The 262062-nt window shown below is 44.0% G+C and overlaps 14 protein-coding genes and 4 pseudogenes across 29 annotated transcripts; 9 read left to right on the top strand and 9 right to left on the bottom strand.

Moving 5' to 3' along the window:
- Nucleotides 1-8399: 8399 nt before the first annotated feature.
- On the bottom strand, nt 8400-19280 carry LOC306778017 (protein C19orf12 homolog). Of its 4 annotated transcripts, XM_079269351.1 has the most exons (9): nt 19227-19280; nt 18300-18423; nt 17941-18034; nt 17172-17224; nt 16913-17009; nt 12865-12981; nt 11665-11753; nt 11437-11585; nt 10162-10305 (listed from the first exon to the last, which is right to left on the bottom strand). In XM_079269351.1, the coding sequence occupies exons 2-9, from the start codon at nt 18386-18388 to the stop codon at nt 10277-10279; spliced, it is 717 nt and encodes a 238-aa protein (XP_079125477.1). In that variant the 5' UTR covers nt 18389-18423; nt 19227-19280; the 3' UTR covers nt 10162-10276. The 4 variants fall into 4 exon arrangements, with proteins under 4 accessions (XP_079125479.1, XP_079125478.1, XP_079125477.1 ...); XM_079269350.1 differs by lacking the exon at nt 10162-10305 and having other exon boundaries at nt 10320-11585; XM_079269353.1 differs by lacking the exons at nt 11665-11753; nt 12865-12981; nt 16913-17009; ... (2 more) ...; nt 18300-18423; nt 19227-19280 and adding an exon at nt 8400-10053 and having other exon boundaries at nt 10145-10305; nt 11437-11547.
- Nucleotides 19281-21363: 2083 nt separating this feature from the next.
- On the top strand, nt 21364-22536 carry LOC306785010 (cytochrome b-c1 complex subunit Rieske, mitochondrial-like; annotated as a pseudogene). Its single transcript has 2 exons — nt 21364-21474; nt 21987-22536. The product of its transcript is annotated as a cytochrome b-c1 complex subunit Rieske, mitochondrial-like (transcript).
- Nucleotides 22537-32040: 9504 nt separating this feature from the next.
- LOC306778620 (protein C19orf12 homolog) lies at nt 32041-40068 on the bottom strand. 4 transcript variants are annotated; one of them, XM_079270222.1, is made up of 9 exons: nt 40015-40068; nt 39088-39211; nt 38729-38822; nt 37961-38013; nt 37704-37800; nt 35139-35255; nt 33939-34027; nt 33711-33859; nt 32471-32579 (listed from the first exon to the last, which is right to left on the bottom strand). In XM_079270222.1, exons 2-9 carry the CDS (start codon nt 39174-39176, stop codon nt 32551-32553), a joined length of 717 nt encoding a protein of 238 aa, XP_079126348.1. In that variant the 5' UTR covers nt 39177-39211; nt 40015-40068; the 3' UTR covers nt 32471-32550. The 4 variants fall into 4 exon arrangements, with proteins under 4 accessions (XP_079126349.1, XP_079126350.1, XP_079126348.1 ...); XM_079270221.1 differs by lacking the exon at nt 32471-32579 and having other exon boundaries at nt 32764-33859; XM_079270223.1 differs by lacking the exons at nt 33939-34027; nt 35139-35255; nt 37704-37800; ... (2 more) ...; nt 39088-39211; nt 40015-40068 and adding an exon at nt 32041-32319 and having other exon boundaries at nt 32419-32579; nt 33711-33813.
- A 2250-nt stretch (nt 40069-42318) lies between these two features.
- LOC306785000 (cytochrome b-c1 complex subunit Rieske, mitochondrial-like) lies at nt 42319-42844 on the top strand (the record flags this gene model as incomplete). The annotated part of the gene is given in 4 exon segments (XM_079279219.1): nt 42319-42475; nt 42478-42544; nt 42546-42632; nt 42634-42844. Coding segments are annotated over 4 exon segments (522 nt in total).
- A 3786-nt stretch (nt 42845-46630) lies between these two features.
- Nucleotides 46631-50736, bottom strand: LOC306782727 (solute carrier family 15 member 5-like; annotated as a pseudogene). The gene is made up of 9 exons: nt 50340-50736; nt 49785-50011; nt 48965-49130; nt 48098-48318; nt 47811-47997; nt 47475-47663; nt 47133-47264; nt 46899-47007; nt 46631-46788 (listed from the first exon to the last, which is right to left on the bottom strand). The product of its transcript is annotated as a solute carrier family 15 member 5-like (transcript).
- A 1928-nt stretch (nt 50737-52664) lies between these two features.
- On the bottom strand, nt 52665-53650 carry LOC306795805 (protein C19orf12 homolog; the record flags this gene model as incomplete). The annotated part of the gene is made up of 2 exons (XM_079294445.1): nt 53030-53650; nt 52665-52930 (listed from the first exon to the last, which is right to left on the bottom strand). The coding sequence occupies exons 1-2, from the start codon at nt 53187-53189 to the stop codon at nt 52665-52667; spliced, it is 426 nt and encodes a 141-aa protein (XP_079150571.1). The 5' UTR covers nt 53190-53650.
- Nucleotides 53651-80385: 26735 nt separating this feature from the next.
- Nucleotides 80386-84406, top strand: LOC306780708 (E3 ubiquitin/ISG15 ligase TRIM25-like; the record flags this gene model as incomplete). Its single annotated transcript, XM_079273142.1, has 6 exons — nt 80386-80979; nt 81062-81157; nt 82506-82751; nt 82865-83009; nt 83123-83188; nt 83274-84406. 6 exons carry the CDS (start codon nt 80386-80388, stop codon nt 83801-83803), a joined length of 1677 nt encoding a protein of 558 aa, XP_079129268.1. The 3' UTR covers nt 83804-84406.
- Nucleotides 84407-84817: 411 nt separating this feature from the next.
- Nucleotides 84818-88187, bottom strand: LOC306776102 (solute carrier family 15 member 5-like; the record flags this gene model as incomplete). The annotated part of the gene is made up of 8 exons (XM_079266690.1): nt 87965-88187; nt 87137-87306; nt 86269-86489; nt 85982-86168; nt 85646-85834; nt 85304-85435; nt 85070-85178; nt 84818-84959 (listed from the first exon to the last, which is right to left on the bottom strand). Exons 1-8 carry the CDS (start codon nt 88177-88179, stop codon nt 84818-84820), a joined length of 1365 nt encoding a protein of 454 aa, XP_079122816.1. The 5' UTR covers nt 88180-88187.
- A 10387-nt stretch (nt 88188-98574) lies between these two features.
- LOC306784991 (cytochrome b-c1 complex subunit Rieske, mitochondrial-like) lies at nt 98575-101200 on the top strand (annotated as a pseudogene). Its single transcript has 4 exons — nt 98575-98587; nt 98730-98808; nt 98943-99078; nt 100679-101200. The product of its transcript is annotated as a cytochrome b-c1 complex subunit Rieske, mitochondrial-like (transcript).
- A 6017-nt stretch (nt 101201-107217) lies between these two features.
- Nucleotides 107218-111412, top strand: ccdc34 (coiled-coil domain containing 34). Its single transcript, XM_079273576.1, has 7 exons — nt 107218-107291; nt 107640-107903; nt 108035-108194; nt 110159-110266; nt 110359-110517; nt 110612-110741; nt 110925-111412. The coding sequence occupies exons 2-7, from the start codon at nt 107647-107649 to the stop codon at nt 111116-111118; spliced, it is 1008 nt and encodes a 335-aa protein (XP_079129702.1). The 5' UTR covers nt 107218-107291; nt 107640-107646; the 3' UTR covers nt 111119-111412.
- A 318-nt stretch (nt 111413-111730) lies between these two features.
- On the top strand, nt 111731-114811 carry rab19 (RAB19, member RAS oncogene family). The gene is made up of 5 exons (XM_079266421.1): nt 111731-111762; nt 112311-112417; nt 113047-113235; nt 113632-113815; nt 114305-114811. The coding sequence occupies exons 2-5, from the start codon at nt 112367-112369 to the stop codon at nt 114577-114579; spliced, it is 699 nt and encodes a 232-aa protein (XP_079122547.1). The 5' UTR covers nt 111731-111762; nt 112311-112366; the 3' UTR covers nt 114580-114811.
- A 93-nt stretch (nt 114812-114904) lies between these two features.
- On the bottom strand, nt 114905-118841 carry hdhd5 (haloacid dehalogenase like hydrolase domain containing 5). 2 transcript variants are annotated; one of them, XM_079269625.1, is made up of 8 exons: nt 118551-118841; nt 117921-118136; nt 117700-117812; nt 117103-117196; nt 116986-117019; nt 116693-116867; nt 116416-116604; nt 114905-116274 (listed from the first exon to the last, which is right to left on the bottom strand). In XM_079269625.1, exons 1-8 carry the CDS (start codon nt 118659-118661, stop codon nt 115887-115889), a joined length of 1320 nt encoding a protein of 439 aa, XP_079125751.1. In that variant the 5' UTR covers nt 118662-118841; the 3' UTR covers nt 114905-115886. The 2 variants fall into 2 exon arrangements, with proteins under 2 accessions (XP_079125751.1, XP_079125752.1); XM_079269626.1 differs by lacking the exon at nt 116416-116604.
- A 2338-nt stretch (nt 118842-121179) lies between these two features.
- Nucleotides 121180-125995, bottom strand: ccdc77 (coiled-coil domain containing 77). The gene is made up of 12 exons (XM_079265543.1): nt 125937-125995; nt 125252-125300; nt 124730-124916; nt 124492-124634; nt 123460-123556; nt 123256-123346; nt 122891-122979; nt 122652-122800; nt 122260-122521; nt 122011-122136; nt 121728-121880; nt 121180-121461 (listed from the first exon to the last, which is right to left on the bottom strand). The coding sequence occupies exons 2-12, from the start codon at nt 125284-125286 to the stop codon at nt 121315-121317; spliced, it is 1479 nt and encodes a 492-aa protein (XP_079121669.1). The 5' UTR covers nt 125287-125300; nt 125937-125995; the 3' UTR covers nt 121180-121314.
- Nucleotides 125996-126697: 702 nt separating this feature from the next.
- Nucleotides 126698-142247, top strand: ush1c (Usher syndrome 1C; the record flags this gene model as incomplete). Its single annotated transcript, XM_079279196.1, has 27 exons — nt 126698-126733; nt 128693-128760; nt 130324-130467; nt 130705-130843; nt 131903-132011; nt 132122-132146; nt 132248-132305; nt 132400-132588; nt 132675-132734; nt 133058-133114; nt 134048-134190; nt 134717-134782; nt 134885-135015; nt 135232-135324; nt 135686-135735; nt 136013-136177; nt 136440-136556; nt 137067-137744; nt 138322-138375; nt 138565-138693; nt 139283-139348; nt 140301-140342; nt 140911-140964; nt 141097-141196; nt 141559-141668; nt 141878-141933; nt 142121-142247. The coding sequence occupies 27 exons, from the start codon at nt 126698-126700 to the stop codon at nt 142245-142247; spliced, it is 3066 nt and encodes a 1021-aa protein (XP_079135322.1).
- Nucleotides 142248-144428: 2181 nt separating this feature from the next.
- abcc8 (ATP-binding cassette, sub-family C (CFTR/MRP), member 8) lies at nt 144429-186443 on the top strand (the record flags this gene model as incomplete). 2 transcript variants are annotated; one of them, XM_079277067.1, is made up of 39 exons in its annotated part: nt 144429-144532; nt 147356-147518; nt 149758-149899; nt 150241-150362; nt 151508-151674; nt 153324-153566; nt 157840-158028; nt 159304-159468; nt 159568-159723; nt 161710-161844; nt 163042-163204; nt 163766-163806; nt 164250-164395; nt 165631-165745; nt 166015-166134; nt 166796-166868; nt 166975-167080; nt 170081-170110; nt 171205-171243; nt 171628-171726; nt 174329-174413; nt 174779-174859; nt 175645-175782; nt 176103-176228; nt 176450-176546; nt 177914-178161; nt 179791-179948; nt 180489-180716; nt 181050-181142; nt 181756-181858; nt 182273-182386; nt 182625-182745; nt 183331-183461; nt 183555-183633; nt 183814-183922; nt 184585-184688; nt 185104-185237; nt 185820-185882; nt 186306-186443. In XM_079277067.1, the coding sequence occupies exons 1-39, from the start codon at nt 144512-144514 to the stop codon at nt 186441-186443; spliced, it is 4785 nt and encodes a 1594-aa protein (XP_079133193.1). In that variant the 5' UTR covers nt 144429-144511. The 2 variants fall into 2 exon arrangements, with proteins under 2 accessions (XP_079133193.1, XP_079133192.1); XM_079277066.1 differs by having other exon boundaries at nt 165958-166134.
- Nucleotides 186444-187388: 945 nt separating this feature from the next.
- kcnj11 (potassium inwardly rectifying channel subfamily J member 11) lies at nt 187389-189030 on the top strand. Its single transcript, XM_079277087.1, has one exon. It carries the CDS (start codon nt 187573-187575, stop codon nt 188728-188730), a length of 1158 nt encoding a protein of 385 aa, XP_079133213.1. The 5' UTR covers nt 187389-187572; the 3' UTR covers nt 188731-189030.
- A 7484-nt stretch (nt 189031-196514) lies between these two features.
- On the bottom strand, nt 196515-204913 carry LOC306784974 (cytochrome b-c1 complex subunit Rieske, mitochondrial-like; annotated as a pseudogene). Its single transcript has 2 exons — nt 204837-204913; nt 196515-197207 (listed from the first exon to the last, which is right to left on the bottom strand). The product of its transcript is annotated as a cytochrome b-c1 complex subunit Rieske, mitochondrial-like (transcript).
- A 2437-nt stretch (nt 204914-207350) lies between these two features.
- On the bottom strand, nt 207351-257831 carry mob2a (MOB kinase activator 2a). 4 transcript variants are annotated; one of them, XM_079273038.1, is made up of 5 exons: nt 257259-257831; nt 214398-214558; nt 212638-212731; nt 208451-208575; nt 207351-207833 (listed from the first exon to the last, which is right to left on the bottom strand). In XM_079273038.1, the coding sequence occupies exons 1-5, from the start codon at nt 257273-257275 to the stop codon at nt 207514-207516; spliced, it is 717 nt and encodes a 238-aa protein (XP_079129164.1). In that variant the 5' UTR covers nt 257276-257831; the 3' UTR covers nt 207351-207513. The 4 variants fall into 4 exon arrangements, with proteins under 4 accessions (XP_079129164.1, XP_079129163.1, XP_079129162.1 ...); XM_079273037.1 differs by lacking the exon at nt 257259-257831 and adding an exon at nt 239668-239732; XM_079273036.1 differs by lacking the exon at nt 257259-257831 and adding an exon at nt 236798-237083.
- Nucleotides 257832-262062: the final 4231 nt, after the last annotated feature.

The following is a 262062-nucleotide window of genomic DNA, read 5'->3' as shown; positions in this document are numbered from 1 at the left end:
CTCGTGAGTTAAAATACACCTACATTGTGCGTAAAGTGTCTTTATTCTTTGATTTGAGGGTTGCTGGAAATGAATAATACCTGACTGACAGTCAATTAAGATATTTTACGAATTAAAAGTCTGAACTGAATTTGTACCTTCAAATGGCACATTTTTGAAATTTTGAAGGTGCTATAAAAATGTTTTTCTCAACAATTCCATACAATGTAATCAAGGCATCATTGACATAATTAATAGTTGTTTGAAATTTTTCATAACAATAACCACAATGAAATAAGAATAAAATTGAATTGTCTGTTTTTTGTTCAAAAAAATCTAAGAAAACACTTTGAATCTGCAGACTACTGCCTAATAGTCTTATTATTGCCATTTGATGACAGTTGGTCATATACTATCAAAAAGTGTATATGTATAAACTATTGAGTCACACTCCAGTCACTGATGGATTTAATCCTGACGAACAAAGTGTGTTATGTACAACTATGAACCAGTGAAATACACAAACCTTTTTATTGATGAAATCACTTAAATACAAGATACTGTGCACAGATGCAGGTAAACCCATCGTCTTAAACTTACATTACCATCAAATCAATCATCAATATAATCATCAAAACTATTTCAAACTGTACAGTTGGCGCTCATTCAGTGAATAACTTTTTGAATTGAAATCAGTGGAGTTGAACCGCGGTTAATCATGTGTAACTTCAGAGGTGACTCGTGCTGAAAGCTTTTATCACAAACGGAAACTTTACTGCAACCAGAACAGCTAAAGGGGATCGTTTCCTGTGTGTGTTTTCATGTGGACCTTTAGATATCTGTTGCGCACAAATCTATTACAGCAAACTGAGCAGCTGAAAGGTTTTTCTCCTGTGTGGGTTCTCATGTGTCTCTGTAAATGTGAACGCTGGTTAAAAGATTTCTTACAGACTGAGCAGCTGAAAGGTTTTTCTCCTGTGTGGGTTCTCATGTGTGTCTGTAAATGAGAACGATAGTTAAAAGATTTCTTACAGACTGAGCAGCTGAAAGGTTTTTCTCCTGTGTGGGTTCTCATGTGTATCTGTAAATGTGAACGGTCGTTAAATGATTTCTGACAGACTGAGCAGCTGAAAGGTTTTTCTCCTGTGTGGGTTCTCATGTGTGTCTGTAAAGTTGAACGAACGTTAAAAGATTTCTTACAGACTGAGCAGCTGAAAGGTTTTTCTCCTGTGTGGGTTCTCATGTGTGTCTGTAAATGTGAACGGTCGTTAAAAGATTTCTGACAGACTGAGCAGCTGAAAGGTTTTTCTCCTGTGTGGGTTCTCATGTGTATCTGTAAAGTTGAACGAACGTTAAAAGATTTCTTACAGACTGAGCAGCTGAAAGGTTTTTCTCCTGTGTGGGTTCTCATGTGTGTCTGTAAATGTGAACGGTCGTTAAAAGATTTCTGACAGACTGAGCAGCTGAAAGGTTTTTCTCCTGTGTGGGTTCTCATGTGTGTCTGTAAAGTTGAACCAACGTTAAAAGATTTCTTACAGACTGAGCAGCTGAAAGGTTTTTCTCGTGTGTGGGTTCTCATGTGTGTCTGTAAAGTTGAACGAACGTTAAAAGATTTCTTACAGACTGAGCAGCTGAAAGGTTTTTCTCCTGTGTGGGTTCTCATGTGTATCTGTAAATTTGAACGAACGTTAAAAGATTTCTTACAGACTGAGCAGCTGAAAGGTTTTTCTCCTGTGTGGGTTCTCATGTGTATCTGTAAATTTGAACGGTCGTTAAATGATTTCTTACAGACTGAGCAGCTGAAAGGTTTTTCTCCTGTGTGGATTCTCATGTGTCTCTTCAGAGTCTGTCTCTTGCCAAATGTTTTCTCACACTCAGAGCATCTAAAACGTTTCTCACCAGCGCTACATCTTGAATCACTGACACGGACTTCATCAGGTTTCACATAGTTTAAACCTGACTGAGGTTCTCTGGTCTTCTTCCCATCACCACCCTCATCAGTGTCAGAAGAGTCTCCAGTCTTCTCATCAGTATCTGGTTCTGGATGTCTATCTGGATCCAAGTTCCTGTCTGGTTCTGGTCCTCCACAGTCCTCTCCATCAGCTTCTGTTCCCATCTGTTCAGTTTGTCTTTGATGAAGCTGTGAGGACTGAGCTTCCTCTTCTTCATCTTCACTCTTCACAGGAGTGAATGAGAACTTGACATCAGCCTCCTCCAGACCTTGAAGCTGCTCTCCTTCCTGACTGGTGCAGAGTTCCTCCTGTTCTTCTTTAATGTGTGAGGGCTCTGGGTCCTCCTGTTCTTCTTTAATATGTGAGGGCTCTGGGTCCTCCTGTTCTTCTTTAATGTGTGAGGGCTCTGAGTCCTCCTGTTCTTCTTTAATATGTGGGGGCTCTGGGTCCTCCTGTTCTTCTTTAATGTGTGAGGGCTCTGGGTCCTCCTGTTCTTCTTTAATATGTGAGGGCTCTGGGTCCTCCTGTTCTTCTTTAATGTGTGAGGGCTCTGGGTCCTCCTGTTCTTCTTTAATATGTGAGGGCTCTGGGTCCTCCTGTTCTTCTTTAATGTGTGAGGGCTCTGGGTCCTCCTGGTCCAGACTGGAGCTCCACTCCTGCTGCTCAGAGGGAACCTCTTCTTTAACCAACAACAGCTGCTGGACGTCTGCAGGAAAACAGTAAACACACACACACAGAGGTGTTACAAAGACATTCTAGAATTGAGGAGACATACACTTCCAGAGTATCACTAGAACCAGATAATACAAGAATGTAATCAACTTATGTGACCATGAACATATGAACCATTTTAAGCTGCCAAATCCATGTGGTGTTATCAAAGAGAACACACTTGTACTTTAAGTTGAAATATTTCCTGTCATCTAGAACCTGAGAGAACAAATCAGCATATTTGCAAACTCATAAGAGGTGAAAGCGCGCAAGTGCCTCACCCGGAGATTCAAACCGTTGCGCTGTGACACACGCAACACTAAATGAGCACACACACACAATACTGTTATGTTCAAAATTTCTCAAACAAAAGGTAAAGGAAACAGCCCCCCTCCTTGTTCCAGAGAAGAAGCATGCAGAGGAGAAGAGGCAGATCCCCCCTGCTCTCTTTCTTCCATCATTAAGCAGGGCGAATCAGCTGGTTGAAGTTTAAATCAAAAGGAATTTAATATATGAATGAATGAATGAAATTTATATCGCGCTTCTCACAGACAATAGTATCACAAAGTGCTTAACAGAGCAGACATTTAAAAGCATAAAAAACACAATGTGACCCTAGGGTCAATAAATTATATACACAGAGAAAAATAAAAAAATATACGAACAAATGCAAATGCAGTTACAAACTGAATTACACTATCAATCGTAATATTTCATGAAATAGAGGCCCCATCTGAACCACATGACAGACTGGTGTGTCCGCCTCATGGTCCAGATGAGGTCTGATTTTCTCCGGGGACTCAGTTTCTTTGTCCCTCCAAAGTCTCTGAAATGTCTCATATTACACATTCCTCAGCCCATCGATCAGCTCAGTGATTGGCTGAACCCGTCGGACTTCAGTCGGCCACTTCCTTGACCAATTCACCCCCCTTCTTGAAGGCTGTGCTCAGAAACTCCAGCAACATCCCTCTCTCTGACTTTATGGCGGTGTCATAAATTCTCTGGTTTCTCTCACAGTGCACAACAAATTCAGTAACTCTCCCTTTAGTTTAAACCTTCTACAAGTAAACATATTGTAACACATAATATCCATCGCTAGGAGCGCTTTAAAACTTAAATTCCTCACTATAGAGTGGTCTCACCTACGTCACGATCTCCTTAGTTACGAGGTCTGTCCGCCATGTTGGAGTACATACAGATCCTACATGGCGGCGAGTAAACAAGGAAGTGCGGCGAAAATACCATACTTTGAATCACTGGATAGTGCATCAAAGGTTCGCTACCTGGCCAAATTGAAGGTTATTGGTAACTTGGATCCCTATACGATGAGTGCAGATGGTTTCAGTGCCGATCCTACTTATCTTCCATCGGTAAACTACGCCAACATCTACACGTATCTCGTGAACACCCCCAGTCCTTACACAAGTAGAATATGGGATGTGTGGTTCTATAAAATGGTATAGAATTTGCAGGGTTGAGAAGTCCGGCAGTCCAGTATAATATCTCACTTTTTCATCATTATTTTCGAAAAATTCTGAATCAAACATGGATCGTTCATCGGAAAGTTCCTTTTTCAAATTCTGATTTTCCGAGAGTCGGCGCTGCATCTCAGCTTGCATTGCTGCAATCGTGGCCCCACCGAGGTCTGTCTGGTTGGCTTGGTTATTCTTATCCTCGTCCTCATCCTCTGCTGCTGGTGGGCTGTCATATGCATGATCCGACGTTAAACTCATATCAAGCAATGCTGATGCTGCATCTCTGTGTTTCGCCTGTTGTACACGCTCGACACGTCTCTGGTACCGACTGCTGTCACGGGCCGATGAAGCTTCGGTAACCTTCTCATGTCCAAGTTTAATTTATATTTCCTTTATTAAATACTGTTCACAAACGAATTTGTAAATAAAATCACTGACCACTTATAAAGTGATCCGCACATACTCTAGTGCAGGGATTCCCAAAGTGGGGTGCGCGCACCCCTGGGGGTGCGCGAGCTGCCTCTAGGGGGTGCGCGAGAGGAAAAGTGTAATGGCGGTCTGATGGTGTAATAATATTAAATAAAAAAAAAAAATGTAATTTTAATTTAAAAACTGTCAGGTGGGACATCTGAAGCTATCAGTCATAAAAGAGGAGAAGGACAGAGAGAGAGAGGAATCGGAGGCGAGGGGAACGGAGAGGTGCGTGGGGAGAGACCGGGAGAAGAAATCGAGTCAGAGGAAGATGAGACGGAGGAAGGAGGAAGGGATAGCACAGACAAATCGGGAGCACATCGGCCCATCGCGGAGTCAAGGTGAAAAAGAGGAAACGAGAGTGAGCATCAGACTGGGAAAAAAAGAGGAAATATTATGAAAAGTATGTGTGTCTGGGCTTCACTTGGATTGGCAACGCAGATTCCCCAAAGCCACAGTGCGTGGTGTGCAGTGAGGTTCTGGCTAACAGTCTGAAGCTCTTATTTACGTCGCCACCTGAACACCAAGCATGCCAGTGCAAGTCAAAAGCCCCTTACGTTGTTTATATCCAAATTGGAGGAGTTACAAAACAGCCAAAAACAACTGGAGTCTCATTCATGTGTTGGTCTATAAATGACGCACTACGGGCTTCATATCTGGTTACAGAATAGCGAGAAAGGGGCTACCGCACACAATCACTGAAGACGTGAGCTTGCCAGCTGCCAGAGAGATGGTGGAATGTATGATTGGGAGGAAAGAAGCAAAAAAGTTGGACATGATCCCGGTGTCCAACAACACTGTGTCGCGCCGCATCGATGCTTTGTCCGAAGACATCCTGGCTACATTAGTCGCTCATTAATTGTAAATTAAATGTGATAATCTGCCTCTGAGCCTGTGCGTGTGTCTTCACATCCGTATTGCTCTTTAAAAGTGACGCCTTGTGTCACTGAAAGTTATTGAAACTTTGTTGCAGTGTTTCAGGGCGTTTTCACACCTTCAGTTCGTTTGCTTTGTTGCAGTTGCTCCTTTGTTCGGTTTGTGTTCACACTGCAACATTTAACAGCGGACTAAATCTTGTAAACAAATGCCACGCGCGAGCAAACTGTTCTCTCATTGGTCCGATTCTTATGCGGCTATGAAGGCTTAAAAGGCTCTGTTGCGTCTTTTTTTTTTTTTTTTTTTAATGGGGGGGGGGGGGGGGGTGCGCGAACCCGGTCGGGATGTAGAAGGGGGTGCGCGGCCTAAAAAGTTTGGGAACCGCTGCTCTAGTGTACGCCAAATTCCATTCCTTTATATGTCGAGAGATGCGTGACAGCCATTTCTCGCGTCGTCGCTTGGATAGCTCCTTCGTGTCATTTCCTTGATGTGTAATGACCGCTGGCCAACGAAAGAATGATTTCTTGTCTATCAGCTCTGCTGCCACAACCAAAGACAGCACAAAAGTTCACCACCGATAGGTTATGCGACTCAGCCGTGCATGCCAGTGGCTTTGTGTGTACTCCAACATGGCCGACAGCTAAACTGTGACGTCACACGAGACCACTCTATACTTACACGTTTAATGCCTGTAAATACCGTTAGCATATTTCTACAGTAGCGAGAACCATCGCCTATACAAAATAAAGTGATTCGTTTTCATTGAACCCTGTTACTGGATGGCTTCATATTAACTTCCACTGTTACTGTAAAGCCGTTCTACAGTTACTGTAGAAGCTGTTCCGGTTTAATGTTAATGAGTGACCGCGTGGACTGAACCGGAACACGGAGGGGGATTCATGTTTCATCACGTTACGTTTTTTTCCTCCTAAATCTTGATAATGATGAGCGTTAGCCGTCGACAGTTCCGCATACAGTGGGACGTTAACTTAACCCAACAAGTCTGAACGGTAACGGAACTTAAACTTTAACGGAGGGAAATGAAGACGATGTAGTCATCTTAACGCTGATTGGCCAAGACGCGACACATCACATCAAATATGTTTTATTGCGAAGATCACGACATCACATTTTCTCCTCGTCTCCTCGTTTCTCCAATCTGAGAAACGCTGGCTGGCCAGTAGACCCCCCCAAAAAATAAAAACTCTACGGATCTAGTGAGAGACCTTTTCATTTAGTGAGAGACTTAGGATGCCTCAGTGTTCTACTGAACGACTAAGAACGTCTTTCGTTCCAGCAGTAGTCCGATTTTTTAATGCACACCTTTAGAGGTTTTTTATCTTTCTGATGTCGATCATGTTTTATATGGCATTGTCTGGTGTTATTTATCCTTTGTAATATGTTTTGTCTGCTGTGTACTGTGTTGTTGTGGACTGTGTAGTCTGTGTGAGTTTTTGGGTGGCAAGAGTCTCCCCACTGGGGATTAATAAAGTTTTCTAATCTAGACGACTCACGTGGATGATATATTTTGATTCAAAACGGCTTATTTCGCCGAAAAGCGACACGTTTGCAGGTATTAAATCAGGAGAAGAAGAAAACGACGAATTGCAACCGAGTCTCACTCCAAACTACATTAGAAGTTATCAGCCGGAGCATGAACAGTGTTTGAGAACTGAGAGAAGAAATAAAGTGAACCCACGTGCTCTTTGTATCCGGACTTCCGGGTTGAAAACAGCGTCCAGAAGTTCCCGTTGTCGCTTATTCTCCTCTTTTGAACGAGCGAGTTCCTCCTCGTACTCTGCTATCGTTCTTTCAAACAGACCAAATATCTCTTCATCAACCGCAGTTAGTCGCTGGTTGAGTAAATATCTCAGCATTTCTAGTTTAGACATTTTCACTTAAACACAGAAAGCTTTCCTCCAGACGAACTCCGTTAAAAACACCGTTTACTCTCATTAAGCTCTGACTAGCGCTGTGTTGGTCACTGCTGTCCCCGTCCGTCTGTTTCCAGGTAGCATGCTAAGCTAACTTCAATAGCTTTATAGGCTGCCAGGAGATGAGTCCTCTTCTTCCTCTCCTCTTTCTTCTTCTTCTTTCACTTTAATGGCGGACTACAAACCAACGTTTAAGGCGCCACCTACTGGACCGGAGTGTGTAACATCATGACTTTATGACAGTTATCATTTAAACACAATGTTATTTATAAATACAATGAAACAAATAGAAATAAACGTCATATCGAAGTTATATTCTTTGATGCTCCACTCCCTTCCTGTATCTACCACTCTGTTCTTCAGTCTCTCTTTCCACCCTGAACTTCTTCCACTCTATCAGCACATGTTTAACAGTTTCTTAGTTGCATATCTCACATTTATCCCACTCTGTCTTTTTCATGATGTGTATAACGTGTCATTGAGTCCTGTATGTCCGAACCTTAATCTGAAAGTAACATCTTCTTTTCTTCTTTTACTTCCATCACTTCTCACTCTGACTGATGTCTGAATTTTGTTGTAATTTCTACCCTTATTGTCATTATTCTAAATTTCCTGCCAAGATGTCCCATCCAAAGCTTTTACCAGAGAATGTCGAGTACTCCCAACCATTGCACAGGACAGTCGATGCTATATTTCCGTTAAGTCCACCCTGAATACTAATCCAGTGTGATAGTGTTAACTCAGTTCTCCTCACATGTAATGGCAGTTCCCTGGATTTCACCAGCAATGCATTAGTGGGTGTGGTTTTGACTCGGGAGATGAGTCAGAGGAGAACCATCCAGAAAAAAAGGTGAACAGATAAAAGTCCATTCAGACAAATATTCAGGTAAATATTTTAGGTACATTTTTACTTCACTCAATTTATTTGATAACTTTAGTTACTAGTAACTTTGCAGATTCAGATTATTAATACAAATGTAAACAATTAAATCATGAGGCATAGTTAAAATTCACCCCTCACCCCAATGCATCGATAATCCTAACTCATTAACATAAAATACATACTTATACATAATATCTGAAATAGACGTAATGCATAATCCGTACTTTTACTTTTGATACGTCTGTAGACTTAAACTTCTTCGACCACTGATAGTTACTATAGCTGCTGCTGGTAAACTTCAATCAAACTAAATAATTGTTTTCAATGAACAAAGTTGCAGGTTAAATGATTATCAACTCAGAGACACTGCACGATGTTGTCTATGTAGTAGGTATTAGCATTAAGAGACAATAAACACGACAACAAATACATTTTGTGCTGCAAGTAATTACAAACACTCACAAAATGCCACGTCTTTGTGAAAGCAGCCCTTCAGTGTGCACGCTCAAATTAGAACACCAGCTGGTAAACTGATAATGTTGAGTGGGAGTGAGACAGAGTGCACCGGCAGGTCAGCTTAAACTGGATCAGAGCTGCTAGTCAAAGAGTAACTGCCTGTTGAGTGAACTCATTGTCTGAAGCACAACAAAAAAAGCACAGCTCAGTCAAGGACTGAACAGAATAACACTGGAATACAACAGTACCGGATCTGGGGATAGAAATATGATATTTTCACTCAGAAACTATCACCAAAATAAGATCAAATAAATCATTTTAGCAAATCTGAATAATATAGTACAACCTCTATATCAATAAAGCTTTTTATTTGATCTCAGAGATACCAGGACACCTGGATTCAAAACTAATTAAAATCTTCTGCAGGACTGCTGTTTTGTGTCCGTCTGTGTTCCTCACTTTCAGTGGTACATTTTTTAAAACATCACATGATACTATAACATATTTTCCCATTACAGTGTCCCCGGCCCCCTCTACAAAACCAATACTAACTAGAAAATAAAAACTCAATTAGTCTACCGGATCAAGCTAAAGACAGTACCTAATCTGAGCGTGGACTCAATGAGCGATGCTCTCATATTGAAAGAACACGGTCTTGGATAAAGATAGGATGAAAGCTCCATCGTTCCTCCCCTGTGTGATGTTTCATGTGGTGTGTCAAATGTAATTCATACATTTTGTATGAAACCGTTATCACAAACAGCACCACTATGTCTCTTATATGATTAACAGTGCCATTGAGGAATAAATAATTCCTACATCGGATGAGTGTACTTCCCATAATAAATGAATCCAGGTATACAGCTGTTTTCACAATAACCGTATAACCTGAAACCAAGACCGTGATGGCGTCTGTGCAAATTTACAACATGTGATTTCAGATTTGATAAAGAGTCTCTTCAGCATCATAAAAACAGTTCACATTATTTTCAAAATACCTTCTGAGCATGTGCACCCCTGAGTCAGGGTATCCCAGTTCTTCCACAGACACTAATCCACGTAGTGCACCTGCGCCTGGAGCTCCTTGGAGATGTACCCGAGAAGGGTCGCCGTCAGCTGCTGCTTCAGGGTGGCGTTGCCCATCACTAGAGCAGTTAGCTGAGCCAAATCTGTCCACTGAATGTCTCCCAGCACGGCCAGAAGACTACCATAAAGCTGCTGCTGCTGCTGAGGACTGAGCTCCATTATGATCTGAGGCAGCGGTTTGAACTGTCCACTGGTCGGCCAGCAGCCCAGAAGGCCTCCGACAGCACCGCCTACAGGGTAAGAGGGTTTCAAACATATGGAATTATGATTGCACACACAAACGAGTGGGAGAAACTGTTGCATGCATTTATTCCCACTCACCGACTGCGATACCAAGAGGTCCCCCGACTAACCCTCCAGCGAAGGCCAGACCGCCCGCTGCTGCTGCTCCCTTCCCTGAGCCTTTCACTGTGGTCTGGATTTGCTGATTGGCAGATAACTCACAACACAGCTTCATGACATCATCAAGTCGATGGCACATACTGTGGATCAGATTTATACATTTCAGGAGACATGACAGAAATTATAACTGAAAGACACTCAGCAATCAATAAGCATAGAATAAGGACGCAGGGAAATACTGTCAGTTTGTTCAAATACAATGTTAACTCAGCTATTCACAAATCAACAATGTACAACATACTATAATATCCCATCAGACACTGACACACATTGTCCTGCATATATTGAATAGTGTGACACAGTGATTTTCTTATCGCAGTAACCACAGTAAACATTAACTGCTCGTGCCTTTTAAAAACTGTACCCTGTACGTATTTATGTTTAGCTTTCACACGCCAATACAGGTGAAAGGTCTTCTTGTGTTACATAAGTGTCACAATCAGGCTTTGCCATGTGTGTTTTGCTGTAGCTCCTCACTCCCTTCACCTGTCCCTAATCAGTTCATTCAGTGTACCTGCCAGTCACACTCTCCTCATCAGCTCATGATTCTCACCTGCTCACTCTGCCTCCTTCACTACTTAAACCCCTGTCTCTCACTCACCCACTGCCAGATCATTGTTTTGTTTCGTACCCTCATCCGGTTTCCCAGTCTGTCGGCCCTGCCGGATTTCCCCCCTCGTCTTTGTTCGTGAGCTATTAAAGACCTTTTTCCCCTACTCTGACTGTCTGCGCTTGAGTCCTCATCATGCCTTGTGACAATATGTGTATTACTGTTTATTATGCAGAAGAAAAAAAACTCATCTACAGATAGTTATGATTAGTCATTGATGATTATTCAATATCCGGCTTGAAGCGGTGGAGGCGGCGCCGAGTAAACTCGGGGGTATTCCGGATCGGGCCAAGATATGGTGAAAGTGGTGGTGAGCCCGAGACCGCAACAGGGAATCTTGCGGGGGAGTTCGGCTGGCTGAACTTGAGCTTAAGTAGTCGCGGATGGGTTCGTACGGACTTGAGTACGAGTCTGGTCAGAAATGGTAGATGGGTTGAGGTGGACCATATTGGTTGGTCTTGCGGCATTTGAGGTGATAGACGACTGTGTCGGAGGATGGATGTGCAACATAGTAGCTGGCTACGTAATCAAATACTCTTATGTGCCGGTGGGTGGCAGTAGGTAGCACAATAATGACTATCCACCAATAGATTTGACTGACTGAAAAGCAGTATGATGGGCCTGAAGAAAGAAAAGGAGAAGAACATCTGAGCATGGCGGACAAACGGGTCGTCTGGGTTCTTCTGAGAGTCCACCTGAGTACCAAATGCCACGCTGGCAATAACGTCCATGGTGAAGCAGCCAAAACACCTGCAAAACACACACAGATATGAGGACAGGAAACTAAACCATGATACCAATAGCCTTTGTTCGCTGCGTGTCTGATTACCTGTGGATGTCAAAGGCCTCTCCTGACTCAGCGGAGACATTCAAATTGCTCATCAGGGAATCGGTGGCCGTGTTGATGAGAGGAACCATCTTCAGGAAAACATAAAAGACAGTGATACTCGTCACAGCTGCTGAGAGTTTCTGGGAAAGGACAGACACTCATTGCAATTGAACTGTAAAGTCAAGATGTTTCAATATTTTATGTGATGAATAAAGACAAAAAGAACTTTATGAGAAACCCTCCAAAAGTCAGAACTGTGTTTTGAAAGGAAAGCGAATTGGACACAGGGACCATGAACTCAACATGCCTTGGAAATATGCCCCATTTCTACAAAGGAGTCCTTCACGTCCTCTCCGCTCCTTGCACCTGGACTGAGAAGCTATCTCCAAAATGATGCAGGTCTGATATTTACTACAGTTGCAAGCAGTGGGGCAGCACCACTATCAATTAACTAGACATGTTTATCAGCAGAACCAGGACACCAAAATAACCCTCCTCAATAGTTAAACCAAACTGGGGCTTTAAGAAACTGTTAATTCACTATAATCATGTCATACATTGTCCAAGTACAAATTTGGCTTAACAAATTTAAATAGTTTACAATACATCATCCAACTCCACACTTCTTGTCACGATCAGGCTTTACCTTGTGTGTTCTGTGTGTCTTTGTGTAGCTTCACCCTCCTCACTCCCTCAGCATCAGCCTAACTCCCGTTACCTGCCTCTAACCAAGCACTCCCTCCTCATCAGCACAACTCCCCTCACCTGTTCAAACCACTGTATCAACCCCTGTCTCTCACTCACTCACTCACTGCCAGGTCATTGTTTGTGTTGATGTCTACCCGCCCGTTTCTGCTCGTCCTGTTCCCGGTTTCCCCGTCTGCCTGCCCTGCCTCGTTTCCCGCTGGATTTTCCCCCTCGTCTCTTATCTTGTGCTTGGACTCCCTGTTGTGTGGTAAATATTCCCTTTGTGTTTAATTAAACGCCTGCTTCACGCTACTGTGCCTGGTCTGCGTTTGAGTCCTCCATCATGCCCCGTGACACTTCTAACCATCCATCTGTGACAGACAGTGAGTTATCAGACATCTTATCAGATATCTTGCATCTGCTCCTTTCTAATTGGCAAATTTTAAGACCACGAAATAACATTCTTCGTAATGAATACCGGCTGATAATAATTGGCACCCACTCATGTCTCACCTCTTTCATCTTGGCAGCACTGAATGACGGGGTCAGGATGCTCCGCACTCTCTTCCAGCGTTCATTCCTCAGCATGAGCAGACAGTCAGTCATGGGCTTGGTACCAAAGCGATGATTCTGCACAAATAGACAGAGTCAATGCACAAACATCTGTAATCAGTTTACGCATACATGGAATTTGTCTCCGGTTTCCACTCCGCTCTCAATGTACAAACACAAATTTACAAGAAACAAGAAAAAATATATATAAAGAATAAAAAAGGGCAGCAAAAAAGTAGAACGGATGTAGGTATAAACATTTAACAGCTATATACAATATAAGTATAAATATATATCCGAAAGAAAAAGTGTATATATATATATACACACACACATGTGAACATAAACCTAGAGACAATGGCATGAATTGAGGCGATAGTGCAAGTGGTGGTATTAGTGCAGTATAACTTATTTATTGTTCATCAGAGTGATGGCCAGTGGAAAGAAGCTGTTCCTGTGTCTGGTGGTTTTGGCGTACAGAGTCCTGTCGCGCCTTCCAGAGGGGAGGAGTTGGAACAGCTAATGTCCACGGTGTGAGGGGTCTGCCGTGATCTTTCCTGCACGTTTCCTGACTCTGGAGGTGTACAAGTCCAGGATGGAGGGCAAGCTGGAACCAATGATCCTCTCTGCAGACCTGACAATCCGTTGCAGTCTGTTTCGGTCCTGTTTGGTGGCCGATCCAAACCCCACAGTGATGGAAGAACAGACTGGATGATGGCTGAGTAGAACAGGATCAGCAGCTCCTGAGGCAGGTTGAACTTCCTGAGCTGGCGCAGGAAGTACAACTTCTTGGGCCTTTTTCCGGATAGTGTCGATGTTGGGAGCCCACTTCGGGTCCTGGGAGATTGTGGATCCCAGAAACTTGAAGGTCTCCACAGCGGACACAGTGTTGTTTAGTATGGTGAGGGAGGGGGGGGGGGGGCAGTGTTGGGGGGCTCCTCCTGAAGTCCACTGTCATCTCCTCAGTTTTGAGCTTGTTCAGTTCCAGGTTGTTCTGACCACACCAGAGGACCAGCTGTTCAACCTCCCGCCTGTACGCAGACTCATCAGCGTCCCTGATGAAGCCGATGACTGTTGTGTCGTCTGCGAACTTCAGGAGTTCAACAGACGGGTCCTCTGAGGCGCAGTCGTTGGTGTAGCGGGAGAAGAGCAGTGGGGAGAGTACACATCCCTGGGGGGCGCCAGTGCTGATCGTCCGAGTACTGGATGTGATTTTTCCCAGCCTCACCTGCTGCGTCCTGTCAGTCAGGAAGTTGTGATCCACTGACAGGTGGAGGCTGGCACAGTGAGCTGGGAGAGTTTGGGTTGGAGTATTGCTGGGATGATGGTGTTGAACGCTGAGCTGAAGTCCACAAACAGAACCCTTGCATATGACCCTGGGGAGTCGAGGTGTTTCAGCATGTAGTGCAGTCCCATGTTGACTGCATCATCCACCGACCTGTTTGCATGGTAGGCAAACTGCAGGGGGTCCAGCAGGGGTCCTGTGATGTCCTTCAGATGGGTCAACACCAGTCTCTCAAATGATTTCATGACCACAGACGTCAGGGCGACGGGCCTGTAGTCATTTAATCCTGTGATGGAGGATTTCTTGGGGACCGGGATGATCGTGGAGCGTTTGAAGCAGGAAGGGACTTCACAGAGCTCCAGTGACCGGTTGAAGATCTGTTTGAAGATGGGGGCCAGCTGGTCAGCACAGACTTCGAGGAGGGTGACACACCGTCTGGGCCTGGTGCCTTCCTGATCTTCTGTCTGTGGAAGAGCAGACTCACATCCTCTTCGCAGATCCTCAGTGCCGGTGGGGGGGGGGGGGGGGGTCGGTTGGAAGAGGTGAGAAGTAGGCAGGAGGTGTAGGTGGTTGTTTGATGGTGGGGGGTGTGAGAGTAGGCTTATCAAACCTGCAGTAGAAGACGTGAGCCCATCCAGGTCTGTAGCAGCAGCCTCGAAAACACTCCAATCAGTGCAGGCAAAGCAGGACTGTAGCTCCAGCTTTGCCTCGTTGGTCCATCTCTTCAGTGTTCACCACAGGCTTTGCAGATTTTAATTTCTGCCTGTAGGTCGGGAGAAGATGAACCAGACAGCAGTGGTGTATAGTAACGAAGTAGAAATACTTCGTTACTGTACTTAAGTAGTTTTTTTGGGTATCTGTACTTTACTTTACTACTTATATTTCTGTTGACTTTTACTTTTACTTCACTACATTTTGCAAAGAAAACTGATACTTTTACTCGGATACATTTCCCCTGAAACCTTCGTTACTCGCTACAAAATCAAATCTATCTTCAGAAAAAAATAAATCACGAGAGCAGCGTCGGGGACTGTGTTGGAACACAGACTGCAAGCCAGCAGGTTTGGTGAATCAGTGGTCCTAGCAGCAAGTTAAATCATTGGTTCGTCACGTTAATGCACAATTGAAAACAAGTGCTCTCAAAGCCGCGGTGTTTTGATTCCCTGAGGAAGGAGTGCGCTGAGGAAGTGTTGACAGTTGTGCAGCACTAGTTAGCTAACGTTAGCTATAGCTAACCACCACACCATAGGATTGACGGGAGCCGAGAGAGCGCAGCGTTAGCATTAGCGTTAGCATTAGGGAAATCCTTCGCAGCAGTGCGCGAGCTGTCTGTGACGCTGAACACACCTCTACCTGCCTCAACGGCCTGTGAAAGGCTATTTAGCATCGCAGGACGAGTCTTCAGCCCAAGAAGAGCGAGACTGAATTCTCACAATTTTAAAAACCAACTTATTTTGAAGATGAACAGGACATGTTTCAGTTTCAAGTAATGACTGGGTTGTTCCTTTCGGTGCTGCTTTAGCATTGATCATGTTTTGATATTTGAGTCATGTTGTGGATGATCAGATGGAGTTATGATGGTAGCAGATTCAGCTTGCCTATTGTGTTCAAATCAGGCCCATAGGATTCAAATCAGGCCCATAGGAGTTTACAAGGCAGGTTTCCTTTCTCTAAACACTGACCTGATGCATCAAGTGGATATGTTTTGCTGAACATAATATTATGCATTGGTCCTCTACATCCTCTAGTCGGAATGAGCAGACTTATAAACGCACTGTTACAACTCCTTCATAGTGTCATATTGCTTTTTGGAGAATTATGATGATAAGTTCATAGTAGATGCAAAAGTATACTTATGTACAATATGTTATGTTGAACATTGTTGCTCCTGGATGGATCACAGCCAACCCAATTATGTTCAACACAGCTCCATGTCCTTGGTCATGGTGCCACAGCACTTAAAAGAATAAACTTCATCATTCTCACAATTCTAACCCTTTGCTTTTTTATTAACAGCATTTACTTGTACTTTTACTTTCAATGAACAGGTTATGATGTTCATTTAATGTTCAGGTTGTGATGTACATTTAATATCAGAAAATTACTTTTGATACTTAAGTACTTTTGTACTTAAGTACAATAAATATCAGATACTTTAAGACTTTTACTCAAGTAGTATTCTAATAGGTGACTTTTTACTTTTACTGGAGTAGTTTTCCAGTAAGGTATCTTTACTTTTACTCAAGTATGGCTTTTGAGTACTTTATACACCACTGCCAGACAGTGATCAGAGAGTCCCAGAACTGCACGGGGGAGTGAGCGGTATGCATCCTTTATTATAGTGTAGCAGTGGTCCAGTGTGTTTTTGTCCCTGGTGCTACACTTAATATGTTGTCTGTATTTTGGCAGTTCTTTGCTGAGGTTTGTCTGTTGAAGTCCCCAAGAACAATGAGCAGGGAGTCTGGATGTTTGTGCTCCATGTTGGTGATCTGCTCAGCCAGGTGTTGGAGCGCCTCACTCACACAGGCCTGAGGTGGGATGTAAACACCGACCAGAATGAACGAGGAAAACTCCCGCGGTGAATAAAAAGGTTTGCAGTCTATTTAGTGTTTCTAGGTGAGGGCTGGATGATTCCTTTAACACTGTGACATCTTATCATTACATCATTGGGGCTTATACTGAAAGTGTACATGTACATATGCATGCTTTGGTTAATGTCCTCACCAGTCTGTTTGTGAAGCTGCTGAAGTCCCTGACCATCACCTGTCTGAGCATGTCAGGGTCCGCTATCACCACCACCGGTGTCCGGCCCAAATAATACCTAGAATATACCACATGGAGCCAACAATCTTAGTGTTGCTACAAGAGGTTTTTACCAAGCAAGTATTGATTTCATTTTATAGTGTGAAAGAATTAGAACCAACAACATGTTCAGACCATCATTTCATCAGATGCTGACGCAGAGAATATTTCTTCTACTTACCCACAAACTCTGCCATGAGTCTTTATGAGATCATTGATCGGTTTGAAAAAACCCTGAAAATGAAACAAAGAACAACCTCACAACATATGACAAATAACATCCCAAAACATCAGAAAGGAACCAGAGGAGCTCTTCATAAGAAAGAAATAACTCCATGTTAGAGACAGATTGGTATTTGGGCTGTTGAGGTAACAGTATGACAGTCAATCCGCTGTATGACTCTGTGGGAGCTGCATATATGCTAGTTTTTGTTAGCTTACTTGTTAATCAAAAGCCCTGCCTCATTTTAAGACACTGAAACTTGCTTGATAAATGTCTGTAGTGGGAGCTCCAGGGGCCATGGCCACCTTGTTTGATGACTAAATCACATCAGGATGTGCTGTGCAGAGACACATCTGTATACCATAAACACCTGGAATATCAGTGTTTAATGTTACATAAAAACAGAGATGATCCTCAAGCTCCCTGGAAGCAGCCACAGGTGTGCGAATTGGTCAGCTGACAGGTGCACCGATTGCCCCGAGTTCATTCACACACCTTAATCCAACTGAAGAGAATAAATGCTTTCAAATGGAACCTGCTGAATGTTTCTTCTTCTGCTTTCATAGCAATTAAATATAGTTCGGTGCATTCCTGTAATGACGATGTTGTTCAGTGGGTAAAATGTCTTGTTCAAATCTGTTTTTAACAGTAGTTAAAGATAAATAAAAAAAAAAGGTTAGAGACTGAGGTGTTTCTTAGTTTGATGGAAATTGCAGCAATATCTTACCTGGCGAAACATGAATGTGTTGCCAAAGAAAGGTACTGGCTTTGGATGTTTGATTCCACATCGAGAAAGGACTGAATAGGGGTAAATTGAATACCTTGAAGACAAAGAGTAGAGTTGTGTTGATGGAGAAAAGAAATAAAGCAAATGCATCCCCAAATAATCCTGCCATTGGTTTATAGTCGGCCTTTTGAGATATTCCTTCCCCATAAAATGCTATCAGAAAGCCCAACATGCCAAACCGAATGGGGACTGTTATGAATATCTGAATTTACACAAAACGTGCGTTATACATTAGTAGATAACTTAACTTAATTTCCGTGATGCAGCTTCACAAACAGGGATATAAAGCATTTACTCACCAGTAGAGAAGACCCAGAAAGACGAGGAAGAGGCTGAGTGTCACAGACAGTCCGCTGGCCACATTTAGGACGTCGACTAAAGCCTCCATAGTGTAAAAACTCCTCAGTTCCCCACTGCCAGCTCCTTAAATGTAAAACGGAAAAAGATTAGGTCAGCGTAAAAGCTGCTGTTCACGACACGTTAGTCACCAGCACAAGTAGATCATCTACAATTTTTTAATTGTTTTTAAATCTCCTTTTCTTTTGCCTTGTGTTTTGATGCTTTTAATGGTTTCATGTGAAGCACTTTGAATTACCTTGTTGTTGAAATGTGCTATACAAATAAACTTGCCTTGCCTTACAAACTATTCCTGTTCTGACCAACGTGTTCTGTGAGTTAGTTATATTGTGGTTTCTCAGTATCGTGGCTGAACATGTAGACCACATCTTTCATACTAGTTCAACAGAGGAAAGACAAAGACTGCATCTCTTTGTGGTTCAGGCTGGTTTGTCTCCTATTGATGAGTTTCTAAGACGACTTGTAAAGTATTTGTTTCCGCAGTTTTGTCTGAAGAGTGCTCACCTTTCCCCACTTTTTAACGATGGGGGCATGTCTATTCTTCCCGTGTTTGGCACCGGTGCTGCGTCTTAAACATGTTCACGTGCCACAGTTTAACAGTGCCGTTACCTAAAGCACACGCTCTTAAACAGCTAACCATACATCTTATCTTTATTCCAGTTGAAATGCGTGTTTAAAACCACCAAAGACAGACTGTAGGTCATTTGTGACGCTCGGCTACTGACGCAGGCTACAACAAAGTATCGCAGGTTATTCCTCCCGTTCGTTCGTCTCTTTGCTGCCCGTTGTGTATGATCATGTACCATTCAGCGCCTTTATTAGATCTGGAGAGAGTTGTTACTGGAACAAAAGGACGTGAGTGCGCTTACCTAACAGTCCCTTCCCTTATCCATGTTATCATGAGGTCCTCTTCGTGCTGTTAGTAGGTCGCAACCCAAAAGAAAGCTGAGGCGCATACTGCCACCCACTGTATGGGAGCGTAAAGCGTCCAACACGAGTTTACTGGTGCCTGTATACAGGAATACATAAACAAATACAATATATGAAATATAATATTGGCGGAGCCCGTACGAAATACAACGGAGTTTGTGCGAACTGTATTATCCAGTGGAGGGATCAGCAAGACCTTGATCTAGCGCTATAGGGGACGCCCCGATCCTTGGTCGGATAAACGAGCCTTGGAAGGATAAACTGCCTTTGGTTGGATGAATGTGGCTTGGTTGGAGGAATGAGAGTGAGACCTATATATAGGCTGCCTTGCATTGCATATTTTAGAAAGAATTGTTTGAATGTTTGAATCCTGTTGTTTTTCCACTGGAGAATATTCAATATATATGGGGTGTAACGAGAATATCGTATTGGTATTGAACCGTTCGGTACGAGGCTCACAGTTCGGTAGGCATGACGAACCGAATAAGTTTGAATTAAAAATTTTTTTTAAAAAATTAAAAACCTTTATTTAACCAGGTAGTCCCATTGAGATACAAAAATCTCTTTTGCAAGATGTAAGTAACAATACTAGATGTAAGTAACAATACTAGATGTAAGTAACAATACAAGATGTAAGTAACAATACTAGATGTAAGCAAGATGTAAGTAACAATACATAACATTAAGGAGCAGTTTTTGTTTTTTATGCTAATGTTTCTTATGCTAGTGAAAAGATGCTGGGATGAAGGGATGCATGTGCGTGGGTTGGAAATGCAGATTGGGGAAAAGAGGCTGCAGGTTGAGATATCCCTGATGCAGAGAGGGAGGAGGTGCCATAGGAACCGGCCCTCTAGACGGGCTGGTGCGAGTGACTGGGCTTGTCTGGGCGTGTTGTGCGTTGTGACCTTGTCGACGTAGCGCCTGACGCTGGTGGCTCGGCGATCGAGGGAGGTGTACTGCTCCCTTAGCTGTGCCATATACCCAGTGGCGGCTGGTCAATAGAGGGCCATGGGGCATGGCCCCACCATGAGCCACACAAAAAAAATTAAAAATTAAAAATTATAATAATCATAAATTATACAAATTGTCAATATTTGTGTTTTTGAACTATGGAATGTACCCAGTAATGTGTGTAAAATATGATATCTGCGCAAAATATATGCTTTTCCTGCTCGTCCTCTCCGCCTGTGTGCTCTCTGCTCGTGCTCTCTGTCTGTGTGCACGACACTCTGAGAACGCGCAGCTTTGTGGGCCTGATCGTTTTGGCCCAAAAGAGACGGGTCTATGAAGCAGTTTAGCCAATTGCTGATTCAAGATATAAATGAGTGACATACAATTTAGCCAATCAGCGCCCTCAAATAGATTCAGCTATGGGCCAGAACGATCAGGCCCCCCTCGCTGCGCGTTCTCGTCAGGAGAAGTCTCTATGCGTGAGCACTCCTCCTCCAAGACCCGTTTGAGAGGAGAACTTTGGCGGAGATTCTGCAGCCAAAGAGCTGATATCAGATCAGCCTGACCTCACAATCAGACAGCAGACTACATGCGAAGCTTCACTAGCTGTACACCAGACAGGTTTGGCTAGCTGGATGACGTCATGCTAATCATTTATTTAGCTTTTTAAAACAATGGGGACGGATCCAGCACGGACAGTTACGGGAGTGAGGGCTGAGGAGGTAAGGAAACATGAGAACTCTGTCACGCTACATATTAGACAAAGTGAACATCTTTTCTTCTACATAGTTGTCCTCAGTCTCATCTGCTTAACTTGGTCATGGAGGCATCAACATGTAATAGAGATGTTAAATTAACAGTGAAAACTCATCATAGCTTAATTTAACATCAGTATTCATAATTACACTTCATGTTTACTTCTCCTGATCTTTACCTCATATAACAAGGTCCATAGGGGCATCTCAAAAAATAAACATGTTGGATTATATTATATAAGTGTTATTTACTGATTGTTTTCGTGTTGGAATACATGTTAAATATTTAACTGCCAAGTAATAATGCGTGTTTGATTCTTACATTTTTTTTGCATTAAATCATACTGGGATGTTTGCAGAAATTGAAAAGATGGCCCTACCTAGAACATTTTCCACCAGCCGCCACTGCATATACCTACCTGCTCTGTTGTTGGAGCGGTCTGTCAAGATTCCTGACTTCACAGACGACCGTCGCCCCGAGGTCTGTTAAGGCCACAACTTCTGGACACAGGGAGAAATCGCCCCCCCCCCCCCCCCCCCCCTTGCAGCCATGCTGTCTCAATCGCCTCCAAAACACAACAGCAGGTTAAAGTAAAAATCAAATGGATTTATCATCCAAGAAGCATAAAAACAGATACAAACAGTGACTAACCGAATCACACAATTATTAACAAAACAAACATATGTATAAAATCAAATGTCAGATCCAATCCGAGCCACCCAGAAGGCTGGTCTGCCTCCTCGGTGGCCAGCAGAAGATCTCAAAACCCCCCAGAGTTTCAAACCCTTTGTCCCCCCAAAGTTGCATTCCTCAGCTCATCGATCAGCTCACTGATTGGCTGAAGTCCAACAAGCCCCACCTGGTCCTACGCTTCATTGTCCTAAACTTCACACCTCTCCCTGCCACTTTCACACCACCCCCACTCCTGCACATTCCTCAAACCCCATCTCACAGACACTTAATGCATGAAATAAAACTTAAAACCCTCGCAGGTTACGGACCCCAACAAGTCCTCCCAGGAGAGCAGCGAGGCGAGAAGGTCCTTCTCTTACCTCGTCACTGGAGCGACCGCTGTGGTTGGTGTGTATGCCGCCAAGACGGTGGTCACCCAGTTTGTCTCCTCAATGAGCGCATCAGCAGATGTCCTGGCCTTATCGCAGATTGAGATCAAGCTCGCTGACATCCCTGAAGGCAAAAACATGACCTTCAAGTGGAGAGGAAAGCCCGTTTGTCCGTCACCGCACAGAGAAGGAAATCGCAGCAGAGGAGGGTGTGAATCTGGCGGAGCTCCGTGACCCCCAGCATGACAAGGACAGTGATTAACCCCCGCTGGGTCATCGTCCTCGGTGTGTGCACCCATCTGGGTTGTGTGCCCATCGCCAACGCCGGAGACTTCGGAGGCTACTACTGTCCGTGCCATGGCTCCCACTACGATGCTTCAGGAAGGATAAGAAAGGGACCTGCTCCTCTAAACCTGGAGGTTCCCTTCTATGAGTTCACTGAGGACGTAGTCATAGTGGGATAAATACTGGAGCTCTGTCTCCGTTCCTCCCTGTAACATGTATCTTTTAGATGGCTCCGTGTGAGAGTGACATAAAATAAAACTATGATTGAGCTATTGACTTTTCCCTCGTAACAAAGTGAGTTGTTTTTCTTTGATTGATCTGCATCACTTAGCTTGATGTCTTTTGATTCGCAGACATTTTATTTGTTTTAATCTCGATCGATTTTTCATTCCGCACTATTTTTTAGCATTTAGTATTTTCCAAACAGCATTATGTAACAATGTATGAGGGCCGGGTGTGATCAGGTCCGACCCCTTTGCTGCCGCACCAATCCTGACATATTGTGTTGGAGCTGTGTGATGAAGTCAAAGGTGGGGCCTGTTTCATGGTTACCTAAAGTTGAGCTGGTAAAAGTGCTCATACACATGAACAAGAGGCCTGGGGAGCACAATGATGAGGATAAGATGACGGTACGATCAAGAAAAGCCACCGGCAATCTAAAAAAGTATCGACAAGTTGTGAACACATTCAGGAATGCGTCGGCCTGTTAATCAACTGGAAGGAACTATAGATCGAGATCAGGATGTTGTTGGTTTGTGACTCCAAAGAATGTGTAGATTGCTTTTTCTAAGGACCTTTTTATGAGTTTGTGTCAGACAAGAAGACAATTGTATACCAGTAATGGCAGCAGCAAAGAGTGCAAACTGCCAAGTAAGATAAAGAACGATTGAGTCACACTCCAGTCACTGATGGATTTAATCCTGAGGAACAAAGTGTGCTATGTACAACTATGAACCAGTGAAATACACAAACCTTTTTATTGATGAAATCATTTGAATACAATATACTGTGCACAGATGCAGGTAAAACCATTGTCTTAAACTTACATTACCATCAAATCAATCATCAATATAATCATCAAAACTATTTCAAACTGTACAGTTGGCGCTCATTCAGTGAATAACTTTTTGAATTGAAATCAGTGGCGTTGAACCGCGGTTAATCATGTGTAACTTCAGAGGTGACTCGTGCTGAAAGCTTTTATCACAAACGGAAACTTTACGGCAACCAGAACAGCTAAAGGGGATTGTTTCCTGTGTGTGTTTTCATGTGGACCTTCAGATCTCTGTTGCGCACAAATCTATTACAGCAAACTGAGCAGCTGAAAGGTTTTTCTCCTGTGTGGGTTCTCATGTGTATCTGTAAAGTTGAACGCTGGTTAAAAGATTTCTTACAGACTGAGCAGCTGAAAGGTTTTTCTCCTGTGTGGGTTCTCATGTGTATCTGTAAAGTTGAAGGAATGTTAAAAGATTTCTTACAGACTGCGCAGCTGAAAGGTTTTTCTCCTGTGTGGGTTCTCATGTGGCTCTGTAAAGTTGAATGCCGGTTAAATGATTTCTTACAGACTGAGCAGCTGAAAGGTTTTTCTCCTGTGTGGATTATCATGTGGCCCTGTAAATGTGAACGCTGGTTAAAAGATTTCTTACAGACTGAGCAGCTGAAAGGTTTTTCTCCTGTGTGGGTTCTCATGTGGCTCTGTAAATTTGAACGAACGTTAAAAGATTTCTTACAGACTGAGCAGCTGAAAGGTTTTTCTCCTGTGTGGGTTATCATGTGTATCTTCAGATGTTGTCTCTTGCCAAATGTTTTCTCACACTCAGAGCATCTAAAACGTTTCTCACCAGCGCTACATCTTGAATCACTGACACGGACTTCATCAGGTCTCACATAGTTCAAACCTGACTGAGGTTCTCTGGTCTTCTTCCCATCACCTCCCTCATCAGTGTCAGAAGAGTCTCCAGTCTTCTCATCAGTATCTGGTTCTGGATATCCATCTGGATCCAAGTTCCTGTCTAGTTCTGGTCCTCCACAGTCCTCTCCATCAGCTTCTGTTCCCATCTGTTTAGTTTGTCTTTGATGAAGCTGTGAGGACTGAGCTTCCTCTTCTTCATCTTCACTCTTCACAGGAGTGAATGAGAACTTGACATCAGCCTCCTCCAGACCTTGAAGCTGCTCTCCTTCCTGACTGGTGCAGTGTTCCTCCTGTTCTTCTTTAATGTGTGAGGGCTCTGGGTCCTCCTGTTCTTCTTTAATGTGTGAGGGCTCTGGGTCCTCCTGCTCTTCTTTAATGTGTGGGGGCTCTGGGTCCTCCTGTTCTTCTTTAATGTGTGAGGGCTCTGGGTCCTCCTGTTCTTCTTTAATGTGTGAGGGCTCTGGGTCCTCCTGTTCTTCTTTAATGTGTGAGGGCTCTGGGTCCTCCTGTTCTTCTTTAATGTGTGGGGGCTCTGGGTCCTCCTGTTCTTCTTTAACGTGTGAGGGCTCTGGGTCCTCCTGGTCCAGACTGGAGCTCCACTCCTGCTGCTCAGAGGGAACCTCTTCTTTAACCACCAACAGCTGCTGGACGTCTGCAGGAAAAAAGTAAACACACACAGAGGTGTTACAAAGACATTTTAGAATTGAGCAAATAGTCTCCTGGACATACACTTCCAGAGTATCAACAGAACCAGATAATACAAGAATGTAATCAACTTATGTGACCATGAACATATGAACCATTTTAAGCTGCCAAATCCATGTGGTGTTATCAAAGAGAACACACTTGTACTTTAAGTTGAAATATTTCCTGTCATCTAGAACCTGAGAGAACAAATCAGCATACATGCAAACTCATAAGAGGTGAAAGCGCGCGAGCGCCTCACCCGGAGATTCAAACCTTTGCTCTGTGACACACGCAACACTAAATGAGCACACACACACAATACTGGTATGTTCAAAATGTCTCAAACAAAAGGTAAAGGAAAAAGCCCCCCTCCTTGTTCCAGAGGAGAAGAAGCATGCAGAGGAGAAGAGGCAGCCCCCCCCCCTGCTCTCTTTCTTCCATCATTAAGCAGGGCGAATCAGCTGGTTGAAGTTTAAATCAAAAGGAATTTAATATATGAATGAATGAATGAAATTTATATCGCGCTTCTCACAGACAATAGTATCACAAAGTGCTTAACAGAGCAGACATTTAAAAGCATAAAAAACACAATGTGACCCTAGGGTCAATAAATTATATACACAGAGAAAAATAAAAAAATATACGAACAAATGCAAATGCAGTTACAAACTGAATTACACCATCAATAGTAATATTTCATGAAATAGAGGCCCCATCTGAACCACATGACAGACTGGTGTGTCCGCCTCATGGTCCAGATGAGGTCTGATTTTCTCCGGGGATTCAGTTTCTTTGTCCCTCCAAAGTCTCTGAAATGTCTCATATTACACATTCCTCAGCCCATCGATCAGCTCAGTGATTGGCTGAACCCGTCGGACTTCAGTCGGCCACTTCCTTGACCAATTCACCCCCCTTCTTGAAGGCTGTGCTCAGAAACTCCAGCAACATCCCTCTCTCTGACTTTATGGCGGTGTCATAAATTCTCTGGTTTCTCTCACAGTGCACAACAAATTCAGTAACTCTCCCTTTAGTTTAAACCTTCTACAAGTAAACATATTGTGACACATAATATCCATCGCTAGGAGCGCTTTAAAACTTAAATTCCTCACTATAGAGTGGTCTCACCTACGTCACGATCTCCTTAGTTACGAGGTCTGTCCGCCATGTTGGAGTACATACAGATCCTACATGGCGGCGAGTAAACAAGGAAGTGCGGTGAAAATACCATACCTTGAATCACTGGATAGTGCATCAAAGGTTCGCTACCTGGCCAAATTGAAGGTTATTGGTAACTTGGATCCCTATACGATGAGTGCAGATGGTTTCAGTGCCGATCCTACTTATCTTCCATCGGTAAACTACGCCAACATCTACACGTATCTCGTGAACACCCTCAGTCCTTACACAAGTAGAATATGGGATGTGTGGTTCTATAAAATGGTATAGAATTTGCAGGGTTGAGAAGTCCGGCAGTCCAGTATAATATCTCACTTTTTCATCATTATTTTCGAAAAATTCTGAATCAAACATGGATCGTTCATCGGAAAGTTCCTTTTTCAAATTCTGATTTTACGAGAGTCGGCGCTGCATCTCAGCTTGCATTGCTGCAATCGTGGCCCCACCGAGGTCTGTCTGGTTGGCTTGGTTATTCTTATCCTCGTCCTCATCCTCTGCTGCTGGTGGGCTGTCATATGCATGATCCGACGTTAAACTCATATCAAGCAATGCTGATGCTGCATCTCTGTGTTTCGCCTGTTGTACACGCTCGACACGTCTCTGGTACCGACTGCTGTCACGGGCCGATGAAGCTTCGGTAACCTTCTCATGTCCAAGTTTAATTTATATTTCCTTTATTAAATACTGTTCACAAACGAATTTGTAAATAAAATCACTGACCACTTATAAAGTGATCCGCACATACTCTAGTGCAGGGATTCCCAAAGTGGGGTGCGCGCACCCCTGGGGGTGCGCGAGCTGCCTCTAGGGGGTGCGCGAGAGGAAAAGTGTAATGGCGGTCTGATGGTGTAATAATATTAAATATAAAAAAAAAATGTAATTTTAATTTAAAAACTGTCAGGTGGGACATCTGAAGCTATCAGTCATAAAAGAGGAGAGGGACAGAGAGAGAGAGGAATCGGAGGCGAGGGGAACGGAGAGGTGCGTGGGGAGAGACCGGGAGAAGAAATCGAGTCAGAGGAAGATGAGACGGAGGAAGGGATAGCACAGACAAATCGGGAGCACATCGGCCCATCGCGGAGTCAAGGTGAAAAAGAGGAAACGAGAGTGAGCATCAGACTGGGAAAAAAAAGAGGAAATATTATGAAAAGTATGTGTGTCTGGGCTTCACTTGGATTGGCAACGCAGATTCCCCAAAGCCACAGTGCGTGGTGTGCAGTGAGGTTCTGGCTAACAGTCTGAAGCTCTTATTTACGTCGCCACCTGAACACCAAGCATGCCAGTGCAAGTCAAAAGCCCCTTACGTTGTTTATATCCAAATTGGAGGAGTTACAAAACAGCCAAAAACAACTGGAGTCTCATTCATGTGTTGGTCTATAAATGACGCACTACGGGCTTCATATCTGGTTACAGAATAGCGAGAAAGGGGCTACCGCACACAATCACTGAAGACGTGAGCTTGCCAGCTGCCAGAGAGATGGTGGAATGTATGATTGGGAGGAAAGAAGCAAAAAAGTTGGACATGATCCCGGTGTCCAACAACACTGTGTCGCGCCGCATCGATGCTTTGTCCGAAGACATCCTGGCTACATTAGTCGCTCATTAATTGTAAATTAAATGTGATAATCTGCCTCTGAGCCTGTGCGTGTGTCCTCACATCCGTATTGCTCTTTAAAAGTGACGCCTTGTGTCACTGAAAGTTATTGAAACTTTGTTGCAGTGTTTCAGGGCGTTTTCACACCTTCAGTTTGTTTGCTTTGTTGCAGTTGCTCCTTTGTTCGGTTTGTGTTCACACTGCAACATTTAACAGCGGACTAAATCTTGTAAACAAATGCCACGCGCGAGCAAACTGTTCTCTCATTGGTCCGATTCTTATGCGGCTATGAAGGCTTAAAAGGCTCTGTTGCGTCTTTTTTTTTTTTTTTAATTAATGGGGGGGGGGGGGGGGGGTGCGCGAACCCGGTCGGGATGTAGAAGGGGGTGCGCGGCCTAAAAAGTTTGGGAACCGCTGCTCTAGTGTACGCCAAATTCCATTCCTTTATATGTCGAGAGATGCGTGACAGCCATTTCTCGCGTCGTCGCTTGGATAGCTCCTTCGTGTCATTTCCTTGATGTGTAATGACCGCTGGCCAACGAAAGAATGATTTCTTGTCTATCAGCTCTGCTGCCACAACCAAAGACAGCACAAAAGTTCACCACCGATAGGTTATGCGACTCAGCCGTGCATGCCAGTGGCTTTGTGTGTACTCCAACATGGCCGACAGCTAAACTGTGACGTCACACGAGACCACTCTATACTTACACGTTTAATGCCTGTAAATACCGTTAGCATATTTCTACAGTAGCGAGAACCATCGCCTATACAAAATAAAGTGATTCGTTTTCATTGAACCCTGTTACTGGATGGCTTCATATTAACTTCCACTGTTACTGTAAAGCCGTTCTACAGTTACTGTAGAAGCTGTTCCGGTTTAATGTTAATGAGTGACCGCGTGGACTGAACCGGAACACGGAGGGGGATTCATGTTTCATCACGTTACGTTTTTTTCCTCCTAAATCTTGATAATGATGAGCGTTAGCCGTCGACAGTTCCGCATACAGTGGGACGTTAACTTAACCCAACAAGTCTGAACGGTAACGGAACTTAAACTTTAACGGAGGGAAATGAAGACGATGTAGTCATCTTAACGCTGATTGGCCAAGACGCGACACATCACATCAAATATGTTTTATTGCGAAGATCACGACATCACATTTTCTCCTCGTTTCTCCAATCTGAGAAACGCTGGCTGGCCAGTAGACCCCCCCAAAAAATAAAAACTCTACGGATCTAGTGAGAGACCTTTTCATTTAGTGAGAGACTTAGGATGCCTCAGTGTTCTACTGAACGACTAAGAACGTCTTTCGTTCCAGCAGTAGTCCGATTTTTTAATGCACACCTTTAGAGGTTTTTTATCTTTCTGATGTCGATCATGTTTTATATGGCATTGTCTGGTGTTATTTATCGTTTGTAATATGTTTTTGTCTGCTGTGTACTGTGTACTGTGTAGTCTGTATGAGTTTTTGGGTGGCAAGAGTCTCCCCACTGGGGATTAATAAAGTTTTCTAATCTAGACGACTCACGTGGATGATATATTTTGATTCAAAACGGCTTATTTCGCCGAAAAGCGACACGTTTGCAGGTATTAAATCAGGAGAAGAAGAAAACGACGAATTGCAACCGAGTCTCACTCCAAACTACATTAGAAGTTATCAGCCGGAGCATGAACAGTGTTTGAGAACTGAGAGAAGAAATAAAGTGAACCCACGTGCTCTTTGTATCCGGACTTCCGGGTTGAAAACAGCGTCCAGAAGTTCCCGTTGTCGCTTATTCTCCTCTTTTGAACGAGCGAGTTCCTCCTCGTACTCTGCTATCGTTCTTTCAAACAGACCAAATATCTCTTCATCAACCGCAGTTAGTCGCTGGTTGAGTAAATATCTCAGCATTTCTAGTTTAGACATTTTCACTTAAACACAGAAAGCTTTCCTCCAGACGAACTCCGTTAAAAACACCGTTTACTCTCATTAAGCTCTGACTAGCGCTGTGTTGGTCACTGCTGTCCCCGTCCGTCTGTTTCCAGGTAGCATGCTAAGCTAACTTCAATAGCTTTATAGGCTGCCAGGAGATGAGTCCTCTTCTTCTTCCTCTCCTCTTTCTTCTTCTTCTTTCACTTTAATGGCGGACTACAAACCAACGTTTAAGGCGCCACCTACTGGACCGGAGTGTGTAACATCATGACTTTATGACAGTTATCATTTAAACACAATGTTATTTATAAATACAATGAAACAAATAGAAATAAACGTCATATCGAAGTTATATTCTTTGATGCTCCACTCCCTTCCTGTATCTACCACTCTGTTCTTCAGTCTCTCTTTCCACCCTGAACTTCTTCCACTCTATCAGCACATGTTCTACAGTTTCTTAGTTGCATATCTCACATTTATCCCACTCTGTCTTTTTCATGATGTGTATAACGTGTCATTGAGTCCTGTATGTCCGAACCTTAATCTGAAAGTAACATCTTCTTTTCTTCTTTTACTTCCATCACTTCTCACTCTGACTGATGTCTGAATTTTGTTGTAATTTCTACCCTTATTGTCATTATTCTAAATTTCCTGCCAAGATGTCCCATCCAAAGCTTTTACCAGAGAATGTCGAGTACTCCCAACCATTGCACAGGACAGTCGATGCTATATTTCCGTTAAGTCCACCCTGAATACTAATCCAGTGTGATAGTGTTAACTCAGTTCTCCTCACATGTAATGGCAGTTCCCTGGATTTCACCAGCAATGCATTAGTGGGTGTGGTTTTGACTCGGGAGATGAGTCAGAGGAGAACCAGCCAGAAAAAAAGGTGAACAGATAAAAGTCCATTCAGACAAATATTCAGGTAAATATTTTAGGTACATTTTTACTTCACTCAATTTATTTGATAACTTTAGTTACTAGTAACTTTGCAGATTCAGATTATTAATACAAATGTAAACAATTAAATCATGAGGCATAGTTAAAATTCACCCCTCACCCCAATGCATCAATAATCCTAACTCATTAACATAAAATACATACTTATACATAATATCTGAAATAGACGTAATGCATAATCCGTACTTTTACTTTTGATACGTCTGTAGACTTAAACTTCTTCGACCACTGATAGTTACTATAGCTGCTGCTGGTAAACTTCAATCAAACTAAATAATTGTTTTCAATGAACAAAGTTGCAGGTTAAATGATTATCAACTCAGAGACACTGCACGATGTTGTCTATGTAGTAGGTATTAGCATTAAGAGACAATAAACACAACAACAAATACATTTTGTGCTGCAAGTAATTACAAACACTCACAAAATGCCACGTCTTTGTGAAAGCAGCCCTTCAGTGTGCACGCTCAAATTAGAACACCAGCTGGTAAACTGATAATGTTGAGTGGGAGTGAGACAGAGTGCACCGGCAGGTCAGCTTAAACTGGATCAGAGCTGCTAGTCAAAGAGTAACTGCCTGTTGAGTGAACTCATTGTCTGAAGCACAACAAAAAAAGCACAGCTCAGTCAAGGACTGAACAGAATAACACTGGAATACAACAGTACCGGATCTGGGGATAGAAATATATTTTCACTCAGAAACTATCACCAAAATAAGATCAAATAAATCATTTTAGCAAATCTGAATAATATAGTACAACCTCTATATCAATAAAGCTTTTTATTTGATCTCAGAGATACCAGGACACCTGGATTCAAAACTAATTAAAATCTTCTGCAGGACTGCTGTTTTGTGTCCGTCTGTGTTCCTCACTTTCAGTGGTACATTTTTTAAAACATCACATGATACTATAACATATTTTCCCATTACAGTGTCCCCGGCCCCCTCTACAAAACCAACACTAACTAGAAAATAAAAACTTAATTAGTCTACCGGATCAAGCTAAAGACAGTACCTAATCTGAGCGTGGACTCAATGAGCGATGCTCTCATATTGAAAGAACACGCTCTTGGATAAAGATAGGATGAAAGCTCCATCGTTCCTCCCCTGTGTGATGTTTCATGTGGTGTGTCAAATGTAATTCATACATTTTGTATGAAACCGTTATCACAAACAGAACCACTATGTCTCTTATATGATTAACAGTGCCATTGAGGAATAAATAATTCCTACATCGGATGAGTGTACTTCCCATAATAAATGAATCCAGGTATACAGCTGTTTTCACAATAACCGTATAACCTGAAACCAAGACCGTGATGGCGTCTGTGCAAATTTACAACATGTGATTTCAGATTTGATAAAGAGTCTCTTCAGCATCATAAAAACAGTTCACATTCTTTTCAAAAGACTCCATCCTTCTGAGCATGTGCACCCCTGAGTCAGGGTATCCCAGTTCTTCCACAGACACTAATCCACGTAGTGCACCTGCGCCTGGAGCTCCTTGGAGATGTACCCGAGAAGGGTCGCCGTCAGCTGCTGCTTCAGGGTGGCGTTGCCCATCACTAGAGCAGTTAGCTGAGCCAAATCTGTCCACTGAATGTCTCCCAGCACGGCCAGAAGACTACCATAAAGCTTGTGCTGCTGCTGAGGACTGAGCTCCATTATGATCTGAGGCAGCGGTTTGAACTGTCCACTGGTCAGCCAGCAGCCCAGAAGGCCTCCGACAGCACCGCCTACAGGGTAAGAGGGTTTCAAACATGTGGAATTATGATTGCACACACAAACACACACACGAGTGGGAGAAACTGTTGCATGCATTTATTCCCACTCACCGACTGCGATACCAAGAGGTCCCCCGACTAACCCTCCAGCGAAGGCCAGACCGCCCGCTGCTGCTGCTCCCTTCCCTGAGCCTTTCACTGTGGTCTGGATTTGCTGATTGGCAGATAACTCACAACACAGCTTCATGACATCATCAAGTCGATGGCACATACTGTGGATCAGATTTATACATTTCAGGAGACATGACAGAAATTATAACTGAAAGACACTCAGCAATCAATAAGCATAGAATAAGGACGCAGGGAAATACTGTCAGTTTGTTCAAATACAATGTTTACTCAGCTATTCACAAATCAACAATGTACAACATACTATAATATCCCATCAGACACTGACACACATTGTCCTGCATATATTGAATAGTGTGACACAGTGATTTTCTTATCGCAGTAACCACAGTAAACATTAACTGCTCGTGCCTTTTAAAAACTGTACCCTGTACGTATTTATGTTTAGGTTTCACACGCCAATACAGGTGAAAGGTCTTCTTGTGTTACATAAGTGTCACAATCAGGCTTTGCCGTGTGTGTTTTGCTGTAGCTCCTCACTCCCTTCACCTGTCCCTAATCAGTTCATTCAGTGCACCTGCCAGTCACACTCTCCTCATCAGCTCATGATTCTCACCTGCTCACTCTGCCTCCTTCACTACTTAAACCCCTGTCTCTCACTCACCCACTGCCAGATCATTGTTTTGTTTCGTACCCTCATCCGGTTTCCCAGTCTGTCGGCCCTGCCGGATTTCCCCCCTCGTCTTTGTTCGTGAGCTATTAAAGACCTTTTTCCCCTACTCTGACTGTCTGCGCTTGAGTCCTCATCATGCCTTGTGACAATATGTGTATTACTGTTTATTATGCAGAAGAAAAAAAACTCATCTACAGATAGTTATGATTAGTCATTGATGATTATTCAATATCCGGCTTGAAGCGGTGGAGGCGGCGCCGAGTAAACTCGGGGGTATTCCGGATCGGGCCAAGATATGGTGAAAGTGGTGGTGAGCCCGAGACCGCAACAGGGAATCTTGCGGGGGAGTTCGGCTGGCTGAACTTGAGCTTAAGTAGTCGCGGATGGGTTCGTACGGACTTGAGTACGAGTCTGGTCGGAAATGGTAGATGGGTTGAGGTGGACCATATTGGTTGGTCTTGCGGCATTTGAGGTGATAGACGACTGTGTCGGAGGATGGATGTGCAACATAGTAGCTGGCTACGTAATTAAATACTCTTATGTGCCAGTGGGTGGCAGTAGGTAGCACAATAATGACTATCCACCAATAGATTTGACTGACTGAAAAGCAGTATGATGGGCCTGAAGAAAGAAAAGGAGAAGAACATCTGAGCATGGCGGACAAACGGGTCGTCTGGGTTCTTCTGAGAGTCCACCTGAGTACCAAATGCCACGCTGGCAATAACGTCCATGGTGAAGCAGCCAAAACACCTGCAAAACACACACAGATATGAGGACAGGAAACTAAACCATGATACCAATAGCCTTTGTTCGCTGCGTGTCTGATTACCTGTGGATGTCAAAGGCCTCTCCTGACTCAGCGGAGACATTCAAATTGCTCATCAGGGAATCGGTGGCCGTGTTGATGAGAGGAACCATCTTCAGGAAAACATAAAAGACAGTGATACTCGTCACAACTGCTGAGAGTTTCTGGGAAAGGACAGACACTCATTGCAATTGAACTGTAAAGTCAAGATGTTTCAATATTTTATGTGATGAATAAAGACAAAAAGAACTTTATGAGAAACCCTCCAAAAGTCAGAACTGTGTTTTGAAAGGAAAGCGAATTGGACACAGGGACCATGAACTCAACACGCCTTGGAAATATGCCCCATTTCTACAAAGGAGTCCTTCACGTCCTCTCCGCTCCTTGCACCTGGACTGAGAAGCTATCTCCAAAATGATGCAGGTCTGATATTTACTACAGTTGCAAGCAGTGGGGCAGCACCACTATCAATTAACTAGACATGTTTATCAGCAGAACCAGGACACCAAAATAACCCTCCTCAATAGTTAAACCAAACTGGGGCTTTAAGAAACTGTTAATTCACTATAATCATGTCATACATTGTCCAAGTACAAATTTGGCTTAACAAATTGAAATAGTTTACAATACATCATCCAACTCCACACTTCTTGTCACGATCAGGCTTTACCTTGTGTGTTCTGTGTGTCTTTGTGTAGCTTCACCCTCCTCACTCCCTCAGCATCAGCCTAACTCCCGTTACCTGCCTCTAACCAAGCACTCCCTCCTCATCAGCACAACTCCCCTCACCTGTTCAAACCACTGTATCAACCCCTGTCTCTCACTCACTCACTCACTGCCAGGTCATTGTTTGTGTTGATGTCTACCCGCCCGTTTCTGCTCGTCCTGTTCCCGGTTTCCCCGTCTGCCTGCGCTGCCTCGTTTCCCGCTGGATTTTCCCCCTCGTCTCTTATCTTGTGCTTGGACTCCCTGTTGTGTGGTAAATATTCCCTTTGTGTTTAATTAAACGCCTGCTTCACGCTACTGTGCCTGGTCTGCGTTTGAGTCCTCCATCATGCCCCGTGACACTTCTAACCATCCATCTGTGACAGACAGTGAGTTATCAGACATCTTATCAGATATCTTGCATCGGCTCCTTTCTAATTGGCAAATTTTAAGACCACGAAATAACATTCTTCGTAATGAATACCGGCTGATAATAATTGGCACCCACTCATGTCTCACCTCTTTCATCTTGACAGCACTGAATGACGGGGTCAGGATGCTCCGCACTCTCTTCCAGCGTTCATTCCTCAGCATGAGCAGACAGTCAGTCATGGGCTTGGTACCAAAGCGATGATTCTGCACAAATAGACAGAGTCAATGCACAAACATCTGTAATCAGTTTACGCATACATGGAATTTGTCTCCGGTTTCCACTCCGCTCTCAATGTACAAACACAAATTTACAAGAAACAAGAAAAAATATATATAAAGAATAAAAAAGGGCAGCAAAAAAGTAGAACGGATGTAGGTATAAACATTTAACAGCTATATACAATATAAGTATAAATATATATCCGAAAGAAAAAGTGTATATATATATATATACACACACATGTGAACATAAACCTAGAGACAATGGCATGAATTGAGGCGATAGTGCAAGTGGTGGTATTAGTGCAGTATAACTTATTTATTGTTCATCAGAGTGATGGCCAGTGGAAAGAAGCTGTTCCTGTGTCTGGTGGTTTTGGCGTACAGAGTCCTGTCGCGCCTTCCAGAGGGGAGGAGTTGGAACAGCTAATGTCCACGGTGTGAGGGGTCTGCCGTGATCTTTCCAGCCCGTTTCCTGACTCTGGAGGTGTACAAGTCCAGGATGGAGGGCAAGCTGGAACCAATGATCCTCTCTGCAGACCTGACAATCCGTTGCAGTCTGTTTCGGTCCTGTTTGGTGGCCGATCCAAACCCCACAGTGATGGAAGAACAGACTGGATGATGGCTGAGTATAACAGGATCAGCAGCTCCTGAGGCAGGTTGAACTTCCTGAGCTGGCGCAGGAAGTACAACTTCTTGGGCCTTTTTCCGGATAGTGTCGATGTTGGGAGCCCACTTCGGGTCCTGGGAGATTGTGGATCCCAGAAACTTGAAGGTCTCCACAGCGGACACAGTGTTGTTTAGTATGGTGAGGGAAGGGGGGGGGGGCAGTGTTGGGGGGCTCCTCCTGAAGTCCACTGTCATCTCCTCAGTTTTGAGCTTGTTCAGTTCCAGGTTGTTCTGACCACACCAGAGGACCAGCTGTTCAACCTCCCGCCTGTACGCAGACTCATCACCGTCCCTGATGAAGCCGATGACTGTTGTGTCGTCTGCGAACTTCAGGAGTTCAACAGACGGGTCCTCTGAGGCGCAGTCGTTGGTGTAGCGGGAGAAGAGCAGTGGGGAGAGTACACATCCCTGGGGGGCGCCAGTGCTGATGGTCCGGGTGCTGGATGTGATTTTTCCCAGCCTCACCTGCTGCGTCCTGTCAGTCAGGAAGTTGTGATCCACTGACAGGTGGAGGCTGGCACAGTGAGCTGGGAGAGTTTGGGTTGGAGTATTGCTGGGATGATGGTGTTGAACGCTGAGCTGAAGTCCACAAACAGAACCATTGCATATGACCCTGGGGAGTCTAGGTGTTTCAGCATGTAGTGCAGTCCCATGTTGACTGCATCATCCACCGACCTGTTTGCATGGTAGGCAAACTGCAGGGGGTCCAGCAGGGGTCCTGTGATGTCCTTCAGATGGGTCAACACCAGTCTCTCAAAGGATTTCATGACCACAGACGTCAGGGCGACGGGCCTGTAGTCATTTAATCCTGTGATGGAGGATTTCTTGGGGACCGGGATGATCGTGGAGCGTTTGAAGCAGGAAGGGACTTCACGGAGCTCCAGTGACCGGTTGAAGATCTGTGTGAAGATGGGGGCCAGCTGGTCAGCACAGACTTCGGGCAGGAGGGTGACACACCGCCTGGGCCTGGTGCCTTCCTGATCTTCTGTCTGTGGAAGAGCCGACTCACATCCTCTTCGCAGATCCTCAGTGCCGGTGGGGGGGGGGGGGGGGGGGGGGGTCGGTTGGAAGAGGTGAGAAGGAGGCAGGAGGTGTAGGTGGTTGTTTGATGGTGGGGGGGGTGAGAGTAGGCTTATCAAACCTGCAATAGAAGACGTGAGCCCATCCAGGTCTGTAGCAGCAGCCTCGAAAACACTCCAATCAGTGCAGGCAAAGCAGGACTGTAGCTCCAGCTTTGCCTCGTTGGTCCATCTCTTCAGTGTTCACCACAGGCTTTGCAGATTATAATTTCTGCCTGTAGGTCGGGAGAAGATGAACCGGACAGTGATCAGAGAGTCCCAGAACTGCACGGGGGAGTGAGCGGTATGCATCCTTTATTACAGTGTAGCAGTGGTCCAGTGTGTTTTTGTCCCTGGTGCTACACTTAATATGTTGTCTGTATTTTGGCAGTTCTTTGCTGAGGTTTGTCTGTTGAAGTCCCCAAGAACAATGAGCAGGGAGTCTGGATGTTTGTGCTCCATGTTGGTGATCTGCTCAGCCAGGTGTTGGAGCGCCTCACTCACACAGGCCTGAGGTGGGATGTAAACACCGACCAGAATGAACGAGGAAAACTCCCGCGGTGAATAAAAAGGTTTGCAGTCTATTTAGTGTTTCTAGGTGAGGGCTGGATGATTCCTTTAACACTGTGACATCTTATCATTACATCATTGGGGCTTATACTGAAAGTGTACATGTACATATGCATGCTTTGGTTAATGTCCTCACCCGTCTGTTTGTGAAGCTGCTGAAGTCCCTGACCATCACCTGTCTGAGCATGTCAGGGTCCGCTATCACCACCACCGGTGTCCGGCCCAAATAATACCTAGAATATACCACATGGAGCCAACAATCTTAGTGTTGACAAGAGGTTCTTACCAAGCAAGTGTTGATTTCATTTTATAGTGTGAAAGAATTAGAACCAACAACATGTTCAGACCATCATTTCATCAGATGCTGACGCAGAGAATATTTCTTCTACTTACCCACAAACTCTGCCATGAGTCTTTATGAGATCATTGATCGGTTTGAAAAAACCCTGAAAATGAAACAAAGAACAACCTCACAACATATGACAAATAACATCCCAAAACATCAGAAAGGAACCAGAGGAGCTCTTCATAAGAAAGAAATAACTCCATGTTAGAGACAGATTGGTATTTGGGCTGTTGAGGTAACAGTATGACAGTCAATCCGCTGTATGACTCTGTGGGAGCTGCATATATGCTAGGTTTTGTTAGCTTACTTGTTAATCAAAAGCCCTGCCTCATTTTAAGACACTGAAACTTGCTTGATAAATGTCTGTAGTGGGAGGTACAGGGGCCATGGCCACCTTGTTTGATGACTAAATCACATCAGGATGTGCTGTGCAGAGACACATCTGTATACCATAAACACCTGGAATATCAGTGTTTAATGTTACATAAAAACAGAGATGATCCTCAAGCTCCCTGGAAGCAGCCACAGGTGTGCGAATTGGTCAGCTGACAGGTGCACCGATTGCCCCGAGTTCATTCACACACCTTAATCCAACTGAAGAGAATAAATGCTTTCAAATGGAACCTGCTGAATGTTTCTTCTTCTGCTTTCATAGCAATTAAATATAGTTCGGTGCATTCCTGTAATGACGATGTTGTTCAGTGGGTAAAATGTCTTGTTCAAATCTGTTTTTAACAGTAGTTAAAGATCAATTAAAAAAAAGGTTAGAGACTGAGGTGTTTCTTAGTTTGATGGAAATTGCAGCAATATCTTACCTGGCGAAACATGAATGTGTTGCCAAAGAAAGGTACTGGCTTTGGATGTTTGATTCCACATCGAGAAAGGACTGAATAGGGGTAAATTGAATACCTTGAAGACAAAGAGTAGAGTTGTGTTGATGGAGAAAAGAAATAAAGCAAATGCATCCCCAAATAATCCTGCCATTGGTTTATAGTCGGCCTTGTGAGATATTCCTTCCCCATAAAATGCTATCAGAAAGCCCAACATGCCAAACCGAATGGGGACTGTTATGAATATCTGAATTTACACAAAACGTGCGTTATACATTAGTAGATAACTTAACTTAATTTCCGTGATGCAGCTTCACAAACAGGGATATAAAGCATTGACTCACCAGTAGAGAAGACCCAGAAAGACGAGGAAGAGGCTGAGTGTCACAGACAGTCCGCTGGCCACATTTAGGACGTCGACTAAAGCCTCCATAGTGTAAAAACTCCTCAGTTCCCCACTGCCAGCTCCTTAAATGTAAAACGGAAAAAGATTAGGTCAGCGTAAAAGCTGCTGTTCACGACACGTTAGTCACCAGCACAAGTAGATCATCTACAATTTTTTAATTGTTTTTAAATCTCCTTTTCTTTTGCCTTGTGTTTTGATGCTTTTAATGGTTTTATATGAAGCACTTTGAATTACCTTGTTGTTGAAATGTGCTATACAAATAAACTTGCCTTGCCTTACAAACTATTCCTGTTCTGACCAACGTGTTCTGTGAGTTAGTTATATTGTGGTTTCTCAGTATCGTGGCTGAACATGTAGACCACATCTTTCATACTAGTTCAACAGAGGAAAGACAAAGACTGCATCTCTTTGTGGTTCAGGCTGGTTTGTCTCCTATTGATGAGTTTCTAAGACGACTTGTAAAGTATTTGTTTCCGCAGTTTTGTCTGAAGAGTGCTCACCTTTCCCCACTTTTTAACGATGGGGGCATGTCTATTCTTCCCGTGTTTGGCACCGATGCTGCGTCTTAAACATGTTCACGTGCCACAGTTGAACAGTGCCGTTACCTAAAGCACACGCTCTTAAACAGCTAACCATACATCTTATCTTTATTCCAGTTGAAATGCGTGTTTAAAACCACCAAAGACAGACTGTAGGTCATTTGTGACGCTCGGCTACTGACGCAGGCTACAACAAAGTATCGCAGGTTATTCCTCCCGTTCGTTCGTCTCTTTGCTGCCCGTTGTGTATGATCATGTACCATTCAGCGCCTTTATTAGATCTGGAGAGAGTTGTTACTGGAACAAAAGGACGTGAGTGCGCTTACCTAACAGTCCCTTCCCTTATCCATGTTATCATGAGGTCCTCTTCGTGCTGTTAGTAGGTCGCAACCCAAAAGAAAGCTGAGGCGCATACTGCCACCCACTGTATGGGAGCGTAAAGCGTCCAACACGAGTTTACTGGTGCCTGTATACAGGAATACATAAACAAATACAATATATGAAATATAATATTGGCGGAGCCCGTACGAAATACAACGGAGTTTGTGCGAACTGTATTATCCAGTGGAGGGATCAGCAAGACCTTGATCTAGCGCTATAGGGGACGCCCCGATCCTTGGTCGGATAAACGAGCCTTGGAAGGATAAACTGCCTTTGGTTGGATGAATGTGGCTTGGTTGGAGGAATGAGAGTGAGACCTATATATAGGCTGCCTTGCATTGCATGTTTTAGAAGGAATTGTTTGAATGTTTGAATCCTGTTGTTTTTCCACTGGAGAATATTCAATATATATGGGGTGTAACGAGAATATCGTATTGGTATTGAACCGTTCGGTACGAGGCTCACAGTTCGGTAGGCATGACGAACCTAATAAGTTTGAATTTAAAAAATTTAAAAAAAAATTTAAAACCTTTATTTAACCAGGTAGTCCCATTGAGATACAAAAATCTCTTTTGCAAGATGTAAGTAACAATACTAGATGTAAGCAAGATGTAAGTAACAATACATAACATTAAGGAGCAGTTTTTGTTTTTTATGCTAATGTTTCTTATGCTAGTGAAAAGATGCTGGGATGAAGGGATGCATGTGCGTGGGTTGGAAATGCAGATTGGGGAAAAGAGGCTGCAGGTTGAGATATCCCTGATGCAGAGAGGGAGGAGGTGCCATAGGAACCGGCCCTCTAGACGGGCTGGTGCGAGTGACTGGGCTTGTCTGGGCGTGTTGTGCGTTGTGACCTTGTCGACGTAGCGCCTGACGCTGGTGGCTCGGCGATCGAGGGAGGTGTACTGCTCCCTTAGCTGTGCCATATACCCAGTGGCGGCTGGTCAATAGAGGGCCATGGGGCATGGCCCCACCATGAGCCACACAAAAAAAAATAAAAAATAAAAAATTATAATAATCATAAATTATACAAATTGTCAATATTTGTGTTTTTGAACTATGGTTTGTACCCAGTAATGTGTGTAAAATATGATATCTGCGCAAAATATATGCTTTTCCTGCTCGTCCTCTCCGCCTGTGTGCTCTCTGCTCGTGCTCTCTCTCTGTGTGCACGACACTCTGAGAACGCGCAGCTTGGTGGGCCTGATCGTTTTGGCCCAAAAGAGACGGGTCTATGAAGCAGTTTAGCCAATTGCTGATTCAAGATATAAATGAGTGACATACAATTTAGCCAATCAACGCACTCAAATAGATTCAGCTATGGGCCAGAACGATCAGGACCCCCTCGCTGCGCGTTCTCGTCAGGAGAAGTCTCTACAGGCGAGCACTCCTCCTCCAAGACCCGTTTGAGAGGAGAACTTTGGCGGAGATTCTGCAGCCAAAGAGCTGATATCAGATCAGCCTGACCTCACAATCAGACAGCAGACTACATGCGAAGCTTCACTAGCTGTACACCAGACAGGTTTGGCTAGCTGGATGACGTCATGCTAATCATTTATTTAGCGTTTTAAAACAACGGGGACGGATCCAGCACGGACAGTTACGGGAGTGAGGGATGAGGAGGTAAGGAAACATGAGAACACCAGGACACACATGGAGAACTCTGTCACGCTACATATTAGACAAAGTGAACATCTTTTCTTCTACATAGTTGTCCTCAGTCTCATCTGCTTAACTTGGTCATGGAGGCATCAACATGTAATAGAGATGTTAAATTAACAGTGAAAACTCATCATAGCTTAATTTAACATCAGTATTCATAATTACACTTCATGTTTACTTCTCCTGATCTTTACCTCCTATAACAAGGTCCATAGGGGCATCTCAATAAATAAACATGTTGTATTATATTATATAAGTGTTATTTACTGATTGTTTTCGTGTTGGAATACATGTTAAATATTTAACTGCCAAGTAATAATGCGTGTTTGATTCTTACATTTTTTTTGCATTAAATCATACTGGGATGTTTGCAGAAATTGAAAAGATGGCCCTACCTAGAACATTTTCCACCAGCCGCCACTGCATATACCTACCTGCTCTGTCAAGATTCCTGACTTCACAGTCGCCCCGAGGTCTGTTAAGGCCACAACTTCTGGACACAGGGAGAAATCGCCCCCCCCCCCCCCTTGCAGCCATGCTGTCTCAATCGCCTCCAAAACACAAAAGCAGGTTAAAGTAAAAATCAAATGGATTTATTATCCAAGTCCTCCCAGGAGAGCAGCGAGGCGAGAAGGTCCTTCTCTTACCTCGTCACTGGAGCGACCGCTGTGGTTGGTGTGTATGCCGCCAAGACGGTGGTCACCCAGTTTGTCTCCTCAATGAGCGCATCAGCAGATGTCCTGGCCTTATTGAGATCAAGCTCGCTGACATCCCTGAAGGCAAAAACATGACCTTCAAGTGGAGAGGAAAGCCCGTTTGTCCGTCACCGCACAGAGAAGGAAATCGCAGCAGAGGAGGGTGTGAATCTGGCGGAGCTCCGTGACCCCCAGCATGACAAGGACAGTGATTAACCCCCGCTGGGTCATCGTCCTCGGTGTGTGCACCCATCTGGGTTGTGTGCCCATCGCCAACGCCGGAGACTTCGGAGGCTACGACTGTCCGTGCCATGGCTCCCACTACGATGCTTCAGGAAGGATAAGAAAGGGACCTGCTCCTCTAAACCTGGAGGTTCCCTTCTATGAGTTCACTGAGGACGTAGTCATAGTGGGATAAATACTGGAGCTCTGTCTCAGTTCCTCCCTGTAACATGTATCTTTTAGATGGCTCCGTGTGAGTGACATAAAACTTGTGTATTTACTATTAAAGACATATTTCCAACTCTATGATTGAGCTATTGACTTTTCCCTCGTAACAAAGTGAGTTGTTTTTCTTTGATTGATCTGCATCACTTAGCTTGATGTCTTTTGATTCACTGACATTTTATTTGTTTTAATCTCTATGGATTTTTCATTCCGCACTATTTTTTAGCATTTAGTATTTTCCAAACAGCATTATGTAACAATGTATGAGGGCCGGGTGTGATCAGGTCCAATCCCTTTGCTGCCGCACCAATCCTGATATATTGTGTTGGAGCTGTGTGATGAAGTCAAAGGTGGGGCCTGTTTCATGGTTACCTAAAGTTGAGCTGGTAAAAGTGCTCATACACATGAACAAGAGGCCTGGGGAGCACAATGATGAGGATAAGATGACGGTACGATCAAGAAAAGCCACCGGCAATCTATAAAAGTATCGACAAGTTGTGAACACATTCAGGAATGTGTCGGCCTGTTAATCAACTGGAAGGAACTATAGATCGAGATCAGGATGTTGTTGGTTTGTGACTCCAAAGAATGTGTAGATTGCTTTTTCTAAGGACCTTTTTATGAATTTGTGTCAGACAAGATGACAATTGTATACCAGTAATGGCAGCAGCAAAGAGTGAAAACTGCCAAGTAAGTTAAAGAACTATTGAGTCACACTCCAGTCACTGATGGATTTAATCCTGACGAACAAAGTGTGCTATGTACAACTATGAACCAGTGAAATACACAAACCTTTTTCTTTTTATTGATGAAATCATTTAAATACAATATACTGTGCACAGATGCAGGTAAAACCATCGTCTTAAACTTACATTACCATCAAATCAATCATCAATATAATCATCAAAACTATTTTAAACTGTACAGTTGGCGCTCATTCAGTGAATAACTTTTTGAATTGAAATCAGTGGCGTTGAACCGCGGTTAATCATGTGTAACTTCAGAGGTGACTCGTGCTGAAAGCTTTTATCACAAACGGAAACTTTACTGCAACCAGAACAGCTAAAGGGGATCGTTTCCTGTGTGGGTTTTCATGTGGACCTTTAGATATCTGTTGCGCACAAATCTATTACATCAGACTGAGCAGCTGAAAGGTTTTTCTCCTGTGTGGGTTCTCATGTGGCTCTGTAAAGTTGAACCGTGCTTAAAAGATTTCTTACAGACTGAGCAGCTGAAAGGTTTTTCTCCTGTGTGGGTTCTCATGTGGCTCTGTAAATTTGAACGAATGTTAAAAGATTTCTTACAGACTGAGCAGCTGAAAGGTTTTTCTCCTGTGTGGGTTCTCATGTGTCTCTGTAAATGTGAACGATCGTTAAAAGATTTCTTACAGACTGAGCAGCTGAAAGGTTTTTCTCCTGTGTGGGTTCTCATGTGTGTCTGTAAAGTTGAATGCCGGTTAAATGATTTCTTACAGACTGAGCAGCTGAAAGGTTTTTCTCCTGTGTGGGTTCTCATGTGTGTCTGTAAAGTTGAATGCCGGTTAAAAGATTTCTTACAGACTGAGCAGCTGAAAGGTTTTTCTCCTGTGTGGGTTATCATGTGTCTCTTCAGATTTTGTCTCTTGCCAAATGTTTTCTCACACTCAGAGCATCTAAAACGTTTCTCACCAGCGCTACATCTTGAATCACTGACACAGACTTCATCAGGTCTCACATAGTTTAAACCTGACTGAGGTTCTCTGGTCTTCTTGCATTCACCACCCTCATCAGTGTCAGAAGAGTCTCCAGTCTTCTCATCAGTATCTGGTTCTGGATGTCTATCTGGATCCAAGTTCCTGTCTGGTTCTGGTCCTCCACAGTCCTCTCCATCAGCTTCTGTTCCCATCTGTTCAGTTTGTCTTTGATGAAGCTGTGAGGACTGAGCTTCCTCTTCTTCATCTTCACTCTTCACAGGAGTGAATGAGAACTTGACATCAGCCTCCTCCAGACCTTGAAGCTGCTCTCCTTCCTGACTGGTGCAGAGTTCCTCCTGTTCTTCTTTAATGTGTGAGGGCACTGGGTCCTCCTGTTCTTCTTTAATATGTGAGGGCTCTGGGTCCTCCTGGTCCAGACTGGAGCTCCACTCCTGCTGCTCAGAGGGAACCTCTTCTTTAACCACCAACAGCTGCTGGACGTCTGCAGGAAAAAAGTAAACACACACAGAGGCGTTACAAAGACATTTTAGAATTGAGCAAATAGTCTCCTGGACATACACTTCCAGAGTATCAACAGAACCAGATAATACAAGAATGTAATCAACTTATGTGACCATGAACATATGAACCATTTTAAGCTGCCAAATCCATGTGGTGTTATCAAAGAGAACACACTTGTACTTTAAGTTGAAATATTTCCTGTCATCTAGAACCTGAGAGAACAAATCAGCATACATGCAAACTCATAAGAGGTGAAAGCGCGCGAGCGCCTCACCCGGAGATTCAAACCTTTGCTCTGTGACACACGCAACACTAAATGAGCACACACACACAATACTGGTATGTTCAAAATGTCTCAAACAAAAGGTAAAGGAAAAAGCCCCCCTCCTTGTTCCAGAGGAGAAGAAGCAGACCCCCCCCCCCCCCCCCCCGATTTTTTAATGCACACCTTTAGAGGTTCTTTATCTTTCTGATATCGATCATGTTTTATATGGCATTGTCTGGTGTTATTTATCCTTTGTAATATGTTTTTGTCTGCTGTGTACTGTGTTGTTGTGGACTGTGGACTCTGTATGAGTTTTTGGGTGGCAAGAGTCTCCCCACTGGGGATTAATAAAGTGTTCTAATCTAGACGACTCACGTGGATGATATATTTTGATTCAAAACGTCTTATTTCGCCAAAAAGCGACACGTTTGCAGGTATTAAATCAGAAGAAGAAAACTACGAATTGCAACCGAGTCTCACTCCAAACTACATTAGAAGTTATCAGCCGGAGCATGAACAGTGTTTGAGAACTGAGAGAAGAAATAAAGTGAACCCACGTGCTCTTTGTATCCGGACTTCCGGGTTGAAAACAGCGTCCAGAAGTTCCCGTTGTCGCTTATTCTCCTCTTTTGAACGAGAGAGTTCCTCCTCGTACTCTGCTATCGTTCTTTCAAACAGACCAAATATCTCTTCATCAACCGCAGTTAGTCGCTGGTTGAGTAAAGATCTCAGCATTTCTAGTTTAGACATTTTCACTAAAACACAGAAAGTTTTCCTCCAGACGAACTCCGTTAAAAACACCGTTTACTCTCATTAAGCTCTGACTAGCGCTGTGTTGGTCACTTCCGTCCCCGTCCGTGTGTTTCCAGGTAGCATGCTAAGCTAACTTCAATAGCTTTATAGGCTGCCAGGAGATGAGTCCTCTTCTTCTTCCTCTCCTCTTTCTTCTTCTTCTTCTTCTTCTTCTTCCGTCTCCTTCTTCCAGTTGAATGGCGGACTACAAACCAATGTTTAAGGCGCCACCTACTGGACTGGAGTGTGTAACATCATGACTTGACAGTTATCATTTAAATACAATGTTATTTATAAATAAAACGGTCCACAGTTACAGTACATGTTCAATTACATGCATACATTCTGTAATTACATTATGATTGTAAAAACATAATTATGTTAATTCCAAATCCTATATATACATACCGTATATATATATATATATATATATATATAGTACACAATGTCTCAAGTCATAGACTTTAACATAATAACATGCAGCGCCAGCGCCACTAACAGCAGATATAATAATGAAGGCGGTCATAAAATGGATTCAACAGAGTGGTTTGTGTAGGAGCAATCCACAGTGTCGTAGAAGCGCAGACAGGCCTTGTAATGCAGCAGCTTCTCAGTCAGTGGGCTGATGGTCAGTGCCTTGCCCTGCACAGTCAGGTCTTTGTACCTGGTCAGCATCAGTGAGATGAGAATGACAGTGTTTGTTATGCAGAATTAATAAACTAATTCAACTTGTATTCCACATGTTTTTATATATTATATGATCTGTAGGCTTACCTGTTAGACACGCTCCAAAACACGAAGGTATTTACAGCCATCAGTGTGGCCAGGAGGAAGAAGAACCTCTCCAGATTCCCATCATGCAGTATGTTTGGGTAGAAGTTACCTGTAAACGAGTGTCAACGTGGTCCTATCAGCATCAGCAGCATAGTTTTTTTCAATGAAATTCCCGTGTCAATGTAATTTGTTATTGGTAGAGACCAGGCAATGCAGTATTTGTACTCATTTTACCTCCAGAAAGAAAGAACACCAGCTGAATGATGAAGGCTCCCAGAAAGCAGCCTCCTCCGTAGGACAGGGTGAGGAAGTGCAGGGAGATCCCTCTGATGTGGCTCGGGGTCAGCTGGAAAGATATGAGGGAACCTGCCAGAGAGGAAGTGACAGCATAAGCGTTCGATCATCTTTCCTGCTCTTTATTTGTGACATACAGGGCAGCATTTCTGACCGGGGGAAAGTCAAATGCCTTCTTGTGCCAGTTTGTGCTAATTTGATAAATCTGAAGTTTCTGGGCAAGGTGCACCATGTAAGGCCTGCATCAAGTGAAATTATGGAGACCTTGAGTCTGTCACACACATGCAGGAGTGACGAGAGCCTCTGCGAGACCAAGCAGGATGTACTGAGGAGCCAGCTGGAAACATGGCATGGACGACACTTGCAGAACTTTTCCAGACAGGGTCTGCTCCACCAGAGGGTATGCCTTCCTCTGCAGCTCAGACAAACCTGCCACCAGGACCGATAGGGTGGCACACGCATGGCCCAGAGCTAGAAGGGGAGGATGGACAGGGAGGGGTGATGAGAGAGGGGGCTGCAGAATAATTACAGGAGGAAAGAGGGAGGGTGAAAGAGGCAGAAGAGCAAGAGAGACATTAGAATTATGTGTCATGCGTGTGTGCACGTGGAGATACTCACTGATGACTTTTACAGGGGCCAGAGGAGTTTTTTCCTTGGAGAGGTAGCAAGTGGTCACACATTCGATCAGTGGCGCTAAGAGCAGCAGAGGTAGGATACTGATCACATTCATGGCGCCGATGGGCAACAGGAGGTTGGTGAGGTGAAGGTTTGAGTTCATCGTCTGTATGTAGTAACCCGAGGGAATCTGTAGAAAACATTCTTAGCCTCCCTTCATGTGATAAAACATGGACATGATCCTTTTTCATGCTTCATAATAAAGACCCATACTATTGCCAGTGACCTGCCTGTGTGATGCAAGCTCTGTAAAGCAGCTGAAGGCCATAAAGAGGGAAGAGCTTGGCCAGGACTTTGACGTTTTCGACATGCGTTTTGCTGTAACGCCCCCCATTGTTCTCTTTGGCCCGGTCCAGCCAAGATCCCACATCTCCACTCAGGTGACGATAGTGGAGGCAGCACATCTTGAGAGAGTTCAAGAACACTCCCAGTGTGGTCAACAGTGATCCACCTGCGGTGTGAAAGACACACAAAGGAACAGAATGAAGTGTGTGTGGCACCAGGGGCGGACTGGCCATCGGGGATACCGGGGGAATCCCCGGTAGGCCGACGGGGTTTGGGCCGGTCCAATAATTAAGTAACCTGAATGTAGTTAGATTGTATTGTTTCCTGTTAAAGGGAATTATTACGGTAACCCTCAAGTTACTAAAGGGAAATAGAAAACAGCCCTACCTAGAACATGTGCACCAGCGCCACTGCGTATAACCATCTGATACTATCCCAGAGTTCAGCATATTCATCTAGCAAACGATACCTACCTTGGAGTGTTACAATAGCCAGTCTCATTTCATTCAATGTGTCCATCCGGGCAAATTGGTGGATCCAAATGTTATAAAAAAAACATATATGATGTAATTTCTTTGTAATCATCCAAAATAATGTTAAGTGTGTGGTATTTTTCCAAGTAGGCCACTGACTGGTCAATACGTGCAATGCATTGCGTGGACAACGCGCCGTGTATTGAGTGGGCAACGCGTACAGGCTGGTCTGACAGTAAACTCCCGGGCCACTTTTTTCCCCCAGTCCGCTCCTGTGTGGCACTGTATGTAGTGTGCCTGTATACCAGTTTGTACGTCTCTCTTTTTGATGTACGTTACCTTTATTTGGTTTATAGGTGAGTTTGTTCCGCATCATGTGTATGGCGATTAGAGCCAGCAGCACAGAGGTGAAGGGGATAAGGAAGCCCAGATTTTTGCCGACAGACTGCTGGATGTAAGCGATACCCAGAAACACCACAGTGGAATTCAGGTTAGCCAGTAGAACCTAAACATAAATAAAACAAATATCACACTCACTTCCCTCATGAACATACTGTTTGCAGATGTCACCAAATAACACATGAGTAGATGGAAACATTATTTCCATCTACTCATAAGTAGACATATTATGTTTTAGCCATGCTAGTGGCGAAGGGATGGTCACGATAGTATGAATTGCCGTGAAACAATCCAGGCATTCATGATCCCCAGAAGAGGAACCCCACTGACTTTGCTGATTCTTTGACTTTACCTCTACAGTGCCACCATGATGTTGCATTTTTGTTTTTTAGTGATAGATCTGTTGAGTGGGTTCTCAAGAAATTTGGTACAAACATTCATGTTCCCCTAATGATGAATTGCATGATCCATGGAATTTTTGTCTCGCACCATCATAAGGTCATTTTAATGTCAAAATGACTGTGACATTACCTCCACAATCACCAAAGCGCCACATGGGGCATTAGAGTTGTTGCTTGCTCTCCATAATCAACCAAGAACTTGCAAGGTGTGCTTGTTCCTTGTGTCCATGCAGAATAAGTGAACTGTAAAGAACCTCATGTGATGATGAAACAGGTCATAGTGACCATATCAATGGATTATTTGGAGTCTGATCATTGATTAACCAAGTGAATGCTTTGTATTCAGCAGGCGGCACCACTCACCAGTTGAAGAAGGACAGGAGCTGGTGCTGATTGTAGCACTGCAGGCTGTAGGCTCCCATGGGACAGAGGATGGCCCGGATGCCGCCGATGCCCAGTGCAGCAGCCAGGAGGCCGGTGTAGAACAAGACTTGCTGCTCCCGATGTTCCAGCTGGTGCGTCATGTGATGAGTGTCAATGTAGAAATCTTCAAACGGGAATGCCACCACGGGCAGCATGGCTGTGCCTAGAAAGCACAAGTGACAGGTGAAGGTCATGGTATGTGGTTGCAACTAGATTTCAAGCAGGAGTGTGAATTCACAGAAGCAGATCCATGACGAAGCACCTTAATAGAATTACTAACGCTCGTGAAATGAGCTCACACTAAAGGTTGAGATGTGTCACATATTTGTGCAACTGTCTGGCTCATGTCACAGATAATATTTTGTCTTTTAAACTGTCAGAGTTGAGCCTCATTACATAATAGATCTAATCATATAACAGAAATAAACTATAGTTTTAGCACAAATGTAATCACACCAGACAACATGAATGAACTAATAACTGTGTCTTACCGAAGAAATGAAGGAAAGCACACAAGTAGAGCACCTTGCTCCTTCCCAGGCAGGTCTCTGCAAACCACCCAACCAGAACAGGGGTCAGGGTGCTGGCTCCTATGAAGCACAGGTTGACTGTCGCAGCCAGGTAGTTATCATAGCCCAGCTTCACGGTGCAGAAGAGAATCGTGTTGCATACAATGCCAAAGAAAGTGAATCTCTCGCACAGCTCCACAAGCAGTACACAGATGATAACTTGGAGCTTCTTGCGGGACTTCCTTCGTGGTCCAGAGTCTGGAAGAGGGGTCTGAGAGAGTCGACGCAGTCGGCCTCTGCGCTCTGGCAGTCTCTGAGGGTCTCCTGTCACCATACCACCTGGCCAGTGAGCTGGCTGCTGGGCTGCTCGGTTGGCTGGATACAGTCAGTAAAGGACCATGTAGAGCTCTGAATGAGAACCCTTCGAGGAGAGGACCAGCAGAGGCCAGAGCTGGAATCCCTCACCCTGGTGTGACTCTGGAGAGACGTTGGATCAGACACACCTACCTCCATTCTGCACGTGCTGGCTGCTGATTATCCTTCTGTGTCATGATCTTACTCAGAACTGTGGCACGTTATAGAAAATTGTATCCAGGAGTAGTGATGGATGGGAGCGATATGGAGAGCACCCTAGAAATATTACTATGATTACTGACAAGATACAGACATGTGGTTGTTCTTTTTTCATTAACGACTTATTCAGAGCAGTGGTGGAGAGTAACTAAGTACCCAAGTACTGAACTTCAGTACAAATATTCAGGTACTATTATGCTACTTTTTTACTTCTGCTCCATTATATTTCAGAGGTAAATATGTTAGGTACATTTTTACTTCACTCAATTTATTTGATAACTTTAGTTACTAGTAACTTTGCAGATTCAGATTATTAATACAAATGTAAACAATTAAATCATGAGGCATAGTTAAAATTCACCCCTCACCCCAATGCATCAATAATCCTAACTCATTAACATAAAATACATACTTATACAGAATATCTGAAATAGACGTAATGCATAATCCGTACTTTTACTTTTGATACGTCTGTAGACTTAAACTTCTTCGACCACTGATAGTTACTATAGCTGCTGCTGGTAAACTTTAATCAAACTAAATAATTGTTTTCAATGAACAAAGTTGCAGGTTAAATGATTATCAACTCAGAGACACTGCACGATGTTGTCTATGTAGTAGGTATTAGCATTAAGAGACAATAAACACGACAACAAATACATTTTGTGCTGCAAGTAATTACAAACACTCACAAAATGCCACGTCTTTGTGAAAGCAGCCCTTCAGTGTGCACGCTCAAATTAGAACACCAGCTGGTAAACTGATAATGTTGAGTGGGAGTGAGACAGAGTGCACCGGCAGGTCAGCTTAAACTGGATCAGAGCTGCTAGTCAAAGAGTAACTGCCTGTTGAGTGAACTCATTGTCTGAAGCACAACAAAAAAAGCACAGCTCAGTCAAGGACTGAACAGAATAACACTGGAATACAACAGTACCTGATCTGGGGATAAAAATATGATATTTTCACTCAGAAACTATCACCAAAATAAGATCAAATAAATCAGTTTAGCAAATCTGAATAATATAGTACAACCTCTATATCAATAAAGCTTTTTTTTATCTCAGAGATACCAGGACACCTGGATTCAAAACTAATTAAAATCTTCTGCAGGACTGCTGTTTTGTGTCCATCTGTGTTCCTCACTTTCAGTGGTACATTTTTTAAAACATCACATGATACTATAACATATTTTCCCATTACAGTGTCCCCGGCCCCCTCTACAAAACCAACACTAACTAGAAAATAAAAACTCAATCAGTCTACCGGATCAAGCTAAAGACAGTACCTAATCTGAGCGTGGACTCAATGAGCGATGCTCTCATATTGAAAGAACACGCTCTTGGATAAAGATAGGATGAAAGCTCCATCGTTCCTCCCCTGTGTGATGTTTCATCTGGTGTGTCAAATGTATTTCATACATTTTGTATACAACAGTTATCACAAACAGAACCACTATGTCTCTTATATGATTAACAGTGCCATTGATGAATAAATAATTCCTACATCTGATGAGTGTACTTCCCATAATAAATGAATCCAGGTATACAGCTGTTTTCACAATAACCGTATAACCTGAAACCAAGACCGTGATGGCGTCTGTGCAAATTTACAACATGTGATTTCAGATTTGATAAAGAGTCTCTTCAGCATCATAAAAACAGTTCACATTATTTTCAAAAGACCTTCTGAGCATGTGAGCCCCTGAGTCAGGGTATCCCAGTTCTTCCACAGACACTAATCCACGTAGTGCACCTGCACCTGGAGCTCCTTGGAGATGTACCCGAGAAGGGTCGCCGTCAGCTGCTGCTTCAGGGTGGCGTTGCCCATCACTAGAGCAGTTAGCTGAGCCAAATCTGTCCACTGAATGTCTCCCAGCACGGCCAGAAGACTACCATAAAGCTGCTGCTGCTGCTGAGGACTGAGCTCCATTATGATCTGAGGCAGCGGTTTGAACTGTCCACTGGTCAGCCAGCAGCCCAGAAGGCCTCCGACAGCACCGCCTACAGGGTAAGAGGGTTTCAAACATGTGGAATTATGATTGCACACACAAACACACACACGAGTGGGAGAAACTGTTGCATGCATTTATTCCCACTCACCGACTGCGATACCAAGAGGTCCCCCGACTAACCCTCCAGCGAAGGCCAGACCGCCCGCTGCTGCTGCTCCCTTCCCTGAGCCTTTCACTGTGGTCTGGATTTGCTGATTGGCAGATAACTCACAACACAGCTTCATGACATCATCAAGTCGATGGCACATACTGTGGATCAGATTTATACATTTCAGGAGACATGACAGAAATTATAACTGAAAGACACTCAGCAATCAATAAGCATAGAATAAGGACGCAGGGAAATACTGTCAGTTTGTTCAAATACAATGTTAACTCAGCTATTCACAAATCAACAATGTACAACATACTATAATATCCCATCAGACACTGACACACATTGTCCTGCATATATTGAATAGTGTGACACAGTGATTTTCTTATCGCAGTAACCACAGTAAACATTAACTGCTCGTGCCTTTTAAAAACTGTACCCTGTACGTATTTATGTTTAGGTTTCACACGCCAATACAGGTGAAAGGTCTTCTTGTGTTACATAAGTGTCACAATCAGGCTTTGCCGTGTGTGTTTTGCTGTAGCTCCTCACTCCCTTCACCTGTCCCTAATCAGTTCATTCAGTGCACCTGCCAGTCACACTCTCCTCATCAGCTCATGATTCTCACCTGCTCACTCTGCCTCCTTCACTACTTAAACCCCTGTCTCTCACTCACCCACTGCCAGATCATTGTTTTGTTTCCTACCTACCTACCCTCATCCGGTTTCCCAGTCTGTCGGCCCTGCCGGATTTCCCCCCTCGTCTTTTGTCTTGTCCCTGGATTACCGGTCTTTGTTCGTGAGCTATTAAAGACCTTTTTCCCCTACTCTGACTGTCTGCGCTTGAGTCCTCATCATGCCTTGTGACAATATGTGTATTACTGTTTATTGTGCAGAAGAAAAAAAACTCATCTACAGATAGTTATGATTAGTCATTGATGATTATTCAATATCCGGCTTGAAGCGGTGGAGGCGGCGCCGAGTAAACTCGGGGGTATTCCGGATCGGGCCAAGATATGGTGAAAATGGTGGTGAGCCCGAGACCGCAACAGGGAATCTTGCGGGGGAGTTCGGCTGGCTGAACTTGAGCTTAAGTAGTCGCGGATGGGTTCGTACGGACTTGAGTACGAGTCTGGTCGGAAATGGTAGATGGGTTGAGGTGGACCATATTGGTTGGTCTTGCGGCATTTGAGGTGATAGACGACTGTGTCGGAGGATGGATGTGCAACATAGTAGCTGGCTACGTAATCAAATACTCTTATGTGCCGGTGGGTGGCAGTAGGTAGCACAATAATGACTGTGGTGATTAAGACAGTAGAATTAAGTGATGCACCGAGAGGTTGCGGTGACAACATGTTTGTCTGGATTCAGGACAGCAAATTTTCCCGCTGCTCTTGGACGGACGCATGGTTGAGTATGTTATAAAAATATAAATGCTTTATTGGTACAAAACTATGTGGAGTAACCAGTGACAGCTGGTTTAGCAGGCAGGAGGAGTTCACAGACCATGTGATAAGATAGGCATCACAAACAATTTAAAGCCAAATAAACAAAACACCAAGGCAGCGTCCCACGAACTAGAAAAGAAATGAAAACAAAAACATAAGTAATCACAAATAACTGCTAATAACCAGAAAACAAACCCAAAAGCTTATACTTCCACACACACCTGTTCAGCAACCCAGCGACCCCCACTTGGATTCCCCCCAGCTACCATTCGGTGCACTGCTCAGGAAGCTCTAAAATAACACAAATACTACACCATTACATATTCCTTAATTGTACGGAATTTCACCAGCACATGAAATACATAAAATTATATATTCCTGAAACAGCCATCCCCCAAACACACGCTGTCCCCTCCGTAACTGACGCCTCTCAGACACTGCGCTACTGACGCAACTTATGCGGCCTCACGCTACGTCTCCGCTTGTTGTGGGAGAGAAAGTAGTTGGACTCGCACCCTCGCGTGTGGCGGCGGAGACAGAGAGCAGATTCAGCACAGCCGCTCGTGATGGCGGAGAGAAAGACAAAGGACGCGAGTTGCCAGCAGGTGCCTCTTTCCACCTAATCAGGACCGTGCACCTCATTGACGGTCCGGCGGACCCAATAGTTTCACCAGGTCAGTTCCACTTGGTTACAAGACGAACATTCGGTTTTCAGAATAAGATGCCAACAAAGTATACATGTTGCATAATAGAAATTAGTTTAAATTAATTATATTCACATTAAGTACAAAACATGCTACCTGCATCTCGTGAGTTAAAATACACCTAAATTGTGCGTAAAGTGTCTTTATTCTTTGATTTGAGGGTTGCTGGAAATGAATAAAACCTGACTGACAGTCAATTAAGATATTTTACGAAATAAAAGTCTGAACTGAATTTGTACCTTCAAATGCCACATTTTTGAAATTTTGAAGGTGCTATAAAAATGTTTTTCTCAACAATTCCATACAATGTAATCAAGGCATCATTGACATAATTAATAGTTGTTTGAAATTTTTCATAACAATAACCACAAAGAAATAAGAATAAAATTGAATTGTCTGATTTATGTTTGTTTTTTGTTCAAAAAAATCTAGGAAAACACTTTGAATCTGCAGACTACTGCCTAATAGTCTTATTATTGCCATTTGATGACAGTTGGTCATATACTATCAAAAAGTGTATATGTATAAACTATTGAGTCACACTCCAGTCACTGATGGATTTAATCCTGAGGAACAAAGTGTGCTATGTACAACTATGAACCAGTGAAATACACAAACCTTTTTATTGATGAAATCATTTAAATACAATATACTGTGCACAGATGCAGGTAAAACCATCGTCTTAAACTTACATTACCATCAAATCAATCATCAATATAATCATCAAAACTATTTCAAACTGTACAGTTGGCGCTCATTTAGTGAATAACTTTTTGAATTGAAATCAGTGGAGTTGAACCGCGGTTAATCATGTGTAACTTCAGAGGTGACTCGTGCTGAAAGCTTTTATCACAAACAGAAACTTTACTGCAACCAGAACAGCTAAAGGGGATCGTTTCCTGTGTGTCTTTTCATGTGGACCTTTAGATATCTGTTGCGCACAAATCTATTACAGCAAACTGATCAGCTGAAAGGTTTTTCTCCTGTGTGGGTTCTCATGTGTCTCTGTAAAGTTGAACGAATGTTAAAAGATTTCTTACAGACTGAGCAGCTGAAAGGTTTTTCTCCTGTGTGGGTTCTCATGTGTCTCTGTAAAGTTGAACGAATGTTAAAAGATTTCTTACAGACTGATCAGCTGAAAGGTTTTTCTCCTGTGTGGGTTCTCATGTGTCTCTGTAAAGTTGAACGCTGGTTAAAAGATTTCTTACAGACTGAGCAGCTGAAAGGTTTTTCTCCTGTGTGGGTTCTGATGTGTGTCTGTAAATGAGAACGAATGTTAAAAGATTTCTTACAGACTGAGCAGCTGAAAGGTTTTTCTCCTGTGTGGGTTCTCATGTGCTTCTGTAAAGTTGAACGAACGTTAAAAGATTTCTTACAGACTGAGCAGCTGAAAGGTTTTTCTCCTGTGTGGGTTCTCATGTGTCTCTGTAAAGTTGAATGCCGGTTAAATGATTTCTTACAGACTGAGCAGCTGAAAGGTTTTTCTCCTGTGTGGGTTATCATGTGTATCTTCAGATTTTGTCTCTTGCCAAATGTTTTCTCACACTCAGAGCATCTAAAACGTTTCTCACCAGCGCTACATCTTGAATCACTGACACGGACTTCATCAGGTTTCACATAGTTTAAACCTGACTGAGGTTCTCTGGTCTTCTTGCATTCACCACCCTCATCAGTGTCAGAAGAGTCTCCAGTCTTCTCATCAGTATCTGGTTCTGGATATCTATCTGGATCCAAGTTCCTGTCTGGTTCTGGTCCTCCACAGTCCTCTCCATCAGCTTCTGTTCCCATCTGTTCAGTTTGTCTTTGATGAAGCTGTGAGGACTGAGCTTCCTCTTCTTCATCTTCACTCTTCACAGGAGTGAATGAGAACTTGACATCAGCCTCCTCCAGACCTTGAAGCTGCTCTCCTTCCTGACTGGTGCAGAGTTCCTCCTGTTCTTCTTTAATGTGTGAGGGCTCTGGGTCCTCCTGTTCTTCTTTAATGTGTGAGAGCTCTGGGTCCTCCTGTTCTTCTTTAATGTGTGAGGGCACTGGGTCCTCCTGTTCTTCTTTAATATGTGAGGGCACTGGGTCCTCCTGTTCTTCTTTAATGTGTGAGGGCTCTGGGTCCTCCTGTTCTTCTTTAATGTGTGAGGGCTCTGGGTCCTCCTGTTCTTCTTTAATGTGTGAGGGCTCTGGGTCCTCCTGTTCTTCTTTAATGTGTGAGGGCTCTGGGTCCTCCTGTTCTTCTTTAATGTGTGAGGGCTCTGGGTCCTCCTGGTCCAGACTGGAGCTCCACTCCTGCTGCTCAGAGGGACACTCTTCTTTAACCACCAACAGCTGCTGGACGTCTGCAGGAAAAAAGTAAACACACACAGAGGCGTTACAAAGACATTTTAGAATTGAGCAAATAGTCTCCTGGACATACACTTCCAGAGTATCAACAGAACCAGATAATACAATAATGTAATCAACTTATGTGCACATGAACATATGAACCATTTGAAGCTGCCAAATCCATGTGGTGTTATCAAAGAGAACACACTTGTACTTTAAGTTGAAATATTTCCTGTCATCTAGAAGCTGAGAGAACAAATCAGCATATTTGCAAACTCATAAGAGGTGAAAGCGCGCAAGTGCCTCACCCGGAGATTCAAACCGTTGCGCTGTGACACACGCAACACTAAATGAGCACACACACATAATACTGTTATGTTCAAAATGTCTCAAAAACAAAAGGTAAAGGAAAAAGCCCCCCTCCTTGTTCCAGAGAAGAAGCATGCAGAGGAGAAGAGGCAGCCCCCCCCGCTCTCTTTCTTCCATCATTAAGCAGGGCGAATCAGCTCGTTGAAGTTTAAATCAAAAGGAATTTAATATATGAATAAAATTTATAGAGCGCTTTTCACAGACAATAGTATCACAAAGTGCTTAACAGAGCAGACATTTAAAAGCATAAAAAACACAATGTGACCCTAGGGTCAATAAATTATATACACAGAGAAAAATAAAGAAATATACAAACAAATGCAAATGCAGTTACAAACTGAATTACACTATCAATCGTAATATTTCATGAAATAGAGGCCCCATCTGAACCACATGACAGACTGGTGTGTCCGCCTCATGGTCCAGATGAGGTCTGATTTTCTCCGGGGATTCAGTTTCTTTGTCCCTCCAAAGTCTCTGAAATGTCTCATATTACACATTCCTCAGCCCATCGATCAGCTCAGTGATTGGCTGAACCCGTCGGACTTCAGTCGGCCACTTCCTTGACCAATTCATCCCCCTTCTTGAAGGCTGTGCTCAGAAACTCCAGCAACATCCCTCTCTCTGACTTTATGGTGGTGTCATAAATTCTCTGGTTTCTCTCACAGTGCACAACAAATTCAGTAACTCTCCCTTTAGTTTAAACCTTCTACAAGTAAACATATTGTAACACATAATATCCATCGCTAGGAGCGCTTTAAAACTTAAATTCCTCACTATAGAGTGGTCTCACCTACGTACGAAGTGCGGCAAAAATACCATACTTTGAATCACTGGATAGTGCATCAAAGGTTCGCTACCTGGCCAAATTGAAGGTTATTGGTAACTTGGATCCCTATACGATGAGTGCAGATGGTTTCAGTGCCGATCCTACTTATCTTCCATCGGTAAACTACGCCAACATCTACACGTATCTCGTGAACACCCTCAGTCCTTACACAAGTAGAATATGGGATGTGTGGTTCTATAAAATGGTATAGAATTTGCAGGGTTGAGAAGTCCGGCAGTCCAGTATAATATCTCACTTTTTCATCATTATTTTCGAAAAATTCTGAATCAAACATGGATCGTTCATCGGAAAGTTCCTTTTTCAAATTCTGATTTTACGAGAGTCGGCGCTGCATCTCAGCTTGCATTGCTGCAATCGTGGCCCCACCGAGGTCTGTCTGGTTGGCTTGGTTATTCTTATCCTCGTCCTCATCCTCTGCTGCTGGTGGGCTGTCATATGCATGATCCGACGTTAAACTCATATCAAGCAATGCTGATGCTGCATCTATGTGTTTCGCCTGTTGTACACGCTCGACACGTCTCTGGCACCGACTGCTGTCACGGGCCGATGAAGCTTCGGTAACCGTCTCATGTCCAAGTTTAATTTATATTTCCTTTATTAAATACTGTTCACAAACGAATTTGTAAATAAAATCACTGACCACTTATAAAGTGATCCGCACATACTCTAGTGTACGCCAAATTCCATTCCTTTATATGTCGAGAGATGCGTGACAGCCATTTCTCGCGTCGTCGCTTGGATAGCTCCTTCGTGTCATTTCCTTGATGTGTAATGACCGCTGGCAAATGAAAGAATGATTTCTTGTCTATCAGCTCTGCTGCCACAACCAAAGACAGCACAAAAGTTCACCACCGATAGGTTATGCGACTCAGCCGTGCATGCCAGTGGCTTTGTGTGTACTCAAACATGGCCGACAGCTAAACTGTGACGTCACCCGAGACCACTCTATACTTACACGTTTAATGCCTGTAAATACCGTTAGCATATTTCTACAGTAGCGAGAACCATCGCCTATACAAAATAAAGTGATTCGTTTTCATTGAACCCTGTTACTGGATGGCTTCATATTAACTTCCACTGTTACTGTAAAGCCGTTCTACAGTTACTGTATAAGCTGTTCCGGTTTAATGTTAATGAGTGACCGCGTGGACTGAACCGGAACACGGAGGGGGATTCATGTTTCATCACGTTACGTTTTTTTCCTCCTAAATCTTGATAATGATGAGCGTTAGCCGTCGACAGTTCCGCATACAGTGGAACGTTAACTTAACCCAACAAGTCTGAACGGCAACGGAACTTAAACTTTAACGGAGGGAAATGAAGACGATGTAGTCATCTTAACGCTGATTGGCCAAGACGCGACACGTCACATCAAATATGTTTTATTGCGAAGATCACGACATCACCTTTTCTCCTCGTCTCACTCCAATCTGAGAAACGCTGGCTGGCCAGTAGACCCCCCCAAAAAATAAAAACTCTACGGATCTAGTGAGAGACCTTTTCATTTAGTGAGAGACTTAGGATGCCTCAGTGTTCTACTGAACGACTAAGAACGTCTTTCGTTCCAGCAGTAGTCTTTCTGATGTCGATCATGTTTTATATGGCATTGTCTGGTGTTATTTATCCTTTGTAATATGTTTTTGTCTGCTGTGTACTGTGGACTGTGTAGTCTGTATGAGTTTTTGGGTGGCAAGAATCTCCCCACTGGGGATTAATAAAGTTTTCTAATCTAGACGACTCACGTGGATGATATATTTTGATTCAAAACGGCTTATTTCGCCGAAAAGCGACACGTTTGCAGGTATTAAATCAGGAGAAGAAGAAAACGACGAATTGCAACCGAGTCTCACTCCAAACTACATTAGAAGTTATCAGCCGGAGCATGAACAGTGTTTGAGAACAGAGAAGAAATAAAGTGAACCCACGTGCTCTTTGTATCCGGACTTCCGGGTTGAAAACAGCGTCCAGAAGTTCCCGTTGTCGCTTATTCTCCTCTTTTGAACGAGCGAGTTCCTCCTCGTACTCTGCTATCGTTCTTTCAAACAGACCAAATATCTCTTCATCAACCGCAGTTAGTCGCTGGTTGAGTAAAGATCTCAGCATTTCTAGTTTAGACATTTTCACTTAAACACAGAAAGCTTTCCTCCAGACGAACTCCGTTAAAAACACCGTTTACTCTCATTAAGCTCTGACTAGCGCTGTGTTGGTCACTTCTGTCCCCGTCCGTCTGTTTCCAGGTAGCATGCTAAGCTAACTTCAATAGCTTTATAGGCTGCCAGGAGATGAGTCCTCTTCTTCCTCTCCTCTTTCGTCTTCTTCTTTCACTTTAATGGCGGACTACAAACCAACGTTTAAGGCGCCACCTACTGGACCGGAGTGTGTAACATCATGACTTTATGACAGTTATCATTTAAACACAATGTTATTTATAAATACAATGAAAAAAAATAGAAATAAACGTCATATCGAAGTTATATTATTTGATGCTCCACTCCCTTCCTGTATCTACCACTCTGTTCTTCAGTCTCTTTCCACCCTGAACTTCTTCCACTCTATCAGCACATGTTTAACAGTTTCTTTATAGTTGCATATCTCACATTTATCCCACTCTGTCTTTTTCATGATGTGTATAACGTGTCATTGAGTCCTGTATGTCCGAACCTTAATCTGAAAGTAACATCTTCTTTTCTACTTTTACTTCCATCACTTCTCACTCTGACTGATGTCTGAATTTTGTTGTAATTTCTACCCTTATTGTCATTATTCTAAATTTCCTGCCAAGATGTCCCATCCAAAGCTTTTACCAGAGAATGTCGAGTACTCCCAACCATTGCACAGGACAGTCGATGCTATATTTCCGTTAAGTCCACCCTGAATACTAATCCAGTGTGATAGTGTTAACTCAGTTCTCCTCACATGTAATGGCAGTTCCCTGGATTTCACCAGCAATGCATTAGTGGGTGTGGTTTTGACTCGGGAGATGAGTCAGAGGAGAACCATCCAGAAAAAAAGGTGAACAGATGAAAGTCCATTCAGACAGGTTCTACGAGGAACATCCGGTTCCGCTGCAACTTGGTGGGTAACAAAAGCCCTTAAACCAGGGGTCTCAAACTCATTTTCACTCCGGGCCACATCAGCATCACGGTCGGCCTCAAAGGTCCGGTTGTAAATGTAAGACTGTGTAAATGTAACTCCTCCTAACATATTGGTAAATAACTGTCTCTGCATTTGATTGTTGTTTATTCAAGTGTAAAAATATTGTACATGTAGTTATATAAATGTAAACATATATTTAAGCACATTTGTCATTATAACTTAAATCCTTTTAATTTAGGGTTAAGAAACCCACATTACTCTATCAGAGATCAAACTATTAAAGAAAATATCAAAGACAAATATCAAACACAAGTTATGACAATAACTTTGTTCAAAGCTTAAAATCCTTTCAAGGGTGCGTTTGCACAATCCGACATGAAGTATTTCATGTGTTTTTAAAGCCACGTTTGAAGTAGTCTTCAATGTACTCACAATACATTTCCATTTCAAATGTACAGTAACCAGCCAAAGAGCTGCTTCTGTGTTTAAGTATCTCATCATTCTGTCTTTCTATCATAGTTATGACTTTCTATTTCATAATTTCAACGATGGGGATCATCGTTGAAAATCATTTTTTTTGTGCTGGCGGATTCGCGGGCCACATAACATGACGTGGCGGGCCGGGAGTTTGAGACCCCTGCCTTAAACTAATAAAATAGTGTATCATTACGCCTATCTTCAGTTACCTTCCATCTGGTCCATATGGAACAGTTGTGGGTCATGGAATGAGACTATTCAAGTGATTGTTTATAAACATTTATTTATTGAAGACAAAATATCACCAATGAAATGCCTTCTGATCGTTTTCTGCCCCTCTGCTCACTCATCAACGTGTGATTTAATTCCTTTTCTTCAAATACACACTGACCAATCAGAGCTCGGTACGTGGACCATTAATGAATATTACATAATCACACAGTTTAAACTGACAAATGCAAAAAAAGACAGCTGGCAATAAATCTCAGACTGTGTAAATTAGTAAATTAACAGATTTATGACATCACTGCTTCATTTAAATGTCCTAAAGCGTTCTTTCATGAAGAGACATGAGCTGCAGTTAAATTAGCATCTTACAAGCTATGACAAGAGGAATCAGAGGCCTTGCTTATGAATTGTAACAAGACTGTTTTATGAAGGCCTGAATATTCTTTTCAGGTGTTAAAACGTGTATATTTGATTGGAAATTAAATGAAAGAATTCATAATTGGAGGTGAAATTGAGGAAACAATGTAAAGCTTTATTGTAATTATCTCTAAAAGCAATATTGCATCTGCACTTCCAATCAGGCATCATTCAGATAAATAAAAATGTACAATATGAAATTACCAATTGTACAATCAGAATAAAAGAGGGTAAATCATGAGATATATTGCAAGAGCATACACATTGCATTTAGCATGGTGATGTAATCATCCAACCAATGTTAAGCCTATGCACTTTCGAAACCTCCAACCGTGGATGAATCATCAAACCAATGTTAAGTCTATGGGGTTTCGAAACCTCCAACCTTGTAGTTTGTGAACATCCGGGGACGCACGCCAGTCAACATTAATATGCATGCATCTTCTCTTCCCATCAGGTGGCTCCTCTCAGAATTCAGACGGCGTTGCTGAACGTCCACTCCCTCGGCTCATCAGACCCATCAACCTCCCTCTCCAAGTCTACCCTGGTGATGAGGTTGAGGAAGGTGAGTATACCACACACACACACGATGAGGACGATGATGGAAGTGTTTTTCAGTTTGAAGAAGGTAAAGTCTACCTACCCTCATCTGATGAAGACGAAGTGTCTCTGGAGGACTCTGGCTACAACACCATATCCAATGACGACGTTTGACTTGGCTTTCCTCTCGTCCAGCAGTCCCCACAGCAGCTCTTTTGGCAGCCCAGATGACGAGCGTTTCCTCCCGTCCCTGCTGGGTCCCCTGCTGCTGTTCCTGTTGGCTCTCCTGCTGGAGCTCTGGGTCAGTCTTCCGCCTACGGGTACCTGTTCAGCATTAGCAGCCTGTGGCGCAGCATCAGGAACTACTTGAAAATCAATTGAGAAGATTATGTCTTTGTGGTCGAGGCAGCTTCTTCACAGCACCCTCAGTATCTCAGAAGACGTGAAGGGAGCAAAACTTTATGGAGGAAAGAGGCTCTGAAGAGTCATTTTCTGTAACTTCTGGCTGCAGCTCATCTACAAAGAGGAGCAGATGTGGCGAAACGTGGACGAACTGTTTTAGAGCGCACAACAACGCCACCCTAGGAGTTGCACCTAGAGATTCACTTTCCCCTGATCTGTATCAGGGTCCCAAAGACACTCAGGTTCATTATACAGATGAGCAGGAGACGTGGTTCCAATACAAAATTATCTTTATTCTGCTACACAATGCACTGTTTACAGTTTATACACGAAATCTAAGAGAGCCGTTATACATTTAAAAAGAGGAGGACTGCGGCTTACCAGTGGCGAGGTGGACCAGCGCAGGTGAGGATCCCGAAAGAGGAGGCACCCCGATCACCCGTGTACACAACACTCACACACACAACCACACGTGAGGGTCTCAACCCGGGGCACACCAAACGACACAGCACACAAAGGGAGACACCACCACCTGGAAGCACCAACCCCACCGCTCGGCTTAGCAGCTCCTACTCGGACAAAGAACACAATTATAAAAAGGCTCTGGTTCTTAAGAAAGGAAACAAAAATAAGCAAAAAGGAAAACAACAACAATAGTTCGGGTTGGCTGATCAGCCACGGGGGGTGATCAGTAACCCAATCCATACACACTAAAAGCCAAAGTGGGCCTTCACATCCGTTGGTCAGAATACACGAAGTGAATGGCTCAGGCTAAAAAGAGGTGGTGCATTAAAACAAGGGTGCTGCTAACAACAGCACAAGACAGGGGCGCAGTGCTGATAACAGCAGCGTCAGACTCTGTAGGCGACACAGCGCCGGTCAAAGTACACCAATCCCGTAGGCCAACGCAGTTAGTTGAACCAAGGCCATAGACAAAACACCGGTACACAAAACAGCAGCGTCCTTAATTTACGCAGAGTTAGCTGTAGCCGCAGCTCTGGCGGCGTTCTGCTTGAACCCAACCAAAAGTCCCCTGTAATACGGGATAGCAAAAAATGAATAAAAGGATAATTAACACAAAGTATATAAACTAACAGAATAAAATCACCTTACCGATCAGGCAATGTGCGTCGGCTCCAGAAGGGGGGGAGGAGGGCATGTAGCGTAGCTACCGGCAGCTATACAAGCAAAGCACTGTCACTAACAGAACACGAGTATATTTAAATCAGGACCCAATCGAGACTCACCGACAGCTCCGCAGGTGAATCACCTGTGCAGGACGAGGGGAGCCCCAGAGATAGTCTGCACAGCGGCGGATGTCCGGCAAACCGGAAGCGGGACACGCGTTTGACGTCAGGAGGGAGCAGAGGGGATCCCTGGCGCATTTATGCGATGCCCGCCCACTGCGATTGGCCCGGTAATTAAAGGGACACCGATGCTCCCTTCTGCTACACAGAGAAGAAAGCTGGGAGCAGGTAATGTGATGGGGTAGTGCAGTTGGTGGACCCAAATGCATGCAGACACAGCAGGTTTACTCCAGCAAAGACTTTATTCCGCCTACGGGTACCTGTTCAGCATTAGCAGCCTGTGGCGCAGCATCAGGAACTACTTGAAAATCAATTGAGAAGATTATGTCTTTGTGGTCGAGGCAGCTTCTTCACAGCACCCTCAGTATCTCAGAAGACGTGAAGGGAGCAAAACTTTATGGAGGAAAGAGGCTCTTTAGAGTCATTTTCTGTAACTTCTGGCTGCAGCTCATCTACAAAGAGGAGCAGAGAAGAAAGCTGGGAGCAGGTAATGTGATGGGGTAGTGCAGTTGGTGGACCCAAATGCATGCAGACACAGCAGGTTTACTCCAGCAAAGACTTTATTTAAATGTGCCGGAGGAGTCAAAGAATGAACAAACAAAAAACAAAGACTAACTGTCCAGCAAATAAAAGTCACTCTTTCTCCACCGGGGTCGGGAGGGAAGCTCAACCGAGGCCGGGACAGGCAGCCTCCGGAGTCGGGAGGGAAACTCGACCGCACTCAAATACTGAAGGAACAGAAAACAAACAGATAACGATCTCCACTGAATCACTGACCAGACTGGTAACCGGACGGACTGACGACGCGCCGGTGAAACGCCGAGGTATTTAAGCCAGCCAGCGGCGATCACTGGAATGAGCCACAGCTGAGCCTAAGTAGAGAGGCGTGAAGTGGGCAGAACACGGGGGTGGAAACTGTAGACTGACACAAAAAAACAAAACATAACCACAATAACGAAACAGACAGGGGGAAAACAGAGGAGCACACACTAGGAGCAGACAGGGATCCTAACGGGCAAGTTACAAGAGACCAAGGAGGTTTTGTGAGTAGACTTCAGAGAGGAAGGAAGCTCTGGAGACCCAATTACACCAACTTCTGAACCAGACAAAGGTAAGATGACAATCAGTAACAGAAGATGTCATGTCTTACTATCTGTTATTTAATATTTTTGTGATTATTTATCTTGCTCAAGATATTGCATCTTAGTTTTTTTGTTTTTCTTTGCTTATTAAGGCAGATGTCTTTATCTGACAGAGGTATGGTAATAATTAACATTTTTATTTTAAGCATCATCCAAGTCTTACTTATTTAAAAACTTTAGTGGATCTATCTTACTCTCTTTGTGTGTGTTGTCCTCTTAATCTTTTCTTTTTTTACTTTTTCCTGCAGTACATCCATCCATTTCCTCAATGACAAAGAAGAAGTTGGTCCTCCCGACCAGATGAGAAGTATGGCCGACCACAAGACGAGCTGGAGAGCGATGGTCACCTCTACGAAGTAAGTAAGCCTATACTAAGACTATACTTGCAGAGGTGACATAAAGTGGTTATAAGTCAAAGTTAAAATAACTAAACAGCCTTCATTCTGTTTAAATATATTCATGCCAAAACTCATGACATGTTGTTGATTTCATGGGACAGGACTCTTCCTGTCTTTGGCATTCCTGGAGCATCTGAGAGTGGATGTGGACCAGACGGTCATCTCAGGACACCCGAGCACCACAGCAGTCTCCTGAACACACTGAACCACTCTCAGCGCTTCTTGCTTCCAGACCACGAACGTTAGATGTAGAGCCAGAGAGTCTACGATCACCAGAGATCACAGCCTCATGGACTGGTCCAGACTGAGCCTTAAAAAGCCTGCTGTTCACTGTTTTTTACCATTTTACTAGTTTGGTGTTGAATTCAATAGAAAACATCAGACGTGTAAAATGATTATGTGTTATCATTGATCTCAGTGATATTAGGTTGCCATAAATAGTCAATACTTTTAGCAGGTGTCATATTTCTAATAGTATTTGGCTGAAATGCTTTCAAAGTAACTATTTATAGAATGTCTTTAAGACACACTCATGCAGTGTTATTCAGAATACTTCAAGAAATCAACCAGAACTAACAGTAACTTTAGAAATACAATTTGTATAGCCATACTGGGGTATATAGTATATTGTGCAATACATGTATATGCAAGGCATTTTAAGCTACATTGTTCTATTTGTATTGTATATAATAGCATTTCTTATACGCAGTACTCTGAAATCACCACATTCAGGTTGACAGTTTTATGAAAACATTGCTGGATAAGTGGTCACAGAGCACAGTAAAAATTGCATAAAGCTTCCTTTGACAAATCACTGCCGATCAGGGCAGGGAGGTTATTGATCTTCTGTCTCTACTGATAATTTCTCATATGTGGGACACTAGATGTAGCCTATTGCTCATGTGCAGGAGCATAGAGGTCCAATCTTTCACCTATAACCACCTCTTAAAATGTAAGCTCCTGGATATTTGTGTAATAACCACTGGAAAAGGAAAGCTGTCGCCTGTGTGGAAACAGCTTGATTTTTTTTATAAGCAAGTACTGCAATGTGTGATTAAAAAAAGAAAATCATTGAGTAGAGAGCAGATTCAGCACAGCCGCTCGTGATGGCGGAGAGAAAGACAAAGGACGCGAGTTGCCAGCAGGTGCCTCTTTCCACCTAATCAGGACCGTGCACCTCATTGACGGTCCGGCGGACCCAATAGTTTCACCAGGTCAGTTCCACTTGGTTACAAGACGAACATTCGGTTTTCAGAATAAGATGCCAACAAAGTATACATGTTGCATAATAGAAATTAGTTTAAATTAATTATATTCACATTAAGTACAAAACATGCTACCTGCATCTCGTGAGTTAAAATACACCTAAATTGTGCGTAAAGTGTCTTTATTCTTTGATTTGAGGGTTGCTGGAAATGAATAAAACCTGACTGACAGTCAATTAAGATATTTTACGAAATAAAAGTCTGAACTGAATTTGTACCTTCAAATGCCACATTTTTGAAATTTTGAAGGTGCTATAAAAATGTTTTTCTCAACAATTCCATACAATGTAATCAAGGCATCATTGACATAATTAATAGTTGTTTGAAATTTTTCATAACAATAACCACAAAGAAATAAGAATAAAATTGAATTGTCTGATTTATGTTTGTTTTTTGTTCAAAAAAATCTAGGAAAACACTTTGAATCTGCAGACTACTGCCTAATAGTCTTATTATTGCCATTTGATGACAGTTGGTCATATACTATCAAAAAGTGTATATGTATAAACTATTGAGTCACACTCCAGTCACTGATGGATTTAATCCTGAGGAACAAAGTGTGCTATGTACAACTATGAACCAGTGAAATACACAAACCTTTTTATTGATGAAATCATTTAAATACAATATACTGTGCACAGATGCAGGTAAACCCATCGTCTTAAACTTACATTACCATCAAATCAATCATCAATATAATCATCAAAACTATTTCAAACTGTACAGTTGGCGCTCATTTAGTGAATAACTTTTTGAATTGAAATCAGTGGAGTTGAACCGCGGTTAATCATGTGTAACTTCAGAGGTGACTCGTGCTGAAAGCTTTTATCACAAACAGAAACTTTACTGCAACCAGAACAGCTAAAGGGGATCGTTTCCTGTGTGTGTTTTCATGTGTACCTTTAGATATCTGTTGCGCACAAATCTATTACAGCAAACTGAGCAGCTGAAAGGTTTTTCTCCTGTGTGGGTTCTCATGTGTCTCTGTAAAGTTGAACGAATGTTAAAAGATTTCTTACAGACTGAGCAGCTGAAAGGTTTTTCTCCTGTGTGGGTTCTCATGTGTCTCTGTAAAGTTGAACGAATGTTAAAAGATTTCTTACAGACTGAGCAGCTGAAAGGTTTTTCTCCTGTGTGGGTTCTCATGTGTCTCTGTAAAGTTGAACGCTGGTTAAAAGATTTCTTACAGACTGAGCAGCTGAAAGGTTTTTCTCCTGTGTGGGTTCTGATGTGTGTCTGTAAATGAGAACGAATGTTAAAAGATTTCTTACAGACTGAGCAGCTGAAAGGTTTTTCTCCTGTGTGGGTTCTCATGTGCTTCTGTAAAGTTGAACGAACGTTAAAAGATTTCTTACAGACTGAGCAGCTGAAAGGTTTTTCTCCTGTGTGGGTTCTCATGTGGCTCTGTAAATTTGAACGGTCGTTAAATGATTTCTTACAGACTGAGCAGCTGAAAGGTTTTTCTCCTGTGTGGGTTATCATGTGTCTCTGTAAAGTTGAATGCCGGTTAAATGATTTCTTACAGACTGAGCAGCTGAAAGGTTTTTCTCCTGTGTGGGTTATCATGTGTATCTTCAGATTTTGTCTCTTGCCAAATGTTTTCTCACACTCAGAGCATCTAAAACGTTTCTCACCAGCGCTACATCTTGAATCACTGACACGGACTTCATCAGGTTTCACATAGTTTAAACCTGACTGAGGTTCTCTGGTCTTCTTGCATTCACCACCCTCATCAGTGTCAGAAGAGTCTCCAGTCTTCTCATCAGTATCTGGTTCTGGATATCTATCTGGATCCAAGTTCCTGTCTGGTTCTGGTCCTCCACAGTCCTCTCCATCAGCTTCTGTTCCCATCTGTTCAGTTTGTCTTTGATGAAGCTGTGAGGACTGAGCTTCCTCTTCTTCATCTTCACTCTTCACAGGAGTGAATGAGAACTTGACATCAGCCTCCTCCAGACCTTGAAGCTGCTCTCCTTCCTGACTGGTGCAGAGTTCCTCCTGTTCTTCTTTAATGTGTGAGGGCTCTGGGTCCTCCTGTTCTTCTTTAATGTGTGAGGGCTCTGGGTCCTCCTGTTCTTCTTTAATGTGTGAGGGCTCTGGGTCCTCCTGTTCTTCTTTAATGTGTGAGGGCTCTGGGTCCTCCTGTTCTTCTTTAATGTGTGAGGGCTCTGGGTCCTCCTGTTCTTCTTTAATGTGTGAGGGCTCTGGGTCCTCCTGTTCTTCTTTAATGTGTGAGGGCTCTGGGTCCTCCTGGTCCAGACTGGAGCTCCACTCCTGCTGCTCAGAGGGACACTCTTCTTTAACCACCAACAGCTGCTGGACGTCTGCAGGAAAAAAGTAAACACACACAGAGGTGTTACAAAGACATTTTAGAATTGAGCAAATAGTCTCCTGGACATACACTTCCAGAGTATCAACAGAACCAGATAATACAATAATGTAATCAACTTATGTGCAGATGAACATATGAACCATTTGAAGCTGCCAAATCCATGTGGTGTTATCAAAGAGAACACACTTGTACTTTAAGTTGAAATATTTCCTGTCATCTAGAAGCTGAGAGAACAAATCAGCATATTTGCAAACTCATAAGAGGTGAAAGCGCGCAAGTGCCTCACCCGGAGATTCAAACCGTTGCGCTGTGACACACGCAACACTAAATGAGCACACACACATAATACTGTTATGTTCAAAATTTCTCAAACAAAAGGTAAAGGAAAAAGCCCCCCTCCTTGTTCCAGAGAAGAAGCATGCAGAGGAGAAGAGGCAGCCCCCCCCGCTCTCTTTCTTCCATCATTAAGCAGGGCGAATCAGCTGGTTGAAGTTTAAATCAAAAGGAATTTAATATATGAATAAAATTTATAGAGCGCTTTTCACAGACAATAGTATCACAAAGTGCTTAACAGAGCAGACATTTAAAAGCATAAAAAACACAATGTGACCCTAGGGTCAATAAATTATATACACAGAGAAAAATAAAGAAATATACAAACAAATGCAAATGCAGTTACAAACTGAATTACACTATCAATCGTAATATTTCATGAAATAGAGGCCCCATCTGAACCACATGACAGACTGGTGTGTCCGCCTCATGGTCCAGATGAGGTCTGATTTTCTCCGGGGATTCAGTTTCTTTGTCCCTCCAAAGTCTCTGAAATGTCTCATATTACACATTCCTCAGCCCATCGATCAGCTCAGTGATTGGCTGAACCCGTCGGACTTCAGTCGGCCACTTCCTTGACCAATTCATCCCCCTTCTTGAAGGCTGTGCTCAGAAACTCCAGCAACATCCCTCTCTCTGACTTTATGGTGGTGTCATAAATTCTCTGGTTTCTCTCACAGTGCACAACAAATTCAGTAACTCTCCCTTTAGTTTAAACCTTCTACAAGTAAACATATTGTAACACATAATATCCATCGCTAGGAGCGCTTTAAAACTTAAATTCCTCACTATAGAGTGGTCTCACCTACGTACGAAGTGCGGCAAAAATACCATACTTTGAATCACTGGATAGTGCATCAAAGGTTCGCTACCTGGCCAAATTGAAGGTTATTGGTAACTTGGATCCCTATACGATGAGTGCAGATGGTTTCAGTGCCGATCCTACTTATCTTCCATCGGTAAACTACGCCAACATCTACACGTATCTCGTGAACACCCTCAGTCCTTACACAAGTAGAATATGGGATGTGTGGTTCTATAAAATGGTATAGAATTTGCAGGGTTGAGAAGTCCGGCAGTCCAGTATAATATCTCACTTTTTCATCATTATTTTCGAAAAATTCTGAATCAAACATGGATCGTTCATCGGAAAGTTCCTTTTTCAAATTCTGATTTTACGAGAGTCGGCGCTGCATCTCAGCTTGCATTGCTGCAATCGTGGCCCCACCGAGGTCTGTCTGGTTGGCTTGGTTATTCTTATCCTCGTCCTCATCCTCTGCTGCTGGTGGGCTGTCATATGCATGATCCGACGTTAAACTCATATCAAGCAATGCTGATGCTGCATCTATGTGTTTCGCCTGTTGTACACGCTCGACACGTCTCTGGTACCGACTGCTGTCACGGGCCGATGAAGCTTCGGTAACCGTCTCATGTCCAAGTTTAATTTATATTTCCTTTATTAAATACTGTTCACAAACGAATTTGTAAATAAAATCACTGACCACTTATAAAGTGATCCGCACATACTCTAGTGTACGCCAAATTCCATTCCTTTATATGTCGAGAGATGCGTGACAGCCATTTCTCGCGTCGTCGCTTGGATAGCTCCTTCGTGTCATTTCCTTGATGTGTAATGACCGCTGGCAAATGAAAGAATGATTTCTTGTCTATCAGCTCTGCTGCCACAACCAAAGACAGCACAAAAGTTCACCACCGATAGGTTATGCGACTCAGCCGTGCATGCCAGTGGCTTTGTGTGTACTCAAACATGGCCGACAGCTAAACTGTGACGTCACCCGAGACCACTCTATACTTACACGTTTAATGCCTGTAAATACCGTTAGCATATTTCTACAGTAGCGAGAACCATCGCCTATACAAAATAAAGTGATTCGTTTTCATTGAACCCTGTTACTGGATGGCTTCATATTAACTTCCACTGTTACTGTAAAGCCGTTCTACAGTTACTGTATAAGCTGTTCCGGTTTAATGTTAATGAGTGGCCGCGTGGACTGAACCGGAACACGGAGGGGGATTCATGTTTCATCACGTTACGTTTTTTTCCTCCTAAATCTTGATAATGATGAGCGTTAGCCGTCGACAGTTCCGCATACAGTGGAACGTTAACTTAACCCAACAAGTCTGAACGGCAACGGAACTTAAACTTTAACGGAGGGAAATGAAGACGATGTAGTCATCTTAACGCTGATTGGCCAAGACGCGACACATCAAATATGTTTTATTGCGAAGATCACGACATCACCTTTTCTCCTCGTCTCACTCCAATCTGAGAAACGCTGGCTGGCCAGTAGACCCCCCCAAAAAATAAAAACTCTACGGATCTAGTGAGAGACCTTTTCATTTAGTGAGAGACTTAGGATGCCTCAGTGTTCTACTGAACGACTAAGAACGTCTTTCGTTCCAGCAGTAGTCCGATTTTTTAATGCACACCTTTAGAGGTTTTTTATCTTTCTGATGTCGATCATGTTTTATATGGCATTGTCTGGTGTTATTTATCCTTTGTAATATGTTTTTGTCTGCTGTGTACTGTGGACTGTGTAGTCTGTATGAGTTTTTGGGTGGCAAGAATCTCCCCACTGGGGATTAATAAAGTTTTCTAATCTAGACGACTCACGTGGATGATATATTTTGATTCAAAACGGCTTATTTCGCCGAAAAGCGACACGTTTGCAGGTATTAAATCAGGAGAAGAAGAAAACGACGAATTGCAACCGAGTCTCACTCCAAACTACATTAGAAGTTATCAGCCGGAGCATGAACAGTGTTTGAGAACAGAGAAGAAATAAAGTGAACCCACGTGCTCTTTGTATCCGGACTTCCGGGTTGAAAACAGCGTCCAGAAGTTCCCGTTGTCGCTTATTCTCCTCTTTTGAACGAGCGAGTTCCTCCTCGTACTCTGCTATCGTTCTTTCAAACAGACCAAATATCTCTTCATCAACCGCAGTTAGTCGCTGGTTGAGTAAAGATCTCAGCATTTCTAGTTTAGACATTTTCACTTAAACACAGAAAGCTTTCCTCCAGACGAACTCCGTTAAAAACACCGTTTACTCTCATTAAGCTCTGACTAGCGCTGTGTTGGTCACTTCTGTCCCCGTCCGTCTGTTTCCAGGTAGCATGCTAAGCTAACTTCAATAGCTTTATAGGCTGCCAGGAGATGAGTCCTCTTCTTCCTCTCCTCTTTCGTCTTCTTCTTTCACTTTAATGGCGGACTACAAACCAACGTTTAAGGCGCCACCTACTGGACCGGAGTGTGTAACATCATGACTTTATGACAGTTATCATTTAAACACAATGTTATTTATAAATACAATGAAAAAAAATAGAAATAAACGTCATATCGAAGTTATATTATTTGATGCTCCACTCCCTTCCTGTATCTACCACTCTGTTCTTCAGTCTCTTTCCACCCTGAACTTCTTCCACTCTATCAGCACATGTTTAACAGTTTCTTTATAGTTGCATATCTCACATTTATCCCACTCTGTCTTTTTCATGATGTGTATAACGTGTCATTGAGTCCTGTATGTCCGAACCTTAATCTGAAAGTAACATCTTCTTTTCTACTTTTACTTCCATCACTTCTCACTCTGACTGATGTCTGAATTTTGTTGTAATTTCTACCCTTATTGTCATTATTCTAAATTTCCTGCCAAGATGTCCCATCCAAAGCTTTTACCAGAGAATGTCGAGTACTCCCAACCATTGCACAGGACAGTCGATGCTATATTTCCGTTAAGTCCACCCTGAATACTAATCCAGTGTGATAGTGTTAACTCAGTTCTCCTCACATGTAATGGCAGTTCCCTGGATTTCACCAGCAATGCATTAGTGGGTGTGGTTTTGACTCGGGAGATGAGTCAGAGGAGAACCATCCAGAAAAAAAGGTGAACAGATGAAAGTCCATTCAGACAGGTTCTACGAGGAACATCCGGTTCCGCTGCAACTTGGTGGGTAACAAAAGCCCTTAAACCAGGGGTCTCAAACTCATTTTCACTCCGGGCCACATCAGCATCACGGTCGGCCTCAAAGGTCCGGTTGTAAATGTAAGACTGTGTAAATGTAACTCCTCCTAACATATTGGTAAATAACTGTCTCTGCATTTGATTGTTTATTCAAGTGTAAAAATATTGTACATGTAGTTATATAAATGTAAACATATATTTAAGCACATTTGTCATTATAACTTAAATCCTTTTAATTTAGGGTTAAGAAACTCACATTACTCTATCAGAGATCAAACTATTAAAGAAAATATCAAAGACAAATATCAAACACAAGTTATGACAATAACTTTGTTCAAAGCTTAAAATCCTTTCAAGGGTGCGTTTGCACAATCCGACATGAAGTATTTCATGTGTTTTTAAAGCCACGTTTGAAGTAGTCTTCAATGTACTCACAATACATTTCCATTTCAAATGTACAGTAACCAGCCAAAGAGCTGCTTCTGTGTTTAAGTATCTCATCATTCTGTCTTTCTATCATAGTTATGACTTTCTATTTCATAATTTCAACGATGGGGATCATCGTTGAAAATCATTTTTTTTTGTGCTGGCGGATTCGCGGGCCACATAACATGACGTGGCGGGCCGTATTCGGCCCGCGGCCCGGGAGTTTGAGACCCCTGCCTTAAACTAATAAAATAGTATATCATTACGCCTATCTTCAGTTACCTTCCATCTGGTCCATATGGAACAGTTGTGGGTCATGGAATGAGACTATTCAAGTGATTGTTTATAAACATTTATTTATTGAAGACAAAATATCACCAATGAAATGCCTTCTGATCGTTTTCTGCCCCTCTGCTCACTCATCAACGTGTGATTTAATTCCTTTTCTTCAAATACACACTGACCAATCAGAGCTCGGTACGTGGACCATTAATGAATATTACATAATCACACAGTTTAAACTGACAAATGCAAAAAAAGACAGCTGGCAATAAATCTCAGACTGTGTAAATTAGTAAATTAACAGATTTATGACATCACTGCTTCATTTAAATGTCCTAAAGCGTTCTTTCATGAAGAGACATGAGCTGCAGTTAAATTAGCATCTTACAAGCTATGACAAGAGGAATCAGAGGCCTTGCTTATGAATTGTAACAAGACTGTTTTATGAAGGCCTGAATATTCTTTTCAGGTGTTAAAACGTGTATATTTGATTGGAAATTAAATGAAAGAATTCATAATTGGAGGTGAAATTGAGGAAACAATGTAAAGCTTTATTGTAATTATCTCTAAAAGCAATATTGCATCTGCACTTCCAATCAGGCATCATTCAGATAAATAAAAATGTACAATATGAAATTACCAATTGTACAATCAGAATAAAAGAGGGTAAATCATGAGATATATTGCAAGAGCATACACATTGCATTTAGCATGGTGATGTAATCATCCAACCAATGTTAAGCCTATGCACTTTCGAAACCTCCAACCGTGGCTGAATCATCAAACCAATGTTAAGTCTATGGGGTTTCGAAACCTCCAACCTTGTAGTTTGTGAACATCCGGGGACGCACGCCAGTCACCATTAATATGCATGCATCTTCTCTTCCCATCAGGTGGCTCCTCTCAGAATTCAGACGGCGTTGCTGAACGTCCACTCCCTCGGCTCATCAGACCCATCAACCTCCCTCTCTAAGTCTACCCTGATGAGGTTGAGGAAGGTGAGTATACCACACACACACACGATGAGGACGATGATGGAAGTGTTTTTCAGTTTGAAGAAGGTAAAGTCTACCTACCCTCATCTGATGAAGACGAAGTGTCTCTGGAGGACTCTGGCTACAACACCATATCCAATGACGACGTTTGACTTGGCTTTCCTCTCGTCCAGCAGTCCCCACAGCAGCTCTTTTGGCAGCCCAGATGACGAGCGTTTCCTCCCGTCCCTGCTGGGTCCCCTGCTGCTGTTCCTGTTGGCTCTCCTGCTGGAGCTCTGGGTCAGTCTTCCGCCTACGGGTACCTGTTCAGCATTAGCAGCCTGTGGCGCAGCATCAGGAACTACTTGAAAATCAATTGAGAAGATTATGTCTTTGTGGTCGAGGCAGCTTCTTCACAGCACCCTCAGTATCTCAGAAGACGTGAAGGGAGCAAAACTTTATGGAGGAAAGAGGCTCTGAAGAGTCATTTTCTGTAACTTCTGGCTGCAGCTCATCTACAAAGAGGAGCAGATGTGGCGAAACGTGGACGAACTGTTTTAGAGCGCACAACAACGCCACCCTAGGAGTTGCACCTAGAGATTCACTTTCCCCTGATCTGTATCAGGGTCCCAAAGACACTCAGGTTCATTATACAGATGAGCAGGAGACGTGGTTCCAATACAAAATTATCTTTATTCTGCTACACAATGCACTGTTTACAGTTTATACACGAAATCTAAGAGAGCCGTTATACATTTAAAAAGAGGAGGACTGCGGCTTACCAGTGGCGAGGTGGACCAGCGCAGGTGAGGATCCCGAAAGAGGAGGCACCCCGATCACCCGTGTACACAACACTCACACAACCACACGTGAGGGTCTCAACCCGGGGCACACCAAACGACACAGCACACAAAGGGAGACACCACCACCTGGAAGCACCAACCCCACCACCTTGGCTTAGCAGCTCCTACTCGGACAAAGAACACAATTATAAAAAGGCTCTGGTTCTTAAGAAAGGAAACAAAACAAAAAGCAAAAAGGAAAACAACAACAATAGTTCGGGTTGGCTGATCAGCCACGGGGGGTGATCAGTAACCCAATCCATACACACTAAAAGCCAAAGTGGGCCTTCACATCCGTTGGTCAGAATACACGAAGTGAATGGCTCAGGCTAAAAAGAGGTGGTTCATTAAAACAAGGGTGCTGCTAACAACAGCACAAGACAGGGGCGCAGTGCTGATAACAGCAGCGTCAGACTCTGTAGGCGACACAGCGCCGGTCAAAGTACACGAATCCCGTAGGCCAACGCAGTTAGTTGAACCAAGGCCATAGACAAAACACCGGTACACAAAACAGCAGCGTCCTTAATTTACGCAGGGTTAGCTGTAGCCGCAGCTCTGGCGGCGTTCCGCTTGAACCCAACCAAAAGTCCCCTGTAATACGGGATAGCAAAAAATGAATAAAAGGATAATTAACACAAAGTATATAAACTAACAGAATAAAATCACCTTACCGATCAGGCAATGTGCGTCGGCTCCAGAACGGGGGGGGGAGGAGGGCATGTAGCGTAGCTACCGGCAGCTATACAAGCAAAGCACTGTCACTAACAGAACACGAGTATATTTAAATCAGGACCCAATCGAGACTCACCGACAGCTCCGCAGGTGAATCACCTGTGCAGGACGAGGGGAGCCCCAGAGATAGTCTGCACAGCGGCGGATGTCCGGCAAACCGGAAGCGGGACACGCGTTTGACGTCAGGAGGGAGCAGAGGGGATCCCTGGCGCATTTATGCGATGCCCGCCCACTGCGATTGGCCTGGTAATTAAAGGGACACCGATGCTCCCTTCTGCTACACAGAGAAGAAAGCTGGGAGCAGGTAATGTGATGGGGTAGTGCAGTTGGTGGACCCAAATGCATGCAGACACAGCAGGTTTACTCCAGCAAAGACTTTATTGAAATGTTCCGGAGGAGTCAAAGAATGAACAAACAAAAAACAAAGACTAACTGTCCAGCAAATAAAAGTCACTCTTTCTCCACCGGGGTCGGGAGGGAAGCTCAACCGAGGCCGGGACAGGCAGCCTCCGGAGTCGGGAGGGAAACTCGACCGCACTCAAATACTGAAGGAACAGAAAACAAACAGATAACGATCTCCACTGAATCACTGACCAGACTGGTAACCGGACGGACTGACGACGCGCCGGTGAAACGCCGAGGTATTTAAGCCAGCCAGCGGCGATCACTGGAATGAGCCACAGCTGAGCCTAAGTAGAGAGGCGTGAAGTGGGCAGAACACGGGGGTGGAAACTGTAGACTGACACAAAAAACAAAACATAACCACAATAACGAAACAGACAGGGGGAAAACAGAGGAGCACACACTAGGAGCAGACAGGGATCCTAACGGGCAAGTTACAAGAGACCAAGGAGGTTTTGTGAGTAGACTTCAGAGAGGAAGGAAGCTCTGGAGACCCAATTACACCAACTTCTGAACCAGACAAAGGTAAGATGACAATCAGTAACAGAAGATGTCATGTCTTACTATCTGTTATTTAATATTTTTGTGATTATTTATCTTGCTCAAGATATTGCATCTTAGTTTTTTTGTTTTTCTTTGTTTATTAAGGCAGATGTCTTTATCTGACAGAGGTATGGTAATAATTAACATTTTTATTTTAAGCATCATCCAAGTCTTACTTATTTAAAAACTTTAGTGGATCTATCTTACTCTCTTTGTGTGTGTTGTCCTCTTAATCTTTTCTTTTTTTACTTTTTCCTGCAGTACATCCATCCATTTCCTCAATGACAAAGAAGAAGTTGGTCCTCCCGACCAGATGAGAAGTATGGCCGACCACAAGACGAGCTGGAGAGCGATGGTCACCTCTACGAAGTAAGTAAGCCTATACTAAGACTATACTTGCAGAGGTGACATAAAGTGGTTATAAGTCAAAGTTAAAATAACTAAACAGCCTTCATTCTGTTTAAATATATTCATGCCAAAACTCATGACATGTTGTTGATTTCATGGGACAGGACTCTTCCTGTCTTTGGCATTCCTGGAGCATCTGAGAGTGGATGTGGACCAGACGGTCATCTCAGGACACCCGAGCACCACAGCAGTCTCCTGAACACACTGAACCACTCTCAGCGCTTCTTGCTTCCAGACCACGAACGTTAGATGTAGAGCCAGAGAGTCTACGATCACCAGAGATCACAGCCTCATGGACTGGTCCAGACTGAGCCTTAAAAAGCCTGCTGTTCACTGTTTTTTACCATTTTACTAGTTTGGTGTTGAATTCAATAGAAAACATCAGACGTGTAAAATGATTATGTGTTATCATTGATCTCAGTGATATTAGGTTGCCATAAATAGTCAATACTTTTAGCAGGTGTCATATTTCTAATAGTATTTGGCTGAAATGCTTTCAAAGTAACTATTTATAGAATGTCTTTAAGACACACTCATGCAGTGTTATTCAGAATACTTCAAGAAATCAACCAGAACTAACAGTAACTTTAGAAATACAATTTGTATATCCATACTGGGGTATATAGTATATTGTGCAATACATGTATATGCAAGGCATTTTAAGCTACATTGTTCTATTTGTATTGTATATAGCATTTCTTATACGCAGTACTCTGAAATCACCACATTCAGGTTGACAGTTTTATGAAAACATTGCTGGATAAGTGGTCACAGAGCACAGTAAAAATTGCTCATGTTCAGGAGCATAGAGGTCCAATCTTTCACCTATAACCACCTCTTAAAATTTAAGCTCCCGGATATTTGTGTAATAACCACTGGAAAAGGAAAGCTGTCGCCTGTGTGGAAACAGCTTGATTTTTTTTATAAGCAAGTACTGCAATGTGTGATTAAAAAAAGAAAATCATTGAATAACGTTGCTTTGACTGAAGTTTGAAAACTCTTAATGTTTGACTCTGATAGTGGAGTGACTTTGTTCTACTCTGAAACTCACAGACCAGTCAGCACATGTGCGTCACCAAGAAGCCACTCCTCCTCCAGAGAAAGCGAAAGTAACTCCGTCAGTCTGAGCGGGAGAACAATGGCGTACAGTCTGGATTTGTTGGACTGCTCCATCTGTTTACAGATACTGGATGATCCTGTGACGACGGCCTGTGGACACAGTTACTGTACACAATGCATCAATGCCTTCTGGGATGTGGATAATAACAGAGGAAAGAGTTACAGCTGTCCTCAGTGCAGGCAGACGTTCTCCCCCAGGCCTGTCCTGAAGAGGAACACACTTCTGGCTGCCCTGCTCGAGGAACACAAGAGGAAAAAAAGTCAAAATGATGCTGCTGCTGCTGTATCTGCTGCTGACACATATGCTGCACCTGGTGACGTGCAATGTGACGCCTGCACAGAGAGAAAAAGAAAAGCTTGGATGTTCTGTCTGGTGTGTTTGGCCTCTTACTGCGAGACTCACCTGAAGCCTCACTTTGAGTTGCCACCACTACAGAAACACAATCTGATTCAAGCCTCTGCATGGATCAAAGACAGCATCTGTGGCCGTCATGGCAAACTTCTGGAGATCTACTGCCGCTCAGATCAGCAGTTCGTATGCCTGCTGTGTGTGATGGATGACCACAAAGGTCATGACACGGTGACAGTTGCGGCAGAGAAGTGTGAAATGCAGGTAATTCAGTTCATCCCCATGCTCAAGTAATGTTTAATGTCACTGAGGTTCTGAAAAAGATCCTGGATTTGTGTTTCAACAGAGACAACTGGAGCGAGGTCAACAGGAAATTGCAGACAGAGTGCTGAATTCGGAGAAGAAAATGGCAGAGCTGAGGCAGTCTGCGGACTCTATAAGAGTGAGTGCAAACAAAAGTACTTCTACTATTCATAAATATATTTCTTTACTTTCAAAATCCTGATACAAGAAAGTCAAAGTACACATTTGCTGTTAACGGACAGATAAAGAAACGAGAAAAAGGGTGTGAACTGTGGGCAACAGTGGAATTTCACTTATCTCTGTGCACATATGTTTGACAGCGAAGAATGATCACGACACTGAGCCTCTGACACACTTATATCAATACTGAAAATGAAATAATAAAAAATAACAGGCTTGGTGCATGCAGACTGTATATTTACCATTCAAATACCTATACTTATATATATATACCACATTATTCAGTTTACCAGAAAAATATTTAGTATGTCCCCGTTCATAGTATGTCAAACATACCAGGACTTTTTGCAGTATGCAATCCAGCATGTTTTTCTGGCTATTCTGACCCACAATCCTTTGTGCAGCAGATATATGAGGAAGAGGGTCAAAGTCCAAGGTGCCATGTTATGACGAGATAGTATGTCTCATTGAATGCATTCTGCATGCAACACTAGTACGTACTCTGTAAAGGCAGCTGCAGTACGTACTAGTAAAAAGAAAAAGGATGCGATCGGGAACGCAGCTAGAGACACCAGCAGGAAGAATGGCTGAAGTAATCTTCCCTGCTGATGCCCAAACTGTCTGGCTTGTGACCTCTTATGAGCTTGCGTTCTTGCCAAGAGTTAGATAATAACTTATAACTCTCATGTATTTCTGTTAAATATGATTCTGCAACCAGAGGCTGGTTAGCTTAGCTTAGTTTAGCATAAAGACTTGGAACAGAGGGAAACATCTAGCCCTAACTGTGGTTTTACTTGTAGTCATGTGTGAGACTTTCTGAAGTCTATGCGTCACTGTGAGGTAACCAGGCAAGCAGTGCTGACACCAGGCTAAGGCTCCATGCTCAGCTAAGCTAACCGTCTCCTGGCTGTATCTTCATATTTGCCAAATAGACATGCGAGTGGTATCGATCTTCTCCTTTAACGCCAGGCTAAAAAGTGTACACCCCAAAATGCAAATGACTCCATTTAAATTATATGTTTATATATTTTAGATTGTTATACTTGAATAATCATCATTGACCTGAGGAGGTAAAAAAACATTTGTCTGAAGTGTCCAGACCCCTTGGTTGGGAACCACTGACCGAGACCACGATGTGTTTTTTTTTAAATGGCAAAAAAAAAACCTGTAAAAGAATTCCAGTTACTTATGATATGCTGCATAATAACTTAAGGGAGTTTAAAGTAGCCCAGGTTTTTGTAAATATGCTGTAACTCAAAATAGTCATCAATCATAACAGGACAAATGTTGACTGTTTCCCATACAAGGATGCCGCATGGGGGGCGTGTGATGACCTCGAGCGACTGTGTGTTGAGCGCATCCGTTTATTCGTCCGCTCTGTGGAGAGGAAGCGCTCTGAGATGAGAGAGAGATTTGGAGAAGCAGAGAAAGCTGGAGTGGACTGGACCAACAATCATCTCGGCCAACTGGAGCGTGAAGTGTTGGAGCTCAGGAGGCGAGAGGATGAACTCCACCAGCTCTCACTGACAGAGGACCCCATTCAGTTTCTGCAGGTGATTACATGTTTACAGTCTTAGAAAGTATATAACAATTTGGATCTCATTTTTTGCCGGTTTATTAAAAGAAAATGTTTTCGTCACACAATGTATTTGTTGGCCCTGTGCAGGGTTTCCAAGCTCTGGGTGGCCTCCCTGTGTTCACAGACTCGCATGAAAGAGTGACAGAGTTTACCTCCGCACAAACGGAAAAACTGAAAAATATGTGCAGCAAAGAAAAAGAAGAATTATTCAGTCACTCTGAAGAAAATCTGGGTAAGTAAGACCAGAATCAGATCTCTAAACCTGATAATTAAGTTTGGTCTGGTCTGTGTATTTCCTGTTATTGTAAAGACAGAATCAGCAGTTTTTTGTTTTTGTTTCATCAGTGTTAAAATGGCCAAGGTTGCGTGAGGAAAGAACATCAAGGACATGCCTTTTGAACGCATATAAGAGTAAGCACAATGTTAATTCACTTTGCACAAATATCAAACGTGAAAAGATTCCCCAGCCAAATGAATGCTTCATCTTTCCCTGCAGACTTCACAGTGGAGGTGGATCCCAACACAGTGGCTGCATGTCTTTGCTTGTCCGACCAAAACAGAGCGATATCGTGGAGTGACAGGGACCAGGCTCATCCTGATCACCCCGACAGATTCACTTTCTATCAGCAGGCGCTGTGCAAAGTGGGCCTTGAGGGCAGCCACTACTGGGAGGTGGAGTGGGATGGTGGCATTGTCGACTTGGCCCTGTCCCACAAAGGCATCGAAAGAAAGGGTTCAGGCAGCGGCTGCTGTTTCGGCCACAATGAGCTCTCCTGGAAATTAACCTGCTCTCCGTCCGGCTGCACATTTTGGCACAATAATCTTCACAAAGGCCAGATTCCTCCGGTTCTCTCTCGCAGAGTGGGCATACACCTCGATTACGAAGCAAGAACACTGGGCTTCTACAGTGTTTCTGGCTCGGACAGTTTGACACGGCTGCTCCAAATCCAGACCACCTTCACTGAACCTCTCTATGCTGGGTTTTCTGTTGATTTAGGTTCAACACTGAAAATATGCAACATCTAAGCCAGTTTGTATTAAAACATGTTAGCCACAAGAACATCTTCCATTCATTATTCAGGGATGGGAAGAAAGGCGCAAGAGCAGTACAATTATGAACATGTGCAAAGTTAAGCATATTTGTGTGTGCGTGAGTTCGACGTGTATGCATCGATATTAATTACAACATACAGTATATGAGAATCTTTATTGTGAATCAAAGAGTGGAAAATGGAAATTTCTTTTCTCTTTAATGTTCCTAAATACATTATCAAAATCCCTTGTTTTATCACTGATAAGAGACAACTTATGAGGATAAACCATATTTCTTTATTCTGTTCTTTATGCTCTATAATGGAATAATGTTCCCTCAAGCCTAAGTTGATCAAATCACAGCACATCTTCAAAGGGGCCGTGAAAAGATTGTTTCTCACTTGTAACCTGATTTTAGTTCTGAAAATATCTTGGAACATTTCGGCTGTTTTGTCTTTGAGTTTCATGTTCTTTACGTGTTGCTTGTTGTATGTTGGAGGACCACAATGGAAATACGCATTTAAGATTTGTTTTAATCATTGATGTTTATTTTATACTTTTACTGATCAAACAAAGCAAACAAGTAAATCAAGCAGAGTGTATTTGTTCTAGTTTAACAGACTCAAATAAAGGACCATGCTAATGACATTTCTGTCATTTATTTGATTTAATGTGCAGATATTTACATTCAGTGTTTTAAATATGTTTGCAAATGTATCAACATAATTCACTCATTTACAGGTCATTTTCACAAAATTCAAATAACACACAGTTACAGTACATGTTCAATTACATGCATACATTCTGTAATTACATTATGATTGTAAAAACATAATTATGTTAATTCCAAATCCTATATATATATATATATATATATATATATATATATATATATATATATATATATATATATATATATATATAGTACACAATTTCTCAAGTCATAGACTTTAACATAATAACATGCAGCGCCAGCGCCACTAACAGCAGATATAATAATGAAGGCGGTCATAAAATGGATTCAACAGAGTGGTTTGTGTAGGAGCAATCCACAGTGTCGTAGAAGCGCAGACAGGCCTTGTAATGCAGCAGCTTCTCAGTCAGTGGGCTGATGGTCAGTGCCTTGCCCTGCACAGTCAGGTCTTTGTACCTGGTCAGCATCAGTGAGATGAGAATGACAGTGTTTGTTATGCAGAATTAATAAACTAATTCAACTTGTATTCCACATGTTTTTATATATTATATGATCTGTAGGCTTACCTGTTAGACACGCTCCAAAACACGAAGGTATTTACAGCCATCAGTGTGGCCAGGAGGAAGAAGAACCTCTCCAGATTCCCATCATGCAGTATGTTTGGGTAGAAGTTACCTGTAAACGAGTGTCAACGTGGTCCTATCAGCATCAGCAGCATAGTTTTTTTCAATGAAATTCCCGTGTCAATGTAATTTGTTATTGGTAGAAACCAGGCAATGCAGTATTTGTACTCATTTTACCTCCAGAAAGAAAGAACACCAGCTGAATGATGAAGGCTCCCAGAAAGCAGCCTCCTCCGTAGGACAGGGTGAGGAAGTGCAGGGAGATCCCTCTGATGTGGCTCGGGGTCAGCTGGAAAGATATGAGGGAACCTGCCAGAGAGGAAGTGACAGCATAAGCGTTCGATCATCTTTCCTGCTCTTTATTTGTGACATACAGGGCAGCATTTCTGACCGGAGGAAAGTCAAATGCCTTCTTGTGCCAGTTTGTGCTAATTTGATAAATCAGAAGTTTCTGGGCAAGGTGCACCATGTAAGGCCTGCATCAAGTGAAATTATGGAGACCTTGAGTCTGTCACACACATGCAGGAGTGACGAGAGCCTCTGCGAGACCAAGCAGGATGTACTGAGGAGCCAGCTGGAAACATGGCATGGACGACACTTGCTGAACCTTTCCAGACAGGGTCTGCTCCACCAGAGGGTATGTCTTCCTCTGCAGCTCAGACAAACCTGCCACCAGGACCGACAGGGTGGCACACGCATGGCCCAGAGCTAGAAGGGGAGGATGGACAGGGAGGGGTGATGAGAGAGGGGGCTGCAGAATAATTACAGGAGGAAAGAGGGAGGGTGAAAGAGGCAGAAGAGCAAGAGAGACATTAGAATTATGTGTCATGCGTGTGTGCACGTGGAGATACTCACTGATGACTTTTACAGGGGCCAGAGGAGTTTTTTCCTTGGAGAGGTAGCAAGTGGTCACACATTCGATCAGTGGCGCTAAGAGCAGCAGAGGTAGGATACTGATCACATTCATGGCGCCGATGGGCAACAGGAGGTTGGTGAGGTGAAGGTTTGAGTTCATCGTCTGTATGTAGTAACCCGAGGGAATCTGTAGAAAACATTCTTAGCCTCCCTTCATGTGATAAAACATGGACATGATCCTTTTTCATGCTTCATAATAAAGACCCATACTATTGCCAGTGACCTGCCTGTCTGATGCAAGCTCTGTAAAGCAGCTGAAGGCCATAAAGAGGGAAGAGCTTGGCCAGGACTTTGACGTTTTCGACATGCGTTTCGCTGTAACGCCCGCCATTGTTCTCTTTGGCCCGGTCCAGCCAAGATCCCACATCTCCACTCAGGTGACGATAGTGGAGGCAGCACATCTTGAGAGAGTTCAAGAACACTCCCAGTGTGGTCAACAGTGATCCACCTGCGGTGTGAAAGACACACAAAGGAACAGAATGAAGTGTGTGTGGCACCAGGGGCGGACTGGCCATCGGGGATACCGGGGGAATCCCCGGTAGGCCGACGGGGTTTGGGCCGGTCCAATAATTAAGTAACCTGAATGTAGTTAGATTGTATTGTTTCCTGTTAAAGGGAATTATTACGGTAACCCTCAAGTTACTAAAGGGAAATAGAAAACAGCCCTACCTAGAACATGTGCACCAGCGCCACTGCGTATAACCATCTGATACTATCCCAGAGTTCAGCATATTCATCTAGCAAACGATACCTACCTTGGAGTGTTACAATAGCCAGTCTCATTTCATTCAATGTGTCCATCCGGGCAAATTGGTGGATCCAAATGTTATAAAAAAAAACATGTATGATGTAATTTCTTTGTAATCATCCAAAATAATGTTAAGTGTGTGGTATTTTTCCAAGTAGGCCACTGACTGGTCAATACGTGCGATGCATTGAGTGGACAACGCGCCGTGTATTGAGTGGGCAACGCGTACAGGCTGGTCTGACAGTAAACTCCCGGGCCACTTTTTTCCCCCAGTCCGCTCCTGTGTGGCACTGCATGTAGTGTGCCTGTATACCAGTTTGTACGTCTCTCTTTTTGATGTACGTTACCTTTATTTGGTTTATAGGTGAGTTTGTTCCGCATCATGTGTATGGCGATTAGAGCCAGCAGCACAGAGGTGAAGGGGATAAGGAAGCCCAGATTTTTGCCCACAGACTGCTGGATGTAAGCGATACCCAGAAACACCACAGTGGAATTCAGGTTGACCAGCCAGTAGAACCTAAACATAAATAAAACAAATGTCACACTCACTTCCCTCATGAACATACTGTTTGCAGATGTCACCAAATAACACATGAGTAGATGGAAACATTATTTCCATCTACTCATAAGTAGACACATTATGTTTTAGCCATGCTAGTGGCGAAGGGATGGTCACGATAGTATGAATTGCCGTGAAACAATCCAGGCATTCATGATCCCCAGAAGAGGAACCCCACTGACTTTGCTGATTCTTTGACTTTACCTCTACAGTGCCACCATGATGTTGCATTTTTGTTTTTTAGTGATAGATCTGTTGAGTGGGTTCTCAAGAAATTTGGTACAAACATTCATGTTCCCCTAATGATGAATTGCATGATCCATGGAATTTTTGTCTCGCACCATCATAAGGTAATTTTAATGTCAAAATGACTGTGACATTACCTCCACAATCACCAAAGCGCCACATGGGGCATTAGAGTTGTTGCTTGCTCTCCATAATCAACCAAGAACTTGCAAGGTGTGCTTGTTCCTTGTGTCCATGCAGAATAAGTGAACTGTAAAGAACCTCATGTGATGATGAAACAGGTCATAGTGACCATATCAATGGATTATTTGGAGTCTGATCATTGATTAACCAAGTGAATGCATTGTATTCAGCAGGCGGCACCACTCACCAGTTGAAGAAGGACAGGAGCTGGTGCTGATTGTAGCACTGCAGGCTGTAGGCTCCCATGGGACAGAGGATGGCCCGGATGCCGCCGATGCCCAGTGCAGCAGCCAGGAGGCCGGTGTAGAACAAGACTTGCTGCTCCCGATGTTCCAGCTGGTGCGTCATGTGATGAGTATCAATGTAGAAATCTTCAAACGGGAATGCCACCACGGGCAGCATGGCTGTGCCTAGAAAGCACAAGTGACAGGTGAAGGTCATGGTATGTGGTTGCAACTAGATTTCAAGCAGGAGTGTGAATTCACAGAAGCAGATCCATGACGAAGCACCTTAATAGAATTACTAACGCTCGTGAAATGAGCTCACACTAAAGGTTGAGATGTGTCACATATTTGTGCAACTGTCTGGCTCATGTCACAGATAATATTTTGTCTTTTAAACTGTCAGAGTTGAGCCTCATTACATAATACATCTAATCATATAACAGAAATAAACTATTGTTTTAGCACAAATGTAAACACACCAGACAACATGAATTAACTAATAACTGTGTCTTACCGAAGAAATGAAGGAAAGCACACAAGTAGAGCACCTTGCTCCTTCCCAGGCAGGTCTCTGCAAACCACCCAACCAGAACAGGGGTCAGGGTGCTGGCTCCTATGAAGCACAGGTTGACTGTCGCAGGTAAGGTTCTGTGTTCAGATTACCTCAGTGGAACGTGGCCTCCTCTGGGATCGTTCCTGACCGGCACCGCAGAGCTAGCTGTTAGCTGCGCCAGTCAAACAGACCTCTCCTAAGATCCTGGAAGCTAACTCACAGACTTCCTGAAACGGCTCTGTTGTGTTGACTGGGAAAGGACTGTATATTTTTACTGTGGTTCATTAAAAGTTGTGGCCACCAGGGGGCATCGTTCAGAATGCACTCCAGACAAGATGTTCCTTTTGAGAGGTTTACTGACAATCGTCAAACAAGCAATTGTGTGTGTTTTGTTTGTTTGCACGCACACAGTCTTGAGAGTCAAACTCCGAACATCAACATAAACTAATCTATTTACAGACACGGCCGTCATTTCGCGCCGCCTAGCTCGTTCAAGCCTTTTCACTTCCTTCACGCCGTTAATATTAGTCCGCGAGCAGCTGACTGCCGTCCTCTTCCGCAACGGCCGTAGTGCGGTTCCAGCTCCGCTGCTTCTCCGAAACCCGTCTTTGGTCGTCCTTCGTCACAGCCGCCCCCAAATTTGTCTCAACTAATTTGCAACTCAAAGAAGGACTAACCGGATCAGTGTCTGGGATGGTAGGCAGGGTGACAAGGCGAGCGACTGGTCTGGTATTGGTCTCGCCCTTGATCTGAACAACTGCCGTCCAGACTCTCCCATCTGTTCCTGGGATGACTTCAGTTACGTGACCTAATGGCCAGTGAGCTCTTGGCAACTGGTGATCCACCACCATGACTATGGTTCCCAGTTGCAGCTGTGCAGGGTCCTTATGCGACTTAGACCGGGTCTGAAGAGTCGGAAGGTAGCGTCGGATGAAATGTGTCCAAAACTGGTCAGCTAACACCTGAGTGTGTCTCCAACGTCGGCGACTGAGGAGCTCTGACTCAGCATACACAGCCTGTGGTAGTGAGGGGTCAAGCCGCCCCATGACAAGCAAATTGGGGGTGACTGGGTCAACATCCGCCACATCTGTTGACACGTAACCTAGTGGTTTGGAGTTTAAAATCCCTTCTACGTCAATCAGTACTGTCCGTAGGACCTCTTCCGGGACAGTTTGGGTCTGAATGGTGGCGTAGAGCGCAGCTTTCACTGATCTCACTTCTCTCTCCCAGACACCTCCAAAGTGTGGTGCACCTGGGGGGTTGAACTGAAACTTGATCTGGTGTTTAGCCAGATGAGCTTGGAGTGTGGGGTGCATGGTTTTGAATGCCTCATCTAGTTCTCTCTCTCCTCCTTTGAAATTAGTGCCCTGGTCAGAGCGAAGCTCTGCTGGTTTGCCTCTTCGTGCAATAAAGCGGCGGAGAGCCATCAAAAAGGAGTCAGTGTCCATGCTAGACAAAACATCTAGGTGCACAGCACGTGTTGTCAGGCACTTAAACAGTATGCCCCATCTCTTCTCGTGGCGACGGCCAACCTTCACTGTGAAGGGCCCAAAACAGTCTGTGCCTGTGGAGTAAAATGGGGGCTTCAGTAGCCTCAGTCTGGACTGAGGGAGGTCTGCCATCTTGGGCACCACTGGAGTGGCTCTCCACCTCTGGCAATCCGGGCAGGAGTACTGATGGCGTTTCACAGCTTCACGGCCATGCAGAATCCAGTATTTGCGGCGCAGCTCTGCAAAGAGGCGCTCTGATCCAGGATGATGGAGGTCCTGGTCTAAGTCCTGAATGATGAGCCGGGTCACTTTATGCCGAGAGTCCAGTACCACTGGGTGGATGGCATCTGGTTCTAACTGGTCGCTGCGGCGGAGCCGTCCTCCAACGCGGATGAGACCCACAGTCTCATCATACTCCGGGGCTAGGGAGAGCAGCCTACTTTTGGCAGATACTGGCTTACCGGCACACAAGAGGTTGAACTCCTCAGGAAAACTGTCCTGCTGGGCTTGTCTCAAAACTTCTCTTTCTGCTTTCTGGTAATCTTCTGCAGGAAGACTGTCTTGGTCTACTGCCGCCCCAGGGCAGGACTGTGCAAACGCCTCCGTCAGTGCTCTGAAGGAGGTGAACTGGTTGGCATCTGGTAGCAGAGGATTATGAGCAGTCATGGTGAAGCAGCTGATGGTAGGTTTTCGCAGTTCAACAGAATTCACTGTCTCTCCTGAGGCTGGCTGTGTGGGCCAGAATTCAGGTGACTGCTGCAAGAAATCAGGGCCCTGGCTCCACCTACTTTTACCGGCCAGTTCCAACAGTGTCTTCCCTCGCGTGAGGTCATCAGCTGGGTTGTGGACAGAGTCCACATACCTCCAGGCCCGGACATCCGTCAGCTCCTGGATCTCAGCCACTCTTGTTCCTACGAACACTTTGTATCTGCAGGAGTCTGACTGGAGCCAAGTGAGGACTGTTGTGGAATCTGTCCAGAAGACGACGTCACGGATGTTCACAGTCAGCTCTCTTTGCAGTAGTGTGGCCAATTGGGCACCTGTCAGTGCAGCACAGAGCTCTAATCTCGGCACTGATTGCTGTTTCTTTGGAGACACCCTGGATCTGGCAGTTAGGAAAGACACTTCCACACGGCCATGTGCGTTCTCTGCACGCATGTAGGCCACTGAGCCATAAGCTCTCTCTGAAGCATCAGCAAAGATGTGCAGGTCTCGCTGGAGGTTTGGAGTGTCCATCTCAGGGCCCAGATAGCAGCGAGACAGTGAAATCTGAGACAGATGCTGCAACTCCTCCTCCCATGTCAGCCATGGCTTCAGCACATCATCAGGCAGTGACGGGTCATCCCAATCTCTTTGCTTTCCCCATAGTTGCTGCACAAATAATAATAATAATAATAACTTTAATTTATATAGCGCCTTTCAGGGGACCCAAGGCCGCTTTACAAGAGTAACAGTTTAGACACAAACAGTTTAGACAAACAGTCAGAAAAACAGAACAAGTAAACTAGGGGCCGAAAGCCTTGGCGAACAGATGGGACTTGAGGGCCCTTTTGAAGGCGTCCAGAGTGGAGATGTTGCGGATCACCGCAGGGAGAGAGTTCCAGAGGGTGGGGGCTGCCACACTGAAAGCTCTGTCCCCGAAGGTTTGCAGTTTGGTGCGGGTGGTGGCAAGCAGGCCAGAGTCTGAAGACCGCAGGTTCCGGGGAGGGGCATGTGGGCGGAGGAGGTCCGATAGGTACTGGGGGGCATGGGCATGGAGGGACTTGTAGGTGAGGAGGAGGATCTTGTATGAGATGCGGGACTTGACCGGGAGCCAGTGGAGGTAGATGAGGGTGGGGGTGATGTGCTGCCAGGGCTTTGTGTGCGTGAGAACCCTGGCGGCAGAGTTTTGTACATACTGGAGCCTGTCCAGGGTTTTGTTGGGTACCCCGAACAGGACACCATTGCAGTAGTCCAAGCGGGAGGTGACAAATGCATGGACCAGGGTTTCAGCAACAGACTCCGAGAGTGACGGTCGGAGTCTGGCAATGTTCCGGAGATGGAAAAAGGCAGTTTTGGTGACGGACTTGATGTGGGACTCGAAGGAAAGGGTGGAGTCCAGGATGACACCCAGGTTGCGGACTTCAGGAGATGGGGAGATGGAGCAGCCGTCAACCTCGAGGATGAAGTCACCAACCTTCCGGAGCAGCGCCTTGGGTGCCACAACCATGAGCTCTGTCTTCTTGGTGTTGAGTTTGAGGAGATTTGATGACATCCAGGTTTTTATTTCATGCAGGCAGTTGACAAGGGACTGAGGGGGGAACTGGGAGGATGGAGTAGTACTGAGATAGATTTGAGTGTCATCAGCATAGCAGTGGAAGTTCAGTCCATGATGGCGGATGATCTTGCCGAGGGGGAGCATGTAGATGGTGAAGAGGAGGGGGCCAAGCACAGAGCCTTGGGGCACGCCATGATTGACTGGGGCTAGGGGGGAAATAGAGCTGTTGATGGAAACAAACTGTTCCCTGTTATGGAGGTAGGATGAAAACCAGGAGAGGGCGGTGCCAGTGACCCCTAGAAGGTCAGATAGGCGGTTGAGGAGGATGGTATGGGAGACACTGTCAAATGCTGCAGAGACGTCCAGGAGGATGAGGATGCTGAGGCGGCCAGAGTCAGCAGCAATGAGGAGATCGTTGATGATCTTAATGAGGGCGGTCTCCGTGCTGTGTTGGAGTCTGAAGCCGGATTGGAGGGGCTCATAGAGCTCATGGTTGGACATGTGGAGATGGAGTTGGCCGGCGACTACTCTTTCCAGAGTCTTACTGAGGAAGGGGAGGTTGGAGATCGGCCGGTGGTTGTGGAGGTCATCAATGTCCAGGCCAGGCTTTTTGAGGATGGGGGTGACTGAGGCAGTTTTGAAGCTGGTAGGGACAATACCAGATGCCAAAGAAGCGTTGATGATGTCCACCATGTAGGGGCAGAGGGTGGGTAAGCAGTCCTTGACCAGGGCTGTAGGCATGGGGTCCAGGGAGCAGGTGGACGTCTTGGCCGAGCTGACCAACTTGGCCAGTTGGGGAGCATCCACAGGGGAGAAGGAGGAGAGGTCACAAAGGGAGAGGTGCGGTGCTGAGGGGGCGTTGCCAGGTGGCTGAAGTGCGGGTGGAGGGGGAGGGGCTGGTGTCAGGAGCTGCTGGTGGATGGAGTCGACTTTCGCCTGGAAGAAGTCGAGGAATTTGGAGCAGAGATCGGGAGCACCAGAGGGATGGGGGGCGTCAATGGGGCGGAGTAGGCGGTTGATGGTGGAGAACAATGATCGAGGGTTGCTTTGCTGGGCACCGATCAAACGAGAGTAGTATACTGTTTTGGCCTGAGAGAGAGCTTCCTTGTAGGTTTCCACATGGTCACGAAAGGCCAGGAGGTGGACCGTGAGGCCAGTTTTTTTAGAAAGCCTCTCCAGCTGGCGACCAGAGGCCTTCATGCTGCGGAGTTCGGAAGTGAACCAGGGGGCAGGGCGGGTGAAGGAAACAGTCCGGGTTTTGATGTGGGCGAGAGAGTTGAGACTGAGGGATAAGGCAGCGTTGTAGTGGGCTACCAGGCCGTCCACGGTGGAGTCGGAGGGAGCCGAGGCCATGTAGGTAGCTATCAGGTTGGATAGGGCTGGTGCACTCACAGTCTTGATGTTCCTAAACATGATGGTGCGTTTAGGATGCTGCCTGGGCAGGGAGACAGGAACAGTGAAGAGGATGGCGTGATGGTCAGATACAGCCAGGTCCAGACGCTGTAGGTCGGGGGGTGGTGGGCCGGTAGAGCACACCAGGTCCAGTGTGTGGCCTTTGTTGTGGGTGGGACCCTTGACATGTTGCTTGATGCTGAAACAGTCCAGGAGTGACAGGAATTCAGTAGCAAACTTGCAGTTGCTGGAGTCCACATGAATGTTGAAATCGCCAAGCAGGAAAATTGATGGAGACATGGAGAAGAGAGAGGTGAGCAACTCAGAAAGCTCAGACAGGAAGGTAGTGGAGGCTTTAGGTGGGCGGTAGATGAGGGCGACCAGGAGCGGAGCAGACCCAGCCAGTTTGAAGACAACACACTCGAATGAGGAGGTTGTAGGTACTGGGAGCTCTTTGACCAGGATGCCGGCTCGGTGGATAACAGCCAGTCCACCGCCACGACCCAGGAAGCAGGGCTTCCTTCGCACAAGGATCTTAGCCCGCGTCGTGAAGGGGACAATAAAGCCCAGTGGGTCATACAGGCGTGCCAGAACCCGGTACATATTTCTCATGGTGGGTTTGGGTCTATCCAGCATCCCATATTTGTATCTCAAGGTGTCTGAATTGCAAAGCCAGCGGAGTCCCAGGGCGAGCTCTTGTGGGTCCGTGCCTGACTCGTTGAGCCACAACTCACTGTTTTCAGATCTGGCTTCTCTGGGCAGGTGGCTAATGACCTCAGGGGTGTTACTGGCCCACTGGCGTAGTTCAAATCCACCTGTAGCCAGCAATGATGTCAGTTTGTCAACTAGGCGTCGGGCTTCTTCAACAGAGGAGAGACTCTGCAGGAGGTTGTCTACATAGAAGGACCTTTCTATGGAGATACGGACATCCTCACCTTGCTGACTGTGGTCAAATACATGTATCTGCAATGCGAAAGTTGCACAGCAGGGACTGCAGGTGGTGCCAAACGGAAGGACTTGCCATGTGTAGATACGTGGTGGTTCCTCTGTCTTCAGGTCGCGCCACAAGAAGCATAGCAAATGCTTGTCCTCAGGGAGCAGCCTCACCTGGTGAAACATGCCCTTGATATCACTACTGACAGCAATGGTGTGCTCTCTGAATCGCAGCAGTACCCCTAGCAGACTGGAACTTAAAGTGGGGCCAGGCAGCAGCAGCTCATTGAGGTTGTCTCCCTTATATGCAAAAGAGCAATTGAAAACAATCCTGTTTTTTTCGTTGTGGCTTACCATGTGATGTGGTATGAACCAGGACTCGTCTGCTTCGCTAAGCTCCTTCTCTGGCACTTTCACTGCATAGCCTGCTTTTTCCAGCTTTCTGATCTCTGTGCAGTAAGCGGCTGCTCTTTGCGGGTCTCGTAACAAGCATCTCTCCGTGCTGCGGAGGTTGGCTAACACAGCCCCCTTACATGCCTGGAGCTGTGGCATGTTCTTCACCCTGAGGAGGGGAGTGGCGTAGCGCTGGATCCCATCGATGTCTACTCGTATGGTCTTTGCCTCTGTAGCAGAAGGGAGCATCAGTGTCCCCTTAATTACCGGGCCAATCGCAGTGGGCGGGCATCGCATAAATGCGCCAGGGATCCCCTCTGCTCCCTCCTGACGTCAAACGCGTGTCCCGCTTCCGGTTTGCTGGACATCCGCCGCTGTGCAGACTATCTCTGGGCTCCCCTCGTCCTGCACAGGTGATTCACCTGCGGAGCTGTCGGTGAGTCTCGATTGGGTCCTGATTTAAATATACTCGTGTTCTGTTAGTGACAGTGCTTTGCTTGTATAGCTGCCGGTAGCTACGCTACATGCCCTCCTCCCCCCTTCTGGAGCCGACGCACATTGCCTGATCGGTAAGGTGATTTTATTCTGTTAGTTTATATACTTTGTGTTAATTATCCTTTTATTCATTTTTTGCTATCCCGTATTACAGGGGACTTTTGGTTGGGTTCAAGCGGAACGCCGCCAGAGCTGCGGCTACAGCTAACCCTGCGTAAATTAAGGACGCTGCTGTTTTGTGTACCGGTGTTTTGTCTACGGCCTTGGTTCAACTAACTGCGTTGGCCTACCTGATTGGTGTACTCTGACCGGCGCTGTGTCGCCTACAGAGTTTGACGCTGCTGTTATCAGCACTGCGCCCCTGTCTTGTGCTGTTGTTAGCAGCACCCTTGTTTTAATGAACCACCTCTTTTTAGCCTGAGCCATTCACTTCGTGTATTCTGACCAACGGATGTGAAGGCCCACTTTGGCTTTTAGTGTGTATAGATTGGGTTACTGATCACCCCCCGTGGCTGATCAGCCAACCCGAACTATTGTTGTTGTTTTCCTTTTTGCTTATTTTTGTTTTGTTTCCTTTCTTAAGAACCAGAGCCTTTTTATAATTGTGTTCTTTGTCCGAGTAGGAGCTGCTAAGCCAAGGTGGTGGGGTTGGCTTTCCAGGTGGTGGTGTCTCCCTTTGTGTGCTGTGTCGTTTGGTGTGCCCCGGGTTGAGACCCTCACGTGTGGTTGTGTGTGTGAGTGTTGTGTACACGGGTGATCGGGGTGCCTCCTCTTTCGGGATCCTCACCTGCGCTGGTCCACCTCGCCACTGGTAAGCCGCAGTCCTCCTCTTTTTAAATGTATAACGGCTCTCTTAGATTTCGTGTATAAACTGTAAACAGTGCATTGTGTAGCAGAATAAAGATAATTTTGTATTGGAACCACGTCTCCTGCTCATTTGTATAATGAACCTGAGTGTCTTTGGTACCCTGATACAGATCAGGGGAAAGTGAATCTCTAGGTGCAACTCCTAGGGTGGCGTTGTTGTGCGCTGATAAAACAGTTAGTCCGCTTATCGCCACACCTCCAACAGTTGGACTGCTTCCTGATCCTGCCTGGATCTTGTGGAAAGCTTCTCACTCCTGTAGGGAAGGACATCTAGCTGCCACAATCTCTCTACACTCTGCAGAAGCTCAGACTCAGGTGAGAGGGTGGATATGTTTAGACATTGTTGTGCTGTTGACTGCTGCTTGATGTGCTTGGTTGGTCCCTGAAGCGTCCAGCGCAACCTTGTCTTCACTGCCGTTGGCCCGCCTGGAGGTCCTAGACGCACCGGCTCTACTGGAGTGATGAGGTGGGGGTAGTCTGACCCTATTAACAACAGAGGTTGCACTCTGTCTAGTGCCTGGAGAGGAAGGCCTCTTAGGTGTTTGTGTTTCTTCAAAAGCGCATTTATTGGGTATGTGTGCTCAGCCAGACCCAGTTGATCAGCAGTAAATGCTCTGTGTATCTTGAAGGACTTCTGTGGCTGGTCGGCTGGGGAGATGGAGAAAGACACAGCAGCGCCCTGCAGAAGCCTGACATCCTGCCGAACAGTTCTGAGAACCAAATCCTCTGGCTCACCAGATAGCTTAAGTCTCTGCGTGGCTGCTGGAAGGAGAATGGTCCGCTCCGACCCATCATCCAGGATGGCATGTGTCTCTAAGGTGTGCTCACCATTGCGCAGCAACACCTTACTTACTTTGAGTAGGACTTGGCTGCACCCGGACCGTCTGTCCAAGTACAGTACGTCATTGGTTGTGCTGACAAGGCAGGACGTATTCTCAGCTGCAGGTTTTATATTCACATCATGCAGAACTTGCAGATGCTTCCCCTTACACTTCTGACACGTAAATTTCAGGCGGCACTGTGCAGCCTGGTGCGAGCGGCCGCATCTCCAGCATCTTTTGTTGATCTTGATCCAGGCTGTTTTTTGTTCCACTGTCAGCTGTGCAAAGCTTACACACTGGTCGAGAAAGTGCTGCGTGTTTAAGCAGTAGTGGCAGTCTGGCGTCCTATCTGGCTAAGTATGTCCACTTAGGGGTGGCTTCACTGCTGCTGGTGAGCTCTCAGGCTGGTCTGTAGTGTGCAGGATGCTGGTGCTCCTGCCACTCTTGCTCCTGTCGCAGTAATTCTCTGGCCGTGGTCCTGATTTGCTCTTATCCTCTCTGTACAGTGAATCGTACACAGTCTCTTGAATCTTCAGCTCATAGTCGAGCCAGTCTGAAAAGTGGAAGAGGTTGGGGATGATAACACGCATGGGGTACAGGAACCTCTTGAACTGAGCACGCATATCCTGAGGCAGCTTGGACAACAGCCATGTCACATGTGACCCACAGTGAAGCTCAGTATGTCCACTGTCCCCAAGCTGATCTAACATACCAACAAGTGCTCTCAATCGCAGTGCAAACTGCTTGAACCCACAGGTGTCTCCACGTGCGATGTTCGGGGCATCCATCAGGTCAGCGATTTTTCTGAGAGCTAACTGGTGCGGCTGGCCATAGTTTTTAATGAGGCTAGCCATCGTGTCAGTGTAGGGCTGCAACGAGTTGGTGTAGGAGTCCGCTATGAGCAGTGCCTCCTCATACTTCAGGTGGTCCACCAGGATCTGATATTTAAAGCTCTCTGTAGCATCCTCAGGCAGCAGGTTCTCCAGGGCAACCTTAAGCCGAGCAAACTCCCTAGAATCTCCTTTAGTGAATACAGGGATTTTGGGCGTAGGACCGCGGTACACAGTCTCCTTGTGGTGGGAGGGTAACGGCTTGCTGGGCAGTGACTCCCTCCTTGGTGGGGTATAAGGTTCACAATACTCTGGTGTATGCATCCGGGAAACAGGATAAACTGGCTCTGGGCCACAGAAAGACTGCACCTGACGTCTCGTCCACATGTCTCTCAGCGGCATTGTGAGCTCTGACACAAGGTCCTGTGGTGGTGGTTGTGGCTGGTAAACAACATATTCTGTTACAGGGGGTGGTGGCGGTGGCCAGTCATCATTATCCACTGGAGGCAGAGTGTGACTGCTAGCTTGCACAGGTGAGGGGAATGAGAGAGGGCGGTACGTGTTATCAGCCTGCACGACGTGCTGCTGAGGGGGCTCAGACGTCTGTGAAAGAGAGGGGGCTCTTTGTGGCGGCAGTGGTGGGTCAGGTGTGTATGTCCGACATCTGTTGCTGCAACCTGTGATTGTCTTCCATCAGCCTGTGGAGGGCTTCAAGGATCCCTGGCGCCGTTTCTGCTGCAGTCCTCCGTCGATGAGAGGCAGGCGTACTCTGGAAAGTGTGTCTGTATACTCAGGCTGGAAGGGATATTGAGCTGCCGCTCCCTGCGCAGCACTCCAATCCTCATCTAGCCGGGGAGATGTGAGAGGCGTCATCCTGGCGTTTCTCTCCGGAAAATTCTCCTCGCTGTAGTAAGGCCGCTGCTGTACTGGCATGGAGACAGCGTAATCTTCCATCCAGGCTGGTGGCCGTGTCTCTCGGCGGGGACGGGCGTCTGCAGGACGTGAAGTCCTCTGCTGATATGGAAACATCTTTAATCAATCCCACGGTGACCACTCTGATCCGGCTCGAAGGACCATTTGTTGTATTGACTGGGAAAGGACTGTATATTTTTACTGTGGTTCATTAAAAGTTGTGGCCACCAGGGGGCATTGTTCAGAATGCACTCCAGACAAGATGTTCCTTTTGAGAAGTTTACTGACAATCGTCAAACAAGCAATTGTGTGTGTTTTGGTTGTTTGCACGCACACAGTCTTGAGAGTCAAACTCCGAACAGCAACATAAACTAATCTATTTACAGACACGGCCGTCATTGCGCGCCGCCTAGCTCGTTCAAGCCTTTTCACTTCCTTCACGCTGTTAATATTAGTCCGCAAGCAGCTGACTGCCGTCCTCTTCCGCAACGGGCGTAGTGCGGTTCCTGCTCCGCTGCTTCTCCGAAACCCGTCTGAGGTCGTCCTTCGTCACAGGCTCTGAGTACCGATGTGTCGGGCCCAGGAGGCCTGATTGACCAACGCTGCCTCCAGCGCACACAGCGAGCCCGTGAGAGTGTCCCTTCGTGGTTGCCAATTCTGTGGAGGATGAATCTCACCCCATCGGGAGGAGGCCAGACCACACGTGTCCAGCTGCTTCCTACAGTGGACATGCTGCGATAATAACTCCACCAAAACTGGTTTACAGTTAAATTCTGTCCATTCCCCCGGGGCGTAACTAACAGAGAGAAAAAAGGCTTTCTAGATCCCGCCCTCACAGCCGTTCGAAACTCCTCCCCTTCCATTTATCCCAATTCCTATTGGCTAACTTCCAGGAGTGTATTAGCCTGTCTGTCTCTCTGTCTGTCCCTGAGCTTACAAACACATTCAATGTCTGTCTGGTATTGCTCAAACCCTCTATGATAATCCTTCAGTATGGAAGATAAACTTCTGGATCTTTGGCAAAAGCTTCATGTCTCAAATTCTGCCTGGAGCTACTAATCCTAAAACATTTTATGCTTATCTTAACTGTGCATTTCCAAAACACTTATGTTTATGACTAATTATGAATTATGAATTATTAAACACTTTTATTATATCTACTGAACACAGTTCTATGGTCAAATTTCTTACACGACCTGCATCTCGTGAGTTAAAGGGAAAATACACCTAAATTGTGCGTAAAGTGTCTTTATTCTTTGATTTGAGGGTTGCTGGAAGTGAATAATACCTGACTGACAGTCAATTAAGATATTTTACGAAATAAAAACTCTGAACTGAATTTATACCTTCAAATGGCACATTTTTGAAATTTTGAAGGTGCTATAAAAATGTTTTTCTCAATAATTCTATACAATGTAATCAAGGCATTGTTGACATAATTGTTAATAGTCATTTGAAATTTTTCATAACAATAAATAACCACAAAGAAATAAGAATAAAATTGAATATGATTGTCTGATTTATGTTTGTTTTTTGTTCAAAAAAATCAAAGAAAACACTTTGAATCTGTAGACTACTGCCTAATAGTCTTATTATTGCCATTTGATGACAGTTGCTCATATACTATCAAAAAGTGCCCCCAATTTTTTTTAAATGCCCCTGGATTTCAGTCAGTGGGGGCAAAAATTGCCCCCTAAAAATATGTAAATTTCTTACCCTGACCTGTTGTTGGAGCGGTCTGTCAAGATTCCTGACTTTACAGACAACCGTCGCCCCGAGGTTACGGACCCCAACAAGTCCTCCCAGGAGAGCAGCGAGGCGAGAAGGTCCTTCTCTCACCCAGTTTGTCTCCTCAATGAGCGCATCAGCAGATGTCCTGGCCTTATCGCAGATTGAGATCAAGCTCGCTGACATCCCTGAAGGCAAAAACATGACCTTCAAGTGGAGAGGAAAGCCTGTTTGTCCGTCACCTCACAGAGAAGGAAATCGCAGCAGAGGAGGGTGTGAATCTGGCGGAGCTCCGTGACCCCCAGCATGACAAGGACAGTGATTAACCCCTGCTGGGTCATCGTCCTCGGTGTGTGCACCCATCTGGGTTGTGTGCCCATCGCCAACGCCGGAGACTTCGGAGGCTACGACTGTCCGTGCCATGGCTCCCACTACGATGCTTCAGGAAGGATAAGAAAGGGACCTGCTCCTCTAAACCTAGAGGTTCCCTTCTATGAGTTCACTGAGGACGTAGTCATAGTGGGATAAATACTGGAGATCTGTCTCAGTTCCTCCCTGTAACATGTATCTTTTAGATGGCTCCGTGTGAGAGTGACATAAAATAAAACTATGATTGAGCTATTGACTTTTCCCTCGTAACAAAGTGAGTTGTTTTTCTTTGATTGATCTGCATCACTTAGCTTGATGTCTTTTGATTCGCAGACATTTTATTTGTTTTAATCTCTATGGATTTCTTTCATTCCGCACTATTTTTTAGCATTTAGTATTTTCCAAACAGCATTATGTAACAATGTATGAGGGCCGGGTGTGATCAGGTCCAACCCCTTTGCTGCCGCACCAATCCTGATATATTGTGTTGGAGCTGTGTGATGAAGTCAAAGGTGGGGCCTGTTTCATGGTGACCTAAAGTTGAGCTGGTAAAAGTGCTCATACACATGAACAGGCCTGGGGATCGAGATCAGGATGTTGTTGGTTTGTAACTCCAAAGAATGTGTAGATTGCTTTTTCTAAGGACCTTTTTTTATCCTTTTGATGAGTTTGTGTCAGACAAGATGACAATTGTATACCAGTAATGGCAGCAGCAAAGAGTGAAAACTGCCAAGTAAGATAAAGAACTATTGAGTCACTCTCCAGTCACTGATGGATTTAATCCTGACGAACAAAGTGTGCTATGTACAACTATGAACCAGTGAAATACACAAACCTTTTTATTGATGAAATCATTTGAATACAATATACTGTGCACAGATGCAGGTAAAACCATCGTCTTAAACTTACATTACCATCAAATCAATCATCAATATAATCATCAAAACTATTTCAAACTGTACAGTTGGCGCTCATTTAGTGAATAACTTTTTGAATTGAAATCAGTGGCGTTGAACCGCGGTTAATCATGTGTAACTTCAGAGGTGACTCGTGCTGAAAGCTTTTATCACAAACTGAAACTTTACTGCAACCAGAACAGCGAAAGGGGATCGTTTCCTTTGTGGGTTCTCATGTGTCTCTGTAAATTTGAACGCTGGTTAAAATATGTCTTACAGACTGAGCACCTGAAAGGTTTTTCTCCTGTGTGGGTTCTCACGTGTATCTGTAAATGTGAACGCTGGTTAAAAGATTTCTTACAGACTGAGCAGCTGAAAGGTTTTTCTCCTGTGTGGGTTCTCATGTGGCTCTGTAAATGTGAACGCTGGTTAAAAGATTTCTTACAGACTAAGCAGCTGAAAGGTTTTTCTCCTGTGTGGGTTCTCATGTGTGTCTCTAAAGTTGAACGAATGTTAAAAGATTTCTTACAGACTGAGCAGCTGAAAGGTTTTTCTCCTGTGTGGGTTCTCATGTGTATCTGTAAAGTTGAATGCTGGTTAAAAGATTTCTGACAGACTGAGCAGCTGAAAGGTTTTTCTCCTGTGTGGGTTCTCACGTGTATCTGTAAATGTGAACGGTCGTTAAATGATTTCTGACAGACTGAGCAGTTGAAAGGTTTTTGTCCTGTGTGGGTTCTCATGTGTATCTGTAAATGTGAACGGTCGTTAAATGATTTCTGGCAGACTGAGCAGTTGAAAGGTTTTTCTCCTGTGTGGGTTATCATGTGTTTCTGTAAAGTTGAATGCCGGTTAAAAGATTTCTTACAGACTGAGCAGCTGAAAGGTTTTTCTCCTGTGTGGGTTATCATGTGTATCTTCAGATGTTGTCTCTTGCCAAATGTTTTCTCACACTCAGAGCATCTAAAACGTTTCTCACCAGCGCTACATCTTGAATCACTGACACGGACTTCATCAGGTCTCACATAGTTTAAACCTGACTGAGGTTCTCTGGTCTTCTTGCATTCACCACCCTCATCAGTGCCAGAAGAGTCTCCAGTCTTCTCATCAGTATCTGGTTTTGGATATCTATCTGGATCCAAGTTCCTGTCTGGTTCTGGTCCTCCACAGTCCTCTCCATCAGCTTCTGTTCCCATCTGTTCAGTTTGTCTTTGATGAAGCTGTGAGGACTGAGCTTCCTCTTCTTCATCTTCACTCTTCACAGGAGTGAATGAGAACTTGACATCAGCCTCCTCCAGACCTTGAAGCTGCTCTCCTTCCTGACTGATGCAGTGTTCCTCCTGTTCTTCTTTAATGTGTGAGGGCACTGGGTCCTCCTGTTCTTCTTTAATGTGTGAGGGCTCTGGGTCCTCCTGTTCTTCTTTAATGTGTGAGGGCTCTGGGTCCTCCTGTTCTTCTTTAATGTGTGAGGGCTCTGGGTCCTCCTGGTCCAGACTGGAGCTCCACTCCTGCTGCTCAGAGGGACACTCTTCTTTAACCACCAACAGCTGCTGGACGTCTGCAGGAAAAAAGTAAACACACACAGAGGCGTTACAAAGACATTTTAGAATTGAGCAAATAGTCTCCTGGACATACACTTCCAGAGTATCAACAGAACCAGATAATACAATAATGTAATCAACTTATGTGACCATGAACATATGAACCATTTTAAGCTGCCAAATCCATGTGGTGTTATCAAAGAGAACACACTTGTACTTTAAGTTGAAATATTTCCTGTCATCTAGAACCTGTGAGAACAAATCAGCATACCTGCAAACTCATAAGAGGTGAAAGCGCGCGAGCGCCTCACCCGGAGATTCAAACCTTTGCTCTGTGACACACGCAACACTAAATGAGCACACACACACAATACTGTTATGTTCAAAATTTCTCAAACAAAAGGTAAAGGAAAAAGCCCCCCTCCTTGTTCCAGAGGAGAAGAAGCATGCAGAGGAGAAGAGGCAGAGAAGAGGCTCTGCCTCGTTGCCTCCATTCACAAAGCCGTACTTAAACAACTGACTGACGCATTACCACCACCATGTGGTGGGAAGCTATATTGTAACTGAGCGTCTCATGGACACCAGTAATATCTCTGGTGTCTTCAATTGATAACCTATGCGGTCCCACGGCCCTCAGGTGCAAAACTGAAAGTTTTTCGCGGCCCTCTAGGTGGCGCTCGCGGCCCAATCATGGGTTAAGAATCACTGCCTTAGCCCATCGATCAGCTCAGTGATTGGCTGAACCCGTCGGACTTCAGTCGGCCACTTCCTTGACCAATTCACCCCCCTTCTTGAAGGCTGTGCTCAGAAACTCCAGCAACATCCCTCTCTCTGACTTTATGGCGGTGTCATAAATTCTCTGGTTTCTCTCACAGTGCACAACATATTCAGTAACTCTCCCTTTAGTTGAAACCTTCAAGTAAACATATTGTTACACATAATATCCATCGCTAGGAGCGCTTTAAAACTTAAATTCCTCACAATACTTATACGTTTAATACCTGTAAATACCGTTAGCATATTTCTACAGTAGCGAGAACCATCGCCTATACAAAATAAAGTGATTCGTTTTCATTGAACCCTGTTACTGGATGGCTTCATATTAACTTCCACTGTTACTGTAAAGCCGTTCTACAGTTACTGTATAAGCTGTTCCGGTTTAATGTTAATGAGTGACCGCGTGGACTGAACCGGAACACGGAGGAGGATTCATGTTTCATCACGTTACGTTTTTTTCCTCCTAAATCTTGATAATGAGCGTTAGCCGTCGACAGTTCCGCATACAGTGGGACGTTAACTTAACCCAACAAGTCTGAACGGTAACGGAACTTAAACTTTAACGGAGGGAAATGAAGACGATGTAGTCATCTTAACGCTGATTGGCCAAGACGCGACACGTCACATTAAATATGTTTTATTGCGAAGATCACGACATCACCTTTTCTCGTCTCACTACAATCTGAGAAACGCTGGCTGGCCAGTTATCTTTCTGATGTCGATCATGTTTTATATGGCATTGTCTGGTGTTATTTATCCTTTGTAATATGTTTTGTCTGCTGTGTACTGTGTTGTTCTGGACTGTGTAGTCTGTGTGAGTTTTTGGGTGGCAAGAGTCTCCCCACTGGGGATTAATAAAGTGTTCTAATCTAGACGACTCACGTGGATGATATATTTTGATTCAAAACGGCTTATTTCGCCGAAAAGCGACACGTTTGCAGGTATTAAATCAGGAGAAGACGAAAACGACGAATTGCAACCGAGTCTCACTCCAAACTACATTAGAAGTTATCAGCCGGAGCATGAACAGTGTTTGAGAACTGAGAGAAGAAATAAAGTGAACCCACGTGCTCTTTGTATCCGGACTTCCGGGTTGAGAACAGCGTCCAGAAGTTCCCGTTGTCGCTTATTCTCCTCTTTTGAACGAGAGAGTTCCTCCTCGTACTCTGCCATCGTTCTTTCAAACAGACCAAATATCTCTTCACCAGCCGCAGTTAGTCGCTGGTTGACTAAATATCTCAGCATTTCTAGTTTAGACATTTTCACCAAAACACAGAAAGCTTTCCTCCAGACGAACTCCGTTATAGGCTACCAGGAGATGATTCCTCTTCTTCTTCTTCTTCTTCTTCTTATTCTTCTTCTTCTTTCACCTTAATGGCGGACTACAAACCACCGTTTAAGGCGCCACCTACTGGACCGGAGTGTGTAACATCATGACTTTATGACAGTTATCATTTAAACACAATGTTATTTATAAATAAAATGAAAAAATTAGAAATAAACTTCATATTGAAGTTATATTCTGGATATTAAACCCGTTCCATTCACATATTAAATAAAGCCCTTTTAAACTGAACTTGTTTGTCCCCTGTCTCTAACAGTCCTTTGATGCTCCACTCCCTTCCTGTATCTACCACTCTGTTCTTCAGTCTTTCTCTTTCCACCCTGAACTTCTTCCACTCTATCAGCACATCTTCAACAGTTTCTTTATAGTTGCATATCTCACATTTATCCCACTCTGTCTTTTTCATGATATGTATAACGTGTCATTGAGTCCTGTATGTCCGAACCTTAATCTGAAAGTAACATCTTCTTTTCTACTTTTACTTCCATCACATCTCACTCTGACTGATGTCTGAATTTTGTTGGAATTTCTATCCTCATTGTCATTATTCCAAATTTCCTGCCAAGATGTCCCATCCAAAGCTTTTACCAGAGAATGTCGAGTACTCCCAACCATTGTACAGGACAGTCGATGCTATATTTCCGTTAAGTCCACCCTGAATACTAATCCAGTGTGATAGTGTTAACTCAGTTCTCCTCACATGTAATGGCAGTTCCCTGGATTTCACCAGCAATGCATTAGTGGGTGTGGTTTTGACTCGGGAGATGAGTCAGAGGAGAACCATCCAGAAAAAGAGGTGAACAGATAAAAGTCCATTCAGACAGGTTCTACGAGGAACATCCGGTTCCGCTGCAACTTGGTGGGTAACAAAAGCCCTTAAACTAATAAAATAGTATATCATTACTCCATCTTCAGTTACCTTCCATCTGGTCCATATGGAACAGTTGTGGGTCATGGAACGAGACGACTCAAGTGATTGTTTTCCAACATTTATTTGTTGAAGACAAAATATCACCAATGAAATGCCTTCTGATCGTTTTCTTCCCCTCTGCTCCCTCAGCAACGTGTGATTTAATTCCTTTTCTTCAAATACACACTGATTGTAACAAGACTGTTTTATGAAGGCCTGAATATTCTTTTCAGGTGTTAAAACGTGTATATTTGATTAGAAATTGAATGAAAGAATTCATAATTGGAGGTAAAATTGAGGAAACAATGTAAAGCTTTATTGTAATTATCTCTAACAGCAATATTGCATCTGCACTTCCAATCAGGCATCATTCAGATGAATAAAAATGTACAATATGAAATTACCAATTGTACAATCAGAATAAAAGAGGGTAAATCATGAGATATATTGCAAGAGCATACAAATTGCATTTAGCCCCTTTATATTTTTCCAATTTTTACATTATGCCATTGTTACAAAACAATGCCATACCGCTTTGAATACATGATTTATTATTATTATTTTTTTATGTAGATAAAGATATAGCTACGTAAAAACCTGACATGTTGAAGAGACTTACGTGCAGTGTGTAAGCGTCACCCGTCACCATGGTTACAGAGGCTGCGTTGAGCTGAGCGTTGTGGCGCGGTGTATCATGGGAAAATAACTGTTTGCAAATCAGTTCCAGCGTTGGTGAAAAAGACGAACACAACAACGAGACTTTTCTTCCAATATACGCAAAACGGTGGGTTACGAAATGTTCCCAGTTCGTTCAGATATAGCAGGAGACACAGCACACATGCACTGTGGAGTTAGCTTGCATACTACTTCGTATTAAACCTTCGCAGCACGTCAGATAATATTCAAGCTAAGTTTGCTAGCCTACGCTAGCTGTTAGTTTCCTTTGAGTGCTAATGTTAGCCTCCACTTTGCTAACTGTTAAAACGAGCTGTTGAAATGAGCATCGGCTAACAATAGCGTGAGTAAGTTATGTTTGAGTTACTAAAACGTTGCATGTGTTTGTTTGACATTAGATAACCGACACAACTCACACATAACTTATGTAAAACATTGTCATGTGTTGTGTTCTCAGGCTAGCAATGTCTGGAGGGAGGATGCCGAGCTGTCCTGCCTCTGTTACCAATGGCTTCAGCTCGACCCCTGTCAAAACAACCCAGGGGAAAGCCTTCAACACACCGAAGGGCTTTGACGACGGCGTCGAGGAAGACACCTTCTCTCTGCTTTCTCCCATCTATCACGACAGTTTTGACAGTGATGAAGAGCTGGAGTCCAGCCCGGCCCTGCAGACTTCACCCAGACAGAGCGACACCTCCAGACTCAGCATTTCTCCAGTCAGGTGCTGCGGACTTCTTCAAGCTTAAGATACTTCACGAATCGTGTTAAAGGCCAAAGACTGCATGATTCAGGCAGATAAAATGTAAGTGTACAGTAGGATATGTATTCATTTTACACCTGTTTTTCTTTTAGATGTGAGCTACCAAGAACACCTTCAGTGCAGATGTTGAATGGTGTGCAGATGTTGAATGGTGTGAAGCCAGCAGCTGTACCTTCTCTCAGTGCATGGGAAATGTGGCTGGTGAACAAAGCCAAAGAACATCGTTTCAAATTGGAAAAACAAGCAGAGGAGGCAAGCCACAGTTAATGATCATTTTTATCACTGTATAACTGCAGCAGTTGTTACTTTCCTTACGTCCCTTTGCTTTTTGTATGTTTTGTGGTTTCCATACGGCTAGCCATAGTGGTGTCACGGATCGATCCGTGATCCGTTCGGATCACCCCTCACGGTTCGGATCACCCCTCACGGTTCGGATCACCCCTCACGGTTCGGATCACTCGTGAACCGCGGATCATCATAGAATAGAATAGAATAGAGAATAGAAATGTACTTTATTTATCCCCAAGGGGAAATTTGTCTGTGGCAGCAGCAAACAGGGTTACACAAAAAAATAAAATATTGGGTATGGAAAATGCACACTATATACAATATAATAAAATAACAGAGCACGACCTATTCAATTTAAGAAACAAAGTAATAAAAATACACAGTATATGCACTGAATATAATTGTATTAAATTAACTAAGTAGGAAAAAAAAATAATAATAAACTAAACAAAACAGTAGTGCACAAGATCACCAACAGCAGCAACAACAGTGTATCAGTGTTACAGTCTTGTGTTTGACTTGGCCAGAGGTGATTTATTATACAGTGATATTGCAGAGGGCAGGCATGTTCTCCTGTATCTATCCTTGTAACAGCTGAATCAGTCTGTTGGAGAAAGTGCTCCAACATCATAGTGTGTAATAAAGTTCTACTGCTGCTGTTCCTTTTCAAGTAACAAGTCCCTGACAAGTCAGTGAACAGATATAAAGCAGTAGTGTAGGAGCAGGTTAGAAGCATTTAACGGTGAAGTCATGGCGAGCGGAGGAACGTCAGAAGCTGCGGCGTCATTTAAGTCGCAAGTTTTAAGTTGGGAACATTTTGTCTTCCCTGTAACGTATAATGACGGATGAGGGTGGTGGAAGAAACCGTTATGGTATGTCGGCGTTATTTAAAGAGAGACACACGACAACGGCAAAACATCGGGCATGTCCACACATATGAAGAGCCACCATCCCGTCTGTCAGCGACGGGGACACTCCGTTGTCGAAAACAAAGGATTTCTAAATCTGGTTAAAATGCTTGAGCCACGCTACGAAATCCACTCACGCACCCACTTCAGTGTGAAGCTGTTCCAGATGTCTATGAGAAGGAAAAGACTGTAGAGACTGCTTTCACCACGGCGGAGTGATTCTTAGTCCGGCGCTGTAGACACGCCCCCTCTGTGAGCGTCACACAGACACACACCTGGGGCAGGTGCTGTAGACACGCCCCCTCTGTGAGAGTCACACAGACACACACACCTGGTTCAGGTGCTGACAGAAGCATCAGAGTGAAGCTAGACAGGCCCAATAATATTCCAGTCAACACAGAAAGGTCGACCCTCTCCCCAGACAATGGAGATATTCTCATCTTTTTGAAAATAATGTCACAGTAATGTAACATTATTGTGTATTTGAATGGCATAACCTGACAGGAAGTAAACATAGACCTAAGGTGTTGCTGAGCAGTTCAGTTCAGTGTAAACAGTGGAAGCTCACTGGCTGTTTCTTTCTTTCAGTATTGATCAAAGGACGAGGATATCAACATACCTCATGTTGCACTTAAACTTAACAGAATTCTTGAATATATTGTTTTTATTTATTTATTTCATTTTGTTTCAAATTGGACATCTTCAATATTTTCTATGCTTAAAGTATTCTTGAGGTTCTTTAATTAATAAATGGAAAGCAAAGTTATATTTGTCTCCTCCCCTTTTCTTTGTTGATCCGAAAAATGATCCGAACCGTGACTCCTGAACCGTGATCCGAACCGAACCGTGAGGTTTGTGATCCGTTACACCCCTAGCTAGCCATAGTTTTTTCCTTTTCATCAAATATAATATATATATATATTATTTGTATTATTCTTACTCCCAAACATGCATGCTTTTTGCGTTTGGTCTGAATTGCAGAGTTGTAAAACGTTTTGCATCCTATTATTTAAAAATTAGGAGCAGTTACGGAAAGAAAGAAAAGAACAAGAAGAAAGGGAGCGAGAACACAAAAAGATTGTCATGGAAGAGAAGATCCAAGACTGGCTGAAGATGAAAACAGAACAGGTAGGCCCCTGCTACTTTAAATGCATTACACAGTAATGCTACACTATCAAATGCTGACATGTCTGTCACTGGTTTGCTTCATGCGATCCCAGGAGAAGCATGAGCAACTAATCAAACTGAGCAAGGAGGAGGAGGCGCTACAGAGGCAGCAGGAGAAACGGAGGGAGACTGAACAGAAAGCTCAACAAAAGTACAAAGTCTGGCTGCAGAAGAAGAACCAAGAGAAAATAGAATTGGAGAAGAAGAACAAAGTAATGTGGATCTTTTTATTCTTAAGCTGTTCTGTTAAATGTTAAATTTGTGACGAGCAGAAACAGACATATTCTGATCCCTTTATCTTGACAGGAGGCAGCTGCCCTGAAGGAGGAGCAGGAGAAAGAGCGCCACAAGAGGGCAGAGGACAAGTTTAAGGACTGGCTGGAAAAAGCCAATGAAAAAAGCAGAGCAGATCCCAAATCACCTTGCTACCCAACAAGTAAGGTCATCTGGGAATTATTAACTCGGCTTTATTAAGTTTAGACTAACTTACACCACATAATAGATAGCAGCAATAATATGTTTAATGTTGGCCTTAGACATGCATCAGCTTATTTATTTAATTTGCCCAGCTGATATTTCTTATCTATCAGTATTCTATTACATTCATTTTTTTTTCCAGGTCCCTACGACAAATCCTACTCATCACCCAGCTTCTACAATCCGATCCCCTGGAAGCCGATTCATGTCCCTCCTCAGGAAATAACACAGAATAAGACATCTGTCAAGAAACCTCAGAAACAACTAAAATGGCAACAAAGCCCCAGCACCGCTTTAAGACTGAGGAACTCTGCCAGTGCAGCGCAGAGAAGATGACACAGCAGTCTGTGACTGATGCGGTAGCTTAGTTATGGCCACTCGTCCTCTCCACCACAGCTCCTGAGCTGAGACTCTGTCCTCTAATATCAATATGGTAACGTCGCTACCATATCTATATTTTAGTTTGCGCTATATTTTGGGGATTTTAAAATGAATTTACAAAGATGATTATAATTTGATGAAGTCAGCTTTCATACTATGATAAAGTTTAGTATAAATGTTGTCATGGCTAGACACTAAAAAGCCTGGAGTTTATTTTGTTTTATTCTGTACATATAATCAATTTACTATTTGGATAAAAAGGCGTTATCCAAGTTATTCGTCCCTGTTGTGCTTGTCTCATTTGTTCCATCACTAAACGGTCAACTAATCCACATTTCTTTGCATTTAATAAGGCATCAGCCACAAACACCCACACAACAGGAAGAAGGTGGCTGGTGGTCACAGCCAAAGATAGACCCAGCTCGGTCAAGTGCCCCTCACACTCACACATTGTTCTGTGTTCAGCTGTGCCTTGTTCTTCTGTGGGCTGAGATGACGACAGAACAAGTGAGGGGGTGGAAAGAGAGAGAGAGACTGATTCAGAGCAGTAAGCTCATTCTGTGTTAACATCACACTGATATCAATGTATGCTGCCTGAGGTAAAATGATTTCAATTACACTTTTTTTTTAATCTTGTCTTTAACTACACTCTTTCAATGTGTCTGTCGGGTTTTGCTTGTGCTTATGCGACGCTTAACCCCTTTCTGTTGAGTGCTGTGGAATGTGTTAGTGCTCAGCGGGGAGTTAACAGTGTAGGATCTTTTTAAATGTACAAATAACATTCTGGGGTCCAAAGGACGGCTGTTAAGACAAATGTCAAGTGTTTACATTCTGTCAGGAGAAGTTAAATTGCAGGAGCAGTTTAAGCTGTTTGCTCGGGGCTGTTTGCACACTGAGCCTTGAAAGCAAAACCTGTCTTTATAAAGATATACCATACTGTCAACAGTCAACCTCCAGCACTGTCTGGGTACCTCGAACTCTACACTGGTCGAGTTAGAGGTCTAACTACAATGGTAAGTCATAACCAGTTAGTTATAAAACCAACTAGCGCTGAGTGTCTAACTTTATCACATCTACATTCCAGAGCCATTAACTTTGGTAGTGAACAATGTTTCAGGTCATTGAGTTTTATTTCTTCCTCTTCCAGGTATTGTGTCCAATTACGGAGCCTGAATAGAAAAAGCCGAAAACCCATATCCCAAGATGCAGTGGTGCAGGTGGGCTGGCAGTTGGAGATCACACCTACCAAGACAGGTATGGGGCGTGTCTGTCTATAATAACCTTAGAATGGAGGTGAAAGGTGTAGAGGGCAAAAAGAGTGACAGTCTACAGGGCAGCAGTGCAGACGAAACAGTTTAAGACTTCAAGACTGTGTCCGATTGTGTGGCGTTGACATGGAAACAAGCACAGGATGACGAAACACTACTTTTTGGATGCTGACTTTTACTTCCTGGGAAAAAGGGATTTGAATCCTCTGCTATGGGATACTTAAGTTGATTTTGAAGTTGTTTTCTGTCGTTTGCAGAGTAGAGTTTGTGAATGAGGTTAAAAATGACAGAAGAAGCAAGCTGTTGGGAAAAAGAACTGTTTAACAGTGAGACTATTTTAGGATTTTAAGTGTTTTTTTAATCTAAGACTGGGACAACTACCTGCGGATCACACACATTCAGCTGGAGCCTAATGAACTGTTATACTACAGCTGCTGTAAACCTGATTAGCCTCCTTCTCTGACAAGGATGCTGTTCCTGTAAATGCTCTGTTTTTTATTGCCACAACTTAGAAGGAACCAGTTCTGTTGCATAGAGGCACAAAGGTCTTGGATCTAGTATTTCAGCCTCTTTGTGTGTTTTTAGTGTATACATATTCCTCCTCCCACCATGCAGCCCACAGGGCCGGAGATTGAGGACTCTTTCGACTTCCTTTTCAAAATCATCCTGGTTGGGGACTCAGATGTGGGGAAGACCTGTGTGGTCCAGAGCTTCAAATCTGGCATATTCATCGCGAAGCAGCAAAACACCATCGGTGTGGACTTTACTGTTCGCACCCTGGACATTGATGGCAAGAAGGTGAAGGTAGGTGACAAGCACTCTGCCCTTACATTCCACATACATTAGGGATCATTGAATTTAATCATGAGTATGTTTTTTTTAACAAAAGCATGATTAGAGGTGTTATGTACTTTCTCTTATCTTAAAGTATACACTCCCCTTTCTTGCTTCAGTTGATCAGCAGTTTTTCTTTTAGAGAAGGAGGAGTGGTTGACTGCTTCCTTCAATTGACATCATCTGTGTGTTAGCTTTCTGGGTGTGTTCATTTGTTAACTGCATGGATGTGTTGTTAAGGTAAACAGTTTGGAGTTCTGTACACGTTTTTAAAAAGGACTTCCCAGCATGCCTGAATAACTTGCACTTAACTCACACTTTGTAACCATTTAAGTCATATTGGATTGAGTTGTGTTGTTATTGCAGATGCAGGTGTGGGACACTGCAGGACAGGAGCGTTTTCGCACCATAACTCAAAGCTACTACCGCAGTGCCCACGGGGCCTTGGTGGCCTATGACATCACACGCCGCAGCACATTTGAATCTGTTTCCCAATGGATCAGGGAGGTGGAGCAGTTTGGAGCGTCCAGCGTGGTACTGATCCTCATCGGTAAGCAGAGTGAAAATAAGATGGTCGGCCAGTAAACCCTAAATCCTCGACTGTAGGACACGATACACCAGTGGGTCCCAAGCTATTTATTCTGACGGACAGTCTGCAACTATTTTGACCATTTATAAACTGTCTTTTATCAACTAAAAACCTGCTTGACCATTCGATGGTTTCATCCTTTACATCAATTGTAAACTGAATATGTTTGGATTTTGGACTGTTGGTCTGTTGAGCTAAAACAATCAGTGGACGACATCAACGATTCTCAAATTGGGGTCTGTGGCAGTCTGTGAAATGACGCTCTATTATTAAAAGTTGCATATCTACAGATATGCACCTGGTATACTGTGAAAAATGTCGGTAGATTGAGATATAATTATTCACAATATATGTACGGTAATTTTATAGGCAGAACGATAAATTGAGAAAGTGTCCGATTTTGATGATATTGATAACTTTGTGCACGTCCTGCTCTGTTTATCCTTGCAGGTAATAAGTCAGACCTTCAAGCTCAGAGGCAGGTGTTGTTCGAGGATGCGTGCACGCTGGCAGAAAACAACGGTCTGCTGGCTGCTCTGGAAACCTCGGCCAAGGAGGCCCAGAACGTGGAGGCGGCCTTCATCCTCATGGCCCGGGAGCTGCTGGCACGCAACGGCATGACTATCGTAGATGAGATTTCCCAAGACTCGCCTCAATTCATGCTGAGTAACAGCTCCCACCCGGTCCATGGCACCGGGTCTTCGGATAAAAAGTGCGGTTGCTGAGCGGACTGAAGTAGGAGCGCATTGTTAAAGACTTGTTTGAAAAATAGTGTCTGCAGTTTAGGAGAAACTATACATGTCGCATTGTGTGTGTGTGTACGTTTTGTACATATTTTGACCTTTAATATTTATAGTTTGTAGAATTAGTAACAGTTTTTAAATGGCGGTTGCTTAGCAAATATGTTTTGTGATATTCTCCCGAGCATTACAAACCGCACCTCTGCTGGAGGACTCTGCACTGAGATGTACTACAGAATACAGAATGTTTTCACATGACAAAGTTGTGTCTTTTATCCTTTTTAATTGTTCTTTCACTCAGTGTGGTTTTTTTTCAGTACATTACCAGAGTTCCACAGTTTTATCCGACAATTTAAATCACCTGCAAATCCTACATTATTATACCCGTCAAGTTAGAAATATAACAAACCTGCACCGTGTGACATGTTCACGTGTGCTACAAGTCTTTAATTAAACATTCACATGAACTATTCATAACATTTTCATTACTTTAAACATTTGACAGAAAAATTAGCACCTTTTTCAAGTTGTGTTGTAACTGTGGTACTTTTTCAATTTCACAAATTAAAATTAAAATGACCGTACCCTTGATTGAGGCTTAAATCCAAACTGAACTGAAACGTGGCAAATTAACGTGATCAGCATTAGTGGTTACGCACTCGCCCCGTCTTAACACATCAAGCTGAAATATGAGAGCAGTACAAACAAACAGCAGGACTGGTCTGGTGAAGACCTGCTGGCGGGGTTGTATATTTTTCCAAAGGCAAGATGACCCAGTTAGGTAGACTGTTGTGCAAATAATAAAATCCATCTTTCTCTCTAGAGAACATGTGTCACAGACAAACTCCTCCTGGATTAACCTGAATGTCATCCAGTTTAAATTTGAACTGTCTCTCATCCATGAACTGACAGATACTATATAAAAGTCTGATTGCAGTAAAAATGCATGTAACTCAACGCCTAGACTTCTTCACAATCCATGTGCTTTAAAAAAAGAGACCTGTCGTGCAAAGGCAAGAAAGGACGCAACAGTTTATAAGTAGGGCCATTAGGAACAGTGATGTGTGTGTTGCTCATAATAAAAAATAACAAATAGTGCAGCAGTTTGAGACACATTACCATGCCTGACCGACTTAAAATGGGTGCAACTTTAATATATTTAGTGTTAAAACTGCATATTGTTGCATTTTGCCTCTGATTCTATGGCACTTTGTGAAAATCTCGTAGAACAAGCCACTGAAAACAGCTCCATCTGCCCTGAGATAACCAGGGGCATGGACAAGTACAAAGTCCTACTCCAGAGGCCAGCCTTCCTGCTGAAACACCAGCTCCACCGCATCCTTCACGTCCTCCACCACGAAGGACGGCTGCGTGAGGCTGGGGTCGAAGCGGAAGTCCCTGTGCCCGTGAAAGACGCGCTGCTCTGAGGGCAGCTCCTGCCGGTCTCTGCTGTACACTCCCGTGCACACCAGGATGGAGCTGCACCCCTCTGGGAGGTCCTCCTCTGCCCCGAACACCACCGACGCTCCGCCCAGTTCTGCCGATGTCATTTTTGTTCCTGCCAAGGGACCTACACCTCCTCCGCCACTCTTAACCTGCATCTGGGCCTTGGACCGCCGGGAAGCCTGAAGGTAGTGGTTGTAGAGGTTGGCGCCGTATATGTCAGACATGGGGTTATCACTATAAAAAGAGATGGAGTGACAACACAATTAAAAAGGAGCTCTTTCTTCAAATCAACCTTTTTGTGTTAAAAGGACAAACTGTACGATTCTGACGTGTAGAATGTGTGTCTGAAAGTCAAGAGACGGCAGAGTCCCTCACCCTATTGCGTACAGCCTCTTCACAGGTGTGGTCCAGCCGAGTCTCTCGGCCTGCTGACTAATCAGCAGCTCAGCGTAGTTATAAGTCACCACGCTGGGTTTACCGATCAGAGCCTCGTACTTCAGGTCGTAGCCTGTGACCTTCTTGTACAGGCTCTCTAAGCACACCAGGAACATGCCGTGACCAAACCTGTGAGGCGGGGACATTTAGTATAATAACGCTTTCAATGTTGTTTCAGGGTGTGTATTTTTTTTTTTGATATACACGCATACTGTACCTGGGATTCTTGGCCTCGGCCATCCACAGCAGGTCCATGTTACAGGCCAGGACCGGGATGTGAGGGTACCGCATCGAACTCCAGGCATCGTCTGGGTTCCCATTGGTGTGGAGCACGTCAACGATAAGCTGGAGGTTGGTCTCCCATCTGATTGGCTCACCAAATAAGATGACAGCTGTGGGAACAAACAGGCAAAGAAAGAAAGAACATCAAAGACAGCCATACCGGTGTTCTTTCTAAATTGAGAATCAATTATTACGCATTACACTTGTTGACTGTGTGTGGACACGTACCGTCGATTGGCGGTAAGCCTTTGCTGGAGGGAATCTGTAAGACATTATACCAACTGATAAGATGTCTCACTCATCCGGAGCTGAACATAAACTGTCTTCAACATTAACACTTCTTACGCTGTCTTTGGGCCTTCTGTCGTGATCTACGACATCTAGAAGAGAATATGCCTCTCTCAGCATATCTATGGTGGTAACATCCTGGAAGCCAAGGCTGAGGTTTGGTGGGTTAAAGTCAAACACAGATGAGCCAGAGTGATGAGCCCCAAATCACAAATGAAGGAAACACTTCTGTCTAACAAAAGAGTCACGGATATCACCTGCTTTTGAGGGGATTTCTTTCATTCTATAATTCGTTTCCTGAGGTTTAACTGCACGTCTACATACATTAGGAAGACGTCAACCACTGGGTGATTCGCAGATTTGTTTAGAAAAGAAAGTAAGAATAAAATCCAAGGTTTTAAATATCCAATCTTCAATTAATAACAAACCCCACCAATCCGTCATGACAAATTACAAAATAGAGGAAAGGAATCTGTGAAAGGGCCTCACTGAGTCGGTTGGACAGCAAAGGGAACACAGGGTGCAAAGATGAAACACTGATAACAAACTAGAGCATGAACAAAATGACACTGAATAAACAGAACATGCACACTTTGAGGTCAACATCCAGAGGGAGAGCAGAAAAGCAGGCTCCCTGATTTTAAGACAGGATACTTGTGTGCGACCTCCTCGATGGGGCCCTGTCCCGACACCAGCACACGCATTTTGTGGAACTGGGTGAACATTCGCAAAGGACTGTGGGACAGCACCACCTGGTCTGGAGACACCTGAGAAATTAAAAAAAAAAAGATTGATGTCGGAGAAGAAAAAACACAAGACGAAGCAAGACGAGGACACGTACAATGATTGTTTGAAAGATTTAAATTTACATTTACCTCCACCTCCAGCAAGTGAGACAGATGCTCCGCTTTGGTCTGCCTCATGCAGTTCCCAGCATTGGTGACAAACACCACAGGCACCTTGTATTTCCCATTGCTGTCCACCAGGTTCCTAAAGCACTGCTTGGCTGCAGGGATCAGCGTCCTGCCCCGCACCAGCACACCATCGATGTCAAAGAGGAGCCCGAAGGAGCCGGAGCCCTGAGGAGGGACCTGAGCCACAGAAGGGGGCAACATGGGGTTGGTCATTAACGTGCTGCTACACTACAGATCAAGCACTCCTCATTATCTCGTCCTTTCAGACACAGGGAACCGCGTGAGACTTTGTTCCCAGACTGTGTCAGTTACACAGCACACTTTTATTGGGGTAGATAACTCATTGATGAGCGGCTGAATAAGATAGTAATAACTGAGGTTGTGCCACCATGTAACCATTCCTGCTTGTGTGCGGCTGTGATTCGCTTTAAACATAAATGTCTTTCCTGCTGTTACACGTCTCAACCTTTCAACACTGGGGTTGGAAACAAACAAGTACAACGGCTGTTACAGTGCATGTCATTTTCTTAACTTTTTCTTCATTCATTCTTAACATAAATTGAATAAAGTTTGAAAATAGCGTCCACTTACATGGCTATAACATCGTGAGGTCGAAGGCGAGCTGTTTACTTGTTTAGCTGCTCCCTCACAGCTTGATTTCAGCAGCTGCCAACCAGTCCTCAGAGAGCGTATTCTCTGCATTTCTTGTGGCAGTTGTGTTTTCAAGCAGGCGGGTAAACAAAAGACAGAGCTGAGCTAGCTTTAGCTGAGCTAGTGTTAGCTGAGCTACTGGTAACTGTCTACTTACGACGGAAGAAATGGGTCATGGTATCTCAAATAGTAAGAGTCTGCATTCAACTCTGTGCTATCTCCTCACGTGTAGCTGCCATCATTCAACAGCGACCTCTGATGACACCGACTGAGCATGCGCAGAGCCGGTTACTTACCGGAAACACTGCACGTTTGAGTGTGATTGGAGTTTTTGGAGAAATGAAAGTGAATCTAATCTCATTTAACAACCTTCACAACTGAAACACACATTTTAGTTTTCTAAATTATAAACGGAATCTAAGACCCTCTGTAGGATGTCATAGTACAACATATGGCGTGTAAAGTAACGTAGTAATATTCATAAATCACAAAATAGTCAGATGAAATTGATTTAATTGTAAATGTGATTTAATTATTTATTTAATTACATTTATTTTGATTCACAAATTAAGTTGTTCTTGAAAGATTTCCTGTGTTTTTATAAACCTATGTAATTCATATATATGTATGATAGACTACCTATATTTTTTATGTTCACAAATGTTACTACATTTGTGAACATAATACGATGTGCCTCTATTTCAGTGTTGAATTAATTCCTTTATTTACTATTTTTGTCCTTTATTGCCTTTTTCCTTTTTATTTTATATTTCCTTTAATGCAATTTGACTGTTCCGTCTATTGGCACTGTTTTACTCTTGGGTTATAACAAACTGCAACTTGATCAGGTTTCGATTGATATTGTTAAAAAGGTCAGCACCACTTGGACTACACCATCTCCCCTCCTCTCAGAGTGGTATGTTCCACCTTCAAGGTCTCCCCAGTGTAGTTCAGATCACAGGAGTTTATCCTGAGTTCAAGTAATTAGGCCAATTCAGCCTAAAACGGACGTTACTACCATTGCACTGTAAATACATCAAGGTACATGTTAATATGAATAATGTACAGTATATTCATCCATTTTTAGGTAAATATGGCTCCTTTTTTCATTTCCTCTGCTGCTGGTCATCCTAATTAGCTTCCACCTGTGTAGAGCCTGTTGTCTGTTTCTGTGTTGATTCATTTGTAACTCGTTGTATTGCTGTAATCATATTTCACGAAGTTTTGTCAGATAATATGACCATACATTAGCATGTGTTGTATTCACAAGCTATGTTATCCCACTTTTATAACTAACGTTTGTTGTCTTGACTTTTAATTGCTGCTTAACTGCTATTCCCTTCAATGGGATCATTTTGTGTAGCTGGCACCATTGTGGCCCATTAGCTCCACCTTGTGGCAGTGTTATGCATAGCGGTGCACCGCTCAGTTCCTTACGATGCCTGTTTCTATTTTGTTCGATTCCTTTTTGCAGAAACCACACACACACACAAACTATATGAAGAGTATTCCTGTACACGCTGTCAAGCCAAACTCAGCTATAAAGTGTTTCTAACTGAAACTGCTGATTTGACCAGTGACTTCAGTGGTGGGCGATGGTTTCCCACATATATAATGCATGTTTAGTTTAGGACTAAAATGACACCTCAGAAGGATTTTAGAACACCTTAGTGGGAAAAAAACACAGTGAGATGAGGTACCATACTCATCAGATTTTTATAGTGAACTTAAAAAATCGTGTTTAAAGTACAGAAATCAAAGGAATTATGCCCTTCCATATTATAACTGCTCATCACAACACATTTTATGTTTTGTTTTTTTCCAGAGAAAATAAATGTTTGTTAGCAATGAATAATAAGAAGCATGCAGAAGAAAAACAAAGAGGGTAAGCAGATACCGCTTATAGTTTGTTAAATACAATATCTGTGCACAATTATGTTAATCATACACATATGCAGGCAGTACGCATGTAGAATTCACTGCATATTAATAATCACACTACATTACTAACTACAGTATGACAGCGTAGTAACCCGTGTAGCTAATCTCCTCCTCTGTAGCTTGTAGGAATATTTAATATGTTGAGCAAAGAGTTGATTTTCTTAGCATCTTACATTTGCCTATTGTGTTAAGTTCCATAAACATATATTAACTTTAGATCTTTTCACAGAATAACAGGAGCTAAAATAAAGAGAAACACTTTAATTTATGAAGAAACCAAATTAGTTAATTCACTGAAGTGCTGCCAGTTTTACAGGTACCACCATGATATAATGCAACTGGAGCAGGAATGAACTAAAATACAGTATTTATGAGACATGCTAATAAAATAAAATGCATGCTGGCTGAATTTAGCATGTAGCTGCTTCAGTTATAGGATCCTGATTCTGTGCACGCTATCTCACTATCAAACGGTCACGATAGAACAGATCCATCGTTGACATTATTCAGAACACCTGTGCTTTTCCTGCTGTGATAATTCAAGAAGTCTGCTGTGAGGAAGCCATAGACTATTGGCAGAATTCATTCTGTAAATAATGTTCATGAATTCAAAATTGTTGTAGCAAAAGCTCTTTATTAGTTCATAGAACAAAATAGAAATAACATTAACTCTAAGTTTCAGTACTATACACAGTGACACAAACATTCTCGGCCGCGATAAACCTCCCATCGATTGTCCTTGATAGACGCCACAGTCCAGTCCTCAGCTGAATCTCAGCTCGTTTTCCAGCCCATAGATCTTAGCCTTCAGCGCCATCAGCTCACCCTGAACCTTCTTTGTCCGGCCGTTGGTCTGGCGTACCTCATGCAGAATGGCTAAGTCCTGGTTGGGCCCGATATTAAGAGTAACCTGAAACAGTGGATACAGAAACACCAGGTTACACGTTATAACTATGATATCAGCAGTATGCAAGGCTGGAGGAGACGATTATTTCTGATTTTGTTGTCTTTAAATAATAACTCATGATAGATTGACATCACGTATTTTCGGTGTTCATTATTAAAAAGAAAGAAAAAGAGCTCAAACCACAAAATAATTTACCCATGACCAGGACAAACACATGTAATGTAAGAAAAAATGAAGACACTAGTTAACTATTTGTAAAGTATTTTTACCTTGAGGAGTTGTTTTTCTACATCTTTGAATTTCTGTCTGAGGTGCTTCAGATCCGTCTTGAAGCCCCCCACCTCCATAGCCCTCCTCTTCTCCAGCGCCTCGTAGCGCTGAGTCATCAGCTGAAGACGCTTGGCCATTTTGTCCGAACGCTCCTGCACACATTCAGATTTAGTAAGACGCACAACATCAATACCAAGAAACTCGGGGATCGCCATGAAATATGAACAATCAGAGATGAGTGCGAGGATTTTACAGCCATAAGCATCTGTCCAACCACGGTACCTTAAATATTTCCCTGCCCACATCCCCTTCCTCTCTGATTTGGGACAGTTCTGTCTCCAATGTAATGCACTGCTCCCTGTACATCTCTGCCAGTCGGTGGGCTTGCTTCAGATCCTCTTGCATTGCCTGATGATGGTTAATTTAAATAAGGTAAATAAAAAAAACTCAAGCAAACAACCCAAAACAAAAAGAGCTTTGATATCTACATTACATATAAGTTTTTAGTTATTTTAGAATAAAAACAATTACTTTAAGCTCCTCCTTGTGTGTCTGCTGTAACTCTGGCTGAGGCCGGGAGAGGAGCAGGGCTGTGCTGCTGCTGGGTTGCCACGGCCGGCCCAGCTCTGCGCCAGCAGATCCAGTCTTCCTCAGACGGTTGTGGCAGGAGTCCAGATCCCTCAGCAGCCGGTCCTTCTCCACCATCCAGCCCTTCTCATGAGCCCGCGTGTCAAACTTAAGCTGTAAGAAATCTCTGGTGCTCTCATACAACAGGTTCTGGGTTCGCAGGAGCCTGAGGTGTCAAATGCGAGAGGAGGTCAGAGTTATACATTGAGAGGAAAAGGGAGCGGAGGGAGCATCGTTCATAAAGTACACTAGGTAGTCGTGTAGGAGTCGTGAATAACTAAAAAACGCAGACGCACTTGTCAGTCGTAGCTGTGATTCGCTCCTGATCTCTCTGCCGTTGTGCCTGTGCCTCCTCTGCTTGAATCCGTCGATCCTCCAGCAGACACTCTACCTGCTCTTTAGCCAGACGGGTCTGTTCCTCCATCTGAGCCTGCAGAGCCTCCACCTGGAAACACGAGCCACAAAAATAATAGCTTGCTACACTCATCACAAAAAACATAGAGACAGGAGAAGCAAGGAGCAAGACGTTTCCTACCTGTAGCAACAACGTCTGCTTATCACTCTTGTATTGTTCCAGGCTCTCTCCATTTAGCCCGTCTGCTGATTTTGTTCTCCTGCTGCTCTCTGCTTAAACAGACATGAAGTCAGGGTGGCACAATGTCTGTCTGGAGCAATTACTCATCATTGTGCTTGTCTACTAAGGGCCCACGTGTCAAATTTCACAAGAAACATTGCGTCCTGTGTTTGAGTTTCACTAAACAGGAAACATTAACAGATCAGACAATGACATTATTGACACCTTTTATTAAGGAACACAACAAAATATTTTATCATATTCAAATTGTTCTTAAATCATTAGACAAAATTTAAATATGAAACAAAGAAAAGGCACTTGCAAACCTTTCCTGGTTGCAGCAGGTCTCAACTTCGTTGGCCTTAGGTTGAGATTTTCCTCCAATCGGGACTCAACGTTCTTCTGCGTGACAGTGACCTGAAATATAGAATGAATTAACAATGAAACAAACTTTTGTTGTGTCACATGGAAACATGTAGGTAGAATTGATCACATTAACAATGCACGTCTATGATGAAGAAAACATGGACCTTGTGAGGAGGCTCCCGGTGGAAATATGTGATCTCTCCTGCATCAGGACCCACCAGGGCAAGAAGGTGCTGGATTTTCTTCCTGTCCTCCAACTCTCTGTACAACAGTAAGTCGGGTAAGACAGTTGTGTGTACAGAAGTGCAATACTGAAGACAGATATTAATCTGACTGATTACACCTCAGCTTGTACATGGCTACACAGTCTCATGAAGAAAAACACATGTATGGATGAATCATGGGTGTGTACAGGCTTTAAATAATATGCAGCAGTATGACCAATGGCAGCCAATCATATAGGCCAGTTACTATTAACATCTAATTGGCCTTTTCTAAACAGCAAGCACTTTTAATTTGTCATATGAGGAAAGGCACAGGTATAACTACTAGGGTTGCAATAATATTCATGGTAGAAACCTTTTATGAGAGTTACAAGGAATTAATAGGAAATAATGGTAATAAAATGGAAATATAGAGGTTATCTGCTCAGGCTGTGTTTACCATGCCATATGCAGATGGTAACTAACATTTTACTATATCATCAGCAGACACAATCCAATAATTTGCCAAATAAATCCATTATTTTAGGTCACTAGCTATAGTACTTAAATTTGAGCCAACGATGTGGGATTTGTGCAAACTAGTTTATAAAAATGTTCTAGAATAAAGAACGATTGGAAATAGATAAATTAAGACTCCTCAATAAGTATAATAAGTAGCAATCAATCAACCTACAGCGCAGTGCCCCCAATAATAATCAATCACTATTTAAAGGTACATTGTAATTTTAAATTTCAAAGCTGAACTTCCCTTGGAAATGTTCCGACTCTGATAACGACTAAGATGAATGATGGCTCCATTCTATTGAAGTGTCCCAGTAACCCGTGTCAGTAATCAAACATGCACAATAGCAGAGGCATGGATCTGGAACACATAGATAGAAAGAAGCCCCTAATTATGTTATTAATTACACCCGTGCTTTTCCTGCATTCACATGTCTACATATCCGGGTTCATCATCAACCGTGCACCAACCTGATCTTTAGTCTGTCATTTTCTGCATAAAGCCGAAGAGACTGTTCTCTCTCTTGGAAAAGGTAGACCTGCATGTCACTCAGAGCGTTTTGCAGCTCTGCAATCTCTCCCTCACGCTGTCGTACTTCCCACTGCAATTTATGCTGAGAGGATATCCAGGTTGGAGAGAGGATCAGTTAAAACATACTCTGGTGTACCTGAAAAACATCATCACATACGACTCCGAGCTGTGCCTCACCTGGTCGTCTGTGATGCCTTTGTACTTGTCGAGCATCTGCAGCAGGTCCTCGTGTTCTCCGTCAAACTGGGCAATCTTCTCTCTGTAGAACTCGAGCAGCTCCCTGGAAGGACGCAGGTACGCTAGCCGCTCATGGATGGGGGGAAGTGGGGAGTCAGGTTCTCGTCCAGGGGTACGAATGTTGGCTCTGCAGTATAATAAAAAAGAGACTTTACTGAGACTCAACTATAAGGCCCGTGGTATCTTCACATATTTTATCCTGTGCATGTTCAGTACATGTCTGTAGTATATTCGAGAAACGGCAAGACATTAAAATAAATGATTACCCAGGCATTTAAACCCACTGAGACTAATTCCATGTGGGATAAGACTTAGGACTGCAACAGTGGGGGACCAGAATGACACAATAAGTCTCAGCATAAATCAGGGAGATTACAGTTAAAAGCATTACATCTTTATCACCATGGACACTCAGTATGCATCTCTCCTCTGTCTGTCCTCCTGTTGACTATAGGAGCTTACCTGTGTGGCGTTGCATCTTTTGTTGGCGATGCCATCCCAGCACACAACACTGACAACATAAGTAAAAAAAACAGTGACACGTCATCAATAGTGCAAAAATGGTTTGTTGTTGTGTCGATTAGATATCACGTACTTTCTGCAGAAAGAGGCCACTCAGACGAAGCTTTTGCAAAATACATGCAAATACAGAGACGTCAGCTTGGAGAGCCCCTGTGAGCAATCATTATATAGGTTAATACTGAAACATTTAAAGCAAAAGCTCAGTCCAAACCTGTTAGTATAATGTAAAAGTTAACAGTAACTTTGACATAAAGAAAGGCTCCACCGTGTGTTTCAGTGTGCATGGGTTGGGCGCCAGGGGGAGCGGGACGTTTGAAAACGAAGTCTACTAACCAACGTGATGCTTAAAAGTATAGCGTTACACATTTTAACGCTTTAACACACAGACATAATACAACTCGACCCAGGTGGACAGACTGAAGTTGTAACGTTATTTCATGAGAAAAACAAAATGACAAAATTCTTGTCTCAAAGCAAATTTGCTACAACGTCTTTCATATTTGATATATTTACCGGTGAAACTTCAGATGTAAGTTAGCTAAAATAGAGTCGGCAAACAACATAGCTACAATAAATGTATCTGGCGTGTTCGCCTAACACACTACCGTTAATATATGTTACATACCTTCTGTCTTTCTAAACGCACAACTGTTTGGGCGTTACTATCGCGCTTTTGAAACCCGGAAGTCCCGCCCCTTTGTCTTCTTCGTTGAAAAAAAATATATTTATATTCCCACTAGCGACATGCGGTGTTATGGAGTGTCATGAAACAATTAATAAAACAACCACATCGTATTAAAGTCAGTTATGAGGCATTTAAGCTCAGTGATGTTGGATATTTTTCACGATTAAAGCAACAGTTAATCATTATATATGATGGTCAGGGAAACATCGGAAGAGTTCTGGTTAAAAAGGCGCTCATTGAGGGTCCAGTGATTTATATCGATTTAAAATGCGTATCTGTGATACAGATATATTCTAGTTCAACCAAGCGTTTAAATAACTAGCGTTAGTTGTCCAAATGACGGGCAAAGCAGCGACTGTACACCGTTTTATTTAAGTTTTCTGAAATACAGAAAGTAAACGTTGATCCTTCATAATAAAGGCCTGACTGGAAGTGTGTAAAGAACTAGAAATATACAAAAACGATAGGCCTAACGGTAGTTACTTGAAAGTAAGATGAGCTCTGTTTTTGTAAATGTTATCCTTGATCATATTCATTACCTCAACTATTTTATCCTCGTTAGTATTGTCTTACCATGAAAATCTTAACCGGAAGCTCTCGTTTTCCAACGACCAGCTTCACGCGCTGACCCTGGTCCACTCCTGACAAACTTCACCCTCACCGGGATCTCACGTCGCTCCGGTTGATCCTGCCTCGCAGCGATGGAGCGTAAAGTTGCTCGGGAATTTCGGCACAAGGTAAGATTCAACCATATTTTCCTCGACCGATATTGATTACATGTCTCTTAACGTAAGCCCTTAAAAAGCCTTTTCCTCACCTGGTTGTCACCTCATCGGCTCAGGTGTCTCTGTCGGTGGGACGTTACGCTCTCACAGGCCTGGTCGACAGCCGCACGAAATAAACAACACGTTCAAATCAGTCAAAATGGTATTTTAATAGAATGCTTTTCTTAGAGTAAATCACAAAGCATTTATATAAATCAAACACAAATTAGAAATTGTGTTTAACCTCAGGGTTAAAATACAATGTGATCCCTAATTTACAGCCCATAGATAAATAATAAACAAAACTAGAGGTGCTAATAGACAAATGTGTTTTCATTTCAGCTGAAATAACTTATTTTCATGGATTAACCAGGATGACATCATTATCATAGGGTTTTGGTCCAGGATAAAATAGATGCTATATGCATAAACTGAGCACCAATTATACTATGTTTGGTGGTTGGTGTTGGGACATGACAACCTGAAAAGGTAACTATGAATACAGAATAACAGAGGAAAGGAACGTGATATGTTCAGGGCATTTTCAGCCCCAGAGCATACGAGATCACCACGCAGCCATCTGTGCTGCACACACAGGCTGGCAGTGTCACATATTACAGGCTCTTTACAAAGGGCATCCTCGCGTTATATCATGTAGATCGTGTCAGAGGTGAGCCGCTGAGCGGAAGAGATGGGACAATTTACGGGTTTAATTAGAGGCTGAGGGACCAGCATGGCACAATCAGGCTTTGTTTCTTTGTGGGGCATTATCATAGTGTCTGTACCTCTCTCTGGTTGAGAGTGTGCTTAGTTTCACTGTACATTCGTGGAAAATCTCATTATTATCTGTGATGTTAATTTAAATGTGCCAGGTGTCTTGTTCGCTGGGGGTTTATTGTTCATACTGCATTCATCTACAACGTTATATCAGCTCTTTTTTTGTGAAACTGAAAGTTTAAACTCGACAGTGAACTTTTAAAATGGGTGTCTGACTGACCAACGATCTCTTTGGTATATGGTGCCAAAGTCTGCATGCAGTTCAAGCTGCAGGAGTGGCTGACTGCCTAACTGCCCTGAGCAAGAGACGTTTATGACAGTTATAAAGACCAAGTCGCACACGCCCTCACATCAGGGTCCACGTAGTGCAGTCATAGACCTTTTTATTACCTTTCTGTTGCTAGGACTATAGCTTTGGTCCAAGTTTGCTTCCTGTCATCAACTGAATGAACAAACATTGCAACAGGAAATACAAAAAGGGTCCATTTAGGATGTTTGCTGTCACGTTTGAAAGGGTCTTCAGTGAGTGTACCAATGCTTTAATCCCTACATAAAAGGCTGTAGTGGCTGAATGTGTTTCTCTCTTTAAGACCTAGCCAACCTTTTGAGTACACGCTGCTCAAGATGAGATGCGTGTGAATGTTCATCTCTGTGTGTATCTGAGATGTAAGATGACACTGCTGACCTTCCTGCTGCAGCCGTTCCTCAGCTCTGCTGCCATTATTCCCTCCCAGTGGTTTGATAGAGAGAGAAGAGTCCATTACCTAGCTTTAGTCCAAGGAGCCTCATCATCCCCAAAGCCGAGTTTGAACTACCTCTCCGACAAAAGAGCGACTCAGGTTGGGTTTTAAAGCCTGCAGCTTGTAGTTTTGGACATTTTTAGTCGGGGGGGGAAGTGAAATGTGTTGTGTCGGTGATTGGCCGAAGCGTTTCCTCAAAACCATTCTGTTGCAGCTGAGCTGCCATCAGGTTTGTATGACTCTCTCTCACACACACACACACAAGCACACACACACACACACACACTGACGGCTCACCCCCTGTAGCGTTGACAGGACCACAGGAGAGAGGTACAGTGTGTGTCAGTGGGCTGACATTTTCTATGATTCAGCTGTGAGAAGGAGGATGACACCAGATGTTTTTCCTTTCTTGCAGGTGGAGTTGCTGATTGAAAATGAAGCTGAGAAGGATTACCTGTATGATGTCCTTCGCATGTATCACCAGTGAGTACCATCTGTCACCTCTCAGTGTTGTGTTAGTGTGCGAGTCTGCGAGAAAGTTACTTTTAGTTTTTTGTTTTCTCGCACACACCTGTATATTCACACCTCTATATTCCTATATGAATACAATGTTGATGGTTATTGAATAGGTTGTGTCTTTTAAAACACAACCTTCTACTTGTGGCATGTTACATTATGCAAATCTAAAAACAACAATAGATAAAAGGCTACATTTGTTCTCATATGCTGTAATTGTTCGATGACAGAAAGCTGCAGGAAAGATGATGCCCAAACTTCCATGAGCTGTGTTTAGTTTTTAAAAGCTCTTTATCTTGTCACACACATTTCTGATTCACACAGACCTCCAGTTTAAACCGTGCGCTCCATCAAGGTTTCTGATAACAGCCTGGTCTCAGAGGGTCTACAGGTCTAGGTTTCAATTAATCTTTGTACAGAGCCAGAGCTCTGTGGCCCCACCGCCTCTGATCAGTTTCCACTGTGCTCCGACAAGCCTGGCCAGTTACCCACAAAAGCTCTTTTTATGTTCATGCTCCAAGCGGGACTGAAATGACACTTGTTAATAATTTAAAGAGGAGGCCAGGGGGACAGATTTTACACAGTAGCTTTTACTTTGTTGCTTTAATTGCTGTTCTAGTTGCCTTTTGGCTTCCTTTGAATTGTGAAAGAAAGATAATTGGATGTTTTTTCCCATCAGCAAACCAATTATACAAGATAGTCCTAGACTTCTACTGTTGTTTAAAATTAAATATTAAAGGGGCTATGCATATGTGAAAGAGTTCTATGAAGCACTCCAGAGTGGAGCTGTGTGAAGTGTGATGAATTGCCTCAACAAGTGACTTGAGTCAGCATTCGTTGGGTGTGAAGAGTATAAGTTAGAAAAAGTGAAATCTCTGGGGATGTGGAGTTAGAAAAAAAGTGAGCTTTCCAGACCTTTGTAGCCCGTTCTCCATCTCTGCTTGAGGCTACTCTGTACTTTCAACTCGAGTCAATGTCCCAGTCAGTATCTCTGAATCTGACCGTTCAGCATTATAAAGCGTGGCTATGTGCACACTAAAAACAATGCAAGCGGTGAACGTGTCCTGCAGACGTACATTCTCGTCAGGGTACAAAAGCCTCTGAAACAATACCATGGGGAAGCCAAAGCTCTGCAGTGTTCTTGAGTGGAGGAGTCCTTGGGCTACAGTCGTCCCTTAAGTGTAGAATTAATCTACAGAAAAAAAAAAAAAAACCATCAGATGTAAATAAACAAATTAATAAAACGAGCAGAGAATTTCTACGGTCAATTTTGAGGTGCAATTTCCAGTGTTGTATCAGATTTCATTATATTGTCAGGTTATTACCTCAAAATATCTCAATTCTGTTTTTAATATATACCAAAACATTTTCTTTTCCTAATATTTACAGCTGCAGTGCATACTGTATTTATACTAAAACCCTCTTTATTGTACTGTATTGTACCGTCACAGAAGGTAGAAGTCATTGTGTATAAAAAAACATCCAAAACGTAAGCCATGAAATGTAGTGTTCATGCCCCTCCTCTTCCAGGTCAATGGATTTGCCGGTGTTGGTGGGGGACCTGAAGCTGGTCATCAACGAACCAAAGCGCTTGCCCTTGTTTGATGCCATCCGACCTCTTATCCCCCTCAAGCACCAGGTGGAGTACGACCTGCTCACCCCAAAGAGGTCACGGTGAGTACAGCATAGACTCATGTCCTGGTACTGGTGTACATCTGGTCTGTATCGCAAATGCCTGCGTAATGAAAACGCGCTACCAAGACAGTTTTATACCATAATATCCCTGAGCATCCCCACACTCTCTGTGTTCTCCTTGTTTCCACACTGAAACCATCCTCCTTCTCCCTTTTCTAAGTCTAACATGGCTCATACGTCCTGTTCTACATCTTCCTCTCCCTCCTGATCGTGTAGGAAGCTGAAAGAGGTGCGTTTGGATCGGACACATCGGGATGGACTGGGTCTGAGTGTCCGAGGAGGGCTGGAGTTTGGCAGTGGCCTGTATGTATCCCAGATGGTCAAAGACGGTCAGGCCGGGAATGTCGGTCTTCAGGTATGCACATGTGTGTGGTTTATATGTATGTATGTATATATATATATATATATATATATTAGAATTGTATTAGTGTATTTTTGAATATAATATGCCATTAATCAGTATATTTATTAACTTGACGATTAGGCAAGGGAGCCATTGTTGTGTCTGTAGAGTCAGTCAAATGAATTTTCTGTGGCCATGTGTCTCTGTAACACCAGGCTCCACTAGGTGGGGCAAAGCACCGTGTTTTTAAAACTCTTAGGAGCTTTCATGTCTGTCACCGATTGTCCAGTTTCACCCAGATGGACGTTAAATAAAAGAAATGACTCCCGTCATGAAAGACACATTTAATGTCCTGTTAAGACCGATGCCTTAATATGCATGAGACTGAATGGCCGCTGTGGGTCATTGTGTATTATAACATCCAAGGTGAGGGTAGTCTCCTGTCTAATATCTGGATTAAACCCAGAGAGACACAGTCAATGCAAAACATGGCAACATTACTACTGGTATGATGGAAATGTGAGGGGAGAAAATAATTACTTTTATTAATATTATTCTACATTCAAAGGAATATTGTAGTATGCAGTAGTATGCATTATTAACTGCTTAAAAATGTATATCGTGTATTTGTTTTACTTAACAGGGACCGTACAGATCACCATTTCCTACAGAGAAGCAATGCAACGGATGAACTGTATATGAGGCATCTAGCTGAGACTCATGTACAGCAGCCAACCCCTGTTAGGCTTTTAAATCTGGGTTAAAACAGCCAAAGAAATGAATTGATAAAACTGAATCAGGACAACAGCAGAATAGATAAAACCCATGTGTGTGTATATAATGCATTTCTTTATGTGTGTATGTATTGCACATGACTGTGTCGACATTGACGCATACGTGTGATAGCCACGCTCAGTTATGTGAATGGATAAAACATTCAAATGTAAATAGATGACTCAGATCAGATTGGTATATTCCAGAGACAGGGATGTAAAGTTGTTGGAGTAGCAGTAACTGTGTGTTTGATATATTGTATTGAAAGTGAGGGTGTCATCCTGTCTTGATTTACAGGTTGGAGATGAGATTGTGCGCATCAATGGATATTCCATCTCCTCCTGTATCCACGATGAGGTTATCAATCTCATCAAGACGAAGAAGATTGTGTCACTCAAAGTCAGGCGTACGTGAAAAACAAACTCATTCTCAAACAACATGAGCAGGATTGATGAATATTGTTTAATGGCGATGGCATCATTAATTCTATTGTCATCATTTTTTCCGTCTGTGCAGATGTGGGGATGATCCCAGTGAAAAGGTAATTTATTTGATTAAAACAGCTGTTTGAATGGTGAAATGAGGAGGTGCTGGACTAGAATGACATTGCTTTGTTCTTATTTACTTTTTTAATTCCTCCAGCTCATCAGATGAACCGCTCAAGTGGCAGTTTGTCGACCAGTTTGTGTCTGAGTCTGGGGTAGGAGGCATATGTAGTTTTTGCTTCATTTAAAAAGTTTAAAAAGTTGTATCACATTAGCAGACAGCTTATGGACTTTCTGTAACCGCCCCAGGAGAAAAAAGGCAGCATTGCAGGCTTGGCGTCCATTGGAGGCAGAGAAATCAAGGAGAAGAAGGTTTTCCTCAGCCTTGTGGGTACCAAGGGTATGGGCATCAGTATCTCCAGTGGCCCAACCCAGAAACCTGGTATCTACATCAGTAATGTCAAGCCAGGCTCCCTTTCTGCAGAAGTTGGACTTGAGGTGATTGCTCAAACGGAATCCCTCTATTAAACTGTGATAATCGTATACCTAGTGCTGCAAACTACATGTCTTATCCTTAAATGTAGGTTGGAGACCAGATTGCTGAAGTGAACGGGATGGATTTCACAAATGCAGACCACAAAGAGGTGAATTTTGCATGATTTAAGTATTTGTCCATTTCCACTTTTGGCTGGTGAAATGCTATTTGGCTGGTGACACGCTCTTCTGCCTCATTATGAGCTGTTGATCCCAGTGAGAACAGCGTGTCAGCAGCCAAAATGGTTTTGCAGTAGAAAAGCAAAAAAGGTCCCTCATGAAGATTTGTTTCCCGAAGTTGCTGATGGAGAAAACAAAGCCTGCAGTATTCACAAGGACTCTTTTCTACTTTTTGAGAGACCGTTACTGTTAATGTAATTCATAAAATATATCTTCAAAATGAAAGGCATTCTAACTGTTATTATATTCCCAGGCTGTGAGAGTCCTGAAGAGCAGCAGGAGTTTGACTATTACTGTTCTGACAGGAGCTGTAAGTACACTGCATTACCTTTTAATACAAAAAGAAATGATAATTTAAAGAGTATTCAATATGATGTTGTCTTTTTGAACTCATAACTCTTGTGAGTATTATTGGATTCACCCTAAAACACATCAGGAAACACTACTTTTAAGATACAGTGCATATGATGACATCTGCATATGAGACACTCAACCCTTTCAAAATTGATCATCTTAGATAAAGTGACACCTATGCCAAGGTGTTTTTATTCCATATATATATATGCCAGTTAAAAATGTTAAATCAAAACGAATTTCATGGTAAAATGGCTAGAATTGGTGTTTGTATTGCGTTGGGAATCATAGAATGATATGTAGATAGGGATACTGTCATCTCTCAGAGGGTGAGGGATTATCTGTTCTGTATGTGGGAACACAAACGTCTGCCTTTTCCCCTTTGCATTCCTGCGCCGCACAGATTAATCTACAAGTCTGTTTTGGAGACATGACATTACCACACTGCCTGTGCCTCAGCCCGGCTGTCTGCAGGAGCAACATTTATCATCAGTAAAGTCACTCGGCAGGTTTTTTACCTCGAGACAAGTAGTCTTCTCTGATTCATAGTTTTCATTGATGCCTGAATAATGCATTTATTTATTTTCACTGCATAAACAGGGAACCCTGCAACAGGAAATATTTGGGAATGTATATAGTACAGTATTTCTTGTATATATTGTATACATTTGTGTTCCTGCACATAGATGGTAATTGCATGCTAATTAGAAATTGTTCACACACACAATGAATCAATGATTCTTAGGTTGTGCCTTAGTTTCGCTCACCCTGCTCAGGGAAACTGTTTCGGGCTCGTCTGCCGGTCTCCAGAGCCCAAAAATGTTCGGGGATGTTTGCTCGATGCTAAATCTTTCCCTGATCGTTGTCTCTGGCTGTTGTCGCCTCTCAGGGCAGAGAGCTGTTCATGACAGATGAGGAGCGTCTGGCAGTGGAGGCCCGCAGGGAGCTGGATAGGCAGGAGCTGATGCACCAGAAGAGGGTGGCACTGGAGACCAACAAAATTGTTAAAGAGCAGCAGCAGAGAGAGAAGCAGTGAGTGAACAGCCAAAACTCCTTTTCTTGAAATTAACTGTAACTGATTAAAAAAGCGTTTGCTGACATTTGAAACGGCTTGAACAAAAACCCTCCTCCAGCTGGAGGGCTCAGTTTGTCTAAATAGCTTGGGAAATACCAACATGCGGTTAATCCGAGACTGAAAGTCATCAACCAATAGAAAACTGACCTGCGCAGAAAGTAAACAGAACCTACATTGATTTTCCATCCAACCCAGGACCCTATGTTGCTCTGTTGCCACATCACTATATTGATTGATGTTCATACTACTAAATATTTTGCACATCCTTCGCAGGCGTTTGTAAATTTGGAGGACACGCTCAGTTTTCTCAGTGCTTTGATGCCAACAATATCAGACGATAAAGCAAGGCTGCCATTCTTACGAGCTGCCGTAAACTGGATTACAGTCATATATTCTGTATTCATAGCCCTGTGCTATAGCGATTGTGCCACATGTTGTGTGGACAGAGTTATATTTTGTAACTCTTATCATGTGTTTTAACAGGAGAAAGATGGAGATCTCTCAGAAAGCCATAGAGGAAGAGGAGCGATATAAAAAGGAGATGGACAAGTATACAACTAATATTGTGTTTTTAATGTCCTTAAAGTACCGATTCAGTATTGTTTTGTAAATATCTTCCGACTCTCACTTGCTTTGTCATCCTTTTTGTAGGATTGAGGCTGTGGAGAAGAAGCACAGCAGAGAGTGGGAGGAGGACTGGGGAGCCAAAGACAGGCCCAAAAGTCCTAAGAGCCCTCGCACTCCATCACCCGAGTCACAAACCACCAAAGCCAAGAGTTCTCGTAAGGACACCTGAATGAGTCTTTGTCCTGAAATGCATGAATCCTCTATTTACTCCTGAACCTACATATTTACTTTTCTTTTAACCATTAGATTTGTAGAAGTTGCTCTTGCCTGGATTTCACCCCATTTTCCCTCCTTTCCTACGCACGCTCTCTCTGTCTCTTTCTGTCACTTCTGTGTGCTTTGTTGCTTTTGATGGCCGCTCCTCTAAGCAGATGAAGCCAGCTCCTTCACAGAGGAAGACAAGGAGGAAGATCAGGACAGACAAGTGAGTCTGGAGCCTCAGCTGTCACTGTCCCAGTCTCCTGGTGCTAGATTTCCTTTGACAACCAGAATGTAACCATCGGAGAGGTTTCCGTATCATTTCGATTAGTTGCATTTTTTTTGCTAGATGCTGCTGAAAATGATGACACACCACCAGTCCAGCTGTTGAAAGCTGTCTTTTCTTGCATCACTTGAAGGCATTTTTCCATGTAGTTATTCAGAGTGCCTAAATGGAGCAGGCTGAATCTGTTTGTGTCTTTTTTTCTCTTGGGGTGTTGTGTTGTTGTTCTTTCGTGTCATGTTGTTGTTGTTTTTTGGACTGCTTGGAGTTTGCTGAGTCTGTGTTTTAACCTTGGATGTAACTTAACACATTTTTGAGTGACCTGTGTTCATCTCCATCCTTAGCATTTGGCTGGTTTTATCGCTATGAGGGGAAACTGCCGTCACTCCGCAAGGTACTGTCAGCTGCCTGACTTCAGCGTGGTGAAAGAGTGCCTTCAAAGCAAAGACAGATAGTTCTCATGTCAGCATGACAAAGTGGCTGTTACATATTCAAGATCAAAGCTGTTGTTTTTAGAAACATTTATAAGACTTAAAGTTGTTTGTTGGGCTTTTATCCGTCAAACACTGTGTGGCGTCGCCAGCTGTTTCTGCATGTCGTGCTGCGTGGTTTGGAGTGGCAGATTTGTCGGTCCCCTGCTTTTTTATTTTGACTTACTGATGCGACCTCAGAAAGGAGAGAAGAAGAAGAAAAAGAAGAAAGTGTCCAACACGGACACACTGCAGGAGCAGAGAAAGAACAAGAAGGAGATGGAGTTTGAGCTGAAACTCGCCAAGGAGAAGGAAGAAATGTATGAACGAGAGAAGCAGCTGAAGATCAATCGTCTGGTGCAGGAGGTATGCAAACAAGGCATTACCAAAGTGAATTGTGGAGTGGATTTGTTCTTAAATACTGAACAAAGTGACAATGTGGATTAAACCATTTCATATTTATGATGTACTTCATGGCACCGTTAACTCTCAGGGTGTCAAGTTGTGGTTTTAACGAAATGCAACCATGTTTGTTTTTTGATGCCCTAAAGGCTGTTTTAAAGCTCAGCATGTATATGTGTGTGTATCGGGCTAACTCCTATTGTCTGATGCTGCCCCATTGTACCAGGTTTCAGAGACGGAGAGAGAAGACCTCGAGGAGTCGGAGAAAGTGCAACACTGGGTGGAGCGTCTTTGTCAGACTCGGTTGGAGCAGATATCCTGTGTGGAGAATGAGTCCCCAGAGGTACAGAGTGAGACCTCCTCTCTCAAAACCTCTCTGCACTCAGAGCTCCTCAACAATGTTTCTTGTTTCATACAACATTATACAAAGTTATATGCCAATTCTTGTTCGTGTTGCAAGGAGATGAGTAGAGCTCTAATACAGTAGCATAGCATTGCTGATAATAGCATGAATTAAAGCACCTCCTTCCTGCTATGTTTAGTTGGTGATGGAGTGAAATGACGTGGGGAAGGACCGATCAGAAAGTCTTTCTTCTGTGTGTGTGTATGATGCTTATACCACTAAAAACAGCTTATTTTCCAGGAAGTGAAATCAGTAGGAAAGTGCAGGAGATGTGTGAAAATGGAAGTTTTTGAGTATGAATTTTGAAAGACCACAAAAAGAAAAAAACATCCCATCTCATTATCTTATTCAAATGTTTTATTTCTACATTGGTTTGGAGGGATAGATGTGTGTGTCAGAGAATTGACATGAGGTGAAACAAGTCATTTTTCATGTCACTGTGACTTTAAGCTCTCCCCGCCGCGCTCTCCTGCTTCGGTGCCCAAGGTGAAGCGTTTCCCCGGCGGCCTCCACCTGGCCACCACTGATCTGGATGACATTAACCTGGATGACGTGGATCAGAGCCTGAGGGGCCCTCTGAAGAGACTGGCCCCCACCCAGCCCAGCACTAGCCAGCCTCCCCGTCCCTTGCCTCTCCCTCCACCCTCACCCAAGCTGAACCCCACAATACCCCACTACTCCCCTCCCTCGTCTCGAGCATCCCCCCAGCGGCGGCCTCCTTCTCCTACCAGCGCTAGAAAACCTCCCTCTGCCCCGTCTACCTTGAACAACAAGGGGCGCAGGCCTCAACCACGGCCTCAACCACAGCCTCCCCAACCCCCTCGCCCACCTTCCTCCCACTACCCTCCTCCGTCTCAGTCGTCTTGGCCTCCATCCTCCCCTCAGCCTGCTCCACCCCCTCCTCCACCACCACCTCCTCCTCCACCTCCCCCACCGCCCCCACCCCCACAACACTCAGGAGAACGAGTGGCAACCCACAGCGGCTACCGCCAGCACCATCACCATCACCTTCAACACCCTCCCAGTCCTCCAGAGCACAGGAGCGAGTGGGAGACAGGTGGCTATCTGCCAAGAGGAGGGATTTACTCGTCAAACACCAGTGAAATGTCCTACCCTTCTAGTCCAAAGGTTAGAGATTCTCATGTGAGACGGCTGATGTGTGGATTGCTTTGTTCTAATATATGGCAAGGATTTTCTTTTCTCATCTATGAAAAGTTGCATTATGAAGGGCGCACATCAAGTTAATGCGTTTTCAAAGCTGCAGGACTCGGTTCTCTTTATGAGCATGTTCAGTTTTATGTGTTGGGATGTTTTATGCATGAAGAGACAGCGATGCGCTGTAATAGCATGACTCAATTACGCAGTCATTGATTTATAATTTACTTCTCATTCAAAGATTCAGTTAGTTATTGATGTCGGCTTGTAGCTGTGTGGATTGTTCTAGTGAGTGGAGTGTTGCATGGTGTGCAGAAGTGATGAAAGTAGCATGTTGTTGCTCATGAGAGGAGCTGATTTATTTTATTTGAAGTGTGAGCTTGCATTTGTTAGTACATTTGCATTTCATCCAATTGCTTTTGAACCCTCAGCCATGCTGTGATATCTCAAGAGATGGGAGTGCGTCTGGGTGTGCGTTGCACTGATATGCCTGCAGTGCTCCGTCTGTGCCAGGAGGCTAAGAAATTCATTTTGTTTTACTGTGGTTCAGGTAATGAGAAAAGCCTCCCATGCCAGTCGCATTTCCAATTCAAGCACCCCCTTGGTGAGTGTCTTTGTTTCAAAATCGAATTGAAGTTTTGCAAACACTCTTTTCCATTTAAGTCAATATTATGAGCTTTATCAATTTGTAAAAATCCTCCCAAAACAAGATGCTTTTTTTGTAAAATAACTTACTGTTTAAATCCAAACATAAACTCAGCTGTTGCATGGACTCATGGTCTTTCCCCAATAGCAACTAGCTCCTAGTCCCCCCAACCAGAGGCGTCAGATGACCCCTGTCATGTCTAAACCCGTCATGCTGCCACAGTCCCAAACCCACCGACCAGATCCACTCAGACCTGCACTCCGTTCTGACGTCCTGGTATGAAACACATCACACTGCAATCATTTTCTCCCTGCATAAATCCATCGTGAGTCAATGCAACAGGGTCATTAAGACATCTGACACAGCTTACCATCATCTGGGTGAGAGATGAATCACTTCTTCTTTTTTGAGTCCTGGTGAGTCTTCCAGACTCTCTAGCTGTTCCACAGAAAGCCAATCTGTGGTTATTAGAAGCCATCCATCCCTTCTTTCAAGAAGCTCGAATGAAACTAGGCATATCGTTTATTTTTCAAACTGCATTTATTTTGGAGGAACCCTTTGCAGTAACGCTCTGCCTTGCGTTAATAGACGTTAATTTTCCGATAGCGTGGTTGACACACCCTCCGATGGTTTAACTTCTCACCTTGTGATGTAGCAGTGTACTCTGTGGCGTGGCGGTACGCCGTGACATCACTGTTGAACGTAGTTACGGCAGGTGAAATAGTACACGATGCCGATTGCACCCAACCACGGCCATCGCTGTTGCCGGGTGTGGCGAAGCGAACACAACTCCAGCATCGTACTGAGGGATGTTTGTTTTGTTTTCATTTGTTCGCTAAAGCTGATACCTGCTCTTGTGTTTCAGCCTCCGGAAATGCTGAAACGGATGGTGCCTTTCAACTCGTCTTTTAAATCAAACGGCAAACGACAAGTAATCCATACCAATCACCACTTCCATTGATTGATTCTTTTCTCTTGAGTGTTTTTGCTCCTCTTCTTCTGCACATGCTCACACATCAGGTTTCCTCGTGGATCTCTTGCGTCTTCTTTTATTTTGTCCTCTCTCTTTAGGCTGCATCACTGCCTTAAGGTCCAGTTGTGTAGCTCATACAGGATACACACACAATAGTACTGTGAACATACAGTGTGGGAATGCATGTCACAGTCTCACTGCTGTTATTGGTTTTGATCTGGTAACAAATGGCTTGCACATCAATGACTCCATGTGGCTGTACTCTGTCTTCTTACATTGGTTGGTCCAGTTTGCAATACTAGGAAGGAAGTTGGTAGTTTTACCTTTTCCTGTAACTTTTCTCAGAGACAGAGAACATCAGTGTCCTTAAATGATCTGTATCTTTCAGTCCAAATGCGACATCAGTTAGATTGTTTGGGCTGATTTAAACCGCCTTCTCCAGCGACGACAACTAAAAATAAAGTTTACAAATGGGTTCATTCTTTATGGTTGCGTCAAAACAGGAAATGAGGATTTAAATTAATGTGTTTATTTTTCAAAGAGAGGAACGGCTCTCCGAGTCATCGTGGCTGGATTAATGTGATGTCATTTGTTCCGTTTCCTTCTATTAAATTAAATTGTTGATGTCTTTGGTGGGACTGATTTGGGCTGATTTTCTGTGTGTGCACGTGTTCCTGTTAACTATGCTTGTCATTATTGAATGAAAGTGGGAGGCTTTCAAAGCCACTTTGTCGTCGTGGTTTTCATTTAACAGGGCGGTATGAAAATTAGAATATAAAGCTGGTTGTCAAAGGAAATCTGACCTGCTGACATTTACTGAGATTTCTTTATATTCCCTCTCGTCTGGTTTGTTGACCACCTATTAACGTATTGATCCGTTGTAATGAACTACATGTTAATTCTCTTTCAGGGATTTCAGAAATATGAGGAAGATTTCGATCCCTACTCCATGGTATCGTATGCCTCATAGTGTTTGCACTACAACGACGCAAAAGATATTTGGCAGTTTTAAAATGGCAGTGGTATTTAGCAGGTCTGAGCTCCAGCTAACTATAAATGTAAACCTTTTGTGTCTGCTAGGATTAAATAACCATTCTAGCTAGTTTCATATTGTCTTATAAAATGTTTGATTTCCATGGCAGCCATTGTGAATGATGTTGTACCAAAGATACCTTAGAACGAGCATTACGAACAATTACACGTAACTGCTTTATCTAGATGCTACATTAGCTAACTTCTAGTAGCTTGCTAGTGAAATTGTATGAATAAGGGATATTTTCAGTTTGTTTGATTCGAACAATAATTTACCTAAAGTGAACAATTGTCGAGCAGCAGTTCTCTCCTCATAAGTTATATATGGTTAATAACCCCCAAAGAGTATTATGCATCTCTTGTTTTTTTACTGAGCATTGCCATACACATCTATTCAGAGTAGAAATACATTCTTGATGTTGGCGCCTCTATTTATTATTCAACTTGTTTTGTGTTTTTACCCTCTTCAATCCTTTCTATGCTATTAGTTCTCCTCGGACCAGATCGACGGGCGAGATGTGAGACTGCTGAGAATCAAGAAGGTTCTGCATCTTCTGCCTTCACTTCAGACAACTCACTTTATTGATGAGAAAAAAATCTCCCTAATCACATTTAAAGTGTGGTATTCTAAAACACGGCTGGTGGTGTTGATGCTTTTGTTCATTGTTCTTAAGACTGGGCAGCTTGACCTGGCTCTGGAGGGAGGCGCAGACTCACTGCTGGGAAAGTTGGTGATATCTTCTGTGTATGAAGGTGGCGCTGCAGATAAGCACGGTCAGTTCATTTTCTATTTTCAGATATTAACTCAATGATTATCTTTCAATCCATAAAAACAGCAAAAATCGGCCATTCGATTTAAGTGAAAACATTTAAATATGAACGTGCCAGCTTGCTGACCTACCTTTGTGCATACAGTTAAGATACAAGCTTTAGGACACATGTACTCCCACTACAACAGTGCATCACTGTGAGGGACAACATGTTAAGGGTTTACTGAAGTCCATTCACGTTTGTGAGCGTCTCTTCACGCGGACTATATTTATCTCTGCAGCTGCTTCTGGCACTCACTGTCTGTGTGTCACTGTTGTGACTAATCATGTTTGACAGTGAGCCATCTCTGATGTGTGTCTTTGTAGGTGGCATTGTACCCGGGGATGAACTTATGGCTGTTAATGGGAAGATCCTGATTGATGCCACTTTGACTGAAGGACAAAACTCTCTGGGTCGGGCCTGGCACAGTGGAGGGGTAGGACTCAGACCAGAAATGAAAATGAAATGCCATTCTTCCCTTTTTTTAAAGAAAGCTATTGTTTACCCGAGTAGCTACAACAGTAGGGTGTTTTATTGATTTGACTTAAACCACTTCCACCTCAATATATGTTTATGCTTGTTGTTTTCACAGTCTGTTGATTCAGTCAAGTAAAGAATTAAAGTAAATGTTGTTTTTACCTTTAGGACTGGATTGATGTTGCGATTGCTGTTTCCCCTCCGAAACAATATGAAGATGAAGTGTAAGCATTCCTGATAATTATTTATGTTCCAGTCCGTGTATAATTCATTTTTGCATCATATGTATATGATTCAAATGCACATCTGGCACATTTTTGTTATAATTTAGGCCGTAATCGAATGAAACTGGCCCAGTATTTTACAGTATATGACAGCGTGGCTTGTGTGCATGTGTGCATGTGTAAGCAGCCCTAAGTCAGCATCAGTCAGTCCCACTGTGAACACAAAGGTGTTTGAAGGCAGTGCAACACTGTACACGGCTACCTACTTCAGCACGAGCCCTCCCTCTCCTCCTACCTCACCCTCAACTTGGTAATCGACTTAGTCTTTATACTTCCTCTTCACTGCAGAGGGGATGTTTGGTGTTGTTTTTGTTTGGCCCCTCTATTTTGTCTTGAGCACATGCGACAGTCTCCCTGTCAATCAGAAGAAACGAGCAGAGTATTTTGGTATTTGTTTCACCTCATCTTTGTCAAACTGTCAGATGTATGTACTGCTGTCACAGCTAGGCTATTTCAAAGAAAAGCTTGCGTGACAGTGAGTGTATACTGTGTATACAGTATGCGGGTTTTCTATTTAAAGAATGCCTCAGGGCGATGTTTCTTTATTGCTGAAACATGTGCTCTACAGTGATACAGCCATGCTATTTGAGTGAATAGACAACAACTACTACAATCAGTGACCCATCCCTCCATATATCTGCCAAATCCCGCCCCAGTGAGCCGTTTATAAACACACGTGTACATGTGTGGCCTCTGTTTGTATTGTCCTGCGTTGTCAGGTCATGATCAGCTCATAAAAGCAGCTTCGGACTCCTGCCAGCCTTCAGCAGTTGTTCTGATTGATGTTGTTCCCCAGGACTGGGGGGCGGGGGCGAATTCCTCCTCTGCTAAAATGCTCCCAGGGTTTGATCAGCCAAAACAGTCTAAGCTCTGGAGTCTTGGGGTTATTTGTGTTGGTCTGTTGTGTTTAATGTGCAGTGATTGAAGCAAGCACAGTATAAGAAAAGGTTTTCCTGATGAAACCTTTCTAAGCAGTCCAGTTAACAAAAGTTCAACAGCATTTATTTGGTGTAACTGTCATTCCTATCTTACATGTTAATTCCTCTTTCTTCACCTGCAGAACGTTCTTCTAGTCTCATCAACAGCCTGCCAAGAAAACCACACTGACGAAGAAGCTTTTCGTAGCTGATGATTCCTTCAGGATTCACTGTCGAGCTAACGATGGTCTTTTGTTTTTACTGAGCATTACTAAAGGCTCTTTTTTCATGTATCAACATATTGACACCATACAGCTAATAAGCATCCTCACTGTCTTGATTTGTTAAAGGGTGATCCAGTCAATATTCAGTCGTCTCCAGTAATTTTCCTCCACTCTGTCAAGCCGATTGACCTTGCACGGCCATGCTGATTGTTTCTTTCAGACGTGTGTTTCATTTGTCAGAATAACAATAAAGGCCACAGAAAAAACAGGCAAACTGTAATCAATAGCAGCACGCTAATCTGCATTTTTAAAGCCAATTAAAGGACTGCTTGTGATCAGAGAATTGATTTTCTGTTGTGCATAGTTTCTCTGCTCCCTCTACTTTGCATTTTTCATCATGACTTTACCAGGTTGGTGTTGGCTATTCTAATATAATCTGTTTCAAGCCCACTCATGATTATATGTCCACAACTGACACACTGAGTTACTTAGGTTTTAAGTGATTTTTCCCATCTTACAATATGCTACTCATTTACAAGGAGTCTGAGATAAACAGTGCTCTCCTTCATCAACTCCTTCTCTGCTGATTTCACCAGCTCTGCATAGATTTACGAGCATGGGGAGCCATACGTTTATTTAATGATATGTCCATAGGGGGCAATAGTCTGCCTTCTTGAATATCAACCCTCACTGAGTGAGGGAATCCAGGCTGTGTTTATAATTCTTAATATAATATTATTTTAATAAAGCTGAATCATTAGATAAGCTTGATTACAATTTTAAATTCATTCATAAGAGTAAATTGCGATGAATGTACAGTTTAGGTTATCTAAAATAAAAATAAAAAACCACTAAAGCCGAGAAAGGCACCATGTAACGTTGTACGTGCGTTGCATCGCTGTGCAGCGTCCCGCTTCACTGCTGCATAAGCGCTCCGTGCAGTCATCCACTCCCATCATGACATACGTGAGTGACTCTTGTCTGCTGCGAGTTTCAGCGTCGCGTCCGACAGCTGTGGTGCGTTTGGTTGAGGGCCAACTGTTCCTGCAAACCCGCCAGTCGACGGTTCATGACAGACCAAAGGTGGCCTTGGGTGGAGGATCTGCCTCCTTCTTCCTTCTCCTGCTCCTCCTCTTCCTCCTCCTCGTTACCCGGGTTCAGCACCGTGGACAGCTACTTGCCTCCACTCGTGGTTGGACGCTCAAACACAAAGTGGGACAGCAAGACGTCGCCCGCACTCTGAACATATGAGAGACAGGAATTTGGGAGATTTTTTTTTTTTTTTTTTGTACCGCTCTTCTTTATTTCACATCCAAGCGACGGATGTGACGGTATAGAAGAGTGCTTTGTGAGTCGGGAAAACACGCCGCTGACACAATGATCTCACGATATAAACCGGTAAGTGCTGGCGCTTGTGTCACCTGGTCTCATTGATCGATACTCTCACTTTCAATAGTAGGCTGCACTGCTTTGTTAGCATTTCTTGCACATGCACAGCATATAGCATTGAAGGGTTTTTGCATCATGAAGTATTTCTCAATTACACATTCAATTGCATACATCATACAGGCGGGCCATCTTATCAAATTGTCATCACAGGCAGTTGAATAATCCCTGTGTCTGCTGTCAGGGAATAATGCATCACTGGGATTTATTCATTGCTAGAGGCGAAATATGGGAAATACTGGACGTGCAGGTTTTTGTGGCTGGGCTGTTACAGGGTGGTTCAGACATTGTCACAGCTGGGGAACATTTTCTAAAAGATGAGTTGGAGGACAGCCCCCCATCGTTTTCTGTCATTCTTCAATTTTGAGTGAGCTAGAGGGACCTACAAGATAGATGTATAGATCAAAGCATGGTTCATCATTCACCTCTTACCCCCACTTTAGATAAAAGCATCACAGAGCACAACACACTGTGTTATATTTAGTTGGCATCTATCTGTATCTCTGGTTCTGTAACAAAGATATGATGTCGCCACATCACAATGGCAGAGTTCATATTTGGGGCTGTTCTGTAATGATTTTAGGAATGCATTGTTTTTCATCTTTGCTGTCAGCCCCCCAGCTATAAACGTTTTATTTTCTTTCTGAGGGTACCTGAATGGCCGCTGCTCTTCTACTAATTCGTTTTCTTCCTACACACACTGAAGATTCAACTCTCCCCGGGCAATCTAGTGATGGAGAGGTCTTATCTCTGATGTGGGCCACCACAGACCTGTAGCTCAGCCAGTTTTCCCAGCTGTAAAAAAAAAGGATAATGATACAGACACAGTGCATGATAAAGCTGTTATCTTTAGTTATCGATGCATCAATGTTATCGATGCTGACATCATATTCATTCCGAGATTGAATCAATGCTCATTTAGTTGGTGAAATCCCTGTTGACATGTCATCTAGTCTGCTGTGCTGTACCATTTCAACAGATGACAGTTGTTTGGGAAAATACCCCTCTCTTTGACTTAATTGATCGTATAAAAGTAAGAGAAATCTGACTGTTCTCCATCGAGAACAGCTTGCAAAGACATTTGGCAGCATTCACACCAACAACCCAGCATTTCAATTGACATATTAGCTTTTTCCTAAGATCATTTCATTGCCACTATTGCAGCAATTCTATCAAAACCTCTTCATTCTAGATTAAATATAAAGCGTTCACCACATGCATTTATGCTCTGCTTAATGTCTTCAATGCTACGATAATTACAGTGCACAGTTATGGAAAAGTAAAATGTACCCCCAGTCATCACTTTGAGGAAAAAATGCATGAGACATGCTGCTTCACATTACATTATATGTCAAGAGCTATGAAAGTATGTCTTCCAGGGACATTTAATGGACAACAACATCTCATGCAGAATTAAGTCAGACATTTAATGGGGGACAAAAAACTAAAAGCCTCTTTCCAGTGGGTCCCCATCAAGAGCACACAATGTTTTTTTAATTTTTTTATTGCTTTTATGAATCTGGGTCTCCATCTAGTTCATGGTATTGCAGGCACAGGTCCACATTTTGATAACAACTCAAAAACTACATGATCTTTTATTGGTGACCTGAATGTACCTCAGCACATATCGTTGTGTGTAAACACTCATGTAAACGGCTCATTACATTCAAGCGTATCTTCCTGTTGTTAAGGTCGCCATGGCGTGGAAACATAAATCACTTTAACTAGTAAGAAATGACCACTAGTCTGTCCCCGTGGATGTAGTGGATTATCAAAATCTGATCCCATGTGGCTTTTTGCTGATCCCTCTGAGCAGGTCAGCTGCCATTGGCTGCAGCGAGATCTCTGCATCCGTTCCAGGAATTCATTCATGTTTCATGTTTCTATTTTGTATGTGGCATATTTATTCAGTCACGGCTGTGCCCTTTTTTGTTTAGTGCTCTTGAAGATACAATGTGAACTAAAGTAATAAATGACTGAGAGGCAGAGTTATGTAACCCCTTAAAACGTGGTGTTGGGATTTAGATAAGAGCGCTTGCTCATGCTTCACACGTACCTCGTGTACAACGATTGGACCGCTCACTCAGCAGCTGTACCCCTCTCCTTGCTCCTCTCCCTCCCTCTCTCTCTCTCTCTCTCTCTTCATCATTCACGGCTCTCCCCTACCTTCAGTGGCTCTGTAGCTCAGTCCTCCAGCTCGCCTGCACAGTCTTCCCCCTCTGCTCTCGTCTTCCAAGGTCAACTTTGAGCTCTGGTTTGCATAGAGACAAGAACAGCAGGTGCACTGCAGAATGTCACCGCTGCTCTCGCTGTGTGTGCGTGCGCGTGTGCGTCTGCGTGTCTGAACGCATTGTAGTGTAGCTTTGCAGCGTCAAGTGAAGCTTCAGTTTTAGAGGATGTCTGAAGACTGCAGGCAGACGGGATACAGATGTTTCTTACCAGCATGGCCGGGAAAGCAGCTTAGTCTGCGGAAAAGGAGAGAGAGCTGCTGCTGCTGCACCGGACTGTGACTCCCTCTGACCCTCATCTCCCTCCTCCCGTCTCTCCTTCTGTCTCCTCTCTTTCATCGGAGCCGGTGTTTGGGAGCTGCATTCAAGAAGGAGGTCACTTTGGGAATTATCTGCCGAAGAAGCCAACAGTGTTGCCTTTGAAAAGACGTCATGCTCTGAGAGTCTCTATTTAAAATCTCTGTCTCTCCACTGTCTCTGGTCCTCCCCTCCTCCTCCTCCTCCTCCTCCTCCTCCTCCTCTTCCTCCTCGGGCCGGTTCCCTGCAGAGTCCCAGTTCCACCATGTCCTTGGCGTTCTGCGGGAACGAGAATAACTCTGTGGCCTATAACGTGGACAAAGGGGTTCTGAATAACGGCTGTTTCCTGGATGCGCTCAATGTGGTGCCACATGTCTTCCTCCTCTTCATCACCTTCCCCATCCTCTTCATCGGTGAGTGTCGCTGGGAGGTGAGATCCTCAGCTTTTTTACATCACTTCCTCCTGCAGACCACACATAACCAGCACACGCTCTCTCTCGCTCTCTCACACACACACACACACACACACACACACACACACACACTCACAGATGACACAAAGATTGATGAGCTTCAACATGCTCTCAAAATGTCTCTCTCAGTTCTTGCATATATCACTTAGCTTATACTTTTACATGTGATTAGTGAACTATCAAGTGCTTATTTTTGTGTAAAGTCCAATGAAACACTTTTCACACGCTTTCATTCCCTGAATTAAAATACCCTCTCTGGGTGTTGGCTGTCCCGTAGCCAAGGTCAGAAATACAAGTCTCTCTATGGTAGAAGGAGGTAAGGGCATTTTATTGAGCCGCACGCAAATGTGACTCCCCTGATGAATGTACAGACGGAGCAGATGGCATACTGCTGGCATTAGGCTCCACCTCCTTTGCTCCTGAGCATTCTATTAGTGTCTGTACATTGGTGTGTAAGAGCTCTGGGGCGCCGCACACAGTCACACATGCAGCGGCTTCATCGTCGTCCTTCTCATGTCAGTGTGTCCGCTATGTGCACCTTTTTGTTAAGCAGGACAGAATATTGGAGTTCATACAACTGGTTTGGCTCTGCGTTCCTGTTGTTTGCTGGATATGCAACCTATCGGATTATATCTAACGCACAGAGACATTGTCTTCCTCAGGGACACATTACACTCCCAGTTCATTCCAATGTGTCTTTGTGCTGCATGCGTACATGCTTCCATATATTACCACATTTCTAAATTTGTGTTTATTTTCATCTTTGTATGTTTTTGTAGTAAGGTATTCTCTGATACTTCGTTTCTGTCACCATTATTAGAACTCTTTTTTTTAGTAGTCTTTTAACGTTCATATTTTCATCAGCCTAAATTCTAACACATTTGCGGATTCCTTTACTTTTCATGCTGTCATCAATTAAATATTTAAATTTGTCCGATACTTTATTTTACAGTTTATAAAGATAAAGATAAAGAGTTTTTTCTTGTCATTGTACAACGAAATTCCATTTGGTAGCCCTCAGCCAGCCAGCAGCAGCGAATGACCAAAGATCTGCTAAACTAATGACTTTACCATCATTATATAGCAAATATTAGCATGCTTACACACAAAGATAAGATGGTGAACATGGTAAACATCATGCACCTGCTAACTGTCTCATAAAGCCACCAGCATGGCTGTAAACTATGAGTCTTTTTTTGTCTGTGTGGAGCTGTTTAAGAGAATTCAGTTGAGGTTGCCCCCGTGAATGCGTTCTGCCCTGCAATTATGTACTGTAGTGTGTTGCTCTTTAGAGTGCTGGCTCATGAGTTGCAGTCACATCAAAGTTACCAAAGTAAGGGAATGCTGTGGATATAATTGCACCCCAACACCTCTATAGGAGCAGCCTTCAGAGAGGAGGACTATTACCAGAGAGCGAGAGCGAGAGAAAGCTGATGTTCAAAGGTTTTGTTTTGTCCGACCAGCAGTCCAAAACCTAAAGACTTTTCATTTAATATCACATACAACTAAGAAAACCATCGTCACATTTCGGAAGCTGAAACCAGCAAATCCTTGACATTCTTGCTAAAAAAACATTGAAACAGTTGATTATCAAAATAGTTGATGATTTATTTTTCTCTTAGCCGTCTAATCGGTTCAGCTTTTTTGTACTGTCGAACCAACAACCCTGAACAACCCACATTCCTGATTACCTGCTGTTGGCCATACGAATAAGTCCATGTAGATTATAATCAAATACTTAATTACTTCAGGAGATTTTGTTTTATATCTTAGAAAATGTCCCTGATGTAAGGCACAACACTGGCATGCTGTGTGTGTGTGCGTGTTTGTGATTGCCAGCTTGTGCCAACACTTCTCAACAAGATAAACTGTCCAACAGCTAAGGTGCCAACAACAGAGGAGCCATTAACATAATCTATACTTTTCATTCAGCTTTGCTGTTACTACGAGAGCACTTTGTTATGCAGCTCATGATGTTCAGGGTGGCTCTGGGAGTAGAAAGCACTACCGTATATAAAGGCTTGTATTGAGTGCACATATACAGCTAATAAAAAACTGCTTTTCTCATTTTAATCTATCTTTACATTTTACAGACTGTCTGCTGGTGTCCGTCTTTTATTTCTCTGTCTCTGGCTGTGTATTTAAAGTGACACGCTTTATTTGCTGTGTCGTGTTTGAGGCTGGGGCAGCCAGAGTTCAAAGGTCCACATCCACCACAGCACCTGGCTTCACTTTCCTGGTCACAACCTGCGCTGGCTGCTCACCTTTGTCCTGCTCTTCATCCTCGTCTGTGAGATTGCAGAGGGCATTGTCTCCGATGGGTATGTTTCTAAATAACTAATCTAACCTGTAAGTGTAAGTGGTGTCTTCGTCATGAACATCCGACTCTGATGATGTGTCTATTAGCTTTTAACAATAATTATTCCAATAATTATTATCATTTACTCATTTACTCACCTCAAACTCACAAACTCAGCAACAGTTTTTCTGCAGACTTGAGGCAGGTAACTACAGCGATAGTTACTGAAGTGAAGAGAGGAGCTCTGCTCAACTCTTCACCAGGCTTTTCTGCGCCTGTGCTGTGCTGACAGCCTTTCATATTAGTGAAAATCATTTTGTGCTTACTCTAAGCTTTTCCCTCCTATCTGGTTTTCATTTGCAGGTTCAACGAATCCCCCCATCTTCACTTGTACATGCCCGCAGCTCTGGCCTTCATGGCCGGTATCACCTCTATCATCTACTACCATAACATCGAGACCTCCAACTTCCCCAAACTACTATTAGGTACAGTATTCTTAAATTCAGCTATCCTTTGCTTTCTCTCATCTGCCTTAAATTACAGAGGAAGGGTTTACTGAGCACAGTCATTTTTATGTTGTTTACCTCTTAGTGTCAGAGCAACAGCAGATTCAAACTGCATGAGCTCTTCCACATGATATCATTATAAACTGACTCAGTGCAGCCATTTACTGATGAATGGCTCATTACATTCAGATAGGACTTTTCTGTGTTTCCAACAAGAATATATTTTTTCTTGTTGTTATTATCATGGCGACCCTTTACGACCTGTGATAATGAATACACCATAATAAGATATCCCCATAGCAACAATATAGTTATTTTAATGTTAAAAAAGAGATACAGTAAGACATACACTGTATTCTTGGTCAGCTGTCACCGGGTGATATATCTCTTCATTGATCAGGATGTCACCCATTTGAAATAAATCAATTAACTTTATTTCATGTCACTATAACCCTTCACCTTAGTCCACTAGGTGAAGGGTTTGGTCCCATCTGTTGCTCCTGCAATGATCACTGAGTGATTCTCTTCGACTGTTCTTCTCCTCCTCATGCATCATTAACGTCAGTGTTCACCTCACAATACCTTACTGGCCACTCTCATCGAGTCGATCAGCCACCTTCGACTTTTCAATCTCGATATCACAGTCACTCTCTTGACGAAAGTGGTGGAGCAGTGCTGGGCTCACCATTGCGTGAACAGAAATGAATCTCCCTTATCGAAGATCGAAGATCTTCATGGAGTGAAGACAATTGACTAACCTGCTAACCAGACTAACCAGAGTGTTAATCTTGCAGCTCTTAAACAAACATTGGTGATGTGTAGCTGTTGGCATTTGCAGAGAGGAGGAAACGAGCAGGGTGAAAGAAAGAAGTAGAAAACATTGAGCCGTGGCTACATAAATACATATAGATACATTTTTTGACGAGTCATATTGACTAGTTTGACAAAGCACACCTACATATTGCTTTTTTCTACAAATCCAACAAATCTACTTTCAGACAAACTGACAAAACGAAACTCCCGCTCTAATATGACCTGTCTGCGTGTTTGTAGTCGGGTTATTTATCATTTTGTCTCGCCCAGTAATTTGCTGTCTTTTTCTGATCCCTGCTAAATCTCCTCAGCCCTGCTGATTTACTGGGTGCTGGCCTTCATCATGAAGACTATCAAGTTTGCCAAGTACACTGAGCATGGCATCGGCCCCAGGCAGCTACGCTTCTGCATCACCGGACTGCTGGTGCTGCTGTATGGACTCCTACTAGCTGTGGAGATCAATGTGATCATGGGAAGGGTGAGTCTGTGTGCGTTGTCTTGTATGTTAAGTTGTGTGTAGCCAGCGGATTGTGGCCTCTTTTTTTTTTAGCTCCATTCACTTCTCCTTTTAGTCGGAAATCCAAATGGCTCCAGTGGTCAGTGATCAGTAAAGCTGTCTCGGTCGGGATACAAATAGTTTAGATGCAATGATGCTGCCTGTTTGTTTTTGACAAACTAAACTTCATGGTGGTGCCGGAGGAAAGGTCAGTGGATGTGGGGGCTATGAATGTCTATACAGAATTCCACTGTAAACCATCAAAGAATTGTTGAGATATTTCAGTCTGAATCAAAGTGATGAACCGACTGGCTGGATATTGCCATTCCTAAAGCCATGCTGCTGGCATGGCTAAAAACGTTTTTAGAGGAACAAAAGCACAAACTTCTCATGAAAAACGCAGCAAAAATGAAAACACACCGAGAAATCATCATCAAAACAAGGAGAAATGAAACAATCAAGATTATAGTTTAAGGCCAGATCCTCTCAGCTTCATGAAACCAGTGATAAGTTGCCGCTGCCATCTGACTAGTAGGAGGTTCAAAGGTGTTCCCGTCTGGTGCCACACTAAACTGGATCTTTATGTTCATGAGCTTCATGTTACTCACTTATCATTTGTCTGGCTGTATTCTATGAATTGCACGACAAGTCGATCATGGTCATCGCTTTTTGACATTTTCAATCATCCAACCCTTTTTGAACACAAGGAAGAAAATGTCAAACGGGTGTACACATCTTCCTCTGGACAATTGAGAGCGTGATTGTGTCTGTTAACCTCTGCACTGAGCACAGATCTCTTATTGAATCGGACTCGCTGGTGTGAACAGCAAAGAAAGGAATTCTCCCATCATGCTTTGCACTCAGTCTGTTAAAGCACACGCTCAGCATTATCCATTTGTATAGTCTGGATCACAGCTGTGTTTTAGCAGCATTTAGCAGTACGTTTTAAACAAGCCCTTTTATAGGAATTAAATCGTACAGTCAAAAACATGCTTTTTGCTTTCTATTTACATTTTCATGATTACATTTGTACAAGTGTTTTTCAATTATCACATTTTAACGTGTTTGATTTCCTTCCATCACCAAAAACTGCTAATCCTTCCGATTGTTTAATCAAATTCAACTAATTAATATCTAACAAGACATGAATTGTCAAAACACAGTTGGTGAATATTATTATTGTCTTGACTGATAAAACAACATCATGAAAAGAGAATATTAAGAAACCTGCAGTATAATGACATCATGTGATTTGTTTTTGTGTCTATAAATAGTAACCAGTGTTTGGACATATTCTGTATTTCATCCTCCAGTCACTGACCTAGTTTCCATAAAGCTTAAAAACATGCTTTGACTCTGTTTCACTGATTTCATATTATATTGTGAGGCTAAATTGTACTGCATCACTTCTATTATTTTCTATTTATTTTATTCAGTTCAGTCAAATGGTTGTGAAAGTAGAACAGATGAAAAAGAGTGTTTTAAACGGTCATATCTATTGTGTTGTAACTCCAATTCATGGAGTATTGACGGAATCTAATCAATGTCTAATCATCAGTTGCATGTTTTTATATTCACCCTCGATCGTCCAACAATAAATCAATCGTGTCTTTCTCTCCTTTTCATCACAGCGCTACATGTGTTACTCCGACCCCACAGATGTGAAGCCCCCCGAGGACCTCCAGGACCTGGGTGTTCGTTTCCTGCAACCCTTCGTCAACCTGTTGTCCAAAGCCACCTACTGGTGGATGAACACCTTCATTACCGCCGCTCACAGACGGCCCATCGACCTCAAAGTCATCGGCAAACTGCCCATCGCCATGAGAGCCCTCACCAACTACACAAAGCTCCGGAAGGCCTTCGAAGACCAGAAGGTTCGTGCACCGACTGAACGGTTCAGTGTTGTTAATCTTTACTCCTTTGTGGAAAACATGGGATTGCCGCCTCGTGCTGGAATCAACTTGGCCCATCGACCGCTGGAGTATCACATGAGTAAATGTTACATGAGTTCATGCTGTGTCATTTTCTACCATGTGCATTTCCAAAGAGATTGGAGGGACGCTATTGTTTCTGAAATAGTTGGCAATATTTGACAGTTTCTGCAGAATTCTGTGGGAGATGTGTTTGATTTTAGATCTGAGGTCTTGAAACTAATGTGGTGGAAATCAAAAGCATCACTTCTTGCGTCATTGGTGCTGAATAAATGAACACGGATGTATCAAGCACTGGTGCAGATGGTAACTGAAAGTAACAGAAGATGACATGTTGGGAAGGAAATCTGAAAGAAGTGGGTGATGATGTTGGGCTGTTTCCCCCACGACTTCTTGCTGTTGTCAGAAGCGAAATGTTGAAGATTTTTATACGCAAATGCCACAGCAAGTGTCTGCATTTTAAGGGTTCTTATCTTATTTCAAGCAAACATAATCCGCAAAGCAGATCACCAAATAGGGGAAAACTTCTATCTCTTTCTGAATGTGGTGATTCATCAAGGAATCAACTTGGATCTCACAGAGTCACGAATACGGATGTAATTGTTTATTTATGAGCTTAGAGTGCAGCTCTTTTGGCTCTTTATGGCCCCACTTCACTTCCCTTTGGGCACATTTGTTAGTTCACTGTCTTAATAAATCTTGTGTTTGTTATGTTGAATTGCTGTCTGTTAGTCAGCCTGGCATGTGCATGAAGGGATCTGGGAATCCTACAAGATTTTGTGTGTTCTCTTTTTTTATACAGCTGTTCTCATTAAAGACGTTGATCTCTGTCCTGTGATGACTCATCGCTGGCTGATCTGGGACCATCAAACTATATTCAGACGTCACAGAGATGATTAGTCAATAGTATAAACACTGAAATGTCAAACTGCCTTTAAACATGCACACAGGCACAAGCGTATTACTCAAGCTTATTCTTTCTATCTTGGTTCTGTTAAGGTGTATTTTACTTTGAAAAATATATTTCCACATCACAGAATTGAATGTGGTTCCTCCGCTTTCTACCTTTAGCACTGCTTTTGTGAAACATCTTCGTTGGTGTTGTGCCAGAGAAGTGTTGACTTAGTTGCCTTTTATAAGTCTGCTGTTTTTGGTGGTGTTCTGTCTCACTTTGTCTGTCTCAGCTCGGGGTTTTTCAGTGTCATAGTTGTTATCTTGTCCTTGCAACTTTATGGGTTTCCTCTTGCAGTCATAAGACATGCAGATTTAGTAAACTGGAAACTGTAACGTGTGATAGACTCTCTTGTCTTCGGAGTACCGTTGGCTCTCATCCATTGCATGCTGGAATACTTGAGCACCCTATGACTTTAAGCTGGTATAGAAAGTGAGTGGGTGGATGGATGAATGCTGCTCAATACAACAACAAGGATTTGCTGGTTTGATGACATGGAACGAAATCTAAGTCACTTTCGACAAAAACTATGCCCACACGGTGTCTGTCAGCTTCTCACATGAATGCCACCTGATTTAAGTGTGAGAAAGCTTCACGCTGCATAAGGTAACACACGGTGTTATCATTCCCTCTCGTTCAACAGACCACTTTTATAAATTTCCTTGAAGAACTACTGGATACTGACTTTTTTGGCTTGTAATAGCAGGAAAAGCACAGGTGGAACAGATAACGTTAAAAACAACGACATTACATTTCGGTGACTAATTCCAGGAATCTGGTATTGTGCATGCTGGCTCACTGGCTTGTCTTACTGGGACAAGTGATGGAATTGAGCCATCGTAAACAACATTTGTTGTTTTTGAAATTGTCTGCAGTGACTGATACATTTTTTTTATGGGTTCCATATCAGACATGGCTGAAGTTAGCGAGTGAACACAGATGGAAGAGAGTTGACATGTGACACAATGAAATGTGCTCTTTAAAGTCTTGTGATCATTGGTATTTAGAAGACGTCAAAATCCTCGTACATTCTCAGGCATCTTTGCCACAGCTACGATTGTTGTGACAGCTATTTCTGATTTCCCAGAGCTTTGATTTCCCTGCACCTCCCCTGGCATGGAGTGTTATTAAATGAACACGCGGGTAAATGCAAATGTGGCAATTTGTGTAACTGTATTTCTGTTTCGATTGTTTTACATCTGTATAAAATGAGAGAGGCTAGACTCTAGCCTCTCTCCGTTCAACTGTCCGCCATTAACCATGGAAAAAATAACCTCTATTTCTGCTTAGTACGTGTTGTGGAAGTCACAGATATCCCGGGAAACTAAACTAAATATGTTAGGAGTGGTTACATTTACAACCGGCCCTTTGAGGGCGACCGTGATGCTGATGTGGCCCCAGAGTGAAAATGAGTTTGACACCCCTGGGCTAGAGGGAAGAAAGAAACAGCAGATATATGACAAGAAAATATCTTGAATAGAATGATAACGAAATAGTTGCTGAACTTTTATTTTTATGATTTACCATTATGATTGGATTCAACTCTACTTTCTCCTGAGGACTTAATGGTGTACAAATAACAACATTGACGATACAGTACTGTCATGACCTACACAATCCATTCATAGGACAGCATCACAAAGACTGAAGGCCACAGGCTTGGAATTGAATGCTCATACACACAATGAGCTGTGGCTAAGTGGCGAGCAGGGCCGTCCTCCTTGGTTCGGTCCCCGGCTCCGGCTCCGTTAGACGCAAGTCGATGTGTCCTTGAGCAAGACACTTAAACCCACAGGGGCGAAAACACCTGACGCTCCTCTCAGCCTTCACATTTCTCTATACAATCCTTTAGTGATCCCACGTGATCGTAAAGGGAGCTTTGCCCAACAAACCATGACATCCATGGCAACCATGGCATCTTTGCCTGAAACACACTGAAAAAGGCTTTAAAAGTTTTGTTCACTGAGTGTGCCCTCATATGCAAACACCTTATAAATGAAGAGTGCTGTTCCAAAATGTAATAGCTGGCATTTTGAAAATCAAACAGCGCTTCCTCCTATGACTTGAAACATTGACACGTTTTCATTTCCTCCAACTTTTCTCTCTTTCTCACTTTTTTTGCGCAAGTGTCCGTGGTCAGAGGTGAGGGGCCTCCTGTCCAGGTCATTGTTTTCCAGTGTTTAGAAGGTCACAGAGATTCGTCACTGCTGCATATGCGTCCGATGTGAACACAACCCCCTTTCCTTCCGGTCGAAACAAAGGATGAGATAGATTGAGAGATCCCAGTGGAGAGGTGGGGGGGGGGGCATTTAGAGGAGAGCCCAGAGGCGGCGGATCATTCCCATTCTACTGTGAACGAGGCGACATCTCGACCCCTGTGGGGGTGAAACCACTGCGCTTCATGGGAAGCTGGAATCACTCTGCATGTGTGAGAAGAAACGTCCTCCTTCTTTGAACCCAAGGTAGAAGGAAAGGATGTGTGGGTGTTTATTTGCGTGTGTGTGACGCGCACAGTGACACAGGTTCCGTGTGAAGGCTGAGGTTCATGAAAAACATGGGAAGATAGAGACACATGTTATCAGTCACGTCTGTTCTCACAGTTCTGTGAATGGATAAGGCAAGCTCGCAGAAATGCACACAAACACACACAAAATGTTCTGGGAGTGTTTACTGCACCGTGACAGTCCAGATGTTTTCTTCTTGCTTACTAACTGAACCACGCTGTTGTCTTCTTGGGACGTTTATACATTTTAAACCTTATCAATCTATACTAATTAAGATCAGTAGCTCTTCCAGTATGCTTTTAAAAAATCTATTAATTTCTGAAAGTGATTTTTAATGATGTAGGATTTTCTTTTGTCGTTAAAAAACCCTCGGCCTAATTTGATCTACTGTTTAATTCTCGTCCTCTGCATCACTGTCAGGGTTTTCTACCATCATTAGAGCAGTTAAACATGACCGGCTGAGCTCCACTGTGAAAATCACCACTAATCATCACATCCCATGATGCAGCAGCACCGTGCAGTATGAGCCCGGAACGTGACCTAATTTGCTAGGTTTCTGTTGCAGTGGGGGAGCGACTCTTTTTCGATTAATAATCCAAATCCTTTCTCGTAACACAGACAGAATTGTTATCCTGTTACTGCCAATAAGCTGTAATCAGCCGATGACATTCTCCAAATGCTGTTCATTTCCCTCATCATATTCACTCAGCATGCTGATGTATTTCCTACTCTGACCCCTTTTCTTCTTATCGTCCCTCAGAGGCCTCAGAGCACAACTCCCCAGGGCCCAAAATTGATCTGGCACGCCTTGAGGAAAGCATTCGGCAGACCTCTCATCCTCAGCATCACATTCCGCTTCCTGGCCGACTTGCTGGGCTTCGCCGGCCCTCTCTGCATCTCCGGCATCGTTCACCACATCAGCAAGGACAACCGCACCATTCAGCAGCCGGTGAGGCGTCAACCATACTGCCATGCACACAGTAGTAACGTAACCTAACCTGTGATTTGTGATAAAATGTATAATATGGTCCATTTACTGAAGAAGGCTGTGGGATACCGTCATGAGCTCCAGAGTTAAGAAGTTAACTTTGAGTTTAGAATATTTTAACTCATGTGTGATAGAGGTAAGATGTAGTTTATTGTGTGTGTGCCGCCAAATCACACCCAGAATTTTTGTTTGTCGGAAAATGCAACAACCCGGTTTCATGTTTGTTTCATTGTCTTTCACCGAAATGTGTCAGTCAGACTTTCTGTTGTTTTCTGTGCAAAAACAAACCAGTCTCACCTGCTTGTCTGAAGTTTCTCCTCAGCTGCTGTTTTTGTTGTGTGTCAGCAGACATGACAGACACATCACAAGGCTTCCTTTTACGTCTTAAAGGTCACTGTTATAGTTTGATGCCCTCCCACCTGGCCTGTGTTAATTAAATTCTCATTAAATATTAATGAGACCTATTGCTGGCGGAGCTGTCTCGGTGTTCTAAATTACACTCAGGCATCCCTGTAAGAATAACAAATTAAATTATTAGTTTGAAAGTCACATCCTAAACAAGCCAGTGGAATATCAAAAGTTAATTCGAAATGGTTAGAAAAGTTGCCATGCACTCAAAGTAAATCCTCTCGACTGTGTGCCATTTTGGAGAGAAGACTGAAAATAGGCTTGTTTGTGAAATGGTGACATAGAGCCAATGACTGGAGCAGGATAGCGTTTCTGGGACTTATATCGGTCAGAAATGTGTTCTTGGCAGTGGGATGAGAAAGAAGGCGAACAAATGTCGAGGATGATTGGATGTGGGGTGGAGACACATTTCTAATCAATAATTTGCAGTTCCGCGTCAGTGAATGCTCTTTGATGCAGAATTCATTTATCTTTGAAGGAGATACCGTATCCGTCTCAGGTAGCTGAGCCGGACTCTTATTTGGTTTCCGTACATATCTGCTGTGCGATACAGTCTGACGGCTCCTCTTCATTTCAGTTTGATGGAGTTTCATATGATGCAACGTTCTAGCCTGCTATGAAATCGAAATGATACATTATAAATGGATATGGTAACCCTCGACTTTTAAAGCGATTAGCAGGAACAATATTAGTTGAAAGTCATCACTGACAGAGCTGAATCCAATCCTGTAGAGATCGGCTTGTGTGATTGACCTTGCTGAGGCCCCTGCCTGTCTGAACTGGTCAATATGTCTATCTCCCCCTCTCTCTACCTGTCTGTGTTTCCAGACAAAGTTGCTGGGAATATATTTCATATCCTCCAGGGAGTTTCTAGAGAATGCATATGTGCTGGCTGTGCTGCTCTTCTTTGCCCTGCTCCTGCAGAGGACCTTTCTCCAGGCCTCCTACTATGTGGCCATTGAAACAGGCATCAACATTCGCGGGGCCATACAGGTACAGGAAATATTCCATGTGACATATGACTGCCAAAACAGATTATTGAGGTGCTGCTGTTTGTCCACATGAATGTGAATGTGGTTGTCTTCTCCCCAGACAAAAATCTACAACAAGATCACGCGGCTGTGCACCTCCAACATGTCCATGGGCGAGTTAACTGTTGCTCAGATCTGTAACCTGGTTGCCATTGATACCAACCAGCTCATGTGGTTCTTCTTCCTCTGTCCTAACCTGTTGGCCATGCCAGTACAGGTAGGAAACATGTTTTACTTTGTTAAGTAATGACTTCAGTATTCATGTGTTATCCCGACTTGTGTGGTTTCACGTCAGCTATAGTTGTAAGATCCATAGCTACTCCACAATCCCTTAACACACGACTATGAATCAAGTTGTGCATTGCGTCACAATGCATTGTGTCATTTTGTTTTGTTTTTGCCATTAAGCTGCCTGTCCGTTATTGCATTTCTCTATTGTTGTTTATTGTGTATTATTGCACTGTTGTACTTTTAAATTGTGTTTGCTACACTACATTTCTTCATCATGCCGTGCAATGTCTTTTCTTATCAGGCTCATGGTTTGTTGGGCAAAGCTCCCTTTACGATCACGTGGGATCACTAAAGGATTGTATAGAGAAATGTGAAGGCTGAGAGGAGCGTCAGGTGTTTTCGCCCCTGTGGGTTTAAGTGTCTTGCTCAAGGACACATCGACTTGCGTCTAACGGAGCCGGAGCCGGGGACCGAACCAAGGAGGACGGCCCTGCTCGCCACTTAGCCACAGCTCATTGTGTGTATGAGCATTCAATTCCAAGCCTGTGGCCTTCAGTCTTTGTGATGCTGTCCTATGAATGGATTGTGTAGGTCATGACAGTACTGTATCGTCAATGTTGTTATTTGTACACCATTAAGTCCTCAGGAGAAAGTAGAGTTGAATCCAATCATAATGGTAAATCATAAAAATAAAAGTTCAGCAACTATTTCGTTATTATTCTATTCAAGATATTTTCTTGTCATATATCTGCTGTTTCTTTCTTCCCTCTAGCCTCTCTCATTTTATACAGATGTAAAACAATCGAAACAGAAATACAGTTACACAAATTGCCACATTTGCATTTACCCGCTGCTGCTGCGTGTTCATTTAATAACACTCCATGCCAGGGGAGGTGCAGGGAAATCAAAGCTCTGGGAAATCAGAAATAGCTGTCACAACAATCGTAGCTGTGGCAAAGATGCCTGAGAATGTACGAGGATTTTGACGTATTCTAAATACCAATGATCACAAGACTTTAAAGAGCACATTTCATTGTGTCACATGTCAACTCTCTTCCATCTGTGTTCACTCGCTAACTTCAGCCATGTCTGATATGGAACCCATAAAAAAAATGTATCAGTCACTGCAGACAATTTCAAAAACAACAAATGTTGTTTACGATGGCTCAATTCCATCACTTGTCCCAGTAAGACAAGCCAGTGAGCCAGCATGCACAATACCAGATTCCTGGAATTAGTCACCGAAATGTAATGTCGTTGTTTTTAACGTTATCTGTTCCACCTGTGCTTTTCCTGCTATTACAAGCCAAAAAAGTCAGTATCCAGTAGTTCTTCAAGGAAATTTATAAAAGTGGTCTGTTGAACGAGAGGGAATGATAACACCGTGTGTTACCTTATGCAGCGTGAAGCTTTCTCACACTTAAATCAGGTGGCATTCATGTGAGAAGCTGACAGACACCATGTGGGGGTTGGTGCTTCACAACTGTACAATGCAAATGGTAATGTACAGTTGTGAAGCACCAACCCGCACACGGTTTGCATTGCCATGGTTACAGACTCTACTTTTTCCCATCACGCACCTGGACCCCAGTGGCACACGTCATCCTGTGACAGATGATGGAGGGGGTGTGCGAATGTTAAATGTCACATCCATCTTCATCTGGTTCTGTGTCTCCTGGGGATTCCTGAGTCCGACATGTGCTCAGTGTGATGCCAGAGACATGAAGAGAGAGAGAGACAGAGAGAGACAGAGACAGAGAGAGAGAGAGAGAGAGAGAGAGAGAGAGAGAGAGAGAGACAGAGACATGAAGAGACAGAGAGAGACAGAGAGAGACAGAGACTATATTTCGAAATTAAATATTGATGAAAGCTTTCATACGTTTTCTTTGAATGGTCTGCGTTACGTAACCGAAGCCTTTATTCGTCATTTTTCTCTCCACAAGGTTACATTATATGTTCTTTCTTCTCTCAGATTGTCGTGGGAGTGATCCTGCTCTACTACCTCTTGGGAATCAGTGCCTTGATTGGAGCGACCGTCATCGCTGTGTTAGCTCCTGTACAATACTTTGTGGCCACCAAGCTGTCCCAGACACAAAAGAGCACCCTGGTGAGGACTTGTATTGTTCTTCTACAGAGATGCAGCATTGTATGTGACTATTATGATGTTAGCCATTCGCGGATGGCGATATCTTTTGGTCGGGCAAGCGGTCAAGTCCACCGCTTCGGTCCAGACTGAAATGTCTTGATAATATAAGATGTTACGATTAAAGCTTTTATGATCACTATATCCACTGCTGCTGTTATTATTTGTAGTCATAATGTTTCTGTTATACTCTCATTACATGTATGATTTCTGTCATATGTTGTAATTACACTACGTTGTTCATTCTGTACACATGACATCTCTTGTTTTTTTGGAGAAATGTCTTAACAACCCCCGAGGATGAAATCATTTTGGTGATCCCCCGACTTTTCATTTAGTACCATCATGAGGTTGACATTTGTTGTTCAGAGTGAAATCTCTATTCGATGGAATATCATGCAATTTGCTGCAGACTTACAAGGTCTTTGTCAACTTTCCCCTGACTTTTCATCGAGCATCGTCATCAGGTCAAAACGTTTGTCGATGGTTTACTTTGCAATGAGCATTAAGGCCTCACAGAGCTGCTAGTGTAGTGTGTTTTGGTATAATATGTTGAAATCAAGTGAACTTTTTCAACCTATCGTTGCAGTGCATCATGGAGAAACTAAAAGTACTGGCTAGGTGTCTGGTCACCGACAATATATTCACATGTTGAATCGTAATGCAAACAATGTCTTCGATGTGTTTGGGCTCTGAGCTGCATCAGTTTAATGCAGAACTTTTCAAACGGAGTTGGTCAATATTGGCTCGTCCACATCACACCAGGTAATGAATGACATCACAAAAAAGGACACAGATACACACAAGCGCACACACACGCACTTCTGGACACCTCAAAGCAATCATTTCCTTGGAGAAAAATAGCATTTGTTTAATTTGAAGAGAAGCAACAAAAACAACTATTTCAATCGCTCAAGATATGCTCATCTTGCCTCACGCCTTTCTGCTGCTTCCAGCTGCTGCAAAGCAACTATATGTAATGATACTGTTTCCTACGGCCCTATAGAGCATGGCGTTATACTAAGGAAAAACACTTGCTTAGATGGCTCAGATGTTTGTGTTGGGATTAAACCCAGAGATGTAGAGGTGATTACGCTCATGTCGCCCTCTGGATGAACCATTATGGTTGTTTAATAAAAGTGTCCCTTTTTCCCCTTACAGGAATACTCCAGTGAACGTCTAAAGAAGACCAATGAGCTGCTGCGGGGCATCAAGCTGCTGAAGCTGTACGCCTGGGAACACATCTTCTGTGACAGCGTGGAGGGGACCAGGAGCAAAGAGCTCACCAGCCTGCAGGCCTTCGCTCGTTACACATGCATATCCAGTAAAGCACTTTGCTCTGAACTTTGATCTCTTACACTTGAGCTTATGAAATGTGTGTGCAAAAAATGTAAACATTGACAGGGAAGGCACAAGGCTTTGCAGTGCATCACTTTTTACTTGATTATTGTGTTTCTAGTGTCGTTCCACCTTTATTGAACCCCACAATTTCCAGTCAACATCTAAAATTCAACACATACGTATAAAAATAACTGGATGTAAAGGTACTTAATGTTTGAGGCATGGCCAACATGGATTATTGTACTTCCATTCATTCCCCATTTACAGTACCTAAGAAATCACTGCACAATATGATACATATTTGTTTTCTACAGACTTACTTTCCAGGTGAACAGTGGCTTCTATAAAGTCATGGATGAAGTCAAGGATTCATTCAATGTAACCAAGTCACATTTAACAGAATATCTGTGAGCTGGCAGATTACTGCCTTTTTAGTGAGAATGTAGGGACGCCATAGAAAAATAGTTATTCTCAACTTTACATTGTTTATTTTCACTGGGTTAAATCTTGGTCATCCTGCTGTTTGTTTCTTTTCTTCTTTCAGTTTTCATGACTGCAGCTATTCCGATCACAGCTGTATTGACGGTGAGTTTGAATTCTGGCTCTATCATTACTTCCTGTTGATTCCCCCTGTGTGAATAACAGAGCAGAGACAGTGCCCAGTGACTCCCTGACACTAAATCATGCCTGTATTTATAGAAGTCTGTCATGGTTGTAGACCTGAGTGGTGACAAATGAGAAAAGACCGACAGATGCCAGGTAGCGGGATGATTATACACAACAGACGAAGACACGTGATTCTTCTTTGATTTTATCGAGCTCCTCAAACTTTTCATTGGACAACTCAAGTTCAACAGCAACTTTGATGCTGACCGCCAAAGAATTACTTCTGTTTTTCTTTGCTGGGGTTTCACCTGGAACATACCGTTAGTGTCCATCAGCCAGTCAAGCAGTTCAAGGGTTTAAGGATCTAAATCCATGCTGCTGAGACTAACCTCAGCCATTTTGTCCTTCCTCTCATCCTGCAGACCTTTGTGGTTCACGTTCACATCTCCGAGGACGCCGACCTTTCCCCAGCTGTGGCCTTTGCCTCTCTGTCCCTCTTTCACATCCTGGTCACCCCCCTCTTCCTGCTCTCCAGCGTGGTGCGCTCCACCGTGAAGGCTCTTGTTAGGTGAGAAACTAGAATATCATTTTCATACTAGAGAGCAACGTCAGAATTACTCGATCGATCGCATGATTCTCCCGGCGGAGATAAAGATTGATTTATTGTCCTCTGACGATGTCTCATACAGTAAAGTCAATGAGGCTGGACTCTTTTCTTTGAGACTGTACAGGCAATGAGAGCGTGTCAGTTTAAATCGCATCATCTCCAGCTTTACGTACTGAAAGTGATCACAGGGCAGGAGTGTAATGAGTGGGGATGGGGAAACTGGCATCACACACATTCTATATGGGGCTTTAGGAGGCCAGCTGACATAACTGTGCTGGTGTAAGCACCTTATTTTAACTAGGGTGCCTTTCCTTCTTGGAATGTGGAAGCTGCCTGCGATCCTTTGAGATGTCTATTTCGGGGCTGTGTGATCTGACACCAGGGATAAAAAATAAATAAATAAATAAAAATAACAGTTTAGATTCATCTTCAGACCTCAACATGAGAAAATGTCTCTTTGTAGAAAAAAAAGCTTATAAACTAATATGGTAAATACAAAGTCATTGTGCAGCTTTAAATATATCTCATTCGATTTCAGTTGTTCAAGTTGACGTTTAGTGCTGAATAATAGCATCAGTCAATCTTCCTGTGGAAACATTTTTCAAGTGCCATTCTCATTCAATCCTGCTGTTGATTAAACTTCTCACATTGGTGTTGCTGCTGCAGTGTGTATAACTAACACACAGGGTTCAGTGCGGCATGTTACCTGCACCTCTCTGTACTGAATGTCTTTGTCTATGAGACATATGGATGCATAGATGAATTAACTGAAGGAAATGAGTCCCAGTGTCAGCTCTGACATTTAGCACAGATTTAGTCATTAGCGTGAGATGGCCTTTATCAGGGAAGCGTCTGTTCTTATTTAGGGAGTGAAGTAGAAGATAAGTGATTTGACTCAGAGATGTAGAGATTTGTGAGTGTGTATGACAGGGAGAGAAAGTGGAAGCTTGTTGGTAGTGAACCTCTTTCCAATCATTTTTTGTTCCATTTCATGAAATATGAGAGTAAACAGTAGGGATGCTGTTATCTGAATGTAAGTCAGTTCATTAAAAGTCAATGTTGCTTGTGCCTGTCTGCTATAGAATACAGTATGGCCCATCCATCAGTATGTTTTGAACATATTCTATAGATTTATTCTACAGATTCATTTAATTTTTTACGAGTAGTGACTTGATTCCTCTCTGATTAATCTGCAGTGTTCAGAAGCTCAGCGAGTTTTTCTCAAGTGATGAGATTGGAGATGAACAAGAGCCCAGAGTGATGTTCACCTCCGGCTCCAGCAATCACAACCAAAATAGATACCAGGCCGTGGTAAGTACATGTACACGCATTTATTTTGGGTTGGATTCAATCAGGCAATGAAGTAGACAAAATGTGTTTCTTACTATCTCCCCTGCTGCTGCGTCCAGGCCGTCTCACTTTGCTGTGAATGTTGTTTTCTTCCTCCACCGTATTGTCTTCCTATTGAAATCACCATTTACCTCTTTGTCCTTTGTGTTTGATGTTACACAACCCTCCTCTAGTCATCCTCTAAACCTCTCCCATCAATGTCCTCATCCTCTTTGTCCCGACACCTCCAGCCCTTGAAGGTGGTGAACCGGAAGCGCCCCTCGAGGGACGACTGGAAAAAATACAGCTCACCAGGAGATCACGAGGGGGACGGACCCTACCAGGACGTGGACCAAGACATCTGCATCAAGGTGAGAAAGATAAAAGGACAGTGTGTCATCCGGCACCAGATGTCACCTGGTCAGAAACAAGGTGAAATATTCCTCCAGGTTACATAAGTGTTGATGTGGTGGCCTTCACAATTCAGAACATTAAACTTGTATTGTAGGTCAGTCATTACGAATTACACTGACTTGAGTTAATGGGAGCAAATAAACGTTCTGTCTAGCTTTTGTTATGACCTTCAGAGATGTCTTTGCATGAGGGACAGAAATCAGTAAATTGTGTTTTGCGGTGATCCTGTAACACCCTCTGCTTGTTTTGAATAATCCAAAAGAAGATATCGATTGAAAGTGTCAAAGGGGAGCCTGAAAACGGAGACTGAGGAACAGAAAGTCAAAGTTGGTCAGAGTGTGTTAATAAATACACCGAGGGATGCTGTAAAAAAAACGAAAATAGTTATAGGTAAATTGGTTAATTAAGATTAATGAAAATGAATATGAACCAATTACTTTTTTTTCTGGCATTCAAAGACAGAAAATTAAAACCATGTATCATATTATAGTCCTGCAAATGACATTTACCTCTATGGCCTCACTCTGCATCATTTTGGATGGATGGCATGTTAACTGTTTATTTGCTGAGTTAATCTCAGCTTGACATCTGGATGACTCTGCGCTATGCTCTCCTCAGATAACTAGCGGTTATTTCACCTGGACCGATGGACCACCAACACTTTCTAATGTGGACATCAAGATTCCTTTTGGTGAGTGTCAGGCAGTGTGATGTACAATCTGCCTCCCTACTTGCTTCTGTATCCAGTTTCCTTCTGTTACTTAGCTGTTTACACTATTCCCTCTCAAACCTCTCAGGTAAACTGACTATGATTGTGGGCCAGGTGGGTTGTGGAAAGTCGTCCCTGTTGCTGGCAGCGCTGGGAGAAATGCAGAGAGTATCAGGAGCAGTCGCCTGGAACAGGTCGGTTACAAGTTCACTGTTCTCCGTCTGTGTCAATCAACTCGGACAATTCAGTTCAAAAGTTTCACTTTTAGGTTTGAACGATTGAGTTGAGTTGATTGGGGAAAACAACGTCCTTTGTGAAAATAATTGCGACCATCCCTGAAACATAAAGTTTCTAGAGGGTGCAGGACCATGGTGCTCGTCATTGTTTGTCCGAATTATCTGATATTTATTGTGATGAAGTGTCTCCTGTCCTGGGCCTGAATTAAATGAGGCTCTATGAAGGTTCTCCTTTAACAGGTAAAAACAGTAAATATACAACAGTCATCCCAGTATATCAACCACCTTCCCATAAATGTAATTACAAAGCAATAACATACATGTGCCCTCAGGGAAATCCATGAAATGTATGTTGCACAATTCTTGTAATGAAATTCAATCCTGGTGAACGGTTCATTTTAGGAGAATTGCTTCTCATAGAGACCCGGACCACTCCGATCGATATCAAGTCAATGTTTTCTTCCTCATTCTCAGCCTGCGTGGAACTCTAACTCATACTGTTTTAACCTCTCTGGTCTGTCAGGGAGCTTTTACTCATGCTTTTCCTTGCAACAATAAATTCCAAGTCCGTGACAAGGCAATGCAATTAGCATCACAATCAGACCTCTTACTATGACATGGCAATAAAACACAAATGGATTTGTAGGTCAGTGAAATAGAGCTGATATTGCAGCTTTTATGGCTAATAGAGTAGAGGAACGTGAGGATCCTTTCATGCGCCACTGACCCACAATCAGTCAAATGCAGATGGGGAAACATCCCAACAGACTTGCTGTGGCTGCAGGCTAGAAACCCCTTTAAACAGACGACACCAACACACACCACACAAACTGTTAACCTTTCATGTCCTTTGAAAAAAATCTCTGAAAGTTTTGGAGTACATCTATCTCACATTTCTATGGAGGATGAATGCGCTCATTGTAAGGTACTTTGGAAAAAGGGCTCAATCAGTGTTTCCAGACCTTTTAAGCTATGACTCCCCCAAAGGAAATCTCTACTGGACCCCTTGTATCAGGCGAGAAATCAACCACTGAGTGTGGCGAGCAGTTTCATATATTTACATTATAATCTCAAAGGTCACTTCATTTTTTTCCGATTTTTTGCCCGTATCCAGCATATTTATTGAGCTCAGTTGTTAATGTGACACATGATAAGAAATGTTCATATGTGTGGACACTAATTGTCTACATTTCTCAGTAGCGTGTTGGTAGCGTTGCTGTTTTCTGAATCACATTTCTGTAGCTTCGCTCTTTTATTGATCCAATACTCGCATGAGCTACATTTTCTCAAGCATTTCTGAAGCTCAAGTGCAGCAGAGCTTTCACGCTGCAGTCTGAAAAAAAACAGGCTAAGGATCGGTAAGTGACGCCACAGTTACACACAGATGTGCATGTGTAGCTGACAGAGGCACGTGTGACGGTGACATCATGAACCAATCCTCGGGCTGATACCGACGCCTTTTTTTGTGATGCAGGGAATACATCGTGAGTTTACTTGATGGAAAGATGTTGGAGTTTGAGGACTGAGAGGAATTGATCCTGAGGCAGTCGCCCTGACTGTAACAGTTTCATTATGTTAATATATTTCAGTCTACACTGTACCTCACCTGCACCGGTAAAGTGCATGATTGGATGTTAGAATTCAGTGTGCATTGATAATTGAAAATAAATTGAATTTGGTTCAATGTAAAAAGAAAAAGAGAGCTTTGAGTTAAACTGCTTTTGCCATGTTGCCATAACTTAGCTTGGTAGCTTAGCTCACTACAATTTCCAAGTAGCTTGTCCCACTCAGGTGGTCACTGAACAAGGCCTAAAGCTAAAGAAATATTTAGCTTTACGGATATATGTTCCCAAAGTCAAGAATAAACCTCCATGCTCAAAGACGTGAATTTTTTAGCATTGATCTTGCTGCGGATTGTGGATAGCCAGTTTTAACAGAAGTAAACCCAGTGGATCTAAAAAAAGGAAGCAGAGCATGTTTGAAACAGCTCAGCTGAAACGGAATACTCATATCCCTCCCAATGCATTCTGGGAGTCATTAGCCTCTATCACCTGTTCCTGAGTATCTCGTCACCTCCCCAGGATAGTCCCACCATCAGTCTCCATTTGTCAACAGAGATCAGTTTCTCCTACTTCATTGTCACGGTGTCCCTGGCAGTCACACTAAGACTCACACAGATCCTCCTTCTGTCCAGATGCCAGGGCCGGGCTGGCACTCGCTCTGATGTTAGGTTGGATTGTACCCAGGGAGAAACTAAGGAGCTGTCATTTAGACTTCATCCTCCTGAAAGCATTCAGACAGATTAAGAGGAGTTTGTCCTTATGTTTCCACCATGTTTGTTGTTGTTATTGTGCATTTAAATCAGGAACATTTGTGGATGCAACGTAATATCTGGGAGGGTAATGGTCTGCGTGCATGCGACAGATTCAGCACAGTGAAGTAATTCAACTGGAGCCCAAAAACTCAACACTGATATTTTAGGGAAAAACGAAAAACGGAAATAAATGAATACTAAAAAGTCAGTTTTTTTTAATTGTATAACAAAAACAATTATGCATATATATATATATATATATAAAATATAAATATGTGTAATACAATAAATAAATGAAAATATGTACAGCTAAATGCAAAAATGTGCATTATGTTTTAACATGTTACACACGTTTTTTGCCAACATCATTCACTTCAGTGTCTTTATCTTACAGTCAGTAGTGTGTGTGTGTGTGTGTGTGTGTGTGTGTGTACTGTATGTGTACACTTTGAGGCATTCGATTCTAAAAATAAAGAGTTCCTGTGAGTTTCAATGCCTTTTTTAATTACATAACCAGACTTCATAAATATTCCCTGCTGGCATATGGAGGTTTACATTGTATTTTCACAACTTTTAATGTGGAAGAAATGCAGAATTGTTAGACACACTTCCATTTATATATTTCCTTCCTATATTTTCTGCAGCCTGCCAATGAAGTCTGAGGGAGATGAAAGGTAAGTCGGAGAAAAATGGAAAAAAGCATCCAAATCTTAATATAAATCAGTGCCATCATGCTTTTTTTAGATTTCAAAAAGATGTTCATTTCAATCCTGAATGAACATCTGAGGGCAGAAGTGAATCAAATACATTATAAAATATTGGCAGCCTGGGATGAGCAAAAGTCCTCTCTCTTGTCTGAAGAATTGTCTGGTGAATAACCGTAGAGAACAACACTATGTTTGTTTGTATAGTGTGGGCACAGTGAATCAAAACGATTTCAGTGTGCAATGTGAACAAAATACTCTCAGATTTATTTTTTCTTACAGTTTTTTACGATTGCTCAATTGCTTTTGCTCAAATGAACATCATGGTAAAAGATGGCCTCAGCATTCCCTTTAATTATAAACCACATGGTTCAAGTGCCAGTAACTAAACAAAATGTCAGATCAGTGTTTCTGGTTAAAGTCTGCAAGTTTCTAAAAAACAGCAAATACATTCATACATTTTTTGAAGTTGAATGTATGCTCATATCATTCAACACTCTGCCTTTGCAGTTATACCGCAGCTATCAGAGAGAGACTGAGACTAGAGGAACTAGAGGACTAGAGACTAGAGGAACAGGATACCAGCGAATCGCCAGCCACAGACCCCGTGTTGACGCACTAATCTCAGCCTGAGGAATCAGATCCTCTGAGAACTGAATGCGTCAGACTCCGAACGCATTTATGCTTCTTTGCATATCAGCAAATTACAGGAAGAAATATTGGAAGGGCATTATTTTTAGGGAGGATGAGATCACAGCTAATGATAGATGTGTTCATATAGGGCAGCTTGTGTTTGCTGCTGAGCAAATACATGATTGCCGTAGTGAGGGAAGAGTATATGGGGTAGTGTGTGTGCGTTTGTTATCTGTTAATCATTTCATGACAAAGGGGGAGTCAATAATCTGTTTCTCAGAGGGAACTTTGCTTATTTAATGTCTTGTGTGTGTGTGTGTGTGTGTGTGTGTGTGTGTGTGTGTGTGTGTGTGTGTGTGTGTGTGTGTGTGTGTGTGTGTGTGTGTGTGTGTGTGTGTGTGTGTGTGTGTGTGTTGATATTTTCTCTGCAGTTCCACTGACAGAGATGCAGCAGATGACGGAGAAATCAGGTGAGTTCAGACAACAGTATGCTACACACCAGCCATGGAGACCCATCACCATTATCAGCAGAGCAGAACAGCAATCCTCATGCTCTGACGATAACAGAGAAGAATGATTGCCTCTGCATATTTACCCTACCGACCCTCAGCTGCATATGTTGACATCACAAACACACCACAGCCTTACATCATCTCAGCATCAGTTATTTATGGACCCGAGTTGTTATTATGCCGCTACAGCTTCTGAGGCTGAGGAGACCCTGTGGTCCAGAGATTAAACAGTTTAATAGCCATTGCATGAAACAAAAAACTGATTAAGAAGTACAATTTGAACATAAAGAACAGAGTATTTATCGTTCGACACTTTTGCATGTGTTTCAAAACCTCTGGTAGGAAGAGAGGTGCTGTGGCCTACGCGTCCCAGAAGCCCTGGCTGTTGAATGCGACACTGTTGGAGAACATCACCTTTGAGATGCCCATGATCACAACGAGGTAAGACCTCATACCAAGGACCTCATACCAAACCAGTGGCTGAGCTTCTCCACCGCCGCTGCTGTACGTTGATGAGAATGTGTTGCACATTTCAAGTCATGGAAACAGATGTGACTTCACCAAAGGTTTTTTGGGGGCATTTAATGATTTTATGAGAGAGTCAACAGTAAAGAGATGACAAGAAATTAGAGGAGAGAGTTGGGGAAACAAGAAGAGACCACGCCACGGCCGTATGTGCTCGACTTTCACCCCATCGAACAAAGCTGCCGACAATGCCACGCTGCGTGTCGAGTGTGCTCGGACCACAGTAGGAGGGTCTCTTACCCACGGAGTCCAGTTGAGGGCAGAGCTTGTGTGAGTTAGAACAGTATTCATCCCCGGCAGATCCAAATAGGATCTCTGTAAACCCAGAGGCCACCAGGGCACAACAACCAGAAAAACATTAAATTCATCACACACAAATGAGAGGAAGGGCAGAAAGATGAGCAAACAGAGGGACAGAGTTATTTGCAGACTGTTGTATTCGACTGCATTCGTTTTGGCCGGTTGTACCTGATGAACCGGCAACTTGAGTGGAGCAGTTTGTTGATTTGTCAACATCCTGTTTCAATGCAAACTCTTGTTTTGATCGTTTTAGTTCCTCTTGAATCATTAGTTTGTGGATGTGCTCCAGAGTGAACCACTTTGACATTCAGAGCTGTTAGTTATAACTTATAATAGAGTAATTAACGTGTTGTCAGATCAAGCTGTTAAGCCAAAATAGAGCCAATAACCTTCCCGCTCCCTGAGGCCACTGTGGTAAATTGGACGTGTTGATGCCTGATTAAGTCAACACTTTGTGTCCAGTGAAAAAGAAAACACAGTGTGCCTTCCCAAATAACCTGTTTTGACACTGAGAGAACCCGAGGCAGGATTTGTCTCGACTAAAGTTGTCTTTTCATTGAGTAGAGTTTCTCTAGTTTCAGTCACTCCTGGCTCAATAACATATGCTGTTTTCGCCTGCGTCAGCACAATCACAAACACACAAGTTCTCTTTTAATGACTTCGAGTCAAACACAATTATTCACGCTCACAATTTTCAACCTCACAACAAATGGTCTCTCTGAAAGGTCAGTTGCTTGGATCTATGTTTGTGGCCGGCTCTCTTTGAGTCTAATGGACTGTTTTCATCAAATAGATCTAATGGACCGCTTTGGTTTGTTACTGTGGAGATGTTTGCCCAACCTGTGCTGCCTCTCCCCGCTGTCTCCTTTATCTTTCTCTTCACACATCTCTTTCTCACTGTTCGCCCCCGTTACCTTCCTGCTGTGACTTCATTCAATGGTAAGATCCATCAGGTGTTTGAAAACAAAGATGCTGGGGGCTCAACACCTTATTTTACAGCAACTATTTCGACATGAAATAGTAGTGTCGACACAGTTGTTACCAAGGATACTAAGCTTCTGTTCCATTCAGGTCAAACAGAGTCAGGGTGCAGCTGTTGTGCATGATGACTCACTGGAGGTCTGCTCAACCATATGGAACAGAAACCATGTTGGCTGCAGTGATACTCAAGCACAAATAACACAGTTATTTCAAACTTTTAAAGTTGATGATCAATATTTTGACTGCACCTGCCGTGATGCATCATTTCTGTCTCGGGATGGGAGGTACAACTCTGCCTCTATGTGTGACCATGTGCATAGCTTGGCTTTTCTACAGCCTTTTAACATTACACTTTACTTGTAGCCAATTAGCTAAATAGTCCATTTGTTGCATGCAAACACTTTAAACTAAGATGCTGCTAAACATCCACATGTCAGTATTGTCACTGTGAGCATGCCCGTATGCTTATGTTATTTAGATAGAAGTGCAGACTCACAGAGATGCCAGCATGGCTCTTAGTCTTAACATGGTATTTGACACGTTACTTGTCCTTTTACAGTGCAGAGTTTTGCCTTGAGGTGTGTCTTACAATGTCCTGTTCAAAAGACGTTCAGTACTGTCAGCTCAGACACTGTGCTGCAAGAGATGTGACTGGTGCATGGATCGTTGTGATTTGTTAAATTCAGACTCACATTATCCAGCTGATGCGGGCACATCTCATCAATTAATATTCGTCAACCTATTCTGGCCCGTGACCACAATCACAATGTTCTCAATCACAATGTTCTCAAAGCTCCAGCAATTACAGGACTGTCAAGCTGTCGTGTACAGCTGAGGGTGGCTTTGTGTCTACTGCAGTTTCAAGACCAAATGGATGATACAGAGATGGCGATACATTTTAATGACCAGCATGCGATTCATGAGAATCAGAACATGAAAGAATGACTGATGCGACAATGAATTTTGATCCCAGTGTGTCTCTGTGCTCTCTGAATCTGATCGAGTGCTCAGGGCAAAATCTTTGACCTTAAACCACAGGGGCTGCTGAAACGTGCTTCTTCTTTTAGTTTTTCTTGTTCGTGGCTCAGTCCCGACTTGCGTGATGCAAGATATGTATCATTGAAATTGATTTACTGTCTAGAGGTTGATAATGATCCGGCCCATGGCTTCCTTCTGGCCGGTATTAGCGGCTGCTCTCTGTCCTCATTTGGATTCTCTCTCTGTTCCGGTCTGCCAGGTACAACGCTGTCATAGAAGCCTGCTCTCTTCAGCCTGACATCGACATCCTTCCAGAGGGGGACCAGACAGAGATCGGTGAGCGGGTCAGTAAAGTTAATGATTTTCTTTTCTTCCTCTGTGGTCTTTTTATTTTACAGATCTAAACAAAGAAACAAAAAAAATCCAGACCTGTCCGTAGCTCCCACTGTGGCTCCCTGTACTGCAGAATCATTTGTCATCACTACTGTGCAACCAGGATCTGCTGTATGTGTGTAGGGAGCTGGACTGACCGTGTTCAGCCAAAGCACTGTCATGTTGGATTCCGTCATGCACCAGTAATGCGGGAAATAAGCCGTGATCTCCTTTGTTACTCTGGAGGCAACCGCCACACACATTCATGGATGTAATCATGTTGTTCAATCCTCTTTGCTGTAAAACTTGTAATAAAGTTTTCTGCCCTCTGGTGCAGGGTATCATCCTGTCAGGGGGACAGAAACAGCGCATCAGCGTAGCTAGAGCCTTGTACCAACAGACCAACGTGGTGTTTCTGGTGAGTCTTTGTCTTCACACACGCATCGTCGATCAAAAGAATGATTTCAGTTGTTGGATTGCACTTAACTGACCTTGTTAGTAGACAGTCTATCGGTATTCACAGTGAAACATTGTGGAGCTTTACCTGAAGACTCAGATGTGATACTATGTCTGATGCCTTCCTGCGTGACAAAAATAGCAACACGCTCTCTTATGGTGCGTTCACACCAAACGTTTGGTGTGAACGCGGCAGTAAGCTCAGCTGCAGGGCGGAGAAGCTCAAAGCAACTTTCAACTGACAGTTGAAAATGTCAGCTCCCGATGAATTTCACTGCCTCTCAGATTTTAATAATCACTTTGTATTACGTGTTTGTAGTTACGGCTTCATTATCAATCGATCTGCAGATAGATTTCTCGCTAAAGAAAGGCCACATGTGATGTTGTCAATTTTCTTGTTTTTTCTGACTTAATTCTAAAGTCGTAAGATTCTCAATTTACTGTCATATATGACAAAGAAAGACGACAAATACTCATATTTAAAAAAAACTGGGACCAGTGAATTTCGGGTAAAGTAATTTATTTCTGTGCATTAGTCAGACCACTGTCAGTCAAATCTAATCAAACCACACATACACACAGTGCACAAGTAAATAATCCGAGTTCTTCAAATAAATAAATATATTAAAATAAACTCCTAATAAATAGAAGCTTTCCAAACTTCAACTTTGATACTTACTTGAAAAATACTTATTCTTACCCAGTACCTATTCAATGTATAATTGTCTGTTTCTGCATTTTTTTTAGGATGACCCATTCTCTGCCTTAGACATCCATCTGAGTGACCATCTGATGCAGGACGGCATCCTCAAGCTCCTGAGAGAGGAGAAGAGGACGGTGGTGTTGGTCACACACAAACTGCAGTATCTACCCCACGCAGACTGGGTAAGACCCGTGTGTGTGTGTGTGTGTGTGTGTGTGTGTGGGTGTGTGTGTGTGTGAAACAGAGATATTTGCAGCTATTATCTTAACTAACTGAATAAACGGTATAGTTACAGACCCTTTTACTCTGTAATAAATAAACAAAATGATAAGATTGTCCATTTAGGATTCTGTTACATTATTCAGGATGTAAACATGACATTTGGGATGCAGACAGTTTATCTCAGAAAGATTCCAGAGCGCATTAAGATTGATTTCCAGTGTCGGCTAATACTAAAGATTGCATTTCCTCTTCTGTCTCTGTTGTGTATCTGTTTGAATAGATCATTGCCATGAAAGATGGCACTATCCAGACTGAAGGGACTCTGAAAAACATCCAGAAGTCTGAGCCTGAACTCTTTGAACATTGGAAAACCCTGATGCACAGACAGGACCAGGATTTTGAGACGGTAATTACTTACTAGACATTTGAAGTGCGGATGAATCTTTAATGACTCTGAATCTTTGCTTTGCCTAGATTTGACAATTTTAAGAGTCAGGAGAGTTGCATACAACCCAGTGCTCCTTAGAATGACAGTTTGAATATCTGGATGTTTGCTTAATGTCTCACCAGATTGTCGTCTTTAGTATTGTGGGGAGAATCACAAGCTTTTCTTTATGTCTCCTCTAGGAGACGGAGGCAGCGAGTATGACAGATCTGGAGAGGAAAAACCTTCGCAGGGCCATGTACTCCAGAGACGCCGCCAGGACTGAAGAGGACGAGGAAGGTGAGAGGTCACAGGAAACAACAGCTTGATTTCATGTTTGTATGACTGCAGTCAGTCCTTTACTGATTTCAGTCTGATTTTAATGAATGCGTGTGTGTATACTGACAATAATAGTGAAGGCGGAGTATCATTTCCTTATCCTTGCTGAGGAGCAGCACCTCTTACGTTAAAGTTGAAGCTGAACAGCTTATTTTTAATGTAACACCTGCTGCAATCATTTTCATGATTCCAAATTCCTTGTATACCATTCCCGTCCTTTGAGCTCTATTTATTATATCCTGTCTATGAAAAAGAAAACATGACGTGGGTGTCAAATGCTCCAGACCTTCTTCCAGGTCTGGTGTTTTATGACTTGGCTTCTCTTTAGACTTTCAGCAGCAACCAGATATGACACCGCCTTCTCTCTTGCCGCCTCCTGATGTGGCTAAACACTGAATCTGATCCTTTATCTGTATGTGTCTCTGCTGTTGAATGTGCAGCTGTAGCGGAAGGTGCTAAGGTGCAGTGGCTGTACTCTTTATCTGTATTCTGTGTTGTCTCCCGGGCGCTGGTGGCACCCCTGAGTGGACTTGTGCGATGGCTCCAGCATCAAGTGCTGCTCTCATGTTCGATCGAGCAGGTGTGGCCAGAAAGCATGGACTGAAAAAAAAGTCTGTGGCATTGTGACGCTGCAAGCAACCCGCAGCTGTGTCAGCTTCTCCCACCATCTCAGAATCTCATCATGCATCATTTTCTTTGTCGCTAAACATTTGTCACTCCTGCTCCACAAAACCTACTTAATGCCAGCATGATTGTACAGTAGATGATGGTAGCTATTGCCTGTTCAGCCCTGCTAGTCATCCTCTCCCTTTCTTTTCCTCCTCAAATCTCCTGCCAACCTGCAGCCTCATGCTCCAAAGCTTGCTGCATGATGTGATATAATATATATTTACATCAGGGGTGGGGAGGAGGCTGGAGGTCGTTAACAAGCTCCTCAACCCCAGTCAGTGAGTCATGGCTGCTCCGTTGCCTCTAAAAAACGTGCCTTTCATGTGAATGAGCATTTGCTCGGTGTTTAAGAATGTGAATATAGATGCTGTCGCCTTTTGATTAGTTTCTCTGTGGTTGCTCCTCTCATTTGGCCCTCTTTCCCTTTTCTTCTCTTCTTGTCCTGTTTGGTAGATGTTCTTCAAAAAATTCTGAGAAATGTGTGAAAGAAAAAGATAGACGGAGAGAGAGTCAAAGCAGAGGAGACCACAGTTAAATACAGAAATAGTCCTTTATGTATCGCGCACGTAACACACATTCATGTGTTATAAAATGCAATCATTTCTCACTTTCAAAAAAAGACGATTGAACATTTTAACTCGTCTCTGTTTTAATCCCAGAGGAATCTATTGAGAGTGACGATGACGACAGCATGTCGCAGGTCATGCGTCAGCGTGCCACCATCTCCTGGAGCTCCTGTGGCGCCTACCTGTCCTCCGCCGGGGTCCTCCTGCTCACCCTGCTCCTCCTGTCTCAGCTCCTCAAACACTCCCTCATGGTCGCCATCGACTACTGGCTGGCACACTGGACGTCAAACGTCATCAAGGCCAAGATCAAAGCAACACCTCGTAACTGTACCGTGGTTCAGGTGAGCGGCTCACTGGATCATTTCTGTTTCTGTCGAGGTGATTTGTTGTTATCTCGCCAAAATGCTCTTTGCTTTTGTGTTGATCAGCAGCCTTAAGTCAAGACGTCTTTTCCCGCTTGTCACTGTCTTTAAGGGGACATATTTCGTTGTTATCGTTTTATTTATTTTTCCCTCAAAAAAGCCACACATTCTCTAGTGTAGCTTCTCAATGAGGATGTACTGCTTTTCCAATCATATCTTTAATCTTTGCATTTTTTTTGTGAAATATTGTATAGTTTTGGATCTTTGGGCCTTGAAAATGTATTAAAATTAGATGATTTGAGGAGGTCAAAACTTGTGGTTTATAGACTTCTGACACTTCTATTTTGAAGAGATCATGAGTAAAATAGGAGGTGAAACATTGACATGTGATAGTATCACTGGATATCTTTAGCTTTTTGACTGTTGGTCGCACAAATCAATCAATTTGATCATTGTGGGCTTCAGAAAATTGTTACGGAAAGACGATAATCTGCACTTTAATGAAAATAATGGTTACGGAGCTATTTTTTTTAGACAATGCTGGAGTGAAATGACATAACAATTTTCACACAAATTCTCCTGTGAATCTCAGTTGAGCAGCACTGACCTAAAACACAAACACAGACACTGCCAGCTCCAGATGGAGCGTTCGCTAACGCACCCTGAAGCAACTGCAGCTCAGACTCATCTGCATGTTAGAGAAACAACAACAACGCATTGATGAAGGCTCAGAGACAGTTCAGCTGGGAAATGTAAACACGCAGAGCTTTGTTTCATGTAGATTGGTCGAAATACCTGCACATGTCATATACATAAATTATCTCTGAGGCTTTTAGTCACCACTGATATGACCTGGAATAAAACCGTATCTTAATTTAGAAACAACAGAATGAAGTGTGCGTGTAGGCGAAAGTCTTTCACCTACACGCGACCTCTTGTCTTCCCCAATATAGTCTCTAACACTCGCACTCACACAGAAAACACATTCAGAGAAAGCAGAGAGCAGCACACACCTCGCTCAGATACACAATATCAGTACCGGTGAAGGTTAAGCTGCTTCGTTCACACGTCGGGATCACACCAGCTGTTAGCAGGTCATCATGTTCCAGGACCAGCAGCTCCATTTTAAACAGTTATATACGTGTCTGTGTGTCCGTCCGTCCCGTGAATTGCAACGCTAAGTCACATTTCACACAGTCATGCAAAGGCTAAAGTCAACTGGCATTTGGGGAGTTTGAAGTGCACTGTGTCCTCCTGTCATATATAAACAGAACAGTCGTTGCCAGCTTTATCTAATCTGCAGTGCGCTGTAGACAAATCCATGAGGGGACACTCAGAAGTCCTGTTCTACTATCAAATACAAACTCTGGCACATCACTGACACTGCATGTAACAGGTTGCTGCCTGACAGCACAGAGAGGAGGAGAGTTATTGCTGAAGTCTACAACATACATTTTTCAAGTAGATTAATCACGAGTGCTGGCTTCTGTCACATTAGCCTCAGAGTTTAATTATGTTTAAAATTGCTCTCTCACTTTATCAGACACACACACACACACACAGTTGCGATCGTGTCTTTGATAATCTCGTCCCTCTCTCTCTCTGTAGGATTGTCACTCGTGGTATCTGTCAGTGTTCAGCGTGCTGTGCTGCCTGGGCATCGTCCTGTGTCTGGCCACCTCCGTGGCTCTGGAGTGGACCGGCCTCAAAGTGGCCAAAGAGCTGCACCACGACTTGCTCAACAAGATCATCCTGGCCCCCATGAGGTTCGACGCTCAGTGTGTGTGTGTGTGTGTGTGTGTGTGTGTGTGTGTGTGTGTGTGTGTGTGTGTGTGTGTGTGTGTGTGATGAGATGTGAGCTCGCTGATACTGTGTGTTTGCTGAAACAGATCATTTAAACAGAGAAACACCGTTAAAAGCATCTTGTTTCGCCCCATTACTCAGAGTTACAGAGCACCATCTGCTTGCCTTACACACAACCTAGGAGACATTGCTTACATAAGACGCTCACGGGCACATAACACACCTGCATGTACTGTATATGCACTCACATACACAGTTAAATAAACCGATGCATTTCACATAAAGTAATTCATTCAACCAGCTGACTGCACAGCACGTCTGAGCAGATGCATGTCGAGTATTTTTGTCTCATTGTGGACATGTGGAAATCTATGAAATATAATGATAGTCTCTAAGGCTGATAGGAATGTATGTAATCTGGGAAAATAAAACCATTTTCAAATTAAATTATTAAAATAAAGGGTAAAGGATAAAGGGTTAATTAAACGTTTTTATCCATCCAGGCTGTTTGAGACGACTCCGCTCGGCAGCATTCTCAACAGGTTTTCCACAGACACAAACACAATTGACCAGCACATCCCCACTACCCTGGAGTGTCTCTCCCGCTCCACCATGCTGTGTATGTCCGCTCTGGGCGTCATCTCCTACGTGACCCCCGTCTTTCTCATCGCCCTCCTTCCGCTGGCCGTCACCTGCTACTTCATCCAGAAATACTTCCGGGTGGCCTCCAGGTGAGTGGGACGGGACGGAGGGACGGACATCACTGACTTGTTCTTCACTGTATATTTTTCATTTCATTCCTTTACATTCTACAATTACACACACATAACACAGGTTTTAAAGGCTCATTCTGATATTTCTTTTACCCATAAGGAACATACTTGTTGGTGAATACAATTTGATTCATTTTGTCAAAGCAGGATGTGAGATTTGTCGTTTTGACTCTGTTTTCACAAGTGCTCTGGTGCTTTCCTCGCCACTCCAACCTTACAACCTTTGATGTTATTTGAACTTTGCTTCAGTTGATATTTCCCTCTCTACTGTGTCCTCTGTCTTCTGGTCAGGGACCTGCACCAGCTGGAGGACAGCACCCAACTCCCTCTTCTCTGCCACTTCTCTGAGACAGTGGAAGGTCTCACCACCATAAGGGCCCTCAGGTGATTATCAACAACAGGTTGAACTATCTTAACTGAATGAGCAACAGTATTATTGGACAACATTGTTTCAGAGGGATATGAATTTCAAAATGTGCTTGTTGTTCACTTGGATGTTGGAGCTTCACTATGCAGAATGATGTATGTGCAGAGCTCGAAGCTAAAAGTCTGTTTTCACATTCATCCGTTGAAGGGCCAACGTTCCTCTCTGCTCACCTTCAGTCTCAGTTAAACGCGTGCACTTACGAGAGGATTTAGTGACGTCACAACTAGTTTGGAAGCCAATCATGGTCCAAAATGCAACTTGATGCAACTTTTGTCTTTTAACATGTTCGGAGTTTGATAATGTTTAACATGTTTATATGTGAATATGTTGTCTGTACAGTCAGAAATACCTCATATTCTGACTGCAATTTACAAATGTTGTACCTGTGTCACCATTTAACTTCCTGTAATGATGATATGTGTCTTTCATTCAAAACACAAGTCCAGAAGTTAAATAATTCAGATAATTACATTGGTATTAGTTAATTGGTTATTGCTGACACTGAGCCAGTCAGGCAGATGGACTCTCAGGACACAAACAGAAATGAGACGTGTCTTTTTCCATCGACAGGTATGAGCCCAGGTTCAGACAGAGGTTACTGCAGTTCACAGACGCCAACAACATCGCTTCTCTCTTCCTCACAGCAGCCAACCGTTGGCTGGAGGTCCGAATGGTAATGATCTGTCCCCTGTTCAGTGCTCGAACATTCAGTGCAGTCCTGTCCGACAGCAGCTGCTGATCTTGCTGGCTCCCTCTGTTGGGATCCTGAAAAACTGAATTTTTCAGTGCTCGCTTTACTAAGATCACATTTCGTGTTCTTCATGTGATGGATCGACTGCATGCGGCTCGCAGCTCATTTGGCTTCTTGTGTTTCACAATTTGACAGACGAGATAACCGTCAGGTGTTCATAGATTCATGTGCAGGGATGCAAAAGAAAACAAACAGGGCTGTTCAGCAGCATGTCCGTCTTTTTTGTGTGTGTTGACAACAAACATTGATGGATCTGCTTTTTTTAATTCACCTTTTTGAATTATTCAGCGACGTATTATTGTGCTGCTGTGACGTTGACATGGTCTCTCTCTACAGGAGTATATTGGAGCCTGTGTTGTGTTGGTAGCAGCTGTAGCCTCCATCACAAACTCTCTCAACGACCAGCTGTGTCCCGGTCTGGTGGGGCTGGGGCTGACATATGCACTCATGGTGAGACTGTGTGGGTCTTTTATTTCTTCTTTACTGCAGTCTTTAAGGACATTACATTGTGCATATTCCAAATGATTACCAAACGTTTTACATTTGTTCTGCTCTTACGATATTTAATTATATTTCCATAGACCACTGCTGGACTATCTGACAAATGCATCTCAAAGCTAATGAAGTGTATGTAGTGATATTTAACCAACTCCTCAAAACTCCCCCTCCTCCTCCCCCTATGTATCAGGTATCCAACTACATGAACTGGATGGTGCGTAACCTGGCTGACATGGAAGTACAGCTTGGCTCAGTCAAGAGAATTAACGGCCTGCTCAAAACTGAACCGGAGAATTACGAGGGACTGCTCAGTGAGTGCAGCAACACACTCACAGTACCAGCTTAAATGAAACCTCCCTTCACCATTTCAACCGGTGCCCATTTGGGGTTTCTTGTCTGAGGTTTTTGGCTGCAGCAAGGCCAGGTGCATCAGGAGCGTGCCAAACGCACTTTCTGTCGTTTTGTGGCCAGGCTTACCTGTGGCGCACTTGGGCACGAGGTGGAATCAGTAAAAATGCATAATTATAGGTTGGCTGTGGGAGGCTTTGACAATCATAGCCAATCACATTTATTGGACTCAAACGTAGCTTAACCTTGTCATGTTATATGTCAAACATTGTCAACCCAAGGGGCATCATTGTGCTCAGGAGAAATGTATCGTCATCCCACTGCTTTTATATCCTAGTAATCTATCATACATGCATGTTTCATTTCAGCCAGAAGGGATTTTGGAAAACGGCATTGTTAATACATTGTTAATGAATTGAAACAGGATTAAAAATATAATAATCTGACTCCAGTGATCACACATTTAAAGATGACAGTTATAACCCATTGTATTAAGGTGTAAAAGAGGGGCAAGCTAAAATCCACTGATATTTCTGCGTCTGTCTCAGCTGAATCTCAGGTCCCTGACAGCTGGCCCAGAGAGGGAGAGATCAAGATCCAAAATCTGAGTGTCCGATACGACGCCACGCTGAAGCCAGTGCTCAAAAATGTCAACGCAAACATCCAACCTGGGCAGAAGGTGGCCAAACTGAGGAAACCATGTGAAACAAAAACAATAAATCAAAAGAGTGAATGTTGATGATAATGATGATTCAGACTTATTTGTTTTCAGGTGGGGATCTGTGGCAGGACAGGCAGCGGCAAATCCTCTTTCTCCTTGGCCTTCTTCCGCATGGTGGACATGTTTGAGGGTACAGCAAAACATCAACGCCAACATTGAACTCCTTGTAATGTGAAATGCAGTACATTAAAAGGACTATTTTAAAAAACTACGAGAAAGCATTTACATGCAACTCTAGCAAGACAAAACTGCACTCTGTGTCTATGTGTGATGTGTTTGTGTGCGGTTCATGATTTTTTTTCTTTCACAGGGAGGATTGTTATCGATGGCATTGACATTGCCAAGCTGCCTTTGCAGACGCTCAGGTCTCGCTTGTCCATAATCCTTCAAGACCCCTTCCTGTTCAGCGGCGCCATCCGGTAACATGAACTTCACTTCACAATTAATTTCACCAGGACGGCCTCTGTGACGGCTTGTCACAGAGGTTTATATTTGGTGATAATAGAGTTGTGACAATCTCCAGTGAGCCAACTGGCAAACTGTGACACACTTCAAAGACACTCATCTGAAGCACGAGTAGAGCTGAGGGCTTGTAGATCAGAGGACATTCCTCTGAAAACTTCACCGGTTATTTTTAGACTGTGTGATAACAGCAGCACAGCTGAGAGAGAGAGAGATGGAGAGTATGGACAGTGACCATAAAAGCTTTGTCATGTTGGAGGAGAACAGATGAGGATGCGTTTAAGGAAGCTACGTGATGCTGTCAGACTGTAGTTTTGGATATTTTAGTCAGTCGAATAACGTAAAAGTATGCTTTTGTGTAAAGTTCATTTACATGCTTGGTGTCTCGGCTCTCACCTCGTCACTCCCCGTAGTGTACACTTTAAGGGAGCGAGATTAAGGAGTGATGAGCCACTTCAAATAGATCGAGATCACAATGACATTGCCCCTTCTTTGATGTTAATGTCAGTGTTAAATGAAGGGAAGGGGTTTATTGAGGGTTTAGTTAAGGATATATTATGTAGCTAATTAAGATGCCAAAAGTGTATTAATACGTGTGTATGTGCCTGCATGTATGTAGGTTCAACCTGGACCCAGAGATGAAGGCTACAGATGAGATGCTCTGGGAAGCTCTGGAGATCGCTCAGCTGAAGCCGGTTGTTAAATCCCTCCCAGGAGGCCTTGGTGAGAAATATGTGATTGTTTAAATGTGTGTGTGTGTGTGTGTGTGTGTGTGTGTGTGTGTGTGTGTGTGTGTGAGCTAGTCTGTTCATCTTCCTGGGGTTTCTTCCTTTCTATCCAAACCAAGGGTCTGAGGGTCTGAGAATTGCTTTGAGACAAATTCGTGCCTTCCCCAGTTTCTTTTTACAAAGATCAGGCTGCTGTATCAGATAACACATGTATCAGATAACACATGAGCATGAATCTGTCTGAGCCGTATTACGTGTAGCCTCATCGTAACACAGAGACGTGAATGGAAAATCAATAAAATATTGATCTGTGCGAGTTAATGGCTAATTACATCTTTACATCTGTATACTTAATATGAATGGACCTAAATATGAAAACTAACAATATTCATGTATTTTATTTTATTCAGATGCTATGGTGACAGAGGGAGGAGAAAATTTCAGTCAGGGTCAGAGACAGCTGTTCTGTCTGGCCAGAGCCTTCGTCAGGAAGAGCAGCATCCTCATCATGGACGAAGCCACTGCGTCCATAGACATGGCAACGGTCAGTGTGTTTTGGGTTCAAGAGAGCACTGTGTGAGGTGGTAGAAAGGCATGGGCATTGTGTCTCTCAACTCATCATAAATTATTTTTTAAATGACATAATAATTTAGATTTAGTTGTTCTCTCTTGGTATATTTATTGAAAGACTTGTCATTGTGGAAGTGACAGCGATTCTTATTAGTTTTGGGTCAAGGGTTGCACCTTTAAGTGATGCTTTTTTTTTTTTTAAACAATAGGAGGATAAAAGGAAAGCCGGAGTGGAGGAGGTGTGCTTGACTCAGGGAGAACTAAATAAATGGAGGGAAAATACTCAGAGCCTGAGGGGAGTCAGTGTTTTTATTCTTCCAGAATGATCGGTCACAAAGAGCGACATTTCTAGCTTTCTATAACGCAGCAGCACTGCCCTCGAGGAAACACGGTGAAGCACTTAATCAGGGACACTGACATGAGGAACAAGAGAGGGGACAGTTTGAAAAATAAGCTTGAACAAGGTTGAACAGTATACGAAGGAACATGTTAACTGTTAAAATTGCTCTTTATTTGTTTACTTTGCGCTCCTCTCCGCTTGCCTCTGTCCTCACAGGAGAGCATCCTGCAGAAAGTGGTGATGACTGCATTTGCTGACCGAACAGTAGTTACTATAGCAGTGAGTATCTCCCCCACAGCATGCAGCGCTCCCATTTCCCCCAGAGAGCGCTGACCTTTGTCCTGCACTGCTGATGCAGTTGTTGTAAAGTGATACAAAGCAAACAGATGCTGAGTGGACAAAACAACTATTTCAAACTGTTTCTGCGTGATTATGCTGGAAATTAAAAAGGTAGGAGCAAAAAGGGAAAGTGGAAATCAGAGCAGAAAATTGTATCTCTGAATTCGTAAGGTTATCTCACGATAAAGTATACCGAAAAGATCATCAATGAATATTGAAATATCAGAACCCTCTTATTTCATCTCTCTTAACAGCCAGTTTCATTCGAGTTGTAATTTTGTGTGATAAAGCATTGATTATTGTTTCAAAAGACTCATTTTAGTGTCAATATAGTGACTGGTTTTCTTCCCCTCCGCTGCACAGCATCGCGTCCACACCATCCTGAATGCCGACCTAGTGATTGTGATGAAGCGGGGGATCATCCTGGAGTACGACAGGCCCCAGACCCTGCTGGACAAGGAGGACAGCGTCTTCACCTCCTTTGTGCGAGCAGACAAGTAGTACAAGAAGGAAGGAAGCATTAGAAGAAGACATTCAAAGTGCAATTGTCCCATGGAAGACATATTCCTTTTATTTTGTAATCGTGATGTACAATATTTGTACATAAAAAGTGAACTCTTTGTTAATAAAATGTAAATTATCATTAACATGTGTGGTTTTTTGTTGGGGTTGGTCAGGAAAAGGACTGGGATCATTTCCAACGTTTTTTTGTGCTTGTGTGAGTAAAACTGTATGAGTGTATGAGTATCTATACTCAGGGGTGTCACAGTGGGAAGAGCAGCTGCATCTGTCACAGCCAGGATGTGACATTAGAAAGTTATAGAGGAGCACAGCCGCCTGTAAAATAAAGTTTCCATCGGTGGAATGGAAAGGAGAAGGAGCCCAGCCGTTTTAAAACCCTGGATGTATGAAAAACATCCTGTCGGTGAACAGCCTATACTTTCTATTCATGTAAATTCAAAGTAAATTCCAAACAGCCTGAAGATGATTTACTGTAGAGTGCTCTATATTTAACCCATTATATATTCAGAGATGCCTGTGGCCTTTAATTAAGCTAAATGGGCCCACTCCAGCATTCTCGTTGAAAATCAAAGGAAGGGCACAACAGAGATGGTGGAGGGACGGAGTAGGCCTACCTTATCTCACGCAAATTATTGTGACGTTACCATGCTATTGTGAAGTTGCGGAGTCAGCACAGAGCCGAATGCGCCACTAAAGCCTGCCTTCTGATCAAAGGGATGATAAAACTCATAGAGGCCCATTATGCTCCAGCATCAACATTTGACATCTCGCTGAATTTCCACGGCGAGTGCACGCACACTGGGTCGATCCTCAATGGAACGCAGCGCTGTGGCGCATGCCCTGTATGTGGGTGGTGTGAGTGACAGCGACAGCTGCGGAGCTGGATGAGGAACTCCCCCTGGGACTCCGCGGTTGTGGAGCGCCTGATCTGGAGGCAACGTGAGGAGCGCACATACCTCCAGAAAACGGACAGCAAGACTCGACTGTGCTCGAAAGCTGAGGAGCTGTAAGAAAAGACACCGGGGAAGAGGAAAATAATTCATCTTTAGCAGGGCAGAGACGAATCACACAAAGCCAAAAGGCTGCGGGTCCATAGCATGGGAGCGCTATGTTGTCCAGGAAAGGACTCATTCCTGAGGATTACTTGCCGACACGTCTGGCTGAAGGTGTCCTGCAGCCAAAATTGTTTAAGGCCAAACCGGGGAAAGCACGGTTCGTCGCCAAGAACGGCACCTGCAATGTAGCGCACACCAACATCCGAGAACAGGGTCGATTCTTGCTGGACGTCTTCACCACTCTCGTGGATTTAAAATGGCTCCACACAATCATCATCTTCACCATGTCCTACCTGTGCAGCTGGCTCCTTTTCGGGATGATCTGGTGGCTCATTGCGTTTGCGCACGGCGACATGGACGAGAGAGGAGACGACTTTGTCCCGTGCGTAACGGGCATTCACTCCTTCGCCTCCGCGTTCCTCTTCTCAATAGAGGTCCAGGTGACCATCGGCTTCGGGGCCCGGATGATCACGGAGGAGTGCGTCTCCGCAATCATCTTCCTGATTGTGCAGAACATAGTCGGTCTGGTCATCAACGCCATCATGCTCGGCTGCATCTTCATGAAAACTGCGCAGGCCAATCGGCGCGCAGAGACGCTCATTTTCAGCAAGCACGCAGTCATCTCCGTCCGAAACAACAAGCTGTGCTTCATGATCCGCATCGGGGATCTGAGGAAAAGCATGATCATCAGCGCCACCGTGCGGTTGCAGGTGGTCAGGAGAAGCACCACCAACGAGGGCGAGGTGGTGCCTCTGGACCAGATCGACATCCACATTGATAACCCGGTGGGCACCAACGGCGTCTTCCTGGTGTCCCCCCTCATCATCTGTCATGTGATCGACAAGGACAGCCCTCTGTATGAGCTGTCCGCTTTTGACCTGCAGCACGAGGACATCGAGATGATCGTGGTGCTGGAGGGGGTGGTGGAGACCACGGGCATCACCACCCAGGCCAGGACCTCCTACGTGTCGGAGGAGATCCTGTGGGGGCAGCGCTTCGTGCCCACAGTCTCCGCGGAGGACGGCATGTACGCGGTGGACTACTCCAAGTTCGGTAACACTACGAAGGTCCCGACGCCGTGCTGCAGCGCCAAGAAAATGGATGAGGCAGGTGGCATCTCTCGGTTTAAACAAAACGAGGGCGTCACCTTGCGGGCGACTGTGAGAAGACGGCGGGGCTCGGTGGTCCGCAGGTCCAGGAAGGAGATGTAACTAGGACCGGTTCATGTAAACTATAACTGCCAGCATTTTATCTTCGGATTGATTATTTAAAATGGAGGATAGTTAAATGACAACGTGATGTTTATTTTATAATTAATGTATGTGTGTTATGGAATACCTCGAATCAATCATTCACATCAGATGCAGTCAGATGTGCGCACATCAAGAAGCTTTTCACTCATTGTCACAGAATTCACTGACAATGAACACAAAGTACAGTTTGGATGTGTTTGATCTTATTATTATTATCAAGAGTGCATATGCATGTAAGCAATAAAGGAGAATATTTCATGTAAAGTGTTTTGTGGCTGGAGAGACGAAATGATATGATTCTAAAGGGACACCTCAATGATTTAGCATTGTCCTTCCATAAAGTTAGGGATCTCACAAGCATGGCCGGACCAATACTGGAGGTTTGAGGTCAACATCAATATTTGTGAGTTTGTAAAAATCTAGTATTGATCCAGAAATTTTTGATAAGGATGACTGCAAATTGGTTATTTAAGAATTGAGAACAATGTCTTTCAGATGAATAGACTAGACCATGCTATGACTGGTTTGTGACATTGTTATGTCAACTAAACAAGTTTGAGGGTCAAACATAATTTCCTGGTGAATTTTCATGAACAAATTGATGTGTTATGAAGAGTCTGCATTCATGTAAACATCAAAATATAAGATTGGATAGAATATAATGCAGTAAGGCTCCCAGGCAGTCTGTATTGCTGTCAAATATTAATTCTCCTTTAGATCAACTTTTCTTTGTATAGTGTAAACTTGTCTTTACACTATACGATGACATTTTTATCATTGTTTTTATAACATACTATACATTACATTCCCCGTTTGGCATCTATAGGGATGCGGGGAGTAACGATGTTATTTTTCCCGGGGAAAGAGAGAGTGAGTATCCTGAAAAGGGTTTGTTTGACAAAGGAATATTTATTTGTAAAGAATAGCTAGCTGCTCACAAGGCAGAAAAAGAAAACAACTCTCTGATAACCAGAAAGCGACTTTATGGAACACAATGATCATCCGGGGTGATCCACTGATCCACAGCAACACACACGCAGCTCCAGCACGATGCATTTCCCAAGGGGTTGTCTGGAGTTCCTCTCCTTTTATTCACCGTAGCACTGATCAGTGATTGCGCCCAGCCACGTTCGATCCAGGAACTGGGCGGCACCCGAGAGGACACTGAGGCTAAGCAGAGGGAAAGCACAGGCAGAACACGGCACGTAACAATGAGTTTCTTTTAAAATTCCTCAGTGTATATATGTCTAAAAACGGATACAAAATGTCATAGGAGCTCCAGGCGCAGGTGCACGTGGATGAGTGTCTGAGAACTGGGATACTCTGACTCAGGGGCGCACATGCTCAGAAGGATGGAGTCTTTCGAAAATAATGTGAACTGTGATGCTGGAGAGACTCTTTATCAAATGTGAAATCACATATTGTAAATTTGCACAGACGCCATCACGGTCTTGGTTTCAGGTTATACGGTTATTGTGAAAACAGCTGTATACCTGGATTCATTTATTATGGGAAGTACACTCATCAGATGAAGGAATTATGTATTCATCAATGGCACTGTTAATCATATAAGAGACATAGTGGTTCTGTTTGTGATAACGGTTTTATACAAAATGTATGAAATATATTTGACACACCACATGAAACATCACACAGAGGAGGAACGATGGAGCTTTCATCCTATCTTTATCCAAGAGCGTGTTCTTTCAATATGAGAGCATCGCTCATTGAGCCCACGCTCAGATTTGGTACTGTCTTTAGCTTGATCCGGTAGACTAATTGAGTTTTTATTTTCTAGTTAGTGTTGGTTTTGTAGAGGGGGCCGGGGACACGCTCACCTGGAAGAAAATGTTGTACATTTTAAAGTTAAATGCTTCAGTTTGGTGCACTCTGAGACCAACATCAAGAACATGAACACAATTCAGGCTGAAAGTAACGCAGTTTAAACTGACAAATGCAGGAAGGACAGCTGGCAAGAAATCACTAACTGTGTCATTCTGTAAATTAACCCATTTATAATATCACTGCTTCATCTATAACGCGATATATCTGACTATAATAACACGTGTATTCACGTTCATGTTTTACTTTGATGTAAAGGAGGAGCACACACTAGGTCAGACAGAGATCCTAACAGCTACAGCTGAAAGAACAAGGCTAAAATATTGTCTGACACGCCATGAAAACACATCTGCAACACATTCATTCACCATAATACACACATGTACTTATAGTCAGATCTATCCTGCTCTAAATGAAGCAGTGATGTCATAAATCTGTTAATTTACTATTTCACACATGCAGTCTGAGATTTATTGCCAGCTGTCTTTTTTTTGCATTTGTGTTTAAACTGTGTGATTATGTAATATTCATTAACGGTCCATGTACCGAGCTCTGATTGGTCAGTGTGTATTTGAAGAAAATGAATTAAATCACACGTTGCTGAGGGAGCAGAGGGGCAGAAAACGATCAGAAGGCATTTCATTGGTGATATTTTGTCTTCAATAAATAAATGTTGGAAAACAATCACTTGAGTAGTCTCGTTCCATGACCCACAACTGTTCCATATGGACCAGATGGAAGGTAACTGAAGATGGAGTAATGATACACTATTTTATTAGTTTAAGGGCTTTTGTTACCCACCAAGTTGCAGCGGAACCGGATGTTCCTCGTAGAACCTGTCTGAATGGACTTTTATCTGTTCACCTTTTTTTCTGGATGGTTCTCCTCTGACTCATCTCCCGAGTCAAAACCACACCCACTAATGCATTGCTGGTGAAATCCAGGGAACTGCCATTACATGTGAGGAGAACTGAGTTAACACTATCACACTGGATTAGTATTCAGGGTGGGCTTAACGGAAATATAGCATCGACTGTCCTGTGCAATGGTTGGGAGTACTCGACATTCTCTGGTAAAAGCTTTGGATGGGACATCTTGGCAGGAAATTTTCAATAATGACAAGAAGGGTAGAAATTACAACAAAATTCAGACATCAGTCAGAGTGAGATGTGATGGAAGTAAAAGTAGAAAAGAAGATGTTACTTTCAGATTAAGGTTCGGACATACAGGACTCAATGACACGTTATACACATCATGAAAAAGACAGAGTGGGATAAATGTGAGATATGCAACTATAAAGAAACTGTTGAACATGTGCTGATAGAGTGGAAGAAGTTCAGGGTGGAAAGAGAGACTGAAGAACAGAGTGGTAGATACAGGAAGGGAGTGGAGCATCAAAGGACTGTTAGAGACAGGGGACAAACAAGTTCAGTTTAAAAGGGCTTTATTTAATATATGAATGGAACGGATTCAAAATCCAGAACATAACTTCTATATGAAGTTTATTTCTCATTTTATTTATAAATAACATTGTGTTTAAATGATAACTGTCATAAAGTCATGATGTTACACACTCCGGTCCAGTAGGTGGCGCCTTAAACATTGGTTTGTAGTCCGCCATTTAACTGGAAGAAGAAGAAGAAGAAGAAGAAGAAGAAGGAGACGGAAGAAGAAGAAGAAAGAGGAGAGGAAGAAGAAGAGGACTCATCTCCTGGCAGCCTATAAAGCTATTGAAGTTAGCTTAGCATGCTACCTGGAAACAGACGGACGGGGACGGAAGTGACCAACACAGCGCTAGTCAGAGCTTAATGAGAGTAAACGCCGTTTACTAAACGGTGTTTTTAACGGAGTTCGTCTGGAGGAAAGCTTTCTGTGTTTTAGTGAAAATGTCTAAACTAGAAATGCTGAGATCTTTACTCAACCAGCGACGAACTGCGGTTGATGAAGAGATATTTGGTCTGTTTGAAAGAACGATCGCAGAGTACGAGGAGGAACTCGCTCGTTCAAAAGAGGAGAATAAGCGACAACGGGAACTTCTGGACGCTGTTCTCAACCCGGAAGTCCGGATACAAAGAGCACGTGAGTTCACTTTATTTCTTCTCAGTTCTCAAACACTGTTCATGCTCCGGCTGATAACTTCTAATGTAGTTTGGAGTGAGACTCTGTTGCAATTCGTCGTTTTCGTCTTCTCCTGATTTAATACCTGCAAACGTGTCGCTTTTCTGTGAAATAAGCCGTTTTGAATCAAAATATATCAGTTTTTATTTTTTATTTTTGTCTACTGGCCAGCCAGCGTTTCTCAGATTGGAGTGAGACGAGGAGAAAATGTGATGTCGTGATCTTCGCAATAAAACATATTTGATGCGACGTGTCGCGTCTTGGCCAATCAGCGTTAAGATGTCTACACAGTCTTCATTTCCCTCCGTTGAAGTTCCGTTACCGTTCAGACTTGCTGTGTTACGTTAACGTCCACTGCATGCGGAACTTTGTCAACGGATAACGCTCATCATTATCAAGATTTAGGAGGAAAAAGCGTAACGTGACGAAACATGAAGCCCCCTCCGTGTTCTGGTTCAGTCCACGCGGTCACTCATTAACATTAAATTTAATGCACTTTTTTTTTTAACTCAAAGTAGAATGAGGCGATTGCGTGGTGATAATAACTTGAAACATGAGGCCCAGATACTGATGAGATGATGAGGTCAAAGAGCTTCAGGAAGAGGATGTTGTGTGTAGCGCAGCTTGACGCAGGGCTGAGATGTGAGTGGAGCTGGGCCTGGATAAAGGTGGAGGTCTAAACAGACGTGAAGAGAGAGCAGTACAGCTTCCTGCTGTCACAGTATTTTAAATACATTGATAAGGCAGGGTATGCTAACTGCAGCCTCTGCTCCAATGAGATGACGTACAGCAACAAGGGCTCACGTGCTCTCATCACACTGCCAGACTCTGTTCTGGCAGGCCCTGAAGTAATGAGAGAGCGTTAAGGAGCCTGAACCTTCATGATTTCAATAATTGAACTGGATTGAATGCATATTAATTGTAAATTCATTTGTTCTCTCAGGTTCTAGATGACAGGAAATATTTCAACTTAAAGTACAAGTGTGTTCTCTTTGATAACACCACATGGATTTGGCAGCTTAAAATGGTTCATATGTTCATGTGCACATATAATAATAATAATAATAATAATAATAATAATAATAATAATAATAATTCTTTATTTTATATAGCGCTTTTCTAAGTACTCAAAGACGCTTTACAAGGTTCCATGCACACCATTCGCCCAGTCATACCGGTGGTGGTAAGCTACGTCTGTAGCCACAGCTGCCCTGGGGCAGACTGACATAAGTTGATTACATTCTTGTATTATCTGGTTCTGTTGATACTCTGGAAGTGTATGTCCAGGAGACTATTTGCTCAATTCTAAAATGTCTTTGTAACGCCTCTGTGTGTGTTTACTTTTTTCCTGCAGACGTCCAGCAGCTGTTGGTGGTTAAAGAAGAGGTTCCCTCTGAGCAGCAGGAGTGGAGCTCCAGTCTGGACCAGGAGGACCCAGAGCCCTCACATATTAAAGAAGAACAGGAGGACCCAGAGCCCTCACACATTAAAGAAGAACAGGAGGACCCAGAGCCCTCACACATTAAAGAAGAACAGGAGGACCCAGAGCCCTCACACATTAAAGAAGAACAGGAGGACCCAGAGCCCTCACACATTAAAGAAGAACAGGAGGACCCAGAGCCCTCACACATTAAAGAAGAACAGGAGGACCCAGAGCCCTCACACATTAAAGAAGAACAGGAGGACCCAGTGCCCTCACACATTAAAGAAGAACAGGAGGACCCAGAGCCCTCACACATTAAAGAAGAACAGGAGGACCCAGTGCCCTCACACATTAAAGAAGAACAGGAGGAACTCTGCATCAGTCAGGAAGGAGAGCAGCTTCAAGGTCTGGAGGAGGCTGATGTCAAGTTCTCATTCACTCCTGTGAAGAGTGAAGATGAAGAAGAGGAAGCTCAGTCCTCACAGCTTCATCAAAGACAAACTGAACAGATGGGAACAGACGCTGATGGAGAGGACTGTGGAGGACCAGAACCAGACAGGAACTTGGATCCAGATCGATATCCAGAACCAGATACTGATGAGAAGACTGGAGACTCTTCTGACACTGATGAGGGTGGTGAATGCAAGAAGACCAGAGAACCTCAGTCAGGTTTAAACTATGTGAAACCTGATGAAGTCCGTGTCAGTGATTCAAGATGTAGCGCTGGTGAGAAACGTTTTAGATGCTCTGAATGTGAGAGAACATTTGGCAGGAGACAACATCTGAAGATACACATGATAACCCACACAGGAGAAAAACCTTTCAGCTGCTCAGTCTGTAAGAAATCATTTAACCGGCATTCACATTTACAGAGCCACATGATAACCCACACAGGAGAAAAACCTTTCAGCTGCTCAGTCTGTAAGAAATCATTTAACCGGCATTCAACTTTACAGACACACATGAGAACCCACACAGGAGAAAAACCTTTCAGCTGCTCAGTCTGTAAGAAATCTTTTAACATTCGTTCAACTTTACAGACACACATGAGAACCCACACAGGAGAAAAACCTTTCAGCTGCTCAGTCTGTAAGAAATCTTTTAACCAGCATTCAAATTTACAGAAACACATGAGAACCCACACAGGAGAAAAACCTTTCAGCTGCTCAGTCTGTAAGACATATTTTAACCAGCGTTCACATTTACAGAGACACATGAGAACCCACACAGGAGAAAAACCTTTCAGCTGATCAGTTTGCTGTAATAGATTTGTGCGCAACAGATATCTAAAGGTCCACATGAAAACCCACACAGGAAACGATCCCCTTTAGCTGTTCTGGTTGCAGTAAAGTTTCCGTTTGTGATAAAAGCTTTCAGCACGAGTCACCTCTGAAGTTACACATGATTAACCGCGGTTCAACTCCACTGATTTCAATTCAAAAAGTTATTCACTGAATGAGCGCCAACTGTACAGTTTGAAATAGTTTTGATGATTATATTGATGATTGATTTGATGGTAATGTAAGTTTAAGACAATGGTTTTACCTGCATCTGTGCACAGTATATTGTATTTAAATGATTTCATCAATAAAAAGAAAAAGGTTTGTATTTCACTGGTTCATAGTTGTACATAGCACACTTTGTTCCTCAGGATTAAATCCATCAGTGACTGGAGTGTGACTCAATAGTTCTTTATCTTACTTGGCAGTTTTCACTCTTTGCTGCTGCCATTACTGGTATACAATTGTCATCTTGCCTGACACAAACTCATAAAAAGGTCCTTATAAAAAGCAATCTACACATTCTTTGGAGTCACAAACCAACAACATCCTGATCTCGATCTATAGTTCCTTCCAGTTGATTAACAGGCCGACACATTCCTGAATGTGTTCACAACTTGTCGATACTTTTTTAGATTGCCGGTGGCTTTTCTTGATCGTACCGTCATCTTATCCTCATCATTGTGCTCCCCAGGCCTCTTGTTCATGTGTATGAGCACTTTTACCAGCTCAACTTTAGGTAACCATGAAACAGGCCCCACCTTTGACTTCATCACACAGCTCCAACACAATATATCAGGATTGGTGCGGCAGCAAAGGGGTTGGACCTGATCACACCCGGCCCTCATACATTGTTACATAATGCTGTTTGGAAAATACTAAATGCTAAAAAATAGTGCGGAATGAAAAATCGATAGAGATTAAAACAAATAAAATGTCTGCGAATCAAAAGACATCAAGCTAAGTGATGCAGATCAATCAAATAAAAACAACTCACTTTGTTACGAGGGAAAAGTCAATAGCTCAATCATAGTTTTATTTTATGTCACTCTCACACGGAGCCATCTAAAAAATACATGTTACAGGGAGGAACTGACACAGAGCTCCAGTATGTATCCCACTATGACTACGTCCTCAGTGAACTCATAGAAGGGAACCTCCAGGTTTAGAGGAGCAGGTCCCTTTCTTATCCTTCCTGAAGCATCGTAGTGGGAGCCATGGCACGGACAGTAGTAGCCTCCGAAGTCTCCGGCGTTGGCGATGGGCACACAACCAAGATGGGTGCACACACCGAGGACGATGACCCAGCGGGGGTTAATCACTGTCCTTGTCATGCTCGGGGTCACGGAGCTCCGCCAGATTCACACCCTCCTCTGCTGCGATTTCCTTCTCTGTGCGGTGACGGACAAACGGGCTTTCCGCTCCACTTGAAGGTCATGTTTTTGCCTTCAGGGATGTCAGCGAGCTTGATCTCAATCTGCGATAAGGCCAGGACATCTGCTGATGCGCTCATTGAGGAGACAAACTGGGTGACCACCGTCTTGGCGGCATACACACCAACCACAGCGGTCGCTCCAGTGACGAGGTAAGAGAAGGACCTTCTCGCCTCGCTGCTCTCCTGGGAGGACTTGTTGGGGTCCGTAACCTCGGGGCGACGGTTGTCTGTAAAGTCAGGAATCTTGATATCTGTGTGGGCAAGGCGGATCCCCCCAGGAGCTGGAGAAGAAACACAAGATATAGTTTTTAAAAGGCATGAGCAGTTAATGGGCAAACTAAAATATTTGGTATCTTACAAAAAACATTTAAAGTAATGCTTCCCTGTCAGTGTCCTCCTACTTTAGGCTCAATTACTAGTAGATATAATAATGACTCGATGAATTGATCATGATTTGAATGATAAGGACATTTATAAAGAAACATTTGGGATTAAATGTATACTGATTCATATGTTGTATCCCAAACATTACTCGTTATATATGAATATCAATATCAATAACCAGTAATATACGTATTATGTAACACAAGAAGACCTCTCACCTGTATTGGCGTGTGAAAGCTCAACACAAGTACAGTACAGGGTCACATGTCAAGATCGATGTCATCGCTGTAACTGGTGTAAAGTAACGTTCGTGTTTCTGAGCTGTTAAATCTCCTTGGTCTATATTGATATACTTAAGACTTTTTAACCATAGTTGACCTTCTGTCAGGTTACAGCAACAAAGACAAAACAACAAAGTGTGTTATCATAATTATGCAGACGACACACAAATCTACATAACTATGTCACCAGGGGACTATAATCCCATACAAGGGCTGGGTAACTGCATTGAACAAATCAACAACTGGATGTGCCAGAATTTTCTTCAATTAAACAAAGATAAAACAGAAGTAATTGTTTTTGGTACCAAGGACGAACAATTGAAAATCACCGCTCAGCTTCAGTCACTGATGTTAAAACCCACAAACCAAGCCAGAAATCTAGGTGTAGTTATGGATTCAGATCTCAACCTGAACAGCCATATCAAGACAATTATATCAGCCTACTATCACCTGAAGAATATATCAAGGATAAGAGGACTTATGTCTCAACAGGATTTGGAAAAACTTGTCCACGCATTTATCTTCAGCAGACTGGACTACTGTAACGGTGTGTTTACAGGTCTCTGTAAAAAGTCCGTCAGAAAGCTGCAGCTGATTCAGAACGCTGCAGCTCGAGTCCTCACTAAGACCAGGAGGGTGGATCACATCACTCCAGTTCTGAGGTCTTTGCACTGGCTTCCTGTCCAACAAAGAATTGACTTTAAAATCCTGCTGTTGGTTTACAAAGCACTGAATGGTTTAGGGCCAAAATACATCTCTGATCTGATGCTACCTTATGAACCATCCCGACCCCTCAGGTCGTCTGGGACCGGTCTACTTTCTGTTCCCAGAGTCAGAACTAAACATGGAGAAGCAGCGTTCAGTTTTTCTGCTCCACATATCTGGAACAAAGTCCCAGAAAGCTGCAGGTCTGCTGAGACCCTCAGCTCATTTAAATCAAGATTGAAGACTTTTCTGTTTGCTGCTGCCTTTAATTGAAACACATTCAATTCATATATTAATCAATTTCCTGCATTTCTGCATTTTACTACTGTATTTTATTTCTTACACAGTTTTTTAATGTTTTAATGCAATGAATGTTCTTGTTTTTAAATCTCCTTTTCTTTTGCCTTATGTTTTGATGCTTTTAATGGTTTTATGTGAAGCACTTTGAATTACCGTGTTCTTGAAATTTTCTGTACAAATAAACTTGCCTTGCCTTACAGATGTCAGTTACAACACAGCTATTTACAGCTGGTCAGAGCAAGTTATTAGTACTAGCGTTAGTCTGGAGACATGAACGGCAATAAAATAGAGAAGCATAAAATGTACACGCTGTTAAAATGAACATGTTAATCAATCAGTATGAAGTCAGTATATTACGTTGCATCGTCACATCAGTACCACCGCAAACTCCGCCCGTTACATCCAACGTTATATTGCCACAAGTCGGCCTTACCAGCAGAAGGCACCAAGTCCTTGGCAGCAGAGTCCCTGCAGGCTTTTACCTGTCTGTTTTGTTGCCTGCAGGCAGTGGTGTATAAAGTACCCAAAAGCCATACTTGAGTAAAAGTAAAGATACCTTTCTGGAAAATTACTCCAGTAAAAGTAAAAGTCACCTATTAGAATACTACTTGAGTAAAAGTCTTAAAGTATCTGATATTTATTGTACTTAAGTATCAAAAGTAATTTTCTGATATTAAATGTACGTAAGTATTGAAAGTAAAAGTACAAGTAAATGCTGTTAATAAAAAAGCAAAGGGTCAGAATTTTGAGAATTATGAAGTTTATTCTTTTAAGTGCTGTGGCCACCATGACCAAGGACATGGAGCTGTGTTGACAATAATTGGGTTGGCTGTGATCCATCCAGGAGCAACAATGTTCAACATAATGTATTGTACATAAGTATACTTTTGCATCTACTATGAACTTATCATCATAATTCTCCAAAAAGCAATATGACACTATCAGTGGCGGGCCGTGCATTTTATACCTGGGCCTTCACTGTTGTCCTGCAGCTGAAATACCACCTTATAACCACATTGTGGCGCCACAGCTATTATTCATTTTTAATGCTGTAACTATGTACGTCTTCGTATTAAACCGTCTTCGTATTAAACCGTTCGGTACCAGTCGTTTGAATAATGCTCGAGCATTTAGAAAATGCAAAAGCCTACATTCAGGAAAATATAACACTCTCAGCTGGTCTGGCTGTGGGATCCACTGTCATTCCTTAATGACACGCCACGACCCAAAGAGATTATCATAGGATTATACTTTCACAACTTGAACGTTGAACGTACTGCTCTACAATGTCTTTCCTCGGCTCAGCACTCTATCATGGTGCAGCTCACTCAGTCAGAATGCATTTTGTTTGGCTGAGCTGCATCACGTGATGTGATTCACTACCCATCAGCCTCTGCTGGCTGTTAAGTTTTATTTATTTTTTTAATAGATATAGCTTTGTGATTCTGTTTAGGCCAGCAGAGAAGGCCTTGCAGGCCCTGACGGCCCACCACTGGATAACTGATTTCAGAGGTGTTCTGGGCCTATAGAATAACTTCAGTTTTGTCTGAGTTTAACATCAGGAAGTTGCAGGTGCAAGACAGCACAGAGAATCAGAATCGGATCAGTTTATTGCCATGGTATGTTGAACATACAAGGAATTTGACATGACGGGAGGTGCATAACATTTAACAACAATCAAAAGTGCAAAGTAGAAACATTAAAATTTACAGAAAAATATAAAAGTAAAATGTAAAATAAAGTGGAATATAAAAGTAAAATATAAAATAAAGTGCACAAACAAACAGATAACAGGACTATAAACAAGTGAGATGTAAGTGTAGTGTGAAAGTGTCGAGTGTCATAGAAGGGATGTGCAGGGGAGTGACCAGTAGGCAATTGTCCTGGGGATGACAGTCAGTGGGGGTCCCGGGCTCTGTTAATGAGCCCGACTGCCGACGGGAAGAAACTGTTCATGTGTCGTGAGGTCTTGACCCTGACAACAAGGGAACGCCCACAGCAGGCTCTGCTTAAAGCCAGAGGCCGTCACCCACTCAGGACATAAAACTGTCTGTCTGATTCCGTTATGATGTGGTGTGTTCATGGACACAAATGCAGACTCAGGACAGCAGAGTTATATTTCAAAAACCCAAGATTCTTTATTTCTCTCAGGCAGAGGAAAAGACAGGAAATAGCCAGTCAAGAGGAGGCGTCTCTACGCGCGGATCCAAGCCGGAAAGTGGCTAAATCCTCTGAGCGGCAGACGAAGCAGACAGGTAAACAGTCACGTCAAACACGGAGGCGCGTCCTCGTGCTCCGCTCCTAGCCGGAAAGTGGCTTGCAGGCAGGCTGGATCAACTGTGTGAAACCCGGGGCTCGACACAGGATAGCCAAGCCTTCACAGTTGATCTCCGATGAACGAACTGGAAGGCTTCTTCGTGCAGGTGAAAACCCGAGGCTCGACACTGGACAGCAGGTAAGTTGAACACAAAAACGGATTGTTAGTAAAGGAATCTCACAGAGTGAAAAAACCAGGTTGGTAAACGGACGGACTGACAACTGGGATGAGAGTGACAGGAGTATTTATGTCAGCTGGAGACGATCACAGGAGATGAGGCACAGCTGTGCCTGCTGAGAGTGGCATGGCAGTGGGCGGGACTCGTAGGAGGACACTACTGAGGGAAATACAGCAGAGTTAGACATAAATCCTCACAGATTCACTCAGGACATACAACTGTCTGTCTGTCTGACTCACTCAGGACATAAAACTGTCTGTCGAATTCACTCAGGCCATAAAACTGTCTGTCTGACTCACTCAGGACATAAAACAAAAGTTACGAATGTAACTACGGTTCTATGAATCCTGGATGACCGCCAGAGGCAGTGCTTCACACTGGATATCTTCCGTCTCGCGCATGCGCAGGTCGAATATTTATATCAACATCAACATTTATATCAACAATTGATGTCAACTTTGCCAGCTGGATAGGCCGGTTTATATGTGAACGTATCAACACCCTTGGGAGAAACACTGTATTAGGCCACAAAGTGACACCCAAGCCATCTGAGTTCCACCTCAGACACGATTTTTCCACTGACAGGGCATGCAGCTCACCCCCACATTGAGCTGAATTGACGGCAAGGAGAAAACCGTTTTGCCGATAGCCATCTCAGCTCTGCCTGTGCCAGGGGTTCAAAAGGAGACCAGCATAAGGTGTCCAGTACCAAGGGTAGGTCCCATGCAGGGGAGACCGGCCCTTATCTAGGAGGGACTGTAGAAACTCAGTACAGCAGGCACAGGGCGTTGTACTGGGACCTTGTTCTGAGCCGCACACCAGTCGGAGAACAGCTTCCACCTGTTTTTGTACTGCAGGCAGGTAGACCGCGCACTGGCATTCAGAATAGTCAGTCAGACTGGTTCTATGCAGCCACTCAGCATCCGGTCGGGCCCTCCCGTGACCCATAGTTGAAGGCGGCAGGGATTGGAATGCCAAATCCGACCTTCCAATTGCGACAGGAGATCCCTCCTGTCGGGGAAGAACTCTGACAAGCTTGTAGCAAAATCAAAGGGAATGGTGGAAAGGCATAAAGAAGATCCTCTAGCCACGTGTGAGCCAGGGCATCTTGACCCAGAGGGCTGGTCCTCTCCGTCAGGGAGACCCAGTGGGGGCAGCGGGTCGACACGTCTGGATGCAGCCGCCACTCTCACGGTGGAGGCTTGTGACGGAACAGGAAAACCACAACCTGGTTTCGTTCTCCTGGTGGGTACATTGCCCACAGGCTGGTCAGGCGAGGGGCCTCCCAAGTCAGAAGGGCACGGTGATCCCCGTAGCAACTTCTGCAGATCTGGTGCCCCATTGATAGTTTATGGGAAATCACAGCAGAGGTGTTGTCCAACCGGACAAGCACATGCTCTCCCTTCAAATATGGAAGGAAGTGCTTGAGCGCTAGCTCTAGAACCTCGACCTGCGGTCTTTCAGCAGACAACTGCCCCGAGGCTGTCCTGTTCTGTCACACTGCACCCCGCCTTGAGAGGCAGGTATCTGTTGTGACAATCTCCTGGTGGAATGGAACCGAGCCCCTGGGGCTCGGTTCCTGGGACACTTCGCCAGATATGCACTCCCTCCATGGGGATAGTGAATAGGCACTGCTTCGATAATATTATTGCCCTGTATCTGTGCCACTTGGCATCCAAGTGAAGGCTGTTCAGCCATCTGCAAACCCAAGGGAACGACAGTTGAGGCAGCTGTCAGTTTACCCAATAGTCGGAGAAAAGGATGTAGGGCAACCGTCTGCCCCCTCGGAAGGGGGAGAGGTTGTGGGGGTTGTTGGCCACATGCTGGGGCGACTGACAGGCCCTCATAGGGCCACACTAATGAAGGTTATGCTCTGAGAAGGGCTCAGGTAGCTCCTCTCCATGTTCACCTTGAGGCCCACCGGGCCACGTGTGAGAAGGCGAGCAGTGTCCTGTGGCGCCTGAAGCCGGGATGACGCCTAGGTCAGCCAGTCGTCTAAGTACGGCAGTATGTTCACGCCCTGTGATTGCAGGGGGAAAGGACAGCAGTAACACACCTTGAGAACACCCATGGTGAGATGGGAGAGTCCAAATGGCAGCACCCAGGACTGAAAGTGGCGGCCTTAAAAGGCGAAATGTAGAAACTGCCTGTGGTGATGCACCATGGGAACATGGGAATAGGCGTCGATAGACGGGAACCACTCTCCCTTGGAAATCTGCTGCTGGGAGAAAGAACCCCGACAGCCGGCCCGGAGACATCTCCTGGCCCCCCTGCCGGGGGGACGTAGGTAGGGTTGTATAGGTATAACTAGATTAACTAGAGCGGAAGCGCTCTGCCAACGGTTATAGAAAACAATGTTAATCGATCTTACCGATTGCTGTCATCACGACTTAGGTGGCCCTTATCAGACTGGTGACGACCGATGATAGGGGCGTCCACCAGTCCGGGGCTCGATGTCCGAACGGCGAACACACCGTTCCCTCCGAAGAGGGACAGCTCGTCGCAGCCTTTGGAGGGCGAGAGAACCGCAACTCCGACCGGTGGTCACAAGGCTACAGCGACGAGCTCTAATATGTCTTGATCGTAGACACATCCTTGTTTATGCTACCATGGTAGCTAACCTGCGTAGCGAGAAGATGAAAAAGGACTGAACTCAGGATGACACCGGAACTTATAGACGACGGGGGTCATCCGAGGTCACACGTGACTTTGTTGATATAAATATTCGACCTGCGCATGCGCGAGACGGAAGATATCCAGTGTGAAGCACTGCCTCCGGCGGTCAGTAAGGATGAAATAGAACCCAGATGATGTGACTACTGATGAGGTGAGGATGTTGTCTGGACTCTGGTGTATCTCATAATTCTCACACTTATTTGAGGGCACACTGATTGAGGGCACGTCAGGTTATTTGTGCCCTCATTTACAAGAGGTGCAAACCTCAATCTGTTTGGCCTCTCAGGTGATGGGTCTGTGCATGTAATCTGAACTCTGGTGTGTCTAATAATGCTGACTTTTGTTAAAAGAGGGCACACTGATTGAGTCTCGTTTTTTGCCACCTCTTTTACAAGAGGTGGAAAACCTCAATCTGTTTGGCCTCTCAGGTGATGGGTCTCTCCCCTTGGGTCTCTCCTGGATGGTTCTTCTAGAGGGCAGAGGCTTTGGTGGAGGCCTGCTTTCACCATTTGCGACCTCTTTTACAAGAGGTGGGAGCCTCACTCTGCTTGGCCTCTCATATTTATGTTAATTATAATCATTCTTTTTTGACGGACTAGATTAAGCTTTTATTTAGCAGTTCTACATTTTGACTTTATAACATACTACACTAGAAGTTGTTTATGACAGGTAAAGGCATACTAGTTAAAAACTTTCTTGTGATGTATTTTTTTTTGGCATAATATACTACATGTTTTGACATTTTTATAGCCGATTATACTTAACATGTCTTTATTAAATACTATACTCTGACTTGGCAAATTATACATTGACCTACTATATTGAAATACTATATAACGGCATACTATACTGTAATATTTGTATGACTCTTTTATGGCATACTATACTATTGTTTATATTTTATGTCAAATTATGCTGTGATAGCTCAATGACATTATTATGGTATACTTTACTATATCATTAATAACATCGTATGGTATACAACAGACTATACTATCATATATTCTGACATTTTCTAGGACTCTTTTATGTCATACTTAATAAACACAATAATCAAATCAGGACAGCTTTTGCAGTATTGACGTTCCCTTTCCCTGAGTTTGTAGCATCCTCTGCTCCTCTTACATCTCGTCTCGTAGGTGGATCAGCTGCTTCCAAAAAGCCTCCTTGTTGCTCTCAAGCTGCTCCTCCAGCATTTCCATGCAAAAATTTTTTTTACAGACACAATCATTCAAATATAAAATAATTTTATTAAAAATCGAAATCAACGTGACTGTTGATTGTGTCCAGACGGTAGATGACCTTGATGTCCTCGTCTCCATTCAGTTTTCCGCTCCTCCCCAAACACCTTGTGCCTTTTCTCTGAGAACCAACAAAGAAGACTGGACAACGAAGATCTGGTGAATAAAAGTCTAAATCAAGTCAGCATTTTAAGTTGCATTCATTTCAAGTTGAACGTTTGCTCTGATTGTCTCTGATTTTATAACAATTAAGCTAGAAACTGAAAACTGTTTGGCTAGTTTGTCTTTCCCCGTTATCACCAAGAATGGACAATGTTTAAACCCTTGTTCACTGTTGTGTTGATTGTGATTTAAATTATTATCTGAGATTCAATTTACATTTTGGTTTTTTTGCATTCATGGTGATACAACTATTTATTCATTCATGCGACATCCCTTCAGGATGAATATGTTCAGGAGTTTGTCCTGATGTAGAGAACATGATCGGGCATTACGGGGACCAAAAAGAGGAAAAAGGGCTTCGACCTGAGAGGGTCCTAAAACCAACATGAAGTCTTAGTATGGAGGCAGTTTTGATATACATGAAGATATAAAAGTTGGAATGGTGTTTGCATCTTATTCAATTTTCATATTTTTTCTTCCTCTCATACTTCTTATAAGTTGTAGCAAACAGAAACGGGTAAGAATTTCAAAAGTCGGTGTTAAGTCTTATGTGGTAACAGTTTCTGTTTTAGTGGAGCTAGGAGTGTCTCGTTAAAAACTTGAAAGAGGAGATACATTTAGAGATCTTGAGCGTCATAGTAATATCAATCACTTGTTGTATTTTCCTGTATAAAATAGTTTGGTGACAACATCATCATCAAAATGATGAAAAAACATGGTCCCGTTTAGCTCTACCTCGGGTAAGCCGGAGTAAACTATGGGAGGATTCAGTCAAGTCCTCTTTTTATGAAGCTGCACACAACACGCTCGTGTTTCTTCCCTTTTGCATCATTTTCACAAACACATAAATACAAAAGACTCTGAGGCAAAGTGGCATTTCTCTCTTTTATTAGATTATAATCCGCAGAGCTTAAAATATTAAATTGCTTTTAACTTAGTTAATAATTAAAATACATAAAAACGAGAGCCAGAACTGAAGAACCCTGCACAAAAAAAAGAAGAAAAAAAAATTAAATAAATAAAATTATAAACCCAATCCTCCTCCATACAAAGGCTATGTCTGAGAGAACCCGCTTGCGATTCTTTGTACAGTAAAGTCCAAGCAGACTGTGCATTTTCTATACATGTGTAATGATACCATTATTGTTATTATTTCTGAACTAGTTTTACTCTGATAATCTTTTTAAAAAAGCAAATTTTAAACGGGACAGGTAAAAAATAATAAACCAGGAGTGGAGAATTTGAGTTCTGCACTGGGAGTACAGCCGACTGTTACACAGCAGAGCAGCTCCACATCATCTACTCCCACCCCTCACTCCGTCTCCATCTGGGCCTGCAGACATTACCTCATGTCTTTGTCCTTCTGTGCTGCTGAAGTGGGTGTCGGTGGTGGTTCAAGTGGCTGCTGCTATGCTGAGCACCAGCACGCAACTCTGATTCAGCCTCATGTTGGCACCAGTCTGTCTCGACTCTCTCATCAGATTAAATATCTATCATACAATCTTTATATTTTCTTCTCCATCGCCCTGTTTCTGTTGTCTTGTCTTTGTGTTTGCTGCCCTCTACAGGTGGACTCTGGGACATGTCTGTTAGGGGTACACCAGGCGATGATGTGACTATACTGTAGTTAAACGCGATCAACATCGGCCATATGAAGGGCTGAGCAGTCTGGTGACCAAGGAACAGAGAATGAAAAAAAGAAAGAGACTAACTTCTCTCTGGCAGCAGTGACATATTCTCTTAGGTCCTGAGTAGGAAGCGCTTCAATCATCCCCCACATAAACAATCCAAACAGTGATTGGCTAGTATCGGCCCGCCAGGCAGTAACGTGGCTCCCTACTGGCCAGCGTAGTGGCTGCAGGAGGAGGGAGGGAGGAGCCTGCAGGTGAGGAGAAATGCCTCTTCTCCTCACATTAACAACGCTGTACACTAGCAGGTTGAAGCAAAGCAGAAACCCCTTCCTGTACTGTACGGTAGGTCAAGGATACAGGGAGGTGAAGGGCCACGCTGCACCCCTCCCCACAACAAAAAATAAAACCGAATTAAACTTCAAAAAATAAAAAAGTGAAATAAAACCAAAAATAAAACATACACATACTTTTTTCTTCCTAGTTTAAATTGCAGAGAAGATGGGAGGGATTTTCCCCTGGGAGGAATGCTCACGCCAATTCCTGCTGGCGTGACAAACTCCTCCCCGCTACCCCAAACCCCTCAAAAACCCTTCCCCCCCCCCCTTCCTTCCGGCTGGTTGGTTGGTTGGTGTCATAGCGAAATATAAGGGTAGTGGAAGGTCTTTAAGTCCTGCTGGCACCAAGGAAGGGGGCCAGGCTGTCTTTCCTTCTCTCCTCTATCTTATCTTCAATCACCCCCGGGGCTGCTGTCTCACCGCCGCCCCCCGCTCATCTCTCCGTCACGTGGTTTTGTGAAGAAGGGGAGGGCGCCAAGGCCGGAGCGGAGGGGGCTGGGGTGGGTGCGGCGGGCGGGACGGGGGTGCAGAGAACTTCGGACAGGTCGTCCATGATACAGGTCTCCTTGGGGTCAACCAGGTTGAATTCCCTTACGAAAATGATGAAATGTGCATACAGAGTGTTCAAGTGGCCCTGCAGCTCCAGAGCCACTGTCTCTTTAAAGTGCGCCCAGTAGAGGTGAGCCAGCACGTGGAACAGGTACCGGCAGATCTTCTTCACCAAGGACTCAAAGGAGTTGGGGAACTCTTTGCCTGGAGGGAGAGAAAGAGAAGGAAACAAAACCAGACAGGAGAGACTGGATTAGGCACAGGAATCAGCATGAGGGAGGCTTGTTTCCTTCTAGAATTATTTTACATTATCAACAAATAAATCAATTATGAGTTAGTCTCTAAATAGTTTCTGTACAATACTACACTGAGCCATAAGCCGATTTGTTCCTAATGAAGACGTAAACTTAAAAAAAAGGTCACGAATTTGTTGGGGAATATTTCCAGCTGTGGATTAAAACACAATTGGTGCTCAAACACGTCTCATGTTTATTATAATATCCACTAAAATGTTACCCAGTGTGGCTCCTTGCTGTGTTTTTAATACTTTTTTTGACAACAATAGAAATCTATGGCACAATAGAATATAACAATAAAAAATATATGTATAATAAAATAATCACTAAAAGTTTGACGAATTCAAAAGCTAAAATGACGAGTTGATGCATTGATAGGTTGCTCAAACAATCACAATATGTCAACTTGTGCAAATAGCAACAACTCATTGCCACTCATTCAGACCCTCCATCTGAAGCAGCAGGGGGCAGCAGCACAGCATCAGTGACTTCTAGCAGACAGGAAACCAGAAGAGGCACACTCACCATATTTCGTAGGAAAGATTTCCTCATCTGTGACCAGTTTCTGACAAAGACTCATTACGAAGTCGACGTATTGTGGAGCAGTGCACTTTGTCTTCTTCCCCCTCTCGTCATACCAGTAGTATATTCTAGAGAGAGAACGGCAACGAAAACATGACTTATCACGCACGCCTTTCAAAACAGCATTTAAGACGTATCAATGAGCAGGACACCACTATGTGAGCAGAGTATTAATTCATCATAGTTAAAGTTGTCAGAGGAATGCAGTAGGTAGGAGATGCTCAGACACAAGAAGGAGTGATTCATGATTCATTCAAGCAGGAAGACAAATGACACACAGGTGAGCTGTGAGACATAACCTGGTCCTATTTCGTCATTTATGGAAAAAACTATCTCCCAGTAACGGCTCACATTCTGGATGACACTGCTCAGAATGAGGATGTGGTCCAGTTACACTACAGAGTGCTTTTCACACTGTACTTAGCCCGTGGCGTTGGGGCTGAGGTAGGGCTGGGCGATAAATCGATTTAATCGATTAATTCGAATGTGTGCTTTAAGGCGATGTGTTTTATTGAAAATCGAGAAAATCGCCCCCACCCTTCCCCCCCGTTGGGTTCCCGTAGTTGAGTGCGCGCGCATTGTTTACAAACTAAAACAATGGCGCTGGCCGCCGCCGCCGCCACCTCACAACAACAACCCAGCATTTTGGAGACATTCACCAACTGTACTCCGCATGAGAAGAAGAGTGCCCGGTGGAAAGCCATCACGGATGCAGTCGCGATGTATATCGCAAAAGATATGGTGCCCATATACACCGTGGAAAAGCCGGGGTTTATTCACCGTCTCAAAGCTTTGGACCCCAGGTACGTGCTACCAAGCCGTAAACATTTTTCTGACGTTGCCTTGCCTCGGCTGTACAATAGTACACGCCAAAGGATCTCTGCGGAGCTGGAGGGGATGTCATTCTACTCCGCAACAACTGACCTGTGGTCCAGCAGGTTGACCCAGACACCGATCCACTTGACTGGTGGAAGCGTCACCAACTTAACTTTCCAAGGCTAAGTACTTTAGCAAAGAAATACCTCTCTGTGCCAGCTACAAGTGCCCCCTCTGAGAGGCTTTTCAGTGTGTGGGGGGGGCATTGTTACATGCCACTGTGCATGCCTGAAGCCAGAGGTAGTAGACAGGCTTGTCTTCCTGGCAAAAAATATTTAGAAAAAACATGCACTACTGTTTAATACTGTTGGTTATGTTGTGAATGCACTTGATTTTGTTTACATGCACTTATTTACTGTGCAAAATATGTTATGTTGATGTTAGATCAGATGTTGCACTTTTGAAAATGTGAATGTTAAAGGGTCACATACATTTTATTTCATGCTGTGTTTGTATCAGTGTATTCAGTTAGAAAAGCTTACTGTAAAAAGTTACATTTGCACAGTTGTTTACAATGGAAGGCTACTATTTAATGCCATTTAATGTTATGTTTAATTTAATTTTATATTTAAATGATTCAGGCAAACAAAAGAGTGACCAAATACTTTTTGTATACTACAGGCACCTTTCTACAATGTTCAGGTTTTGTTTGCACTTTATTTTTATCAACCTACTTGGGAAAATCATCACAAAATAAAAGAAAAAATTGTTTTCAACAGCTTCTGTCATCTGCAAAAAATTTTGGGGGAAAAAAATCGATTTAAATCGTGAATCGGATTTTTTGTAAAAAAATCGGAGATTTTTTTTTTAGGCCATATCGCCCAGCCCTAGGCTGAGGGCACATTCTAGAGCCTAACCCCGATTTAAGCTGAGGGTTCGGAGCAGGGCTGGCCGAGAATTTGAAGTTTCACCACCCGATTCTTTTATCCGCTTAAAGTTCCCCGTGTGAAACGGCGCGAAAGTAAACAAAGGAAATTATGTCATGTTTTTGTTGTCCACTCTGTGGAAGAGTAGCAATGCGTCATTCTAGAATGCAAACATGAGTCACGAGTTCCAACTAAGACATTTAAAGCCGGGGCTAGTAGAGGTGCAGTGTGACTCGTACAGTCATGGGCTTAGGTTAACCCTGAGTGTGCGAAAAGGGGGCTAAGTCACCCTTCTCAGTCCTGCTGCTGATCAAATGTTTCCGGGGGGGGGGGGGAATCAGAGGTTTCGTTAACAGTAGGTCAGCAGCACAGAGCTAGTGATGCAAGCAGGTGAGCACCTTGGAAATAGACGAATGAGCTAAAGGAGGAAGCAAAACAGAACTGTGAACCACAAAGACAAAAAGGCCAGCTGATGGACCAACGAGCTGGAAGGGTCAATTAATAAAGTGAAAAGTTATGAAAAACAAATGTGCGTGCAGGTGTTGCTATTAGCAGTGTGGGTCTGGGAGGCAGTGGGGCAGAGATTACACTTCCTCAAGGAATGTAAAGCGTCCACATAACTGACCGTGCAGGAGACATACTGACCACAGCACCGGGACTCTTACAATAAACTAATTTATTTTTCCAATTCATGCAACTTTTTCTTATAAAAAAAAGAAAAAAAGAGAAGTAATTTACCCTTTTAAATAAGTTTTGCAATGGAATGAATTGGGTTCATAGCAGTCTTACGGGACTGTTTTTTCCCTGTTTTCATGTATTGTTTTTATTCATTACTTCTATATGTCTTAATCTCCAAGATATTGTCTTTATATATTATTTTGGAGGTTATAGGTAAATGTCACCATGGTGTGAACGGTGGCACACTCTGCAATGTGGGGACAAACTGTATATACGTTGATCTGTGGCTTTATGATATCCGGTCGCACCTGCGGAGTACGTATGTTTGAAGGACGTAATAAAAGCAATGAAACAACAAATAGAAAGTTCAGCTCGACAGATTCAATGTTTGCAAATGAGCTAAATGACTGAATGTGTTGCACACTCTTAAAAATAGGAAATCAAACCGAATCCAAAATGGACCCGGCTATAAGAGCGCAACGCTTAAAGAAAAGAGTGACAACACTAACACACATCTCTTTCTCGCGCACGTACACACACTCAAAATGCGTCTAAATAGCTACCAAATGGTTCCATTCCCTCATAGCTCATGGAAACATTTTCTTCCAAAAATAGTGCTGAGCTCTGCCTTCGGGCAGGGGTACTGACGCTGCTGTGACTGTGGCTCAGTCACTTTTCACCACAGAGGAGGCGCGGGTGCCAAGTCCTGCCTGGGCAGGAAAGGGTGGGGTGCCGGGCAGTGGGGAAGGTACACTCCTAAATGGTGGGCTTCTTCTTAGAAACACTGTTCTAACAGTAAGACTTTAAGTCAAACATGCATGAAACATTCAAGTTGAATCCGGAACTGAGCTGTGAGACAAACTAAAACTGCACAATGTGTGTTTCAGTCATTGCCTCTGTTTTCTACAGGTCGATAGACATGAAACATGTTCATCCAAACTACTCTCTCAACTACTCGTATACCGCAGGCGAAGCACATTGGCTTCTGTTATTCCTCAGGCTGCGGGGGTCAGGTGGCAGCAGTGGAAAACTCCACTGTCGACTGGGAGGTGGACTCGTGACAATCTCACAGCAACTGTCATGTGTGTCACTTCTCAACGGTTGTGTTGTTTGTCACCCTCGTATTGTTTTTTAAACCAGGGTGAGCGCATGCACTTGTAATTAGTTACCGATAAGCGCTGCGTAGTGCGTCTCCTGGGTTCTCAAAGTGTGGCTAGTCAGGTTTTAAAGACAACACCCCGCCCTGACAGGACAAACTAGTTTGATAAATGCTTACAGCAGTCACCTCCCCTTCTGCGAACATGGCATGAATAGGTCTCCATGTTACAACTACTACTCCAGAGGTATTTAAAAGCCCGACTGGATTTATCTAACTCAGACTGCTGAAGCCTCATGGTAGTATACCGTTTAAAGACTTGAAACAATGTTCGTCAATCCTTTGAGTATGCAGTGCTTCAGCTCAGACACAAAGGTGCCACACTCAATGTAAATAAACAGCTCGCTGCAGTACATTGAAGTTTGCATACTGCACATTCCAAGATGGACTATGTGGCGAGTCAGAAGACCTAAATCAACCCGAGTGGGGTTGCGAGTCGTCCCTCGCTGACCGGAGAAGCGTCCCTTGATGAATTAACCAATTTGTGATGAATAACCCACTGGGCCTGGGCAGGTGAGTGATGAATAAACCAGAAGACGCTGGAGATAACTTACGTGTTGCAGGCCGTCATGGCTTGACAGGTGTCCCCAGTGCAGAACTCTGAGATGGTGCTGTACTGCAGGTTGATAAGATTGAAGAAAGTCGTCGCTGTGGCAAAGAAGACAAGAAGGATTTCAGAGTCTGTTCATCAATGTTTGACACGTTTTACACAGGAACACATCAAAGAGAGGACACCCAAATACTTATCATAACTAAAATACTGCCAGAACATAAAAGAGGACTGCGTGTGTGTGTGTGTGTGTTATCCTATGGATGACAAGGACACACCTACAGTATACTGCACTGTACCCGTCACTGTGATCAATGGCACTGTCACATGTAATCCATCACGTCTCTCAGCAGCATGTGAGCCTCGGAAAAATGGATATAATGGGAGGCGGCTGAACTTTTCGCAACTACTTAAGATGTCGCTGCAGTCACTTCAAACTGAAACGAGAATTTCTGCCGCGAGGGGAAGTCCTACACAACCTGTTGCGCTGCAAAAACAAAGCATTGTGCACCAGATGGGGTGTATTCTGTGAGGAGAAATGGATCTCCCAGTCTAAGATATTTGCTCCGTGTGTTAGACGTGTGCAGACTTGTGAGACACAAGAGCAACAACATTCTGTGCTTTCTTTTGTTCAAGCTGAGCAACATCAACACAATCATCCAGAACTAATTGAAATAATGAAATGAATGAATAAGCCATCTAATAAAACAGTGACAGATGAATTAAATATATATTACAATTACATGAATTGTGAAGATGATGTGGAGCTTCAGGTACACCGGTGCGAGACACGTGTTCTGTTTAACCGGCAGCTGATGAGGCGGAAATACGGTGGAATAAATCTAAAAACGGAAGGAGAAGCAACGGCTGACTTTGTGTTGTAGTTCCTTTACATTTCAACTTGTTGTAGCCGAGTAGCTGCTACACAGTGTTCCAATAGAAAGCTGGAGGGTCTGAACAAAGTTGGCAAGTCAGGCTTTAAATAATAATAATAATTCAAGTCATAATCTGTGCTCCAGGCAGTAGCTCTATTGATCTGGCTCCACGTTGTAATAACTGGTCTCTGATGTTCTGTCATGTTGAGCAGATCAGCATATATCATGCTGATTTATCCTTCCATGTGGCGCAAAGGAGCCAAAGGACATCAAGGGGGAATCAAATGGTTCCAGTGATTATTGAGTTATTATTTAATCAAAACACTGCTCAGACCTTTAGTTTGTGTTCAAACTTACATAACTTCCAACTTCAACGCATTAACCTGTGAAGACATGCCCCATCTGTTTTCTATAACAACGTGTTATCCGTCGAAAATAAAAAAGGTAAGAATGTGTGTTTTCCTTTTCCGCGCCCGGGTCGGATACGTAACCAAAACAAAGTCAGGGAAAAAAAAAAAAAAAAAAGATCTCTAAAAGGTCGACGAAGCAGCCGGACCACAGTGAGTTTACGATACATTGAAAGAGTTCAAACGCCGCACTGAGGCCGGCAGCAAACAACGGTGTTTAAAGAAGCGGCGCGCTACTGAGAACAGGCTGAACGCTACTGAATGCCAGGCCTGGATCATGTCAGCGGCTTGGCTCCGTCAAAGTATATACCGTATATTTCATATGAAAGAAATGTTCATAATTTAAGAGTGACCGTGTTGAATTGCTTACAGGCTTAGTAACTACAACAGTGGTTTCTGTTCATCCTCAACTATGCGTGTGACTGTTTGAGCTCCTCTGCGTACCATGACTATATATTCCTTCCGTCACTGGAGTTACTCACTGTTGCTGGCGAACCATTCGTTGAGGTCTATCTCTCTGGGCAGCACCACGAGCTCTTTCAGGTCAAAATCCACCACACGGATCTTCGTGTACTCCAGCTCCAGGTACTGCTTCTTCTCTTCTGTCGGAGGCTTCTTTCCATTTGGCTTCGTCTTCGACTTCCTGCAGAGGAATAAAACAAAAAGGGACAGGTTATTAAGGAGCTGCATACAGGCAATAAAAGATGAAGACACAACGTTGCATAGATACAACAGCATGAGCTCAGGCACAGAGATCTATAAAGCTTTGACAACTGAATCTCAGAAACAAGTCAACAAAACTTTCTGTGACTTTCACAAAACTGACTTGCAGCCGACCGGAGAGAGCAAACAAAAGGGGGCTCGGTCGCTGTACCTGACCCTTAACTCTGACCTCTGACCTGATGTGAGGTCTATAGCTTCCACACAGACGTCCGTCCCCAGCGCCTTGTGCTTCCACTGCCAGTTCTAGCACAGGGATGTCATATCACACTCCTCCTGCACTTCCAGGGCCGTAACCTCTCCTCCCCCCCAGGTCTGCCCCCCCCCCCCCCGCCCGCTGTCTGCATCAGGCAGTGCAATCTGGGGTTAAAGGTTGAAAAGCCTCGACACATAAGTGAGACAAATAAACAGAGGCACAGTTGTCTGGGACTAATGCATACACCGGCCTCATAATCCTCCATTATTCGCTCTCCTCATTCTGTGATGACTCTATTTCTGTTTACTTTTGCTCCGTCTCGGCTCTGCTACCGCTGTTTGGGTTTGCTTAAGGACGAGGGAGTTTCAGGTTGCTCCCTGAATTCATTGTGCTTTTGTTGACACTCGTTTCCGCCCGTCTTGCGATCCCCCCCCCCCCCCAACCTCCAGTTCTCATCTCTCCTCTCTGCATATCCTCCGTCTAAACACAATGGTCGAGCAACGTGTTCCTGGCTCTCGCTTCCCCCCCCACTTCCTTCCCGGTCACACTCCCAGAAGACTCCGGCTGACGAGAGCTGTTCTAACGGCACTAATGAAGAGGGATCACAAAACACAGGCAAAAGCCTTCTCGCCTTCAATCGGGCCCTGCTGCGACTATCACCAGACCTTCCTGCAAAGAAGCAAAGACTGGTGCACATTCAGCCAGACACATTAGAAATAGATTAAGACGGGACAGAGAACAGAAGGGGGAGAAAGGAATGAGGAGAGGAGGTAGATCGACACAGGCCCAGCTGATATCCATGGGAACTAATAAACACTTACAAAACATGACAGAGCTGTGGAGCTCAAGGCCTCTTTGCCAAAGCAGTGTTCAAACCTCCGCTTAATTCCCCTCTCCAGGAAGCGTCGCCCTGTTTTCCACCTCAGCAAACGAGGGAAGGCATGTCAACATGTGGATGCATTAAGAGCATGCAAGCCGTTCACTTTGTCAATGTTTAAGCCTCCTTTATATGCGCGCTGTTGTCTAGTTTAGCTGTCAGGAGATATTCTTGGCGGTAAGCTGCCTTCGGGCCTCCTGTGAAAACGTTGAGATCTGAAGGACCAACACTTGCACGCACACACGCACACGCACACACACACACACACACACACAGCTCGGGTTCTCATTTGTTGGGTAATGACTCATCAAGGTATTCGGATCTTCCCATCAAGCAGCTCCCGAGCACGTTTTGGCCTCATTTAAAAACAAAGGACACCAAGTGTATACACTGCAGGCTAATTATTAATGAGCGGCCACTTTCTGTTTCACCTCTTTTCTCCGCTTGCGCTGCTCTTTCCTTCGGTCCTGCACCTCTTCTTTATCTATTTATTTTTCTTCTGTTCGGCCTGTAGGTGCTCTTTCCTCTTCATGGCTGCAGGCTCACCGGTCCAAACGGCCTATTGTTCAGGCTCAAATGCTTCAGGCCTCGTAGTTCTATCCTTGTCCTTTCTTTTCATCTCTTTCTGCCCTTTCCTTTCCTTTCCTTTTGTCTTTCCGTTCCCAACTATTATCCTGTACCGTCAGCTTCCCATTTCCTCGGTCCATGACCTCTACTCTCACTCAAATTTGAATTAAAGTTTCCTTTTAAAAATTAAAGTTTGTATTAGGGCTGGGCGATAAATCGATTTAATCGATTAATTCGAATGTGTGCTTTAAGGCGATGTGTTTTATTGAAAATCGAGAAAATCGCCCCCACCCCTCCCCCCCGTTGGGTTCCCGTAGTAGAGTGCGCGCGCATTGTTTACAAACTAAAACAATGGCGGCCAGCAGCTTCACTGCTGGCCGCCGCCGCCGCCACCTCACAACAACAACCCAGCATTTTGGAGACATTCACCAACTGTACTCCGCATGAGAAGAAGAGTGCCCGGTGGAAAGCCATCACGGATGCAGTCGCGATGTATATCGCAAAAGATATGGTGCCCATATACACCGTGGAAAAGCCGGGGTTTATTCACCGTCTCAAAGCTTTGGACCCCAGGTACGTGCTACCAAGCCGTAAACATTTTTCTGACGTTGCCTTGCCTCGGCTGTACAATAGTACACGCCAAAGGATCTCTGCGGAGCTGGAGGGGATGTCATTCTACTCCGCAACAACTGACCTGTGGTCCAGCAGGTTGACCCAGACACCGATCCACTTGACTGGTGGAAGCGTCACCAACTTAACTTTCCAAGGCTAAGTACTTTAGCAAAGAAATACCTCTCTGTGCCAGCTACAAGTGCCCCCTCTGAGAGGCTTTTCAGTGTGTGGGGGGGGCATTGTTACATGCCACCGTGCATGCCTGAAGCCAGAGGTAGTAGACAGGCTTGTCTTCCTGGCAAAAAATATTTAGAAAAAACATGCACTACTGTTTAATACTGTTGGTTATGTTGTGAATGCACTTGATTTTGTTTACATGCACTTATTTACTGTGCAAAATATGTTATGTTGATGTTAGATCAGATGTTGCACTTTTGAAAATGTGAATGTTAAAGGGTCATATACATTTTATTTCATGCTGTGTTTGTATCAGTGTATTCAGTTAGAAAAGCTTACTGTAAAAAGTTACATTTGCACAGTTGTTTACAATGGAAGGCTACTATTTAATGCCATTTAATGTTATGTTTAATTAAATTTTATATTTAAATGATTCAGGCAAACAAAAGAGTGACCAAATACTTTTTGTATACTACAGGCACCTTTCTACAATGTTCAGGTTTTGTTTGCACTTTATTTTTATCAACCTACTTGGGAAAATCATCACAAAATAAAAGAAAAAATTGTTTTCAACAGCTTCTGTCATCTGCAAAAAATTGTGGGGGAAAAAAATCGATTTAAATCGTGAATCGAATTTTTTGTAAAAAAATCGGAGATTTTTTTTTTAGGCCATATCGCCCAGCCCTAGTTTGTATCATTGCTTTATTGTCTCCTTATCGCCGTCTGCTTCCTTCTCCCCCTTTACGACAGACAAAAAGCCTCTTCCTGCTCATGAGGGCACAGACACTCAGACATTCATGTGGTCTGTTTGGTTTTGCGCTGTGAGCTACATGTTCCATCATGTGAAAGAGCTTTACTCTGGGATGGAGCTTCATCCACAGATAGTCAGCTCTGCTAAGCCCTTCAGAGAAAAAAGGTTCAAATCAGTTCTTCTACCCCCCCCCCCCCCTCCTTTTGAAAACATTTTGTTTGACTGAGCCGTTTCCTGCCTCTTTCCCTCAGCAATTTCATAATTTTCCATCACACGCCTCCTCCACCTCTTACGAACATTTGTGTGGCAAGGGGAGGTGAAATTCTGGAGCCATTAGTTTATTTTAGGATAAAGAAAACTTCCTCTCTGCCAGCACTCCTCCCCTCATACGTACATAGTTTTAGCAGCAACACACACACACACCCACACAAATACACACACAGCCTTTTCTGTTCTTGGTGAAGTTCTCCGAGGCCAGTCTTTGCCATAAAAGGCAGCAGATGCCTCTCTCTCCCTCACCAGACCAGGGCAGGCCAGACGGCAGGAGTGGAGGGGAAGTGAGACAGGGGCCAAGCACATGTCTCCGAGCCGGGGGTACGGCCACAGCCCGCCTGGCACCAACAGGGACCAGCCTCTCATACGGGCCGATAATCCAGAAAACCTGGTTGGGCTTGTTGAAATAACACAAATCTACACAGAGATATGAGAAAATGTCTTTTGAACATTTCAAGAAGAGGCGGAGGGCTAGAAGCAGAAGACAGACATGTTGGTGTCTATCTGCAACAGAAAGAACAATAAGGAAATAGGGTCGTATAGTCGGGTGACACGGAGGTCAGTGCTGCAGAGTGACTGACCCGGCAGCTGTTCAACTCTGTCTGCTAGCTGTACTCTCTTATCCCTTTCACTTTTCCCAGCAGCACCACCTCCCCAGCCCCCTGCCGTCTTCACTCACTACCTTTCCCCTTGCACCAGTACCCAACTAATACACCCTTACAGCTTCATGAACACACACACACACACGTCTCTGGCCGTGGCCCCCCTCTCCCTTTTCACGGCCGACCCAGCTGGTCGCAACAGCTGCGTCTCAAGCCTGATCCCACCAGAGACCCCGAGAAAATCCAGAAGAAGCGAGCCCTGTCTGGTCTGGGAGAGCGAGTCTGTGTCCGACAAATCCTCGTGTGTTCACGCAGTCTTGGTTCAATGTGTGAAAGTTACATGTCTTTGGCCTCAGACTGGTGCACATATCAGCTGCTGTATGTGCAGCCTGCAGAATACTGAACAAACTCGGTTCCCAAAAACAGACTGTGTGAAAAGAGGAGCAGCCCTCTGGCAGGTACACCGAGCCCGTTGCATTAGCAGAACCTGGTTCCAATTAATCCTGGAATCACTCGAGGCCACATTGCACAGCTGCTGGAGCATTAGTCTCAGAGCTTTCTCTAAAATACTACAACTTGCTGCTAAAGAGCTACCCCCCCCCCCTTCTCTCATGCATTCGTCAACAACAATTCTCACGCTACGACTTAAAGAACCAGAGGCCTTGGATTTTGTGTTTTGATTGGTACTCTCTGTGAATGAATACAACCGAACTGTGAAACCGGTTTAACAAAACCTGTGTAATGACTTTCCCCGTAAGTCTGCAGCTCATGCAAAAGCCAAACCCGATATTGCACAACTGTTGCTTGAATTGGCCCTCTGAATCCACTGCCGCATGGACGCAGTCCATGCAATCTGCGAGAGCGAGCGGCAAGTACAACAAAGAAGTCTGCCGTCTGCCCGAAGACGGCTCGTGGCCTCGGGATTTACTTTGAGTGCAACTGTAAAAAAAGAAAACGAACCATTCAGGAAGGGCAAAAGTGATCCTATATCTAAAATCTAAGATGAGGAGATGAGAGATAACAAGCGCCACAGACATCAGAGGTGTTCTTCCCAGGAGCACCACAGAAATCAAACACTTCTAACTGACCTTTAGAAGCAAAGACCTGATGGGTCAGAGACCAAATCAATCAAATGTCAGGAGGTTGCTCCCTCCTTTGTCAACTGATTGTGGGATTCACACTAATCAGGGTTTATAATACATCAATAGCAACACGATATCGCTCCAATCTCAGCCGATAAGACTCGAGCCGAGTGAATGAACTCTGCCGATTTGTAAAAAAAAAAAAGAGCAGCTTCAGTGAGGAGGATCGGTTTTCTCCAAGCCTGGCCTCCTGATCTATTTCAGGATTCAAATGAAATAGAGTCAATGGCTCTTTTCCCCGAAAAACCACAGACAGAGGAGAGCAGGCCGTCTGAGCCCACCAAAGCTAAACCACAGCAGCCATTATGGGGCTAAAAAGAGAGCGAGTTAAGGATGGACGAACCCAGAGGCTGTGCCTCTGAAGTCTACAAAGTAACTGCTCCGTCAAAGTTTTGTATTTTTAAAAAAGGGTACTGATGCACAAACACATTCAGCAATTAAGTCAGTAACCGTCAGTTTTAGTTCTGAAGTCAGGAGATAAGAGGGCAAACAAAAACAAAGAATGCACAGCTGCCACCACTTAAACAGTAGCATCACCGGGGGCGTCAGCAGCACTGTAAATCAGTAAAGGAGGGTTGAAGCCAAGGTACACACACACACACACACACACACACACACACACACACACACACACACACACACACACACACACACACACACACACACACACACACACACACACACACACACACACACACACACACACACACACACACACACACACACACGTTTCTGGCTACCTACTCTTCCCCTTGTCATTCCTGTGCTTAATCCCATTCAGAGGCCCTCAGGCCTGCAGAGTATGTGAGGACCCCCTGCCTGCACTATAATGGAGCCTCATCAACATCACAACACACATGTGAGACAGGAAATGGGGTTTGGGGTTGAGATAAGAGCCGAGCCCCCGGTTAAGCACTTGGCAAACAGAACCGTGGTGGAAGAAGTTTCGCGCTCCGGCATTGATTTTGGCACGACAGGAAGCGATTTACCACGTAGATGATATGAGCCGAATGATTTCTCTACACTCATTCAATCTAATCAGTCCATCTGAAAAGTGGCTGAATCAAATAGTATAAAAAGAGGGAATGGGTTTGTGGATTTGTTCCCCACATTAAGTATTCAAGAAGCCAAGATGAGCAAAAAAAACTCTGAAAAAGCGCTTTAGATCGTATAAAACTACACATTTACTCTCATCATGGGACTGTTAAAAGCTATCGTAAGCTATGTTTTTACAGTCTTCATACCTGCATCCAAGCAAACCCTATTCAACCTCTCAGTGGAGGAGGAAACTGGTTACGGTAAGCTATAAACAGGTCTACGACACCCACCACCCACTCATAAAACCCCAAAGCTATGCAACCTTGTTCGCTTTGATGACGTGGTTTCTTTGGTTCACTTTTTCCTGCCGTCACACATTTGTGACCCCCCCCCCCCCCCTTCCAGGCAAATAACCTAAAATGTGAATTTTCTGGTTAACCAGCTGATTTCTCGAGTAAGGCGGTTGAGTTCCCAGTAAAAAAAAAAGGAAGGGTGCAGAACTCGTCTCAACCTGTTGCAGGTCTTGCAACAGACATAACATACTGTACAACAAACACTCTCTGCTGCGTCCATTACATCCTGCTTCCAGTCTCTCAAGAGATCCTAAGATGGAGGATATCCTCCTCGCTATCTCTCTCCACATCTTCACAGATGACAATAGCTTTTTTAAAAAGGCACGTGCCCTCCGGGCTGCTGCTTCAGAACACACCTGTCCCCAGACTCGGGGCGGAGGAAACTTTTAAACGCGTTAACCGCTCGTCCCCTGGAGGAACACACCCATAATGACTGCTCGTCTTCTTCACGTCACGCATTCAGGGTAAACACACACTAACTGGGTTAAATATTTGCTCTGACATAGCAATTGACATAGCAATTGAATTGCATCGGTTCTCCACGGGGACTAGTCATGACTGGGGTTGTTGTTTGTGTTACTTTGTATGCTGTTAACACTCCTGTTTGGGTCATGCATTTCTTTACATATTATGTCAGCTCGGTCACATTGTGGCCTTTAGACGGCGGCTACAATAATGAATGTGCACAGCATCGTTACATACATTCAAAGATAAGTCAAAAGGCTTTCCATCAAGAGAAAACAACCTAAAAACAAACAACAAAAGTATTCTGATGTAGCCAATAAATAGGATGCTGTGAGGTAGGATTCAATTAGTATTAATTGGCTAGTTTAACTCACCATACTGCGCTCCCTTTTTCATTCAAAACAAAAAAACGTTTTAAACTATTTGAGCTCTGGTTTAAAAATAATTTCCTGTTTAGATTGTTTAAGCTAAACCGTGAGTTAGGCGCTAGAAATAATGAATCAGACTGGAGGAGGAGACAGTGTCACGTTCCTCTTGTGGAGTCTCGTTAGAGCTGCAGGAGGAATGAGGCGTTCAGGCTACACACGTCCGGCTGGTAAATTGCTGTGACCCCGGAACCAGAGCACGCTAATACTTAAGTGATTGAAGAGGAGACCGCTTCTTATCTTTCAGGATGAGTAACAGAGGCATAGTCAAACAGATATTAAACACACGTCTCCTCCATTTGGTCTCCGGCAGGCTACAGGCGGGCAATGAGCACAATGTGGCTTTACGTGTATTAGTTTATAACGTGTCAGAGTCACTGGACCGCTGTAACGTTGTAATAAGACTGCTGAAGATAAATTACACTAACGTTACAAACGTACAGTCAACAAGGTGTCTGGCTTCTGCGGAGAAAGTATCATTCCACGAGATATTACCAAACGTACAACACGGTATGTTCTTAGACAATACGACTCTCTGTTGGTCCCTCAAACGTTCCTAAAAATATGTTTTAAATGTCACATTCACGGGCTCGACTCCGCGGTTATTAGCAGACACCACTGTTGTGAATACAAGTTAAAATAAGAGCGGAGTTTTTACCTTAGTACTTTCCCGACAGCCTGAAGCACCATCTTACAACTTAGTCCGTTTTTGGAGTTTCTCTGAGAGTGCATGTCCGTTGTGTCTCCAGAAAATGAGCAATAATCTCCAACCATAGTTTAAAACATATAGATATAGCGTCAGACTATCTCCGCTGAATATTCAGGTGTAACGTAAGTCTGTCCGAATAGCACCAGGAACTGGTTTATCTGGAGCTCTAACTCTCATACTACCCGGCAGAAAGAAAAACTTTGTCAAGTTTACAGAAGGGCCTCCCTCTCTGTCCCCTGTCGTCCAATCAGCGTAAAGGAGAGCGCTTGGTGGGCGGGGCGTGGTGACGTTGGAGTCTGCCCATGTGGACGTGGTCCACATCTCCCCTGAGTGTAGTTACAATGTAGCAACAGGTGATCTGCTTATAACAGCGGACCACGATGGAGTAAAAAGGTGTTACTACATTTTATTTGCCTGCTGTAGAACAAGTTTACATAAGCATTAGTTTTACAGGATAAAAATAAAGGTAAATATTTATAGCAGCCCAGAGAAGAGCTTGTAATACGTCACTTCCAATGTATTAGTTTGTCAGCACTTCATGATACAGCTTTGACCCGATGTGGGGCTTCTGTAATTATTTTGTCACAATGAATACACATTATCAAAATGAGAAAACTCATTTGACAATGATGTGGAATGTGGTTAAAAGCTCCAGAAAAAGCTAGTAAGCGGGCATTTTGTCAAACAATTTTCATTGTGTTAGAGCAGCAATTTAAACTACAAATAAGATGTAAAAACAGGGAAAAGTGGGAACAAAAAAAACAAAAAAAAACTGGTTTCTCGCTACAATGTAGCGAACAGACAACTTTAAAAAAAAGTGTGTGTAAAGCTCGACTGTGGGGCGACATTCCTCGTGTTGATTCTGAACCTGAGTCCAACTATGTGAGGCTGGCAGCGGTCATGTTGTGTTCAAACATGTCAAAGCTGAGGAACCAGTGAGGGAATCAAACTAAGCCTGTTTGAGAGATAAAGAGAGATCCACAGGAATATCTGGAGCTCTCTGGGGCGAGGACATCGTTTCTAACAATACTTTTAGAAGTTTCATATTATGGACATGCTTTTAAGTGTACAATGTGAGTTCACATTAAATTGTCAACAGAGAGCTGAGGCAATAACACTTGTATGAATATGAACATGAGGAAATTAACAACGGGAGTCGAGTGACGCACAACAAGAGCAATCATTCCTTCTTCCCTCTAATTATTGCCTCTCAAACATCTCTCCTCCCTTTCTTGGTTTGTTTGACTCGCCCTCTCCCTCTCATTGTCTCCCTTTCTTCTTCAACAAGTCTGTTTTTCCTCTCTGTCTCCTCAGACAACACTTGTGGGTGCCATGGTGGAGCTGCAGATGTGAGAAATACTGGACCGGCTGGCTGCTGTAGCCTGGACGGACGGACACACACACACACGCACGCACGCACGCACACACGGGATTTGTGGAGCTATGTGCAAGTAGCCGAGTGAGGAAGATAAACGAGATTGTTGAATGTGCAGACTGTGCTTATGTGTGTGAATGCATGAGAGTATGACATTTGAGTGTGCAAAGGTGTGTGTGTGTAGTGTTTACTGTTGGATCCTCTGAGGCGCCGCTTGTTTATGTTTAAATATAATCCAAAGAAATTATCTGAAAGAATCAAAAAGGAGCAGAGGGTCTGACAGGCGCCTCGCTGCACCCGCATCCTGCATGAGAGACTTGCCCCCCCCCCCCCCCCCCCCCGCACCACACTAGTGCGCACCGGGCTGGGCTTTGGTGGGTGGAGTAAGGTGATCCTGGGGCCCGGTGAGGAGCCGGGGGTGGAGGGGAGAGAGAGAGAGAGCCCAGAACAGGGCACTGACTTTCCCCCCCTGCTGCTAAAAATAGCATCGGCCTGGCCTGGCTCATAAAGAATACAGAGAACAGTGCAAAGAGAGGGGGGGGGGGGTCATGACATGTGTGTGTGGGTATGCACAACTCAGAGACTGTGCAAGCAGGTGAGTCACTGAGCTGGTGAGGGGATACGAGACCTGTGAGCAGGTATGAGAGGGGTTTGTGGTGGCGACTAGGGTCGTTGTGTTATGTAGTATATAGTAAGAGTGTAAAAAGTTCAACGCTTTCTTTCATAGCAGTTGAAATGTGTCCGCTGCACTGTAGTGTGAAAACTGTAGTGCAAATAATCATCAAATGTCTGGTCAGCTTTGTTAAGTTTTTGATTAAATTAAAACTTTACCAAACTCAAACTAAAGGAAGTTCTTGTACATACATACATACATATAAATAACATAGCATACTGCTTATAAAGAGTTATGTGATATATTGTTGTTATAGTTGATACATGAGGTACTCATGCGGTACTTGTGACCACCCAAGAGAAAGCAGTGTGTTGCCGTGATGGAAATCCCGTGCTGAGGGCACTCTCTATTCATTTTTATTTGAATAATGAACTATTGGATCCGTGCCGTCACTGAAAATAGAAGACGTCCATTCAAGATCACCGGGGCTTTGCCTCGGCCTCTTGTCTTTGGCTGAACAGGTAACGTGTAGACCCACCTGTGGTTTTAGTCGTGTTATGTGATCTGCAGGCTCACGGAACAGACGGCGGCGGTGCCACTGAGGACACGGTCGACCGTCTGACGTGGATGGAAACCAACGGCCACATGCCATCGTCTGGAGGTTTACTCTTTCTTCTCCACTAACGTCACGGACACATTCCCTTCCACAAAGCAGACAAGACATGGCCTCACTCATGTGCCACCTGCTCTCACCAAACCAGATGTTTCCCGCATCGAGGCATGGAGCACTAGTGGGAGAGATACGAGTTTAAGCAAGCCTACTTTTGATTACTTGTTTATTTGTGGGATACTTGGGGTTACATTAAAAACGTTAAGGGTTACACAACTAAATTACTTTTATCGGCAATACCAAGCTGCCCTCATCTATCGACAACCACCCCGGAGATACAGAAAGGACAAGATTTAATTACACATCACTCATGAAAAAGAGAGGGAGGAGAAGAAATAGAGGCGGTTCATTGAAACACTGACGTCAATGGCTGACTGATGGATGTGCTGAGCTTTAATCTGATGAGTGAAGAAGTAACAATGCGCACGATAACCACAGCAATAACTGATCACACCAACAGATAACACTTGGAAGATAAAGACTGCGGTGGAGCAGAATGCAAGTCATTTCTGTTATTGACGTCATAACGTTAGGAGGCGGGAAACAATGTTACAATGTTATGTTAAAAATCTCACGAACTAAACTGCAGCCACTATTAGCAATCTACTGACACAGGACTGTTACAACTACAACACCCACACTAAAACATTACAAGCTGCCCAAATGATAAGGACATTTTGGACAAAGCGAGTTGGCTTGCAGCGCTCTCTTCGCTGCCGAGAGACATGGACGCCCCGCTTAACAGGTTGGGTTTGAAAGTCAGCGGACATTCCACCTATTTCAGACAAAGAAAACACTGATTCCAGGCCAGCAGCAGATGAGTCACAACCGCAGCAGATGCGCCCGGTCCCTGCCCCTCCAAAAGCACATCTCCAGCCAATCACAGCCGGGATCAAAAAGACGGGCGTCTCAGGCAGCCAACCGTGAATAAAGAAGAATCAGAGCAGTTCCAAGTTGCTCTGTAAAAGACCTTCACTTGGCATTGCGCTCTGGGTGTGTGGGAGAGGTGTGGTGTGTTTAGGTAAGGTCTTAACCAGTGAAAACACTGCAGGCTGAAGGCCTTTAGTGCCGGGGGGGTTTTCCATAGGCCCAGATAAAAAGGTCAGCGGGGCCAGGAGACACTCCGCACACTGAACCCAGCGACCCAACCAGCAATGCAACCGATGCAGTGAGACAAAAGAGAGCCGTTTCTGCTGCCACAGCTAAAAAAACAAAATATGATAGCAAAAGCACATTATCGGCGTGCCACCATCTCCATCCGGAAAAATGAAAGAACTGATCCTAGAAAAAGGAGAATCAGCCAATCTAGGCCCCAAAACCAACTTCATGTTTTCAGCATGTGAGGACAAAACCCTGGGCTAAAATATGCTGCATCAAACTGGGCCTACGGGAGTCCATCTCTGAGCGTAATGGCTTCAGAGTACCTTTCTTCTATCATATCAGTTCTTTGACCCTTCTCTTTCCTTTCAACCATTTAGGAGTTGAAGTCCTCTTTCTCTCCTTGCATGTGTGCCCCTTTCTTCACTGGCTTCATTTCTCCTTTGCTCTGCATTCCTGTCGGGGAAGGGCTGCATGCAAAGACACGCCGTCGCTCTCTGCACAAGCAGCCTGCACGAACTAAAGGAGAGGAGAGGAAGAGGAGCAACGCGAAGAGTGAACTCAAGGAGGGCAAGAGCAGGAGATCTAAGACGTTTGGTTTGATCTGCCTGTTCTTGTTTGGGAGGTCGATGTGTGACACATAAAGGGTCAACCTCATGTTACATTTAACAGTAGCAACGGCACAAAGGAAGACTACTCTACTGCGCTCATAATCCAATCGGAAGTCAGATTAGATCAGATTCTGAAATGTCAAACTATTTCTGCATATTTTCTGGAGCCAACTCAAAAACGAGAGAGCAGCCCAGTATGTCTGGAAGACAGGAGGCCATGTTCTGACTGGTTTATGAGAAAAGGAGGAGAAGGCTTTAGCAAGATGGAAGACAGGCGATGAGAAATACCAGACTTGTGTCCAGACTTTTATAAATGATCATTTCCATGGACACCGCTTAGATTAACCACCACTGTATCAGCGGGAACGGGAACATTGGAGGATGAGAGAAGGCAACAGGAAGTGAGAAAGGGGGAGCAGTTGAGATTAGTTAAGTGAGATGGGTGAAGAGAGGGCAAAAACAGACCAGAAAAGGGAGTGAACGAAGAGAGCAATAACAGAAGTTAGGGATGAGAGGAGTGAGAGTTTGGCTCAATGTGGGAGGTTGTCACAGCATGCCCTGGCGGCTCGCTGCACTCCTCCTCCCAACATTCCTTAGCCGGAGAAAGTCTCGATCCATCCCGTAATTCGCCACCTGGGCAGCCAAACACCCGTCTGTCAAGTTTAAAAGGCGCAAACACACACACACACACACACAGCCAGGGGCGCACCTGTGAGCCCCAACGATCAGGTGCAAGGTCAGCTAATAGTGAGGGAACTGACGGAGGAGGAAAGGTGACGAGGCTAGGAGGCTAACCTGTGGAACTACTGGTCACATGCTGCTGCATCACAGGTGTTCATAGACAGCACGGCCAGTGAGTGACTTTGTCCTCGGGCCTGCAGGTGGAAGGGGGAATAGTAATGACGAGGCTTTCTTTCCTGCTATACGGTCACTCCATCAAAAGAGAGATTAATCACATGACAAAGGAGTGACGGTGTTGATGGGTGCACGTACATAATGACTGATACCTCGTAAACAGAGGTGAAGAGAAGCAATCGCTGAAGGGTACAGACGAGAGGATTCAAGAGAACGTTGGGTACCGCTTATAAGCCGTTCTTACAGTTGAGTTAATTTCCTCCGAGTTCATTCTCGACTTTGGAAACGGGATTAGAGAAAACAGTCCGACCACGTGGTCCATTTACTAGCTGTTCTGGAGCTTTTGATCAAATCAAACTGTCTTCATCAGCAGAGGGGTTTGGCTCTCTTGATATTCGAGTTGTTATACTTGCACATAACTGTAGGTGTTCGCATGTGTTACGCCTCGTGCACTGCTGGAGGAAGCAGAAAAGGTTACTGAAGGTTATGCGTCTTCCCAGAACTCTAATAAACCTCAGAAAAGGAAAAGAATGTGGCTTTTCCCTGGGAAGAATAAGATAACCTTGGCACTGCGGCTAGGACACGCGCGCACACTAAACCTGCTGATCTCCCAACTGAAGATCAAATTCTGAACATTTCTCAAGCAAATCAAAACATTACCAACAGATTACAGCTCCAGTGTAACACAGCAGTGAGCGTTTGGCTGTAGTGAGAGGCACATTCCTCGTCACACACACACACACACACAAGGTGTGAGAGCAACACTGCCACCTGCTGGCACAGAATGTAGGTGTGCACAGTTTACACATAAGGTGAGGGAAGTCAAAGTTTGAACCGAACGAGCAGCAACCCGACTCTGGAGAGAAGTTAAAAGGGAGATGAAAACTCTTTATTTTTATTTGTTTTGCATTGGATGCATTTGAAGAAGAAGAGAGCCGAGAGTATAAGCTGAGACCAGTACCCACCCTTGGAAAAGGCCAATAACTGCAGCCATAGTCTAGCTGTGAGGTTGTGTACGTTTTAGACAGACTTTTCCATTCCAGGTTTATAATAAGGGTGTGTATATGCTCTGTGTGTGTGTGTATGTGTGTGTGTGTGTGTGTGTGCGCTTTTTTGTGACACTTGAAACCAAACCAGCACTATGATGACGCTATAGACGTCATCATCCTTTGCAGACTGTAAAACTTAATGAGTTACTTTCCACTACTGGTGTGGCTGAGTAATACCGGGACCATAAGACAAAGCAAAGTGTCAAACATTAAAGAATACATAAAGCAATACTTCAGCAAGTACATAGTGCACCACTTAGCAAGGAGAGGCGAGGTCTGGGGGGGGGGGGGGGGGTAAAGGCGGTAGTTTGTGACGTAAAAAAGAGAGCTGTGGTCAACGGCTACTGTTTGCGCAGCAGCACAAGAGGTAGTCTGTGTGTGTGTGTGTGTGTGAGAGAGAGAGAACAGTGGTGAATAAGGTGGAGGGGATGGAGGAGAAAGACCGTCATGGAATACAGGGAAAGATGGAGGAAGCCAAGAGAGGAGGTGGCGGGAAAAGGATTGCCCATGTTTGCACAGGATGTGTGCTCGGGTGTGGGTGGCATAAGTGTGAGGTGAACAGAGCTCTCTTTTCATGCCCCCCCCCATCCCCAGTTTTCAATGATGGCTGGCCTCTCAGCTGGTTCTGTGTAACAAACCATCGGAGGGGTCAGGTAAAGAGACGCTCACCGACGGCCCGAAACACAGCCTTTACACTACTACAACATGCTAAGCTGCAAAGTCTTCTGGGAGCTCTTGAGGAGACGGGACAGAGCACACAAAGTCAGCACTGTGGGGACTGTTGGTGAGTCTTAAGAGCAAATGATGCAGAGATAAAGAGAACGGAGTGGGTTTCATGCACACATGTTTGGGTGGCTTTCTGTTTTCTGCATGCCCGCCCCGATCCAGCTCATTAACTCCTACATTAGGGCATTTAGTCACAGATTTCCTACCGAGGGGAATGTGGATGAAACGTATGGCGCGTCCCAGAACTAACTCAGTCACACACACTGACTGAAATGTACAGAATGTTCTTTTAACATCGAGTTGAGTAATTTGCACCGACAGCCTGAGAAACCAAACTTCACTACGGTGGGGAATGAGTGACTGATTTATGACGAGCAGACAAAGTCCATCTCTACTCCACAGGCTGTGTCGAGATATTCTACACGTCACTATCTGGCTCGAACAGAGCGTGAAAAATGAAATGAGGAGACTATGTGAACAATGTTCTCTCGGCCCGCAAACAGTTACAAACAAACTGAGGGATGAAATGAGCGGTTTAGAGCGCTTTCCCAGGAGGAAGGTCTCCATTTCCTTCATCAGCAGACATCACAACTCCGGCAGACTGTGTGGCACGTGAGCGACCAGCGACGTTGGTGTTTGAGTTGGTATGTCGCCCCTTTCAATGCCCCGCTTGTTCTTTAACCCCGAGATCACTGAACTAACTGCATGCTCCAAAATGACCAAACAGTTGATGAACACATCGCTAAAACAGTTTCCACAAGAACAGATCATTATAACTTCCATGAGGATGTGATTTATGGAGGATTGCTGTAGAGACACTTGCATACAGAAAAAAAACAGAGTAGAATAACCTTTTTCTTTTTTTAGTTCATAAATTTGTACAAATGTTGTTTCCTCAAGGATGAAACCTCATTTGTTCCTCATCTTCTGTGTTGGCCTTCCTCCTCCATTGTCAAATATCCTCACAGTCTCTCAATCTCAGTGAACGACGTGGGCTTCTGAGAAAAGAACACTCGTGTCCGTGCACAATTTCATTAACAGCGTTCACCACAGAGTGTGCGAACATTATGCGTCCGTCAGCAGCACTACAGTAGCCGGTATCTCTGCAGAGCATCGCTGGAGCCGTCACGGCAGCAGAGGCTCACATCTGCCGCTCTGCTCGTCACAACGACCGCACGGAGGAAACAAGGATATATTCAAAGAAGAGTACAGCCAGTGCCTCCCTACGCCGTGCAAAATCAATGAGTGCTGCTCACACAATCTACCAGTTCACAAGGTGCTTGATTAAAAAAAAACACACTCGCATGTTATCTTTTAGCCAAATTTAAAAACACAAAAAAAACAAAAAAACGAAATTCCCCCGATGACTAGACGAGATTTCGCCACCATCTGATAACAGAGGAAACTCTGGCCCATTGTGCGAGTTCGATTAACACAGAGTGGATGAAAGCGTAGGAAGTGGTCACACCCAGGATTTGGCAAAGAGGTGAAGAGAAGAAGCATGTGACTGAAGGAGGCCGACAGATTAACGAACCAAAAACCAAGCTGCTGGAAAGTACGAGCGAGCCGGTGCTCCACGACTCGCAGATGCCCACTGCCGAGAAACAAGCTCGCTTCTTCAGACATTCTGCAGCAAACACAATCACTTAATGCACACGCACTTCTCCTACCCAGAGAGGAAGTCTGAGCTCTCCAGATACTTGGAGGGCAGTCATGCGTGACTCAACAACAACAAGACTGCCACCAAACAACTGCAGCTCAAAAACAAGAGATTGTGCTGGATAGCCCGAAGCAAGTCCCACACACGGAGCACTGACAACACACAACAGGAGATTATTATTGATATTTTGTCCTCCGTTCCAAAGACTTGTTTTCCAGTAATTAGCTACGACAGAATGTCATGTTTGGATGTCAGTAAATATCAATCTCCGGGGGCTAATTAAGAGGAAAAACACAAAGTGTGTACGTGTGTGGCAGAGCGGTGTTTTGTTTAAGGCGAGACGCAGCGACGCCGTCGTGCGTTTCTGTGTCTGACGCTAGGAGACAAAAAGGGAAGCGGCACCAAAATGTTCTGGAAATGCCTGGACAAAGCCACGCATGTTTTGCGCCTTGAGGGCATTGCTGAGACGACGGTGAAGCCACAGTGAGGCCACGCCCCTTTGTCAGAGACTGACATGGAGGAAGTATTAGAGCGCGTCCTCTGTCGGTCTGCTGAGAGGGAAAAAGACGTATGAACGAGGGAAACAATAGCATTGTCGTCTACTGATGGAGCATCAATGAGGGAGGGAAGGAAGTGGGCGTAGGCAGCTGCTATCGGTGGAAAATAAAAGAGAGGAGGACTGAAAGGAGACACGAGAGAGGTCAAATCAATAGATGTCCTTGGAGCAGCGAGAGCAGGGACTCTGTTTGCCCCCCCCCCTCCTCCTCCACCGCTGCAGCCGCACAACCTCCGTTCATTGACGTTCACGTTTTTTTCTGCCCCCCACAGATGTATCACATCCTACGCTAAAGGATGAGTTGTGAAGGAAAAACTATAATCTGACCCTTTTTATGAGCATCAGCGGCTCTTAACACTGTTAAGTTGAGCGTGTGTGTGTGTGTGTCTGCTTGCCAGGGAATTCAGGTGTAAACAAGCCTCTGATTGGCTTAGAGGAGTAACTCTGGCGCCCACCTGGGAAGATGAGCTTATGCTGGTGACATCATCTCTCCTCGAGGGGGATGGGAGGGTTGCGAGTGCATTGTGCACATCTGCAACGCAAAAGACTTAAATAACAGAAGAAGAAGAAGAAGAAGAAGAAGAAGAAGAAGAAGAAGAAGACTGAAGTCCATAACACACTGGTAGAAATCAATAAGGTACAAAAGGGTATTCGAGGTTAGTCCTCGTTTGGCCGACAGCCTCCGAGTGAACATAATAAATATCACGGAAGTCACCTCAGAACACGCTGCAGTCAGCACTCTGCAGCTTCCCTACTCGCTCCGGAGCAGCCTCTCCGCCACGGCTACTCTCTTGATTAAATATGGTCTCGCAAGGTGAATGGGTTTGTCACGAATCTGAACATGACGTCGGGTGGGATCCAGCTGTGCTTTTAAGGCATGACATATGATGATAATAAAACTTTCCTTGTCTGTTTTCCTCTCGGATATATCATGTCAGATGGTAGATAATTGAAACAAATGAGGGGGCACAGCTGCAAAAGGCACTGCAGCACTGAGGCAATTACACAGCTATGCAGCAGGCAAGTGTGTGTGTGTGAGACTACCACCTTCTCCGTTCACTTGGGTTTCACCAGACCACCCCCCCCCATCCCTCTCAGTCCCGCCTGGGACAAACTCAACAAACAGGAAGTGAGGCGCCAAGGCACTTCCTGTCTCCCTTTAAAATGGGCCTCTTGTTCCCAAGAGGCGGCACAGAGAAGCCATCGGCTGCTGCTGAAACAACTGCTACTAACATGTACCCTCACCTTCACAGCACATACGAACACCCCAGGCCTTTGTTTTGATACTCAATTCTGTCCAACGCTTTTCCTTCCACCTGACCAACCTATAACGTGAGCCAAAAACAATGAAGCCCATCTCCACTTGCCAATTGGGCCACCAAGCAGCTGTGAGTTTTTCCATGCCTCACACAGACAACTTCCACTCTGCTACGCTGCACCTATTACCGAGCACTCATTACGTTTTCTAAACACGTAGCGTGTCCCCGATTTTGCAATGAATCCCTGCTTCCAAGTTATATATATATATATATATATATATATATATATATATATATATATATATAAATTAAGTTGTTTCAGCAGCAAAGGAGCCGCATGCAGAGCTTCTATAATTAATCGTGTGCATGACTGTGTGAATCTAAATGCAGAGGTGAAGTCAGTGCAAGGCCATCTCTTTCTCCATCTCCTGAGCCAGCAGGACTAGGCCACACACACACACACACACACACACACACACACACACACACACACACACACACACACACACACACACACACACACACACACACACACACACACACACACACACACACACACACACACACACACACACACTGTTACGCAACTGGCCCGCATGTGTGAGGTCTGCCCTCCGCAGTGACTGGAGGGCAGGTGAAAGTAGAGAAGGACAGTCAGTCAGGTCAATACTGCTATACTGACTACACTGTATGTGCACTGAATGACAAAACAGCTTTATCGTACAGTGCAACAGCCACAGGGAATAATGCCATTCACTTCCTCCAGGCAAAGCTTTAAATAGACAATGATTTAGCTTGCTAAAGCAGCCCAACTTTCCTCAAAGACAGGCAGCAATGCGCGGAGGGAGTCTGCGGGGCCGAGTGTGTAACGAGTGTGTAACGAGTGTGTAACGAGTGTGTAACGAGTGTGTAACGAGTGTGTAACGAGTGTGGGGTTCGAAGGAGGAGAGAATGGCGTCCTTGTTGAGCTGCACGCTCCAGCTCTGTGGAGGCAGCCAGGCCTGCCAAAGACAGCCTAATGAGAGACACATGGAAAAGAGTACGGCCTGCTCAGCTAATACAACACACACACAGTGTGATGATACAGTCAGAACTATTGTTCCGCACCGCACATGATAACATTTAGCGACTGATCCACTGAGGGCAAACACACACACAAGCTCTTGTCATGTGATGGAGCCTCGAGGTGTGTATGTGCCCGCTGTCCTGCAACACGTCAACAGCAACACATAATACGGGTACGGAAATATTAAACCGCATAACAGAGAGGACAGCGGGATTTTCTTTTTCACGCGGCAATTGTCAACAATGATGGCCACAAGTTAAACTTTTGACTTCATTGTCCTTTCAATTGCCAACTTCAGACTTTTTTAGGTAAACTCAGGAGAACCACAATGTGTTGTTATGGTTAGGGTTGGTACATAGAGTATGATACATAGAGTTTCTTTAATTGTTTTTAAATCTCCTTTTCTTTTGCCTCATGTTTTGATGCTTTTAATGGTTTTATGTGAAGCACTTTGAATTACCTTGTTGTTGAAATGTGCTATACAAATAAACTTGCCTTGCCTTGCCTTGCCTATGATAAAAAATGAGATGTAACATGTCGTTTATTTTTTGTTCCTCCAGCGTCCAGTCTTTATGCTAAGCTAAGCTAACTGGCTGCTGACTCCAGCTTCAAACAGACGGCCTTTACAGTGCCACTGACTGAAGGCATTATTTGTTTTAAATCTAAATCTCTGCAAGAAAGCAAAAGAACATATTTCCAAAAATGTTCAGCATTTAAATGGTTTCTAATGGTGTGTTTACATGCATGTGATGACAAATATGCTTAATAATCTTCTTCAATTTTTTGTGATGGTATTCATAATACATAATTCAAACTTTAATCAAACTGAGATATCATCCTATTATATTAAATCAATGAAGTTTTGTGAGGTTTTTGTTGAATTTGCTTCATTTAGTATAGCACAGTACGCCTTTGTTCCTGACTGTAATATATAAAAAAAGGCAAGGGCTGGGAAATGACTGCCGATTCCATCTTATTTTGCTTCATGTCCTCCGATGACAGACTGTTCAATCGCTCCATCAGGATGATCACCATTACAGTTGAGGCTGTTTCTACTCCACACAATGCTGCTTTTGAAAGGCCAAACACTGGAGCCCAGGGGACGGAGGGCCTGCCGGGGCCGAGGTCAACGAGGACCTGCTTGGATGGGTGTGGCCCCCAAAAACACACATCAATCAAGCCTGATGACATCACCGCCAAGCCGCCCGATTGGCCGACGAAGACGCCGAGGGAGAGGAAATGCCAGAAATAGACGTGATGGCCCATGTTGTCTTAATGAGCCCACGAGGCATCAGTGCACTGTCCAGGTCCCCACCCTGCCTGGATCAGGACTGGGGGAGAAAAGAACAGAAGTAGGTCTATTCCTGGCACAAGCCCCTGCCTTCACAAGGCTTCCGTGTGTGCTTGACTGAGGTCTACTGTATGCAGAACACATATGCAGCCTTGCAGATACACGACACACTAATACACACATGAACGGCAGGCTGTTATTCATACTAAGAGCAGGCGTGAAGTGTAAACAAAGTTCTGAATCACAGCGAGGCCTAATCCAATCCAGCTGTGTGTGTTAAAGCTACTATTTTACCCTCGCCATCAAAACGCTCCTCGGAGAACTAGAAAGTTATATTTAGACTTCATACAGCAGTCAAGGCAGGCTCAGGCTAGCTAGCCCCACAACCACAAGAGAGGGGAACCAGTTCATTTCTGCTCCGACTGCCAGAGCGACAAACTTAAATCCTCTACCCTCTCTCTCTCTGAAGCACAACAACCAGCTATACGAGTGCACGGCACAGGCTCTCACACACATGATAGTTGTTCCAGGTATAGGGAACCAAAGAGAAGGTCAATTCTGCTGGAAATGACCAGAAGAGAAGGTCGGTCAATGCTCTGCAAACAACAACAAAACAGAAAAACAAATGGAAAAGCGCCTCCCTGCCCCCCTTGTAAGGGAACACTGTGTCCAAACAAACAGCGGTGCACAGCCAAAAGGGCAGGAGGACCAGAGCAAAAGTTGCGAGCCTTCTAGCTACATGCCATTTCATTCCTAGTCTTAACCTACCCTCCTGACAAACCCTGTCACCGGCAACATCGAACACACCTCCCCTTCAAATCAGCAATAACAGGATGGCTATGTGCCATCTTATGTCCCTCTGGCCTCAACTCCCTCCTCCCCCTCCCACAAGTCAAGATACCCCGTGTGTCTGACTACAGCAGAATCTCTGCCTGCCACAGCAGCACCGTCCTCAAATGTCTCCTACAAAACCACAGCAGCATAACAGAGCGCGTGAATGTGGAGGAGGAGAGGGGGGGGGGGGTAAGTGAAGGTCTGACAATGTAAGTGGAAGAACGCTGAAAAAGGAGAGTTTGATGTAAACAACAACAACGGTAAAGGGGAAGGAACGGTCAAGGAGGGAAAAAGAGAGACTTTGTTCACTACCGGTAGAAGAAGCAGTCGCAGCACACCAGAACCCCCATCCAGTCAGCGGTGAACCCGTCTTCCCTTTCACCTTCCCGTCTCCGCTCTTGCAAAACTCGGCTACAGGTGCAGCGGCTGCAGCATAGCACCTCTTCTTGTAATCGAACAGCTACTGTAGCGGCATCTGGTTTCAACGCGGGACGGCCGGACGGATGGGCACACGCAGGCCGATGGAGTCGGCCAAGTAAATATGCAGAAATACTTCAAAAATCATTCACAAAACCAGACACACTCCTCTGAGCATGTTTCTCTTTCTCCCTCTCCTTTCAAACTACTGCAGCTGCCTGCCTCACTTTCACTCTCACTCTCTCTCTCTCTCCCTCCCTTCCTCCCTCCCTCTCTCTTATTCGCTTGCTAGCTCCTATTTGAAAGGCGGGAAGATTAGCTTGGCAAACAGCGTCCCATAAACAAAATGCTGACTGCTGGGCAGCACAGGGTGGACTCCAGGGGACAGAGACAGAGCGAGACCAAGACAGAGAGAGAGAGACACAGAGAGCAATCTCAATCATCTGTATACATCCTATCTCCACCCATCGCTCACACGTGCCTTTTGCTCAATCTGAGTCGGGGTCAAAATCCCGTCAACCCTCTCTGGACAGTTAATCAGTGCAGCCAGTTGACAGCTCTCCATGCTTCTGCACATGAAGTGACACGTGCTGCATTGTAACAGCGTGGCTAATTGTCAACTCTCGAGTCAACACCGAGGAGGGACTGCACACGTGAATGAAGAAACGTGCAGCACGGGATGTGCACATATAAACCGCACTTTTCAGTCACACAAATGATGCAGAGATACGGGACGGGAGGGGCTAGCGCGGACACAAGCCTCCAGGAAGCGAGCCAATCACTGCGGAGTACTTGTGTTGTGGTCCGGGCAAGTAAGGTGAAGGACACTGGGTGAATCACGGGCCTCCTTACATATCTTCCCAGCGTCATTCAATGAGAGCGATCAACTTGCTTTTGCCCTCTGCTGTTCACTTGCTTCTTTACACGTCAAAAACACACACAAACGCTTCCAAAAGGACTGCAGTCAGGTGTGTGTGTGTGTGATGCTGTAATCGAAGGCTGCAGTCAGACAGCACACAGGATTAGCCGACCGCGACAAAAGGCAGCCGACACAGCGGCACACTGACGCTCAATGTCAAACGGCCCAACGGCGCTCCGTCCAGAGGAAACCAAACACTACAGCCTGCCGAGAAAACGACAACAGAGGCAGAGAGGACGGCCCCCCCCCCCCCCTCCCTTTACAGGGCGGCAGTTATGTAGCCACCACAGGGGGACGCTTTTGGCTTTTACTCTGTCGCTTCCTGATCAAAGAACTCCTGAACAGTGAGACGGATTCAACAGTAGCCAGAGCTAGCGACTATTTTCACCTAACCGCAGGACAACAGTGTGTCCTCCCTCCGCTGCTCCACTCTGCTCCTGTTCTCGTTGAGATAAAAGATGACAAAGACGGACCGCAGAAGCTCTGCGAAGCACTTTTACATCCCATGACGTCATCCCTCCTCCTCCTCCTCCCTGGAGGCCTGTCACCAGGAGCTAGCAGGCTAACTCTTTCACTGTTTAATTACCAGTACTTCATCTCTCTCACCTGCACACACACACACACACTTGCAACACTCGTGACACCATTGCTCACACAATGATGGCGGGGGGGGGGGGGGGGGGTGGGGGGGGGGGGATCTTGCATGAGGAACAGAGGGCTGTACAGCAATAAGTGAGTTTTTGGCACTCATTTGTTCTCTTTGTGTTTCAGCACCTAAAAGTCAGGATGTGGGTTTGTGTGTGTGTCAAGTACAGCGGAAGGTCATGTGCCCTGTAACAAGGCAAAGGGAGTGCCACAGGAGAAGTGAAGAAGTGAAGAAGTGAAACTGCCATCACATTAACTGCCACTTTCAACAATATGAGCAAGTTATCGTGGGTCGCCTTGTGTGTGTGTGTGTGTGTGTGTGTGTGTGTGCGTGTGTACTTCCTCAAACTTTTGGGCCTGATCATGAAATCCAGACCAAGAATAAAAGCAAGACATCCGTCCAGATGGCAGACAGACAAAGAAAGACTTTTTCTTATAAACTCGTGACTTGGAGAGATAACACAATGAGGAGCGAGAGGGAGACCGAACCAGTGGGCCGGGGAAAGACCCGACCCGTGACTGGGTTTAGAAACGCCAGGATATGAATACAGGCCGGTGCAATCATGTCATGGGTAAGTGGGTTGGAGGGGGGGGGGGGGGGGCAGCAGACACACGTAGTGCACATCATTCACTGCTACACAACCGCATACAAAGTTGCTAGGGGATGGGACGGCAAGAGGGGGGTATTTCTGCCAAGGGGAAGGAGAGAGAAGGATAAAGAGGGAGGGAGCGGAGAGATCATTTTGCTCTTTTCCATAATGGGATTGAGGAGACAAAAGGGAGAGCCCCACACCCCCCACACCCTTAAAAGCGAGACGGACAGGTTTCTCCTGATCCCGCCTCACAGACGTGGGTGCCACGATGAGATGATAAATTATATTTTCAATGTAATTTTGTAATGTAACATACTGCATACGTGCAGTGATGTCTTACCAGATGTAGACCTTAATACAGATCACAATAAAGAAGTAGGCTCAACTGCATCATGGTGTCATAAAAAAAGTGTGCTTCAGCATTATTGAAGAGTTATCGTAGGATATAAAGGCAATAAAGACACTGTAAGCCTGAACATCACAGGGGAAAGTGAGCTGATTTACGAGCTAAGCATATCACAAAACGTGCTGTCCTCCTCCTCCTCCTCCTCCTCATATGGATAACGCGTTATCAAGTTACCGCTGCGAACATGCCGTCCGTCTCTTACCGAGTCAGCGTGTAGGACCCGTTCCGTTTAAACCTCATCCTGGACGACAGGAAGCGGATGAAGAAATCCAGAATTGACGGCGTTTCAGCTTTTAGTCGCAGCCACGAAAGAAAGAGACCCCACCGTGTCTCGCTCTCCTCCGGACGGCGGCAGAACAAACAAAACGCGCAAACAATACGGAGTTGCTCTTTGCAGTCCTCTCTCTCGCTCACTCCTCCAGCACCTGTCTCTCTCTATCGTTCCTTCCCAGACCTCCTCCTCCCCTAGTTCCCCGTCGGACTAGTTCCCGTGGGGCAGGGTTAACGACTCCTCAGACTGCAGGCGTTTCCATTCAAACAACAGGAGCTCGTATCGGTGGAGTGCGATGCAAGTTGGGAACAAATTGAAATCCCGTGATTTTACCACGGAGTCTGGTTGAGGCCGGGTCGGCTCTGTGTGCACTGCCTCGCTGACGCAAACCACCGCGCGTTTACTACCAAAACACACCAGAAGAAACTTGGGACCATTTCTTCCATTGTGTCCCCATCTAGATGCACTCCTGCGGCTTCATTCGGCCACATAACACCGAACTAAAGCGACGTCTAAATCCAAAGAAAGCGAGATCTTTGTGAAAAATGGTCACCGATGCGAGCCAGCGTCATTCTTCTCCCCATTCACGATAATGGGGACGCTCTGAGGAGCTACACACACACACACACACACACACACACACACACACACACATATGTGTGTATATTCCTCCATATGCTGAACACAAACCAGACTCCAAACACAGCTCCTGTCAACGCCTGAAGAGTGAGACAGATTTAAGGCTAAGAATAGGACTGAGGATCCATTCATGCCATTTAAAGCCAAAGTAGCCCTTCCAAGAGCAGGTGTGTGTCTCTTTCTAATGGACAAGTCGTGATGCATGATGCTGGTAAACATGCAGGAACTCCAGGGCCAGAACTAGGGATTTAAATTGATAAATTACAACTGGACCATAATAGGGGGATGTGGTTTAATAAAGAAAGAAACAGTGGATTTCAGGAAATTATACTTTGGATTATTACAAATGATTGTACAGCCGGTAATTTGCCTTTAACGATGATAACAGGAGGTCTACCTACTATTAATCTGCCACTACGAACTTGTGACCTCACACCAGGTGCTGCAGTGAGGACAATGACCAATAACAATGGACCACAATCACTGGCTGGCGAGTGAGTGATATCCCTGCATGCTTTGCAGCATTTTCAGCATCCTCTGTGACAAATTTAAAATGACAATAAAAACGAGCTGCAGGAATTTTACAAAATGCTCAAACTGGCTTTGATGAGACAGAGAGGTGACACTGGAATGACTTTACAATGATAGAGTGATGTTTAGTGCTGCAGCCAGACGTCTCAGCGCATCAGGTGTGTACGTGTGCCCTCAGGGAAGATAGCTGGCCGCCTCATCTGTAGGCCCCTGGGACTGTGTGTACACTGGATACAGCGAGGGCGAGTCAAAGCGCTTGTTTTGTCAAGTTTGGATTATATGGTAATGAGTAACAAGAAAAAAAAAAAGTTGGTACAGAGAAGTTGGAAAATAGAAAGGGTAGATGGATGGGGAGAGTGGGAATACGTTGAGCAGAGGGCCAGACCACAAAGACTGACGAATGGAAAGGCCAGATGTGTTTTTCTTACAGCCAATTGAGAAACCGTGGGGGGGGGGGCATGCAACAAGGGTCCCAAACTGGATTCAAATCCAGGATGTTTATGTAATGTGCTTAAGTACTTGCAAGAAGCCCCAAAAATTGTGTTTTTAGAACTTTTATAAAGATTTCTGGAAGTGACATGAAGACAAAAAAAAAGAAAAAAGGAGCCATTTTCAGCTGAAAACTTCTACACTTTCAATAATCTCCATGATAATAACGACAGAGATTAACTAAAGGACAAGTAATGTAAGAGCAAACATTCAGTTCTAAGGATCCTGGACACTGTGTCTGCTAAAGAAATAATGAAATGTCTTATCAACCTTTGTGTGCATCTGGAGGGATTACCGTACAGATTGATGAATCCAGGCAAGCGGTAAGTTTAAGAGCATTCAGGGTTATTCAGCATTGCGTCATAGAAGTGAAGTGTGTGTGTGTGTGTGTGTGTGTGTGTGATTCCTCCACTCCCGCAAAAGCACTCAGGGTCGGTTTTAACGGCTCCGAGCTCGTTGATTACAATAAGAGCAGCCTGGCACCAGAACTGCTGATCAATCACTGATCAGTCACTGCAGAGTTACACAACAGCCACTGGAGGGGGGAGAGAGAGGGAGGAGGAGGAGGATGGGAGGCTGGAGGAGGAAGAGGACTATGGGAGGAAGATGATAAAGAGGGGATGAGAAGAATGTGGAGGACAGAGAAGGTTTGGAGTCCAAAATAAAAAGAGGCCGGTGGAAGGAAAAGCGGGTGAACACTGGAGAATGCAGAGGCACAATTAGCCGGAGCTTTATTGATGTAGTTCAACCCCCCCCCCCCTTCTATTCAGTCCCAATCCATTCCTCCTTCCTGCACTTATTCATCGCCTGCACCTTAACTTCCCTTGGTTTTACTGCTCCTCTTGCAGCCCCTTCATGAAGCTAATTTGAGCTTTCTTGCTTCTTTCGCAATCCCCCATTCAAGCCTCCCCCCCCCCCCCCCCCTTGTCTTTTCTCCCCTTCGGCCCATCGAGCTCAGATCCCTCCCCACATCTTCCTGCTGCATGTTGTGCAAGAATGATGTGAACTTTAAGTTTGTGTCCATGCATACAAATAGTGTTCAAGACGCCAGGCAACTGCACAAAATGCCTTTTTTTTTCGACAAAGGAGGAAGCTGCAGAATTAAAATGCTCATAACCTCATAGGCTCTTCTCTGCCACGTTCCAAGAGACAGAGAAGCTTCCAGAGAACAGTCGTCGCTGTGAAATAGCCCTGGCCCCTCCACAGGCTTTCCAGGAATACATTGCACAATTAAACGGACCGCAGTACACACACACACACACACACACACACACACACACACACACACACACACACACACACACACACACACACACACACACACACACACACACACACACACACACACACACACACACACACACACACACACACACACACACACACACACACACACACACACACCTCCCTGCTGTAATGCCAAAAAAAGATGAATCTTACAAAACAGCAAACATGTGTGTATTACGCAATTTAATGCACATAGGGTCTTTGCTGCCAAGCACCAAGAACGTACTGTTTCTGTCACCAACACAACCTAAATATGTCTCAGCCCACACAAATAAACACACACACTGAGCACAGTTCGAGGTATATGTGAGCCGGGCCCACGCCAAGCGCTGCAGTATGAAAGGACCTGTGTGTACAGCAGGCTGGGCGACGCCAGGAGTCTGTCTGTCCATTAGTCCACTGGTCTCTGTCTGACCATCAAAATGATGGTGATGTTGATATTGTCTCAAGTGTCTCCTGGATGTTGCGTTTGGGTGATTCCAGGCTCTGCCCTGAATCAGTATTATCTTTCTATATCTGGACAGCTTTGGTTTCTGTTCAAATTCAGGGAAATGAAATGCAACGTTATCCACGCACTGATCATTGCTGTGGTGTAAAGCTCAGCAAGAGCGTTGGAAAAAAACAATCGAAATTAAGAAAAAAGGAAAGAAATGACGAAGACACTATGGTCATGCTGAAACCATGAGTCGATATTGGTCTGTAGGTTCGGGGCTGTTGGTTAGACAACCAGTGACATTTCACTGAATACATAACTGAATAAATGAAATGCTTCAGTATTTCCCGTTTAAAACACCATTTAAAAATACTAAAAATGCCTTTTTTCTTGAGTAACTTGCATAATGAATCAAATATCAATCACCTAAAAATGGAAAGTCATTTATTGTGTGTTCACCAGTCTGCATATCCATCCTGTGAGGAGCGATGAGGTGAAACACTGACCCGCTGAGGACGGTGGGACAATGACGCCACCTACTGTCTACCAGAAATAAGCATCTCCACTTTCTCCTCTCTCTGGGCCTGAGGAGCAGCGAGGGGAGAGAGAGGCAGCAGGCAGAGGTGCAGGCCTTCACTGATGTCCTGTTGACTGCTATGCAGTATTGCTGGCATGTGAATAAAGGCTTTGCACCTGAGATGGGAGGCAGCAGGTGAGGATAGAAGATTAAAAAAAATAATCTAAAAAGACGAAGGAAGGAAGGAGGAGGGAAGGCAATGCTGATGCCTCAGGGACGTCTGGTATTGCTGGTATGTGGAAGGCGTTTTAGGGCATTTAATGAACGGAGGGAGACGAGGAGGACGAAGGCCTGCAAGGAAGCCATGAGGGCGAGTTGTTGAGCAGCCATGTTGGATCCTTTGTGGAGAAACGCATTTAAAAGCTTCTGGGCTTTTTACCGTCAGTGAAGAAAAGTAAATCTCGGATCTTCTTTCGTATTGAATGAATCACGATTTGAATATCTACACTAGCCCCTTAACTTCACATGAAAATAGAAAGAAAAAGGGTATTAAAATACAAAAAAATGAATAAAAGGAGTGAAGCCTCAGCACAGAGAAGAACGGCCTACTGAACTCTGTGTCGGCCTCGAGCTGCAGCTGGACTGGTATTGCTGGTTTCACGCTGCAGCCGCTTGATACAGTCATGTGATAGTGGGCTGGAAAGAGCCGACAGAGCCCGGTGCACACAGAGAAGGCCTGTAAGCCATGATTACACAACAGCCAGATCTGGTTTCATGCTCATTGGATCTCTCTCTCATTCTTCCCCTTCTCTCGCCACTTGTATCGACATTTCTCTTCATGCCACCACCAACTGTCTGCTACATATTGTCCTTTTTGATTAGTATACACACAGACACACACACACACACACAGACATGCACCCCTGCACACTGGACAGTCATGTGACCCGGACATGTGCTGCCCTCTTGTGGTAAAAGACAACACTACATCAAAATCCTGTTTAAAGCAAATGCTCTCTGCTGGTCAAACCAGATCAGATGAGGAGAGCCTGCATGATATCAGGGCAGCCAGCGTCAACCAACCACAGGAGAGAACATTTAGAGAAATAACACACAGGTCCTTGTTGTGATGGCTTTCCTCTGTTACAGTCAATCACAAGGTTCAACAGCGCATCAGGTCATTTCAATGACTTTCAAGGTAATTTCCTTTTCATTTTCTTTATTAGTCTCCATTAGCTTCCTCTAAACGGAGGCCATCTTTACTGGCATCACAGAGGCCTGATTGTTTTACTCATCGTTACTATTGTGGCTAAATCAATGCAGATCTCCGTCAGAGGTTCATGGGTTGAGGGGTATGAATAGATTTGGTGCAGTAGTTTTTTTAAATCATTTTCCTGAAGAAGTAGTTTTGTGGATCTTTATTCTTTTTCAGAACTCTTCGATGTTTATTTTGTTTCGTGGATTTTTGAGGCCGGTGGGAACACGGATATCAGAATAGTGACAATCAGCGAATCACGCTGGAATGTACGCAGACAGACTGCACGAGTCAGCAATCGATTTAGTAGAGATCTTTTATTACTTATCTTAACAGAACTCAACATCATTTCCCCAGGTGGTCTCATTTAACCCCTTTAACGCAGCTCAGCTGAAGAAACAAAACGAAGACACAGAACCTTGGAATCTCAGAACTACAACAATGTGCCGATTTATATTTTCAAAAAAAGCTTTACTGTGACTGCGTCATCCTAAAAAGGTGGGTTCTGCACTCGGCAGTCTTTTCCCCAAATGAATGATGCAGGTAAAACACACACCTTTTAGATCATTTTCTAAACTACTTAAGCAGTGGTAATGTGACCCATCCTGATCCGCATCAGCAGGAGGCTGTGAATCAGTTATATCCACATGCAAAAGATAGATATGTGAACCGACATCCCTTCAAATGGATTCAAATCTCCAGACTTGTCACAGAAAGCGTGCTTTGAGCACGCGGAGCATCTCCGCACAGCTCTGATGCTAGAGAAGGTCTTGCCAGGTAGCTTATGCCCACACTGGAAAAGGTTCCTTCATTCCATGCATACGCACATGAGTGTGCACCCCACAGCCGCCAGCGGTTACTCCAGCTGGTACGAGCAGTGGTGTGTGTGTGTGTGTGTGTTATCCATCCTCTGCACAGTCTCTCTGAAGAGACCAGTGACCTGTAATCCCCTTTGACCACAGCTGCTCACCTTTCAGCTGTTAATGCACTTCAGATACATAACCAGCTTCACTTAAGGTCAAACTGGGCAACAGGAAGTAACACAGCATGATCAGCTGCTAGGAGCGAAACAGAGAAGAACAACAATGAAGAATTTATGCGTTTTTTTTAAGTTTCTGGAAAGGAAACTGGAAATCTACAGATATGTTTTGTGCATTCCCGAGTTTGTATCATTCTTGTCGATAACTGCAAACCACAGCAGCACATGGCATGACATCACATCAATGTCCCAGAGGCCTCTTCACTAAAACGGTCGAATTAACGAATATAAAACACGGCACAAAGGCTAATTACCAGAATTCAGGCAGGCGGTGCAGCTGCACACAGAGCGGTTATCGCGGGCGGAGGACGGGACACGTCAATAGCGAGACAGAAAGTGAAAGTAAAGACACGTGCGGTTAGAGACGGAGCTCACGTTGCCTCTTTCTGAAACGCAGAGCAGAGTGACAGACGCCCAGCTGGAGCCCGCATGAGGAAGCCAGCGCTTCCTGTGTTTGTGCATCTCGCCGTTTGCTTTTCAGAGCAACGAGTGACGAAGACTTCCTACGAGCTCATGATCCCGACTCCCCTGGCCTGTCGGAGAGGCAGAACAATGAGGAGGAAAGGAGAGGGCGTTACAGCACAGGGGTGAGTGCCGAGAGGGAGACGCACACAAACATGAGGCCATATGCAAACAGAGGCACGGAGGTGGACACGAGGACACACACACACCCGGGACAAACAAGCAAACATGCAGCGAGTCGAGCACAGAAAACTGCAATAACAGCAAGTACAACATGCAAAACGGGGAAGCACAGAAACCAAATGAAGAGTCCTTGTGACCTCCACAGTGTCAGCTTCCTTGCACCAAACCTCACTCACACACACACACACACACACACACACACACTCACACACACACCGAGGCTGAACATGTCTTCACATGAAAGAGTCCCCACTACCTCACGCAGAGGTTACGACGCAATCCCCGGGGATTATGAGAAAATGTACCATCTGTGTGCACTGTATTTCTGGCCCCTCCCCTCCGGCCCTGAGAGAAACACGAAGTCAACAGAGCGGACCAAAAAAAAACACAAAAAACCCCTGACCTCCTGTTCCTCTGTGAGAGGAAACGGATGTGGGGGATGCGTCTCGGTTGTTCTCATTGTCTCTCGCTCGGGCACGAAACAAAACGTGCAAACCGACGCGTCATCCAAAAGGTTGAGGACAGAATAGCTTACAGAGCGGATATCCAGCACACACCAGTTTGTGCACATATAGCCTCATCCAGAGCCACACACACACACACACACGCGCACACACACGCACACCCACAGGCTTTTGAAGTGGCGTCACGAAAGTCATAATAACTGTGTGTTGAGTGTGTTAGAAGAGACATGATGATTAAAGGGGCTTTGAGACAGCCTTCCTACCTACCTGGGGTGTGGTTTTTGAAAGACGGGCAGAGGAAGTCCAATGAAAGATGCAAATGAATTGCATTATAGGAAATGTAGGATCCAGCATTTTCTGACCTTGATGCTTACTGGGGAATGGACATCAGGATAACTCAACATTTGCTAATTAACAGACTAACTGTTGCAGGTCTCTTGTGATTTCCTTGTGGACGCTCAAATATGCATCTGAACCAATATTCCCTCCCAGCATTTAGTGCCCTGCGACGTAGCTGGCCGCTTCTCAAAAAGCCGGACATAAGCAGCACAGCTCTGCAGAGGCAACATGAGATGGACCCCAGGAAGTAGAGAAGGGCAGAGTAGCAGAGCAGAGGAGGGGCCAGGGAGAAGATGAAGAGAAACGACATGCGACAGACAGGAGGTCAGGAGTCACCGTTTGCTGCACAGATCTTCTCCCTCCATCGCTCTTCATGTAGGCTAATCTCTTCCATCTCACCTCCCGAGCTGGCCCGCTCACTTAGCCTCATTTAACCAGCTAACGGCTGGTAATAAATCAGCAGCACACTCCTCTCGTAGCTTGCTCTGCCCCGCACGCTTCCCCCCTGATGTATGACTCAGTCCACTCGAGCTTCCAGTGCGAGGCAGCTACTGTAGGTAGAGCACCCCAGTTGGGAGTACGGGTCAGACAGCAGGCAGAAGAGAGGAAGGGGAAGATTAAATGTTGGATATAACGATGAAACTGGAAGGGAAGGGAAGGCAGAGCAGACTTCGACTCAGACTTTGTCTTTGACAACCAAAAATTAGGGGCCGAGTATCATTTGAAGAGTTTTAATACCGATGCATTTAGAGTTTCAATACCAATGTTAAAAAAGTTAAAGTTTCCCATTTAGATCTAAATAAAAAGTATTCAAGCCTATAGATCTGACAAAACATTCAGTGTTTTACAATTTGACAGCTTTATATCCTTAATGCTACAGACACAGTCCTTCCTCCCTTCCCCTGGCTTCCTGGATTAAACTGCTGGCTTTGCTCCCACGCCTTCGCTCCTCATAAACACCCCGCGGTTACAGCTACTCTTAAAGAGCTGCTAGCTTTTAAACGCAGCTCCTAACGCTACCAGGCTGTTGGCTCAGGTAGCGTTTGTCACAAACCACCCAGTCCAGAGGGCACCGGTGATTAAAAAAGGCCTTTTTTAGAAAAGGTCACATTGAGCAGGTTTCTATGGCTGGACGCACACACCAGAGAAGAAAAGGCCAGTGTTGTGACACCAGGCCACACAGCTGTGTATGCAAGGCCTTCACTGTGTTTTAATGAAGTACGGTGTGTGTGTGTGTGTGTGTGTGTGAAGATGACGGTACACGGACAGCGCAAGCTCTTCCCGCAAAAACATCTCGCTCCTCCCTCCTTTTTTTATTTTTAGATGTGAAGCACCTCATGCAGCAGCAGGCGTGTGACGCGCTCACAAGCTCGCACGTTCATCTTTAGCAGGCTTCAGCGAGCTGTCAGCAAGGTAGCCCGTGTTTAGATCTGCAGATGTAGATCTGCTGATGTTGCATCTTAAAAGCAGAGAAAGACACGGTTTCAACATTTGGACTGTTGAGCAGACAAAACGAGACATTTTAAGCCGTCTCCGTGGGCTCTAGAAACACATAATGGGTAAGAGATGTTACAACTATGTGCAGCATTAAAAAACTTAAAAGGAAAAATTGTGCAAACAAATTCATCCCGTCTCCTAAATCTGTCCGTCTAAACTGCTGCTGTTGGTGTTTTCCCTGCCGATAGGTGGCGCAGGTTTGAAACCCCGGTACAGAGTGACATCGGCTGGGTGTGGATTTGGGTGACTTGCCTCAATCGCAGTGCATGTGTGTTCTTCCTTTACGATCCTCCCACATCAGAGCTACACCCTGCTCCCCCCTGCCTGTATCTCTGTTCACATGCTGTCTGTCACGGTGGCAGGAAGTTGAGGAGACGTACCGGCCACATGGGCAGATCAGAGCCATGCGGCCGACACATATGAAACATATGGCTGCTGGTCTCACGGCCTGTCGGCTATTAAGCCTCCTCCATCGCCGTCTCCCTCTAATCTTACCGGCTGCATTGCCGCGGTTTAATTTCTCTCACCTCACCTGCATCTACATGTGCTACGTGAGCGTTAACAAACATATGCATGAACAGATATACACACACAGGAAACCCTTTTTGTGTTGTATGGGTTGCTACACTTCGGTCCCTTACTTTCATGCCTTCTCTTCAGCAATCTCTTGTTTGAACCTGCCCTACACACCTCACCCCGCCCTGCTCATGTGTTACAGCGATGAGTAACAGCTGGTACCTTTTAGGTCTCCGTTTCCTCCTTGGCAGGTAAAACATACGGATAAAGTCAAGTTTTTCTATTTGGCTTTTGTTTTAGTTTGTTTCCTGGCACGAGATTATTCTTTGGAACTGCTGCACCCCTCCCGGGTGCTCTCAGCGGGGGCTCCGTTGCAACTACTGTAATCCCCTTTAGAGAGGGTATCCACGGCACAGGGCTGATCCATACACATGCACACCAATGGGTGGGTTGTTGATGAAAGGGGATAAAGAAAATAGCGGGGAAAGAAGAAAGTTGAGGAGCAGCAGAGCGCCGAGTACCGAGATGAACTTGGCTCCCCGAGGCGCGTGTGCTCTTAAGGTATGTGTGTGTGTACTCGGCTCGCCTTGCCTGATGCAACGCAGAGATCTCTAATCCAATTACAGGTCAGACCAGCCTAGCGGTCCAGCCACCAAGGACAAACCCAGCTAGCTTACACCGACGCTGGCGGCCCACCGGCTCTGCACAGATTTAGCAGCTCACTGCTCAGCCGGAGCGTCGCCCAAGGGTGCCGACCACATCCGAGTGAAAAATAAATAAAATAGAATTAAATGCTTCCTCCTCAGAGACAAATGAGGTCTCTTATCTCACTGATTAGGTCTCTTATCTCACTGGTTGAACAGGGAAACACGGCGACCGCTCAAAATCTTGGTTTTAAAGTTTTCCGGAATCAAACCAATGAACAGAAGGACTCCAGTGCATTTGTATACGTCTCTCCTTCTGTTGGCTTTCCTGTGGGATGAGGCTGGTTTACTGACAAGGATCATACGTGTACCTGCTGATACTACCACCCCATTTACATCATAACATTCAGAAGCTGCCCTCTTATGATGAAATATGATGACACAGAGATCTCACACTCTTCCGATTGCTTGGGAAAAGTGAGTGTTAATTGATTGATTATCTACCCAAAGAAGAAAAGCAGCGTTAAATGTAATTTATAGCCGGAACTGAATCTGAACGATTGCAACCAGTCCTGAAATGAATGCAACCAGCTGTGCTGCAGCGTGTCCCTTGTGCTTGGATGGCAACAACAGCAACCCTCCTGCTGCAGGGGGTTCAACTTTTTATAGCTGATCTTAAGACAGCTCTAGCTGGTAGCGCTCCATGACTAAGATCCTCTCTGACAGAACAGTAGCTGCTCCCAGGCCTGTGGCAGCCAGTCCTGCTGCTGGAGGAAACCGTGGAGTCCCGTTCTCACCAACAACAGCTAGATGTGGAGTGACAGCGGGACAGAGTAGCTGATTAGTCACGACTGGTCCTGCCCTCTGTCTTCCCCCCCATCCGTCCGTCTGTCCAGTTGATGGCGGTGCAAGTTGTTTGCGCTGGGCAGGGCTGCCCAGAGCGTTATGACAGAGTAAACACAGTCGCAGCATGGCGTCACTCTCCTGCCAAGTGAAATACAGGAAACACACAGACGGATGACCCGGGTCATGCAAAGAGCAACACAACAGTGTGACCTAAATGAGCCAAACTATCTTCAAAGTGAAAGAGAATCACGGACAAAATCTGCAGATCAACGATCTTTGTTCAAGCTTGTGAACAGGTCAGGACTTATTGGAGTGGGCGGAGAAGCTTCACAAGCACAGCCAGCAGGCAGGTATCGAGCTGGGTTGCATTCGCAGCTTCTCCATCCATCACAGTATGGAGGTTTGCACCACTACTCACACAGCGTGTACCGTCCTCACCGGCTTTTGAAACCTCATCTTCGCTCAAACGCACTGGCGGGAAAAAAAGGGGGGGGGGGGGGGGCAAAAACAAGCGCAGCGTTTCCGCCCCAAGTGCTCGACGCAGCCGAGCTCGCATTAGGATTCTTCAATTATCCACTTATGCATATTCAGTGAAAGGCATTGCCGAGTCATTCTGGTATCGCATTCATTTCTGGGCCTCTCCCGTGTCTTTGCCTCGGGGGGGGGGGGGAAAGCGAAGGGAAGCTGAGCGGCGTCAAACCAGAGACAGTGCAGCCGTATTTACTCAAGGGTGTGTTTGTAAGTATGCGTGTGTGTGTTCTTGTATCCAGGCTATTTGCCGCCTCAAAAAGGCATTCAATAGAGCCTTTATTTCTCCCTCAGTGATGCACGCCGATGTCCTAAAAACCCTCCATGATACAGCACTGTGTCTTCAGGCCTGGAGATGGCTCACTTCAAATGTATTCAGACCTGTTCTCCAGACACCAGCTCGTTGAAAAGCGCACTGCAACATGACGGTGCAATATTTGATACGTCACAACCAACTCACATCAGTCCTACGTCAGTTAAGGGGAGCAAGCGGCAGTTCTTTCTGTAATGACTGCACTTCTCGCCAGTTGTGGCCGTCACTAGAGCAACCACTTGCTCGAGGTGTCACCTTCCTGTGAAACCCGAAGTCATCGACACCTCAGCACCACGACAGCTGAGCTTTAACGGTGCGACGACGACCCCGCAGCTCACTTTGTTTTGCTACTGGGGAAGAGGAGGAATCTGGTACCGTTGCCCCAAAATAACGACACAGACTTCACGAGAAGCAAACACCTCCAAATGTCTACAGGAAAGGAAAGGAGGCCGATGTCAGAGATGGGAGCTGAGGACTTGTTTGTTCAGACTCTGCCCCCTCCAGCTCTGTACTGCTTTCCACCGTTTTCCTTCCTTCCCAGAACCGCACAATACAGCTTTTACAAACTATTACTCTGCATATAGACTATCCTCCTCCTACAGAGAGCCGGGGAGTGAACGACAGAGTGACTCGGAGGGTTGAAAGTGACTAAGATGCCCTTTCTGGGGAGCAAACAAACCAACTACCCTTCTTGTCATTCAGCCAATCCCTCAGCACGGCAGGACAGCCCGAAGCATGCGGCTGGGCCCAAGGCACACAAACCAATGAGGAGAGAAACATCAAACACCGATTAGAATATCTGTATTTTTGCCGTGGAACCAACTTGTATGGCAATGTTTGAGGTGCAATATTTCGTGGCGTTTCTAATATTTTCTCCCCCTTGTAAGCAAATGGAGGTGGACGTAGTATTATTTGAGTCGACACATATCTGACGGCCTGACGTACAGTAGTAGTTATTGCAGGACTGAGAAATTGGATTGCATTTAACAGGGGCTGATATCTTCCTGACCACTGAGTGATACTCAACAGAAACCCTCAGGCCTAATCAACTGCACAACTGCTCAACTCCGGTATCGACGCGTGAAACTTCAAACTGCTTATGAATAAGTTAATGCACCTAACGCCATCAGTCAAAGGAAGTCAAAACAACCGATGTGAAACACTGGGTGTCATTTCTCTCAGGGTTCGGTGCTGTGGGCAGCCAGTGTGTGTTGAGGAACTGGGCTACCTGCCACCCACAACACGAGTCCAATTTGTAAAACAACAATGTCACTAAAGGTTTGGCCTAGGCCGCCTTTGGTGTGTGTAGTCGTAAAGCAACTTTAGTGCCAGACGGAATAAATTGATTCTTAACAGAACGGGATCCTGACCCGGATGCGACACACGGATGGAAGATGTCTTCACAGTAACAAACAGGGGCACACTGAGACCTTCTGCTCAGCCGACTACTACGCTGCCCTCAGGTCAGCCCTGATAACGGAACAGTGTGTAGTAGAGAAACACGACGGATTGTGAAGCTAGAAATAAATACAGCAAAGTCAGACTCCATCCCCCGTCTAGACCACGCAACGCGGTGACAGCGTCGGTTAGTTGCTATTCTCGAGCAGGTGACTGCCTCGAGATGATGCCTGCTCATCTGCCACAGCGCATTATTAGCAGCGGAAACAGACACCTGGGCTCCGTGTGCAACAGCGTGTGCAGAGTCAGACGTCTGTGTGTGCGTGTGTGGTGGAGATGGAAATAAGGTAGTGGGGAACATCTACACGCAGAGCAAGTCGGAAGCATGAAAGAAATATTTCTCAAAACATGCAGCCTCAGAATGAAACTAAAACCACCACGGCACAAAATGCTAGCACAGAGTTTCTCATGCTTGGGTTGAGCACCGTGTGTAGAGGTACATCTTTAGAAAAGGTTTTTAAGAATCAGTTTGAATAACTTCTGTTGGCTATTTCATTGGAATATGGCTGCTCGGAGTCCATAGGTTAAAGCCACTGTACATCCTGACAGATATGGAGTAGCAAAGTGTTTTTCCTCCACTGCAATATATACATTTTATGTTTACATATTCGACACACTTTGCTGCTGCGATGCGATAAGGAACACCATCCTGTACTATTCTGCTGTAAACAGCTACTCTGAGACACCAAACCACAGTTCTTTATTAGGTGTGAGCCGCAGCGAACGAGACAGACGTCGTCCGCTGAAGAAGAAGTTCAGTCTAGAAGTGGTTCTTGTAAATTCCACATCTCTTTCTGCCACAACACCAATCACTGATGTCGTTTGTCTCATTTGCTCTCTTTATCAACCGCAGCAGTGCCTGGTTCAAAGGCATCTGGACATTTTCCAGAGCAGACCTCATAGTTCTCAAAGTTGTGCTGAGTTTGGATTTCTTATTTTATTTCGGGGGGGATGAACACTTCCTCAAACATATCAGTGTTTCGTGTTGCCTCAGCCTAACTTACAAAACGACTAATCTGATATACAGTTGATATTATTTTTGTTCTTGCAGAAAAACATGTTCAAAACAAGCGTTGGCTTCTCAAATACGAGAACCCAACGACAGTTATGCCTAAAATGAGAGGATACAACAAGCGGGTGACTCTTTCGCGCTATTACTCGCATTACTCCCATCGTGCAGGATAATGATGCCCATGCACCATTAAGTCACAGGTGATGCAGAGTGAGCTACAGTAAGCGTAGCCTACATTAAATCCCGGCTCGAGCTCCGGTCAGGCGGCCTAAAGTGGCGCTCCACTTAGCTGCTGTAGTTTCCATTCTCTCGCTCTGCGTTCAGCATTACCAATCCATCACTCAAGAGGGGATTAAACATCTGTCGAAGCCCGTCCATTCCACCCGGCAGGAAAAACATTTAGTCGTCGCGCATCTCTCCAGTGATTTAACGTCCTGTCCCGACTCTGAATCAGGACGGATGAGGTCATTCGGCTCTGAAATAACGCGCCCGGTCCAAAATAAATACACTGAATTTAGCTCGTAGGCACATTGTTGCTTACATTTTAATGCAAGCACATGAATGACACACACACACACACACACACACGTTGTTAAGCCTCCCGCAGAGGCCACAGGGGAACAAATGTCATTAGTAGGCCGTCATCTGCTATAGACCTCCATTTGATTCCCTGTGGAGCTTCATCCTTCCCATCAATACTCCCCCCACCTGCTAATTTCCTCCCTAATCAACCACTCCATCAAAAGCATTCAGATCTCCTTCCTCCATCGGTCACAAACCTGCCGTCTCCCATTCCTCCATCCCTTTAGATCGCCCTGCCTCATCAGTCTCTGCCATTACATTCATCACGCTTTTTCCCCTTCTGTTCTCTCCTCCACATTTCTCCCCAAATCAGCTGCTTTCACAGCCATCTCTCTTTCTTCCATCATGCTCTCCCTCCCCTCCCCATCGGTACTGGCTGTGGCGTCCTTCTCCCCGCGTCTAAAATTCTGAATGATTACACGCTTGGTTAACTCATTCATGGACTCCACTCCGCTCGCTTCAGTTGCATTCAGCTCACATACACACCTCGCACGCATGGAGTCGACAACGTGCAGGTTTCAAATGAAGGTAAACACAAATTAGACCTGGTCAGTGGGGGAAAAGGTAATACAGAAATAGACAACGGACACTGACGCCACATTGTAGATACAAATACCTAATTTGTCATGACTAAAAAAAAATTATAGTTTTTCTGAGTGATGACACAATGACTCATTTAAAAAGGTGTCACTCCACAAAGATTGAGTGTCAGTGTGATTTAATATCAACTACATTTAGTGAAAATCCCCGATAATCCTGATTGTGTGCAAATACAGGAAGACGTCTGCCTTCTTGTTTACACTCATGTGGTTCTTCTTCGCTTCCCTCACCTCTTCTGCCACCAAGACGTAACTGGGTGTTGCTTTTGAATTCCTGAAAGATCACTCAGCAAACCAGTTCAATCCGACCGCATGCAAGTGTTTGGGCAAAAAATATAATTATTTCATGGGAGTGACAGGGGGGGGGTTAAGACATATAAATCACATATACAACGGAGAGAACCGTTGCAACAAGTCGATGCAAGAACCGGCTACCAAAACCAGGAAAACCAGTGTCAGCAGCTTCCAGAGAGAACCAATTATGTTTGGTTTCAACTGCACAATGCTATATTGTGTCAGTCTGTTTGAAATAGCCCACGCATACAAATACCAAAAACACATGATCATTTTTGTCAGGGTCATCCCAATTTACAATCTACCAAGATTAGATGAAATGTGTGCCCCCCCCCCCAAAACAGAGACTGTTTGGTAAAAATGGTGGAAAAGACAAGATCGATGCATGCAAACCAAGCAGTTCCAGGAGCAGTATTTTAGCTCATATGCCGCACACACCGGTACTCTGGTTGGGGGTATAGAGGGGCAGCATTGTTATCTCTTAGCCAAAATGTTATGATGTGGAAAAACCACCCATGATAACATACTTCCACCCTTCCTCAGCCCCAATCTACTGGCGAAGTGCTGCTGCCTGCCAACCACACTGATAACCAGTCAGCAAAGAGGAAACTCTCACAGAGACACACCTTACTATGCAAGTCCAGACAACCTGGCGACTGTCAGTTTGCATAGCAAATACATAAGTGCATGCAAGACTGGTCACTTACACCGATGCCACAGGTTGGATACAGTGACCACAGCCTTGGTGTTTAGCTGTATAACAGGTGTAACACTGAGGCAGGTGTCTCTCATTCAGTAGAGCTCGCAGCTCTCACCCAAACCCATGACCCCCGCTGTATTAAGCCAAAATAGTAAGTGACAAACTGCACCATCAAGGTTAAACAAAACACACTCCACCTTAAGTTACTGTAATGTGCACCTCGCCTTAATGACAACTATATGTTGTGTTTCATTCATCACTCTCCAAGGTTCCCATCTCACAAGTATAAAACCTGTATCCTCCATCAATGCGCTCGGTCCCAAAAGGTACCGTGAAGTCAGCATGCCCGATGACGGGCAGGTCTCGTGAAAGCGGCCAGCGCACCTTGCACAGGAAATAAACCTAAAACCGCCGCGTTAGCAAGACTGACAGGTTGCTAACGTTAGCCCCATTTGCTGTGTTAATCATTCCTATAAATAGACTCCCTGTGCAGCAAACTGGCCCCGAACAGAAATATTCTCACAACCTAATCTGGGCACTGCCGCGGCCGTTGGCTGGGTGGCTGCAGGCCGCAGAGATGATACCAAAATACCGCCTGGCCCTGGGTAACAGTCCGGCTGGTTTACCGCTGCAGGATGAGACCGTTACCAGCTTTGCTATCGAGCTAGCATCGCAGAGCTACACTAAGCTAGGCAACATGCTACCCGCTTGTGGCTGAGCGAATACGTTTGAGTGGGAATTCAACAGCATTCAGTACGACAATGCACCTGTTTCCTGCGGACTCCGGTGGTGACTGCTACCGTGCAGTACGTTTGCAGTCGGCAGTAGAAAGACTGCACAGTTGACCTGACGGAAGAGAGTAAGCTGGCTAGGCACGTTAGCGGTCTGTACTCACCCCATTAACCAATCCATGGCGCTGTTTTGTGGCTAGCTTAGCTAACGTTAGCTAGCAGGGGATGAATCCACCAGGAGCTGGAGGCGACCCCCTAGTTTATCCAGCCACCACCCTCGCTGCCCTGGCCCGCGAGTCCCGTCGCCCTCCCCGGGGCTCGTGTCTCTCTCCCGGCTGCTGGATCCTGGTCGGTCAAACGCAAACGCCGCTTCAACTTTGAGCGATTGTCCTTGTTTAGATCCTCAGCTGGCTTGGATCACGGAGTGGCAGTGACACAGTCAGATCAGTCGGTTATAGCTGGTAGCGGGAGCGCCGCACTGAGTGACTTTGAGCAGGAAGCGGAGGAGAGCAGGACAGCGGTTCGGGGTCTGCCTGGAGTCGCGGTGTCCGGTGTGCAGTGGCGCCGAGAGCTTGCCTGTTGGGGATGCCGCTGGTCAAATCGGTAACCTCTGTCATGCAGCCTTGTATGGCTACCGTGCTATGGCTGACAGCCCGGACCTCCACTGGAGCTGCTGCTTTCTGAGCGGAGTCTAAATCGGAGTCCGGAAGTAAACACAGAGCCGACCCACTCCGTCTCTCCCGTGCGTAAAATGCGTGTCACGCAGTGCTGTATGAAGAACATGGATGTTTGCTTTGACTGTCTGCGCAATTGTAGACATCTAGGTCTACGAATTGAGACTTTATCACTTTAAATGGATGGCCATCACGTCTGGTGTCGACATTGAGTTTAATTGTTATAACACATTAGTTGCCATCTTATTCTAGGGCAGTGTTGCCCAACCTCTGGGTCAGAAACCGCAAAAGGTCCCAAGATATAAAGGTTCCCCAGATGATTTTACAAAATCAAAAAAGTAAAATGAGACAAATCACTGCTCACAAAACCAACCTGTGATGAGGGGTCACAATTAGACATTGCTTCATTCCAGAGGGTCGGGAACCCCCTTTTTAAAAATGAAAACCTACTATTATCCTTTTCCATCTGGTCATAGCTGATATGTGGAGGTGCACCATGGGATCAAAGCTTATTACATAACAGGAGAAGCTCTTCCAGTATAACTAATTATTCATAGTCGTAGAAATTAAGCTTTTAATTGACCAAGGCTTGACCAACCAGGGAATGCAAGCATATATTGTAGTAGTATAGTTTGTATTATGTTCACATGATGCACACCTCTAAATAAAGTTGTAATCCGTCCACTCATTACCAGAAACTCAATGACACACACCGAAAGCTTGTGGCCTACTCCACTTTGGGGATACTGGTGGTCTTATAGGCTCTTCATGGCAGCTTCATTATATGCCCATAGAGTCTATGGGCATATAATGAAGCTGCCATGTACATTCTGCCGTGTGCCACTGTACTGGATGGGAATCTGAGATGACAGTGCACAGAGGGAGGTGCTGTAGGTTGAGGCTCAGTTTTGCACCATAGCCACAGTTAGTCGGCCCTTTTAGTGAGCCTCCTATAGTTTTCATCACAATAACGTATAGAATAGATGAACTCTCCAAACAAAACCCAGAGAAATGTCATTGGGGGGCCATAAATCTCAACAAGGCTGCATTCATGTGCACTGACCTCTCACTGTGAACCTGTGCAGGCAGAGCAGGTACAAGTATCACTGGCTAAATTGTTATATACTGCCGGCTATACCGCTCTCCTTGTTCTCAGACACCGACTCCCAGAGGCAGAGGGGACTTATATTCATGTCCTGTCCTACATTAAAGGCTAATGTTTACTGAGTCTTATGTCAACTCTTCATTTCGTCAGGCAAGATGACATTTCATCAGTTAGTGTCGATTCAAATTGCAATACTCCAAAGAGCCAACTGCCTCCCCCTTGGTTTATATGCCGTTTTATTATGCTGAAAGGGTTGCTTAATTGATCAAGAGAAACTTAATTCCCAACTACTTTGATAATTGATTCATCTTTTAAGTAATTTACCAACAAACAAAAAAGCCAAACAGAGCTGGTTATAGCTTATGAAAAGTGAGGGTTTGCGGCTTTTCCAAATTTTATAGAATTAAATTGAAAATGTTAAAGTTCGTACTTGAGCAAAACAAGACATTTGAAGACGCAAGGCCTGAGTAATTGTGAAGGCCCATTTCCACTATTTTCTGACAACTTATTGACTAAGCGATGAGTCGCAAACATGATGTACAGACTAATCAATAATGAAAGTAATTCACTCTCAATTTTGTAAGAGAAGCATGTTTTTTTTATCGTTTTGGGAACTTAGGGAATAAAACTTAGGGAATAAAAGAATGTGATTTTGTGACGATGGTCTTTATCATTTGCCATATTTTTTCAATTAATGAGTTCTATTTTGGTACAGGAGTATATATATATATATATAATTCATCATGTACCCCTGCCATAACTATTTATTCGATATAGCTTTTTACCGTATTCCATTCCTGCTCTCTTTATCTCTATTTCCCCTTTAGGAAAACCATCAATTAGACAGATGCAGTTTGCATAGATGGGATCAATATGTACTTTAGCCTGCAAAAGTGACTGGTCTCCTCTCTTCCCGTGTGCCTCCCTCTCCCACAGACCATTAGAGCGAGACATTTGATTGTCATAGTCCTAACAATCCCTTCTTCCTTCTTTTTCTGTCTCGCCCTCTCCTCCATTTCTCCTCTCAGCATCCTCGGCCTTCTATAAATAACAGGAGCACGCAGGTGACATAGAGCAGTGATTCTTAACCATAGGGCCGCGGCCCATGATTGGGCCGCGAGCGCCACCTAGAGGGCCGCGAAAAACGTTCAGTTTTGCACCTGTGGGCCGCGAGGGCCGCGGGACTGCATAGGTTATCAATTGAAGACACCAGAGATATCACTGTTATCCATGAGACACTCAGTTACGATACAGCTTCCCACCACCAGGTGGCGGTAATGCGTCAGTCAGTTGTTTAACAAGCTGCAATAAGCAGAAGAAGACACTCAGCTAGCCGCTAGCCTGTAGCGAAAGTTATGGATAAGTTATTAAAAAGAAAAAATGAAGACGACAGTAGTGCCATACCCCCCAAAAGTCTAAATGTGTGCGCAAGTACAACCCTGACTTTCTTAAGTTTCTTAAGCTTTGTGAACGGAGGCAACGAGGCAGAGCCGAGTGCTCAGTGTGTGGAATGTGGGCTAATGCTATCAAACGAAGCACTGGAGCCTTCAAAAATAAAGCGACACGTAGCGACGAAACATCCAACGCTCGTGGGAAAGTCTGTTGGGCTTCTTGTTGTGTATGCAGGTTTACATACACATGATAATAAATGTCTTTGTGATCATCACATTGTATCATCTCATTTATTTAACAAGGGTTTTGCCTGTTCAACACCGGCGTCCTCCATCCCCTCCCCTTCCGTTCCTACGGCTTGTTTGCGCAAATACGTCACAAAACATGTCCGTGTTTGGTATCCCAGCATGCCCAAAATCCTCATCTTTGCGAAGAAATCATCGATTTTCTTTCATTTCTTATGGTTTCTCCACAAAAGGAGCCCACACACACACTGTCCAAAGTCGCCATAACCGCTGCAAGTCGTATCTTGCAGCATTTCGACGGAAAAAGACACATTACAGACCCGACAACGTGCTAGCGGATGTTACCATGGAGCTACTGCCTTCAGAAAACGCTAGTACTTATAGTACAAACCTTATCCTCCTCTTCCATAAACCGTCAACCAACGTTTGCGTAACTGAGCCATGTATGATTTTAAATATCTGCAAAGCAACAGACAAAATAATTTTTTTTAATATACAGTGTTGTATCATTACTGCTAATGGGTCATAATGTGTGGAGTTTTGTGAAAACTGCCATGGAAAACATGCTGAACACTGGACTAGCAAATAGTGAATTCATAGAATAGAACAGAATAGAATAGAATGCTGGATGGAACTGGAACACAGCTGAGTTCTGGGATTAGAATGTTGAGGTGTCATCTTGTGGATGAAGCCCAGTGCTCCACAGAGGACAGCTGGACAGCTCTGAGGGAAGCCACAGGCAAAACCACTCCTCAAAATTTCTTGTAAAGTATTTTATTTTATTTTATATGACTGGTCAGACTCCCTGTTGAGGTGAAGGTCTGTCATCTGGCAAATTGGCAGATGAACTTGCAAGCTTTTCAACCTCACTTCAGGCTTCCGGTGTGTCCGATGTCGGCTGCTGGGGTCAGATACCCTCACCAAACTCCTGTCGTGTAAACCAGGAGCATATCTGACCTGTAACTTTGGATTCAGAATAGACTTTGACTGCTACCACTTTTCATAATTTGGCTCACGATGTTTGGTGCCACTATTATAATTGAAGGATTACCAAATCCCTCCTTGAATATCAAATTGTTAGCATTGATTATTTACTGAGAGTAAAGTACAGTAAAACTTAGAGAGCTTTGCTTAGAGGAGGGATATTTTGAAATATAGTATTTATAATCATACAGTTGTAAAATAATGAACTAACTGTGTAAAATGTTGGCATTTACTCTAACCTCCTACATTAGGACAGTGTTTTCATGCTGTCATTCACTCACTCTCTGTGCTTTCTCTCCTCACAAGTTTCTATGGATCATTGTTATATCTGGACACTGGTCTTGCCTCTAACGTAGTTGTGACACATGCAAGAGTAACTTCCCTGGTTGCCCTGATCGTGACAGTGAGCGTGTACTGTCGGGGAGAGGCAGTCACGTATCTCCTGAGTGAGAGTCCTGAACGGTGACATGTCGCTGTGTTGGGCTGCTGTTTCAGTAGTATCAAACAAGGGGATGGCCAGTCTTCAAATCATGTGCCAACATGCGTTTGGGTACTTCCGGTGTCCGAT

The sequence above is a fragment of the Melanostigma gelatinosum genome (assembly GCF_949748355.1).
Source record: "Melanostigma gelatinosum genome assembly, chromosome: 1".
Classification (NCBI taxonomy): Eukaryota; Metazoa; Chordata; class Actinopteri; order Perciformes; family Zoarcidae; genus Melanostigma; species Melanostigma gelatinosum.
The sequence above is the reverse complement of the archived record's forward strand: the minus strand, read 5'-3'. Positions and strand labels throughout refer to the sequence as shown.

What these genes read in the sequence shown, in the direction of transcription:
- LOC306778017 (XM_079269350.1), bottom strand. Translation starts at nt 18,388, where the DNA reads ATGGAGGCTTTAGTCGACGTCCTAAATGTGGCCAGCGGACTGTCTGTG. An exon ending in TTTCTGGGTCTTCTCTACTG is followed by an intron (nt 18,035 to 18,299) that starts GTGAGTAAATGC and finishes TTTGTCTTCAAG; the next exon opens with GTATTCAATTTACCCCTATT. An exon ending in GAGGCCTTTGACATCCACAG is followed by an intron (nt 11,586 to 11,664) that starts GTAATCAGACAC and finishes TGTGTTTTGCAG; the next exon opens with GTGTTTTGGCTGCTTCACCA.
- LOC306778620 (XM_079270221.1), bottom strand. Translation starts at nt 39,176, where the DNA reads ATGGAGGCTTTAGTCGACGTCCTAAATGTGGCCAGCGGACTGTCTGTG. An exon ending in TTTCTGGGTCTTCTCTACTG is followed by an intron (nt 38,823 to 39,087) that starts GTGAGTCAATGC and finishes TTTGTCTTCAAG; the next exon opens with GTATTCAATTTACCCCTATT. An exon ending in GCAGCTTCACAAACAGACGG is followed by an intron (nt 35,256 to 37,703) that starts GTGAGGACATTA and finishes CTATTTGTGCAG; the next exon opens with AATCATCGCTTTGGTACCAA.
- ccdc34 (XM_079273576.1), top strand. Translation starts at nt 107,647, where the DNA reads ATGTCTGGAGGGAGGATGCCGAGCTGTCCTGCCTCTGTTACCAATGGC. An exon ending in TGAAGATGAAAACAGAACAG is followed by an intron (nt 110,267 to 110,358) that starts GTAGGCCCCTGC and finishes ATGCGATCCCAG; the next exon opens with GAGAAGCATGAGCAACTAAT. An exon ending in AATTGGAGAAGAAGAACAAA is followed by an intron (nt 110,518 to 110,611) that starts GTAATGTGGATC and finishes TTATCTTGACAG; the next exon opens with GAGGCAGCTGCCCTGAAGGA.
- rab19 (XM_079266421.1), top strand. Translation starts at nt 112,367, where the DNA reads ATGCAGTGGTGCAGGTGGGCTGGCAGTTGGAGATCACACCTACCAAGA. An exon ending in GATCACACCTACCAAGACAG is followed by an intron (nt 112,418 to 113,046) that starts GTATGGGGCGTG and finishes CCCACCATGCAG; the next exon opens with CCCACAGGGCCGGAGATTGA. An exon ending in TTGATGGCAAGAAGGTGAAG is followed by an intron (nt 113,236 to 113,631) that starts GTAGGTGACAAG and finishes TTGTTATTGCAG; the next exon opens with ATGCAGGTGTGGGACACTGC.
- hdhd5 (XM_079269625.1), bottom strand. Translation starts at nt 118,661, where the DNA reads ATGCAGAGAATACGCTCTCTGAGGACTGGTTGGCAGCTGCTGAAATCA. An exon ending in CCTCACGATGTTATAGCCAT is followed by an intron (nt 118,137 to 118,550) that starts GTAAGTGGACGC and finishes TCTGTGGCTCAG; the next exon opens with GTCCCTCCTCAGGGCTCCGG. An exon ending in AAGAGGCTGTACGCAATAGG is followed by an intron (nt 116,275 to 116,415) that starts GTGAGGGACTCT and finishes CTCTTTTTATAG; the next exon opens with TGATAACCCCATGTCTGACA.
- ccdc77 (XM_079265543.1), bottom strand. Translation starts at nt 125,286, where the DNA reads ATGGCATCGCCAACAAAAGATGCAACGCCACACAG. An exon ending in ACCGGGAGCCTCCTCACAAG is followed by an intron (nt 123,347 to 123,459) that starts GTCCATGTTTTC and finishes TCTATATTTCAG; the next exon opens with GTCACTGTCACGCAGAAGAA. An exon ending in AGCAGACGTTGTTGCTACAG is followed by an intron (nt 122,801 to 122,890) that starts GTAGGAAACGTC and finishes TCGTGTTTCCAG; the next exon opens with GTGGAGGCTCTGCAGGCTCA.
- kcnj11 (XM_079277087.1), top strand. Translation starts at nt 187,573, where the DNA reads ATGTTGTCCAGGAAAGGACTCATTCCTGAGGATTACTTGCCGACACGT.
- mob2a (XM_079273035.1), bottom strand. Translation starts at nt 222,887, where the DNA reads ATGGTTGGAGATTATTGCTCATTTTCTGGAGACACAACGGACATGCAC. An exon ending in GCTGTCGGGAAAGTACTAAG is followed by an intron (nt 214,559 to 222,771) that starts GTAAAAACTCCG and finishes ATTCCTCTGCAG; the next exon opens with GAAGTCGAAGACGAAGCCAA. An exon ending in GCCATGACGGCCTGCAACAC is followed by an intron (nt 208,576 to 212,637) that starts GTAAGTTATCTC and finishes TTCTCTCTCTAG; the next exon opens with AATATACTACTGGTATGACG.